This window comes from Phascolarctos cinereus, unplaced genomic scaffold (assembly GCF_003287225.1).
Source record: "Phascolarctos cinereus isolate Bilbo 61053 unplaced genomic scaffold, phaCin_HiC Scaffold_5;HRSCAF=322, whole genome shotgun sequence".
Taxonomy (NCBI): Eukaryota; Metazoa; Chordata; class Mammalia; order Diprotodontia; family Phascolarctidae; genus Phascolarctos; species Phascolarctos cinereus.
Window position 1 is genome coordinate 434,291,229 of NW_027555958.1, and position 288,358 is coordinate 434,579,586.

The 288,358-nt window shown below is 40.3% G+C and overlaps 1 protein-coding gene across 1 annotated transcript; it reads right to left on the reverse strand.

Moving 5' to 3' along the window:
- Nucleotides 1-30,457: 30,457 nt before the first annotated feature.
- On the reverse strand, nucleotides 30,458-219,088 carry TTLL7 (tubulin tyrosine ligase like 7). Its single transcript, XM_078156547.1, is given in 22 exon segments — nucleotides 30,458-31,432; nucleotides 37,559-37,729; nucleotides 50,962-51,122; nucleotides 61,928-62,008; nucleotides 66,573-66,707; nucleotides 67,907-68,006; nucleotides 68,008-68,107; nucleotides 70,187-70,382; nucleotides 80,149-80,235; nucleotides 83,363-83,498; nucleotides 97,567-97,640; nucleotides 97,734-97,881; nucleotides 108,997-109,091; nucleotides 122,973-123,131; nucleotides 126,690-126,854; nucleotides 131,868-132,084; nucleotides 133,734-133,892; nucleotides 142,057-142,124; nucleotides 144,047-144,168; nucleotides 148,612-148,734; nucleotides 148,896-148,992; nucleotides 219,000-219,088. Coding segments are annotated over 21 exon segments (2,640 nt in total). The 5' UTR covers nucleotides 148,921-148,992; nucleotides 219,000-219,088; the 3' UTR covers nucleotides 30,458-31,314.
- Between the last annotated feature and the right edge of the window lie 69,270 nt (nucleotides 219,089-288,358).

The following is a 288,358-nucleotide window of genomic DNA, read 5'->3' on the forward strand; positions in this document are numbered from 1 at the left end:
CCTTAAAAGTTAGAATTGGGCAAGTGGAAGCTAATGTCTCTATGAAAAATAAAGACTCAGTCAAACAAAATCAAAAGAATGAAAAAAAAAAATAATATGTAAAAACATCACTGGGAAAACAATTGACCTGAAAATTAGATCCAGGAGAGATAATTTAAGAATTATTGGACTACCTGAAAGCCATGATCAATAAAAGAGCCTGGACAGCATCTTTCAAGAAATTATCAAGGAAAAGGAAAGTTGCCATCACCACTGTCAAGCAGGGGAGAGCCCCTACAGCTACTGAATCTAACTGAGAAGAGTAATGAGAGAAGGAAAGGATGAAGAGAGGATCCGTGGTGCTGGGTGAACACCGCAGATTCCATTCACTTTTGCACAAAAAGAGAAAAAGAATTATTGTCATCTGGATGTCCAAGTGCCAGAGCTGAGAGCAAAGCCTTCATGAGGGTGACAAGAGCAGTTAGACGTTCAGGGTCAAGCTGTGAAAGCTCTGGAACAGTGTTTGGTTAGAGCAGTTAACAGCTTAATGGTCTCACCAAAAGATGGAACTCGCCATCAACAATATCCAGCTGCACCTAAGATGGCACTAAGCTATTTGTCAGTCTTTGGAGTTGACTGGCTTCCACACATCTCAGAGGAACAGTGCAAATCCTGGCAGACAAAATGAAACCAAGACACTCGACCTGAGGAAGGCACTATTGCACTTGTAATTCGAAGATTCTTCTCTAGAGAAGCTGGAGGAAAAGGTGATGGCCGTCCTTCTGACAAATGTCAATATTGGATACAGCTGGTATGAGGTCATCAACGTACTGAACCAAGCTGGAACCTTCAAAAGTGATGAAAGCTAAGTCCTGCTATAGAACTTGAGAGAACAAGGCAGGACTCACTATATACCCTTGTGGCAGGCATGTTCACATCCACTCTATCTTTTTCTAGGTAAAGGCAAACGGGTATTGGGTATCTAGATGAATGGAAATACTAAAAAGGCTGAGCACAAGTCTGTCACAGTAAAGCAGGTACCCTCATAAGGAACAGAACAGACATTTATGGCAGGTTGGGTGTTTTAGGGTATCTAGGAACAATGTAAGCATTTATGGTGTGTAAATCCTGGTTTCCTGATGGACCATTTCTATAATAAGTGGTCTTTTCTCCAAAGGAGAAAAGGTTTCCATTAAATCAGTAACATCTCCACAAGTGAGATTATAATCTCTAAAAACAGTTTGAAATTGAGTTATAACAGCTACAGGGTCCTCATCGGATTTGGGAGTGTCTCTCCTCCACACAGGAAGATCAGATGGACAAGCGCTGGTGAGTTCTTAAAGAGAACAGACCTCCTGTCATATCGTCGAGTACCACTTCTTCCCAGAAGGGATACTGGTGGCAGGTTCTTCTTTTTGGGAACTGGAGTAGGAAGGAGGTGGTGGAAGAGAAGGTTCCTTTTGAGGTGGTAGGAATAGAGCATCTAACAAATCAGCCCAACAAAACCAATAATCCATTTGGCAGCCTAAGGCTCTTCATTGACTGCTCTCAATTTTTTCAATGCACAGTAATCAAAAGTGCCATATCAAGGCCAAAACAGTTTATCAGCCAAATCTCTTGCAGTTCTAGACCAGGTTTCACATAATTTGACAGCATATTTTTTTGTCATCCCAGCTGAACCGAGAGTTTCCCCTGGTCCCATGATCTTAATAACTTTCCCAGAGGTTTTCAATATAGATGCTGTCAGTATTCCCCATAATTTTATAACTTGCCTAATACTTTATATATGTAGCAAGCTTTATTTTTCCAATAGTTAGAGCTATCTTTGCACTACAGAGACTGTCCTATTTGTTGGCAATCAACCTCAGAGGCAATGTCTATACCTTCTAAGGAGTTAAAAATCACAGACAAGGTCTTTTTTGTTAAGTTCCTCATCTAGGAATTTCAGGGATTTTTCTAATTGCAAGATAAATTGTTCTGCCTGTAAAAGGTCTTTTTTGCTTTTAAAAAGATTTCACTCTCCTTCCCTATCTATAGTTCTTCAAACAACAAAGATTCTACTAGCTGTATGAGGCCTTGTCTACTTAGGACAAAGAATCCACTGTTTATGAGTCAAATTCTATCATCTAAGGTGTTACCAAATAAAGGACATAGACATATATGAGTAATCATACTATATAACTCAAATTAGAAAATGAGGACAAAATAGAACATTAGAATAAACCAGAACAAATGCAAAGGAAAACTTTAAATCTCTCTGGGTTCTCTAGAAGTTAGGATCTTACCTACTTCCACAAATGAATTTTCAAGCTCTAACATGGCTTCTCACAAGTATAAGAGAAATGTCTTGTCCTGTGGTTGAGGCCATTCTGTTTGATTAAGAAGGAGTTCTGCTGTCTGTAATGAGGAGTATCCTATATCCAGAAGAGATTCTCATATTTAGTACATGAGATCTCTATCTTGTCAATTAGATTCCCCCATTACAGATGTCATTCTAATTTCCAAAATATCCTGGGGAAAATTGGTTTACTATACCCAAAACATATATACACAGAGACACTTAGCAAAGTCTTCCTCCCTATCTTCTACTAAAGAAGTGAAAGCTCAGTCCCTGCTAGATGGAAGAACAGATTAAGGCTCTGTCTTTGCTGAAATGTGCACACAAGGAAAAATTGAAATTAAAAGTACCTGTCACCTAAAAAAGGCCTTCCCGTATCTATTGTATCAAGAGGCCTTTTCCCTACAAAGGGGGAAAGAATTGAATCTTCCCTAACAAAATAGGGGTTTACCTTTCTTGGAAGAATTTGGATTTGGGGCTGAAGGGAGTTTGGCCATCCACGGCAGCCCTCCTCAAAGAAGTCTCTTAGTGTAAAATCCTCACTGAAACTCTCTTGCGGAGATTCCTCAGAGTGGATCATAGTGGAGGGACAGAATCTATCCCTTGGTCCCATCTGGATTGCTAATTGCCATGTTTGAAATTTTGAGAGTCTAGATTCTAAGCAAAATTCAACTGATTAGTAATGCTAGCAATGACCAATAAATGGGTCAATGGCCTCTCAAGAACCAAAGACAAACCGAAGACAAAGCTACAGAGCTATTTTTATAGTCATAAGTGGAAAAGAAAAATTATACAATTTTGAGAAACTTCTTTTTGTTGATTTCTGATTGGCTGTGGGTTGACCAAGTATGTATGATTTACAGGAATAGGGAAGTACAACATTACCTAGTATATTCACCAGTTACTCAAATTCTACATGCTCTGCCCTCCTCCGCCCAAAAAAAAAAAAGCTTTGTTTTGTCCTCAGTGATTCTGATTATTTTGGTTAACACTTGGGTGCCAGCCAAATTCTCTTGAAAAAGACTAAATCCTTTTGGATATCTAGGGTGAGGATGTCAATTAGATGGCTGATTGTCATTTCTCAAGTGGTACATATCTTCATGTTCTGTGTGCTATGATGGATTAGTGAATATTAAGGAGTTTGTGAGAAATTTGGCAAGAGCTTCTAGGGCTCAACTCTCTTACCATTTCGTCATTCACCTCTGCAAATGAAAGAGCTAAAGTGATTACAGTTAATTAGCCATTCAATAAGCATTTATTAAGTGTTTACTACATGTGTAGCACTATACCAAGAACTGGAAACAAAAAGAAAAACAAGTATCCTTCCCTGGGAATGGAATTCATTCTGCTTTATGTCCTTATACATTTTTTCTTCTTATGGACTCAGTTTCCTTTCACCTTTGAAATTTTGTGATCTCTACATGTTTTCCCTTCACCTTTAAAGAAAGAAAATTGAGGGGTAAGTTCCTATAAAAAGATTTGTCCAATTCTACTAGTTGGACTGGTTCCATTTTTTAAACTATCTGTTCCTGAGAAGAGAAGCCCCTTTACCCTACCTAAAAACCACACTTCTAAAAACTCTTAAAAGTGTTTTTTGAAAGTATGTTAAGTGAGAGTAAAAATAGATACACAGAGATACTTGTGTGCCCTGGATCTTACTTGTCAATCCCAAAGGAGATGCCCATTTCATACTAAAAGTAATATGATAGAATGGAATCTTCTTGAAGGCAGGAATGGTTTCATTTTGTTGCTCCCATCTCCAGTGCCTGGCACATAGTAAGGGCTTGATAAAAGCTTGTTGATCAAATCCAATGCATCTATTTCAGGAATGAGTTCTTCCATCAATGCCATATGACTTCAGCAATAATCTAGTAGCTTCCTGTGTCTTAAATAGCTCAAAACCCAAATACTTTGTTATGAAGATCAAATGAGATAATAAATAATAAGAATTATTTCCACTGGGGGAGTAGGGAAACCCTCTAAGATTCCTGGCATAATTGTTCTGAGGAACAATAGCAATATTACAAAAATATACCTCCTACTGAGACAGAGTAGACTAAATTCCAACAAGGATCAAGGCCACGCTCCTGAAAAATGGGCTTTTCACTTAAAATTCTGACTCCATTCTAACCACAGAAGTGGTAACTGAGTATAGTTATAATCCCCATTCTAATAGGAGTGGTGCTGAGTATAGTTATAATCCTACATTCTAATAGGAGTGGTACTGAATATAGCTATAATCCACATTCTAATAGGAGTGGTACTGAGAATAGTTATAATCCCCATTCTAATAGGAGTTGTACTAAGTGTAGTTATAAACCACATTGCTACAAAGATACAAAAGTGTCATTTTGACATCTGAGGCCTGGCTGTCTTACCAGTCAGCAAACAAGGAGATGGCTACTGATTTTATTTATTTGACTTGAATTAACTTGGAAAGACAGGCAAAGTTATCCCCGTAGTTCTATAGCTATGACTGTTGCAGAAAAAATTGCCATAACACTATCTACACACTGCCCTAAAAGCTTAATTGGGATTCAGCCTCCTCCACTGCTAAAAACAACACAACAAATGAAACATACAAAAAGCCAACACATATATTTGTAAAGCATAATCATTTGATCACGTTTTAGCTTTTATGATCGATATTGTTTGTCATAATATATCCAAGCTATTAAAATCACCTTGCTCTATACAGATCCCATCCTAGAACCATGTTAATTACACATTGTGTTGACATTTCCATCACATTTCCTGTCACAACATTTGAATTCATATACAGATAGACTATCCCCATATGCTTTTCCTAAGTGCTGATTCATGTTGGCAAATGCATCACTTCCAAGCTTATCTGTAGACCCAGAATATACCACCAGCCCATTAATATATAGGGGACATAAACTGCATATGCAGGTTAGCTACTGTTTGTATGTTCTGTCTAGGCTTAGGATCAAGATTCAGTGTTTATATTCCAAAGAGAATATGATTACCTTTAAGGTAAGTCTTTCTACATAATTTAGAAAAACCTTACTATTCTGAAATATGTTACTACCAGGGAAAATGATTTACCATTAGCTTTCAAGTGAGTTGCGGTTTTGGGGGAAGACAGGAGGAAGGAAGATTTACCTTACATTTTTTAGACATAATGACCCTAGTTGGTGGCAAATATGCCACTACCTAAATTTCCTTTCCATAAATTATAGATTGCTACTGACAAGTCAAGAACAAGATAGAATATAATGCTGAAAAGGGGAGGGAGAAGCCCTCCAAGCCATGCAATTAGGAATAGACTTAGGTACCACAATGGCAGTATCTATCAGTAATATCACTGTTTCTAAGGGTCCAGACAACTGTATTTCAAGGGAACAGTTTTGTTATTGTTATTTTGGTCCAAACTTATGATGTCATCCATGTAAGAAAATGCTACAGAAAGCTCTCATTGCAAATGTTCTGTTATTATAGTCTTCCTTATCTGAAGGCCTAGGAAGTTTCACGACTTGCCCAGGGTCACCCAGCCAGTATATATCAGAGGTGGGGCTTCAATCCCTTGACTTAGATTTTTATGCTACCCCTGAAAAGTTAAAATGAAAAACAGATAGCCTGAGTCTAGACCTCAGATTTTCTCTGGAGCAATGGAAGTAATTATCAGCCTGACTGAACTGAACTCGGAATTATTCTTTCTAAATTCCATTGTTTCAGAGGCAACAACATAGACTTGAAAGGGGGAAACCACAGGAGAAATAAAAGTTTAAGGGCAAGATTTTTTTAAAATTAATACACAGAATAGCTTTAGACCTCAAAAAAACCCCTTTATTTTAAGAGAGAGAAAGCAAGATTGCCATTATAAAAACAATACAACTTTTATTATTCTTTTTTCCCAGTTTTGATTCAATTAAAAATAAAACTCTGGCCAAAATAATTTTAGATTTGTGCAAGTTGTTATTCATTGAAAAATTTGTTTATATTCATATAGAAATAGGATGCAATACAAAAAAGCCAGTTCCTGGAGCTGTGATTAATTTCAATTATACTTACCTCAAATTGCTTGTTTTTAACCTTTAGAATAAAGTAAAGTGGCACCCAAAATGTAACAAGCCAATTTAATTTGAAAAAAAAAAAGTTGTAGGACAGTAGGATGTGTGAAGCATTTTTCTTGTCTTCTTTCTTCCTTCATTTGCTATTTTTCCTCTTTTTTCTTTGTTTTCTTTTTTCTTTCTTTTTTTTTTTTTTGAGGCAGTGGGATTAAGTGACTTGCCCAGGGTCACACATCTAGTGAGTGTTATGTGTCTGAGACCGAATTTGAACTCAGGTCTTCCTGACTCCAAGGCCGGAGCTCTATCCACTGCACTACCTAGCTGCCCCCATTTGCTATTTTTCCAAAAGAATATAAACATTTAGTCCCTTCCTTACACTTTTTAGAAAGCTGGAAATTTTAAAAATTGATACAACTGTCAAATTTTTTGCTTTTGTTTTCCCCTGAAAAACTGTTTTAAATGGTATTTCTGAGGACAGTTAGTAGTGTGCAAAACAAAGTGGAAATGGCAACAGCCTGGAACACCAAAGTCCTACCTTTGACCTATGACAGGTAAGGAAGTCACATCTTTAATCTTATAGACTGGGGATTTTTAAAAGATATTTTCACTCTCTATGCCAGGATTGTTTTGATGTAAGTGTTTGGCAAATCCTAAAGTGATTTTAAAATATGGGCAGCTATTATCATTGTTTGTATTATGATTGTATAATTGATTGTAATAAAACAGAACTGGTTATTGGATGTTAATGTGAAGTGTGAAGAAAAAAAGAGGCAAAGAAGGATGGGGAAAGAGAGAACAAAAAAACGGGGAGAGAAAGAGAGGAAGGGAGGGAGGAGTAGGAAAGGGAGAGAGAGGAAAAGGGAAAAAGAAAGAGGGAGGGAGGAGAGTCTTCTGAAAGATTTAAAATTTAAAAATTTAGAGTCCTAAAGGGAAAAGTGCAAAAATGTCATTCTGTCTTACATGTAATTTCATCCCTGGGCTAGAATGAATTATAGGAGCTCTTGGGGTCCTGAATTTTTTGTTTGTTTGTTTGTTGCTGTGTTACATATGTGTTTTTTTAAAGAGTAAGGGAACCAGGAAAATGTATTGTATGATTAAACCCTCTTCTTATGAACATACCACACACACACAAACACACACATACACATCCCTTATTTCAGAAATGTTTTACCCCTAACCCATCATTACCCCTAACCAAATTAAAGGAACACTAGACTGTGTATTTTGGGAAAAGGTCACTACCCCACTCAGCTCAGTGCAACATCTGAATGAAGCCCAGGAAATACATAACTGTATAAATCCTAATTTCCAGCATGCCCAAAGGAAATGGGAGACTGAGCTATACAATATTTGGATTTTTTAAGCAAATGGATAAATAGTCTCATCTGTTAGGATACCTGAGAAGTCACCAGAAATGATCAGAAAGGAAAAGCTAGCCTTTTACTACACCACAAATCGCTCAGACCTAGTTCCAGGTGAGTATCTTAGACTGGCAGACAGCACAAAACCATACGATGCAACTGAAAGGCAAAGTGGTTTCCTTTATAAGGTGCCATGAACTAAATCCCTTCATTAGAAATCAGGGGTGAAGTGTAGAAAGCTTTCTGAGATTTTCTAAATGAAACTACCTTCTTCCCTCACCTCTCCCCAGGAGAAATGGACTTCCATCTGGTCCATCTTTTAGGACTATTATGCTTGACTCTATCAATAAGAAATATATGCAAAAGGGGGAATATTTTATGCTTTCAAAACATTTCCCTGGCATCTGGAGACCTCTGCTTGCTTGTTAATACAACATCTCTTCTCTTGGCTATCCCTTTGGGAATAGCACAAAAGAGCTATAGTCACAGCTCACCAGGTAGTATATATAAATAATAAAGACTTTGTTAATATATATGGCTTCATTGTTCCAAAATAGATCAGTATAAATAGGTACACGTGAGCAATGAAATTTCAGAAACTCACCAAGGCTGGTCAAAGCAACCGGGGACATGAAATTTGTCTATCAGTTGGTAGTTTTATTTATTTCAAATGCACTGTTGATCTGTTCTGTCCAAATTATATAGCCCCACTTCCTACTTTCAATAAAAAACAAAATGCAATCCTTTTATTCTATCCCGTGTTCTCTAACTGAATGCCCCCTTTGTCATCCCGAATCTCACTTACATTTGATCGCTCCATCTAGTAGCCACTTTCCTATTCTCCTCAAACATGTCCATGTCTTCCCTCCCTCAAAAAAAAATCCTCATTTGATCGATCCATCTATGCTACATGTCTTCCCATATCTCTCCTCCATTTTGTGGCTGAACTTGAGACCACCAGCATGTAAGAAAGAATGACGTTTTTGTACTTTTCCCTTTGGGACACTAATTTTAGAGCTCAAAATTTCAGGTATTTTATTATAAGCATTCAGAAGACTCTGCCTCTCCCTTTTTTTTTCCTTTTAATTCTACAATCTGACTTCTGACCTCATCATTTAACTGATACTATTCTCCTAAGCTACCAATGATCTTTTAATTGCCAAATATTCTTCCTTCTTGACCTCTCTTTATATCTTTAAGTGTAATCCTTAATTCCTCAAAGGAAGGAGTGCTGTCTTTCTGTATTCCATAAGATATGGACCAGTATGGATATTAAATGAAGTAGTTGGCAAAGAAGAATCTGGGAGCAAGCATTAGCTCACATAATCGTCACATATTTGACCTTAAAACAACTAAGGCCAACTTTCTACTTAGGAATGGTGGCTAATTTCCCAACTTATGAATTAGTTTGCTTCTCCTTTTCCCTCTAAATGTCTAATGCCTAAATGCCTAATAAGATGAACCCTAGTCACTCTAAAAGATCATATGTGTCTTTTACAATTCATATAATACCTTTGATAAGACTTAGAAATTTACAGCTAGCTTAACTACTAACATCAGGCTACTGAATTTTCTGGGTATCTTAATAATCCACGATGATTTGTGCTACTATGTAAGGCCAAGGGCTGATCATGTACATTTCAGAAATTGAAAAGAGGATAGGAAAAGGACCTTCAAGAATTGTGGGACACAGAATTCCAATTTGTAAGAGAAGGCAATTGAGTCAGAGCTCTGAGCATGATCAATTTATTAGGGAGATCAATAGTCCCTAAGAAGCTGGATCTAAGACCTTCAAGTCAAGCATCTCTCAGCTCATGGGCCACTGTTTTCACATGCCTTGGGAGGTCATTAAAAATAGAATGAAGCAGTAATTGCATGACTGGTCATTTTAAGTGGAGAAATTCCTATGATTGCTAAAGGAGAGAAGGGAGGGAAACTTCTATGACTGGCCGAGAGAGAAATCCATCAACCACAAATCCATCTTTTTTAGCAGTCCTTTGGGGCTTTCCACAAGCCATAAGGCTTTGTCAGCACTATCTTGGAGCTCTCCACAGTGGGTAAGAGCATTATGAAAAGGTGATATCAGAGGGAAACTGTGGTTTTTCAAGTAAGGTTCACTTATAAGACTCACAAGAGTGGGGGCAGGGTGGGAGACAGCTAGTGTCAATAATACCACTTAATATAAATCCTAATAACAAGCCTAACTAATACAGTACAATTCTATCCTATAAATCAATCAGAAGTAATATTATCATTATTACATGGTAGATTTATTAACTGTAACCTACATAACTCTTATTCCTATAGTATTAACTAAATAAAATTTAACTCTATTCTACTTAACTCACTAATATAATCACTGATATCTTTAAATCACAATGAACTGAGAAAATACTGATTAAATTGAGTAGGGGCATCAAAATTATTTTCACAGTTCCCCACTTTGATCCTTAAAAGTCCTATCTTTTATGGATCACCAAAGCCAAAGGACACCGAGAGGACAATCCCTTACTGAGGCACGAGTGTGACAACCTGGGGGACAGGGTACAACTTTAACATACTGATTAAGTGTCCATCATTAGATTTGGCGAAATCCCCTGAGAAACATTCATATCAAAAATGACACCCACCGCATAGGGCACTAGATCACGACTAACAAGAGGCAGGCATCTTCTAAGGAAGCAGGTTCAGCAGGCTTTATAGAGAGGGCATGAAGGATCGCGGTCGACATCAGCATCACACTTGTTCATGTTGAACAAGATAGACTGTGGTCATGTTCTTCAGCATTCAAGGAAGCGGTTGAGATGGTTCTTGCAGACGCCAGTATCATTTTGGAGGTGGGAAGCAACATTCTTACAGATTATGCAGATCAGCTTGCACTGACAGTCATGGAAATGAAGCATCCTAAAAGTTGGAGCAACAAAGGGGTTGGCTTGTATCCTTCAAGTATCGGAAAGTCCATGAGCTGATGAACTAAAAGTAAAGGTAGAGACAGATGGAGTGGAGGTATGATGCAGCTCAGTAATCACTTGTGCATTTGAAGGAGGAGACACAAAAGACTGAGATGCAGAGCTAAGGACAAGAGTATAAGTATCAGGTGTACCTGGAACCACTTGTGGAGGTAAAGATAGAGGCAAGCGAAAAGCTGGAAATGCAGGTGCTGGGATTGGTGGTCACTGTGGAGCAGGCGGTGGAGGTGGCCAGGGAACAAGCTCAAAGGGAAAATATGACGGCAGGCAAGGGGCAGTGATGGGCTATCTTCTTTATGTTGTCTAAACAATTGTTTATGAGCGAGGTTTTCTAGGTGTGCAAGACACTCAGCAATTGTGAGGTGTTTGTATAACCCCAAACTCATGCCCTGAAGGTAGGTAGCACTTCTTCAAGTGACATGCTGTACAATTTAGGTGGGTAGTCAGGGTGATTGTTTCTGCACCTTAGACTGTTCTCCTTCTTTGCTGCAGTTTTGCCATCACAACACAGGGCCCCATAACTATAACTGTAAGCAAACCCATTACAGACCACAAAGAAAGACCAAATGTTGGGGGAAGAGTTTCACTGGTGTAAGGCGAGATGGTCTAAATGTTGAAGAAGAATCAGTAACCTATTGGGATGATACTCTAGGACAATGGTTTGTCTGGCACGACAAGAGAAAAGGAGAAATACAAACTGAAGCAGGAGGGATGATGGATAAAGTGAAGGCAGAACTTTCATCCTCCTTTGGGTCAGATTCATGTGACTGGAATAGCTGGTCAGGGCAAGCCATAATCAAGTCCTATGAAGATAAGAGTCAGCAAGGAAAATCTATTTTTAGATTTTTCATAGATCTGTAGAGTGGGCATAGTAAAAGGAAAGCCTAAGATATTAAGGTCAGTCTTATAGGAACCTCTACTGGCTCATTGTCACTACTGGTGTATCTGTGGGCAGCTCATCTGGGAGGAGTTAGTTTTGCCAGCATGAAGGCTCATGCCCAAACGAAGACACGTATTTAAATGGCACACTGGGCAACGCCTTCGAGTGAGGAGAGTAATAGGGCAATCATTACTTTGCAAACAATGGAATCGGCTTTTCCTCAATGGATTGTGGTCAAAAAAAAGTAGCACAGGATGAACAGGCATAAATCCCATCATGATAACTGGCAGGAGTGACTCCACATACCAGACAGGCTCCAGGGCAATATGTAGATTGAGATGTAGAAGGCACAAGAATTGTGGAATCCTGACAAGTAGTCTTCTCTTTTTCTTTCGAAGTGCACTGGGAGTCTCTGTCACAGCCAAGAGGTTTCAAGGATTGCTGAGCTTTGTTGGTAGAGGGATATGGAAGCTCAGGCGAAGAGAAGGTGGGTGTAGCAGAAATAAGCCAACTTCCATGCGTATCTTGGGTTTGCAGACTGCCTTTGAAGAGTGGAGTAGCCACCAAGCTAGGATAACCAAACGGCCAGAGATTAAAACTGATAAGAAAGTATTAGCTATCATATGGGCAACTAGAGTAATAAAGTTGTAATGGAGTTGTAGCAAGTTGGACTAGGGATCAGCAAAGAAAATATCAAAGTTCCAAAAGTTTGCACAAACATTTGTGCTAAGGCAATAGTCTGATCTCAGAGGGCACTAATAGAATCGTGGATAAGCTGAGCAAAGTCATCGATTTGATTTGTGAGAGAGTTATTAGATTTCCCTGGAGTCTCAGTTAATCTCCCTAACTCTAGCAAAAGATTGGTGGCCATCCTGATGGATGTAGAAGTCCCTGCTGCCTGAACATGGCTTTGCTTAATCAGTTTCTTTAGATATGCAGGATTAGTTCCTCTAGTCTGCTTACCCCTTTTCCTCATAACTAACTGATAATATTTTTGCAAGCAACATGCTGCACGCTATTTTTTTGGGAGGCAATGGGGTGACTTGCCCAGGGTCACACAGCTAGTAAGTGTCAAGTGTCTGAGGCCAGATTTGAACTCACTGAATCTTCCTGAATCCAGGGCCAGTGCTCTATCCACTGCACCACCTAGCTGCCCCATAATTCTATTGCTTACTCTTTGTGATGATGCAATTACCATTTAGGAAGGTGCTTTTTCCTACAACTCTGCTAAAGAAAACTTGGCAGCATTTATACATAAAATCTCCACGACGATACCCAAAAGCAAAATCTCCACAAACATCATAGAAAAAAATTCAAGAGAAAGGAAGAGATAAATGTAGAAGTAACAGGTTGAGCCTCAGGGGAGACTAAAGTATAGGCCAGCTCCTGGGAGTCAAATGTTAGAGATTATTTATTAGATATTAGAGCGGCTGACAATAGTGGAGAGATGGACAGATACTTACTGTCACCTGCAAAGTGGGAAGTATCCATAGTTGGAAGTGTGTCTTGATGGGTGGGCTGGAGAAGAGCTCTTGCTATTAAGAGCAAAGTGAAATACAGAACTTCACAGGAGCACCAACAATTGGTCAGATACAAGAAGTCACTCACTACTTCTTTCAGAACATACAAACCGTAAAAGGTTAAAGAATGAAGTCAGTTCATTAATTTGTGCTTGCACCAATAAAAAAAATAAATTGTACTCTATTTTGAGGAAGAAACTGGACTTCCCTCTCAAGAACAGCCAGGTTTCTTTCAGAGTCTCAAGGAGCCATACCAGTTCAATAACACCGTTTAAGGTGGCAAGCTGGACAACCTCACCTACAGAGTTGATTATTTCACAATTATTGGTGAAAGTCTTACAAGGCTCACTTCTTTTGTGTCTTTTTGAGGTTTGTTTCCCAAAGAAGTTTCTACAGGCACTGCAAGCAGGACTCTCAAAGTAACCTTTGGTATCTTTGTCTCCACAAACCACACAATGGTCCTGTTGAAGCAATCCAAAGTCCTTACGCATGGGCTCAGAAAGGATCAGCAGTTAGGTGAAGCAATCCAGTCAAGTGTGGGGAAGACAGGGTACCCTTTGGGTCCAACCTCAGAGAAGAGGTAATGACTTCTACCATATTTTCCTGAAATTCAGATAGCTAAAACTTTCCACAAACTGCAGCCATAGTAGGCAAGCCCATAACAAATAACAGATAGAATCTTGGGAGATAAAGAAAATAATAATAGAGTTCCTAGTTCACCAATCTTGAGGTCAATTTAGAGTTATATGTAGTACAGCCAGAAAAGAATAATACACAGGAATCATTAGAGCCCTTCTGAAAAGAAAGGAGAGGATTCCAACCCCTTGGAAGAGAAGTGATCCAAGAAAGCCAAGATGATAGATCCTACCAATTCCTACTACCTGAGGTTACATGGGTTTCATGTGCTGTTTGTTAAGTATCATTCAAAATTCTTTGAAACTCCTGAACATTTAAGAAATCGTCATCTGAGTGATTGATGTAGGAACCACAGGATTGGTTAATAATGGTACAGGCTCTCCCTTGTGCAGCAGTCAGAATATTCAGTGCCACTTGATTTTCCATAGTCATATGAGCCACAGACTGCATTTCTGCCTCTAAGCCAGAGATGCCTGCTGGGGTGTGTTGAATGGCAGCAGATATATCTTGAGCAAGTCTTTGAAGGTCTGCAGACAAGTTCCTAAGAGAATCTAACACTACAGTTATTCCCAGATTAGGAACCAGAATCCATAAACACAATAACTTACACCAAGTTTTACTATAGGATTACTCTTGCCTGTCCACATTGTGCTTCTTTTAGATCAATAGTACCACCAGGCCTCCACATTTCAGGTGGTTCTTATTTCTACTAATCTCTGAAAATTATTCATAACATTCACAGGTGAAATTAGATAGGCTATCTCACAAGTTCCATACCATCCTGGTCTAAGGGAAGAGAAAGCAACTCCATCACCAAAAAAAAAAAAAAAAAAAACTAGCCAGGGGTTACCAACTCCCATGGTAACTCAGCTATCCTTGTGGTACCATTAGTATGATTTTGGCCACTGTAGGAGACCACTGCAAAGGAAAGATTTGTGGGAGGGCCGTTGTTTCCTTTAAAATGTCCAATTAAAACACAAAGGAAGATACATTATTGACATCTAGAACGGTGAAAGAAAAATTATTTTACTGAGTTTCCTACATTAACTCTGGAATCTTTAGTTTTACTTTGGTTATCACAGAGAGCAAAGTTTGGTAAAGATGAGCCATGGCTAAGAGAGGGAGCCCAGACTTGAAAATCACTTGGGTCATATTATGATGTGATAAGATGTGAAATTTGACCTGGAAATATCTGAGGGGCTTGATTTTCATGAAGACTGGGGTTGCCCATTTATTTGGCCCCCAAGAACTATTATTTACAGTACATCTAGTAAACACAAAAGGTTCAAATGGCCAATAAAAAAAAATCACTGCCTGTTACTTGTGACATGATCTTACTCGAATTTACAGAGAAAGCTAACCTATGGTTGGTAGTGTATCTACAAATTCACTGACAAATCCAACCTCCCTGTATCCCTAAAGCCTTAGCATATGTAGTTTGTGATCTATCTGGCTATGCATACCAACAATAGAGTTATTCTAAACCCACTCATTCTTAGATGAAGCAACAGCTTCCATTGACGACAATGAAGAATCTTCCACACAGGTATAACTGGTCCAAGAAAAGCTTCTTGCTTCAGAGCTAGAGTTTAACCACCAATCTTGTCCTGTACAGCTATTGCTCTAAGCGGAGTTGAGGATTTTAAGTCTTTTTTCTTATAGCAGCATAGATAAGGCCTCCAGCATTCTTTGAGGTGCAGATTTGTATAACAGAGTCAAAAAGATTGTGTTCTGCAATGACTTCATCACTATGACCATCAACTTCTTGCCTTCTCCTTAGTACAGAGTTAGCTTCTTTGTGACTAAGGGAGATAGTATTCAAATCAAATACATGTTGCAAGCCATCCTTTGGGTGGGTAGATACTTATCATCCCCAAGGATAAAAGGCAGCACTAAACAGGCCAAGCATATAGCAAAGTTTATATTGCCAGATAGCTTTGCCAACTTTTTTCACCTTTGTGTGGACTCCTCAGCTGAACAGGGCTTAGGTTCCTCCGTATTTTCATACTCTCCAATTGTAACTGAATTACTCATGCCTAAAAGTGCTTCAAGAATATCATATCTGATTTTTTCTACTTCAGCACCCACTTTTATATGTCTTGACACATTCTTCTATTTCCAAAACATCTCTCTTCTCTTATGGAACAGCACTCATCTATTTGGTTACAGTTGGTAAGAACTCTGTTGGATCATATCCATCCTTGGAACACGTAGTTCTGCCTCGGGTCAGGAGCATCATCATCACCCCAACTAACCAACCATTTGTAACAATAATAAACTCGCAATGATGTTAGTATAATGATCAATAGTGACACTGAAATCCAAAAGAAGCTATAAGTCATTGCCTTTCCTGGTTGTTGAGAGAGTGGTGAAGGGACCAGTCACTAGGAGAGAAAGACTCTCATGGAAGACTGAGGGTATAAAATATACTGTAGAAGAACTGCTGGAAGTTGTAATCAGAACTATCAAAATAAAAACAATCCACACCCCTACAGGAAATGGTGTTTTGTTCCTATCTAAAAGAGTCTTATTATGATTAGAAAAAAACTTCAACAAGAGCCTGAGTCATAACCCAAAATGTTTTTTTAATTCATTTTAAAATTATGAGATAAAACAAGCATTTCCATAATATAGTACAATAAAAAAGATGATTACACATGAAACTGCAAATCTGCTATGTGCAACTTAGTATTCCTTTCCAATATGCCACAGAATTATCATGTAAATATTTTCCTTTTTTTCCTTCCCTACTTTCCCCCACCCATTAGACACAAATGGGTGTGTGTGGGGGGGTAAAATTATTCTATACATACTCCTCTTTATCAGTTCTTTCTCTGGATGCAGATAGAATCTTTCTTCATATGTCCTTTATAGCTAATTTGGGTATTTATAATAGTCAAAATAACTTATTCACTCAAAGTTGGGGGGGTTTTTTGTTGTTGTTTTTAGGCAATTGGGGTTAAGTGACTTGCCCAGGGTCACACAGCTAGTAAGTGTCAAGTGTTTGGTCTGAGGCCGGATTTGAACTCAGGTCCTCCTGACTTCAGAGCTGGTGCTCTACCCACTGCGCCACCTAGCTGCCCCTCAAACCATATTGCTTTTACTATATACAATGTCCTCTTGGTTCTACCCATTTTCCCATTATTTTGTGCAAATCTTTCCATGTTTTTCTAAGATCACTGAGCTCCTCATTTCTTACAGCACAGTAGTATTCCATCACAATCATATACCACAACTTATTGAGCCATTCCCCAATTGATGGGCATCCCTGCAATTTCTAGTTCTGTGCCACCAAAAAGAGAGCTGCTATAAACATTTCAGAACATATGAGTTCTTTTCCGTTTTCCATAATCATCTTTGAAAACAGACCTAGTAGTGGCGTTGCTGGATCAAACGGAAGAGTGAGTTTAATGGGTCTTTGGACATAATTACAGAATGTTCTCCAAAATGACTGGATCACTGCACAATTCCACCAACAATGAAATACTGTCCCAATTTTTCCACATCCCCTCCAACATTTGTTGCTTTCCCCTTCAATCATTTCAGCCAATCTGGTAGGTGTAAAATGATATCTCAAAGTTGTTTTAATTTGCATTTCTCTAATCAGCAATGATTGAGAGCATTTTTTCATAAGACTATTTGTGTCCAACCGCAATAGATCATTCTGAGTGCATATTGATCTGATCAGCCACAGTCGGATACACGGTAACTTGACTTTAACACAGTGACATTTTGGTCCTCTCTGGGAATGAAAGACAACAATCAACAGCTCTCTTTAAATCTGGGGCATGCATCCATTTTGACCTTATCTTGGTAAATGATGTAAGATATTGCTCTGTGTATGGCACAGATTTTGTGTATGAACAATGAATCCATGAGTCCTTTTCTCCAATCTTGGATGGCAGTGACAGCAGTCAGTAGAACCTGGAATGACCTTTCCCAAGCAGGCTGAGTCCTAGTAGTTCGCTGAAAGTTCATGTAGACTCACCAGGACAGAAGTCATGCAGTGAGAAGTCCAAAGGTCCAGTTGGTACTACAGCTCCTGCATCATGAAGCTCTTTTACTCTATTCTGTAGTTCTCATATACAGGAAGCATTCTCACAGAGTAACGATGATTTCACTAGGGAAAAAGGATTTGCACTTATAGGAGGGTGGCCAAAAAATATTTCATAAAGAAAAAGATATCTTGGTCTGCTATGCAGATAGAACAAAGCCAAAGGGAGAACACATCAGGTCATTACAATTGGGTTTCAAAGCACAATTCACCAATCAGAGTCTTTAGTTCCTCATTCATACTTTTAACTTGGCTAGAATTTTGAGGAGAGTATGGGGTGTGAAACTTAGGAGTGACATGAAGATTACAATATGCTTGAGAGAGGACAGAATCTGTAAAATGAGACCTATCAGAGTCTATGCGGGTAGGTAGACCCATACCTGGCTACAATTTCTTTAATGAGTATTTTGATTAAAAGGCAGCTGTGGCTTTAAAACTAGGGAATGCCTCAACACACTAAGTAAGTTGGTCAATGAAGACAAGATAGTATTTATAATGACCTGCTTTGGGCACATTAACAAAATCAATCTGTAAGTGCTCAAAAGGAGTGAAGCTAAAAGATGGCCACCAAATGCTGTGGCTCAAGATATATGTCAACTAAAAGCTAGGCAAACTGGACAAGTGACTTATGCAAGCTGTCAATTAAGTGATGCCTAATTGAATCTGTTACCCTTTGTGTGCCATAATGGCTCCCTGCCCCCTTATGAATGAAAAGGCATACCAGGTAAACACTCTGGGGGAGGAGCGACTAACCTTCTTCACTAACCCCAGAGACCTATTTAGCCTTGTGTTGCTATTTCTACTTTTCAGCTTCAGCATCACTGTAGGGACCATTGCAGAAAACAATTTGTTTCCCCCTGCCAAATAACTGGAGATTGTCTGCATTCACTTGATATCAAGAGCCAATGGAGAAGAGAGAGTGATTAGTAGACAATGGAGAGTCATTGAGATGTAGGACATGAAAGTGACTTTCTAGAGCGGCTAACTCTGCAGTGGCATCTGCCCAGGCATTCCCATAAGAGACAAGGTCAGTCCGTTGGTATGAACAGAACAATGAACAAACACCAGGGCCTTGGGTAGTTCAGTGGCAGAGAGAACACCTTCAATAAAGTCTGCATTGGTAATAATTTTAACGGAGAAAATTAAGAATATGCTTTGCAACCACATCCTGACATGACAAACATCAAAAGCACAGCAAGAGTCACTGTAAATGGTAGCACTCTTGTCAACAGCGAGGTGACAGGTTTGACTAAGGGCAATGAGCTCAGCAGCCTGGGCACTCAGGTTAGAGAGCAATGAAGCTGCCCAAAGTGTATCATGGTCAGAGACCACAGAGGCTCCAGTGTAGGGCTCACCATCTTTCATGAAAGAAGTCATCAGTATGGAAAACAAAGTCTGGATTCTGAAGAGGCACATCCATAAGGTCATTACAAGTCAATAACTGAGCTACAGTCACACTCACCAGAGACAGGTAGGTTGGGGAGCAGTGCTGCAGAATTGAGAACAGAACGTTATAAAGTGACATTCTCTTTCCCTAACAAAGTCATCTCATACCTCCACCAGCCTCTGGTCAAAAAAGGCTTGGGTACAGGAGCACAGCAATAAAGCCTTGCCTTAATGGGGGCGCTGTATTTTTAAAGGACATCTTAGGACAAGATCACATGCTTTCTCCACTAAGGTGGCAGTGGATGCCACTGACCACAGGCCACGTAGAGGGCCCACAACTGAATAATAAGGCACATGGCACAGTGCAGGTCCTAGTGGTTGAGTGGAAGCCACCCCTTCCATTCACGTACAAAGAGAGTGAAAGGCTTACTGCAATCTGGTAGTCCAAGAGAAGGAGCAAACATTACTGCTTTTTTAAGGTTAGTCAAGGCAGCAAGGTGTTCAGGATCATGATGCAAAGGTTCAGTAATCTGGTTTTTAGTGAAAGCAACAAGAGATGTAGTAATCTCATCAAATGATGGTGAATATCCTACTGGTCCAAGGATAGTACATCCCCGTTTTTTAGTCTTTGGAACAGAAAATTGTTGAAAAGCCCATACACATTTTCTGGAGAAACAGAAGATGTCCCAACAGACAAGACAAATCCAAGATACTCTACTTCAGGTTGACACCACCAAACCTTCAATCTGGAGACCTTATGGTCTCTTTGATGAAGCTGAATAAGGCAATGATTGCTGTCCTTTTTTGGCAAGATCTCAACAGTGGGTGATGCTAGCAGAAGGCCATCAATATGTTGGACTAGGAATACTGAAGCTAATTACTGCTGCAAAATTTGGGAGAACAAAGTTTGGACTTCAGACATATCCTCGAGACAAACAGGTCCACATCCACTGTTGGTTGTTCCAGGTGAAGGCAAACAGGTATTGGGAATCTGGATGAATAGGAATGCTAAAAAAAAAAAATGCAGAGGACATATCTATCACAGTAAAGCAGGTTGCCTCACAAGGAATAGAAGAAACCATGTAGCAGGGTTAGGTACTACATGGTGCCTAGGTATTAAGTATTATCCTGTAAATCTCGCACAAAATGATATAGTTCCACCATCAGGAACTGGTTTAGGATTCTTGACAGGTAATATATGGGGATATTACAGGGAGGTCTGCATGGTACAATAATACCTTTATTCCCTTATGTCAATAATAGGTGCAATATCTTCAATAGCTTCTCTAGATAAAGAGCATTAAGGTACAGATGGTGGTGGATTTCCTGTAGTAGTAATAGTCACTGGGACAGCTGTCCTCTGATGTAGGATAAGGTAGCCCATAAGGAGCTAGGAATATCAGGAGGGATACAGGTGTCTTCTCCACTATGGATGTGTGAGGATAAAACAGCGAACGATGAAGGCATTTCTTCATGAGAGCAATCATTGGTACGGTCTATCAATACAGAGAACAAAGAAGTTGGGTCATCTGGTAGATGTTGAGCCAAAGTATTACTGGGAAGAGATGAAATAAGTGACTTCTAGTTTGCACAGAAGATTTTGCCCCAACACAGTAGCTGGTGCTTACTGAAAGGGAACATACAGTAACTTCTTGTGGTGACAGGATAGATACCTATTGGAGATCTCCCTTAATCACTACTATGTTTAAGGATCCAACAGGTTGACACTTTTTTTAAGGCTGAATAAGAAGCTCCAGAATCTATGAGACTGTCATAAAGGGTACCATTAATCTTAAAGGCAATTTGGGGTTCCCTAGTTCAAGGAGAAGCAAAGACAGGATTCCACAACTCCTGTTCCTTCCACATCTTCAGACCATATTTAGAGGTTATAATTCTACCCGGGGAGATGTAACTGACTTAATCTGAATATTGCCCCATTGCTTGACTAGTGTGTGGAGTCACTCCTGCCAGTTATCACTGTGGAATTTTGACCTGTTCATCCTGCGATACTTTTTTTTAAAGGACATTGGATTTGATGTGCTGGTGGAGTACATAGTACTTGCCTCGCCCACATCTCCATGCTAGAGGATTTTCTTGCAGCTGTGGCTAAAACCTCTAAATTCGCTCCTGAGGCCTTACAAACCCAATGTCATTTGGGGGCCCCAAAAGCCCATTATTGTTTCACGCCTGAGGTCTGGTGAAACTACTAAGGAATCTTTGTTCTCCCTGTTCTCATTTTTTCATTAAACAGTTCTGAGTAAGATGTCCTTTTTTATGACAATAACAGCACTCTTGTATTTCACTTTCAGTTTGTGGAGCAGGGAATGGGCCTCTGACCTGAACTGGGGTCAAGATGGATTGTTTTGTTTTGTTTTTTTTAACCTGGGCATCTCCTTCCTATCATCCATTGTGTTTCTTTCTTCATAAACATATTGAGCAACGGCCTTTAGTTCACCTATATTTTTCTCAGGCCACCTACAACAGTGCTTATGGAAGTACTGTCTGATTTCTGACACTGATTTGTTAACAAAGGTAACATTAACAATTCTTGCATCCTGGGGGTTAAGAGTATCTAACCCAGTGAAGGACTTGGCACTTTTGCATAACCTGTCATAGAAGTGCAGAGGCGGGGGGGGGGTCTCATCTTCTTGGGTCATTTCCTGAAACTTAGTTGTCTAGGTATATAGCACAGAGTTCCATGCCCTGAATTTTAAAAATATACGGCTTGAACCAGCAGGTATAGTGTGTGGGGTTATTAGAGTCCCAATTCAAGTTTTGTAAAAGGTTATTAGGAAGATCCCCTGGACCTGCTGGAACATTTCCCCTTAGAACTCTATTAGCTGCCTCTATTACAGCAGTTCTTTCTCCTGGGGAGAGCATAGTTTCCATTAAGTCAGTTACATCTCACCAGGTAGAATTATAACCTCTAAATATGGCCTGAAATTGGGTTATATCAGCTGCAAGATCTTCATCAAATTTAGGGGTATCTTTTCTTTAAATACAGAGATTGGAAGGGCTGAAAGAGTGATGTTCTCTTGCAGGGGCTCCAGGCTAATAAACCTTTTCCACAAGATGGAAAATACCAGTAGGCTGTTCTTCATTTGTAGCTGTTATAGGAGGAGAAGGGTAAGATGGATGTGTAGAGGGAGAATGAGGAGGAAGAGGAGGATCAGATAATGAAGGAGAAAGACTGGAGGGTTGGTTGGAAGATGAGAAGCTTAACTCAGAGCTTCCCAGCAATACCAATAATTCATTTGGTCTATGTGAGGTTTAGGAGATTGTCAAGAAAACAACTTAATTTCCTAAGTATTGTCAAAAGTTCCAAATACTGGCCAAAACAAATGACCTGAATCCTTAATATTTTCAGACTATGCCTGACATAGCCTACCAGCTCTTTTCTTTGTCATACCTGGTTAGATTGGGAGTTGGGGGAGTGGGTTTATCCTTATCCCATGATGCAAGAATTTACCCAAGGGAGATCCTGTGGGAATGTTTATGCTTGGTTCCATCTCTTCCTGGGCATCCCTGGTGAAGTTTTCCTCCCTGGAAGTCTCCTAAAAGAATTTCTCTGATAACTTTCCCTCTAGAAATCCCCAAAGTTACTAATTTGCTTCTGAGAAGTTCCAATGAAGATGTTTCTAAAACATCCGAGAATCCTTCAATGTAGGTCCTTTCCTATCAGGATATTCTCTGAAAGAATTTCTCTGAGGACTCTTTCACTAGAAATTCCTCAAGACCCTAATTAGCTTCTCTGTCCCCAGTGTAAAAAAATATTCAGCTGTCCAGGAATTGGGTTTTGGTAAAATTCTCCAACATTTTTCAGTCAGTAAGTCTTTGAGGGCTTAATTTCATGGTCTCTGGGAACTCTCAGTAAAAACCCAAACCTCCCTTCTAACAATAGCAAGTTTTCAATGAGTCAGGAGTCCTTGTCTGAAGAGTCACATGGTTCAACCTCCTTTGGTCTCTACTCCTTCGGGCTAGTCCTGCTGGCCTAATGGGTGTGGTAACCACAATCTCCTCGTGAGCAGCCCAATTTTTGCCCAACAGGTACAGAGATACCTCAAGAAGTCTAGTCACAGACTTTGTGTTTGGCTCATTAGGTCTAAAGGAGACCCCAGGTGGCCTTTACAGGTGTTCCCTATCAAAGAGTCACATGGTTCAGCTTGATCCCTTGACCCTTGCTTTCTACCATGCTCAGATGTGGTTGTTTCAGGAGCCTAGTCACAGGCTTGGTCCTTCCTTATGGATCTAGAGGAAACCCACAGGTAGGTCTAATAGGTAGTCCCTGCTGAAGGCTCAAGGTATGCCAGTTGGCAGCCCTTGCTTTCAAGATTGCAATCACTGCTGTCCACTCATAATAGCCTTGGGGCGGCTGCTACCAACCTTAGCACCTGAGCACATCACTTCATAAAGAGCCTCCTCAGGGGACACAAAGTTTCCCCCATTGGCTGGGGTGCCAACCACCAGATTAAGTCCTAGTCTTGATGCTCAGTTGATGACTAAGAGCTATAATGTGGTGCTTTTTTTATACATAGAGACCCAGAGACCAGTTCCACAATGAAAGACAGGTTTAGATAATCAATAATTGGCAATTTAAAATCAATTTCACATTCAAAACCCCAGTTTACGCTAAAAGAAATTCTAAAGAAGAAGTAAAAAGAGAAAAATGAGGAAGTTCTAGAAACACAGGCTAGCTTCCCAGACTTTACATCACTGGCCAGAAGACAGTCAGCTGACAGGGAAGTAATACTGGTATTACAAAAAATCAGCCTAGTACTTAGTTTTTGAGCCCCCTTTTTCAAAGAGAGAAGATGGGAAAAAATTCAGGTTGGTGAGCACTATAAATTTCAAGACTTTTTAAAATCTGTTTTCAATTTTTCCTAGTTTTGAAATTCACCTAACTGCTCTATGGCCTTTCTATCTAAACCTATCTAGTACAGAAACACCAAATTTAATTCAGAAATAACTGAATTTGTTAAACCTAATTAGGGAACCCTTTTAAAATGAATGTAAAAAAGACCATCAATTTAGAAATAAAGGCAGAGTCACCAACTACAGTTTGAAGAGGCTCATCTGTAGCTTGGAGAATTTGGGTGCAAAGGTTGAGGGGAGTCCAACCTCCCAGGGCCATCTTCCTAATAGGAGCCAATGATGAAAAAAAATCTGTCTGGGGTGCACTCCTTTTTGGGTCCCGTGGGAATGATGGCCAAAAGGAGTTAGGGTCCATGCCTCAATCTCCTTTCTAGCTTGACAACAATGTGGGAGGCAACATTCTGATCCACAACAGAAGGCAACCGAGTCAGAGCTCCAAGCATGATCATTAATTAAGGGAGACTGGTGGTCACTAAGAATTTGGATTCAAGACATTCCTCTTAGTCAAAGATGCCTCAGCTCATGGGCCACTGATTTTTATAGCCCTTATGAAGTCATTAAAAATAGAAAGCAGTATAATTGCATCATTGGTCATTTTCAGAAGTGAGGGAACTCCTATGATTGGCCAAGGGAGACATCTATCAACCACTTAGAACTTTATCCGTAATATTTTGGGGCTTTCCACAGTGTGCAAGAACATTATGAAAAGGTAATGTCAGAGGGAAACTGTGGTTTTTTCAAGTAAAGTTCACTCATAGGAGTGTGTGTGTGGGGGGGGGGTAGGGTTCAGAATGCCAATACAGCAAATTCCTAACACCAGTTACTATAAATCCTTATAACAACCCTAACTAATACAGTACAAATCTATCCTATAAATTAATTGGAAGTAATATTATCATTAATACATGATGGATTAATTAACTGTAACCTACATAACACTTATTCCTACAGCAGTAACTAAATCATAGTTTATTCTCCTTAACTCACTAATACAATCACTGATACCCATCAAATCACAACAAACTGGGTAAACACTGATTAAATTGAGTAGGGGTATAAATTATTTTCATAGAACCTAAGGCTTTTTGTTGGTCCACAACATAAATTTCTCCACATAATAACCTAGGTGATCTTTGTGGAATGGAGCCATAGGTGCTGTATTTGTATTTGATTCTCTAGTGATGTGAAGCCCAACCATCCATAATGCCGCTGGGGCGAGATCAATTAAGTGTTTAGGTCTTCATTCTCTAGCATTTCCTATAGCATTACCCACTGTTCTTTATCAAGGACTCCCAATTCCGAAGTACAGTATTTTGTTCTTATGGTATACTAGGATCATAGATTTAACATGAAAAGACACCTTGGTCCATTACCCTGCCTTCACTTTATGGATGAGGAAACTGAAGCCCAGACAGAGTAAGTAACTTGCTTGAGACCATACAGCAAGAATACAACTGGGATTTGAACTTAGTTTCTCTCCACCTCCAAATCCAAGGGTCTATCCACTGCACCAGGATGATTCCCATGTTGTTTGTATCAAAATATTTTTCCCAATTCCATGTAAACAAAAATTTTTAACATTCTTTTTTTAAAAATTGTTTCAAATTCTCTTTCTCCTCTCCCCATTACTTGAGAAGGCAAGCAATTTGATATAGATCATACATGTGCAGTCACACAAAACATTTATATATTAGACATGTTGCCAAAGAAAATGCAGGAGCCTCCCCCCCCCCCCCCAAAAGCAAGATAACAACATAAACAAATGTATGCATCATTCTACATTCAGATTCCATCAGTTCTTTCTTTGGAAGTGAATGGCATCTTTCATCATAAGTCTTTCAGTTTTGGATCATTTATTGCTGAGAATAGCTAAGCCATTCACATTTGAGCATCATACAATATTGCTGTTACTATGTAGCCTATTTTTCTGGTTCTGCTCACTTCACTTTACATCAGTTCATGTAAGTCTTCCCAGATTTTCCTGAAAGTAACCTGCTTGTTATTTCTTATAGCACAATAATACTTCACAATTATATACCACAACTTGTTCAGCCACTACCCAATTGATAGGTATCCCCTCAATTTCCAATTCTTTGCCACTACAAAAAGAGCTGCTATAAATATTTTGTGCATATAGGCCCTTTTCCTTTTTCTTTATCTTTCTAGGGCACAGACCTAGTAGTGATATTTCTGGGTCAAAAGGCACGCATACTTTCACAGCCCTTTGGGAATAGTTCCAAATTGCTCTCCAGAACGCTTGGATAACTTTACAACTCCATCAACAGTACATTAATGTCCCTACTTTTCCACATCCCTGCCAACATTTGTCATTTTCCTTTTCTGTCCTATTAGCCAATCTGATAGTTGTGAAGTGATATCTCAGAATGGTTCTAATTGGCATTTCTCTAATCAATAATGATTTAGAGCACTTTTTCATATGACATATTGCTTTGATTTCTTTTTCTGAGGACTGTTTGTTCATATCCTTTGACCATTTATCAACTGGGGAATGACTCATATTGTTAGAAATTTGACTCAGTATCCTACATATTTGGAAAAAGAGGCATTTATCAGAGAAACTTGCTATAATTTTTTCCCTATTTCCTGCTTTCTTTCTAATCTTGGCTGTATTAGTTTTGGGCAAAAACTTTCAATTTGATGTAATCAAATTTATTCGTATTACATCCTATAAAGCTTTTATTTTATTTATTCTTCCCTTATCCACAAATCTGACAGGTAAAACATTCTATGCTCTCTTAGTTTGCTTATGATATCACCCTTTACGTCTAAATCACATACCATTTTGACCTTATCTTGGTATATGGTGTGAGATGTTGGTCTATACCTAGTTTCTGCCAAACTACTTTTCAGTTTTCCCAGCAATTTTTGTCAGATAGTGAGTTCTTGTCCCAAAATATTGGATCTTTAGGTTTGTCAAACACTAAGCTGCTATGGTAGTTTACTACTGTGTAAGTATCTAATCTATTCCACTGTTCCATCACTCTGTTTCTTAGCCAGTATCAGTTGTTTTTATGGTTACCATTTTGTTCTCATATTTTTTTTTCTCTCTCTCCCCCCCCTCCCCCTTTCCTATCTTTCTCTCCCTCTTTCCTGCCCCTCCTCAAAAGTCTGTTTTGTTTCTGACCACTATCTCCCTCAATCCACCCTCCCTTCTATCAGCCCATTTTCCTTTCACTTATCTCTTTCCACTCCTACTTCCCAGTAGGGTAAGATAGATTTCTATACCCTAATGAGTGTCTGTTATTCCCTCTTTGAGCCAATTCTAATGAGAGTAAGGTGCCAGTATTGCCCACCACCTTCCCCTCCACTGTAAAAGCTTTCTTTTGCACCTCTTTTGTGTGAGATAATTTCCCTTGTTCTTGCTCGCCCTTCCCCTTCTCCAGTGCATCCCCTTTCTAAGCCCTAAATTTTATTTTCTGAAATGATCTTATCATAGTCATCTCACACCTGTGCCCTCTGTGTATATATTCTCCTTCTAACTGCCATCATAATGATAAAGTTCTTAGGAGTTATAATGATCATCTTCCCCTACAGGAATGTAAACATTCTAACCTTATTGAATCCCTTATGCTTTCTTTTTTGTGTTAACCTTTCTATGCTTCTCTTGAGATATTTGAAAGTTAAATTTTTCTATTCAGCTCTGGTCTTTTTGTCAGGAATGATTTCAAAGTTCTCTATTTCAGTGTGTGTGTGTGTGTGTGTGTGTGTGTGTGTGTGTGTGGTTGTGTGTGTGTGCGTGTTTTCCTGAAGAATTATACTCACTTTTGCTGGACAGGTAATTCTTGGGTATAATCTTAGCTCCTTTGCCTTCTAGATCCTCTCTCTGACCCTTTCATGTCAAAGTTGCCAAATCCTGTGTGACCCTGACTGTAGCTCCACGATATTTGAATTGCTTCTTTTCAGCTGCTTGTGGTATTTTCTCTTTTACCTGGGAGCTCTGGGATTTGGCCATAATATTCCTGGGAGTTTTCCTTTTGGAATCTCTTTCAATTTCTATTTTACCCTCTGGTTCTGGGATATTAGGGCAGTTTTCCTTGATCATTTCTTGAAATATGATGTCTAAGCTCTCTTCTTTATCATGGCTTTGAGGTAGTCAATTAATTCTTAAATTACCTCTGCTCAACATATTTTCCAGGCCAACTGTCTTTCCAATGAGATATTTGACATTCTCTTCTATTTTATTTCTATTTTTTGTTTTGTTTTGTTTTACTGTTTCTTGGTGTCTCACAGAGTCATTGGCTCCCACTTGCCCAATTCTGATTTTTAATTCTGATTGGAGTTTTTGTACCTCTTTTTCTATTTGGCCAACTCTGCTTTTAAAGGCACTCTTCTCTTTAACGGATTTGTGTGCTTCTTTTGCCACTTAGCCAATTCTATTTTGCAAGCTATTATTCTTCAGTATTTTTTGAGCCTCTTTTACCAAGCTGTTGACTCTCTTTTAATAATTTTCTTGCATCATTCTGATTTCTTTTCCCAATTTTTTCTCTACCTCTCTTATTTGACTTTCTAAATCCTTTTTGAGCTCTTCCAGGAATTTTTGTTGGGTAGATATCCACTTCGCATTTTTCTTTGAGGCTTTGCTGATAGCCACCTTAACATCATTTTCTTCTAGGTGTGTCTCTTGATCTTCCCTGTCACCACAGTAACTCGTTATGGTCATGTTCTTTTTGTTGTTGCTGTTTGCTCATTTTCCCAGTCTATTTCTTGACTTTTAACTTCTTAACTTCATACTGAAGTTCGGCTCTGCTTCCAGGGAAGGGGGCACTGTCTTAAGCTTCAGGCCTTTCTTGCTGTTTTCAGAGCTAGCTCTAGGGGTCTGTAGATTTTCAGTGCTTCCAAGTAGCATAATCTATGGAAAGATGTGGTCACTGCTCTCTGGGCCTCTGCTCTCATCTTTACCCATAGCGGTACCTTGTTCCTTCCTCCTGATCCTGGGACTGTGACCAGGTCCCCTGTTTTCCTGCAGCCACAATTGGTAGTGTTCCCCTCTGACTTACAACTGAGATCAGGGTCCCTAGTGTCCCATGAATGACCATAAGCACTCCTCTCCACACTGTAACCACAATCAGGGTCCCCTGCTCCCCTGAGGTCAAAAATGCTATTATTCCTTTTAGCTCTGAAGATCCAGAATTATATAGGAGCAATGGAACAGGATCCTGAACCCCGCACCAGCAAAGGGTTCCCTGTAATCTCCTTCTGACCTGTTGTTCAACCCCCTGCCTTCCATGGACTGAAAGCTCCTGAAGCTGCTACTGCCACTAATGCAACAGCTTCCAAGCAACTGGCATCTCAGTGCCTCCTGAACTGTGCATTTTACACTGCGCTGCAGGCTTGACTACCACTTTGGTGAGAAAGACCTTTCCTGCCAACCTCCTAAGTTGTCCTGGGCTGGAAAACTGTTTCACCCAAGCTTCTTTTGGTTCTGCTGGCTCCAGAATTCATTTGGAGGTGTGATTTGAGAGTTGTTTGGAGGGAAATTTGGGAGAGCTTCGGCTGAGTGCTTCTCTACTCCACCATCTTGGCTCTGCCTCTCCCTACGCTGTTTTTAAATATAATTCAAGTTAACACTAATAGTTTTAAGTTAATTACGCAGTTCTCTATACTTCATATGTCTTCTGTTGATAATGAAGCTGTACTTCAGACATATTATTCTCCTTCATAGTTAGTCCCTCTTACTCTTCTTCATTTCTTGTCTCCATGCTTTTACCTAGGTTGTGCCTCATGCCTAGAGTTCCTCCTCATTTCTGCCTTTTAGAATTCCTAGCTCCCTTCAAGGCTCAGCTGAAGACTGTCCTCATTCTCTCAGTTTCTAATGAGTCCACCCCTCTCCCCAATTATCTTGTATCTATTTTGCATATACTGTGAATATATCTACACACACACACACATATATATATATATATATATACACATATATATATATATACACACACACACACACATATATATGTATACACTACATATATGTATATACACATATATATGTATATACACTATGTACATGTATATGTATATGTATATGTATATGTATATGTATATGTATATGTATATGTATATGTATATGTATGTGTATATGTATATGCATGTGTATATGCATATGTATGTGTATATGTATATGTATACGTATATGTATATGTATATGTATATGTATATGTATATGTATATGTATATGTATATGTATATGTATATGTATATGTATACACACACACACATATATATATGTCTTCTCTGGTTGGACAGAAGTTCCTTGAAAGCAGGAACTGCTTCATTTTTGTCTTTGTGTCTTCAGAGCCTAGCACAGCTCAAGGCATATATAAGGTGCTTAATAAATAATGTATGCTGATTGCCACAAAATCCCAAAAAACACTGACAAACACATGTCACAAAAGACACAAAGAAAGATGTGATGGTGACCATTACCTTCACTTTTATTAGCTGAATCCAGTTCAAAAGCATATATTAGAATGACTTGTTTTGTTTCACTGTGTTTTGTTTTTTGTTTTGTTTTTAAATCCACTGGATTGTCTTCACTTAGACCAAATTATTACTTCACTAAGCCCTTACGGGAAAATTACATTAGTACAGAGAGCTCAGATTTTCGCAAAGAGAAAAAAAAAAGGAAGGTGAAAAATCAGATCTGGCTTGTTACAGTCCTTTTCAATAGGAATGATAAATCTATTTTATATTGAATCATCACACTGAGCAACATCAGGCTTATTATTTACCTTTCTTCAAACAGTCAATGAATCTAAGAGAATTAACAAGGTATTACACAATACGTAATATATTTCAGGTCGAAAGGTACTGCATCTAGAAAATAATTTAACACCATAATGGGATCTCCAAGATCAATTCTATTTTATAGGTTCTGCAGCAAAAATAACATTTCTAGTAGGAAGGAATTAATTATCAACCTAGCAAGATCTAGACATTCACATAATTGTGGAAACAGTTTTTAACATCATTTTTATTACATTTCCAGAAGGGTGAAGCTTTTAGAGTAAGGTGGGGTTTTTTTTTTTTGGTTAAATTTTCTCTCATCTAGAGTAATATATCTATGTGTGTGTGTGCATATGTGTGTATGTATATACAGAGAGAGAGACAGATACATGTTGTTTGATGGCATGTGTGTATATATAATCTTCCCCCACATATTTTATATATACATAAAACAGCACTTATTATTTACTTTCTTTGCATGTTTCAATTGAAGGAAAAAATGAGTTGCCAATATATATAGCCCATGGCAAACTTTCCTTTGGTTTCACAAATGGGCATATCTGGGTGTAAACAAAACATTGGCATGTTTCACTGCAGAAGTGTTGAAAAGGCTGTAGGACGGTGTTTTCAGGATGAACTGTGTAGTTCCTGGCAGTAAATACCTAAAAACGATGGTTAAAAGATCAGATTTTAACAAGCAAGGCAATACATTTCCACCTAACTGTTATGTTTCTTATGGATCATACCATGTGAAATGACCCCAGACTGGCCAGGATATCCATACAACAAAAGCTATCTACTCAGATGTTCCTCACACAACACAAGAAGAAAACAGAACACCACTTCCAAATCTGATTTAGAATGGATTAAAATATTTTTACATTCACTTATTAAATTTCTGAAATAGCAAAAAAATTTGATGTTATCCTTTTTTATATCAACAAAATTGCTAAATCAAGAATAACAGATTGAATTTTCAACCTATAAAATGTCTTTAGGATTCTAACAGGCTATTTAGTTCATTAGGGCCAGTCTTTTAGAAGGGGAAATTCTGGATCAAGAAAGGTGTGGCAGGTCTAGCTTCTCTTGTCTTGTCTGCCTTTTTCTCCATCCTCTCTGATGGACCTCCCTCCCCCATAAGTGACCACCTATGGAAGGCTCATAAGAGAGCAGATACCATCCCACAATGGTATTTACACTTTAAAAAAAAAAAACATCCTATGCAAAGGATCCCACCCAAGGGCAAAATAAAGGATGAGCCTTCCCCCGCCAAGCAATCCCATCATACGGAACCACCCTGACCAAATGCTATCCGATGACTTACATGATGACTGTCAGTGTGGACTTCATTATAAATCCGTATAAAAGGTAGATACTTTTCTTAAACTCATGATAGTTACCTACTTCACTGCTTCATGTATGTGCCCTAAACACAAAGTATGAAGTACTGTATAAGTTTGCAACATTTCGTATAAGAGAAATTCAGGCTACATTAAAAGCAATTACTTCCAAGGAGGACAAAACCCTTGATCACGATTTAATAATGTTTTGTTGTTGTACTATCTTGTTGTATATGGAGAAACTGAGGACTGACCAAGTTAATACACCATGCTATGAGCATCAGAATCGGCCCAAGGTTTGTACCTCATGAGTTGCTCACAACTACACATCAGTATAAGCAATACTAATGATATGCTTTGCTTCATTCTCCTTCAGGGCCAAACGTGACTTGTCGCTTCTTGGTGTTTGTAGTGTCTGCATGACACTTGTCTACTATTAGGATGATGAAAAAACCCTCTCTCTATGAGCAACGGAGTGGTATCCAGCTGTCCAACTCGATAATGAACATACAGAATCGATCAAGATACTCCATTGGAAACTAATGGCAGTATTTAAAAAAAAGAAACCATTCAGGCGTAGTGATGATTATGAGGACAATGGGAACACATCATGTGAAAAAAAAGACAACAACCTAACTGTGGAGGAAAGAGATTTCAAAGAGCCGGGGTAAGGAGCAATGAGAGGGAGTCTCTAATTAGCAGCTGTCTTGGAAAAGAACCTGGAGTGGTAACAGAATATCTTACTGACCCAGGAACACTCCAACTTCTATCACTGCATTCCTACTTTTACAGGCTTCCACTATCATGTGGGGGGCTACCAAAAATACTGGCAGTGGCTCTGTTACCTACTTTATGGAATACATTGCTGGCAGTTATACCTTTGAATTGGCAGGAAAATATTCTGTACAGCTATGAATACATGTATGTACATACTTAAGTGTTTATGCATGTAAACTATCATTTACTATCAAGTAATTTACATAAAACAGACAAGATAGTGTCATTTTCTAATTATACTCATAAGCACAATTATATAATTTACCATGATTTAATATTATTTAAATTTATTTCTGAATAACAAACTATAATTAATTGCTAAAATCTTTGAGTTAATAGAGCAATAAGAGAACATGAAACATCCCAAATTAAAGCAATATTTCATGAATGACAAGTCATATGTAAGCTCCTTGAGGGCTAAGACTAATTCATTTCTGTTGTTATCTCCAACGCCTAGCACGGTGCCTTGCACATGTTCGGTCATTTCTGATTCTTTATAACCCCATTTGGGGTTTTCTTGACAAAGATACTGCAGTGGTTTGCCATTCACTTTTCCAGCTCATTTTACAGATGAGGAAACTGAGGCAAACAAGGTGAGGTGACTTGCCCAGGGTCACAGGGCTACTAAGTGTCTGAGGCCAGACCTGAACTCTGGAAGATGAGTTTCCTGAGTCCAGGGTCAGCACTCTATCCACAGCATCACCTAGCTGCTTGCCTTGCACGCTGGAGCTTAAACGTGTGTTGAAAGACTGAGTAACAAAATTGTTTTGCACATCAAAATTGTATACATTTTCTAAATGGCATTCAGGTGGCTAATGCACATTATTGTGTCACTGATAGCTAATCTGACATCCACTGGCTAAGGAAGTCTCCCATCTCTCTCATACTTTGGTGTCTAGTACAAAGGTATATACTTAAACAAAAGCACTGCAAAGTTATTTTATCTTCCAAAGAAAACTGTGTTCTGATGATATTCAGAACTGCCATCATAAATAATACCTTCTACCTAAATTACTTTCTTTCAAAGTACAAGTCATTTTTGTTTTCTAGATCCCATGAAGAGGGTAAAGTTCATACATCCCTCCTGCCTGATGAAGGGTCTTCCATTTGTGCAGAAGAAACCAAAGAAGGAAAATGACTCAATTTGTGACTTAGGTACAAGATGGGAAGAGAACTAGGCTGGGTCGGCTGGATCAAGGGCTCCTTAGTTATCCCTACTTTAAAATCAATGAATCCCAACTGTTCCATCATACTTTTAACAGAAATTTAAAGAGTAGACTAGCTTTGGGACTGGGAAAATATCTACCGCCCATGAATCTAAACTTTTTGATGCTCAGTAAAGCATCAGGAAAGCAGTAACAGCCAAAAGGAAACTTTTTTTTCCAAATCTTAAAATGACAAGAAGAATGTATGTGGGCTTTAAAAAGCACCTGAAATCACACTGGAAAAAGCATTTTTTTTCTTTAAAGAGAGTGCTGTGAGGTGTTTTAAAGGGTTACAGGGAAATACAATGGATTATTTGCTTTAATATTCCTTAATATTGCCTGGGAGGTCCCTGGGACCACTGCCCTTGCTGAATACCAAAAATTATTTTTAAAGCATGTTCTTTGCAATGAAGTTAAAGTAATGTGATTTGATTTTTCAGTAGGAATAGTATCTCTGGGAAACAAATTTATAGACTGTCTGCAGAATGTGCATGCAGTACTGAAAATGAAAAAAAGTTTGTGGCTTTTCTTTCATACTACTTTACTTCTTATGTACAAAAATCACTAACTCATTGACATATTTGCAAGACAGATTCACTTGACTGATAGAAAGAAAAAACAAAGATAAGAAAAAAAGCTATTACAATCAAGAGATTCTCTATCTTACCTAGGAAAGGAAAAACATATTCAGACTGCAAATGAAAGATGCCCATATTTTCAAACTACTGCTGTTAATAGCATGCCAAATGCCAATGGGGAAATTATTCCCCAGAAAATCCTTCCTCATCCCCTCATCTGGCTTCTCCAAGGGTTGATTCAGTTATCCTCTGGCATGAACTTCAAGGTGGTTTTCCATAAGCCTAAAGTTATTTCCAGTTTGGGGGAACCCCAGAATCTGGGTCAATTTGGATCCCCAATAATCCTAGAACCAAATCAACTTCTGTTCCCCACCTAGGAACTCAATCCTTCAAATCAATTCAACTTCCTGGGTGTGGAGTTGACAAGTGAAGTACGTCAGAACACTGGCCACTGGCTTTTGCCTATGCCAACATTTAACCACATACTTTATATTCACAAGGCTTTTATTTACCAATTTCTAATAATATCATCCATGATGGAAATCTCATTATTTAGGGTAAGTGAAAACAAGGCTCACAGTACAAAGAGGGCATCGTGGCTTCTCTTTTTTTCCTTTTTATGACAAAGTACAAATCAAGTGCTAAGAATGACTATGAGCTATGAAGTAGTCCTTTCAGGAGAAGGCAGGTCAGTTTGTAAACCAAAGGTTTATTAGACATGAGGGTGCGGTGGGAGGAGCTAGAGTTAACTCATGAATGCTTTTGCCATTTTAAAGAAGTTATTTTGGCAGCTCTATGTAGGTAAATTCGGGGGGAGTGGGGGTGGTAGAGAGGAGATACTCACAGATAAAAGCAGGCAAAAAACAATTCTAGATAAAGGGATATTTTCTACATAGTAAAATACTATGCTTCACATTTCAGCAGGGTAAAAATTAGTCAATCTCACCTACTCTACCTCTACATCTATTGGGCTTATATCTCTCTACATTATTTATTAATCATATTGATCAATCAATAAGCATATCACTGAGTGCCTGCTATGGGCTAAGCCCTTGAAAAGCAGGTTCACTAGATCTTCACAATGTATAACAAGGATTCAGTACTTTCTCAGTCACCTTAACAGAGTTGAAGACTACCAAGCTGGTGCTTCTTCCATTTCCCTAAATCATTGTGCCCTTAATTAGAGCCTCTTATTTGGCTGGGGCTACCCAGGTTTTAACTTTAAATTTCATGTGTCCCTGACTCAGGTTCGTGGGACAGGGTTGCATGGCGAATTTCTCCACTTCAGAAGAGTGCTCCTACATCATCATTCAGCTATCTTAAGGTGACCATAGAGGCCTCTGGCTTTCATCCCTGCATCCCAAAGCTCCAGAGTATTCTTTGGGAATAGAGAGGTATATACAAAGGTAGCATCGTCTGACTTCCCACACTATAAGAAGTTCAATGGCGCTTGGGTAGAAGTTGGTGCTATAGGCTTTAGAGATTGTCACAGAGACTGCTTCTTGAAATGGAATCCAAGGCTACCTCAACTATGGTGTATGTCCCCCAAAGACATCAAAGGGTCCCATTTATGCATTCACTAACTTGAAGACCTGTTTTCACTTCTCTTTATTAGTATGAAAGTATAATAAACTTTATTTTCCATCTTTTGGGTTGGTCAATCAATGAAAATATCCAGAATATTACTTTGATGTTTACATAGTCAATATGGTTTGGTGGCTAAATTTACCTCTACCATTGCTGAGATCAATCAATGTCTGTTTCCAGTAGGAGTTAAACTATGTTAGAGGCCCTGCAACAGTCACATGGCAAGACCTGATAAGTTTAGTTCATCCACAAATTCATCAGAAAGGAACAAAACTCACAAATAAAGCACTCCACAGTTTTTGATGCAAAGGGTTTTTGACCAATTTTGCTGTTGCATTCTCTATGCCAGGCCTGTCTTAGTTTCCTTTTACAAGACATATCTGCCAAGAGGGTTTTGAATAAAAAACTCGATTTCTGGAGGAGAGGAACCTTACTTCCCTTAGTGTTGATCTACTTGTTTCTTGGTACCTCATATCAAAATTGTTATGGATCTTCTCTGGAGGAGAGGAGCCTCACTCCCCTTAGTGTTAATCTATTTGTTTCCTAGTACCTCACATTAAACTTCTTCAAAGTTTACAGCTACTTCCTGCCTCCCTCGATGGTGCCTCCTCTGCATATATAAAAATATCACACAACACCCTTTAAATCTTAGGAGAATCCATAGCCAATTTATATAAAGTCAAGTAAGGGTTGCTAATTTACCAGATTTTTGCAAGCTAAAAGCAAAATTGTCTTCTTGCTTTCAGGGATACCAACATCTTTTATTAGAAGACATTTAGGAAGCTGATACATTCAGGTGTCAACGTGGAAGAACCATATTCACACTGGTTTGGTGGGCCTGCCACTTTTTTTAACCACTACAAATAAACCCCAGCAATCCCGAGAATACAGCCTGGCTTCTTGGAAGTTTAAGCTTTGGCTGTGACATCATCACAAACTTGCACCAGGGGAATCAAAGACCATACATTACCTCTGAAGGCTGGGGAAATCTTGGCTAAATTAACCATCCACTTACATACTAGGTTTCCTAATGTGACTTTCAAAAGCAAATAGTCTGTTAAACGTGATTTCCACCTCCCTGTTAGGGATTCCATTTTTGATGTTTGGGAGAAAGTATTCCTGTTGAGTTCATTCGCATTAAATTCTATGCTTAAAAGTCCTTGGGAGCTTATGATCTGCATGAACTCAGCCTGGAGACTTTTGCCCAGCTCATTTCCTGGAAAAAAAAATCCCACTTTGACACGGCAAATGGCTGCTGCTTTGGTAAGAAATATCTCAGGGCTCTGGAGATGAAAACATACCTGGTATTTTCCCAGTCGGGGCACACAGAGGACACTGATGCTCGGGAATCACTCGCATACTTGTACACCACTAGGAGGCAGTGTTTACAAAGCTGTACCAGCTGCTGGCAGCACTGGAGTTGTTGGGGAGTTATCACTTCCGTGCTTTTGCTGAAGATTGTCTCCCAAGAGCTGTGGTTGGCATGGAAACAGACATGACCTCATGTAGCAAAAAAAAAAATGGCAACCTGTGAAAGAACTAGCATTGGGCTGGGGGAAATAGGGCCTCATAACTGCTTGACAGAAGAAGCTCCATATGGTTGAGCCCAGCACACACATGCACACATTAGGAAGTGAATCTTTATATGTAAAAACAGCACAGTTGCAGGGCTTTGATCATGAGGCTTCCCTGAAGAACCTGCTGAGCTTGCTGGGTCACGAGCCTTTGAATGGGGCCTTGGCCTGGTATCTGTGGATGGACAGTCCCCCGGCACCCGCTCAAGGACGGGTTTTACTGAGGCTGAGGATGGCCTCAGAATGGATTAGGTGGTTCTCTCTATCATGGGGCTCTCTGATAGAATATAAACTGCTTTTGTTTTCCCAGCCTGGTACCTGGTGCAGGGTAGGCATTGAATGCTTACTGACTGTCCATCTGAACCTCTGCCCCACCTTGTAATGGCCTTAAAGAAAACTCACAGGTCCTTCTGGCCTCTATTTTTCCTCTTTGCTTCTCTTCTGGAGACACTTGGAGGAATGGGGGAAGCATCTCCTCAAAAAAAAAAAAATTAACAGTTGCCTCACGTATACATAACACTCTTGTCCACATGACCCAGCAGAGAGTTCCTGGTACTTGACCTCAGAGGAGAGGCAGGGGTCTTATCTCTCAGCCAAATGGCAGCCACGTAGAGTGGAGCCATATGGTAAAATGGCACAAGTTTCTGAAAGTTCCCTATAAGCTCCCAGCTAAAGAATCCTGAAACTCAACCTTCTGGCTAGAAGAGAGGGAATCTTCTGGGCAGGGGGGTAGGGACCTCAAGCACCATCTCCTAAATGGAACTGATGGTATCACCCCCACAAAATTACCCAATGATTTCTGTACCTTCTATATATTTATATGTTTACATGTTGCCTCTCCTTACAAAATATAAGTTCCTCAAGGGCACAGGCGATTTCATTTATGTCTTTGTATCCTCAGTGCCAAGCATAGTGCCTGGCAAACAGTAGATGCTTAATAAACACCAGTCGACTGATTAAAGTAACCTTGAAATCAATAGGTCAGGGATCCAGGCTTTCATTTCCTGAGTATCTCTTGTCAAGAAGATTGCAAGGGTCGTATCTGTGGCCCCCAGGGTGCCAGGAGGAGCCACGGTAAAGTGCTAATGCTGTGGTATGAGGGGACAAGGGACTTCCATTTTGTACCCCACAATTACTGGGGGTTACTCAGCTGATGTGCATTCAGTGGGAATGTGGGTGGCCTGTCTCTTAGCCTCAAGTATTTTCCTCACAGAGGTCCAAACAACTGACTGACATGAATTTGGGGAACTTTAGTGCTCTGTGGAAAATGGGACTGATAGGAGAAGAATAGAGTTGTGTTGATTATTTACGGGTTATAAGAAGTCCTCTCTATATTCTGCTTATTCTGTCAGGTTGAATAAAGACCACTTTACACCAGTAAATCCAGTTGTCCGCTTGTGTGCCTGTACAGGATCCCAGGGACCCTTTTATCTCTCTCTCTCTCTCTCTCTCTCTGGAGACCTAAACACTATTCTCTCCCTCACCCTCTGTCTCTCATCTGTATGTACATCCATAACATATACATACATGTATGTGTTATGTATTTATATGTGTGTATAGATTTCTGTGTAGGGACATGCCAAACCTAAATGTTAGTGATTTGGAGGGAAGCCTGTGAGGTCAAACCCTGCACAAATAAACCCAGAGGCTGGGGACCTTGGGCCACAGATTACCATACAGTTCACTAACATCAACTAAATCCAACTTGGCTGTTTTGTCTTGGCATGGATGTACCAGTGGTTTCTTAAAGCCAATACACAGAGAATACTGATAATCACAGAGCTAGCTGAAAAGCTTTGAATATGGGCCCAATCGCGATCTTTCAGAGAACTGACCTGAGAAAGTTCAGAGAGACTCATTTCCACCAGTTAGTGATTTTCCCCCCTTTTTTGTTCACCTCACAAAACTCTCTACTAACACACGGAAAACTGGGCATCCAAGTCAGTGGACCTAAGGATCCACAGTGGTGAAATCACAGACCTTGTGAAGTATGTAAGCTAGTGAGGCAATATGGTAGCGTGGAAAGAGTACTGGCTTTGGAGTCAAATGACCTGGGTTCAAATCCTTTCTTTGATGCTTGCTATTGGTGTGATTTGGGGCAAGTCACTCATTCTTCCCAGGGCCTTAGTTTCCTCACTCAAAAAATGAAGGCAATGGACATGGTGGTCTCTGTGGTCCCTCCTGGCTCTCTGTGATCCTCTGAAAGAAAGGCTGTATTCAACTCTGCCATAACAAGGAAGAGCCAACGAAGAGCTTCATTCACACTTCTACGGAGCACTGGCAGACTCTGGCTCATGAGACTGTGTTCTGGACAGGTCCTTTTAGACCATTCTCAGATGGGATTATCTCCACGACAACCACAGTGCAAAAACCCTGTATTCTGCCAGAGGTCTTAATGCTCTATGACCTTGAAGCCTTCTTAAAGTGTCACCTACTAAGCTGCATATTAGGGATTTAAAAGAGTTCATGCGCTCCACCTCTGACTGACTGACTTTTAGGCTAATCATTGATCATAATTCTTTGGCAAATGAGATCACTTTACATTATGCTTGCACCAGGCTCCAAATAGGGAGGTGTGGATCACTTCTCATAATAGTGTACAACTTATTTCAAGCCTCATGAGCTATTTCCTTTAGTATGAATTTGGCAATAATTCAAACCCCATTTTACAACCCTCAGAGGGAAAAATGGTGGATTTTCCTATAGAGATACACCCTTCCTTGAGAGAAAGTAAAAATGACTTAATTGCCAACACTTTGTGATCATTTCATATTTACTGGGATTCTAAAGCTTTTAGACCCTCCAAGCTCAGATTTTTTCTTTAAATAGAATGACTATCGTTTATTCATGCAGATGCAACATGGCCTTAAAATCATGGTGTGTCAACAGTGTGTGACAAATTTTCCTAAAGGAATATAGCATTCAATGTATTGCCAGAAAACAAGACTTCTGTGTAAAATGAAATATTTGCTATGAAAAAAGTACCCCACGACATTTTTTCTTCAAAAAAATAGTGAATATCACTCAATAATTTATCCTACTAGTTATTACTATACTATCATTAATTATACTATTATAGTAGTATACAGTTATGTAAGAAATGGAAATTCAACAACAAAAATAAAATTAACATTTTTGTGGCAAAGTGTTGAAAAAAATTGAAATTTCAAACCAGAGCTAACACCACAAATTTAAATTACATCAATTCTATAAGAAAAAGGCAAAAGAAAATTAAATAAGGGAATATCTTTGTGCATCCATGAAAAGAAAAATACATTCCTAGACTCATCCTTCTTACCCTCCTCCCTCCAAACCAGATGTCTTTAATGGAAATTAGGCCAAGTCTAAAGAAAATCAGCATTCCCCAAAATAATTTATTCTTCAGGTTTTTTTTTCCCATTGTTTTCCACAGAAATCTGTGATTCACAAAAGTGCAAGTATATATGTTGCTGTCTTGAAATAGCCAAGTGGGCCTTTTTTAAGTCCAAAGAACAATTCTGGGCTCCTTGAAGCTAACCAAAATGCTTCCTAATAGTAAAAACAAAAGTCAAGTTACCTAAGCTAAACAGAGAAGGTAAAACAATAAACCCAAGAGAAAAAACTCATTGAAAAAATGAATTTGAGAACTTTGTCTCCAAGACTTGGAAAGGCGAATGAAGACTTGAATATTTATTTATCAACTGACAAAGATCTGGCTCATTCTGCTTAGGTAGGAGTTAATGTCTCTAATGGTTATGAAAAGCCCTCAGTAGCTCTCCAAACAGGGCCAGAGTCTATCTGCAAGTGAGGGTGATTGGACAGTAAGACACAGGCCACAAAAGTCAGGGATGTGAGAAGTAACACACATGGAAATAGTTAAGAAGAAAAGAGATTGCTGATGATAAAGGTAGACAGGGCCAAAGAAAACTTTTATAAGCTAAGAGCTTGGGTGGAGGAGTAGGAAAGAGGGACAAGAGGATTAGCGTTTAAGATATATTTAAAGATTTCTTCTAATTTCTTTACATTTATTTACTATCCTGTCCATATATTAAAGATGGGGCTTCCGTGAATAGTCCAAATTGAAATTAAAACTATTTTCAATTATCAGCAAAGATAGTGAACCCAGTTCTTCACCGGACATGGAATCCTTAAATGAATAAAAAATAGTAATCAGTTCACAACACTCTACTGAACAACATTCCTGCATCTTCAAATTCATCCTCTCTTTCCCTATTCTATAAAATCTCTTCGACTCTCCAAGTGATAACTTCCACTGATCTGCTAACAAACTGTTCCATTAGCACTGCTAACTAACAATAAAGTTGAAGTACCATCACAAATAGGGCTATCAGCTTGGGAACAGTCAAGAATTTACTGTACTTTTCCTGTTCATCTCTTCTTACCATCTTATATTTCTGTTCCTCTCCTTCCCTTCACTCCTAACCCTGAGCCTCTGGGGGTGGCTACCAACTTTCACTTCTGTCTTTATGTTGTTTTGGAACCTTTGACCTCTTGACTGGATGGCCCACATCAGGCTCCCAGCACCCCTACGGTAACCTGCCAATATTTAGCTGGCCAGGACAAAAGGAAGAGAGTATACTCTTGTTAATTTTATATCAGGTCACCATCTGAACTGTGGCAGCCTTCTGAGTAGAATAATCTCTACAGGCTACTCTTGTCCCTTTTCAGAGTTCCCCTCACTTTAAGAAATCATTACGAGAGAGAGAGAGAGAGCTCTTACGTGTATTTTTGGCACATAGCGCTCCAAAGACTGTGCCCCCACAAACACAGGCTAAGGACTATACTATAGGGCTATACTGATCTATATTTAGTGGGGCACAGTGGGCCACATATCAAAACCATCTTTGAAAATGAAGCTGAATGAAAGCGACCTGTCTGCCAAGGAGGCAGCCCTGTGCGCTCAGCCTAGGGGCACCAGGGAGCATGGTTCTCCGGCACACAGGGAAGCCATCTCGGTTTCTACGATCCAGTGATCATGGTCTACCTGCTATGTCTTGCATACAAAATTACTTTTCCAATAACTGGCTAGAAAGCTAATCCTTCACACCTCCAACTCTTGGCACCGTGGCTTCCTTTTAAAGACTCCATTTCCCTAACCTCCAGGCCTTCTGCAAGAGGCCTTTCCTAGTTCCCCACAGCCAGTTAAGCCCTCCCATCTAAGATTACCTTCCTCCTGCTCTCTCTCTCTCTGCTGTATGGAGGTATTTATTCACTTGTTGCCTCTACCATCAGGCTACAAGTTCCTAGGGGACAGGGACCATTTTTGCCTTTCTTTACACCCTCACATCTTAGCATTCATTGAATGCCTGTTGACTGATTTCATGTCAGACTTGGTCATCCCCTATTCTCCCTTCCCCCCAACTCAATAAAACTATGTCTCCCTATTACCTCTAGGTTCAAATATGAACCCCTCTCTGTGAGTCAGTTACATCATTTTAAGGATTCTCTAGGTCACAAATTTATCAAACATTTACCATGTGCCCAGAATGTGGCTGCATGCTTTCAGCTATATAAAAAATAGAAGATATGGTCCCTTTCCTCAAGGATCTCACCATATAAATGGAAAGGCGAGACCAAAACACTTATAAATGATTACAGAATAAATGGAACGATTAAAAAAACTAACATAATGCAGAATGTATGAAATGGACCTTTAAATTATAGGACGTCTACAGAGAGCTATGACTGATAACTTCACCAACTATTACAGCAAAATCTCATCAACTCATTCTTGGACTATCAGAACAGCTTTCTGATTGTTCTCCCTGGCTCCTATTCAGCTCCACTCAGCTACCAAAGCAATTTTCCTAAAGCACAGGTATGATTATGTCACCCCTATACTAAAAAAAAAAAATCCAGTGGAAATAAAATACAAACAAACACAGCAAACAAGGAAAACCAAATAGCAACCAAGAGACCAATTAAGAGATTTCCTTCTCAAATGACTCAAGGAGATAAGGGTGGAAGCCTAAGGCACATGGAGGTGATGGTGGAGAAACAAGGCTGAAATACCAAGGAACAAACTTCCCAACCCCCCCACCACCACCACCTACAGATGAATCAAGGCTTTTGAGGGACTACAAATAGAGTGCGGGAGAGAACAGGGTGGGATGTGAAAGGGGAATGAGAGGAAGAAGATAGATGGGAATATACAATGCATCACATCAAACGCTAGCAATGAAGAAAAGTTAACTCCTGCAGTCTCTTAGGAGAGGAAAGGAAGGTACTGAAATGGGAAAAAAAGGAAGAAGTCTTGTTTAGTGGTAGTAGGGCGGTATCACTGATGAATGCTCCCATGGGATGAGAACTATCCAATATGAATTCAGGACTTAGAGATGCTTATCCTACCTCAGGAGAAAGGGGAATCAGAGTTCCTGGGAGTAACTGACACCCAGAAGAGTAGGAAAGCAGGAACCCAGAGAGGAGATTTCAGAGCAATTGGAGGGAAATTACAAGGCAAGGGCAAAGGTTAATAATGAACTGCACAAAAGGGAGCTAGGAAAATCCTACCAGGGGGCAATATCTTCTCTATCACCTGCAGGAAAAGATATTTCTAAGACTGAGGCACAACAGAAAACGGCCACAAAGGTAAGATCTACAAGGTTAAATATAACACAACAATTGTTTTGAAGAGGGAACCCAAAATAGAAACCTGAGAAGCTTTAATTCCATGAAGAATACAGAGACTAAAGAAGGATTAAATAAGTAGCAGAGTCATGAATCAAAGAATAAAAGTCTAGAATCCACAAAAGGGAAATATAATGAAGAGAATGAGAGAAATATTTTTTTAAGAAAAAGACATAGAAAAATAAAATTTAAAACCAACAAAACAAGCTGAAGGAAAGAGAGTAAAGGGATTTTACTTGACTACTTAACCAAGAGGAAAAACAGAACAGAAGAATTACGTGGATAAAAGGGAGAAAGAAACAAGAACTAAGGGATAAGAGAAAGGGGTAAGAAGTGGGGTGGGGAGTGTAGGGGTTAAGGTCAAAGAAAGAGCCAGTAGGAATAGTTTGCCTTAGAGTAGAATAAGCTAAAAAAAAAACCCCTGAAAATACAAAGTACTAAGTTTACATAGAAAAGGGGACGAGGGGGGAGAACCTAATTTGCAATATGTATATTTTTTATAATGTGTATAAATAAATACGTATTCCAAATTAGGTTCTCGTTCTCTCTCTCTTTCTCTCCCTCCTTCCCTCCCCCCCACCTCCCTCCCTCATGTATGAGTGTGTGTGTGTCTGTGTGTGTGTGTATACATGTGGGTATATATATATACATACACACATATAAATGACAAATGGACAAAACCATAGACAGAAATCTTATAACTTTTAAATGTAAATGGATTAAGCAATCCAACAAAATGAAAAAGAATGATAGATTGGATAAGAAAACAAAACCCTACAATATGCTGCTTAAGAGAGACACACTTAAAAAACAAAGACATACACAGATTAAAAATAAGGGGTAAGAAAACAAAAATTTCCCATGTATGCAATCAGTCCAAAAAAGCCAAAGTTATAATCATGTCACCAGATAAAGCAAACACAACCATTTTGAACATCAAAATGGATAAACAAGTTAACTGCATTATGGTGAATGAACATAAATGTAAAGGATTATTACTAAGCTGTAAAAATGACAAATACCTACCAACAAACATGGAATGATCTATATGAACTGATGTAGAGTAAAGCAAGCAGAGCAAAGAAAACAATATACAAAATAACTATACAACAATGTAAGTAAAAAGAACTGCACACCCAAAAAGTAAAATTTGCAAAATTATTGAATAATATTGCTGTTGTTTGTTTGTTTGTTTGTTTGTTCTTCATTCTCAAAGAGGTAGCATGATGGACTTGCAAGTGAATTGGATTTAAGTGAGGAGGGCTGTGCAAATTCACCAGCCTCACTTTCTCCTCTGGAGCCATCTGGGCCCAGTGGCAAGACACAGATCAGAACACCTGCAGATGGCCCCCTCTCTCTACTGCAGTGCCAACTTAAAGGTCTATGAGCGTCCTGGGAAGATAATGGGTATGACCTTTCTGTACATGTTGGTTAAATTACATCCCTGTCCAAAGGCAGAAGAATGACTTTAGTGGTCTCACTTAGCACCTTTAGTCACAAAATTCATGAAATAATAACTGACATTTATATAGGATTTAATAGACATTTTCTTCATTTGAGCCTCAAAGCAGCCTAGGGTTTAGACCTGTAATTTCAGTGGTGTAGGGAACTCCCAGGTAAGAAAACTGTTTACCAGTACAGGTTGGTATCTTCTCTGCAATTTATAATCTTAGAGCGTGGCCTTTTAAGTGACCTGCCCAGGATCAGGTAGCCAGTATATATCAGAGGAGGGACTATAAGGTGGGTAACACAAGGATTATCATCCTCCTTTTATGGAAGAAGTAACTGAAGCACAGAAAGCTTAAGGGATTTGTCTATAATCATAGAACTAGTAAATATCAGAGGCAAGATTTGAACTCAGGTTTTCTTGGCTCCAAGGCCAACACTTTATCTACCACACCATACCGCTTTTAAGTGACAAAAAGGATATGACTGCATCTAGATTCTGGGTCTGGATGGAACGTTGATGCAAATATTGCGGCTGAGTAATATTTGACATTTCCACCTAGTCAATTCACACTGACCATTAAGAGCATGGGAGGGGGGGGGCAGGAAACAAGTCCAGGAAATGGTCAGTTGAGTTACTTGGAGAAGACAGCTTAAAGACTGAATCTTATCAACCACGTGGCCACTGGACCAGCTGATCAGGTAGCTTCTCCATTACAGTGCCACTATAACCTGTGTTTTACTCAATTCATTCAAGCCTTAGAAATCTTGGCATTGTCCCAAACTCTACACTCTCTCTCACCTCATGTACCCCATCCATTGCCAAATCTCACTGCTTTTGCCTTCACAATATCTCTGGAATTTGGATCACTTCTCACCACTACCACCTTAAGGCCTGAATTATTTTTCACCCGTATTAGGATACCAAACTCCTAACTGGGCTTTCTGCCTCAAGTCACCTACCACTCCAGAGCACCCTACACACTGCTGTCAAAGTAGTTTTTGTTAAGCACATATCTGGCTGTGGAAGGCTCCTACCCCCCCCAACGCTAGTGGTTTATTGTTGCTTCTATGGAAAAAACATAAACCATATTCAACTTTTAGAGTCCTACACAACCTTGCCCTAACCTATTTTTCCAGAATCACTGGACATTACTCCCCTTCTCCTACTCTTCAATCCACACCTGACACTATCTCTGGTCCTTATACCTCTGTGCTGGCCATCCCCAATGCCTCCTAAAATTCACTCCTTCCTTACCTTGCCTCAGAAAGTCTCTTTCTCCTTTCAAGACACAGCTGAGACACCATTTTCTGCATGAAGATTTTCCTGATCCCCCACCCCACCCCCCAACTTCTAGTGACTTTCCTCCCCAACTACTTTGTGTTTACTTTTACATATATAAATATATATTTATATGTGTATATATTAATTATTATATAAATAAATTATGTATTGATATAGTCTATTTGTATATTGTTGATAATCATTAACATATTTATTAATATTTATTAATATTATTGTGTATTTATATATTATCATTTAATAGTAAGCATGGCTTAAAAGAAGAAATATGAAATCACACCCCTTGCCAGAGGTAGGAAGACCACGAATATTGTACATCACATATATTTTCTGACTTTTTCAATATGTTAATCAGTTACGTCATTTTTTTCCTCTCCCTTTTTTGCCTTTAAAAATACTCTTTGGTAAAGGAAATGGCTCTGAGAGGGATATTGGGGAAAATTTTGGTGATGTTAAAAAAAATCAATACAAACTTACTTTAAAAAACCTCCTATTGTCTATTACCTTTAAATATAAAATGTGCTGGCATTTGAAGCCTTTCACAACCTGGCCCTTTCCTATCTTTCCAATCTTGTTATATTTTATACCCCTCCATGTACTTTATGATCTAGCAACACCTGCCTTCTTGCTGTCTCCCTAGCATACAACATTTTACCTCCTGACTGTCTATTTTTAATCTGTCCCTCATGTCTAGAAGGTAGCATAGTAGATAAAAGCACTGAACCTGGAGTCAGGAAGACATGGGCTCAAATGTAGCCTCAGACATTTCCTAACTGTGCCACCTTGGGCAAGTCACTTGATCTTTGCCTAAATTTTCTCAACCATAAAATGAAGATAATAATAGCACCAACATCACAGGGCTGTGAGGACTGCATGAGATAATATTTATAAAGCACTTAGCACAGTGCTTGGCACACTGTAGACACAATATAAACGTGATGATGATGATGATGATGATGATGATGATGATGATGGTGGTGGTGGTGATGGTGGTGATGATGGTGGTGATGATGATGATGATGATGGTGGTGGTGGTGGTGATGGTGGTGATGGTGGTGGTGGTGATGGTGGTGGTGATGGTGGTGGTGGTGATGGTGGTGATGGTGGTGGTGGTGATGGTGGTGGTGGTGGTGGTGGTGGTGGTGGTGGTGTGGTGGTGGTGGTGGTGGTGGTGGTGGTCGTCGTCGTCAAACCTCTCTCCTCCATTTACTGGTTTCCCTGACTTCTTTCAAGACTTGGCTCAAATCCTGCCTTTGTCAGGAGGCCTTTTCTGGTCCTTGTCACTGCTAGTGCCTTTCCTTCTAAGCTCACCTTCTCTTTACACCTTGTATACCTTGTAAGTATACAGTTGTTTACACCTTGTCTCCCCTATTACAAGGTGAGCTCCTTAAGGGAATAAATCATGTTTTCACCTTTATTTAAATCCCTAGTACTCAGTATAGCGCCAGCACACTGCAACAGATAATAAGTGCTTTAACTGACTTGATTTGATTGATATTTGCCTGGAAACAACCTGATGTTTGTGTTGTATTATATGGTGTCTGATATGACTGGAATCATTTTTATTCCTACTTATTTACGCTCCTTCAACAAGTCTGTATATAAAAAAATATAAGTTATTACCGGTATATTCCAAATGCCCACTAAGCCTTTCCATCTGTGTAGGACCTGATGGTGCCCCTGTTCCCTTGGTACACCTTTTGAGAACCTCCATGAGGCAACAGAGGACATGATAATAACTAACTTTGATACAGCATTTGGTGCTTGTGGAAAGCAATTTTCCCAAAGAGCCTCAAGGACTCAGCAAAGTGAATGACGTTAAGTATTATTATCTCCATTTTACAGATGAGGAATCTGAGGCTTCCAAAGATTAAGTGATTTGTTCAAAGTAACACAACAGTAAAGGACACAGTCAGGAACTGAACAGGGTGGTATAAGGAAAAGAGCACTGAATTTAGAATCAGAGGAAGTGGGTTCAAATCCTATATATCTGCTTCCTCGGTAACACTGGGCGAGTAATTTCTCTGGGCCTTAGTTTCTTCTTCTGTTAACTTAGAGTTCTAGACTAGATGACCTGTAAGCATCCTTTAAATTCCAAGTCCAAGGGCCTAACAACCGAGTCTAAGTCAGCATTCTCTCCACTATGTCATATGGCCTAGTCCTACAACTAGGTGCATTAGTTGTACTACTGAGCAACAGACAAAAAAAATAAAAATTACTTCATGACAGAGATGTTTGATCAAAGCCTAAGTGGGCTTATTACCAGCCTTGTATGAATAAAAAAAGGTAAGAATGTGAAACAAAGGGATGGAGGTGAAGGGCAGTAGTTTTCCTCCTTCTTTTCCTTTCCTCTTCCTTTTCAATTGCATGAGGCCCAAAGAGTCTTAGACAGAGAAAACAGGGGCTTTAATTCACATAATTTCTGTGGGAATTCTTTCTCACAATCCATCTCAAAATCGGGCACAGGTTCCCTCTTAGGAAATCAAACAGGAACTGGAAGAATTTTCTAATCCTAAATCAGGTAGTGGCTTGGGTAAGGGACTTTCTCTCTAATCAAGAGGAAGAAGTTCAAAGACAAAGTTAAATGACTATGGGCTCTACTTACCTAGCTAATTATTCTGTGTTCTAAAAGAAAATTTTAAAAATTGCCCTTAGGAAGAAAAACTTTCCTTTTGGAATGAAAAAAAAAACCACAACTCAAGTTTTAGAGGCTGAGTTCATCTCATCATGGGGAGGGAGAAAAGGGTGCTAAAGGCTTCCTTCTCTTGTTTGATAATGGGTATGTGAAGGTCCAGCTTTCCCAGAGGAGCTAAAGCTTGTATCTTTGATTCTAAGTTAAATGAGAAATAGCAGAGCCTACTTTTCCTCTTATAAAGATGATTTAGAACCTACACTAAGGATTCCTGCTATTGCCAGAAGCTGGAACCAGGGAGATTCTCTACAACAAGACACCTGTTAGAACACTGTTTAACAGGGACCATTAGACTTGTAGTTAAAATTAACCATAGGACCAGTGGAGAACAACTCAGCAAGGTCTATAAGACCCACAGGCCTGTTAGGGAGGAAGCTAAGCATAAGCAATGATATCAAGAGCTCTGTAGCTAAGATGTAAGTTGACCTTCCATTCATGCACTTGAAACACATGTATTCCCTATGTATGGTACCAACCACATATTTCCTAGGTATGGTTATCCTTCCCACTGATGGAATATGTATTTGCAAAACATACTAAGAGAAAGGTCAGGCTGGAAGAGTTTTATGAGTCAGCCAGGTAAGAACTGAAGCCACGGCACTGGATGGTATCTCTAGGAAGACATGTTCCTAATTCAGTCCTTTCACTAATTCACACGCTCACCAGATCACTGATTTAAAGCTGGAGACTTGAGAGGTCACCTGGACCAACTTCATTCTACAGATGAGGATTTGAGGTCCAAGCAGTTTAAATAACTTGGTCGCAGTGTCTCAACAGCCAGGACGACTCCAGCCTCCTTCCTGCCCTGCCACACTTGCCTCCTATTCAGACAAGTTCTCTTTTCAGTTGGTTCCAATCATTTAGGTTTCACTGTAGTCATATTCCAGTCATGCACATCAAGCTAATTATCTTTAAAGTGCTGCTAACTCCTTAAAATTATGCCTGATAAAAATCTATATATTCCAAGTGATAAAGCACTGAGAAAATACCAATTTTTTTCCCATGTCTACAACTGCATAGATATTAAAGTGACTGTGAAAAACAAAAATCAATGCCACATACCCTGAATTACAAAAACAGTTCCACAAGCCTTGGCCATGGCTCCACAGCAGCCGGTTAAATACCCGGTTAAAAATTCGAAACAAATGTAAACCTTCCATGTCAGATATCTTCCAGATACGTGGGAGAACTGAGCGAATGCTTGTTTTCACAATGTCCAAAACCTAGAAGGAAACAGAAAAGCATTTTCAAATCCTAGGCACATTCAGAAAAACCTCATGCCAAACATCTGGTCTTACTTTCACCAGCCAGGAAAAAAAAAAAGTGGCAAGAAATAATCACTTAACATCTAGTAAACCTCAACAGACTATTTCACCTAATGTCCACATATTCATCGTGTATGTTGTAACATGCCTTTTCAATTAAAACCATTTTATCGAAACAAATCCAGATAAATCAAGTTGCTCTTTTCTAGGTCGTCAAAATTAATTTTTTTCACTCTTCCTAACATTACCTAGTTAAGGGAACTGGCCTGTAAAAACTGGACCCAAAGTAGGATGAACACACACACACACACACATAGAGAGAGAGAGAGAGAGAGAGAGAGAGAGAGAGAGAGATATGGAGTAATAGAGAGAGACAAAGACAGAGAGAGAGAGTCTGATTACATACATTTATTTCAACCGGCACAAATAATGTGGGAGCTAGATGTAGAAGAAAGATACATGGTTTAAATCTGGTTCTCTTGCTTAGAAAATCACCAGTTTTTAAAGAAGTAATTTTGGTTGTCTCTGGCCCATCCTGGCATGAAGGAAAAACTAAAGTAAATATTTAAATTTAAAAGTTATTATCAGCAATTAAAAGATTTGATAAAATTTTATTTATATACAACTGCATTTATAAGCCAAAGTATAAAAATTTTACAGGAGAAAAAAATAGAGAAAATATTAAACATTAGGATTACTTTTATTATTTTATTACAATGAGCCACAGAACCAAATAATTTTTAAGTAGAAGAAAACATTAATAGCTAACATTTGTATAGCAATTCAAGGTGTATGAATCTCTCTCTCTCTCTCTCTTTCTCTCTCTCTCTCTCTCTTCTCTCTCTCTCTCTCTTCTCTCTCTATATATATATATATATATAGTATGTATATATATATACACACACACACAAATATATAATTATATCATATGTAATACATACATATTATCTTGTTTGAGCCTCATCAACCCTGTAAGTTGGTTCAAGTATTATTACTCCCATTTTGCAGATAAAGAAACAGAGGCTGAAAACGGTTAACTGGCTTACTTAAGATCATATGGCAGGATTTAAATTTGGATCTTACTATCATTCTATCTCTCTACCCACTAAACTCTCTTAGTGTTATTCAACATACAAAACCTTGGTTACATTTCCTGAATATTACATGATAATATGAATTATTATATATGTATGTGTGCTTAAGAGAAGCAGAAGGGAGTCAGGTTTCATATACAGAAGAAATAGAGTTACAGTGAAAATTATGTTGTTATATACATTACAGTGCCTTCCACGCAGCAGGGACATAACAAATGGTTGCCGGAAGAATGAATGAATATCTTTCAGAGCAAGTTTTTACTTGGTCTAATGTGAGAACGCAGTGGCTAACACAACATGGAGTTTACAGAAGAAACAAGAGTTAGAGCTCTGGCTGTAGAACAGGTAAAGCATATGTATAATGAGCACCCCTCCTGTGGACAGCACCATGGCAGCCTTGGGGTGGGAGAGATACTAGATAAGAAACGACCCCAACCTTTATGGAGCTTTCAGCCTAGATAAGGCATAGACACAGGTAATTAAGGTATACAATAATTATCTGATAACTACATTAGAAAGTTTTATGAGGAATTATTACCAACCAGGAAGGCTTCATGGAGAAGTCATTCAAGTTGGCCTTTAAAGAACAGTTAGGAATTTTAACGGCCTAATAAGGCAAGAGAGAACACTTCTCTTACTGTGAACAAAAGCAAGGAGGTAGGAGACCACAGGGTATGTTTGGGGAACACAGAAAAGTCTAATTTGGCAGAAATATAGAGGACATGGGGAGTAATACAGGAGGCTCCCCTCAGAAAAGGCTGGAAGGGGAGTTTAATACTAGCTGGTAAAGCTTGAATACCAGGCAAAGGAGTCTAGAATTTACTTCAGAGACAACAGGGAGCCCACAGAACATTTCTGAGCCAAAGAGTAAGGTGAACAGATCGATACAGAAGAAACACTTTTTCTAGTAGAAACATGAAGGATGAACTGGTGAGGGTGCAGACTGAAAGACCTACTATTATAGTGAAGACTAGGTCCTCCATGGGGGGAGTGTGGGAGAAGGTGTGAAGGGGTAGCAGGAACAGAGAGAAAGGAATAAATGGCAGAGGTGGGATGGCAGTGGTATAAACACAACGTGTAATCTTGTTATCTAACACATTAATTACAATGTGCAATTTAGAAATAAGACTAAAACACTTAAAATATTTACCTCAGTGCATGCTATAATAGTTAATAATCGTACATATGAGAACCAGTACACACATGCAACTGTGTGGCACTAACCACAAATGATGATGGAATACAAACCCGGGATAACAGCAACCCAGAAAGGGAATTAATGAAGAAAGCCTTCTTAAGGAGGGGGAGTGTTTAGATGCTGAAAAAAACACAGGATTTGGTCTGACAGAGCAAAGGGGTAGACAACGTTTAAAGCACAGGGCCTAGAGTCAGGAACACCTGAGTTCAAATCCTGCCTTAGATACCTACTAGCTGTGTGACCCTGGGCAAGTCATTTAAGCGTGTTTGCCTCAGTTTCCTCCTCTGTCAAACAAGGTGGAGAAGGAAATGGCAAACCACTACAGTATCTTTGCCAAGAAGACACCAAATGGAGTCACAAAGAGCAGGATATAACTGAAACAACAGAACAACCACAATGCATAAATGGCTAGTTTGGCCTTGGAGCCAAATGAAACTAAGTATAAGTCTTGATTTTCTTGTGATTGATTTAAAAGTACCCCCTTCCCAAACCACACAGATATTTCCAAAAGAAAGAATAGATGGGTGATTTAGCTAGTGATAGTATTTAAAAATCGAAAAGTGAAAGGTTTGTCCTGTTTTTTTTATTTGAATTATTGCAAAATTGAGGCACAAGGCAAATCCATATATTCAAGAAACATTCACTCTTATTCATCAGTGTGGATGACAAACTGCTCCATATAGGTGAACAGTCAGTCTTTGTTGAAAATAATGGCATGAGGTGAAGACAATTTATAAATCGTATTAAAACCACTCACACTGCCCTGATGCTACACACGGCAAGCATGGCTACAGAATTCCAGCAGCCTTGCTGATGCTCCATCAACAACTCCACGGCACACCTAGGGCAATCCAACTGAGAAAGAAAGGTGGGAAATGACAATTCACGTGCTTCCAGAGGTGGTGATAAGGTGATAAGAAGCAGGTATTGTTCTTTGGAGAAAAAATACCAAAAGAGTCAAAGGTCTATGTGAACCCCATATAGTCCAAGTGGAACTGCTCCATTCAGTCTCTTCTCTTATTCATGTATCAATGCTTTCCCATCTAGGAAAAGGCTTTTTAGCAAATTTGGTATTCTCCCTTGACCACCAATGCCGTGGTATCTTTCTTCTTTATACAAATTTCTGCCCAACCATATAAAGCAACCATGGCTCCTAGCAGGGAGCAGAATTATGCCAAGGACCAAGTTTGAACATCACAGCATCAAATGAGATTGAACTGCTTCCATTTTCCTCCACTGAAGGATCTGTTCAGCTTTTAATTCACATACCTTATTCACTGGTATTTCAAGGTGACTAATAAAAAATGATATCAGGCAAAGAATTTCCTTCAAGGAAAAAAAGAAAAAGGACAGGAAGCATAACAAAGAAGAGGAATGTGTGTGCGCGTACATGTGCATGCACGCGTGTGTTTTGGAGCTCTTTGTGCTCTGCGGAATATGAACCTCAGAGAAATCTCTACCATTTTCAAGGGCAACCATCCAATTTCTGCACCCTCCTGTTGTGGGAGGCCCAAGTCAAAAAGCACCAAACTCTACAGGGACCACAGAACTCCTGGAGATAGGTATATGTCGGTGCATAGCTCTCTACTGAGAATTCCGCACTACCAAAGGGACTGAGGGATTCAGGGAAGGTCAAGTTGGACACAAGTTAGTAAGGCGTGGGCTTCTAAAGAGGGAACCTGGAGACGGTTCTAGTTCTTCCTCTCACAAAGTCAGTCAAACTACAAAAAGAAAAAAACATACCATCATCTGGAGCTGGAAAATATCTGTGGATAACATCAATATCTTCCATAACATAACAGACATTATCTGGACAAGTTTGACAAGGAAAGAAATAAAGCCACATCACTTAGTTATGTGGAGTTTCAGTGAAATAGGCCACCGAGAAGGGCATTTATAGCGCTTACTTCTGAAAGCTTTCAGAATACCTTAATTAAGGTCATGGTTACAGCTGACCTCCTTTATTGGGCTTCTTGCCTCGTCCTCCTCTTGGCGACTGCTTCCTCCTTAGTTTCATAAGGCGTTCTGGGACAAGTCTTCCCACTGATATACGATCTTCTGGACAAACAGTCAATTGCAATTGCACCACGTCACGGTGGGCAATTTTTCTTTATAACATGTAATCTCTTCACATTCCACGCCACACGGCTTAGGAAAACGTGTTGAATTCAGTGAAGTAAAATGAAGACTATTTCACAAAGATCAGAGAGAGAAATAACACGGCATAAGAACACGAGCTGGAATTTTCCATCTTCATATCTGCACAGAGGCTTCTACAGTTTTCACTATGCTTAATTCGCCTCCTGACGGACGGATACTGTTCTTTGAACTTCAAGCTTCTCTCACCTCTGACGCTTTTTGCATTTACGTCAAAGTAATGTCCCTGTAGGCTTCCGCATCCTAGAAGTCTTCTTTCCAACTAAAAACAAGAGTCAAGTGGGAGTAAAGGCCACACCAATTACAGCTGACCCTGTAGACAGCACTGTGTGCCTGGGCTCCCCGGCCACTCTGCAGAGGGGCCGGGCCACAAGTGTACTGTATCATCTGTCATTCTGGACCAGGACGGATGAGGATCTGGAGGATGTTCTATCAGGTTTGTGGTTTACACTCCTGTAGATCCATCTTTCTGATTCTCCTAGTTTTGCTTACTTTGCTCTGTATCAGAGCACATGTCTTTGCTATGTGTCTACGGCACAATATTATTCCATTGCGTTCCTATGCCACCATTTGCACAACAAACAAATGCAGGCTATTTTGCTGTTTGGGACCTTCCGGTATGTGTGCAATCTTACTTTCTGCCTTAGACCTTATTCCCCTTGTCATATTCCAAAAGGTATAAACATTTTGGTGACTTTTCTCACACAATCCCGAATCATTTGCCAGAACAGAGTATCAACGTAAGTGTTTTCTAACAATGCTTTCAACACTATTGCTGTTGGGATTTTTTTTAACATCTTTGCCCCATTTGAGCAATGTGAGGTGAAACCTCAGTTGTTCTGTTTAGCATTTCCCTCGTTATTAATAATCTGGAGCCTGTTTTCATATGAACATGGAGTCCAATTCTCTTGTTGTTAAAGGTTTTTCCATATCCCGTGCTAATCACTTATCAACTGGGCAGTGTTTCTTTCACAATTGACTTTAATACAAAACTGAAGTGACTTTTTTCCAAAGAAATGTCAGAAAAATTCAACAACTAAATATAAAACTATTAGCCAAGTTTGCCAATAAGTTTCCTGTTTTTTCCACATTTTCTTGAAATGATGGTGCCCGCCTCTGTAAATTATAAGGATTTACCTTCTGACACTTAATGCTCTTTAATAGCTATAAATATAACAAAGTCTCACCATGCACAATTTTCTCTTCTAATCTATCATCTTTTGCACCAGGACATTTGGCTGCCTACGTTTGGCGTAGGTGTTTATTTTACCTTTCATTCTGTTGGGTGGGGGAAAAAAATCTCTGCAAAGTAGAGTTTTTAATTTTATAAAAATGGTACACTGTGCTAATTGAACTGATGGTGCTTATTTTTTCAAACAACTCTGCACGGCTCAAAGCTCTTAAGCCATCCCTGCAGGCGAAGATCAGTGGAAGGATGTTATCACAGAACAAACCCTAGTGAAAGCTACCCTTCTCCTCCTTTCCCCAGGAGTAGTACTCCCCATCCCCACAGAGCTAAGAAATTAGACTCTGAATAAAGTTGGGGGAAAAGAATTGAGTAAAATAGCAAGAAGGGCCATGGCCAGCCCCAATCAAGACAACAACAAGACGAGCCGCTTGGCCGAGCCTGCACAGGTAGAAGCCAGAGGCTTGCTCCATTCACCGTCCTCAGAGGGCAAACTGCACTCCCCTAGCACTTCCTCTCTCCTCTCTGAATGTGGACAAAGTCTTGGCAAGATCTGACTGGTCTGGTCTAAGTTTAGACCAGCAGAACCTATGGATAACAAAGATGCAAGCCAGGACCTGCTCTAGCAAAAATGGCAGCCATCTACCTAAGTTAACTATAGAGTTGTCTGGTTCCCCTAGCTTACTTCTTAACCTGCTGTGCAGTGGCAACAAGTACTGGGACACCTCCCTCCCTTTTAAAAACATCAGAAAAACAGCAGTAACTTGGCCTACATTATCCTACTACTGGAGGGGGAGCTGGTACAAGGCCAAGGGGACTGTAAACAGTTCTGTCCCTTGGACCACAACTTCCTTGGCTCCCCTCCTTCACAGCTTCTTGGTCTCTCACCCTGGGGGCCCTGGCCAATTTGCGCTCCACCAGCTGAGCATCCCCCCTCTTGCCCCAAACTGGACTTTGTACCTTACTTCCTGGCCTTTTCCAAACCCCGCCCCCCTCCACCTCCAACCTCCTTTAAGTGCTGTGTTCCTCCATTAGAATCCAAGCTCTGTGAGGGCAAGGCTCATCTTCCTTCTTTGTATTTGTATTCGCAGCATTCATCACAATGCCTGGCACATAGTAAGCACTTAATAAATGCTTTATCAGTTCAGTTCAATTTAACAAGGGTCCTACTCCTTCTCCTCAGCACCGCCATTCCCTTCAAAAATGGAAAAAAGCCACGGTGCATTATTAATAACAGCTGTATGTATTATGCCACCCCCTGGGATGTGAAAGAAAGGTTTCAGTGAAGCTATCTCCCACTCTATGCAGCCCTAGGCTGTGAGTGGGCAGGCGGGTGGGCAGGCGGGCCGGCAGGCAGGCAGGCAGGCAGGCTGACATTCACTTTGGGAGAGAGCAAAAGTAGCTGGTGGTAAATCTCTAAATCAGTACTTGTCATTATTCTAAATTTCTAAACATGTAAAACGTGTTGAAGAGTTAACTGCAGCTCAGCTTTCCTCCTGCTCACAGGTGTGATTACTATCATAACAAATCACTACCTTACCCTAAACATCACGTTGTGAAGTCTTCTTTTTCCCTCTGTCTTGATACCCAATCAAATGCCGAGTGATAGCAGCTCAAACCTTCACAGTCTCTTCCCTGTCTTCTCCCTTCTTCCTACTCCTATTATTCCAGAATCTCAGTATAGGCCCTCATTACCTTTTCCATACATTGTGGGTTTAGATCTGGTAGGAACCTCAGAGATCATCTAGTCCAATTCCTTCATTAGATACATCTAATAGCCTGGAAATTCATCACTCTGCCTCCTATCTCTTCCGTTTCCAACCCACCGACCCCTGACACATCTCAAAAAGTAGTCTTCCTAACATACGTCAGATCATGTCCTTCCTCTGTCCTGCAAACTCAGGGGCTTTCTAACGCCTATAGGACAATAAAATATCAGCTCTTTAGTCTGATGTTCAAGGCCCTTCCAAATCTGGTCCCAATATACTTTGCTGAAGATTTGGAAGATAAACTAATTTGGCCAATATCTGAGAATGAAAGCCCTCTTCCGTGTACATGACAAATGGTCCTCTCCAGTCTCTCCTGGAAGAACTCCAGTGACAGCAAACTCATTACCTCTTGGGGATATCCATTACACTTTCGAGGGGCTCTGTCAAGAAAGTGTTCCTTATAAGCAACCAAAATCTGACCTTGTCACTCTAATCACTGCTCCTTGTTCTGCTCCTTAGACCAACAAAACAAGTCACTCTTCTATCTGATCATGCCTGATAATCATGTGGGTCCCAGGGCTCTGTCCTAGGCCCCTTTCCTTCTCCTTCTAGACTATTTCATTTATTGATTTCATCAGCTTCCAAGGATTCAACTCTCATGGTTATGCTGAAGATTCTAAAATCTGTTTAATCCTGACCTAACCTCTCTCCTGACCTCCAGTCCCCTATCTCCAAATGCCTATTAGACATCTTGAACTGGATGTCCTGCAGATATCTTAAAATAAATATATCCAAAACTGAACTCATTATCTTTCCCCCTACACTCTTTCCTAACTGTCCTAGTCATCCAGGCTCATAACCTCAGTTCCTCATTCTCCCTCCCTCCCTCCATATTCAATCTATTGCCAAGGCTTACTGATTCTACTGTTGGAACATTCCTCATATATGTCCTCTTTGCTTCTCTGTCCCTAGCACCACCCCGGTGCAGGCCCCCATCAACTCACAATCTAGACTACTGGACTGTTGGTTGGTTTCCCTGCCCAAAGTCTCTCCCCTCTCCAGGCCATCCTCCAGTCAGATGCCAAAGCAATCTTCCTGAAGTACAGGTAACCATGTCACCCTCATATTCAATAAAATCCAGTGGCTCCCTATCACCTCCAGGATCCTCTATTGTTCAAAGCCCTTTAAAGCCTGCCCATTCCAACCTTTCCAGGTTTCTTATACCTTGCAGCCTCGCCCCCACCCCCACGTACTCTGCGATTCAATGTTGTTTCTCACAGAAAATGCTCCATTTCCTTCTCTGCACATTTTCTCAGGCTGACCTCCATGTCTGGAACACTATCTCTCGGCTTCCTGAGCTTCCTTCAAGTCCCATTTCAAACCCCATCCTCTAGAAGAAGCCTTTCCTGATCCCTCTTAATACAAGGGCCTTCCCTCTCTTAATCTACCCCACACACGTCTTGTTTGTACACAGTTGTTTTTATGTTGTCTATCCCCGTTAAACAGTGAGCTCCTTGACAGCAGAGACTTGTCTTCTGCCATTCTTTGCATCCCCAGTGCTTAGCACACTACCTGACACAAAGCAGGCACTTAGTATGTGTTTACTCACTACTGAAATACTTGAATGTTATTGTGTGCCCGCAGTCAATGTTCTCTTCACCAGGCAAACAGCCCCAGGCTCTTTAACCAATCTGCTAGGACGTGGTCATATTCATCCGGATGCCAACTGCTGTCCCAGTGGTCTATTCTGCTCCTCCTGCTTACGGTATGTCCTTCCACAGCCCCAGTTCGGTCAGGAGGCCCTCCTCACCCGTTCACGTCAGGGATGTTCATGTCCTTGGGTCTGGCTCAAGGTCACCACACTTGGGATCTAGTTACTCACCTGGTTCTGAAGCCATCTGACTGTACCATCCTCCCCTTGTACCTGAGAGATTTGGTGAAATACCTTGGCCAAATCCAGTCGTACTAAGTTTATGTTATTTCCTTAATCAGCCTGTCAAATAAAGTTAGCCTTGCATAACATCTTCTTGACTAAGTTATAAGATCCAGTATTCATCATCCAGCCCTCAAATAGTCTAGAGCTTTTCCATTAACCAGCCAAGCTTCCCATTCTATTACCTGGGAAATCCACTTTATCTCCCCCTTTTAAAACAATTGGGATAACATTTGCCAAAATGCAATTTAACCAACATTTGCTAGGCACTGAGTGTTCTGGGCTAGCTTTGCTACTTCACTATCTCATACTTCATCAACTCCATAACTCTACCTGTCCAAATCCCATCACTTACTGTTCCCTCATTTGAACTACCCTGTCCTTCCTCTACTTACGCATCCCCACAGGCCCCTTTCAGATGATACTGACTCCTCCCACATCCCTGATTACTGAAATCCTATTGGTGTAGCTCAGGCACCATCTCTTCCATGAAATTGTTCCTGAATCCTCTAGCTAAAGAATCCCTCTCTTGTTAATGTTCTTATCTACTTGACCTCACCTCTGTACTTGGTAATATCCTAAGTTACATTATAGTTATTTGCCTACCTATCTCATCATCACCATTAGATTTTAAGTTTCTCAAAAGAAGAGACCACAGTTTATTTGTGCATGTTTGCATCTCTGGCACTTATAGCTCACAGTTCTTGCAAACCGTAAACACTTAATACATGTTTAAGCAATTAAGCTAGTGACTGTGACTTCATAAAATGAGAAAGGAAGAAGGAAATGCAAGGAACAACAAAGCAGGCTCAATTAAACTTTCTGTACCCCTTCCTCTGACTTTGCACTGTCCCTGAATAAGAGTAAAGATACAAAGTGATAGCAATCTTCATTCACAGAAATTCATCCCCTTGCCATGTCTGGAGGCCACTCTATCTCCTCATTCACCTTTCAGCTTCCAACATTCACATTCAAGTGACAATCACAAAGGACTGACTTTCCAACAAGATGATCCCTATCTTTGTTGACTAACGAGTAAACTGGTCAGTTGACCACCATTTAGTATGTATCTTCTGGGTAGAGGAGAGGAGTGTGTGTGTGTGTGTGTGTGTGTGTGTGTGTGTATTTTTTTTTTACTAGAATAATGCCATCAACTCCCTTGCCCCCCTTTTCCCTCTAGGTACATCATGAAGACTCAAACCCTACTAAGACATAAATGACACCTCAGAATATAACCTAAAAGTTATCACAGAGCTGTGTCAGACTCCAGCTTATTAAAAGGAATTATAGAAGATGAAATGATGTCCTATATCGATGGCCCATAGCACAGAATCCCATCAAAGACCTAATCATAAGACAAAATACCAAGGCTGCCATGCATGTGCTGATCACAAACATGGAGGGCTGGAGATGCTAGCCAAAGGGTTCTCTTTCCCTCTTAGTCAAGAAAGATCTGAAGGGTAAGAACACACTGTATATTACTCACCTTCCGTTGTTTTACAGAATCCAATTTTATGAGCCAGTATGAAGCCACCTTGGGTTTATGATACTTCCAGTTATCCATGATCTGTATTTGGGAAGAAAACAGAATGAAGTGCAACCCATCATTCCCCCCACAAACAAGTCCCCAAAGTGAGTGCTGAGAGCAAAATGAACAGTTTGTGAGTTGAAAACACAGTATGATCATAAGGTAATGAAGAAGGCTTCTCTCTATATACCCAACATTCAAAATTGCTTCTCGGAGCAGCTGACAAACACCCCAAATCACAGGATAATGAAGTAAAAGAGTTGGCAGAAGAAGACATTTCTGGAGTTAGAAGGGACTTCAGAAAATCACTGGTCCCTGAGGTCCAGACAGGTCAGGTCATCTGCCTAAAGTCACATAGACTGTCAAAGGCAATGAGAAGTAGAATTTGGGACTCTTGACTCAACACTCTTTGCCCACAGCCTTTTTAAACCTTAAATGCTGACCCTGCAGTCAGGAAGACTTGAATTCAAATCCGGCCTCTGACTCTTATTAGCTTAGTAGCTGTATGGCCCTGGGGAAGTCACTTAACTTGTCAAACTCAGTTTCCTGATGTTTAAAATAGGAATGATAATAATAGTACCTACCTCACAGAGTTGTGGTGAGGACCAATCTATATAAAACATTTTGCAAACTGAAAGCGCTACATAAATGTCAGTGATAAGCTATTTTTAGCTATTAGGGAGTCAGACTGTCTTAGAAATTATATTATGCTTTCCATATGCAGCTGGAAAGGCATTTTGTAAATAACTAACTTAGAATGATGTTTACCAGTGTCTGCTAGGGACAAAAATATGATCGAATTTAATTTCTGAACATAAGTTCCAGAAGCTGGGGTACTGAAACATCCAGTTGTACCACATAGAAATAAAGATCAGGCCAGCTAAATCTGAAAGTGTACATGTGGACACAGACATGTGGACATGGACACACACACACAGATACTTCTATGGCTTGGGAATGCTACTATGACTTATGGCTCCAGGGATGTATGTTTATAACACAGTCAGACTACCCAGAAACAAAACTGTATCCCTTATTCAAGTTAGCAACGCTTCACGGACAAGGAAAGAAGATTTACTTGAGAAACAGTTACATGTAATTTATGCACTATGTGTTTAGTTTTCGCCTTCACTTAGAAAAGAAACCTGCATAACAATAAGAGCACACAAACAGGGATTCCTTGTCACTGTTTTAAATCCAGTAGGACAATTTCAAGGCAAGTGCAAAATACAATACAAGTGCAAAATATTTCAGACAGGGTAAAGACTGGTGGTGGTGTTCAGTTGTTTCAGTCATGTCCAACTCTTCACGACCCCATTTGGGGATTTCTTGGCAAAGATACTGGAGTGGTTTGCCATTTCCTTCTCCAGCTCATTTTGCAGATGAGGAAAACTGACAGGAACAGAGTTAAGTGACTTGCCCAGCATCACACTTCTATTAAATGTCTGAAGTTGGATTTGAACTCAGACCTTCCTCACTCCAGGCCCGGCACTCCATCCACTGTGGCACTTACCTGCCCCCCAAAAAAGATTAAGCTCTTAGTTACTGAATTATTAAAATTTTTCATACTCTAATAATTTAATGATAAAGATTAGGCTCTTTATTAAATTATTAAAAAATAAGCTCATCGGCTCTGAGGGTGTCAGTTTCTACTGTGAAAAAAAATTTAAACACAGAAGCCTTTTTTCCCCCCTTTTCAAAAACAAGTAATTGAAAGTGGTTGGAATTAATGTTAGGAAACGTCAAAACCAACACCAAACCCACAATATCCTATTGCAGTTGTTAGGTTAATGTTGGCCACTGGGTGGCACCCTTATCCCATCAAAGAAAATCTTCCAAGGCCAAGAGGAAAAATATTTTTTTACCAGTAAACAACTTAAGTAAGTTAATAAAAGTACATGCTTGAAAAGAACACTTTGATACCTTATTTACACAGTAAGTGGTACGACTCTGATGAGGGAAAATGATTTCTCGCTAAAGTCCTTCGGATCCCCTCTCCCCTCTGTCCGTGTTATTAGCAGGCACTGAGCTGGCTTTCCAAAGCAGCAGCCCTGCTGATGGACTCAATGTTCTAGAAAGGACTAGAAAAGCACATCCCAGGCCTAGTTTTCCTACAGGTATAAAAACAGGTCACCTGGTGGCTCTGCTATTTTTACAAGATAAAGCCCTCGAAACTAAGTAAGCCATCCCTGCTCCCTGATTAAAGCTGGTTCTTTGTTTTTCTGGCCCTCCCCCTGCCCCATGCAGCTTCTTCTCATCTTCTCCCATGAGTCCTCCCCAGAGGACCCAACAGCCTGCTTCTTGGGGCTCTTTTAATAAGGTGAGGATGGCGAGGTCCTCCTTGGCTGCCCCATCCATGGTCTCTCACTCACACCCCAGGCCTGGTGCTCCCCTATTCCAATCACACAGGTGCTGGGTCATGTTATCTTTTATGTGGTAGCCATCCCTGCTGCTTATGCCCTCTGTCCTTCCAAGCCTAGAATTCTCCCCTTCCCTCATCCTCGCCTCCTGACTCTCTCAGCTAAAATCCTTCTATAAGCCTTTCCTTATCTCCCTTAATTCTAGTGCCTTCCCTCAGTTGATTATCTGCAGTCTATTCTCTCTTGATTTGGTCTGTGCAGGGTTGTTTTCATGCTTTCTGCCCCATTAAGCTACGAGCTCTCTCTTTTGCCTTCCTGCCCCCAGTACTTAGCCCAGTACCAGGCACACAGTAAGCACTCAATAAATGCTTACTCACTGACTCAGCATTACCCTTTGGATTACTTGTAGTTTTACTCTTCTGAAATCAATGTGCCCCTTGATTTACAGCTAGAGAAATCACCCAAGATTCTACTGGCATTAAAGAGATCAGTATTTGCCAAAGTGGGCACTTGGGATTAGTGAAAGAACAGTGCTGTTTCTCTAATTCCATTTCTAACCACATGTACTTGATTTAAAAATAAATTAAATTCTTCAAACTCACTCTTCAATTTCATTAGGCCATCTTTAAAGATGGTTCACTTTACAACATTAAATGTCAAGAAAATGCTCAGAATTCAGAATCAGACTTACAACACCTTGGATCCATGTAATACCTTCATCCAATGAGTTCAAAGTGTCTTAAAAACAACTTTCCCCAAAAGACAAATGCAATCACTAAAGGGAGGAACACTGGAATCAACAGAATTGTCAAGCCAGGAGGGACTGCAGAAATCAGTGGAGGTATTCACAGAAAGACAACTTTCTATTCTGAGTCAACACTGACTATATTAGTTACTTATAAGGGTTTTTTTTTTCCTTTCTTGACCACTACTACCCTCTACACCAGCCCCAACTTTGATCCTGCAGTAAAAATTCTGGATTTTCTCTTCTTTCAGTATCTTTAATATTTCCTTTTTTTTTTTTAAGGCAATTAGTGTTAAGTGACTTGCCCAGGGTCACCGGCCAGTAAGTGTTGTGTTTGGTCTAAGGCCGAATCTGAACTTAGGTCCTCCTGACTTCAGGGCCAGTGCTCTATCCACTGCGCCACCTAGCTGCCCCTAATATTTCCTTTTCATGTGACTTTTTATGTCTATTTTTTTTTTAATTTTCTATCTTCAAAATATTCACCCAGTAAGGTTTAATGAAAGAAGTTTTAGAGTCAGAGATCATGAGTTCAAATTCTGGCACTGCCACTTAGTTTCCTGGAACCTTGGACAAGTCAGCAATCAACCTCTCTGATGCTTGGTTTCTTCATGTATAAAATGAAAGATTGGATTGAGTGATGGCAAAGGGGACACCCCTTCCAACTCTCAAAAGGAAGTGATTTCTCTCAAACACAGATATAACAATTTCCTTCCTTTCTCGGGTACAATATCAACTCCTGTGTGGCTTTTAAAGCCCTTTACAACCTGATTACAGCCTACCTTTACAAGTGTTGCAGCAAAGTTCCCTCTCCCCCACTATGTGCTCTAAGGAGCGGCCATCAGGTCCTCCTGCTTGCTTGTCCTGTCTGTTCCTCGTCTCCCTCATCACCTCTGTATGTTAGCAGCCTCTGCCCCCTTTTGAGAGCCAGCTCAAAACCTACCTTCTTTTACCCCACCAGCTGCTGAGGTACCCCCTCCACACCAAAAACTCCACCTTCTCTTAATTTCCCCATGTGCTATACACGCTCCTGTATGCATGTGCTGTTAAAAACCAACACTCTGACAGCAGAGTTATTCTCCCTTTTTGTCTATCTATCCCCAGCACCTAGGACAGTACATGGCACACAGAACTTGCTTAATCAAATGCCTGTGGATTGACTGACTGAGAAGTCAAGGAGATCTTTGTGGCATGTTTACCGAGATTATTTCATCAAATCCCAATTTATATTTTCTTTCATAAACACATGGCAGGAAAAATTTTTTTTACCAGATAGTTAACAATTCTTTTGTGATAAAAGCATTTTTAAGACAAAAGCATTAGTCAGTGTTCCTTACACTTGAAATTTCTGGAACCCAGCCCCACAGCCCACGGTGAGGCAGCTATTTCTGTATTCTAAGTCTATCACCTAGCAGCCCACCGCTGGGCAGGCACTGGTAACCCTGAGAACAGTGCTAAAGGGTCTGAGGCTAAGGACGATTTGGCTACGTCACCCACTTACATCTTCAATGATCCGCTCTGATTCTTCATCTGTTTTCCCTGGGAACCTGATCTTCATGTCTCGAAGAATAAACAAGGTCTGCCTTGTAAATTCTTCCTCTTGTTCTTTTGTTCTCAGGTGCTGCAAAGGATCAGTCTTTAATTCAAAGAAAGACAGAGATTTGGAAGTTTCATTTTGCTCTGATGGGAAAGATGCTTTTGGGTACAAAGATTTAGTTTTTAAAACTGCAACAACTAAATAAAAAGGGGGAAACAATCATTTACTCTAACGGAAGTTAGCAGTAATAACTTGGAGCCATCAGCAAAGAGCATACACGCCATCTGGTGATGTACTGTCTGTAGTAGGTGAGGCAAGCTAGACATTAAAATGGTGGTGATGTCAGAATGCCTTTCACACACCAAAGAAATGGAACCTTCCTGACCTCAGTCACCAAAAGCAAGGGAAGCGGGAGGAAGCTCTTAAACATTGTCACCTCATCAACTTCATTGTGTACATACACTTCTGGTATTTCTTCTTGGTTAGAAAAATGATTATTCATTGATAACTGGGCCAAATTTAATCACTGCTATATCTTGGCTCCTCATTTAATAACAAGGCCTTTCATGTAAAAAACCCCAAACCACCAGATTCCACTTCTAGAAGAAGATAATCCCAGGGTAGCAAAGTATACCAGGCTTACTGCAGGGTGCTTGGAAAAACTCAAAGGAAAATGTATGCCTATGGGCAAAATAAATTCTGTGAAACTTTTTAACAATAATGCTCTGAGACTGAGTGGTGGGTGGAAATAAAGGTTGTTTTTGACATACAAGGTACCGCATGAACAATGCTCAGTTTATAGGCAGTATATTCTCTCTCTAAGTGAGCTTAGTAACAGGTGATAAATCTTTTGAGACTTAAACAATTAATACTATCTTGTAATATCTGCACAGAAGAAGGGCAGTAAATATTTTCCCAGCCTTAAAGGAGATAGAGAAATGACAAAAACAAAAACATTAAACTGGAGTATTTTCAATACAGTACACTACTGCATAAGCAGCAGTTTAAAAACCCAACCCAAGGGCCTGGCTACAATGTTAGCCTCAGGCTCTATCACTCAAGACTACATCAGACGGTTCTTTCCATTCTTCCAGTAACTAAGTTGGGTGAGGTCCAAGACTGAGCAGTGTCAGGCCCAATTCTGAGCTGTCATGGCTTATGTTATATGGCAGCTCCATTGCATGAATGGAGTATCTCAGGATCAGCACTGCCTCTAATTTGGGTCCTTTCTACTGCGCAAATTCAGATTAGAGAACTCTATCTCTTATGATGGGAAAAAGGATAATATAGTTACTTACCACTGGAGTCTCGTGGTGATCCATGCCAGTAGTTTGGGGTAAACTCCTCAAGGAAGAGGAAGAACGGTTTAGAGACTGAGACCTGACCCCAGAAGCTGGATGAGACTGAGATCATCTGCCTGGCAGAAAAAGGGCGGTGGTCAATCGTGGATGGATTCGCCGAGATGGAGCGAGGACAACTGACAGAGCGTCTGATGGAGCCTGTGGAGAAGGACCTGCATCAGATCCCTGCAGCACCAATGGAAAGATCCCAGAGTAGTCTCTCTCAGAGAGATAAAATATAAGGCAGGAAAGTAGCCAGTGGTACCATGGACATTAGCAGCAAATAGAAAAATGTCACCTTTCCCCCCCCCCCAATATTATATGGCTTTTTAATTTCCTAAGTACATCCTAGATTCTGGGATAGCAAATTTCAGAGAAGCATCATTAAGGATCCCATGGATTAGGATCATATTCAGTAAAACAAATCCTAAGGAGGGACTGCAGATGGAGTAATCTCATTAATGGAATGCTAAAGATACACACACACAAAAAAAGAGAGAGCTAGAGTCTTGTTCTAAAAGGAAAGGCCACTTGAGAGGGATGCAAAGACATGAAATGCCACAAGTCAGGAATGAATGAAAACTTCCAAAGAATTACAGAACTGGAGAATTGGAAAGGACACTTCAGGGTCCCTGGGCTAAATCCATATCAAAATGAAATCTCTAGTATCACCACTAAATTAGAATCTCACCTCATATTAATAGAACAGCAACACTAGCTACTGTGGCACTTTAAAGTTCACAAAGCTCCTTCCTGAAAACTACCTGCAGTTATCATACTCATTTTTTTTCCATTGAGGAAACTGAGGCAGATAAGGGTTAAGTGACTTGCCCAAGGTCACGCAATTTTTACATGTTTGAGGCCAGACTGAACTCATGTTTCTAATTCCAATTCCAACAGTCTCTCCACTGTGACACTATTCATCTTTGTATCTCCTGTTTTGCCCTAATACATTACCTAACGCATGAAGTACTCGAGGAAGATCTACACTGATGAAGAGTTGGTTAAGAATCCCTAATCTCATTAAGATTCTAGGCATTTTGCCAGTTCTAAGAGAAAAATGTCACCTTTCCCCCCCCCCAATATTATATGGCTTTTTAATTTCCTAAGTACATCCTAGATTCTGGGATAGCAAATTTCAGAGAAGCATCATTAAGGATCCCATGGATTAGGATCATATTCAGTAAAACAAATCCTAAGGAGGGACTGCAGATGGAGTAATCTCATTAATGGAATGCTAAAGATACACACACAAAAAAAAAAAATATGAATGGCCCAAAGGGATCAATGTTTGTGTGCACAAAAATTTGCCAATGAATACAGTTTGTTTTTTTAAAATTATGCTTAAAAGACGGAGGCAAGACTCATAAAAAGAGACTGCTAAAGCTCAAAATGAGTTGAGATGGTGAAAGAAGCTAAGGACAGTTGAAGGTGTGGGTTTGTTTTTTGTTGTTAATGTTTTTTTATCACTATGCTGGGCAGGGGGAAAGAGGATGTTCCAAGAGGCTATGGCTGCTGTTTGGGATGAATGGGATGGTGATAACTTACAACAGAGAGAAGGCAGAAACACCTAAGTCTGATTTTCCTTTTTGAGCAGTGCCATGACTAAACAGATCAGGGGAATGTAGCAAATGCAGTTTACAGCAATTTTAGCAAAGCATTTAAATATTTTGTGCCATTCTTGTTTAAAAAGATGGAGATGTGAGCTTGACCCCAATACCACTTGGTGGATTTTGGAACTAGATGAACGGCAACACTCAAAGAGAACACACCAACGGTGCCATGTTAACTTGGAAAAGGAGTGATGAAGGGAGGTGACTGGGACTGTGGTTTATAATTTTTATCCCTGACCTGCATAAAGGCAGAGAAGGAACCCTCAATCAACTGCCAGACACCAGCATAGGCCAGACTTGATCAAAAGTACCCATTTCAAACAAGGGGCCTTAGCACATCCATGGGCCACTCACCACAGAGACAGGCTTTTGAACTAAAAACTCATCACCTAAGGAGGAAGAGATCTTGGAAAGGACAGACAAAGAAAGAGGTCGAGGCCCCATGAAGTCATGCCACTCAGCGCAGGTCTTTATGGGGCCGGAGTTGAATCCACATCTCCTTCCATTTAGAACAACTGCTCTCTCTGCTCCCCTCTGATGGGAGCAGGTTGGTGGTTGAGGGGTTGGGTTTTTTTTAAGTCCTCAACCCATTGGCTCTTTCTTAAACTAAAATTCATCAACTTACTGGGCTGTGGAGTAAATTCCCACTTGCAGGTATCAAAGTCATAGGTGACTTTCTTCTCGGCAAAGGCGCCTGAGAACTCTTCTCGCTCAGTTTCTTCAGATTCGGAAGATTCCTCAGTGCTTTCATAGCTGCTTTCACTACTGTAATTCTTTTGCTTTTTCAATATTTGTGCACTTTCAGGCATGGAGTGCAGAGGCTAAAATAAAGAAATTACAGCAGTGTTAACTGATTAAAAGTTAGAGCAGATACTGGTGTCACAATAAGCTGGCCATCTGAATTCTCCCTTTTCTATGGAAGTGATAAAACTAGTTTAGGATGCCAAGGCTGTTCACAACTGCCAGAACTTATTTGACAAAAAAAATTTAATGACTCTGTTCTGAGACACGTTCCTAGGACCATGGGATTGATCATGAAGAACTTGTGGAGGTAGAGACATCACACACCATTCTGGTCCAACCCTCTCATTTTATAGACGCATGTTCTGAGGAAGAAGAATGAGGCCCAGGGCAGCAAAGACAGCATATATCAGAGACAGGCTCTGAATTCCAGTCCTCTGTAGTCTTTCCACTGTTCCACACTGCCTCCACGCTCATTCTCTCACCCGATGACCCCAACCCAAATGACTATTTTTAAGATTTTTATTTATTGAGATTTATTTTATTTATTGAGATTTTAGATGAAGTACCATTTGTGAACAACAGTCAAAGTCCAGGGATGAAGAGAGCTGAGTGGCTAAAATCAAAGGTGAGAAGGCCAAGGCAAAAGAAAAAAAAATATGAGATGAAAAGTATAATTCTGGAAGATGGGAACAGCTCTGTTCTTCATGATGCAGGAAGGACTCTCAGCTGTAGGCTCAAAGATATACATTCCTGTGACATCATTAATTAGTAATACTTAAGCAATAACACACACACATACCCACACACACACCCCTGGGTTTTAAAAAGAAGCACTTGAGAAAACTGCTATAAACACAGCAGGGGCAGCTTAGGGCTTTCGCCTTAAATACAATTTTCTCAGTTTTACAGCTATAAGACACCCAAAAACAAAAGATCCTGCCCCTTCAGTGTATGTATATGCATCAAGCAAGTATCCTGACATACTTAATTTATTGTTATTTTTTAAAAGTTAAGAAATACAACTAATTTTTAAAAATATTACCCCATCTCCAGCTTGGTCACAAGTTTCACGGGTCCGCCTAATTCTAACACAGATGTTCTTACCATACTGAAGCAATCCTATTTCCCTTTCTTTGTGCTACAGAATAAATGAAGCACGTAATGTGGAAATTAACATGTGGGGGGTTTTTTGTTTTGTTTTTGCAAAAAAGAATCATGTTGAAAGATGTATAAGCATGAATTCCAAATCTCATGTTGTCATGTTGTAGTACATCTCTGCTGAGGGCCACCTGTTTCTAATCCTCCTGTATGGCTTATTTTCAACAAGTCCAGGTGAAGGAAGAGCGAAGTGGGGATTGGGAAAAGCCTTACTTCAGAAGAACATGCCCAGCCTAGCATAAGATGTATTTGCAACTTAGGTATTTCAAGAACTGTTTACTACACACACCATATGTCTCCTGTTACTAATGGGAATGATTACTACAGCTATGTACTAACAGTAGTAGTTCTATGTTAAATGAAAAGGAAGACACTGTAACATAAGCATAATCTATGACAAAATTATTGGGTGCCATTTGGGTCCACTGAAATAATGATCACCTATTGTGGCTGAGCAGGATGAAAATACCATCCAAACAAAGTACCTGGAATACAAGCCAAATGGAAGCCTGGTCTTTCTGAAGTTTTACCCCAAAGGACACAGGAAGGTAAAACTGCCCTAATACTTTGGGGTACTAGCTTCTTTTTATAAGAAATGGTTTAAATGTAGCTAAGCACCAACAATACTGAAGTTGTCTCTTAAAAACCGAATCAGCTCAGACTAATTCATTATTCCTTGAAAATGCTCTGTTTCCTATACCTTTGTGCTCTTTCTGTCCCTATAACTTTTTCATCACCTCTACCCTCTGGGAATCCAACATCTCTCCATAATTAACTAAAAGATGGCCCCTCCATAAAGCCTTCTCTGAGGACTTCGCAGCACGCAGCAGGCTCTCCTTGTGACTCTCATCATACTTCACCTGTAACATTGATCATATAATCTTCTAAGTTATATTTACCTGTGTTTCTTACCTCCATCAATAGACTGTAAACTTCTTAAGGGCAAGAGCCTTCTCTTATCTACCCTTGCTATCTTTCTCAGCACCTAGTATTGCACCTCATAGGTACTCAAAACAGCTATGGAATGAATACTGGCACTGAAAACATTTGTCAAACATTTTAACATTAAAAAGAAATATATGTGTAGGAAAAGGATTAGTATGAAGAGAAGTTAGTTTGTGAGACCAAAAAGACATTTTTCACAGCATCCCTCAAGACGAACTTGAGACCTTGGGCAGGCTTATTAACATAACTAAACTTCACCCAATCTTTAAGAGATGATACCAACTCCAAAGTTCTCTATAGACTTGAATGGCACACATCCTACTCAAACCTTTAATGAATAAAGGTAAATGGATGGTTAAGCCTTCATCACATTTGTATAATCTGGCCCAATGGACCAACAATATATTCAAGTAAGACATAAGCCAACACATTGTTGAAACAATAATAATAGAGTAATAAGTCAGAAGGACACAAACTACATATAGCATAGCACCGAAACACAATACAGACTACGCATAAACTGTACACTTCATTCTCCATCTTACTAGGTAATAATTCTCAGTCTTTCTAACACACAGAAATTGATCAGATCACCTCTCTTAGTAAAAGCTCTATTCAACCTTGACTTCATAAAAATTGGCTCTGGTAGGTAAAGTCATAATTCTCCTTTCCAAAACACCATAGTGATCAGTTCCATAGCTTACAAATGACAAAGTTACTTTCTTTTCTTTTTTAGAAAAGATTCATTAATTTATTTATTTTAGTTTTCAACATTCACTCCCACAAGATTTTGAGTTCCAAATTTTCTCCCCATCTCGTCCCTCCCCCAACCCCAAGACAGCATGCATTCTGAATACCCTTTCCCCTAATCTGCCCTCCCTTCTATCTCCGCCCCCGTTCCCTTATCTCCTTCCTCTTCTATTTTCCTGTAGGACAGGACAGACTTCTATACCCCAATGCCAGTATATCTCATTTCCCAGTTGCATGGGAAAACAATTTTTAACATGTATTTTTAAAAAACTCTGGGTTCCAAATTTTCTCCCTTCCTCCCTCCCCACCTACCCTCATTGAGAAGGCAAGCAACTCAATACAGGTTATACTTCTGTAATCATGCAAAACACTTCCACAGTAGTCATGCTGTGGAAAATTAATTGTCCTTCATCCCATCCCACCCCCCATTTATTCTATTCTCTCTTCTGACCCTGTCCCTCCACAGAAGTGTTTGTTTCTGATTACCTCCTCCCCTAATCTGTCCTCCCCTCTTATCATTCCCCTGCTTTCTTATTCCCTTCCCCCCTATTTTCCCATAGGGTAAGATAGCTTTCCATACCCAACTGAGTGTGTATGTTATTCCCTCCTTAAGCCAAATCTGATGAGAATTAAGATTCACTCATTTCCTCTCACCGCCCCCCACTTGCCCTCCACTGTAAAAGCCTTTTCTTATCTGTTTTATGTAAGATAATTTACCACATTCTACCTCTCCCTTTCTCCTTCTCCCAGTATAATCCTCACCCCTTAATTTTATTCTCCAGATATATCACCCATTCATCTTCAACTCACCCTATGCCCTATATCTATCAATCTATCTATACATATAATTTTTTTTTCCCTCCAAATACCCTAAAACTGACAAAGGTCTCATGAGTTACAAATATTATCTTTCCATATAGGAATATAAACAGTTCAACCTTATTAAGTGCCTTATGATTTCTCTTTCCTGTTTACCTCGTCATGCTTCTCTTGAGTCTTGTATTTGAAAGTCAAATTTTCCATTCAGCTCTGGTCTTTTTATCAAGAATGCTAGACAGTCCTCTATTTCACTGAATGTCCATTTTTTTACCAGAAGGATTATATTCAGTTTTGCTCAGTAGGTGCTTCTTGGTTGTAATCCTATCTCCTTTGCCCTCCGGAATTGATCCCTTAATGTAGAAGCTGCTAAATCCTGTGTTATCCTGATTGTGTTTCCACATTACTTGAATTGTTTCTTTCTGGCTGCTTGCAATATTTTCTCCTTGACCTGGGAACTCTGGAATTTGGCTACAATATTCCTAGGAGTCTTCCTTTGAGGATCTCTTTCAGGAGGTGATATGGTGAATTCTTTCCATTTCTGTTACCCTCTGGTTCTAGAATATCAGGGCAGTTTTCCTTGATAACTTCTTGAAAGATGATGTCTAGGCTCTTTTCTTCATCATGGCTTTCAGATAGTCCAACAATTTTTAAATTATCTTTCCTGGATCTATTTTCCAGGTCAGTTGTTTTTCCAGTGGGATACTTCACATTGTCTTTTATTTTTTCATTATTTTGGTTTTGTTTTACAGTGTCTTGATTTCTCATAAAATCACTAGCTTTTGATTGCTCCATTCTAATTTTTAAGGAAGTATTTTCTTCAATAAGCTTTTGGACTTCCTTTTCCATTTGGCCAATTCTGCTTTTGAAGGCATTCTTTTCCTCATTGGCTTTTTGGACCTCTTTTGCCATTTGGGTTAGGCTATTTTTTAAGGTGTTATTTTCTTCAGTTTTTTTTTGGGTCCCCTTTAGCAAGCTGTTGACTAGTTTTTCATGATTTTCTTGCATCACTCTCCTTTCTCTTCCCAGTTTTTCCTCTACTTCTCTTACTTGCTTCTCAAAATTCTTTTTGAGCTCTTCCATGGCCTGGGACTGATTCACATTTTTCTTGGAGGCTTTGGATGTAGGAGCTTTGCCTTTGTTGTCTTCTGGTTGAAAGTTTTGATCTTCTTTGTCACAAAAGAAAGATTCTATGGTCTGACTTTTTTGAGCAGTTTGCTCATGATACCAGCCAACTACTTAAGTTTTAAATTCTTTGTTAAGGTAGGGGGTCTGCTTCCAGTGTGGAGAATGTACTGTCCCCAAGTTTTGGGGGCTTTGTGCAGCTGTTTTCAGAGATATTTCTAGGCACATGTAAGTTTTCAGTTCTTCTAAGGTGATATGATCAAGGGTGAGGTGTTTACTCCCTTCCTAGCCTGTGCTCTGGTCTATGACTGACCACACTCTTTTCTGCCTTGGAACTGTGAGAAGGATTCCCTCTGCACCACCACTACAAGTCCACCACGCCAGCACTCCTCCTCACCCCAGAATTGCCGCCCAGAACTGTGACCCAGATACAAGGATAGGCAAAGCAAGAGATTCCTGCCCAAGCACTAGCAAAGAGATCCCTGCAATCCCCCTCTGATCAGCCACTGGATTCCTCCTCAGTCTGTGGGCCTGAAGCTCTGGAATTCAGCTGCCACCCCATGGCTGCAGCCAGGACTGGGGCTGGGACCAATCTTTTCTCTCACCACAGTCACAGGCTTTTCCTACTGATCTTCTAAGTTGTCTTTGGCGTTTGTGGGTTGAGAAGTCTGGAACCCCCACAGATGCCCACGATTCAGTCCCCTGAAGCCTGCTCCAGGTTCGCCGAGGCCTGTTCTGCCTGCATGCCCACGGTGAACTGCGTTTCTCTCCCAGCCTGGCACGATAGACCTTTCTAATCAACCATCCAGGTTGTCTTGGGCTGGAAATTTGTTTCACTCTGTCTTTTTGTGGGTTCTGCCACTCTAGAATTTGTTTAGAGCCTTTTTTTACAGGTATTTGGAGGGGTTTGGGGGAGAGCTCAAGCAAGTCACTGCTTTTACTCCGCCATCTTGGCTCCGCCCCCAAAGTCACTTTCAAAACAAAAGGATGCTTTGGAATTCTGTTCCTTCCAAGGTCTATGGGTAACAACAAAAATTAGAAGCAACAAGCTACCAAAAAATATACTTCAATTGTAAACTTCTGAAATACCAATTTCAATCACTGAAATGCTGCTATTTTCCATTAACAAAAATAACTGACCCCATTTCAATTTAACAAGTGCACTGAGTTAGTAAAGGGACAATTAGTTAACATTTAGAAAAGGAAATGATGATCACAAGAACCAACATCGCTTCATCAAGAATAGGTCATTACAGATGAACCTCATTTTCTTTTCTGGCAGAGTTCCTAGGCTGGTACATCAGAGGACTGCCACAGATTTAGCTTACCTGGATTTTAGCAAAGCAGTTAAGTCCCTTGTGGTGTTGTTACACAAAAAGTTAAAGAGAGAGAAGTGAGCAAGATGATACTGTGCTATAGATTCAGAACAGGTTAAATCACTGGACCCCAAAAGACGTCACTGATAGACCTGTCAGCATGGAAGGAGTCCACAGTTGAGCCCCTCAGGACTTTGTGTTTGGCCCTGTAATAATCAGCATTTTTATTAAGGGCTCAGATAAAGGCACAGATGGCCTCTTTAGCAAAGGTGAGGATGACACAAAGCTGAGAAAGACAAGAAAATGGGTGACAGGTTCAAGTTTCAAAAACATCCCAATCAGTAAGAAAAATAACCCTAATCACTTAGTCATAAATAAAATTCACCAATACAAGAAGGGAAAAGCATCAGCTAATGCAGAAGTTGGTATGCATGTGCTCTGTGGTGGCAATTCAAAGAGAAAGAATTCACCAGAAAAACTAATATGGTGTTACCCTGAATACTCCAGAAGAAAGAAGGTAACAATCTCACGTAGTACTCTACCCTGGTCATAAAAGTGCCAGAGTTTGGTTCTGTGTATTGCATTTTATAAAGGACAGTGATCGGTAGGAAAATCTCCAGAGTCAGGTGACCAGGATGGTAAGAGAATTAAAGCTCATGACTTGGGGGGTAAGGGGAGACAAGGGGCAGGATAAATATCTTCAAGTATTTGAAAGGCTATCATGTGACAGAATGAAGATACAAGGCAGAACCAGGAACCAAGAAGAAAGAGCAGAAGTTTCAGAGAGGCCCATTTAGGATTGTCAGAAAAACTTCCATCCAGTTAAAGCTGTACAAAAAGATGTTTCATTAGGCAGTAGATTTCCTCTCACTAAATGTCTTCAAAAGAAAGACGTATGGATAAACTGTTCTCCTGATTCTGCTCACTTCACTCTGCATCAGTTCAAAAAAGCCTTTCCAGGTTTCTCTGAAAATGCCCTTTTCATCATTTCTTCTACACGGTAACATTTCGTTAATTTCTAAACCATAATTTGTTCATCTGTTCCCCAACTGATGCAAAACCCCTTTGTTTCTAGTTCTTTGCCACCACAAAAAGAGCCATTAAAATATGATGATACACACTGGTTAACATGATTCTTTTTTCCCCAATGTGTGGGGAAGATAGAAGAGAGATAATACTGGTTAACAGAAAACAAATTTAAGAAAGAAAAAAAGAGAAGGCTAAATGAACACATTTGGGGTTGCAGAAATTATTCAGAGGTGGATATGGTTTGGATTACATAGTCTTTGAAATACTTTCAAATTCAGAGGCTTCATGATTTTATGCCCATGACTTACCTAGCACTGTGTTAAGAAGTGAGATACATTCCTTTGCATCTTATTTTTTTTTCCCAAGGATACAAGTCAAAGTAAATACAGAACAGTATATAATACAATGTTAAGGAAGACAAAGTAATATAACTGAGTGCAACCAGAACTTTGAGTGAAGACTGGAAAATGCTACTGCAGAATTATCAGTGACAGGATGTCAAACCTGAGGTAGATCTTAAAGAACTGGGAGATTTCAATCGGTATGGATTATTATTCAACCAAGAATTTCTGTTCCAAAATTCAGCAATACTTCTCATGGAGTGAATTCTTTTTCACCAATATATTGCAGACCCAATTCCATTTCTTCCTGTAGGACTTTATCCACAAAAATCTTCAATAATGTCAATGCATGGGACAGTTCCTTAGGTCAGAAGCACTAATATAAAGGTGTCTGTACCAAGCACGTGGCTCAGAAAAATAATGTATGATATCAAAAGTCTCTAATCTTTCATGATGTTTCCTCCTCTTTCCCCACAGTAATTTCATTCATTAATTTTTCTTTCTACTGTTCACATTCCTAGGTATAGTCTCCCTTTGTCCTCTCTTTCTCCACAAATTCATTCTGTTATATGTATAATACACATATATACAGAAATACATACACGGGCATATATGTAGTTGTATAATGTAAAACATACATAGGATACCTTGTATATATGTGTGTGTGTATATATGCATATATATGTACGTACATATATATATATGTGTGCGTGTATAAATATATGTATGCATGCATTCATGAATGTGTATATGTATATGTGTATAAAAATCACCTATGAATCATTTCTACAACTTCCCTCAAAAATAATTATTCAGCCTTCTCTTCTTTTCCTTTTTTCAAAATTTATTTTCTATGTTTAATTAACAAAACACACATCTGGGATACCTTTTCTGTCTACGTGTTTATGTATGTATGTGCATGATACATGATATAATTACACAGTATAACAATATAGCAGGTTTATAATTATATTACGCTGTTATACATATTATATATATAATAGATGCCATAATAAATCAAATTACATTATAACACGCTTTAATAATATATGCGGTATATTACATAATTGACACCACCTTCCCCAGCCTCCTCCTTTCCTCTGATTGAAGGGCTAGAGGGTAGAGTACCAAATTCCTCCCAATACTTTCCTGTACAAAAGGAAGAAACTGGATTCTGAGATCATGCCACTCTGCATCTGCTGCTTTGTCTGGTTTTACCTCCATGGAACAAGATGCTCTTTGGTGTGCCCTTCCCAACTTCAACTTTCCTGCCTTCTTTTGTATGTCGTCTCCCTCCATTAGACTGTAAGTTCCTTGAGGAAAGCGACTGCCTTTCTTTTTATTAACTGTATCCTCAGTACTTAGCATGATGCCTGGTACACAGTAGGTGCTTAATAAATGTTTTTAATGCATATAATGCTATATGTGCATATATACACATAAGCACATACATATGTGTACATATAGTGTTATGTATGTGTCCCAAATGTGTACTTTAAGCAACTTAGATTTTAGGGACACCTTACAGAGATGCATACATATATACGTAAAGTCTTAGTGGAGTTTTAACCTTTTTAATAAGCTATACACATAGTACAATATAGCTACATGCATGCATGTGTGTGTATACATATATATGTGTATAAAGATAGAAGGAAAGAAGAGGAAAGCGAATGCTGTGTTTTATTCATCTTGCCACCTTTCTCTCTTTCTAGGTTAAGCAACTTCTCCTTTTCTGTGCTATGTGCAGTCTCTAGCTTCACAATACTGCTTCAAATCCAAAGGCTAACTACTTAGAAGCAACACTTTTGACCATAATAGCCTTTTCAAGACAATCTGGATGTGGTCTTATCCTATGGGAGATGTAGCAGCAATCAAGCAATAATATCCCCCCCACTGCACCTCACCAGAGTACAACCATTACAGGAGCCCCTGATGGGTAAGGCAGTGACAGGGCCCAGGAAAGGAATGGTCAAACCCACCATGAGCAGGGCTGACTGGACCACATGCCATTTCAGTGATTTTATGGCCTGAGATAGGAAAGAAAAACATAAGAGACAAGAATGTTAATACCAAGATGCCTACTTCTGTGCTGTTACTGATTGACCTAATTAGGCCCAAAAGAGGTTAAGACAAGACCCAGGAACCAGAAGGAAAAGCCTATGATCTTATGTCATCCCCCAATCATGGGCCAAAAACAACACTCCTGGCAGCTATTACTATCGCCTGTACCGGTCACTGATTCAGTATTTCTCATCCTATGGCACAATCTGATGGTGTCATGCTAACTGTAACAAACCTGGTAGGAGAAATAACATAATTTAACAGCATCCACTTTTAACCCAAAGCATAAGAGAATGTACCTTAGGTCCTCGTGGTCTGGCAGTTTTTCCCATTAACTTCTCATCATCTATTTCGCACTGTTCCAGAAGGTCCAAAATATCTTCTTCCTGAAAATGTGAATTAAATTAATCATTCATTAATTAGGGAATGCACCTCAATCAGGGTACTGGCAAGGACTGCTGAGATTATTTAATGAACCTGATGACTTGTACTACAGAAAATGACACAGAAAGGCCCTGGAAGCCTACAGGTAAAGAACATTTTGCTAAAATTTGGAACCAGAGCCAGCACACATCTGAAATGTTACACAATGAGTTAAGAGGTCGGGAGAATCATCATCTTCTAAATGGCACTCTATTTAAAACATACATTTACTTCAATTAATTAAATCAGCCCAATAATTTTATTAATTTTTTAAAGAAAAAAAGCATAAAACAAAAACCTGGCAGTCCACCCTCATTTTTCCAGGTCACATTTTCCATGAACTATTTTTTTTTTACATTTGAGATCCCATCAGATGGCCGTAAGCCTCAACAGCCTGCAGATTCTTGCTGGTCTAGTGGCTTTTCTTCACACCAGGTTAACCTGAGGTCCTGGGCTAACTAGCACACCTGAACTAAACAGTTTTGTTTTTTCAAATTTTACAATAGCATCTTTAGAAACTTCATGAAATGCTTTCATTTTTAGTGAGAGTAAGACCAGTCCACAAGTGGATAGAGAGTCTTCTGCACTGTGTTCCAACACTCCAGCTTCTGCAATGTTCTCCAACGTGATATTCTCTGAAGATAGGAGGAAAAATCATCAGAACATACAACCAGGTGCAGACTGGGCATAGCAGAGCAACAGTAATAGTGTTTGAGTTATCTATACCAAGAGAGCTGACTGATTGATTGTCCTGGGAATTATTTCTTTGACCCACACTAATACAACAGAACCTCACTATTTTAAAAAATGATTTGCTACGGAAAGTGCTACTCAGGGGTAGAATAGAGTCTTGGTACCCCATTCAGGAAGACTGGATTACTGAAATGTGCAGGGGACTTGTTAGAAAGTTTCATGTGTAGTATGACCTCCATGGTAAACTCTAAGAATATCAATATAGAGAGGCTCCAGAGAACTTTGATGGGGAAAAAAACAACTTTAAAATGAACTTTTCTTCCCTAGTGCCATTTCTCAGATGGGGCAGCCGTGACTATAGATGGCGGTGGAGGTTTATGAGTGGGGCACTACTAAGCTCCTGTCCTCTCTCATACATATCTCTCCTCCAAGGGATGCAACTTTTTCAAAATAAAGTCTATGCCAACTACTCCAGATTTTAACAACACTTTTTTTTGTGGAAGACCGATGTGAAAACAAATAGCTCTTTAACCCTGAGATGGGTTAAAAATTGAAATAACCTTTCATTTCTCTAACTTCAAATATGAAGAACAGTTCTACATCTCCTCCTCTAGCTATGTCCAAATAGACCCTATTACGTGTTTTTGAGTAAAATCATGTAACATTTTTTTACAAAGTGATGAGACCATGTCAATCTTCTACAGGACAGGAATCTGACGTGGAGGAAAAACTCTGTTCAAGGCATTGTATTTCATCTCAAACCTGTGCCATGCTCGTGGGAGACTGAACCAGGAGAGCAGGCAGCAGGCTCATCACTAAGCACACAGCTAACACTTTTAAAAAGTTAAAAAAAAAAAAACTAAAATAAAAGCACGTCTCAAAGGGCTCAGAGGGGTCAGCAGGGCCGTCTCTGTAAATGAAGGTCGCCAAAATGGGAATCATAAGATCACAGATACACAGACGCCATCTGATGGTATCCTCACTTTACCGGGAAGGAAACTGAGCATGGCGGGGGTGGGGTTAAGTGACTTGCCCAATACCCCCAGGTAGCGTCAGAGGAGAAAACGCTCTTTCGTTTTATAAATATTTTCATGTGATACGACGTCATAAAATAATTCAATCTGCTGAAAAATCCTTGAAATGAGAAGTGCTTCTGTAAATTTTGTGATGTGATTGTATTTTTCATTAAGACTGAATAAAAAATATTAAGGCATACATTATCTACTCAGAATGTGGACTAGAAACAAAAAGGGAACATAACATTCACCGTCATTCAAATTTTGAGGGCCTCAAGTCTGATTTTTTTAAAGGCTTCATATTCTAGTAAATTATGCCACGTTTAAGCTAATTTTTTTAATCAAAACATATGGGGTGTGTGTGTGCGCATATTTGTTTATGCTTACTAAAACGCATATACCAATATTACAGTAATTGTATAATTCTATGATCTGGTGATTTCACTCATTTTCTGTAATCACTTCACCTCAAAAGGGTCATGGAATATAAATCAGTACTCCTGAAACCAGACTGAGGAATAAGCACTAACGTGAGCACAATGTGAGCAGTAAAGACAAACAACTAGAAATCTCTTAGAACCACAAATGGCACTCATAGAATTTCAGCTTAAAGAGCTTCTCTGGGCCTAAGAGGAAGGCAGACTGTGGAGCCTTTTCCAGCCATAAAATTTTGAACCAATAAGATAATTTAGCCTAGGCCTCTAAGGCATAAAGGTAGTCAAGAAGCAAAGTCAGGAAGTCCCAATTGAAGGACAGGGCATTTTCCCTACACTAGGGTGTGCATCCTGACTAACTACAGGGCAAGCTTCCCTAAATTGTCTGGCTCTTGTGGTCAAGTGAGAAGGTGAAAAAAAGATTAAAAATTCTAAGCAAAAACAAGAAGGCTTTAAGGACTTCACCAGAAGTGTAGAAATTCATTTTCTGCTTATCTTCATTTAACCAAAGAAAATTAAAGTTGAGATCATAGGAAGAACTGTGAAAGTAAGAAACAAAAAACTACTTTCTAAGTTACAAATGATGCTAGCACCATGGGAACAGGCATTCTTGACGAAGTGTCATCAGAGCACAACAAGGTTTTCATTTCTGCATGTGTGTGGCTATGTTTGTTTGAGTCTGAAAAGAACATGACCAACAACCTTTTCTAATGGGAATATGGTATTTATTTCAGTGCGCTTAACTACAATGTGTGAATTCTTTCCTTTGGCAACGATGAGCTGTGGCCCCAATCTGTTGTCAAGAAAAGTTCTGAAACATTTCCTTTTAAAAGTAAAAGAGTTTGAGAGATGTCTTGCTGGATGACAAATATACAAGAATAACAGTACCTTATAAGGGTTTACGTGGCTTCATTTGTCAGTCATATTTAAAGAAGACACAGTCTTACCTTCATTCTTTTTAAAGGATTATTCAATTCTCGCTGAAATAAAGCTGCTCTTCCCGAAAGAAATGTCTGAAAGGCAGTGGCCAATAAATGCTCATATTTTTCAAGTAATGATTTGTCTTCAGGAGGATAAATTCGCCTGCAATAATAGCAGACAGATATGCTAAAAAGAAGCCTCCTTCTATTATGTAGCCATTGAAACAGTACCTGGAGAATTACCATCAAACACTGTGATTCAATGAAAAACAATACATTCTTAACTAGCAATCTTTTAATTAAAAATATTCAGGATCTACTAAAAGGCCCAACCTGTTTGAAATGTTTACCAACTGGTTCAGTGCAAGAGAAACATAAAGGATTTATAAAAGACACGAAGGAAAAATTAGACTGTTATGAGATTTGTTATCAGCTTTGGGAAAAATATGACACCAAAGTAATACTGCTACCTATTTGTTATGATAATTTTCTGGCTTAGCTGTAAAGAAAAGCTTTGCAAAAGATTTGTTCATCAATTCTTTCAAAGGCAATGAATGTTTACCAGTCAACTACGGGAAATAAGCTATTTTAAACAATTAAGGAACAGAGACCATCTCTTTTAGGTACCTTTGCACTGTTCTCACCATTAATTTCCACAATATTATGATGTGAGCTCTTGATAACAATAATAAACTGAGCCTGCATTTTCTTCACAGACAAGATGACTAGAGATCCAAGATAATAATACAGATAATTTCAGGAAAAAAATTTTTTAAATAACCTCCTTTAGAAAGCTTCATTGAGAATGAATCATAACTCATTCTCTCTATCAGCCTGTCCTTTTAAAATAGATAGTGAGCTCCATCTAAGACTTCCTTATTCTGTTATGATCAAGCTCATAATTCTTGTCACAGCGGCACGGATTTTCTGGCATACAATACACTATCTACAGACTGGTGCTAACAGGGAATGCATTAACCCGGGCTAGATGTTATGAGAGTGCAAAAGAATTAAACATGCAAAATGAAGAGGAAGAGGAATCTTAGAGGTAGGTAATTAGGACAAAACCACAATTATGCAAAGTCTAAAATGGAGTGATGGCAACAGGAATGGAAAGAAAAGGATAGAACCCAGATACATAAAATGACCAAAGAATAACTGAAAACTGTAAATAATTGAGCAATAAACAGTCAAGCCCATAAACATTTACTGAGGGTCTACTATGTGTCAGACACTAGGCTACATGCAATAGTTCAGATTCATGGTGATTCAGAGACAAAAGAAACCAACCTAGGCTAATTACTTTGAGAAACTTTTACATGAAAGTGGGGCTTGAAATTGGCCTTGAAGAAGACATGAGACTAGGGTCATGGAGGGGAGTCAGAAATGAAGGAGAATCACATGAGCAAAGACAAAGAGGTGAAGAGAAGCAGAACATTATTACAGGAAAACAAAAAGACTTGCTTCAATGAGTCCATTTGTGTGGGAAAACAGAAAACAGACTGGCCAGGCAAACTCAAGCCAAACTAGAATGGCTTGAACACGGAGGCAGCACAGAATAATGGGCAGAGCACTGGACATAGAGTCCCCATGAGCCAGGTTCAAAACCAGCCCTAGACCCTTACCAGCTGTGTTGTCTCTGGGCAAGACAGTGCCCAGATTCCTCATTCATAAAATGAATGCGGTTGAACTGGATGACCTGTAATCTCAATCTATAAGCCTATGACCTCACCAAAGAGGAAATCATGACCTATTTTAAGATCCAGAGAAGAAGCATGAGAGATGTTTATGAGGAGATTGACATCACAAAAATATACAAAGTGGATTGAAGATGAGAGAGACTAGATGGAGAGAGAGAGAGCAATCAGAATGATTAGGTCCTGTACTAATAATGCGGAGGTGGGGGGTAAGGATGGAGAGGAAGAGATAAACCAAGAGATCCTATGAAAGAAAAGTCCACATTTTGCCAATAACCAAATTACTAGTGACGGAGGTCAGGGAGGAAAGTCCTAAATGACTGTTGTGTTACTGAAAACAAAGTAATGGCACCACCAATTCTATCATGGGTAGCTGTGGCACCATGGGCAATTGCATTGGACTTGGAGTCAGGAAGACCTGAGTTCAAATCCACCCTCAGACATGTACTAGCTACATGAACCTGTGTGGATGAGCTGTGCAGGTCTGACCATGTTACCTCCTCACCCTCCAGTCAATAAACTCCAGTGGCTTCCTCTTACCTCCAGGAGCAAATACAAAATGATCTGTCTGCCATTCAAAATCCTTCATAACCTAGCCCTAGCCCCCTTCCTATCTTTCCAGGATCTTCACACTTTATTTTTTTTTAAATATAAATTTATTTATTTTTAATTTTCAACATTCCCTTCCACAAGTTTTTGAGTTCCAAATTTTCACCCTATCTCCCCCTCCCCCCACCCCAAGATGTCATGCATTCTGAATATCCCTTCCCCTACTCTGTCCTCTCTTCTATCTCTCTCCCTTCTCTTATCCCCTTCCCCTTCTATTTTTCTGTAGGGCAGAATAGACTTCTGTACCCCATTTCCTATATTTATTTCCCAGTAGCATGTGAAAACATTTTTTTAAACATATGTTTTTAAAACTTTAGGTTTCAAATTTTCTCTCTTCCTCCCTCCCCACCCACCTTCATTGAAAAGGCAAGCAACTCAATATAAGTTGCACATGTGTAGTTATGCAAAACACGTCCATAGTAGACATGCTGTGAAAAACTAACTCTATTTCCCTTAATCCTATCCTGCCCCCCCATTTATTCTATTCTTTCTTTTGACCCTGTTCCTCCTCCGAAGTATTTACTTCTGATTAACCCCTTTCCCAATCTGCCCTCCTCTCTATCATCCCCCTGCTGTCTTGTCCCCTTTCCCCCTATTTTCCTGTAGGGTAAGACAGATTTCCATACCCAATTGAATGTGTATGTTATTCCCTCCTTAAGCCAAATCCTATGAGAATAAGATTCCCTCATTCCCTCTCACCTTCCCCTGTTTCCCCTTCCACTGTAAGAGACTTTTCTTTTTGTTTTTTTTTGTGAGATAATTTACCCCATTCTACCTCTCCCTTTCTTCTTCTCCGAGTATCATCCTCTCTCATCCCTTAATTTTATTCTCCAGATATGACCCCTTAATCTTCACTCACCCTGTCCTCTATCTATCTATCTACATATACATACATATAATTTTTTTCCTCCAACTACCCTGATACTGACAAAGGTCTCATGAGTTATAAATATCATCTTTCCATGCAGGAATGTAAACAGTTCAATCTTAATAAGTCTCTTATGATTTCTCTTTCCTGTTTACCTCTTCATGTTCCACTTGAGTCCTGTATTTGAAAGTCAAATTTTCTATTCAGCTCTGGTCTTTTCATCAAGAATGCTTGAAAGTCCTCTATTTCACTGAATGACCATTTTTTCCCCTGAAGGATTGTCTCAGTTTTGCTGGGTAGGTGATTCTTGGTTGTAATCCTATCTCCTTTGCCTCCGGAATATTATATTCCATGCCCTGCAGTCCTTTAATGTAGAAGCTGCTAAATCTTGTGTTATCCTGATTGTGTTTCCACAGTACTTGAACTGTTTCCTTCTGGCAGCTTGTAATATTTTCTCCTTGACCTGGGAACTCTGGAATTTGGCTACAATATTCCTAGGAGTTTTCCTTTGGGGATCTCTTTCAGGAGGAGATCTGTGGATTCTTTCAATTTCTATTTTGCCCTCTGGTTCTACTATATCAGGGCAGTTTTCCTTGATAATTTCTTGAAAGATGATATCTAGGCTCTTTTTGATCATGGCTTCAATAGTCCAATAATTTTAAATTCTCTCTCCTGTGGATCTATTTCCAGGTCAGTTTTTTTCCAATGAGATATTTCACATTGTTTTCTAATTTTTCATTCTTTTGGATTTGTTCTACTGTGTCGATTTCTCATAAAGTCACTATCTTCCAATTGCTCTATTCTAATTTTTAAGGAAGTATTTTCTTCAGTAAGCTTTTGGACTTCCTTTTCCATCTGGCCAATTTTGCTTTTTAGGGCATTTTTCTCCTCATTGGCTTTTTGGACCTCTTTTGCCATTTGGGTTAGGCTATTTTTTAAGGTGTTATTTTCTTCAGTATTTTTTTGGGTCTCCTTTAGCATCACTCTCAGTTTTTCCTCTACTTCTCTAACTTGCTTCTCAAAATCGTTTTTGAGCTCTTCCATGGCCTGGGACCAATTCATATTTTTCTTGGAGGCTTTGGATGTAGGGGCTTTGACTTTGTTGTCTTCTTCTGGTTGTATATTTTGGTCTTCTTTTTCACCAAAGTAAGATAATATAGTCTGACTCTTTTTGCGCTGCTTGCTCATGATCCCGGCCAATTACTTGAGTTTTAAACTCTTTGTTAAGGTACGAATCTGCTTCCAATGTGGAGAATGTACTGTCCCAAGCTTCGGGGTTTGTACAGCTGTTTTCAGAGATACTTGTAGGGACCTGTAAATTTTCAGTTCTTCCAAGGTGGTATGATAAGGGGCAAGGTGTTTACTCCTTTCCTGGCCTGCGACTACAAGTACTCCTTTCTGTCCTGTAACTGTGAGAGGGGCTCCTCTCCACAACCACTACAAGCTCCACCAAGCCAGTCCTCCTCACCCCAGCACCGCTGCCCAGAACTGTGGCCCAGATCCAAACGGGCAAAGCAAGAGATTCCTGCCTCAGCACTGGCAAAGAGATCCCTGCAATCCCTCTCTGATCAGCCACTGGATTCCCCCTCAGTCCGTGGGCCGGAAGCTCGGGAAGCAGCTGCCCCCCTACAAGGCCACTTTCTTGGGGAATGGAGCTGAAACCCCGCCTTCCTTTCTCAGGCACCAACAGAAACAGTTTTCCCACTGACTTTCTAAGTCTTTGGCATTGGTGGATTGAGGAGTCTGGAAACCTCCACAGCTGCCCGCAATTCAGTCCTCTGAGGCCTGCTCCAGGTTCACTGCGGCCTGGGCGCCCACGCTGCTCTGCGCTGCACTCCCAGCCCGGTGCGATACACCTTTCTGATCAATCATCCAGGTTGTCTTGGGCTGGAAATTTGTTTCACTCTGTCTTTTTGTGGGTTCTGCTGCTTCAGAATTTGTTTAGAGCCATTTTTTATGAGTATTTGGAGGGGTTTGGAGGAGAGTTCAAGCAAGTCACTGCTTTCACTCTGACATCTTGGCTCCGCCCCCCATCTTCACACTTCATTCCCCAGCATGTACTCTTTGATCTAGTGACCCTGGTGTCCTGGCTGTTCCATAAAAAACACACTCCATCTCTGGGCTCCAGGCATTTTCTCTGATTGTCCCCTATGCCTGAAATCCTCTTCCTCCCCCATTGTGACTACTCACCTCTTGGGCTTCCTTTAAATCTCAACTAATATCCCACCTTTTTTTTTTTCTACAAGAAGCCTTTCCCAGCCCCTCTTAATTCCATTGCCTTCCCTCCCTTAATTATTTTCTATTTATCCTATATATAGCTCGTTTGCATGTTTTCTCCAATATTAGACTGCAAGCTCCTTGAGGGCAGGGGCTGTCTTTTGACTCCTTTCACATCCCCAGCCCTTGGCAGAGTGCCTGGTGAATAACAATCACTTAATAAACATTTACTAATTGATTGAACCTGGCCAAGTAACTTTACCTCTGGTTTTCTCATCTATAAAATTAGGATGATAATAATAATAACTATTCGAGAATAAAAGAATGTTTCTAAAGCACTCTGCAATCCCTCAAGTTCTCTATAAATGATATTATAATTAACAGAAGAAAACAAATTGGGGGTGAGTTTGTGGAAGATGATGAAGAGTTCAGTTTAAAATGACAACTGGCAATCAGATTGGTAGTTAGAGATGCTGTGTAAGTGATTGCAAATATAGACTTTGAGATCAAGTACGAGGTCAGAGTTAGGGAAAATGATGATATTTTCTGAGCACAGAACAATTAGATGAAGCCACAAGAACAGATGAGCTCTCTAAGAGAAGACTGTGTAAGGACGGAAATAACCAGGAAACTGGACCAGAAATTTGTAAACTAAGGCAAGGTTTACTGTGTACCAAGGCATGAATTTCTACAGACAAGCCCAAAGAGTACAGTTAAAGAAGTGGGGAGCAGGGAAAGAATTTCAACAAAGAGGAGGTAGGTGGTCCACTGTATTAACTGTAAAAGAGAGAGCCAAGAAAATGAAGACCGAGAAAAAGGCCATTTAATTTCCAAAATCAGTCCAGTGGAAAGGTAGAGATAGAAACAGATAACTAGAGTAGCGAGAAAGGAGATGAAACCCTTTTCTCTACATTTCAGAATCCCTGACACAACCACCCCATTTCTCCTCCTTTACTCTAGGCCTCTGACAGAGGTGACCCTTTTCACTGAGAACCAACCCTGATACACATCGATTTTATTCCATTTCCTCCTAATCCTCTCTCTCTCTCTCTCTCTCTCTCTCTCTCTCTCACACACACACACACACACACACACACACACACACACACACACACACACACACACCCCCCAGGACTCCTTCCTCCTGAAAAACCCTTACCTAGTTCCTGCCACCCTCCTCAAGCTACAATCCTCTAGCTCTTCTCCTTTTCACAATCAACCTCCTAGAGAAAGCTGTCTACAAGGGTTTCCTTCATTTTCTCTCCTCTCACTCCTTCCTCAACCTTCTGCAATCTGGATTTGAACCTCTCTCAACTGAAACGGCCCTATCCAAAGTTATCAGTGATCTTGCTAATGGCCACATCTTCAAGCTCTGACTCAAGCTGACCCTCACCACCCTCCTGCCTCATGGATCATCTCCTGTCCATCAGTTTTCACACTGCTGGACTCTCTTCTTAGCTTCCTTTGCTGATTCAGCATCCAGATTATCCTCCCTAAACATCTGGGCCTTCTTTTATTCCCATTCTTTATGTTTCTACGCAAGTGACTCTCCAGTCTATACATCCAGCCCCAGACTTTCTCCTGAGCTCCAGTAGCACATCTCTACCACACTTCAAACTCAACATGTCTGAGGTATAATGCACGATCTTCCCCCCAACCCACTCCCAGGCTATCCCTCTTCTTTCTATCAAGGGCTCCACCATCCTTCCAGGCACCCAGATTACCAACCTCTGTGTGTTTCTCAGCTCTTTATGCTCTACCACCTCCACCTCTTAGAATGCTTTGTTTCCCACAAAACTCACTTAAAACTCACTTCTACATAAAGACTTTCTTAATTCCTCCCTAGCTGCTGCTGCTCTCCCTCCAAAAAATGACATCATATTTGCAAAGACAACTAGAAGGGAAAAAATAGGCTGGCAACCCAATTCAATTCAAGCATATACAAAGCTCCAATTCTATGTAAGGAAGGCACCATACTAAGACCTGGGGAGAAAGATGAAACAAGACACAAAGGACAATAAGATTATTTTAAGGGTTTTTTTTTTCCTTCCACAAAAAGGTATGTGAGGGCCTATTGTGGCAATAGAAGGTAAAACTCAGAGTCATAGGCACAAATTACAAAGAGGTACATTTGGGCTGGAAGAAAAAGGAAAACCTTCCTAACACTCGGAACTATACAAATGTACAACAGTACAACACTGGGAAGTAGTAGCAATCCCTCATCCCTAGATGTCTTCAAGCAGAGGCTGGAAGAGGTCAGGAGATGGAAGAAGAGGTGACAAAATAGTTGAGGATAAGAGTTTGTCTGCAACAAAAGGGGGATTTAACAGAACCAAGTAGCAAAAGGTTGTAGGGACCCAGATGAGGAATCAACATTAATTATAAAAAAGCAAAGCGGCTGGTTCACATTACCTAGCTTGGCTACCTACGCTGAATTTAATGAATGATTGCTCACCTCTCTGCTATATTTTGCCCATTAAAGCAAAAACTTGTTAAAATGGAAGGTATAATTTTTATATAATAATGTTGCATATTTATTAAAATACATCATCATTACATAAAATGCTTACTGCTTATTTTAAAAGAAAGTCATAATTGGGCGATATTCCATACATACCTGGTAGACAACTAGAAACGAAATAAAAAGCAACAGGAAATCAACAAAGAAAAACTAAACGCCGATTGTATCTTTGCAATACAGAATCACAGATTCACAATGCATCTCCTTAAGGGTCTCCTAAGTGGAAAAAGTGGGCCCACGATTCACATGTGGTGAAGACCAAGGCAGAAATCTTTTCTGGGCCCGTACCTGCACAGCACTACTCACTGAACACATCTAGAATTGCTTTAGGGCCCCGGTTCGTGATACCTGGTACCTGGCAACTACAGAAGGCATCCTGGCAACAACCCAACAAACATGGCTGCCTTTATCAGCCCGAGCCGGCATTCACAAACCTGGGCTATGGAAGGCAGCGGCCCAGAGAGACTCCTACGGACTTTCACCACACGCCTGGCTCTCCGCGTTGGTCGCAGCAGATTGTGCCCAATGACACTGATAACAGCCAACATCCATACAGTGTTTTAAGGATTACAAAGCACTCTGCAGACATCATCCTGCCCCGTATGGCAGGCACTACAGGTATTATCAGCCATGTTACAGAGTGGGGTTAAATGAAGCCCAAGAGACTCACTGTGACCTGTTTATGGACACACAGGAACAAGCACTGGAGGCAAAATCTGACCTAAAATCTCATGACTCCAAGATCAGAGCTCCTTCCACTATGACACTGCCTCTAGCCTATTCCCTATCAGAAATAGAAACAGGGATGTGTGCTCAGAGCCAGAACGGACCTGCGATGGTCCGTGAGTCCAACTCTCTCCCTTTACCGAGGAAGGAACGGAGGCCAAAACCAAGGTGCCCTTCAAGGCCACGCTGTTACCAAGTGGCAGAACTAGAATCTGAACGAAGTGGAATAAGGACAGTTTTGTTCATTATGTTCATTCAGCAAACACGCTCAAGGACGAAAGGAAGTCGGTGCTGTTTTATATTTATGGTTACCTAGGAAAAATTTTTTAACTCAATAGACTGTAAATAACTTCAAAAGTCCTCTACAAGCAAGCCTGCTGCTGTATATTGGAAACTATGCAAAAGAATCTATAAACCACCTCTGTGAGTCAACCCAGACTACTGGCTGGAAATAACAGAATACCAGAGTTGGCAAAGATGTTGGGGGGCAGTGGAGGCAAGCAGCCTGAAGTGTGAATTTCCTTCTGAGGCCAGGGAGTGGTGAGCGAATGGGGGTGCTGGGCTTGGAGTCCGAAAGACCTCAGTTCAAATCTAGCCTCAGACACTAGCTATGTGGGCAAGTCGTTTCACCTTTGTCTGCCTCAGTTTCCTCATTTGTAAAAAGGAGATAATAACAGTGCCTCTTCCCCAAGGCTGCTGTAAGGATCCAATGAGATCATATTTGCAAAGCCCATAATGCCTGGCACATGCTAGGTGCTTAATAAACGCTTGTTCCTTCCACATGATCCCATCACATGCCTGACCATTCAGCCTCCACCGAAGACTTCCAATGAAAGAGAAAACTGTCTGCCCGCCAAGTCGGCCCACCCTACTTCGGGACAGCTCAGAATTGTGACAAAGTTTCACTTTCTGGTTTCTCTGTCTTCTATCTTTTGGGCCAAGGTCAGTCCACCCTCCAAAGCCAAGTAGAACCAGTCTGATCTGTCCCAACAGACCACCTTGGGTGGGGGTTAGGGACAAAGAAGAGTCCCAGGCCAAGCACCTTTAGGAAACCTGAGAGAGAAATGATTTTTAGCTGTATGATAAGGAAGGCCTGCCTGGAGGAGGTGTCACCTGACCTCCACGTCCTTGAGGAAGCCTTTCCTTAATGAGGACTAATGGCAGTGCCCAGGGGCTCAGGTAGCACCTCCTCCATGCAGTCTTCTTTCACCCTGTATCACACTCTATTACCATTACTCTACGTTACCTGTGTTTATGTGTCATATCTTGCCTCCCCTCCACCAGACCACACTGCCGGCTCCCAAGGGTGGAGACACTAACATTTTAAACTCTGTACCCCTACTACCTGGAAACTGGGGCTCTCCATGTGGCAGGTACATGAGAAATGTTTGTTCAAAGAAACTGATAATTCCCAATGAATGGGATCAGAAAAGGCTCCATGGTGGGGGGGGGGGGAGGAAAGCATCAAGGACAGTTCTATGAACCCAGCTGTCTTAGTCTGAAAATCATTGTCCTTGGTTTAGAAAATGGAAGCAAAAACCTGCTCCTTCTCTCCTCTCCTCCCAGCCCACGACTCCCCAGCAGTGCTCTCATCCCTCTCTTGTGCTGCTCCTGCTCGCGTCCTAGGCTTGTTTAGAAGCCTCTGTCCTCGTCCTTGGTATTTTCCAGAAATCACAGCTCACTCTAGGTTTTCATCTTCCTAGCAATCCTTGTACTATTTTGTCTTCATCCTCATCTACTGGATTCTTCAGCTTCCCTCTAGCCCCGTCCCTATGCTGGCAGAATGTGGATGTATCGGTTCCTTCCAACACAACTCTTCTAGTTGACATCCATTGGTTTTGTCAACAGGCTCCATTATGAGGATGATCTAAGCTCTGGTCTGTTATGATCTAACGCATCTTAAATTAGGTCCAACAATGAGCAGATTCCTGCAGAGCCCTTGTGTATATATAATGGTGGATAGGGACCATTAGCAATTATGCACAAAACGGTCCTGCTGAAGAATTCTAAACTTCCAGAGTTTCCATCACTTCAGAATCACACACCAACCTCCCCCCGTCTCTCTCTCTCCCTTCCCCTTCCTCCCTCCCCCCGTCTCTCTCTCTCTGTCTCTGTCTCTCTCTGTTCTACTCAAGCAGTTAACTTTCAGAGCCTTTCTTGGTCCTTTAGTCTCCCTCACCAGGCAGGGTTAAGTGTTACCTATTCCACCTCTATGTCATTTTCCATCCAACTCCCATCATCTCTCCCATGGCCACTGCCCTCACTGAGGTGCTCAGCGCCTCTCACAATTAACTGCCCTCTATGGTCTCCCGGTCCTCCTGCCTCCAGGCTCTTCCTTCTCCCAATACATATTCATATTCCATCAAGCTGGCAAAGTGATATACCTTAAGCACAGGTTAGACTATGTTACTGCCCTGCCCAAGATGCTTCCATTGCTTCCTATTGCCTCCTGGATCAGTATAACTCGCTCTGCTTGGCATTCAAAGCCTTTCACAATCTGACTCCAGCCCACCTTTCCAAATGGATGACACATATGTCTTATTCCTTATAGTTCCTCACACAAATATTCCATGACCCATCTCTTTGCATAGGCTGTCCCTCCTATCGGGAAAGCACTCCCTCCTTCTCACCACCTCTTATCATCCCGACATTCCCTCAAAGCTCTACCCTAGGGCATCCTCTGATTCTCACAGCATCTAGTAGTTCCCTTCCCCACCCCCCAAAAATCACCCTGGCTCAAGGAATCATCGTTTCAGAGTTGGAAGGGACCGTAGAAGTTCCCTGGTTCAATCCCCTCATTTTGTAGACGTCCTGACTGAGTGACTTACCCAACGTCAGGCAGACAATCAGCATTAAAGTGGACTTTGAGCCTACAATCTTTAACTTTCAGAGCAGCTCCCCCCACATCGTGCCTACCTCTTCCACATACTTACTTTGTGTATGTTGTTTCTATGCCTCTGCTAAGTGTCCCCGTGCTCTCCTCTGACAGAATGTCAGACACAAGTGATAGAATAAAATGACCAAGGCCTTAGAATCGGAAAACAGCTCCTTAAATGTTATTTCTGCCCTATGACAGAGCGTAAGGCCAGAATGTTTCACTTTTGCCTTTGCAGCCTCAGGGTTTGGACACAGTGATCGGCACAGAGTAAATGCTTCTTGCTCAATGCCTCTGCCTGCTGTTTGAGGGCCAGTAGACTTTTCCACGTTGCTAACTCAAAGAGAGTTGGAGTAGCTAGTACAGATCAAGACTTTAAAAACACATCTCAGAAGCTTACTTATTCCACATGACTCTGGTTAGACCGCGGAGCAAGTGCTTAGAGCTGTGATTATGATCACAGCCTAACTCAGCTTTCCAAAGGCTACTGGGGGCCTCTTCTACTCCCTTCTTCCTCATGATGCACACAGGTATTGAGCTCACCAGAACCCCCCCCATATAATGCAGTTCTATTCCCAAACTGCCCCCACCACCACCACCACGAGGGGCAACACGGTGGAATGGAAAGAAAGTCAGACTTGGGAGTCAGGAGACCCGAGCTCAAGGCCTATCTCAGAAACAACTGTTTCCTCATCCATAAATAGGAATGACAACACACAGATGAATCACGTCACAGAACAGAGGAGAAAGTATTTACCGTGTCATTATTGTTAACAAACTTGAGCACTAAGCCTCAGATACTACAATACGTAATACAAGGAGCTCCCTCCCCATGCCAACCCCACCCACTTCTTGGTTCCAACTTTCTTTTCTCTCTCACTAGGGGCCATATGTCTTCCCTTATCCCTTCCCTTCCTCTCGGCCACCCTGCCTTGGCACCCAGTAATCAATAATGGATTCCCAGGTGCCGCCACCTTCCCCACCAAGAAGAGGCTTGGGAGGGATTAGAAGTCCTCACATTTATCCTTAAGCACCATGGGGGCTATCAGACATTGTATGCTGAAGTTTGAGCGAGGGCCTCACCCAAGATCAAGTGAAACCCTCGGCCCCTGTAGCGGCCCCTGTAGCGCACATCATCTCGACTGAGCCGTGAAATGTGTACATTCCTCACGTGCAAGGAAGGCCAGCTACTGAATTCCTTTCCTCTTTCTTCATACTTGTGGATAGAGAGCAGCCTATAATTCTCTTTACCAGCTCTCGGCCACAAGGGTCATAGCACAATGCACTTCCCTACAAGGGGCTGCCGCTCCTTGGCCCTGACACATCACAGACCCAGGTGCTGCCATGATTCATTTCGAGGCTGTACAAATCTCTTTTGCACTACTCTGGCTCTCAAGAACCAAACTATTGAATCATTTTGGCTCTGTCTGTGGTAGGAGAGGGAACAAAATGGAAGGAGGAATTCTCCCTGCTCTCCTCAAGGGCACATATAAATAAATGCCTAAGCTGCCCTTAAGCAAATTTTTATAAAGGTGGCCCAAAGGAAAAACCAAGGCCTAGGCAAAGCACATTTCACATCTAAAAGTAAAAGCACTAAGCAGGGAGCCATGAGTTGTCCAGGCCTACCTATTTCATCTCCTCTGGCCCTAGCCAGCTGACTATGAGAGCATGCATTCTCCCTACCAAGCTACTGATGTTGCATATTCAAGGTGCGCAATGGAGGCCTGGCCACCCAGTTCCTTTCATTGTCTACCTCTCATTCTAAGGTGATTCAGGTAAGAAGGTGGGTCCTTCCTCTATGGAAGACTTATGGAGGACACAGACAACATCAGAAATGATTAAGCAGTGAAGCCTGTGACCTGTATAGGTGGAAGCCACCTATACAGTGATACAATCAGGGGTCCTCTGAAGTATTCAAGAAGAAGATTCTGACAAAAAGATTTCTGCTTCTGTTGAGCCTTTAAATAAATCTGGAATTGTAGACTGAAACACAATTAATACAATAAAATAACCAAGGCATTAGAAAACAGTTCCTTAACACTGGCCTCTAAAACATTTTTCAGCTGTTCAGTCACTTCAGTTGTGTCCTATAAAACATATACCTCATCCAATAAATAAGGGCAAGAGGTAAGATGTATGCAGGGTCACATCGGTGCTTTTTCATTTTAGTTACAGCTCTTCTGTCTGGGTCACAGTCAAGACATTGCCTATTTTGGGGTCTCACTTTCCTCATCTGAAAAATGAGGGGCTTGGGCTAGATGATCTCTGAGAGCTCTTCTGGCTCTCAGTGTAAGCCCCCATGGTCAGTGACCAGCCAGACCATGTCCTCCATGCTGCCAGTCTGAATCCTGCCCCAGGCCAAATACAATTGAATGTCACCACATAACGACCAGAGAGGACTGAGCCGGAGCAGAACTCGACCCAGGACCCAGATACCTGAGTACCACCAGATGTTAAAAACCCAGTGCCTTCAAGAATACTCTCAAGTTCCCCTACCACTTGAAGGAAATAAGATTTTTAGAAAGCTACTTTTGGATTAAATATGAAATTAAGAGTTTTGAAAAACAAACCAGAGAAAAGAGACACAGGTGCGAAAGGGCTCCAACTCCCCGCCCTTCCCCTGCCCCGACCCCCAGCACACAGCAGTCACATAACAAACATCTGCCGACCAGCTCAGAGAGGCTCTGGATCATACAAGAAAGCAGAAGGCAATGTTACCTGTAGTTCCCCATGTGTCGATTTTCGTGCTCTTCTTTGGATACCTGCCTACGAACCTGGGCAAGTCTCTCTTTCTAGAAATTAAGAAACATCACAAGTGAAAGCTGACATGGCACATTCAACAGGAAATTTTAGGGGTGTCAGGTGTTTGTTCGAGCTTATCATACCAACTCCTCTTTCCTTCTCTCCAGCCGGTGTCGCTGTTTTTCCCAGTCCGAAGAGCCCGGCGACAGCCTCTTCATCGAACCCTGACCATACAGTCTCTTTTGAGCTTCTGCTTTTTGTTTGGCCAAGTTTCTCCTTTTGTCACTTGTCCTAAAATATGAAGTACGTGGACAAGTGATTAGCACTCAAGAAGGCGTGAGTTTTTCTACCATATATAGAACTGCCAAGGAATGGGAGTCGCATAAATGAGATGTGTTTCTTATGAACCGGCTGAACATCACATTAAATTCCTTTTTGGATAATACACATTCATTGTATTTGTCACATCATGATACTTTCTAGTGCAGCCACACACACAGTCCGACACCTTCAAGAAAAAGGCAAAGAGTATTATTCCTACTGGTATGTGTGAACTTGGATATGTCACTTCCCCTCTGTGAGGCTGTTTCCTCATTTGTAAAATGACAGGACAGAGCTAGATAACCTTTGACGTCCCTTTTGGCTCTAAACCGATGACATTACAGTCAAGATTCCACATTCAGTGACCAGTCACACAATGCCCCCTATCACCCTTCTACTCCCACTCCCCTTTAATTTCTAAGTACTTTTTAAAACTCAGATTGAATGGAACCTCTTCCAGGAAGCCTTCTTCTCTGATCCCACTGCTAATTATTTCCACCTCTCCCACTTGTTAGACCTCCTACAGCACCGCTCTCATACATTCATTTATTATATTTTAATTACATTTATGATATCTCAGCATGACATCATTCATAGACTGTTGGACCTGGAGTCAAGAAGATCCGAGTTCACATTCTGTGTCAAATACCTGTTAGCTGTGGGACCCCATACAAGTCAATCTCTCTGAACGCGTTTTCTCATCTGCAAGTTGGGGATCATGATATCAGCACCAGCCTCTCAGGGCTGTTGTGAGGACCAAATAAGAGAAATCCCTTTGGGACCTTAGAGGGCTGTATGAAGGCTATTTGGGGGGTTTTGGTGTGTGTGTGTGTGTGTGTGTGTGTGCGTGTGTGTGTGTGTGTGAGTGTGTGTGTGTGTGTGCGCGTGTGCGTGTGTGTGTGCGCGTGTGTGTGTGTGCGTGTGTGTGTGTGTGTGTGTGTGTGTACGTGTTTTCAGTAGGAATCCACACCTGCAATTTTCTTGGTATGAGCAAAGCCAGCTCCCTACATAGATCCTGCAACTTCCAGTCTGAGAGGGTTGGCCCAGATACTGAGAAGGTTCACTGACTCCCCCAGGGTCATGAGGCCAGTAAATATCTGGGCAGGACTCAAACTCTAGGCTGGCAGCCGCTATTGGTCATTCTTGTTGCAGCTGCAGCCCTTTACTGGGCTCCACGAAGGCCGAGCAGCGTGTCATTCTTCTCAGAACTCTCTATGATATATCTGGACCCTAGCCCGGTGCCCACTCACAGCACCCGCTGAACAAGCATCTGTTTAATTGGAAACAAGGGTAAAAGAGACTGCATTTCACAAAAGGGGGCAGAGTGGGAATGCCATCTCCCCTGTATGCCGACAACTCTGAAGAGACAAAACCCAGATGCAGAAAAGAAATCGAGGGAGTCCCAGAACTAACCCAATGAACATCCACAGTGGGATTTTGTGAGGGGTCAGTCCATCTCCCCAAAGTACTTGAAGCTCACCCCTCGGTATTTCTCTAGCTTCTCGATTATAAAAACAGAATTGGGATCCGAAGCGAACATGTAGTATGTTGGGAATTTTTCTTGCCAACGTGGTGTCTGAGCTTCAACAAAACTTGCAGCATCCACAGTGAGAGCTGGGCCTGCACCGGGGGTGCATCGCAGGGGCACAGGTTTACCTTGACCCCAGCTCTGGCAGGATGATGTGTAGAACAGGCTTGTGTGATTCTATGACAAATGGAGTTCTGCAGCAGTTCAGGGCTAGTGGAGGGACGGGTGGCAGTTTATGACACCAAGAAATGCCGGACCAATCACAGAGCAAGGATGACGGACAACAGAGAGACTGCCTCACTCCCCTCCGACATTCCAAAGGACTGAGAAGAGCTGGCCAGGAGACAGACGTCTTGGGGGGGGGGTGGAGCAAAGGGGGACATAAGGCAACAGTTCAATTGTCTGAACAGAAAGGAAAACGTGAACATATCACTGTGTCAAGTTTGGATGGCTCTGAGTGAATGAAAAACCATTCAGTTCAAATCTCTGAATCAGACCTACCACTTGGCCTGACATACCTTCTGTATCTAAAAAGTTTAAACTGGAGGGTTTTCTAGTCCATCACTGACCCACAAGATGGTGAAAAGTCACTCAAGGGCCATACATAAACAAAAATAAAATTCAAAAAACGTGCTTTTCTACGAGAGAAAAAAATCATAAACATTCAAATCTACTGTCTTTTAAATTAGGAAAATGGGCACACAGGCATTTATGAATATAACAGTTCTGTACTCTTTCACATTAAGGACAGGTAAGGAACATAGAGGCAGACGGGGGACAGGGAAGAAGAAATAAAAAAGGGGCAGGAGAGAGAGCACGCCCACAGAGTAAAACAAACAGAGGGAACATCAGACACACATAAATAATAATCATGACCCCATGGAAGCACCTACTTTTAAGAACAAAGGCGTCCCCAGAAAAATGTTACCTAGATACTAAGAAGACAGACACACCTCAGAAATATCAACAGAAGAGAAATGGAAATTGAAACAAATACACAGAGACACAACCAGGGACAGTTTCTATGAAATAATCTCCCTACTACGTAGGCTTCTGGAATAATGTCACTAATTACTTTTTAAAGCATGTCGTGTTTTTGCAATTCTAGACACAAATGTAATTACCATCTCTTGATACTTGGCTCACAAAGCAGAATAAACTAAATGGCTTGTTTCTCAACTCTGTCCTAAAAATAGGTATTTTTATGTAGCAAGGTATGTCAGGATATAGCACATAGATGCTCAGTTCCTTATGTTTTCAAACATCTGAATTTCTGGTGAAGTTTCACCATTGAGGGTTTCCACCAAGAAGAGTGATTTTTCTACAAATAACTCCACCAAGTTGAACACCTGTTTTTCTCTTTCCCAGTCCGCTGGCAGAAACAAAACAGACAGGTTTGGAGGCCTCAAATCTAGTACACTATTAGTGAGGAAATTGAGTAGACCCAACATTTATGGAACTGTCTACATTCACCTAAAGTCACAACAGCCAAAGCAGCTTTCTGCCTACATCAGCTCGGCCAGCTCTTCCTTCTTCATCTCAAGGGCCATCCCACAGTCTTTCTCAATGCCTTTTCTACACACTCTTAATTTGTCACCCTGTTCCTCCTAGTCAAAACCCCTCTCAGGGGCTCTCCAGCCCTGGCCACAACATCCATCATCTTGCCCCTCTCCCGTGTGAGTTGCCCTCCCGGACTTCTCCCTCTTACTTTCTGATTTAGCAAGCATCTCAAACCCCTCCCCATTGAGCATTGGTGATCTTTGCTAATGACCCCCTGATCCCAGATGCTATTCCACTCATCTTTCATATGCAGTCTAGATGTTTACTACGGAACAATATATCCTTAATCACAACAAAAGACTTAGCTCTTATTACTGGAGCCCATAGTGGGTCTTTAAAAAAATCTTATTACATCATTGCTTTAGTAAGGCCAATATAACTTTTATACTTCTTCCCTTCAACAAATATTTACTTATTTTTTAAAATTAATTTATTTTGATTTATCAACAGTCACTTCCATAAGCTTTTGAGTTTTAAATTTTTCTCCCCCTCCCTTCCCACCTCCCTCCCTAAGACGGTGCACAATTTGATACAGGCTCTACATATACATTCCGATTAAACATATTTTCACATTACTGATGCTGCAAGTAAGAATTTGAACTAATAGGAGGAACCACCAGAAAGACGAAACAAAACACAACAGAATAAAAAAAAATAGCAAATAGTATGCTTCAATCTGCATTCAAACTCCATAGTTCTTTCTTTGGATGCGGATAGCATTTTCCATCATGAGGCCTTTGGAGATGTCTTAGATCCTTGTATTGCTGAGAAGGGTTAAATCTATCAATATTAGTCTTCACGCAACGTGGCTGTTACTGTATACAACGTTCTCCAGGTTCTGCTCACTTCACTCAGCATCAGAGCATACGAGTCTTTCCAGGTTTTTCTGAAGTCAGCATGTTCATCATTTCTTACAGCACAATAGTATTCCATTCATATATCACAACTTGTTCAGCCATTCCCCAGTTGATGGGCTTCCTCTCAATTTCCAATTCTTTGTCACCACAAAAAGAGCTGCTATGAATATTTTTGTCCATGTGGGTCCTTTTCCCATTTGTATGATCTCTTTGAGATACAGCCCTAGAAGTGCTATTGCTGGGTCAAAGGGTATGCACATTTTTATAGCCCTTTGGACATAGCTCCAAATTGCTCTCCAAAATGGTTGGATCATTTCACAACTCCACTAACAATGCATTAGTGTTCCAATTTTCCCACATCTTCTCCGACATTTATCATTTTCTTGTTTTGTCATGTTGGCCAATCTGATAGGTGTGATGTGGTACCTCAGAGTTGTTTTGATTTGCATTTCTCTACTCAGTAGTGATTTAGAGCATTTTTTCATATGACTATAGATGGCTTTAATTTCTTCATCTGAGAACTGTCTGTTCATATCCTTTGACCATTTATCAATTGGGGAATGACTTGTATTCTTGCAAATTTGTCTTAATTCTCTATATATTTTAGAAATGAGGGCCTTATCAGAGACACTGTTAACAAAAATTTTTAAGCACCTACTGTGTATACAGCAAAGTGCCAGGCACTGCGGACACACATAAAGATTTTTAAAATGACATAATCCTGGACCTCAAGGAGTTTACAGTCTAGTAAGGTAATCAGATACATTCACAGCAAATGACACCAACACAAGTTATGATACTTTTAAGTGAACAGGGTCAAAAAGAGAGGAATAAGTTACTCAAGGAGGGAAAGTGATAAGGGAAGGAAGAATAGAGGGGGTGGGCCTTGAGCTGATCATAGAACGAATAAAAAACTGTCAACAGTAAAAGATGCAGAAAGAATTTATGCCAGGAACGGAGCGAAGTATGGTTTGTGCAAGTGCACAGAGCTGGGAGAAGGCAAGATGAGATTCAACGATTCAACCATTGCTGGATTTTCAAAATGGATCAGGGTTTATGCTGTGTGCACAACATGCCCCTGCCCTCACGAAGCCTGCAGGACACAGGGGGCCTAGCTGGAGAACAGCCATTCTGGACTGGGACTTCTTTTAACAAGTCCTAACAGAAGAAAAGGCATTTTGGAAAACATTTAAGGTGAAGAGAAAAGAGTACTCCTTCAGCCTGGGAACCCCATCAGAGCAAAACTGCACATTTCCTTATGAGAGGACAAAAGATGTTCTGTCCCTTCTGAACTGTCCTACGGATACCTTGAGAATTTCTTGACTTCATCCTCACAAGCACTCACTTCTCCTCATCCCTCAGGCCAACTCACTTTACACGGTGCTTGCGCTTTCATAAAGCCTTCACAAAGGATCTACCCAGGGTAGGGTACAGGGCATCTCACTCTCTTCTAGGCCCTTTAACATTTGCAGAGTCCAAGTGCAATGCTAAGCCTATCTACCCATCTGCTTCTCAAGCCCACTACATGACATATACTGTCATATTTGTTCATTATTAATGATGATAATAATAATAATAATAGCTAGAATTTTTATAGTGCTTTTAAGGTCTGCAAACATTAACAAACATTATCTCAACTGATCCTGACAACAACCCTGGGCCAAGGTTTTATTATCTCCTCATTTGAAAAATGGGGAAACTGAGGCAGTCATTCAATTGTTGTTATTGTTGTTGTTGTTTGTCCCTCGTTCTCAAAAGAGGACCACTGATATCATGAAGGTGACATCTTTACCTGTCCATGGATCATATTTCAGTGAGGCAGAGCTGAGCAAAGTCGTCTGGACAGGCAGATCTGGGAGTCATATACAGTCTGTCAATAAGCACTTATTAAGCACCTATTACATGCTAGATACAGAGCTAAGCACTAAGGATACAAAGGAAGGCAGATGATAGTGTCTGCCCTCAAGTTCCTCACAACCAGCAAACAAATATGTGCCAATAAGCTCTAGAGGAGGGCACTTGAATGAAGAGAGATTGAGAAAGGTTTCTTGTAAAAGGCAGGGTTTTAGTTAGGACTTGAAGGAAGTCAGGGAAACCTGGAGGCAAAGATGAGGAGGAAGAGCACTCCAGGCATGGGAGACAGCCATGGAGCTGGCCCAGAGATGAACAGAGATCACCTCGTCCAAGGACACCAACAAATACAAAGTGCCCAAGGAGGGATCTGAATTCAGGTCAGACTGACTCTAGGTCCAGTGTTCTATATACTGCATTACACGATGCTAACAATCTGCCACTAGTCTTTGATCAATCTCATAGTAGAGACGGAGCATCCTACACAATTTCTACCCTTTTCTGTCTTCCCTGCTGCCTAATAGTATATGCTAACGAAACAGAGTTAGAAGTCATGCTGGCAATGTATCAGGAAGATTGTATTTAGTTTGCAACTGGCAAACGTTGGACCAGGGGAGACGGCAGATACAAAAACAGAAAAGGATATGTATGGCACAGACGTTGGTCTAAAGGAGCTTACAATCTAACAAATGAGAAATGGGTGCACAGAATAAAAACAATCAAACGATAAATAATTGGAGTGTAATTGGGTGATATGAATCAGAATTCTTATCACAGTTCAACAAAAGGAGAAATGAGTGTGAGCTGAAAGAGTTGGATGCCTGAAAGACAGAGTTGGTCAAGAGTCTCGAAGGGAAGGCTGCAGAGGTACAGAGAGGAATGGGCGAAGCATTGCCAGGGAGGAACAGTAGGAGCAAAGTTGCACTGAAATGAACAGCGTGTAGAAATAACAACCAGCTGAACTGGAACCGATGGGTTTCCCTGGGAAGTAGCTGGAAATAGGGTTAAATAAATATAGTAAGACTAGAACATGGAGGGCCTTTGACTTCAGACCTGCTGTAAGCAACAGGCTCTTGGATTCGAGAATAATGTACTCAAAGTGGATTTAAGGAAAATTAGTCTGGCAACAGTATACAGAATGGAGTGGAAAAGGCAGAAAATAGAGCCAAGAAGGAGAAAAAAAATCCTAGCTATGCAAAGTTAAATGGTACTCATGGAAACTGAGCTCATTACCTTCAAAGTACTCACTGAACATCTGAAACATCTTAAAACTCCTGCATGTCAAGAAGACAAAGGATGCACTGCATAGGACACAGTCTTACGAAAGTTCTTGATCCAGTTGGGGAGATAAGATGTAGGCATACTTGGTCTCATTAACACAGTTCCCTAACTGATTGAGCTGACCAGCTCAAAGGTCCCACATTTGACTTTACTTCCCATAAGGGCTTACTGAAGAAAGAAAACTTCTATCTGCCTGTTTCCTCTTCTATTGAAAAAAATGGAAGGGGAGGGGAGGCCATGAGGAACCATCTCAGACTAAAAGGCTTCTGAGATCCCTTCGAATAGTTCTAAAGCTATGAGCTATTTTAAGAGTTGAGAACTATGCTATACAGGAGGTAACTTTAGGAAAACAATGGTTCCCTCTGCCTTCCACCAATAGTGTAGACTAGCCGAAAAGACTTTGAATTTGCAGTCAGAAAACCAGCAGATGATAAAGCTGGAGGAGATATACATAGTGGATGACAGTCAGGATCCACCAAAGATCTGGACAGACTAGAACGCTGATGTGAATATAAAAGGATGAAAGTGAGAAGGGATAGATGTAAAGTCACACTCTTAGATTCAAAAAATCACCTTCAAAACTACAATTTAGAGGGCAGCTAGGTGGCACAGTGGGTAAAGCACCGGCCCTGGATTCAGGAGGACCTGAGTTCAAATCCAGCCTCAGACACATAACACTCACTAGCTGTGTGACCCTGGGCAAGTCACTTAACCCTACTGCCTAGCCAAAAAACATAATGATAATAACAAAAATACAGTTTAGGGGAGGCACATTTAGAGAGCAATTAGTGGGTTATAGGTTCGATGAGTCAGTAGCGTGATGTGGCAGTAAAAAAACGCTCATGTGATCTTGGGTTTACAGGACCTTTAAGAAGGTTAGTTAGAGCTGTTCTGCACTCTATCCTTAGACAGGCAACACATGGAATACTGCCCTCAGTTCTGGACTCCATAGGTTTTAAAGAATGTTCACAAGCTTTACTGTCCAGAGGAAGGCACTGTGAAGAGCTTCGAGTCCAAGTCTGTGATCAGGTGAAGGCAGTGGTTAGCCTGGAAAAGAGAAGACTTGGCTATATTCTAGGATTTGAAGGTCTGTCATGTGAAACTGGAATTAAAAGGGTTTGCTTGGCTCTGATGGGCAGAAGAAGGTACACTGGATGGAGATGCCAAGGCAGCAGATGTAGGGCTGAAGTCTTGCCACAGCAGTTATCCAAAAGAGACAGTGGGTTTCCCCTCACTGAAGGTGTTCAGTTACAATCACATGTTCTGGGATTCTATGATATTAACTATCTGGGAAACACATTGTAACCTTGGTCAAATTGCTTCAACTGTCTAAACTTCAGTTTCTTCATCTGTAAGATGGAGGTATATGGCTAGATTGCCTCAAATGTCATCTGGCTCTAAATCCCATGGTCCATGGATTTCTAAAGATTAGTTCATTCTAGAGGTTAATGAAACAAATAATATTTATTCACTTATATAGTTCTTTAAGAAAATTATTATAGAAGCAATCAGTCCAGGAGAAATGAGAAGTTCTCAAGAATGAAATTCTGAAGACTCAAAGCACAGTAATTATGATGAGAAAGAAAATGGGAAAATAGGAAGGAGGACATAAGGGTATTACCCAAAAAGGCTGATGTGGATACGGAGGGGACTCACTGACCAATGTAGATCTTTTAAAATTAACGCATAAGACGGTAGCAAGGGCAGAGAGTAGAGGGATTGCAGACAAAAAAGGGGCCACTGTTCTAGAAGCGGAATGTCAGGAACTTCAAAGTGCAGAAGGAGCACGAGCTGACATGGAAGGAAAAAGACAACAAAAAAGGACTGTTTAAAACTTGGTGGGGGACAGGAAATGGCATAAAAGGAGCAGGTGCACAGGTCAATGACAACAGGAACAATGCTAACAATGGCAAAGAGAAGGCACAACTAACCAGCACTCTGACTTCTCTTTGAACTAGAGAAGACAGAGCAAAAGTGTCCAACAGAGGGCTGAAGCTAACAACGGAATTCCTTAACAAACTCCCTGCTACCTGCCGTGAGAGTCACCATGCCCAAAGCATAGTCTGGCATACTAAAAAACCAAAGAGCCCTCCAGATACGCCTCCCAAGCACATCTGGTGGTGATCTGCTGGTGAGCTCGGACTGTGGAGCCCTATGGAGAAGGGGAGCGAGACAGGGACAGAAGAAGAGGAAATGTCCATTGCCAAAGAAGAGGAGAAAATGGAGTCAGCCCAGTCCGTACTCATGAACTTAACTCCAGTTGCTGGTAAAATTCAGAAAATATCGAAAAGAAAGTAGCTGCAGTATCTGAACCTCTGTTGCATCAAAACCCCGGGCTGATCTGAAGGCTGTGGAGCCAGTTTAACCAGATTTCAATGTCACATCTGACATGTCTTTCCTGCTTTTCTCATGGAAAAGATGGAAAGATTTGGGAGAGGCAGCAGTACAATTAAGTGGGTTCTCAATTGGCTGAAGGACCTGACCCAAACATGGGCAATAGGGGCAGGGGTCTCTAGTGGGGTGCCCCAAGGATCTGTGGTTGGACCTGGGCTGTTTCACACTTTTATCAATGCCTTGGATAAATGAACTTAGGGCACACTAACCAAGTATACTGATGTACAACCCATGCTAATCACACTGGACCAAACAATGACCAAACAAGCCACCCTAAAGAGGTGAGAGAGGCTTTTGCTAATGAAAGAATGCAGGAGACAAAGAATAATATTCACACCTGCTCGCAGAATTTCTTCACTGAAAATGTCAACAACATTTTATTAATGCAGGGGTTCTTCACCTTTTTTGTATTAAGGACTCTGTTAGCAATCTGCTGAAGCCTACTGATCCCTTCTCAGAATAATGTTTTAAGTTGCATCAAATAAAATTCAAACTATTACAAAGGGAACCAATTAAATTGAAATTAAAATGCTTTTTTTCACATTCAAGCTCAGAAACCCCTTGAAATTTATCCACAGACCCCAGATTAAGAACCCTTGAAATAAAACATCTGGCAAACAACCAAAAAACAGTTCTCTTTTAATCATTCTGTCCTTTGCTTTTCCCTTATTCACTTTATTCTACCTCACACATTCTCACAAGCCAGGTCTGGTCCTGGTAAGACAAAATAGGAAGCTTTCTCAAAGAAGTTAACAAAGTCTTATATTTGTCTCCTACAATGAATGACTCCTTTCCTGCTTCAGACACGTAAGAAAGTCCCTCCTGTAACCGGGGAATCTGGCTCTGACAGTAGCCCTGCAGAGATGAACACAAAGCACTGACTCTGAAGCGTCCTGTACTTCTTCTGGCCTATGAATGTGACAGTCAGATCTATGGCTCATAGAATCCCTGAACTGCACAAGATCTTAAAAAGGCTATTGGCTTCAAATTCACACCTAATGCACAAATCCCTTCTACAATGTACCTAATGGATAGCTAGTCAGCTTCTGGTTTGAACAATCCTGGGGAAGGGAAGCCCATTAGATCTGCGACACATCTTTATGTTAGATATTTCTTCTTCCTCCTACTGAGTTAACACTTACCTTCATGGAACTTCCACTCACTGGTGCTAATTATGCCCATTTAAATTGCACAGAATATTCCCTCTTCCCTTAGTCCTTCAAATATTGAAGGCAGCAATCATTCCTCACCACCCCAAGTCTTCTCTTCCTTACCCTGAGTCTCTTCATACCACTATATTTTATATAAGCGAGAAAATTATCTTTCACTATCCATACCCTTTCCCCTCCTCTATATAATTCTCTGTGTAAATATAATCACAGTCATTCAACAACATTCATGGAAACTCTGCAAGCAAAATGCCCTAAAGATACAATACGTGAGGGTAGGGTGCTACTGAGGTGAAACAGACAAAGTTTATATCCACGGGTAGATCTAAGGATTTAGGAAAGAGGAGACCTACCTACTCCAACTGAAATTAAATTGAGAATATGTTCTTTTGTGCCAACCCGTCAAGAAAAAAAAATAGTTTGGGAATGGAAGAGAGATTTTTACCTGATGTTGAGTAACTTCAGGGCATTAAGCAACACTCCTTTTTTTACATCATAATCTATTTTCTGATCAGTTCCAAAGCTGGGAGCTCGATTAATCTGAAAATGACAAAAGGGGAAGAAGCCACACGTTGAGTGTCAATAAATATAAGTATGCACTGCTTAACAATGAATTGGTGGCTCCACACAGACACTTTCGGTAAAACATCGCAGGAAGCAGTTAGTTCTCCAAAGGAACACAGGTATAAATGTAATGATAGCAGAGAATAGGGTTTTCATGGTATTGTGGTAGTTTGGTTATAATGCATGCAACCTTTGGATTGATGAAAGGTGTGACAACTACCAATCCTGGATCGTGAAAATTCACAGAGGATTGAGATATGGAGAGGATCTTACAAGATCATCTATTAGATTAGATACTCCCTCATTTTACTAAAAAAGGAAACTGAGGACAAGGGGGGGCGGATTAAGTGATGTACCCAAGGTACACGGCTTCCAAGTAACAGAAACAGAATCTGAATCCATTTTTTGAAGACAAATCCAATGATTTTCCCACCATACCATTATTTATTACACAGAGGGAATCTCTTCTCTTTGCTATTCTGCTAACTTGATGCTGTCTTGAAAGTTCCTGCATTTCACTTTTCCCTTACGGAGATAATTCTTTCTCCAATTTCCTAAAGGTCTTAGAAAACACAAACTGGATTTTCGGCATTTTGCCTTACTAATGATATGATGGCGCCATCTGGTGGCGCAAAAGGACATTGCATGATAACCTGCATAAGGATTTCTTTAAGTTCTTGGATAGAAATTAAAATGGGTTTTTGCCATTTTGCTTTCAATAAATTTTTTTCATATTATAGGATTTGGATCTGGAAAATCCTTTCCTTAAATATATCATGCCCAACTCCCTAGTTTTTACAGATGAGAAACACAGGGGCCAGGCAGCCTGAGTCACTTCTCTCAAATAACACAGTCACAGAATGTTAGCGCTAGAATGACCCTGAGAGAACATGCCTACTCCAACGGCTCCATCTCACATATAAAAAGATGGAGGCTCAGAAAAGGGAGGTGACCCAAGTCAAATACAAGCTAGGGACTGGACCCGTGGTTTCACTGATAAAACTGACTCGTTTAGCCAAGTGCCTACAAGGTCTCAGGCTCTGCGCTAGGCACTGGGGATACAAAGACAAGGGACACTCTATGCCCTCGAGGAGCCCCTAGTCTAATGGGAGAGCCGACATGCAAACAAGAAGTCTACAAGATACTGGAGCTAATCGACAGAGGGAAGGCACTAGAATTGAGGGAGGTTGAGAAAGGCCTCCTGTAGAAGGCAGGATTTTATCCGGGCTCTAAAGGAAACCCAAGAAGCCAGGTGGTAGAGACAGGGTCAAAGAGAATTCCGGGCACGGGGAGCAATCAGTGAAAATGCACCAAGCGGGGAGATGTTGCTCTTGTAGGAGGTAGACCAAGGAAGGCAGAGTCTCTGGATCTCAGGTATGTGGTGGTGAGTAAGGTGTTGGAAGACTGGAAAGGCAGGAGGGGGTCGAGTTATACAGGCTTTGAATGCCAAGCAGAGGATTCTAGACTTAATCCTGGAGCTCGTAAGGAGCCACTAGAGTTGATGAAATGGTGGGGAAGGGTTAACATGCTCAGACCTATGCTTTCAGCAGGGTCAATTGAGAGCTGAGTGGAGGACGGACTGCAGCAGAGCTACTGCAAACGTCTAAGCACGAGGCAGTGAGGGACTGCATCAGGAGAGCGGCAGTGGCAGTGTCAAAGAACAGATGGGAGGTGACTACGAGAGATGACACGAAGTCTAAAGCAACAGCACTTGGACTGGATACAGGGCATGAGAGAGAACGAGGAGTCCAGTATGGCGCCTGGCTGAGTAGAAGGATAGCGGTATTCTTCATATAATGAGAAAGTAAAGAAGAGGGGAGAGTTTGGGTGGGGAAGGACAGATGATGAGTTCAGATTGAATAAGCTGAGTTTAAGACGTCTATTGGACATCCAGTTTGAGATAGGCAATAGGCTGCTGGAGACGCAAGACTGGCAGTTAGGACAGAGATTAGAGGTGGATAAATAGATCTGAGAATCATCAGCATAGAGATGATCACTAAAGCCATGGCAGCTGATGAGATCACCAAGTGAAATACTATAGAGGGAGAAGAAGACTCCTCAGGACAGAGGCCTGGGGGACACTCAGTGGGCATGACACGGACAAACATCCAACAAAGAAGATTGAGGACTGGTCAGAGAACTAAAATGAGAATCAGGAGAGGACTGTGTCACCTAGAGGGAATAGAGCACCCCGGAGAAGAGGGTAACCAACGGTACCAGAGGCTGAAGAGGTGTCAAGAAAGATGAGGACTGAGAAAGATCCATTAGGTTTGGCAATGAAGACATCAGTGGCAACTTTGAAGAGAGCAGTTTCAGGTGACAGATGAGGCCAGAAGCCTGAATGCAAAGAGCTGACAAGAGAAGAAAGGAAAGAAAGAGGAGGAGTCGATTGTAAAGGCCTTCTTCAGGAGTTTGGCCACATAAAGGAGAAGGGATATGATAGATAGCTAGAGAAGACAAATGGATCAAGTGAAAGGTTGTTTGTTTGTTTGTTTGTTTGTTTTTCATGGGGTAGACAAGAAAGGGAGAAATTGAAGATAACTAAGAGTGCAAAAAATAAAGGGTCCTCTGCAGGATGAAACCAGATGGGAAGGGATCACTCACGCAGGTAGAGGAGTTTGCCTTGGCAAGAAGGGCCACTTTTTTATATGCAACAGAGGTGAACGTTCTAACAGGCTATGCATCTGGTGATAACGAAACGAAGAGAAGGGAGAAAGAGAGAACTTGCTGCTAAAAGGATCCTTTTTTTAAGTGAATTACAAGACAAAGTTCTCAGCTAAGAGGACTGTGGTGGGAGCAGGGGGAAGTGAGCCATGGGAGGTCTGAGGATGAATGAAATGGTTTGGGAAACACTCCTGTGAGATGGGGAGTTAATTACGGAAGAATAAAAGGATTGCCTGGCAGCAGCGAGGGCCCAGCTGAGATTATGTTACAAAAATTTATCCTCACCCAGTCAGCACAGTGATATGATTTCCCAGCACAGCGGTAGATGGCAGAAGGAGTCCAACAGCAAGACCAGAGATAGAATAAGGGGCCAAGGAACTCAACGGAATGGACAGTGTCAAGCTGGGCTGCTTCAACAGTCCAGGGTGACGGCCCAGGGAAGGACTAAGCAGTCACTGTGAGGGTGACGGAGAGGGTTTGGGGCTGCAAGGCAGAGGGAGAGATGCAATGACCACAGACTGTGATCAGATAAGGGAACTTCAGAGTTCACGTCCTCCCGCGGGTATCTTCTTTGCTACTGAAAGTCCCAGCGCACAGAGAGGTTAAGCGATTTGTTCAGTCACACAGCCAGTATGCATCAGGGGAAGACTTAAACCCAGGCCCTGCTGGCTCCAGGAGCAGCCCTCTATCTACAACCACACTGCCTCTCACAAGAGTCATCACTGATCCTGATATAGCCCCCTAAGGTTTACATAGCATTTTATAGACATTAGCTCACTTAATCACGTCTGATTTGATCAGTAAGACATAAGTACTGAGGGCAGGTGCTGTTCTGTCTTCCTATCTACCTCCCAGCAAAGATATCCTGACTACTACAGATACTTAATAAGCACTTTATCAACGTCTGTTGAGTTGAAGCGAATCCCAGTAAATCACTGAGGTCAGACTGGAACTCAGGTCTCCTTGCTCCCAGGGTGCGGTGCTTCTTCTACTCCATCATCTGTTGCCTATAAGTTGATAACAAGCATTCCCAAACCAAATCTCCCATGCAAAACCTCGATCGTGAACTGGAAAACGCGAGATCCCCAAAGTTTAAGCAACTTGGGGTCAATATCAAATAGTACACAATGGAGAAAAATCTCAAGTCTCCCCTTATTCCATCTCACTGGGGCGTTATCTCTGTGCAAGGGAATGGCTGCACTTAGGCCTCATGATTTGGGGGCAAGCTTTGATTTCCAGATTTTTTTTTAAGTTTTAAATTTTAAAGCTAGATAAAAATTCTATTATCCATCTGGGATCTTAATGCAATTTAAATGTGGCAGGAGGACAGAGAAGGCTGTGAAATGATACCATCCAGCTATTAAGACAGACTAAGTATATTTAAGTGGTTCATTCACCACATGCCAAAAGGGAATATCCTTCTGAAAACAGTGTCCATCATGCTGCCCTGCCATCCCAGGATACTGATCCTTCTGACCTTGCCTAAAAAAATCTTTTCCTCATTTTGAAACAAGAAGGGGAAAATCACAGATGGCTAGTGAGTGAAAAGGCTTTTCTCTGGGAAAAGCCTCAGTAGCATGCTAATGACATCACTGAGGTAACTCTCTGAGCCTCCGACCTCAGCAGGGGTCAGCGCTCCTCAACTTTCCCACTGTGGCACAAGGACGGGCAAAAGACTGAATAGCAATGAGAAAAATTATAAAGTGGACTTGGAGGACGCTGCTGTCTCATGACTGCTGCATCCTAAGAGAATTTCAGAGATGGGAAGCGGCCTAAGACAGCAGCGAGTCTAACTCCCTTATTTCAGAGATTATGAAACAGAGGTCCCCCCAAGAGGCCACCAGAGCTGCCCACATCCTGCCTGTGGCCCAGGTGAGACTCCACAGCCAGGCTTTTCACAATACTCTGTTACCTGTAGAACACTACACTGAGCAGGGTGCTACAGAGGAAGACATACTGTACTTGGAGATGGAGAACTTGAGTTCACATCCTGCCTTTGCCAACGGGTGGCACTTTAACCCTCTCAGAGTTATTTCCTTCATCTGTAAAATGAGTAGTGTGGATTGGCTGACCTCTATGGTCCCTTTGAGTTTTAAATCCACAATCTCGTGATCCCATGAATGTCCGTAGACCAAACCCTTAAAGTAAGACTTCTCTGAAAGAAAGGGAAAAAAAACCCATGTGTGTGAACCTGTGGGTACATAAACTGTGCTTCAAACTGCACTAAGACTTTGGGGACACTCTGGATGTCTATGTATAGAGAGATTGAAAAATACGTAATGCTGGATCCACAGGGCACACTCAGGCTCTGTACAAGCCAGATCTGGACGGGGCTGCAGGAAGAGAAGCATGGTCAGTACCGAGACCTAGAAAGAGCAGGATTAATCACCACCGCCATTTATAAGTAAACAAGTTTCCCACATATCATCTCGTTTAATCCTGACAATCACCCGACAAGGGAGCTACTAGAGTTATTATTACTCCTAGTTTTGGTGTGGTTTGGGTATTTTGGGAGTACACCAGTAATTTCTGGTATAGGTAACTCTCAATGAGAAAACTCCCTCTACCAGTGCAGCACTGACCTGGCCCAGAGTTCCTGCGGGTACTGGTTAAGTAACTGACCCAGGTTCACACAGCCAGTATGTGTCAAGAGGCAGGTCTCGAACCCATGGGCTCCTGATTCCCAAGTCCACCACTCTACTCACTATGCCACACTGTCTCTCTTGAGAATTAGCACACCATTACCTTATTAGATGAGTTAACTCAGGCCAGTGACTAAGTGTCAACGGGGAAGGGATAAGCTCTGGGAATTGGGAGGACTTAGCACATGGTCCTGGGTAGATCCAGAATTCCATGGGAGTAGCAAGAAGAAAGGGGCCCACAAAAGAGAAGGCAAGAATATGAAAGTAAACTACACTTACTTCATAATTTTGTCTAAGTGGATGCCAGTGGTGGGAGTAGGAGAATGGTAGAGAGAGTGGGTGTACCTTTGTTCTCTGTGTTGGAATAGGTGTATGTGTGCTTGTATATGTTTGAATTTGAGCCATGCATAATTCAACAATATGGAGCCTAAAGAGAAGCTTGCTGAACCTCAAAAATAGGATTCTCAGGTCTCTTGGAGTCAGGAATGGAGAGAGAGCTGTGAGGCTAGGAGAAACTAACAGTCCTTTAGGCAGGTAGTAAGCCTTTAATATCATTATGCATTGGCCTTCCTGCAGTATAACCGTGGGGGGGCAGGCCCAACAGATTATGGTGAGTAACCAAAGGAAGAGGCCAAGAAGAAGTCAGCTTTTTTCCCACGTCATCTGGTATGTCCAGAAATAAGAAAATCATAAAATCTAGAGGAAGAAGGAACTGTGGTGGTCATCAATCCAACCGTCTCTTCTTCCATCACATCTCAGGCACAGGTTCATTCCTCTAGCCTCCACAAGAATACTTATAGTGATCCCAAGGTAGCTAGGTCCATTGTAGAGTACTGACAATTTTTGTTTGGTTGGTTGTGGTTTTAATGCTTGGCCAAAATTTACCTCGTATCTACCTGTTCTAGTTATTCCACCTGTAGCAAAAGAAAAACAAACAGGGAATGGTCAGGAGAAGTCTAATCTCTTCCTTATATGCTGAAGACAAGCAGATATCATGTCATGTCCGTCCTACGTTCTGAACACATTCAGCTCTATTACCAGTCAGCCTATGTAAAGTGTTCTGCAAACCTGCCCACAGTGTATTCATGCGAGCCTTCACCCTGCCTATCATGACCTTGGGCTGGCGACCTCCCCCTTTGGGCCTCAGGTTTTTCATTTGTCAAATGTGGGGGGTTAGACCAGACAGTCTCCAATGTCTCTTAGCAGGCCAATTCTGTGATCCCTTGATCCTCCCATCATTCCTCATGTGACACGGCTCTCATGCCTGTCAGCATTCTGCCCGCGGCCCCTCTAGACCTCTCCTCCTTTGCCAATGTCCTTCTGTGACACCCAGAACGGGGGGAAAGGCAGTGATTGAGAGACAGCAATTCACCCATCTTCCCATTCTGCAGGGGCCCAGGATTAAAAGGCAACCTCTCCTACTACAGCCTTGCCACCACGCCTGCTGGTTCATTTCCTCCCCTCCATCTGCTGACCACCAGGGGCTGCCCCTGTATTAAAAGACACCAAATCACTAGCTTTCTATTCACAAGTTCCTTTCTTAGGCTCACCATCTCTCAGCTCTCTTGCCAGACACAGCAAGTAACTGACCACTAAGAGTTAAAGTGTAAAGGCTGCACTCTGATAATTTTAGGCTCTGTATAAATAGAGCTTATCAGGACTGAATGGAATGGGGAATATGGATCCTCTTTTGGATGTTAATATACTAGTAGGAGAATCAACTTACACAGACGGAAAAAACTGGCTCCGAGTGCCCAGTTACACTTTGGCTTCCAAAATTATTCCTAGAGAAAGGAGCAAGCCAATTTCATTCCAGTCTCTCCCTAGCCACTAGTCTTTTCCTCCCTTGACTCTAACTGGGTTTTTTTTCACTTTTTCTACTCCACCAAGCAAATACAGAAAAAAAGAGTTGGTTAATATATTCATGGCTGCGGCCCAACATTCAAGGAGGTATTTTTGAAGGCCCCATAATTCACCTGGTCTGTAAGAAACAGAAGACAACCGAAGGACAACACTGTCTCCTATGCCCCTCCCACAGGCTCTCAGCAAGCCTGGCAGGGATTTCCAGAAAAATCTATGCCCTTTAACACTCAACTGCTAGCACTTTTACTTCTATACAAACTAAAGCTGTTATGATAGGATTAGCTGTTTATAAGCACACGGCTTTCCGCAGCCCTCGCCTCAATCCAAAGTTTGCTAATATCTGCTTTAAACTGAGGCAGTGATGAATTGGAAGAAATAGGAGGCACAGACATTTAATTCACCAAACATAAGACTTTAATAAAGAAATGGTAAGAATTTTGCTGTCAGCCAATTCAGACAGAATAAATCTCTTAGACCCAAGATTCTAAGACAGAAAACAAATGAAAATAATGAGAACTCTCCTACTAACTTAGGATCATAGACCTAGGACTGAAAGAGCCCACCCCACCCTCCCATTTTACAGATCAGTACAACAAGGCCCAGAGATGTGAAGCGATTTGTCTACAATCACACAGAAAATGACAGAGCCAAAAGTGAACCCATATCATGACTTTGAATCCAATCTGTCTGTCTCCCAAAATAAGTAGCCTTAGTATAGCCGTAGCTGTTTAATAATGGCTTGTTGATTAATTTCAATCATTGAAAAATAGGACCAACGCAGAGGTGGCTCTGGTACAGATCGGTAAGCTAGGATTTCAGCAAGTTGGTGACACATCCCTCTGCACAAGAGAATTTCTCCTTCCCCTGGTTTCCTTTGACCTCTCCCCACTGTCATGTGAACGTACCCGCAAGCCTGACACATCTTCAGTGTCTGCACTCTCCAAGGCACTGGGACTCATGAACAGAAATCAACAGACACCAGGAAGGTACCAGTGATTGTCCTGGCCTACCAGCTGCCTGCAGAAAAGCTCACCAAGATGAGCAAAAACAAAACACCACAACTGAGCCCAAGCTTCTGCAAGGGAATGCTCAGGAAATGAGACCACAGCAGAGAGGACAGGTTTCAGGAGACTTTCCATGCAGCCCAGAGTGCTGGTCGGGAGGCCCTGCTCTGGCTTCTCCTCACCCTCCCAAGGACAGTCTTCTATTTGCTTGATACCAAAGGACACTAAGCCGAGGAAAGAGAACAGTTTTTCAAAACCATTTCTTGCTTTTTCTCTCCTTCTAATTTTATTTTGCTTCCCTGATTCCCAAACTGGCAAAACTAAAAGGGTCATATGATCTTCAAATGTCAATAGCTTGAAATTCCATTCGTAACAAAATATAAAACATTTAAAAGGGGATTTGCAACTGTCATCTGAATAAATCATACTGTTAAATGCAGTCTATTAGATATGATCATCTGGGGGAAAAAGCCACCTCAACATTGCCCCCCCCATATCTAAATTAATCAAGTGGCTAAAAAAACACTTCGCAGATGCAAAGTATTGCGTATATTTACACTTCCCAATATTTCACTTTGGGACAGGGGGATTTGAGAAGACACGAAAAGGAATATGAATTTCCCCTCAGCTTCTAAACTTCCAGAAATTTCACCTTCAGTATCGTCAATACTATCTGCTTTCTTCCACTTGGTGGAGCCAAAGGTCTTTGTAAGTGGCACGATCAGAATTTGCTCAAAAAACCACTTTCATCCAGTTTTCTCACTGATACAAGGAAATGTTTATTTATCCTCAACTAGTAGCTGCTGTGGTTATTTTTTTTGTGGTGATAATTAATCACAACTGAAGAACAAGTGAATAGAAAACGAGGTACTTTCTCCTATCTTCACAAACTCCGGCTCCATGAATCTTAATGTGGGCTAACGTTATTTTTTCAGGATTTCAATGCTAAAGAGACTTTAAAAGGTTCAGTTAACTTTCAATTATGTTGCTAATAGAGAGGTCTATGGGGATGATGCATTTAAAAAACCAGTTTGGATAACTGGTTTCTAAAGTCCTTTCCCTTGGGGCTTGCTGTGAACCAGCTCCCATATAAATCCCAGTCCCCTATCAGGGCCCCAAGTCCCCAGCCGGCCTCGCTCCCTCGCCCACCTCTCCTATGTCAGAGATGGAGAGGACAGCTAAGCCAGCCAGGGCAGAGGAGGGAAGAGCAGAGACAGGTGTGCGCGGGAGGGGCTCAGTGGAAAAGGTGAAACTGGAGAATGTCAAGCAGAAGCAGAAGGGTGAGACTTAACTTAAGGTGTCTGTCGCGTGCTAGACAGGCACCCAGGGCTGGGGCCCCACACAAGTGGCAGAAAGGGCAAGCCCTAAAATGAGCCTTGTTTCGGGAACCAGAGAAGAGGGGAGATTAGAAGTCCTGAGGCATCAAGTGCTTCTGCTAATAGAAAACTGGGTTGGGGAGGAGGGGCTGGCACGGGATGACAAGTATAGCTCGTACTGGACAGAGCAGCATGAAAAAAGTAAAGGAGAATCCAAAGTTTTAGAGCTGGAAGTGGTCTCAGAGCCAATCAATCTAATCTGCTCATTTCTACAGCTAAGTCCCCTAAGTTCATCGGGGGGGGGGGCGGGGGGCGCGCGGCAAAGTCACTTGCCCAAAGCCACAGTGGCTGTGAGAAGAGCTAGCTGAGGCAGGATTCAAACCCAGGTGCTCTGCCTCCAAAGCCTGTGGTCTTTCCATTGCACCATGACCTTTTAGGCATGTAAATATGTTCTGGCATCTTGTGTTCCCATTCCTTCCCCCATTCACCTGCAGCCTCAAACTGTGAACTGGGGAGGGGTTGGGAGAGGGCTGTCACGGGGAGGGAGCGGTGACAGATGTTATTGTTTCTAAATCATTTCCAAAAAAGGGATGTGGTGAATTAGGTGTCAACAGCTGATGATTCTTTTCTTCCTTGCTGCACGCAGATGGTCCTTCTACTTGTCCTGTCCCACTACTTATACCTCAGATCCCAACCACCACAATTTCAAATCGTTCCTTATGTTTTGTATTCAATCTCTTCATCTACTTTCCCCTTCCCAACTGCCTATCAACATGTCCAGATCTCCTCCAGCCTAGAAGAAAAAATTCTTGACCCTTCTTCCCGCCCTGCCCCAAGCTACTGCCTACAGTTCACCTCCCATTCACATCTTAACCCCTTGGGATCTAACCTATGACCCCACCACTAAAATACTGTTCCAGCACCTAGCACTGTGTCTAGTACACAGTAGGTACTCAATAAATGACTGTTACATCCTTGAGCCTCACCTCTTTTCCCTATCCTTCACCTGCCAAATCCAAACAGTTGCTAAGTCTTGTTAATTCCTCCACAGTTATCTCTTGCATTTCTCCCCTATTTCCCACTCACATAGCTGCCACCACCTTTATTCCATGCCTCATGACCTCTTGCCTGGTCTACCTGTATAACTTCCTATTGCACTCTCAGTTTCCAGTCTCTCTCCTTTCAAATGACCAAATAATCTTCCCAAAAGCACAGGGCTAACCATGCCACTCCCCTGTGCCAAAGCCGGCAGCATCTCCCCACTGCTTAGAGGATCAAATCTGAGCTCTTCTGTTTGGCATTTAAAGCCCTTCCAAATCTGGCTCTGACCTGCCTTTTTAAACTTATTTTATGAGAGAACAGAAGCAATGACTTCTAAGTGTACAATGAAGCACATTTTTTTCACCTTCTTTATTTTTCTTGCCTTTTTTTCCTCAATATGGATAATGTGGAAATATGTTTTGCATGACTTCACCTGTTAGTGGTCATTGTATTTCTTGCCTTCTCAATGGGTGAGAAGAGGTGGGAAGGAGGGAGAGAGAATTTGGAACTGAAAATTAAAAAAAAACAAAAACAAAAACTTAATTTAAGACCCATCATCTCCCCTCACATACTCAAAGCAACTGGCTGTTGCCCCAACTCACACCCTTTCCTAAGTGATACCCGAATGCCCGGAATGCCCTTTCCCACCTTTCTTAACAACAGCCCTAAGAAGTCTGAGATTCCCTTCACGGCTCAGCTGAGGCAGGCAGTGTGCCACGAGCCCTCAAACTGCTAGCGCTCTACCCTCCTCAAAGAATCTCACGTTTGAAGATGCAGCTTACATAGCCTCTGTTTGATTACTTGTTATCTTACATAAGGTCTTACACTGATTATCTATTTGCAGATCTGTTAATCCTCAGTTAGAATATAAGCTTCTTGAGGCCAGGGGCTATTTTTAGTTTGGTTTCTTTCCTTTTTTTTTTTTTTTGCCTTTGCACATCAACACTTGCTACAGAGTAGGTGTTTAATAAATGCTTCAAGAATTGAATCAAAGAATATTTTGCACAGAAAAACTTCTGCAAAACAACAGTAACAAAAAAGCCTAAAATGTTCAGGTTTGGCCTCTTTGCCTTGCCATTTTTCCCAATACAGTAAATAACTACTATATCAAGTCCTTATATGTAGAACAGGCACTGAAATAACTTACATTCTATTTGGAATGTGTTGCTTTTTCCCCCCTTCCTTTCCAATCCTGAATAAGCAATAAAAAGCAGCTGTCCTGGGGAAAGGAAATGATCAAACATAATTTGTGGTGTCCACCTGCCTTCAGTAAACAGTCACTAATGAATGCATTCTTGCGATGGAGAACTTCTCTCTTAATCTCCAGTTGTGGATCTCCAACTGCTGGATTACTGCAGCACTGCCTCTTAACCAGCTAGGCTTGTCTTCGGTCTCCCCCTCTCTGCCAGTCTACCCAGATTACCAACTGCTTGATAAAGCTCCCTCAATGCTGCTTTCATCTCCTCACTCCCCTGCTCCAAAACCCTGCAATCGCTTACAGGAAAAGAGTCAAGCCACTGGACAATTGAACCCTCAACCTCTTCTCCCAGGACTTTCCTCCCACGTGAATGCTCTGGGGCTGCCCCCACCCTACGGCCATCCCTCCTTCGGTGCCTCTGTTTGTGCATTTCCAGTTCTACCACACACAGCCTGGCACCGGGGTTTGCAAAAATGCTGGCTGAACTGGACTGAACTGACAACTGGCATCAGTCAGTTGCCCACTCAGAAAGGCTTCGGTTAACTGAAAGAGACTCATTTTGCTCTGTGTCAGTGGTCAACATCAACATCATCTTTTTTCTCATTCACAGGCAGCAGCTAGGCTTAAGACTTTGGTCAAGCAATACGGCCTAGCTGTAGCTGATGCCGTCAGGCCACAAACAAACAGTTTGTCAGCAAAACTGGGAAACCTACAACAAGTGCCTCTTAACTGTTTATTCCAGCACTCAAACCCCAAACTTCTAGCAACATAGAGGTATTTTTTTCTACTGGCCCATTAGCAGCTCAGGTGACTTCTACAAGGAAGTGTGATCAATTGCAGGGATACCACGGCAGATATATCCGACCAAAAACATCTCCCCTGTCTTGGTGCCACAACTTGAAATTTCACCATCAGGGAACAATCATTCCTTTACATTCTTTTCTCCCAGTCTATGGTTCTTTTCTAAAATGCAAACATTCTTCACAGCAATAATGCAGAAAGATCACTTACCCTGAGACAGTGACTTATTAGTTGCTTTGCTTGAAGAAAAACCGAAAGCACTGGATGTTGGGCTTAGGCATGAAGGGGAGAGATGGGGTGGGGGGCAAGCTTAGGTTACTTCACTAGTCAGTGGAGAGCCAGCCATGTCTGCTTGTGTATATATTTATAAATGCAGGGGAAGCTCCCTATGTCATGGGTTGTCTGTGAACCAGGCACCACAGTAGATAAATCAGTCTCCCATTTATGCTGACAAGAAACAAATTAAAGCTGTCTCGCTTTGAGTTTTGTTTTCTGATACTGACAATCAGATATTCTCCCAAAATGATACCCAAGGCAGATGTCCAATAAGGAAGCTGAAATTATCTTTCTTCTCTCCTCTTCTCCCCCTTCAACAGTATTCTTCCATTCTACCTCCAAATAATAAAAATGATTGATACAGCATTCTGGTGTTCAAGGGCTTACCACCCTAGAGGCAGCATGGTCTGATAGAAAGGAGCAATTATTTGGTGAAAATGGGCTGTATGGACTAAGACAGATAAATGAGAAAGCCTACAAGAAAACACTTTGAATTCAAAAGCCTTGGTCTTATTTAACCTGCTGACCTTTCCTTCCAGGCTCTCTACCTACCAAAAAAACACACTACTTTTTTCCTTCCTAAGTAAGCTTTCTGTTTAAATTATCTGGATAATTACCTCAATTCTTTCCTTCATTCTGTCTTTTCTATCCCACCTCCCTGTTTCCTACACTGTGAAATGAAAATCTTCCCCATGTGATACTACACTATCCTGATTGTCAATTAGCTTTGCATTGTCTGGAATGAAGAAATATGCAGTACTGCAGAGAGTAGGGCAGACTCATATCTGTACTTAGAAATTCCAAGCCCTCCCTCATCTTAGCCTGACATTTGTCTGATGTGAACTCTGGAGAAATCTTGCCCACTGCCTCATGGATAAAACCCTGCTATCATCCAGGGCTTTCTGTAGCCATTTCCAATTCAAATGGTCTGCCGAGTCTAACTAGGAAAGGCACTCAGCTGTGGAAGGGTGCTATTAACAGTGTATGAAGAGAGACATTTTCAAACGCAAGGTATATTGAGCCTTTCTTGTTCTTCACAAAGAATACATTACCTCCAGAAGCCACGGCTTCAGTTTTCTGTCCAACAAAATATCAAATCCCAGGACTTCAAAGCAGACACTTTCACTTCCTGGGGGCTGTCCGGGTCTACACATGCGATATGCATGTAAGACATGTGGTTCTGCTACAATCAGGGTTTTTACCACCAATTCCTAGGCAAAAAACAGATGAAAAAATGCACATTAGATTGTGTCTGATTTCTCTGTTTTGAAAAAAAAAGAAGTAAAGAGTTAATGAACAGTGTTTTTATCAGCTACAAGCTAAAGGCAAAGCAGGGCTTCAGACTGGCATTCTCCCCCAGTGACTTAAAAAAAAAATCCAACAACAAAAAAGGCCAGTGGAAGGCACCTGAGGGTCTTTATTCATACTAAGATTGAGAAAAGCTGTGAAATGGAAAGGGCCTGGAGGACAAAAACTGAAAAGAAGCTAGCTTTCGGGATTTTCTACGAAAGAAAACCAATTTTAGGGTGAATTATTAGAATCTGTTTTTAAAAGGACCAATTTCTACCAAGCAGCGTCTAGCTAAATAAAGCTGGGCTTCTTAACCTGGAGTCTAGGAACTTTTGTTTTCTTTTCTATTTAAATAATTATTTCAATGCAGTTTTGGCTGATTTTCCTTTGCCGTTCTACATATTTCATTTTCTGTATTTAAAGATGTGATTCTGACAAGGGGTGCAGAGGCTTCACTAGGCTGCTGCCTGAGAGAGCCAGGACACAAACATATCTCCAGAACCCATGAGCCTGAAGGTAAGGCTAGAATAAGAGAGACCTAGAGATCAGAATTGGGTCTCCTCACATTATTTGTATTTGTCCTGCTTTTTGCTCTCTGTGTGTTGTCTTTCAAAATACTCACCTGTTTTATGAAATAGCCAAGTTTCTGGAATATGACTGCATTGAGGTTGTTTTTGTTTTTCATTTTCTGTGGAAAGGGATGTTATTTTCTTAAGCTCACCATTTTCTATCCCTAGTTGAACACACTTGCCTATCTCTCCCCCCACCCCCAACCAAGGAGCATAAACACCATCCCAAAGCAGAATAAAAAAGAAGTTAACCCTTCCCAATTTCTGCAGGATGGACAAAGCTGGGCATGACTGAAAGAAATACGAGAATGGAGTTTTCAGACAACTGGGTTAGAAATGACAAGACCACACGATAACACCAGAAAATGTCAAGTAGAAATAAAAAGTCTGGTTCTATGTATCTTCCAGTATATTACTGGAGCAGTGGGCCTGGGATGACTAACAATTGATAGCACACAACAGAGAGAAAAGACTACTGATTTCATTCAACTAGCTATCCACGTCTCTCGGGAACAACACAGTCCTATTTCCAGCTTTTTGAGTTATGGGTAAACTTATTTCAAGGTTCTAAAATAGATTAGGCCATCTTTGAGCCACTGATGTACCACTAAATGCAATTTCATTGTCATTTAGTATGTATTCTGCCAATCAAAATTAATCAAATTTCCCAGCAAGCCCATCCATGAAAGGGCACAAAAGGTAAGGATGGGGAAAAAAAAAACCCTAGTGTGATCTGGTACATTTTACTCCTTATTTACAAGGCTATTGTTATCTGGAAATATATGCAACTGATGATAGTGACAGAAATTTTCATACAAGCTTTATGTATTATGTTTCAAATATGAGACTTTGAACTTTTGTCACATGAAGATTTAAATGTTAAGTAGGTAAAAAAAAAGGATTCAATCAGGACATTTTTGAATGATTACAATCATTGTTACTAATTGCCTGAATTTAGATAGATTTATTATTTTTTTTCAGCCAAAGGGGTCACATTGCCCTGTTTTTACTGGAGGTTATTTATGACTCTTGGTCTCCAAAGAGGAAGGGATATATTTTAGAGACACATCTCCCCAAAACAAAGTCACTGAGATAATCCTTAGCAAACTGAATAACATTTGTGATACATTAAGATAAAGTTCAATTCCAACCTAACAATATCTCATCTTTTTAATACAATACCCTATGGTCCACCTTTAAAAATATTTTTGAAAAGTTTATAGTAAAATCTCCATAACAGAAAAATAAATGTTCAATTACTATGAAAATGCAAATAGTTCAACTTGGTAAATTTATAATCAGCTATTCTTTGAAATTACATTTCTAAGATTGAGATTTTCTATATGCTTCTTATAGATTTGTAAACAGTAAGTGTTTTCTTAATACATTTTCAAAAGTTTAGGAAAATATCTGTGTCTATCAGACCAAGTCTTTCAACCTCAATATCCTCTACATTATAACTTTGACAGAATACTCACATTAGGAACTCTACTTTTGATGAAAACACTTAATTCCATTCTTACTGATTCTACTGGTCATCAATTCTACACCTACTCCTTCTTCCAATTAAATTCTCAAACTTAAGTCGGAGAAACGTCATCCAAAGCCACTCGCTACTGGACAGGGCATAGCAAACTTTTTTTTTTTCGGTACAGCCAGTTCCATTTCAAATATCCTTAAGTGAGACAGCCTCATAGCTACTCTCTCTCTACAAGGAAACTTCCCTAAGAGCAAAGTCTGTTTGGAAGTGAGAACGATGGAGGCAAAACAGCTTAATCTGATAAGTACAGGTACCCCTGTCAAGTCTTAGAGAAAATGAAGATGAACTACGGCTTAGCCCCAGTCACCTATTCATTAAGCCACAACAAGCCTACTGGGTTGTGTGTGTCATGATTACTGTCCATCAATATCAGCTGTTGTCCAAAATGTCCCTTTTCAAATTAAATCAATTGTACTCCTGTTGGGCCTCTGTTCTCAATCTAATGATGCCTCCTAGGATTTAGACTTGGAAGGGGCCTTAGAGATCATCCAGTCTTAACCTCTCATTTGAAAGATGAGGAAACTGAGTCCCAGAAAGTACAGGTGACTTGGCTAAGGTTAGAGAGGTCAGTCAGAAGAGCCAAGGGTCGAGCCTACATCCTAGACCACCAAATCCAGACCTCTCCCCACGGGCATGCTAGGATCATCAGAGTCTTTTAGCATATGATGGGTGTTTAAAAAATAACTACAACAATTAGCCTCGGTAACAATAGAGTGAAGAACTTATTTCAATTCAACAAACAAACATTTATCATCCTGCCAAGCTCAAATCCAGTTTGGACATGTTTTAGTCTCTACTCAGGATGGAAGCCATCAATTTAACAAACCATTAGGTTGAGGCAAATGTCAATGCAGGCACAATCTACAAATTTGCTGATCTTTGATGGTCATTACCCATGACATATATTTTTATTACCTCCTATCCTCCCACAAGGAGAGCTTCTAAATCAAATTACACAGTCTCTGTGTCACTGTGAATCTTCAATAAGCATGCTTCCTAGACTTTGAGGACAGTTTTAATCCCCTTAGTCAGCTTAATAATATGATTATTAGCCTTGTCTCACACAGGTTTGCCTTATTCTTCTCTCTTCCCAATCCTACTAAAACGACTTCAGTCCTAAGTATCTGTACACTACACACTGACACAAACCAATATCTCAAAGTAAAAGTTTAATTTAGTGTCAGAGTCACCCTAATTATGAATTTAAACTCATCCTTTTAGCAACCAATGACAAGTCTTACTACGTGATATTGATCGAATTAATCAGGCCTGAGGAAACACTACATTAAGAAGACTACCAGCTTTTATATAATGTATTGTTTTTAAAGCAGAGAATTAACAACTATAAGCATGTGATGGTATAATCTTACTGAAATATCATTCCAAAACTTAGCCACATCGTGTTTATTTGTTTGTAGGAATTCGGTAAACCATTTGATAGATCGCTTGCTGCCTTTATCTTCAGTTTCATCCCGTTCAAAGCGCTCATTATGTTTGTTCACAGAGTAGTTTGTCAGATGCATATAGAGCTGGCTCTGTAACACATGGAAATCAAAGTGGTCACATCATCCGTAGAACCCCATCCTGTGGTGCTTTGCAGCAAAAACAAACCACCAAAAAAAAAAAAAAGAGAGAGAGAAAGAGATGGAATGAATTCATTTAAAATTTTGCACTATCATTGCTGGCAAACAAGTAGGTATTTACTTAATTTACAAGATAAGCAAAATGACAGCTCACCTTCCCGGGACTTAATATAATGCTCTGCAGAAAGCAGCCACTTTACTGTGGTACCCATTACCTGTATTGCCAAGAGTTACGTATTCAACTATAAAGGAGAGCCATATGCACAGAACTCTGAGCACAAATGCCCCAAGTTAATATTTCTATACTAGGAAAATGTTTTAAGAGTGTTGTTGCTACTGATACTGCTGGGGTGGTAGGGTTTTTTTTTCTTTTTTGGGGGTGGTGGATGAGCGGAGGGGGATATTTGCTTGTTTTTTTGCCACGTGTGACATTCTGAAATACACACACTCTTCCTGTTTTCACCATGGTTTCTTTTCTGAAAGGTATTATTTGTGAGATCTCTTTTCCAAGAAATGGGAATTGAATTCAGGCTGCAGCAATGGTCTCATGCAAACAACAGAGGCCAAAAGGAAGGCTATCTGAGCTCCACAGTGGGCTCTCTCACTGTCCAGCCAGGCTGGGTCAGTTGATCACCTGTAAGCAAGGGGGTAGGTACATGAAGTACTGATGGCACTGGAAAGAAAAATGCTATTAAAAACTCAAAGGTGTTCTATCAGAGCAGCATAAACAAAGACCAAGACATTTTTAAAAACCTTGGACTTTTACAACTGGAACTTGAGATACTATGTCAATTGGTTTAAATCCTTATTAGTAGCTTGTCATATGGTAAATCAACATTTATATGAAGTTTCAAGGACAAAATATATATATTGAAAATATATGTGCCTGGCACTGTGCTGGGTGCCATAGGGGTGAAACAAGGCTAAGCCCTCATTCCTATCCATCAGGAGTTTATAATCTAATTGTGGAGACAAGACACATACCCAGGAACTGATTAGAAAGGGAGCAAATTCTAATGGAAATCTTGCAGCAAGCTAGATTAGATCATGTCCAAGGATTCCCTTTGGCTCTGAAGTCTATGGCACCTCCCAGAAAAGTCTGAGGCCATTTTCTCTGTATCTGTCTATCCTGGTCTTCTCCTCCCCAAAGGAAGCCCTACCTGCACCATGGAGCCAACATTTCTGGCCTTCAGAGGGATCTTGTCCTCTTGCCTGTCTCCTTCTCTCTGAGTCTTCCTCCCCCTCTCAGCTGGCTAGCATCTTTCCACCATGAAACGCACACAGTCTTCTTTTAAGATGGGGGAGGGGATCCTACAACTTTCACTTGACTGCTGCTCCTTTCAGGTAACAAATATTATTTACGTCCCTCCTTCCGTTTACTTCCTGAATTCTCCAAATGACGAGTCAATTTAATTCAGGTCAAGAAACTTTAAGGGCCTGTTCTGTGGAGCCAATCTAGATGGGTCAGTGGGCAATGTATACAGGAACCCAAAATTAAAAATGAAATTGGCTCTCAGTTGACATTCCCTGTAAGTCCTCATCTCCCCTTAATTCCACATAATCTGATCCTTCCCCACCACAATCCCAAAACAGAACCCTCACAGATCACCAAAGACCTCCCTTCTACACAAAGGTACATTTTCCTCAGTCTTCATTCTGCTTGATTTCAGCATTATTTGAAACTGTCCTCTCTTGGTTTCCCTGATAATTTTTAAAATTAAATTTTATTTTTTAATTAGAATAAATCTAAATTGTTTCCCTCCTACCTCCACCCTACTGGGAGAGGGAAAAAAGGGAAAACAAAATCCTTACATCAAATATATATAGTTAAGTAAAACCAATTCCTTCACTGGCTGTGTCCAAAAAAGCACATCTTGCACAATCTAGTTTTCATCTTAACTCCCTATTTATTCTTTGTCTTCACTTTACTTTTCCAGTTTAATTGAAAAACACATTTTTTTCCTCTAAACTATGGATTGATGTCCAGGCCCTAGGATTTCACAGAATCTCAATTCTAGCACTAACAGGAACCTCAGTAACAAATCCAACTCAACCCCCTCATTCTACAGGTAATCAAACCAAGGCTCAGAGAACTCCCAGCTCACCCAGCAAAGTGCACAGAAATGACCAGCGGGCAGTTAGTCACAGCATTTTATCACAAGAACCAACTAAGAGAGCAGCCAACAAGAACAACAGAGAAGCAAATGATGACCTCACTTCTAGCAAGTATGGAGGGCATGAAAAGTTTGCAACAACTTGCAGAGAGGTGACTATTCCAGGATCAAGGAAGTGCCATGCAATCATACAGGTCAGGCTAGTTCCCTCCCAGAAGAGGAGGTTAAACAGCACCAGGTTATCACAGAAAATAAAGTGTTATCTGAAAGAACGGAAAAAAAAGTCCTTCAAGATAAAGACAAGAAAGAAGGATCTGAAAGGGCCGATAGGCACCCTCTCCTGTGTCAGTGGGTTAGAGGGTAAAAGACTGAGAAGGATGACCAAGCCTTGAAGCTGTGGGATAAATTCCTAGTTCTGATCCCTCGCTCAATCTCAAGTTCCACATTTCTAATAACCCCATGGGCATTTCCAGCTGGATTCTCCAATGGCATCACAAACTCTTCAAATCCATTATATTCCAATAATCCTGATCTTCCTCATGACTTCCCTACTTTACTGAACGTGCCAACATTATCCTAATCAGACAAACTTGAAATAATCACTAACTCTTCTTCCTTTATGGACCACCTCATAAAAGGCCCTGAACCGAACTTTAACCCTAGGCACTCCACACAGAAAGAGCTAATTTGTCCCTGTAACACCAAAGGTCATTCCTTCCATTTCTATGGCCACCCCTGATCTAAGGCTTTTTTTTTTTTACCTCTCTCCTGGACTAACATAGTAATCTCTTAACCAGTCTTCCTATCAAGGCCCTTCCTACATAAACTTCATCTTACATGTTCACTCTGGAGCCATGTCCCTAAAACAGAACCACAATTATTTCAACCCCATGTTCAAAAACCTAAAATGACTTTGCCCTTTTTACCAAACAAGCTTTCCAGGTTCACAAAAAATACAACCTTCAAAATGCCTTCAAAACTCCGTGTTTCCCCACCTCCACACCTTTGAACATGCCACTGGCTGACCCCAAGAGGCTGTTCTCCAGTGATCTCTGCCTCACCAAGTTTTATCCTTCCTTCAAGACTCAGTTCAAAACACCACTTCTGAGTCCATGACATCATCTCTGATCCCACCAGGAAGAAAGTGGCTTTTCCCTGCCCTGAATTCTCCTAATCTTTTTTTGTGCCTTTTTAATGCAACATTCTACTTTCCTGTGATACTAGTTTGGGGACATGTCTTAACTCTCTTGTTCAACTGTAAACTCCTGAAAGGGCAGAAAGCTTATCTTCATATCTTCCACAGAAACTAGCATGGTGACTTGCCCATAGTAGGTAGTTCTTAAATATGTGGTGAATGAATAAATTATCTGTTTTCTTTGCCAATGAAGTTACTGACTGCATCAACAATTAAAATATCAGCACCACCTCTGAAAGGCAGTGAAACATAGTAGAGAGGACAGCTGAATCCCTGTTCTCAATTACTATGATGAGGAGGTCTAAAAAAACTGAAACTGCCTCAAGTAGGGGAAAAGAAAAAAGAAAGGTAAAAAAAAAAAGACGATCTCCTTGCCAAGTAGGATGATATGGCAGTAAGGGCAGTTTAGGATATAAATGTTTATAAAATCTTATGGAAAAGGATGAAGGAAGGTTACAAACAATTTCACATCATAACACGAAGGGTAACAGAGAGACATAACCAAGAGATAGAACCAAGCAAAAACCATCCCAAGTACATCTAAGGATGAAATTGGAAGGGCTACAACCAAGAAAAGAAAGGTGGGAAACAGATGTCAATGTTTTTATGACAAACTCTCTTCAACATCAAGGACAGTTGGGGCTCCACATTATCAATTTAATGTTATAGTCCTAGATGTGCTGTGAGAGGTAGTGGAAGTTGCTGTGAAGACAAGAAATACCAACCTCACTAAACTCAAAGAGGCTCATCCATCGCCAGTCAGCTGGCCATTTGCGGGTGAGGTCTAGAGTTCCTATTATTCCCATTTTACAGATGAGAAAACTAAGATTTAAGTGTAGCTCATAATCATGGGCAGCTAGGTGGTGCAGCAATACAGCACCAGGCCTAGAATCAGGAAGACCTGAGTTCAAATATGGCCTCAGACACTTACTAGCTGTGTGACCCTAGGGCAAGTCACTTAACCCTGTTTGCCTCAGTTTCCTCATCTATAAAATGGACTGAAGAAGTAAATGGCAAACCACTCCAGTATCTTTGCCAAGAAAACCCCAAATGGGGTCACAATGAGTCTGAAATGACTGAACAACAACAAAAAAGGAGCATAATCATATGGCTAAGAAGTGAGAGATATGACATTCTGAGCCCAAATCTTCCTGGTTCCCACTCTAGTCTTCTACCCACTAGCCCATGCTGCCTCAAAATATAGTAATCATTTTTGTAATTATCGCCACATAATCAATTTTGGAAAAGGATTTATCTCTCCCTCCTTTTCTCTCTCTCTCTCTCTCTCTCTCTCTCTCTCTCTCTCTCTCTCTCTCTCTCTCTCTCTCTCTCTCTCTCTCTCTTGCCACGCCACAGAAACAGTGAGAAAGATCATGAGATCTTCTCTTCCATAGCTTCACTGAAAGGCTAACTACATCTGCTTCCAGGATGAGTAATAAGTTACTGTTGGCAACTTGCATAAGTGTTACTAAAAGTTCCAATATATAATCATAACAAGATAAAGTACCACTTGAGAGATTTTTTGACATATATGCTTTTTGTCTCAGACCAAAATTGCTTTAAGTACAGTTGAAAATGATTGCCTTGTCTCTGCTTAGGAACACAAGGCATTACATTTTGTTTTTAAGGATATATATTCACCCTAGCACCACTTACCAAATTTGTATCATTAGGTGGACTGTACTTCTCCGTCCCCATTCTCACAAGCCCATCATGATATAAAAAAATTTTTAATGGATCACAGGATGTTATCAGAATATAAATTCGTAAATCAAACTTGTAGCCTTCCATAAGGAAAGGCTTATCAATGTATTCTTGGACAATTAAGTGGTCCTGAGCTAGCAGTTTCTCAGCATTTCTTACCAAAGAGATCCTGGATTTGAAAGAAGAAAAAAAAGGATAATATGAAACGAGGCACAAATAAATTGTCAAGACATATTCAAACGAAGAGAAGTCTCCTTTATCTATAAAGAAACTGCGTGCCCACCAGCACCAGAAGACTATCTTTCTCCATGATTCCTTTCTATGGTTCTCTTGGCACCCTCTATCATGAAAACTGATTTGAAGATCACTGCTTGTTCTCCAAAAAGAAAAAAAAAAGGTTTTTGACAATAATTTTGCATTATTGAAATCTACACATTTGTTCCTATCATGTAAATCAAGGACATTTCAGAGCATTTCAATTGGTCAGAATTGAATATATTTCCTCTGGTACTGGCAACATGAGGAGTCAATTCTGCTCAGTCAAGGAATTAAAACTCCAACTGACACTGCCCATCTCTAAGAACATGACTGAGCAAATAAATGTCCATTTTCTTAAAATTAATAGCAGTGACACTGTCATGGATTCAACATTTATTTGCTACAGTTGAGTATTTCCTATTCAAAGCCTTAGAATATTTTGTAAACAAATCAAAGAAACGGCCATGAACCCCAGGTTACATGATGGCCACATTATGAATTATCTCTTTTTTTCATAGTATTATGAACTGATAAGCTAAACATTCTCCTTCAAAGTCCTATATACTCTAAGGCCTTGTCATGGTGTGGAAGTGGAGTGATCTACCAAGAAAGCTAGGTCAGGCGTAGGCATCTGGAAGGACTCAAAGTCCACCCCCGTAGAGGAGATGGGGCCCAGCCCCACTAAGAGCAGAAAGGCTCACACCCTTTGAAAGCCAACAAGGAAGCAACCAAATGGGGGGCAGGAAGACCCTGCAACTAGCAAAACTATATACAAAGGTGAGGAACGTGACAATCTATCTCCCTAAAGTAGGTAGCCACATCGATTACATCACAGATTTCAGAAGTATTTATGTAAATTAAACATAAAACAAAAAGACTAAGATTTGAAAAGCCTGTCTTTTGTGGGTGTGTGTTTAATGCAAGTAAGAGATGTGAGCTAAAAGTTCTTTGCAAAAAAAAATTTAACAAGAAAGGACTATTTAAAGTTCAAACTGCATTCTGAGTTCTCAAATCACTTTTCTGGCCCCGGAGACTTTACCATTTTTTTTTTCCATGCTCTTCTAAGATCCCATGATGATGAGAAAGAGGAAACTATCCCTAACAAACAAGATCATACTCCCCTTCCTAAATTTTAGAAAAATCAGCAATCTACCCCTTCTTAATGTCATAATCCTCACAGCCACTTACCTGTAAGGCTTGACTTAATTCAAGCATTTCTGAGCTAGAGTTTGAAAGATCAAATTATGGAAACTGAGGGTTTTGTTTTTCGTTGTTGTTTTGTTTTGTTTTAATTTACAGGAACATTTTCAGAAGGCAATTCTTTCTGTAGCACAGTACTCCCATTTGAATTCTGCTTTATTTTTTAACTGACACACCAACGAGTCTTAGAAGGTGATGGAAAGCGTGACACACTAAACCTTCCTATCAATGGTTAAGACTAGCTTCCCCCCCACACACACATCCATCTGCAGCTGTGAGCACTTTGCCACTTACAGGTTTGGTTTTTTCCAAACACATCTTGGCTGCACTAGTCCAGTGTCAAGGCTCAAGTTTACCTACCCATGACCCATTGCACCATTTGCTGGTTTGACGATAAAAGTTTTCTGTTTCCGTTTTTTCTTTAGTTCTTTTACATAATTCTGGAACTGGGTATATTCTGATGGGAAGATCCATGTTCGGGGGATAAAAGTATATTCCTGAGGATTACACTTGATCATTCTGTGAATAAAAGAACAGCATTTTAAACGTTTTTTTCAAACTTTTAAAAATGTTTCCTGTCCATGGGATTGTGCTGCTCCACTTAACACAAATAAAAAAGAGATGAGGCATGGTAGGATGTGAAGAGGATTCTCAGGAGAATCACAAGAGACCTAAAGTTGATTCCAGGCTCAGACACTTAGTAGCCATGTGTACCTAGACAAGTCCTTTAACATCTCTCAGCCTGGGTTTCTTTATATGAAAATAGGAACCACAGGATCATAAGATCACATACTGAAAGCTACAAGGGACTTCAGGAACTGTCAAATCCAACCACTTCGCTCTATAGATTGAGGAAACTGAGGCAGAGAGACCCTAAGTGACTTGTACAGGAGTCAGACAGCTAGCTCAGTTCCAAAGGAGGATATGAACCCAGGTATTAATATTTGCACACCAGTGATATTCGGAAAGACTTTGATAATCTCCAACCACTCTAAAAATGTGAGTTATTATTATGGCAATAATAGAACGGGCACTGGACTTGGGAATCAGGAGGAAGCTGGTTTCAAATATTGTCCTGGACACCTACTAGCTGTGTGACTATGGGAAGGACACTTAGTCACTCTGAGCCTCAGTTTCCCATGTATAAAATGGGGATAATATTTACCCGTAACACCTATCTTGTAGTATTGCCATAAGGAATAAATGTATATAAAGTCCTTCATCAATTCTGCAAACTTTGTAAAGTAAAATCAGCAATCCATGCTGAAGATTACCCAATCTCTCTTCCAGTCCTGGTCTCTCTGCTAAGCTTCAGTCCCCCATCACCAATTTCCTACTAGAGGTCTCTTACTGGATAAGTCAAGTAGGCATCTTCAACTCAACATTTCCAGAACAGAACTCATGTTCTTCCGCACCAAACCTTGCCCTCTTCCCAACTACTTCTAAGGCTTCACTTTCCTTCCAGTTACCCAGGCTCTCGACCTCCTTGTCATGCTCTCACACCACAGATCCGATTCACTGTTAAGTCTTTTTTTCTACATTTACAACAACTCTTATCTATGTCCCCTTCTCTCTACTCCTATAACCACTCTGTAAACGGAGCACCTCACAATCCCCTGCCTGGATTAGTATGCCCTCCTAATTGATCTCTTCCCACTCTAACCCATCTTTCACACAGCTGCAAAAACAATTTTCCTAAAGTCTAAGTCTGACCACATTATCGCTGGTGGCCCCCTGTGACCTCCACGATCACATGCAAAGTCCTCGGGCACTTGAAGCCCTTCACAGTCTGTCCCCTTCCTCCTTCAGCCTTCTTCCATTTACAATGTAATTCCACCTTACTGGCAGACTTACCATTCCCCACTCATAACACTCTTCTGCCCTCTCTAGGCTTTGTACCAGCTGTCCTCCGAGGCTGAAATGCACTCCCTCTTCACCTCTTCTAAAAGAATACCTAGCTTCTTTCAAGATTCGGTCAAATGCCACCTTCTGCAAGAGGTTTTTCCCAGTTCACCTCCCCTCCCCAAACCCCATGTCTAGCACCTTCCCCCAAAAGAGGCTACTTTTCATTCCTCTGTGTGTGTTTGTCAAACATTTCCCAATTACATTTCACTCTGGCTGGGGCAGCAGTCAGGAGTTCTGTAGGTGGCTAATGTTTGACACCTCTGTTGGCTAAACCACGTGGACCCCTTTGTCCAAGGTAACAATAATGTTATTATACAATGAGACTGTTGGTTAATAATATTACCAAGAACACACAGTACACAGTAAGCACTTAATAAAAGTCTGTGAACTTGACCTGAACCCTACAGAATCTTTCTTCCAAAGACAACAAATCACTTTATAATTAAATCCTTTTTTGAGAAAAGGAAGAAACTGAAATGAAAGCCCAGATTAATGAGGCATACTGTGATCAAGGAAATACATGTGGGGACTAGAAGGAGGAAGACAAGAATCCCTGTCCCTTCAGTGAATCCTATTCCTTTCCTTCCTGGGGACTTGAGATACCTTCACATTGTTCCACGTGATCCTTCGAGAGAGCCTCACGAGGGTTCTGCTTCCACTATGAGAGGTAAGGTAATTGCCAACCCCATCTTTCTGACTCAGAACTTAGCCAAGAAGCTAAAAAATTCAGTACAACAGACTGATCCCAACATTTCTTCTGACAACTACATAAAAATTGTCTGACAGCGTCACAGTCATGTCAACTGTCGTGTTTCTGTTCACAAAACATTTTTTAATGAATCATCACATATTTCACAAGATATGTAGACTATGAAATCAAATCAGACTAAAGATATAATTAAGTCAGTATATTTTAAAATTTCTGATGTGCTATTTTAAATGGTACAGTATCAACTTTAAAAAATGCCAAGTCTAATATAAAGTAAAAACGTATACCAAAAAAGATATCAGGGCCGAAATCTATTTAGGTAATCTGGCAAGTATCCGTCCTCAGAAAGTGTCTAAGGGAGGCATGCGGGCTGACCTCTAATGAGACTTGAGAATTTCAGAATCAGACAGGGGGGTTATGGTGGTGGTGGTTGGGGTTGTTTTTTTTCCCCTAGTCCCACCACAGATTTAGGAGGTGACCTTAAACAAGTAATTTGGTTGCCTCTATTTCTGAAGCACCGGGTCATTATTTTCTCATGTAATGCAGAATCATTTTATCTTCAAAGAGAATTCCATGGAGGCGTGTTGAATGAGAGACTGGCTAGGATTTAAATATTCGAATTCTTGGGTGAATAGGAGGAGCCTTAAATATAAAAATATTTCACACCTTGGCTTCTAAATGAAATACATTTACAGAGACACACACTAAAGATGTAAGGGGATACTAATGGCATACACATTAAATCCACAGCCTCATGTTTATAATACTGAAATCTAAAATTAAGTTTAAATTTAAAAATTAATTCAGAGAAAACATAGCTGTTTTATAGCACAACTCTAAGAAGAAACCTTGGCTTGAGATGTAAGTCTAGCCTAAAGCTATTATTATGACATTTCTAGTCTTTGACTCTCTGTAGAATGGAAGCTCGGCTCTATGTGGGCTCCAAGCCAAAGAAGGGCTTCAAATATCAAACCCATTCTTTCCTTCTCCAAAGCCCCCATGCAGGGTGCCTGGAAGCCTGGCTGGACAAGCTTCAAGTACCACCTCGATGCAGATGACTCTCAAACCGTTATTTCTAGCACTGACCTCTCCCCCTGCCCCACATGGCATGAAGGGCCTCTAGCTTATGCCATGTGAGGATTGGTTGAAGGACCTGGAGGATAGACTTGGGAGAGGGGGAGGGGGTGACATGAGAGCTGCCTTAGCGACTTTAAAGTATTTTTAAAGGGCAGTCACATGGAAAAGGGATTAGGCTTGTTCTGCCTGGCCCCAAGGGCCCCACTACAGGTGGTAACTGCAAAGAGGCAGATTTAGGCTTGAGGTCATGAAAAATTCCCTAACACTCTGCAAAGTCCCAGAATGGAATGGAGTGGCAGCTCCCCCCGCCCCTCCAGGTCCTCAAGCCAAAGCGGGGTGACTCTGTCAGGGGTGATGGCAAAGGAGATTCATAGGCAAGGCAGGGATCAGGGCACCTGTCCTTCCAAGGATCCTTCCAAATCTGACATTCTAGCATTCTGGGATTTTCTTGCTGACTTGCCCCAGCACCAGGGTAGAGATGAAGAGCATAGGCTCCCTCCCCTCAAGAAGTGACTTGATTTTTTTTAATTACTTGCTCTCACATACATTAGATGGAAAATTATTCTCGCACTATCCTCTCCACATGCATTTTTAGAGTTTTGGAAGTTCAGTAGCAGTTACAGAACTATAGAATTATCTTCCTCATATATTTGCAGATATTATGGAGAATAAGGAGATAGAGTGTCATTTTTCTCTCACCAATTATAAGATAAGCTGGCATTTTGTCCTATCAGGTATCTGAGAGGCAGAGGGGTGTGGAAATAACCCTGGGTTTGAAGTCGGGAAGCTTGGGTGCAAGCCCAAATTCTTCCTGCCCCCTCTGTGGCCTCGGCCAAGTTAATGAACACTACTGGGTCGCATTTTCCTCATCTATAAAATAAGGTGGGGGGAGGAGGTCAGGGGAGGTGCCCTGGATGATTCTAAGGCCCCTGGCATCTCCAAAGCTAGGATCTAATGGAGCCCAACCTCTTGTTTCAGTTCCCGCTTAAATGCCACCTCCTTCACAGACCCATTTCTGAACCACCTAGAGGCAAGCAACCTCTCCCTGCTTAAACTTCTTACAATGTTTGCTTTGTATTTATCATGTTTTGTCTTGTATGATGCTAATTTGGGCATGTGCTAAATTTTAAGCATCGTGAGGGCAGTCCGATTTCATCTTTATTTCCCTAGTGTCTAGGACAGTACCTCACCCAGAGGAAATGCTCAATAAATATTTGCAGAATTTAATTAAAATCAAGAGGCAATAAGAGATTAGAATCAGATCACCTCTGCCCAGCCTCTGAATGCCCTGACCTGGGGGCTCCTTCACAGCCCTGCCGTTATATTACCAACCCTCCGAGAAGTCCACAATGAGGTACTATAATAATATAGCATTATAGGGTTTCCATTTGATCCTGGCAACAATACTGTGTGGTTTATGTATGGTACTGGTATTATGTATTATAGCCATTTCACAGACAAGAATACTGAACCTTACAGAGGTTATCAGTGCCAGAGTAGACCCAAAACCAAGTTTTTTGGCTCCAAGGTCAGTGTCCCTTCCTCGGCAATGAGAAGGCGTGTTCTTCAAAGGCTTGAAGGAGTATAATAGGAAAGGATAAATTAGGGGAGCCAAGAAGTGATGGCACAGTGTTAAGGAGGGTGGTGAGAGTTGAGGGGTATGGTTGAGTCACATGTCCCAATGTGACTCATTAAAACAGACTCCACTTTACCCGAGTGGCTTTTCGCGGACTGGCCAGCTCTTGAATCTTATGATAAGCCTCATGTGACACATTATAGTTCAGAAGTCAATCAAAGGTCTTGTAAATGCTAAGTTGAAAGGTATACTAGAGGTTCAGCCTCCACATCTTACAGATAAGGAAACTAAGATTTATCCTAAATCCTGAAAAATTGCATTCAAGTTGCTTTCTCACACTAAAGTTGCCTTTTCTGAAAGATAAGTCCTAGTACCCTTCCCTCCTAACAGCCCTGCATTCATTTCATCCTGATTCTTGGTATTCTCAGCTAGTACATGTCTTCTCTCCTAACAGAATGTAAAGTCCTTGATGATGGGGACCATTTCATGTTGTCTTTATATCCCCAAGACTGAGCACCACATCTGTAGGAGCATAACACATAAACACTGTGGGATCATTGTTTCTCAGGTTGTGGGCTAATTGGTTCTTGGAGGAACTGCTGCTGAATGCCATCCCCTCACTTTTCTCCCTCTCACAATCTTCAGGTTGTTGCCACTAACCTGACATCATAGTCACTAGACTATCGCACATCGTCCAATGGGGAAATAATCCATAACTCTTCAAATACTTCCCATCAATTCTATCACGGTTGGGTCTCAATCGACCTCCTGTAGTTTTAAAAAAACAAATCCTAAGTGCTTTGGCATGTGGATCACTACCATACCCAGACAATTCAAGTATCAGCCTCCTCGGTTATGGGTGCCATTAGATCACCAGTACACCTCAGCACCTATTAACTTTCATGAGGATGGTGGGGAAGAAGGGGTGAGGAGGTAAGTGTCTACCAGGCAGGAGCTAATGAAAACACTGATTTGAGTTTCTACACGTATCATAAACTATCCTGTTCAGGTTGTTCTCGGTGCCTTACTTTCTCACCACCACCAGAAAAAAGGGCATTTCTAGGGTTTTTGATTGTGAAACAGGTTTAAAACAAAACAGTCAGAGCTAACAATCCCATCTAACATTCAACAACCTGGGACACTTTGAGAAAAGAAAAGCACCACAACTAAGATGAACCAGCCCCAAAACAAGGCAGATGTGTTTCACTACACATCCCAAGTAAGGGAACAGAGTGGAGGGGAGGCCAGGAGAAACATAATAAGCAAAAAGGAGAAGAAAAACAAGTAGCGGGTAGATAACGGATAATACATATACCACGGCACAAAGGGCAGCTAGGTGGCGCCAGAGTGCACAAAGTGCGGAGCCTAGAGTCAGGAAGAGACCCATTTGCCTGAGTTCAAATCTGGCCTCAAACATTTACTACCTTTCTGACCCTGGGCAAGTAAGTCACTTAAACCTCTTTGCCTCAGTTTACTCATCAGTAAAATGGGCCGGGGAAGGAAATGGCAAACCACACCAGTATCTTTGCCAAGAAAACCCCAAACGGAGAGTGTAGCACAACTGAAGAACACAACAGCACGATGACTTTAGAAGTCAGGCAATCCCATCACAGGAGAATGTCAGTCTGCCATTAGAAACACAGCATTCCCAGTTTCCTGCTGAAGCTACATTCGGTGGAGGGAAAAAATGCCCCTTTAAGTTTTTTCAGGGAACAGCTGCTTCCTTGAGGTATGAAACAGCTAAGAAAAGGAGGCTAATGCGTGTCCCATGCCAGAGTTGGAAAAGATCTTAGGAGCTGTCTAGACCAAGGCATGAAGCCCTCGATGGGATCCCCAACAAGAGGCTAGCCTTCACTCATTCCGCTCTTTACAAGTGGCCGGCACTTATTATTACTTTCCTCCTAAGGCAGCCCACAGAACTGTTCCTAGAACTCCTAGATAAAGATTAGAGATGCTAGATTTGAGAGTTTCAAGGGTTCTACCTTCACTTTTTCATAAATCAAGCTTTTAAAAAAGCTAAAGTTTTACAAAAAGTGTTAAAAGTATTAAGTAATTCTAACTAATTACCTGTCTAAATTAAACCTGAATGTAAATAAATTAATAAATGATTCAGGAAAAATATTCAGCTACAAAAAAATTAAAAGGAAAATGCTACTTAAATACGATGTTTTAAGCATTCATAAACTTCCTGGATTTTGATTCTAAAAAGCCTAAGATTCAATTCAATTCAATAATTTTATTAGGTACCCACTGTGTGTAAGTCACAGAAGATATAAACATGAAAAACAACACAGTCCTAAGCCTTCAATGAGCTTGTAATCTACCAAGGAGACACCAATCTTACACAGAGAAGCACCTCGTTAGGTAAAGTGGGACAGAAGCCAAGTGCTCTAGAAGTATGGCGTCAACCTCAAATGGAAATGGGGACCACTAACCTGGATAGAACAACCTCTGTGCGCTGAATACTGACTTAGTTTTTAAATGGAGTATCATCTATGTTACATGTACTTTTATTTTGTTAAATATTTTCCAAGTGTTTTTAAATCTGGTTCAAGCTTCACTCTGGAGTTTTGCCTTGGGCCCTGTGTTTGACACCACTGCTCTGGAAGAATTTGGGGACAAAAAGAACACTTCCAACTGGGGAATATCAGAGAAAAGCTTCACAGAGGGGGTGGCCACAGAGCTGTTACTTGAAGGACGAGAAGGAACAAGAGGTGGAAATGAAGAGGGAGTGAGTTGAAGGAACTGAGGAGAGCCCACAGGAATTCCCAAAGGCAAAGAAGATTGGCACGTTGGATTCTGGGAATAACTAATAGTCCAGTTGACCTAGAATGTGGGGGGTGTAGAGGAAGAGTAACATAAAGGAGGGCTGGAAGGGCAGGACAGAGTCAGATGGTAGAGGCCATGAAAGCCAGAAGAGTTAGCTTGTGTTTTATCCATTTGGCAATAAAGAGCTACTACTCCATGTCTCTTCATGGGACTGACAATGAATCCCTTCACTTTATGACTATTCACCTTACAAGAACCAAAAACAGTAACCAGCAGGTGCTCACGCTCCATACAAGGACCCTGAAGAAATATCTACACTAGCTCAATGTAAGAAATGAGTATCATTAGCCTCTATACATGTTTTCCCCGCCATGCTAAATGGTTCCATAGGAAATGGGCAAGGTCCTGAACAGTATTTCAAAAAACCCAACAAATCATAGTCATTGGAAGTTTTAGACTGGCATTCAAACAACTATTTACCAAGTGTGCAGACACTGTTTGACACATGAAAGAGAAAAAATTTAAATGTTCCTTGCCAGCAAAACATTATTTTTTAGAGCTGATGTGATTTGGTGTAATTTAGTACTATCATGTTCACAATAAAGATTCCAAATAGCTTTTCTCTATTACAACAAAAATAGAATTACTTGGTCATATTTCTTGCTAAGAAATCCTTCCTGCAGATCTCACCCATTCCTGGAAAATGGTTGATTCTCTGAAAAATAAAACAGAAGGAGGCATTAGTATTTTCATGGTTTACAATCATGTATTTGTTCACTTACATGTCCTTCATAAATAAGCTTTTAATATTTATGTGAGTCAAGAATCTTGTAAATACACACAGGGCAGAAAGGGGAAAAACGTCCTTTTTTTTCAATCACATGCAGAGAGTTTATACAAGTGCTCAAGTTCTGGTTCTCTCTCTTGATTAAGGAACAGGATAAGGAGCACTAGATTTGTAGTCTAAGGCGCTCAGTTCAAATCTTGATTAGGATAATTACTACCCTTTCTGTCATTTTGCCTCTCTAGGCCTCTGTCTCCTCATGATTTATAAAATGGGACACTGAACTGAATGATCTGGATGGCTCCTTCCGGCCTTAAATACTACAATCCATGAGTCTGGGTGACTTTTTCGCCCACCTGATACTTTTGTGCTACTACAGACAGTCATTAGAGAACCATGGGTATAGAGAAAGACAATTTTCTTATAGACCCAACAATGACTTGTCTCTACAGTCAAGCATGAATTGTCTACAAAAAGAGTTATTCAAAATGTCAACACCTTGACCATTACTCATGTTTGGATTTTTGGTGTGTTTTTGTGCTTAATTTTCAGCATAGCTATCATGTCCTGTAAACAAAATAATTACACCAGAGTCTGAACAGACGACTCAAGAGGATCTGAGAAAATTCCCCATTTCCAAATGGTGATTCTCTGCTCAACAACTCTGCAAGGCCTACCCCACCTGAGCTATGATGGTGTTCTCATGAAAGGCTTACCAGCTTCTAGAGCACCTACTCCACATTCTTCTGAAGGCAGGCTGGAAGAGTATGATTATCTCTTTTTGAAGATAAGGAAAATGATGCTCAGAGAACAGAGAAGTGACCTGTCAAAGGTCTCACAGCTAGTATATGGCCAATTCAAAACCAGGGCTTCTGGCCCCTTACCATCTCTGAGGCAGAGACAACGTTCAGGCCTGATACCTTTTATTTCTTCTCTCAAGCCTTCCGTAGAAATCACAAAAAGTTTAGGTCTAAAACCATGAGGGTTGTGTGCAAAATAACAGAGAAAAGAGCAAGAAGCCAAAAGAGTGAATCATTCAACTGAGCAAAATCTACTGGTAAAGATTATTTCAGCAAAGCAAGGTGCTCAGAAGAGGACTGTCAAGGCAGCATCGTCTAAAGGAATGAGTGTGAGACTTGGAATCAGAAAGAAACGAAATCAAATCCTGTCTCCGACACTTACAAGCTATGAGCTCACGGGGAAATCACTTTTCTCTCCAACCCTCAACTTCCTTAACCGTAAAATAGGGGTAGTGCCATCTGTAGTAGCTTACAATGCTGTTCTGGAGATGAGATAAAGTACGTAAAAGAAGTTATAAACCTTGAAGTGCTATATACATATATATACAGTCCCTTATTAATATTTCTACTAAGCCTTCTTTTTAAGTCCCTCCCAATGACACATTATCGTTAAGAGGTAACATTATGTTCTTGAAGGAAATCAAAGTTCTTATAAATTTTAAGTTGGAAGGTACATTAGAGGGTCATATATTCTAACCTTCACATTTTATAAATAGGGAAACTCAGGTCTCCAGAAGGTAAGTGACTTGTTCAGGGTCACATGAATAAACAAGTGTATGTATGTGTATAAATACATATGCACATGTACACATATATACATACACGTATACCCACAAAAATACATGCAGTCAGAGACAGAGAGATAGCTAGACGATTCCTCTAGCTTGAAAGCAAATTAAGACGTAATTCATTCTCATTCAATCAACACTGATTTGGTGTCCATTATGTGTAGAGCACTGCGTTAAGTCCAATACTGGATACAAAGTTTAGACAAGATGGTTCCTGCCCTCAGAAAGCTCCCAGTTGAAAGCCAACATAATCCCTGCTTCTTACCTGGTAGTTTTGTAGTTCTGCAATCTTTTCCTGCTGAACAGCAGCATCACACCATATAAGATTACTTGTTTCATCTTCATCTCTAGTTTTCACAAATCCCATCTCATCTATTACTACACGAACTGCAAGTAACAAAGAATGTAACAAAAACATTTCACAAACAAAGGTATCAGGAAAATGTTCAAGATGCATTCACTGAGTACTTGGCCTCTGCCTTATAATATTTAATGCGGAAAACATTCAGGAAAACCCTACATTTTTAGCATCAGAAGAGCGGGCAGCTGTGGAGACAGTTCAATCAGTACGGGTAGTGGGAAATGAAAGCTCTTTTCCAGTGGCCCCCAAAACCTATTTGTTGAGACAACTCCTGCATCAAATTGCTAGAGGGATAACTGATATCACCAGTAAGCACAACTGAGCCCAGATACACCACTTCTGTTAGGGGAACTGTACTTTTATGGCCTATCCCTGACCTTGGGCCAGCTCCAGAAGGGCCAAGGTAAAAACAACCCTTCCACTCCATTGTCTACTGCCCTCCCTAGTCAGGATTATTTTTAGTCTTCAGCACCACAGCAGCTGTGGTGGGCTAGGAACGTGTCACTGATGAACAAGGGTCCCAATGAGGAGCCCCTGACCTGACACAAGTCTCTGTCAACCACCATCCTGGCCTGAATTCCCATGTATTAGGGGAAGCTTGTTGATCTGTGTATTAGTGACTGATCCTGCGATCACATTCACATTTCCGTTGATGCTGAAGTTCAGAATAACTGTGAAGCCCAAAGCTGAAGGTTTTTGTTTCACTTGAATTCTGAGTTTACATATTAACATAAGACAGCAATTTTTCTAAAATTTGATTTTGTTGGTGTACTACACCTGATCAGTAATTACAAGGGAATTGATTTTCCTGATGAAATCTCAAGCGGTCTCCATCAGAAGAAACAGGCAAATTTCTGACTAATAAGAGATGGCAGACAAGTTCCACCAATCTCTCCCTCATTATGATGCCTCAAAACAAAACTGTGAGGACAGTAGTGTAAAAAAGAGGGTAGGCTCTCCTACTCTTTCTCAAGGCCTCCTATTTAACATCATGATTTTAAAACTGATGCTTCTTAAAAAAAAAAGATGCTAGTGGATTAGAACTTCCTAATTACTATGCAATTTGAATGGAATTGCTACTTAATTGAAGTTTGGAAATACACTGCAGTCTGAATTCAGATGACCACCATACAATGCAAAGAACATCTTTCCAACCTATGACTTCCAAATAAAAGGATCACAATAGAGTCAATGACTCCTTGTATTTTAGAGGTGGAAGGGATTTCAGAGATTATCATGTTCAACCCTGTCATTTTACAGTTGAGAAAGCAGATGTCGAGGAGTTAAGTGGCTTGCCTAAGAGTCAGGGCTAAGAGTATATAGAAGAGTTATAAAAATAATCACAAACTTTTACCCAATAACCCCACTGTTAATATATACCCTAAGGGTGCCATTAAAAAGAGCTATCTGTGTGAAAACACTTAAGAGCCACATTAGCTATAACAGCAAAAACAAACAAATAAACAACTGGAAACTTTGGCATCCCAAAGTAGGGAACTGACCTGGCCGAAAATGCCCTACTCTCTCCATGTAGACCATGATGAATCCCAGCTTTGCCTTCTTCTAGGTGCAGGGAGCCTAAGTTTGACTTAGACGGGTGGGCAGTCACTCAGTGCCACACAAAGCTCACCCACCAGCCAATCCAAAAGTTCTTTACATTTATACCTCCTCAGCCTAATCAAGGCAGGCAAAGAATTAAACCTAAGCAAGAGTAGGTTGTTTGCCTATGGCTATGGAAAGGAAAATGAGAAATAAACAAGTGATTTCTCCTTAACATATGAACAGCTGCCTCTTTCCTTCCTTTTTCCCAATCTCTAACATCTAACTAAGATAACTGGTACTGTTTACTCAGCAAAGAGACATGGGGACAGGCATCCCCATGTTCCTCCCCTGGGAATCCAAGGAGCTAGGGCCAGGGCCTGGGTTCAGTTTCACTGGTTCCTCCAGTACAAAGGTAATTAAGCCTTAAGCCTGAAACTTGAAAGGAAAGGAAATCATATATGCAAACACCGTCTTTTATCCCTTTAAAAGTTCTCTCTCTCTCTCTCTCTCTCTCTCTCTCTCTCTCTCTCTCTCTCTCTCTCTCTCTCCCCCCCCCCACTTCTCCCTCCCCCCCCCTTCAATCACATACCTTGACATATCTCTTTTAGGACAACAGCTCACATTCATGCAGTGCTTTAAGGTTTACAAAGTATTTCTGACACAGCACTACAGACAACATTCTAATGTTTCTCTTAAAGCTCTTTTACTCTACGAAAAAATGCTCAGATTGCAACTGGGACAGTCGAGAACTATTAGGGGACCTCAATTCCAATTAACTTTGCCACTGGCTGCTGATTAAGTATGGATGAGTCACTGTTTTCTAGTAAATGGGAAAAGAATCTTAAAGATTAATGAAGTGTACAGAGGGTGAGGGCAGACAAGGACCCTGGTGCTAGAATAATGTACTGCACTCTCCTCTCTCCCCTGTTTTGCACCCTCCTCTATCCCAGTTTTGGAATGAAAATTTGGGAAAAGAGGAGTGCTTTGAATAAGTATGGCATTTGTAAAGAGTTTAGTGATCCCTTCTCCATCCAAGTCCTCCTCTGATACATACACTCATTACGGTGTGAAGGTGACCCTGGCTGGAAAGAATGGGCCCAGACTCTCTGCCTGGCCTTTGAAGACCAGCCTAGCTAAGTTTGGAGAGCCTCATCACTGAGTTGGCTGCAAGGTGATAAATTTTTTGGTCACAGCAACTCCAAAAGACCACCTTGTAAGGCATGAAGAGGCTGCAATGCCTGTCCATGGGGAAAGTACCCACAGCAGTGAAATTAGACCCTTGCAGTATTGATGTCCTCTGATTCTTGGAAAAAATGAAAGGCATACATGCCAACCGTTCCTCCACAGGGCTCACTGATGATCCAACAAAAAGTCTTTCACTTTAAAGCTCCTAACTCTAAGAGGCAGCACAGCCTTCCACTAGTGCAGACATTCCTGACCTGGGGTGCCTGTACCCACAGGGGCTGAGGGAAATTTCTCAAGTGGTACAGAGAATATTTAGGAAATAAGTATAGGTTGCTAATAAATTAATTAATCCCTTGATTTTACTTCTTACATGTACAGTAAATTCTAGAATTTTTTCTGCCCTTTCATTCTAAACAGAGGAGAATGGGGAGGTTTACTGAAAGCCCAGGGTTACGAAGACTAGCTAAAGTCAGGTGGCTACCGTCTGCATTCAATCTCTGTTCCTGACCAGCTGTGCAACGTAGGCAGGTTTCTGATTGTTCATTTGTCAAATGAGGAAGGTAATTTAAACAATTTCTCAGGTCCCTTTCTGACCCTAGACCCTAGGAGTTCTTCACTCTCCATTTTTCAAATACTCATTAAAAAAAACTGGGATCTGACTTGAGAAGAATCTAGTGACCCCAGAGGTCCCCAAAACTTTGGAAGGAAAAGAACAATCCCACCAGTATGAGACCTTCACTTCAGACGGCTGTTGTCCAGCTGACAAGTATTTTCACATGTTTCCTGCGGTGTGGGAAGACCAGAGAAGCCTTTTGAATAATGTTAAGCCATACAAAAACCCTCTTTGGGAAGTAGTGCCTTGACCTGGGATTTCACTGCCACAGGACCTCCAGACCGAGGAAACTCTATACCAATGTAGCTCAGCACCTTTTCTGTAACTAGAGTTGCCTTGAGCACTGAGAAATTAAGTGACTTGGCCAAGGTCATCCAGTCAATAAGAGGTAGAGGAGGGACTAGCAGCCAAGCTCAGGGGCCAGCTCTCTATCATGCCACAGCTGCCCCCACACAAAAAGCTTAGTTCAAAGAACTGACATTATCCATTCCTTTTTTTCATTTGGGTGGGGATGGGGTGGGGTCCAAGCTCTCAGTATGGGGAACTCCCAGAACAGACATTCCTTACGGCCTTAGCGTGGCCCCGGCGAACTGATCAGTTGTTAAAGGAGGTGTCCAGTCACATAGCCTGGTTGTTTCAGGGGCTAGACTAAAACCCAAGTCTTCTTGAGTCCAACACAAGTCCTCCTATCCACTACACAATGAAAGCTGCGGCTCGTTTCATAACAAAACTAAATTTCAAAATAATCCCAGTCCTCAGGGAGATAAGAAATGCTAAGGCATGCTAGTTTTCCTCTGTCTCATAATTAGATGCATATCTACAAAGCTTTAGAGCTACAACTTTGTACAGAAAGAAGAATTTCCATAGGAAAAACAAAATAACAGGAGTCACTGATTCCAAACTCAATAACAACGAAAGCTTTTTGCTTTACATTGACTGTCTAATTGTTTATTGATGTATTAAATACCTCACAAAACAGCTAATTTTAAAGGAGGGAAGCAAAAATACAGTCTAGCAATAAGAGCTATTCCTTTTTCTTTCCAGTCTCCTTCAATCTTCATATCCCACACTGGCTAACTTAGTTCATCTCAATGGCAACTATGAAAGTCCTTTTAATTTAAATACCTACCAATTTCAAATTTTGTGCCAGAAACATTTGCTGTGATGGATCCATTCTTCTTCTTCTTTCTGACCTTCCTTTTAATTTTGCTTTCATAAGACAATTCTGTGCCCAGACCTAGGTGAGAGGGCCCTTGAATGAGAGAAAGATATTAGCCAGGGGTCATTAAAACAGACCAACTCATACACATGGGATTCCACAAGCATTCCTCAATTTCTTCTCTGACAAGAAGTTTTGAGGGTGATTCACCACAAGGGCTGTACTTTATCATGGGCTTCAAACAGGCTACTTACCTCCTTCCTGAGGCAAGGATGGCATTATACCTCTGATGATTGAGAAGCAGAGTGTGAACGTTGTCCCAAGCTCTTAAGTAACGGAATAGGCAGGTACCTGTAAGGAGAAGAAGATAATTCCAAAGTTCAGCATCTACAAAACACATGGTGACAAACACAAGCGCTAAGGCACGTTCTTCAGCCGAGACTTGGTTCTTTCGTCCCTTGTCACTCGGAGGAACAATACAAAGGCCCCGACGCCAGGTTCCCTGGCCCTGCACTAGCTGTCCTGAGCCTTCATTCTTCACTCACTTCCAGACGAAAGGCTGGCTCCAGACGGAGTGATGCACCGCCATCCACTGACTGCAGCCCTCGTCCTCTTACCTCTCACAAAAGCCACCCACTTTCCTGGAATAGAATTACTAATCCTTCCTGCCAAAACCTTCTACCTTTCGTTCTTTCAAGAGCCTGGCACAGGATTACGTACACGAGGGGTAGTCAGTAAGTGCTAGAGGCTGACTGTTGACTGACCACGAAGCGCCTCTCAAATCTCACCTCATCTGGTACACCTGCCCAGAACGAACAGTGAATGGCTGCCAGCCACCACTAACTCCATCTCCTTAATCAATCCAATCTCACCTCTCCGTGCTGTATTTTTTTTCTTTTTTTTTTTTGGGGGGGGGGCAGTCCAAACCTGAACTAATAAGAAGACATGGACAATAAGACTTGTGGAATGGCCAGGCATGGATGAGTTAAGATCTTCATCACCTGACAGAGTACTTCTAAGGATTCCATCAGATGGCTATGGGGGAGGGCCCTTCCCCTCTCTGGGCCTCAGTTTCCACATCTATCAAATAGTCAGTGATCTCCTCTGTCCCTTAAAGCTCTAGAGTTATGATTCAATGATCCATTTCAGTATTTGAGTTAACTCCCAATAATGGAAAATCCTTGGACCTATGCAGATGGACAGTCTTGGAGCGTTCCCTAGGAGCACTGAGAGGTTAAATGACCTTCTCTTGGTCATAAAGAACATGTCACAGGCAAAACTTAAATACAAATCTTCCTGACTCCAAGCAAGGTCTGAACTTTACCCAACAGGCCCTGCTGTTTCTCAAGTACTCAACTTGTCCTCATATTTTCATGAGTTTTTAAGTTACCTGTGTGGTTGAGGAAGCTCTCTCTACCAAAGCAGGTCAGCACCTCTTCTGCACCTTAGAGTTTACTGTAAACTCAGAGCTGCCTATGGTGCTGAGAGGATAAGTGTACCTGCTTGACCATATAGCCAGGATATGTCATCAGCAAGATCTGAACTCTGGTCTTCCTGACTTTGAGGACAACCCTCTTGTCTACTACAACATACTCATTAATGTGGCATAGCTAGAAAGATTTCGAATATTCTCCCTCTCCTCAGGTTTTTCCACCATAGTTTTTATCTGCATCCAGTCTTTGGTCCTATCACACACTACCCTGTATTATACGTATTTCAATATGTATCATAGCTCCCCCCTCCCCACAGCCCCTCAGGTAGAATGTAAGCTTCATGAAGGCTGAGACTACCTGTATAACATCCTTAGGTTACCTATGCCTAGTACCAGGCCCCTCCCACATCAAGGACTTACTAAGGGTTTCATCTAAATGCAACCCAAAAGACATAGGACAGCAAAAGGGAGGCTAAGGAATGTTTACAAGCAATAACATGCACATAAGAAGTGGCACAAAAGATATCATAAGATAGTCTATAACTAGAAAGGACTATCCCTCCACCGGACAGTAACAGGGAGAATAAGTGATGACAGATGGACAGCCCAAGTGGTACATGTGCACAAGATACTAAAAAAAAAAATACTTCCAGCTGGTCTTCTCAAGGAGATACAGAAAAAAAATGGACAAAAATAAAAGCCTCCTAAGAGAAGAGACTGTGAAGGGACTGCTATCTGCTAAGATGGGGACCATTCGCACGCAGTGAGGAAGTCAAGAATCCAAAGTATCACTGACAAGTTGGGCCACATCCAGGGGAAGGTGATGGGTATGGTAAAGGGCCTTGAAAGTATGTCATACAAGGATCAGTTGAAGGAACCGGAGACTTTCAGCGAGATTTGATATCGGTCTTCAAATATTTGAAGGGCTGTCATGTGAAAGACAAATTAGATTTATTATCCTTGGCTCCAGGGAGGAGAACTCAAACCAACAGGTGGAAATCGCACGAAGGTGGCTTTTGGCTCAGTCTAAGGAAGCTATTCCTAACAGTTGGTTCCTTTCAAAAATGGAATCAAGTTCTCATAAGGTAGCAAGCTCTTTGTCACTGGAAAAGTTTAAGCAGAAGTTGTATGACCACTTGCTGAGGATCCTATTAACGGTTCAGCTATCACACAGGGAGCTTGTGACAAAATGACCTTCCACATGCCTCCCACCCCTCAGAGCCCATGTGTCTGCTTTCAGCATGGATTTACTTTTTACCTGCATTCACTACTGTATTTCTCTCACTTCTCTCTCTATTAAAAACATCATGAGACATTTCCCAAAGACAATATTTTTGAACTAGTAAGAACTCCTTAAATGTTGAATCAAATTGTTGAATCTAATTAAAGGCTCTTGCTGCCTTCTGAAAATGACAAATTATACCCAGTACAATGCAGTATACTTAGTGGTGACTGGATCAATATTTGTTGTTCACAGGATAATTAGATGTACAGCTGGAAGGGGACTTGGAGATCATCTGCCGCAATCCTCTCATTTTTCAGATGAGGAAACGGGGGTCCAGATTACATGTGCAACTAACTTGTCCAAGGTCATACAACCAACAAATTGCAAAGCTGGAATGGTAATGCTAATGAAAACTCAGCTCACTAAAACGTAACCAAACATCTCCAGCACTTTATCCCTGATGAGATTCATTACTGAAGGCACTTAAGAGCTCCATTTGTTTTTGAGTGGGATTGTCTGAGGACACGGTTTATTTATTTATTAATTAATTAATTAATTTTTGGCATAGTTGTCCAGAAAACTTTAAGATCAGATTAATAAAACATACTGATGAAATGAAATGAAATCAGTTCTTATGAAAATTCCTAATTCTGAAATCGATTAAAGCATACATTGAACACCACCTTCAAACTATGCTACCTGCTCTGGAGAATAACAAATAAAAACCATTTCCTACCCTTAAGGAGGTTTCCATCATGCTGCAATGCATACTGTAAAAATACATGAGCTCAGATGCCCCTCTAACCACGCAAACACATAAATCTAATCTGATACAACCCTCCTCCAGTCAACATCCATCCCAATCCTAAAGCTTTACGATTTCTCAGGCATCCTAATAAATCAGTGGCACAGATAATCAAACAGGCAAAAAATCTGAAAAATCAATTAGACTCTGCTTGGGAGAGAGTTTTGAGGACTTCATCAGAAATACGGATATGTCTGATGTCCTGGGCATTCACAACATTTAAAATCAAACCACACGATCATACCACAAAGGTCACCATGCTGGGGTCACTCCACCCTGGAAAGAGACCAATTTTTTTTTTTAAAGCTTTAAAGAACAAGTTTCCTTTAGCCAGCTTGCTAGCTCCCCCAGGAGAGAAAACTGTTTTAATGTTTAAAGTATTCCTAGTCTACCAGCTCTGGCTAGGCAGAAGTAAACAAAGGTCCTGTTTATTACAACAAAGTACTTAATTCAGTAAAAGTAGGTGACAATGTCAATCCATATTTGAAAGCAGTATTTGCTTATGTAATCCACAATGGAGGGTGTTTATAATAACTCCAACTAGACATTTAAGGTGGTTGTTTCAAGAGGTGGCAAAAAATAATAGGAAAAAGGCTTTATTTTATACCACATGGTGGGGGGGGGGGGAGAAAGGGAAAAAGGAGAGTTATGGCTTAAAACTCAGGCAGGGATTCTGCACTGAATTCTTCTGTCATTTCAAAGCTTTCACATTTCTCTGATCCAAGGAAGAATATTCACAATCTAATGACTGCATTGAACATTTCCACATATAACTGCACAAATTTTCAAAAACTGAAAACACCTACTATTATATTATCTCTGATTTCTTTTCACTGAGTTCTAGGCAAGCAAGACATTTGAGATAACAAAACCACCTAGTTTCCAACAGAAGTGAGGAGGCATCAGTCCCTTCTGTAATCCGGCAACAGACCATGACCGTGCTCCAGAATCCCAGTACCTTCCACTGTAACAAGGTGGCTTTCTGCAATGCTCAGTTTCTAAAACAAAGGGACAACATTTCTCCCTTCATCAGAAAACAGGCCAAGCAAGTAAAACTAGAAGACAGGAATAGCCTCTAAAGAACTCTCATACCTTGTCCAGTTGGGCAAATTCTGCCTTCTGGGTACTGGGTTTGGAAGAAATTTTATTTCTTATTTCAGTATTCTGAGTTAAGGTGGGAAATGGAGGGTGTGTGTGTGTGTGTGTGTGTGTGTGTGTGTGTGTGTGTGTGTGTGTGTGTGTGTGTAGGATATGTGCAAGTGTGAGTTTTCATGCCTTTTTTTTCCCCTAAAGAAAAGAAAATGTATTTAAAACCAAAGCTTATAAGCTTTCAAAAATTCTATCAAATCCCAGCTTGGTGCTAAAGAATGCTAGTGATCACAAGCCACCAACAACAGCTGCAAGAAACAGAAAAGTTGCCCCCGTCCTCCTCTGCCAGTCTGCCCACTTCAATTTCGTAGATTGCAAATCAGAAATTTAATTTGGAGAAGAAACTGGAATCATTTAAGAATTCTTATTTGAAAAGAGAGCACTTTACACCCCTCAATGTACACCTCACCTCTGCCTCAGTGAGTTTTCCTCAACTCTCCTTGTGGGATGGCCAGCTAAGCCTGATGAGGTAGCTCAGGGAGGACAATTTCCTGCAGGAACTCTGCAGTGAGCCCTGCTGGCTTTGTGGCAGCCTACCAGGCAATGAAGAAACTGGGGGAAAAGGGAACAGGCAGAGAGGCTGTAAGAAAGTCCACCTGGGTAAGGAAAATATACAGGCTCTGTGAGGCACCTGGGCAGGGTGGAAGGCCACAGATACAACTTCAATTAGTGAGATTTACTCAAGCCACCAGGAAAATATGCCGATAAACAACCAGGGTAGGGAATGCTGGAAGTCAGGAATAAGGCCCTCTCTATATACTTCTCCATGATGGAATGTCCTCTCTGCATGGAGGTAACTCCCCTGATCATGTTCCCCTTTCAGACTTTTTATCTTCCCATCAAGGCCCAGCTCAAGGCCTACCTCTTCATGAAGTGAAGCCTTCCCTCATCCTTCTTCACCCCCCTCAATTCATGTTCTCTCTCCTCATATTGCCCTAGACATCCAAGTCTGATGTCTCCTTTGCCCCTTTCACTCCCTACCCTTTATTATATCTGTGTGTATAAGAACCTGGTGTTCTTATAATTATTATATTCTTGTAATGCTTGTGAAAAGTTCACTAGGAAGCCAACTTTACTCATGCCTCACATAGGGGACACAGGTTAGGGAGCCTAGCCAATAAATACCCCCTTTTCTCTGCACTCTACCAGACCTATTTTTCTTTACCTTAATGCTGGGTACCTCTTATTCTGAAGGTGAGCTCTTTGGGGATTCCTTAGAAGTGATATAACTGTCAATATTCAGGCTAGGCCTCTAATGGAATCATGTGTCTACTGGCAACCCAAGGCCTCTGGGGGAAATGTCCAACATTAGAGAGCTGGGAGGGTAAATGCTGCCAGACTGTAACTCAACTAGGGATTTAGCCTTGGTCGTAGAGAGGGGCCCCTGTAGGGCATCTATCCCACCTGTTCACACTAGGAGGCAGCTGGAAGCCATATGCCTTGGCCCTTCATCCTCCTAATGTCTAACCGATATATTACAAATAGAATATCAGGGTGGAAAGGGACCTTTGAAGGTCATCTAGTCCCACCCTTACCTAAAACATGAAATCCCTCTATAACAGGGGCTTCAAGATGGTTAGTGGCAGGGAACCCAGTTCATTTAGGGCTAACAGGTTATTTGGGCGTTCTTTAGTCAGTCAAAATGTGCCTCCTGGTTCCCACCTCACTGGTTCTACCCTCTGAAGAGAAAGGGAAGTATATGAATTTATTTTCTATATGTCAATCTTTCTCATATGTATGTGTATGTATAAAATCATATATATAATAACCACATATACATACATACATGCACAAACATACGCCGAAAGTTCAGAAGTCAACTATCATGCCCCACTCCCCTCCCCTGTCCTTTTCATTTTCTTTTGATAAATTTTCTAGAGCTTCACCATCCTGGTCATTCACTTCCTGAACCACTTTAGCACAACATCCTTTGTGAACTGTAGTTCTCAGAAGATTCCAGGTGTCTAATCACAACACACTCCAGGAAGACTAGAGATTCCTTCTGGATACTTGATTAATACAATCTAAAACCTCATCAAACATCGGCTACCACATCACACTGAGTCCACTAAAACTCTTAGGTCATTTTCCTATGAATTTTTAAGCCAAATTCCCACATCCTCTGTGTGTGTGTGTGTGTGTGTTTCAATATGAAGTTAAGAATGAAACTTCGGTTCATCATTCCTGCTTATTAAAGGATTTGATACAGTGGAAAGAGTGCTAGACTCTAGGTCAAGAAACATGTTCAAATTGCAGCTTCCACCCTTAGCTGACTGCGGTGGGATCATGGTCAAATCCCTTAACCTCACTAAACTTCAGCAAAACAGAGACCAAATTGGCATTCCCCACCTCACAGGGTTGTGGGAAGGAAAGCACTTTCCAAATCTTACAAAAATATCCCTCTAAGGTTCCCGTCCCCCACACATCTGATAAGTCTTCCATTTGTGTCCATGCAATTCAACACACATACTAAGTGCCTGCTGCAAGCACTAATCATTAGCACTTGTGGCAGCGCGAGGGCTTCCACGGTGCTTTACACGCGTCACCTCGCTCCTCACAACCTTGGGAGGTGCATCGACTGTTATCCGCATTTTACAGATGAGGAAACCTGGGCTGAAGGATGATAAGAGACATCTGCCCAGTGTCACAAAGCCAGGAAGTATCTCAGGTCACATTGGAACTCAAGTTCTTCTGACTCCAATCCAGCACTGTATCTGTTGGGATACTTTCATGAAAGAAGGATAGACAAAACAAAAAATGAAAATAGCTCTTGCCTTCAAGAAACTTCCAATCTATTGGGAGTGAAATGCACAGGCAAATAAATAAAAAGCCACTTCAGGAGAGAAAAAATCACTACCAAGTGAGGGGACAGAGTTGTCAGGAAAGGCCATCAGGTAATGGTACTAGATCAGACCCTTAAAAAACTGAAGGAGTCTGAAAGGCGAACATGAGCAGAGAGCACACGTAAGAAGGAAAACACCGTGCAAGGGCAAAGACTAGAGACTGATGTAGTTTGTGTAACAGCATTTAGCAGGATGGTTTGTATAGGACAGAAAGTGCATGAAAAGGAGTGACAGGATAATAGGATGTCTTCACCCAAGTCAGCTGGAGCAATACTGATCAATCAACACTAAGTAGGCATATGTGTGGACTGGCCTCAAAAATGATGGGAAATTGGGCTCCACCACTAAATTCCCCTGTGTAACTTGTGGCAAATCGCTTACCTTCATGGAGGCATGATTTTCTTCTCTATGAAACAATGAGGTTGGACTAGACAATCTCTAAGATATCTTCTTCTAAAATTCTTTAATTCCAAGTAAGACTGTGAATGATGATTAAGTGATATGGTGACAACAGTGGGAATGGAAAGGCAGGGTTGGATAAAGAAGTCATAAAGAGGGAAGATTCTAGAAGTTTGTTGAGGCTTATTAAAAATCTAATAAATGCCTAATATGTTCAAAACACTGTGGTAGGTACTAGTGGAGATGGATTAAATAAAACAAGTTCCGTATGATCAGGGAGCTCACCTATACCAACATATACATACCAACATATACATAAATGACTATTAACACAAAATGACTAGGTGACTGATTAGACACGAGAACAAGGGAGAAGTCTATTCAGATGAAGAGCATGACTTTAGTTATCTCCCAAAGGCTTTCAACAAAAGCAAAATTGCCCTTTCTTCTCGAGTCTCTGCCAAGCAACCCCACAATGGATTTCAAAATACGCAGCTGCTTAGATCTTGAACAGCTGACATCACCCAGAACAACTGAGTTAACAATAACACACTGGCACCACTCATTGTGTGTTCAAATGAAATGGGTTGTTAGGAGAGGTTGCTTCTAAATACAATGACTTCTATCTCCATTTCTCTGGCCTCTGCGATTCCCAAAGTCTTGATACTCAATATGCCATTCCAGTTCTAACAGAAGCGCCTGAACATCCACTTCTAAATTCCTGCTAGTGGCCAATGACGGAATGACCTAATAGTGAACAAGAGATCGTTAATTCTGGCAAAGAAAATAAGGGGTTAATATGTCAGAACACTAGATCTCACAAAATACTCAGTTATTTTTCAAAGCACTGTGAATTGCCTACCTTTTCTTAAAGGCTTATATTCATAATGCAGAGCCCCAAAAGCAATTGCATCATAGTCTATGTAGGGCCTTGTTTTTCATTATCACCTGGCAAGACAACAAGTACATGTTGGAACTAATAAATATTAGGTGATGGAGGATGGTGAAAGATGATCTGCTTGGGGCAGATGGCCTAACTGTAAAGGACAACCGAGAGAAAGCAGAGCTACATAAATGTGTTTTGGTGGGTTTTTTGTTTTTTTTAGTCCTATCTTCCTCTGTCAAAACCCATCATCAGACAATAGATTCAGAGTTTGAAAAGACCTCAAAGGTCACCTAGGCCAAACCCCTCATTTTACAAAGGAAGCAACTGAGGCCAGACAGGAAACATGACTGCCAATTATCACCCAGACAGTGACTATCAGAGCCAGGCTCTGAACCTTCTCTTGGCCAATCTCTAAAGAAGCCTTCTTTTCACTGTATCAAGAATAATCTTCACATTGGGAAGAACAGGATCAATACAATGAAGAAGGAATTGAATCAAAGATAAGTGAAGACATACTAAGAGCTAGAGCATCTAAATGAGTTCCAGTTCCCCACTATCAGGTGAAGTACATGTGAGGAAGGCAACAAGAACTTCACGGGTATGATCCCCAAGCCATTGTCAGCCACCCGCAAGGACCTATGAAGAATAAGAAATCTAACAGACCTGGAGACTGGCAAATATCCATTTTGTTTGTTTGTTTTTGTTTTAAAGGAAAAGGTAGAGTTCACAAACTAAAACCCAGAGAGCACCACTCCCCCAAGGAATCCAAAAGGTTCATGAGCACTCAGAAAAGGACAGAGAGAGCACAGGATTCGGAGATGAAAAGACCTTAACGATCATTTAGCCTAACGCCCTCACTGCATAAATGAGGAAACTGAGTCTTAGAGAAGGAAAGGGACAGAGCTGGGCTACAAACCTGGATCCTCTGACCACAAATCCAATGCTCTTTACATCATGCTTTCTTTAGGAGTCAATAATTCAACCAAGAATGCAATAACTGAATCACCACAGCTCACTTTCTGACAGTTTTGAAGAGTGTTAAGACATTTGACAAAAATCTCTCCCTGTACCCGTGTGGACAATGTGGAAACCTGTTAGGTGTGGGTGAATAACGTTAGGTGAATTCAGAACAGGTTGGACAACATTACCCAACAAGTACTGATTAACCAAAGTTAGCCTACTGCAGGGCTCTGTCCATGGACCCAATTTTTAATCAAAGTCTTGGATGAAAACAGAATGCTTATTAATTCTATGGATGACATAAAGCTGAGAGCTAATACACTAGATGACAGAGTCAGGATGTAAAAGGACCATGACAAGCTAGAACCTTAGGTCAAATCTACTGATTATGTTCCTGCCTATTTGATTTCAAATTCTACACCTGGATTAAAGAAAAGGAATTTCCTAAGTACAAGATGGGGAAAAACAAGGAGACAGCAGTTCATTAGGGGATGGAAGGGGTGGAGACTTGTCTTGGTGATTTCAGTTGACTTCAAGCTCCACGAGTCAATAGAGTGACCTAGCAGACAAAAAAAAAAGGGTAATTTAATTGCTAGGCTATAATTAATAGACATACATTTTCCAAACCATGAGTAGTAATATACCCTTGTCTACAGTCTGCATTGGTCAGACCATATGTAAAGTACTGTATCTGTTCCTGGGAATCACACAGTGAGCTGAAACGTATCCAAAAGGTAATCAAAATGTTGAGGCACCTGAAATTATGTCAGATAAAAAGTACTTGAAGGAGCAGAGGATGACTGACGAGAAGATGTATGGGGAACAACACCTGTGTCTGAATATCCGACAAGCCAACACATCCATGAGAAACCAAAGTGTATTTACTCTTTTAGCTCCAAAGGGCAGAACTAGGACCGGTGGGTAGAAGTTAGAGAAGGAGTAATTTCAGTTTAACATAAGGAAGAAAAGCTAACAACGAGATTCATATGAAAATGGGATAGACTGCTTCAAAAGGTTGTGAGTGACCTGGCACTGAAGAAGAGGCTGAATAATGGAACTGAACGTTTATTAAAGGTCAGCTATGTACAAGGCAATAGTCAACAGGCACTAGGGAAAAAAGTCCAAATGGAAAAGAGCCTAAGATCCATGAGTTTCACCACACTGCCCACACGTCCATCACTCACAACAAGATGAAGAACCTCTGTCTTAAAGGAAACTCAGGATTCTAAGTGAGGAAGGAAATGGAACAAAGGCATGAGATAAAAGATGGAATGCCGAGTTCCGGAATTAGCAAGTTACCAGTTTGGCTGGGACATGGTGCGTGTGAAAGGGAATAATGTGAACTAAGACTGGAAAGGCAGGGCTGCAGTCAAACTATAAAAGATCTCAAATACCAAGGTGAGGAGTTTTGGTGTTTCATCCTACATTGTCTAATCACTGATATGATAACATGCATTACAGGAAGATTATTTCAGTTCCTGCATCAAATATGGATTGGAAAAGGGAGAATTTTAAAAAGGGAAAACAGAAGACTATTCTAATATCCAGGTAACTTAAGGGTGATGAAGGCTTGAAAATAGGTGGCAGCCAAATGAACAGGGAGCAGAGATGAAAGAGATGTTGCAGAGGTGAAACTGACAAAACTTGGGAACTGAATGGATGTGGGAGAAAGAGTTACTGAAAAAAAGAATCAACCTGTTGGATGGATAAGGGGTTGGACAAGTCAAACTTGTACGGTTATTTCCAACTCATAACTTCTGATTGTTACCACCGTAATCTGCAAGAGATAAGATATGAACACACATATATTGGAAGAATACGGACTGTTATCCCTAAACAGATTCTCTAACAGTTCTGTCAACACAACTCCCCACCCTTAAACAGCTACACTGATGTCAGCTACATAATACTCTGCAGGTTACCAACAACACATAACTTAATGGTCTAGCTTCAAAATAAGTAGTCCATGTGGAGGAATGAGTTTACAGACAGCCAATGTGGTATAATAAATGTAAGCACTGAATTTGTATTCTACAAACCTGTGTAACAGAACCAATAATTTAATTTTTCCTACCCTCAGTTTCCTTATCTTTGTCATGAAGATCAAAAGTGATAATGCATTATACATAAAGCCCTTCAAAGCTTCAAAGTTCTAAATAAATTGATTTTCATAATTCAAGAGTAAGCATATGAACACATCAACCTATCCAACAAACGTTCACTAAGTATTCACTGTACAAGGCACCGTTCCAGGTCCTGGAGAAGCCAAGACAAAAGCTACCACACTGCTCCTGGCCTGAATGAGCTTTTATTTTACTAGGGGGGAAGTGGGGGCAGGGGGAGATTAGATCTGGTATGTACATAGTTAAGTATAATGCCACCAAGGCTACGATGGGGGCAAAGAAGAGATCCAGACGTAGTGCTTTAGAAAAACTGTACAGTATCAAAATACCTATGCTTAGAGCTGGAAAGGCCCTTAGAAACCAAGCTACTGCTATTCACCAACTTCTTGGGGCCTTATTGTCCTCATCTATAAAATGAAGGGCTTGGGTTCGAACCCAAGTCCTCAGACTCCAAATCCAACACTCCTTCCATTATATCACGCTGTTACAAGGATCAAATAGGAAATGTATATAAAGTGCCTTATAAACCTTAAAGCATCACAGAAATGTCAGCTAGTATTGCTATTATTAGGATAAGAAAGAGAATGAGCACAGATGAAACTCTCATTGACTTCCTACCCATGCATCTTCCCTAGCACCCGCTCCCCATGTATCCAACTTAATGACAAACAGCAGAGTTCCAGGGTGCATTTTTCTAAGATACATAATTCATTAGGTTGGTAACCAAGCTTGCCCACCAGTGCTAATTCAAACCACTAGAGTACCATTATTCCAATGCAAAACACTACTTCAGTTTTCCCTGAAAGAGTTCATTTAACAGCCTAAATGCCAACCAACTGGTAGGATCATAAACAGTTTGGGAGGTGCGTTTTTTAAGGCAATTATTTTAAAATGTATGTGTATCCAATGCTTTGGCTCTAGAGCAAGAGAAAGATGTGTTGCATAAGAGGAGGAGGAGATACCATTCCCTCAGCTCTCTTTGGTGTTTCAGAACACATCCACTTCAGTGGAGCCATGACCTCATTGGTGCAGTGCAGACTGAAGCTCATCTAGGCTTTTTCATCCTATGCAATTCTTGTCCATGCCCTTTCTTAAGACTCCATGCAGGATGGACCCAATGCACTGGAGGCCCCTCTCTCAATCCTCTAATATTTCCCAGAAACAGGTGACACAGTGGAGCTGATCCTTTGCTCCCAATACATACATGATCAGCTCACTTCCTTTCCCAGTGGCTTTGGAAATGTCTTTTATGCCTTTTCTTTAATATAGTCTTCCATGTTCAAAGATCACAGTTCTACAAGGGACCTCAGGGGTCAGGTTTTTTTTTTAACTCTTTCATCTTACAGATAAGGAAACTGAGACCCAAGTACATTAAGTTGCTTGCCCAACATCACCTAGGCAGTGACAGATGTAGGATTTGAACCCAAGTCCTCTGATTTCAAATCTAGTTCTTTTTCTACTGTATCACCACAACTCATTTATCCCCACCTCCAGTCATTCACCTCTTCGTTTGCCTTTGAGTTACCCACAGTTTTGATTCTTCTGAGGGTTTCAAAATAAGCAAATGAAAATTGTGTTAACTGCTAAGATTAGAGAAGCTGGTCACAAGACAATATGATGAACCATCCCAGCTTAAAGGCCACAAAAACGTGGCTTAGGGATCAGCATTCACACTTGAGGAGTTACAAGAAAAAGAAAAGAAAAAGTCCCCAGGCAGGCCCAGCTGTCACATTATACTGCACATTCAGATCTACAGGCTGAAACCTATGGCCATCAAAGGAAGGTCATGAGGAGGAATGAATGATCTGTCTGCTGTGTTTTTCCAGGTCATTATAGCTCATTAACTTAGGTGGAAGGAGAGACTTCACAAAGTCACCTTTGCAAAGAATTACTGAAGTCTCTTATTGTCTAATAGCTTGATCTATTGTCCAAAGAAAACCCACTCTTAGTGCCAAAACTGACCTAATTTCTCACAGACTGAGCTTATTATAGAAGAATGCTATGCATAGCATCATAAAATTTATTTCACATTTTTTAAAACACTCTTCACAAAATGTTAAGACTGGAGGGGCCCTTAGCTTAATAAGTATAGCACTGTTGGTAGACACAGAAGGAAAGTGGGTGACACTTCAGCTGGGGTGGAAAGAGCTCTACTCTTACACTTTATGTACACACTGTTTCCCCCAACAGAATGTAAGCTCTATGAAACCAAGAGCTGCTTCATTTTTGTCTTTGAATGCCCAGAACACACCACATTGCCTGATGTTTAATAAAGGCATGCTGAATGGCTGGTGCCCAGTTTTACCACTTACTGCTTGTATAACCTTGGGGAAGCCAGGATACATCTCTGTACCTCAGTTTCCTCATCCAGCCAATGAGAGTCCTAGCCTAGGAAACCTCTAAGGTTTTTTCTAGCTCCAGAATGCTTTGAGCTTACAAATTTAAGTGTGTTAACTCAAGGTCATGCACACTGTTATTGGCAGGCTCAGCCCAAGTCTCCTAACCCCAAATCTTCACTTCTTTTTTTACTATGTGATATTGTCCCTCTTCTGTACCATGCCTCTAGCATGAAACAGGGCTTTACATTTAAATTTATTATGGAAATGCATATAAAACTGCTCATTTTTTTATGGAATCACAGTCCTGGTACAACTGTAGGCCAGTCACTTAACCTCTCACCTGTAAATTGAAGAGGCTGGATTCAATGACCTCCAAGGTACCTTGTAGTCTAAATCTACAATCCTATGATAAGACATGAGATCATCTAATGTGGTTCCTTCTTTTATTATGGACATAAAAAGTAGTCATCTTGTGGAGACTTGAATTCAATCTTCTCTTTCTTCACTCCAATTTAATTGTGGAATAAAAAAAGGGCAGAGACTGGGATCTTAAATGGTGAGACTTTTAAGTATACCCTAAAATGATACAGAACTTCAAAAGGTATCAGTCCCCACCACCTATATCACGCATACTGTTCTCTGAACGTTGATATGGTCTTACAGATGTAAGGTATTCAGATCCATTTTTTTGTATACCTTTTACTGCACCTTCAACCATGTCTCCTATTTGAAAGTCAATATTTATTAAGTAACCACTTTAAGTTCATCATTGTATTAGGTCACATGGTTGGGCACGACCACTTCAATCCCAGATCTCATTTTAAATCCGGCTGGGGGATATACAGCATAAGTACATGGAAGTAGAGCTCCCATTTGCAAAGTTCTATTTAAGTGAACACAATTGTTCTGAGCTCCTCTTGGCCCCTTCTGTCTTTACTACTCATTTTGTAATTCATCATACAATGTTCTGTGGCACCTCTCATATTGTTCTAGGAAACATTTTTCTTTTGTATTGTGTTATTATTTATGAGCTGTATGATTATCAGCCCTCTTAAGAAAGAATGGGGGCATGGTACATGGTGTCCTGTGGACAATTCTTCTTTTGCGCAAGGATGAGGTGATACAAATCCTCTGGACCAGAGAAAAGAATGTACTCATTGTACCAAGCCCTAGAACGCTACAGAACCTCCAAAATAAGATCCACAGAGTTCAGTTTCACAATCTACAGAGGAAAAACCAGGTGGATAAAGAATGCCTATTACACAGACTATGATAAGATAGCTGGAGTGATGTCCTATCAAGCTAAGCTCTCAGCATATGAGCTGAGCCCAGATTTGAAGAGAAGGAAGAGAGCAGAGGAAATGGCATGCAGAAAATTGAACAGGGTCTTCAAAGATTCTGAGCTACTCCCTGACACAAAATAACACAAATATTCTTCAGATGATGCAGTATGGCTGAAAATCATGGGCCACCAAAATGTTTCAGGAATCAAAATCAGAAGTGACCCAAAAGGACATGGAAAGATGCATGGCAAGTCTAAGTAGACCACAACGTACCAACAACGACAACTTAAGCTTTATCTAGGAGGTTAATAATCAGAAAAGGAGGTGGGAGAGGCACGGAGCAAGAGCAAAGGAATTCCACAAGTAAACAGTCCAATGCTACAAGTGGTATTCACACGACATTAATGGGCCAAGGGGTGGGCCTCATATATATTAAGTGTACACCCTATAGAGAATGTATGGTCAGAACTGGTCGAGAATCTGGTAGAACGAGAACGAGAAGATATGGAAGCATTATATTTTACACCATTGTGGGGAACAGCCACACCGACGACATCACAGATCCACTGAAGGTATTTAGTTGTAACCAATTATTATTTAGATGCGTCATAACGTATTTAAATAAAGAGCAGTAGACTTACAGCCATCAGAAACGGAATTGAATTCTGGCTCTGTCATTTACTAGCTGTGGAAACACTGGCATATAATCTAACTTTTCCTATGCTATGTTAGTTCCATTTTACAGATAAGAAAACTAATACCATCTATCCTCATGGAGTTGTACAGAAAACACTTTGTTTACCTTGCTGTCATTACCATTTTTTACAGTTTTCCCATGCATGCCTTATCTCCTCAACTGTACTGTAAGTTCCTTAAAGTCAAGGAGTTACGTATATACTTTTTTACATACATCACAGCAGTTAACTCAAGGCTCCGCATATCTGCCTATCTGCATATCTGTGAATATCTCTGCCATTCAACAGACATCTTGGAGAATTCTCAGATTTGGAAGGGCACTCCATCTAATGTAGCCATTGCATCCTAATACATGAGTCCCCTCCACCATGTCACTATGAAGCAGGCATCCAATTTCTGCCTTTTTCATTTTCTTATAGCTTCAGTTATTAGGAAGCTCTGACTTCCTTCATCAAAATCTCCCTCGCTGTATTTTTCACTAGTGTCTGGAAGCTGATAGAACTCTTCTAGTAACATCTCCGACAGGTTGAACCTTCAAATATTTTAAGACAGCAATAATCTCCCCCTAATTCTTCTCTTCTCTAGAGAGTTCCTTCAATTAACTGACATATGGCTAAGTTTCATATCTTCTCACCATCCTTAACAGAACTCCTCTTTATAAAGGCCAGTATGAAAATTCCCCTCCTAAAATGCTGCACTGAAAAGAACCCAGTTCTCCAGATGAGTCTGAGTAGCATAACATATGATGGGACTACCCCCTACTTTGTTTTGGCCATGATTAACATAGCAATCAAATAATTCTACTGAAAAAACTGGGTCTCCAATTCAAACCATTCTCTATATTTGTCCACTCAGCATAGCTGAATTCCAGGTACAGCCTGTACCCAAGGGACTTTACTAAAGTATCTGGCTACCTACTCTTTCAATTCAATGTTAAAATACGCACATAGGTGATGATGTTCTCTGGTGATCTACATTTCCCACTTATATACAATAGAAACCCATCAAAAGCTTATCGTCATGTGGGTACATTTACACTTCAGATTAAATCCTACCCAATGAAATATAACCACATACAATAAAAATCTAATAAAAATAGCTAGCCTGTAAGGAAGGTGTTAGTCCTACTTCATAACACCAGAATTAAAAGGAGGTTACACATTATTAAAATGACCTTCAAAACACCAAACCCAATGGCCTTTTCTCAGTATTCATAATCCTTGATCTTTCTGCAACATGACACCATGGCTCACCTGGCTTACCCTTCCACGCACACTTGTTTGCCTCCACTTCTGGGACAATTTCCTACTTTCCCTCTGATTTCTCTAAAATCTATCCTTCTCTTTACCTGCCTCCTGCTCCCCAAGACTCCAACCTTGTCTCTTCCTCTCCTTTCTTTTTATACCCTCTCCCTTGGTGATTTTATGCATTCTCTTTCACAATTACAAATACCACCTCTATACATGTGACCCCCAAATCTGTACCTCTAATACTGAATTCTTTTCCAAATTCTAGATTTAAATTCCCTTAACAGTTTGTTCAGTTTTTTACCAATGGCACTACCCATGCCCAAAAACTCAGAGCCATCTTTGTCACCTCTCGCTTTCCTTATTCCTCATATCCATTCACAACCATTTGGATCTACTGACACAAGTGTTTTCACATACCTTCCTTTACACCAAGTTACTAGCTTAGTTCTACGCTATTACAGTAATAGTCTGCTAATTATTCTTCTTTCCTTCAAACCTACCCCCTTTCCAATCCAGCCTACACAGTGCTGTCAAGCTTAGTTTCCTTATGTATGGCATTAGTCCACTGCTCACAAACACATCAATTGTTTCCTACTTCTTACAAACTCCTTAAGCCTTATATTCCATAGGCTTTGGCTGGAGGGAGAGGGGAGGGTGGCAGGGGGTGGTGGCCAGAGAGGTAAACTGGAAGACAAATGAGACATGTCTGTATCCTCGAGGGACCTACAACTTAGTCGGCGAGAGAGGACAATCAGGCTCCAACTATTCTTTCCAGCCTTTATCTCACCCTAATTCTCCTTAGGTTCTCCAAACTCTAACTAAACCAGCCTACTTATCACTCCTCAACTATGTTCCAGGCTTGCTTACCTTAGTTCTGCACCTTTGCTCACAAAATCCCCAATCTCTTCCCTCTTCCATCATTACTGCTCGTTGAAATTCTAGAAAATCTAAAGCCAGGCTTCAAATGCCCTCTCTGATAAAAGTCCTCCTTGATCCCTTCCCAAGAACGGGAAATCACCCCTAGCTTTTGGTATTTCTGACACAAGTGCTTAGCCTGGTGCCCGGCGTATAGTAAATCGTTTAAAAATGCTTCTTCCTTCATTATTTTCTCATCCTCTAAAAGCCCAATGTGTTTGTGCTTTGCTTATGTTCTTACACAGCCTACTGTGTATTACAGCTATTGCTATGGCATAAATCCTATTATCTCCCTCTACTTGATCAAGAATGGCTTTTTGGGAGGGGGGAGGTAGAAAGGAGGTGGGGGGGTTAGGAACGGTCTACATTTCTCCTTTAATCATTGTAGGGGTCTCCCTGGTGAGAAACTCCCTCTACCAATCAAGTGCAATAGTAGCTGCTCTGTAACTTTTATGGTCTAAGGTTGTCTCAGGCCCTGAGAGGTTAAGTGATTTGCCCAGGGCCAAAATGACAGTGTGATAAGGGAGGGTACTTAAATCCAAGCCTTTCAGACTCTAAAGCTGCCTTTCCATCCATTACACCCAATGCCATCCTCCCACAACCCACCCAGTCAGTGCCTGACACGCATAGCAGGCCCTTAATAAATGTTTGCTGATTACTAAATGAATGTCTTTTTGCATCACTTTGTTCCATATAAAACTGGATCCCAAAATCAGGAAAATGAATTTCTTTTCAGAGACGCCTATACAACTTTTATAAACATAAAACATTTATAGTAGAAAGAGAGAAGAAAAGAGAGGGAAACAAAACTGAGGTGGAAAAAAAAGTAATAACAAAGAACTAAGAATGAACATCAACTCTTAATCAATTTCAGTACAGCCTGAACTGGCAATATACAAATCAATATATCTAAGACCTGACAGCCATTAATTTTCCAAGAAAATTAATGGAAATTACACATGAACACAAATGGCAAAAGCGTAGCTGTTTATTCTTTGAACAAAATCTTTCTTGTTTCATAAGGCTGGCATAGAGACAAAGCACTCTGGGCTATGGTACCAGTCAGGGAGCAATGTTTTAAAATTCAGAACACATACATGCGTTGTGTTTTAACGCTGTTTATGCTCACACTGCGGCATTTCCAGGGGTGTACGAAGAACCCAGATACTTGTCTGACATGGCTATGTCCCTAGCCCCAGTGAAGCAGGGATCTCCCTGTCCCAGCCCCCTGTGATGGCGGCCAGTAAGACACTCTGCTTTGGCGCCACTATACAGCATGGGCTCTGGCTTACAGCTATTATCTATCCAGATGGCTCTCACTTGACTGAATAAACATCAATGTCCTGCTCTTAGGGATGATGGGTTCACAAGGGAAAGAATAAATGACTACTTGGGGCCTGAATTATCTGAATTGGCTGCTAGTTCACCAGGATTCGTTACATATTTTGTGCCATCTTAGGTCTACGTAGAGGGTCTTACTTAGTGCGATGAGCCAGGAGGAAGAAGAAAGTTGCATTACGTTTTATGTGCTTTTTTTTTCTTTTTTGTATTTTTATTTTCTATTTAACACAATGAATAACATGATGAAAGTATAAATACTTCAGGAATTAAAAAGACTCCTTATCTTGTGAAAAACAACTTCTGAGTCTGTTTCAGTGCCTTAAGACATCTTAAGCTGTCTATAGGATGCCAAACAGCTAAATCCTTGGGAGATACGTAATCAACTGAAGAAATGTTTCAGTTTTGGGTGGATGTTTGATACTTTATGCTTGGCTGTATGATATAACAAAAGAGCCTGAGGACTGAAGTCAGGAGAAACCTGCACCTAGGTCCCCTTCCACTATGAGCTCTGTGACCATGCCTATGGAGCCTGTCACTTCTCTAATCCCCCATTACCTCATCTGAAACATGGAGATAATAACACCAACAACACCGTCTTTATCTCATGGGATTTTTATAAGGATCAAATGAGATGATGTATGTAGAGTCCTTTGCAAACTACAAACCAGCAATTTAATCAACAACCACATTTATTAAGTACTTACTATGTGCCAGGTATATACATCAGCTGTTATTATTTTGAAGAACAGGAATATGGACAAGACCTGTCCTATTTCATTGGCGCATGGAATTCCCACATGAGCAAACTCCCTCTACCAATGCAGTTGGCATTTTTTTCTGCTAATAATAATCTCAGAGAGTTGCCTAAAGTAATGAGAAGTTAAATTACTTGCTCAGCCAGGGTCACAAAGTCTGTGTGTCAGAGGCAGACCTTAAACTCCAGGCTTCAAAGCCAGCTGTCTGTCTACTCCACCACAATGCCCCTCTCTTTATTTCATCATTTCACTGAAAATACAACATTAATATTTTTCACAAGGTAAGCATCTGCACGAATGAATGCCTGTTATTCAGTGGCCTATTAACCAGAATCATCTATTAAATGATACTCTTTGCCCTGAAATCTAATGATAACCACAGTGAACAATGACCCCAAGACACCATGAAAATCCTTGAATACGTTCTGAATCATTCAAAATTGAATTATGCTCAATATCATTTTGATATAATAGCTGACTTCATATAGCGCTTTAATGCCTTGCAAAGTGCTTTAAACATATTATCTCATTTGATTTTTATTATATGTACATGGTTCTATACTGTAATTCTTTGAAAACTGGTAATTCCATGATGGTACAGTAACTGTCATTACATACACAACATCTGATTAACCAGAAGCTCCCTTCCCCAGCTCTCCCACTCGTTCAGAGTGAAGAGAACAAAAGTCCTCAGTCCAAAGTTCTACTCACTAAGCTCAAATTGCCTCTTAAAAGTAATTCAATAGTAAAAAATGCTTATTGAGTGCTTACTATGTACTAACCATTCAATATTATACTAATTAGAAAATCACTATAATTTGACATTTTATTTATTAAATTTAATACTGCACGGAACACTAAACTCAACAAGACCTTGGCTTAAAGAGTAAGCATTTTCACATGAAGAATAAACAGCTGAGTTGGGTTTTTTTAATCAACATTACCAGATGCCTGTTATCTATATAGCCAAATATGCAGCCTACTACAAACAGCAAAAATCTAAAACTGCAAGCCATTTTTTTAACAACAGCTTACAAGAATCTGATCTGCCACAGAAACAAAAATATTAATTATAGATTTGGCTGTTTGCTGCCGTGGATAGAGCACTGGGCCTGGAGTCAAAAAGACCCATCTTCTGAGTTCAAATTTGACCTCAGGCACTTACCAACTGTGTGACCCTGGACAAGTCACTTTACCCTCTTTGCTTCAGTTTCCAGTTCTGTCAAATGATTTAGTGAAGGAAATGGCAAACCACTCCAGTATCTTTGCCAAGAAAACCCCAAATGGGGTCATGAGGAATCAGACTTTAAAACTTCGAAACAACTTTAAAAGTTGTTCCCTTGCTATGGAATTCTACTTTCCTTCCTAGCCATAGGATCACAGAATCCAAATTTTAGATTCGTTTCAGGGGCGTTAGCCATAAGCAATGTTAACAAGAATGACAAGTAAGTATGTCATCTAGCTCACTTCTAGCATATATGAAGAGAAGGAAGGATGCTTTGGCAGCTTCGTGTAAACTGGATAATATTGATCTTTCTTAAACTGTCAAGTGGCTTATCTATGTCCAAAGTGCAAACTGGTCTCCCTCTTACAACAGATGGTTAAAAAAAAAAGGTTTGAGGAATATGTCTTAAGGAATAACTGGACATGTTATCAGGGAAAATTAAGTGTTTCTTAAAAAGAAAGAAGACAAGCTTCTAAGTAGAAACTGAGATGAAAAAGATCTGAGAAGGCAGAATTTTAAAAGCCTGAGCCATACGAGGAGGTTACATAGACAAAGAAGGTGACCCAGAAGAAAAAGGACCACTATAAAACTCATAGCTGAGTTACAGATACAAATCTTTTCCTGCTGAAGGAACTATACTCACTAAGGAGAAACTAGCGGCTTGTCTTCCAAGAAATGATGATGTAGATCCACAAGGGCACCAGATGAGAGAATATCTAGTATGGTGGTTGTTCACTCCCTGATGAGTAACACTGAGGCATCTGAATGCCAACCTGACATCAAAAAGAGCGGTCTTCTGTCTTCCTGGGGCAACGATTTGATGGAGAACTGCCCATGTTTATTCAAATGATAACTATTATCCACTTCTTGGGTTAACCGAAGTGCTACATCCTAAATCTATTAAAAGTCCAATGCCTCTCAGGATTTTTAGGCAATGACCAATAGGATGCCTGAGGGATTGAATTCTACAACATAAATGAGAGACCGGCAGAGATGGAGAGGGAAGGAGAGGGAAAGAGACAGAGAGAAACAGACAGAGACAGAGAGCTATACCAACCTACTATTTTGGCTATACTCAAATGGAGGAGTAGAAGGTTAATACACACACATATACCACATATACATACACATGGATATATAGATCTATATACAGATATATATATATGCATGTATATATATATATATATATATACATATATATATATACACACACACACACACATGCATACATACACACACAAATATGAGTGTGTTAATATATAAACCAATTCTAAAAAGACAGAAGGTCATGGCATCAGTTATAATTGTAATTGTGATTCACAGAAGATGATGAAGCAAGAAGACTCCTAACACTGTTGTTCGATGTACATATGATATTTCCAGGATAAATCTAGAAAGTCATCACTAATGCCTGGGTTAAAATTTAAGCTTTGGCACTAATCGCTTATGTGATATTGAGAGATTGACTCAACCGCTGTGTGCCTCTGTTCACCCAGCTCTCAAGACGGTTACAGGTATATAGATCTGATTCATGATTATATAGAGTATTTGGCAACTGAAGGTCTTAAAGACAGAGGTGGTACTTTCATCACTTCTATTTATCAAAAAGCAAGGGCTTCACACAAATAGATGTAAAAAGGAAAGTCTGGAAGTTAACAGTAGGTTAAGATGATGATGCTTAAAAAAAGACTTTCAGATTACAGATTTCCAAACCACAGTTTAAAATACAGGAATGAAGAGTTCTTGACCAAGGATGAACTATCCTTAACACGGGCTAATAAAAGTAGATTGAGCTAATATCTTGCAGATATAATCGAAAGGCATTTAAAAACCAGAAATGATGAAGAGGGAAGAAAAATCCCTATGTATAATCTGTGAAGCTAGATGCCATAGTAGGTTGGACGACAGAGTTAAGATTTTGATGAGTTATAACACTAGGCCAAATCTATTAAGATGAAATTTAGTGAGTCAGTTAACAAGGATTTATTAAGTACCTACTATGTGCCAGGCACCATGCTAAGCAATGTGGATGCAAAGAAAGACAAGACAGTCAGTCCCTGCTCTTAAAGAATTTAACAGGAATCAATATAATATCTTATATTAGGGTTCAGAAATTAACTTCACAAGTACAAAATGATGATGACAAAGACAAGTTAAATTTCATAAAGCATTTCAGGGTCTTCAAATCACTTAGGCTTAATTATATAGCAATTTGTCTAAAAAAAATGGCCTGGGTGCTTTCAGTCCAAGTCGGTAATATGGAATAGCAGCTAAAAGACCTAACACGGTCTGAGGCTACATTAAGGGAATCACAGTTTTGAGGACTGGGGAGGTGACTGTCCTACTGTACAAAATATGTTTGGAGTTTTATGTTCAAATAGTAGAACTTGCTGCAAAGGGCATGGAGAAATGGAAGATCTTTCAGGGGAGAGTGATTAGAATGGTGAAAGACCTTGAGATCACCAAATAATGAAGAGTGACCAGACGGAGCCATGATGTTGAACCTGGAGAAGAAAGTCTTGTGTGAGCCATGAGAGCTGTGTCCAAGTCTTGTAAGGGTTGCTGTATGGAAGAAAGATGAAGCCTTTTCTGCCTCACCCTAGACTGGAGAGGAACAGGAGCCATGGGCAGAAGCTGCAGAAAGGCAGAGTTTGGCTTGATTCAGAGAAAATACCTTGACGATTAGAGCCATGCACAAGTGGCACAGGTGCTCACTAAAGGAGGCAGGTTCACACTCAGCAGGGGTCTTTAGGCAATGGTTAGACGACCACTTGGCCAACAGCGCTAGATATTTTTACAGAGCTCATTCTTGTTCAGTAAGGGTTGGACAAAAAGCTCCAAGCTCTACTTCAACTCAATTTCTGGTGATGCTGTGAAGGGACTTTAGAAATCATGTCGTTTAACAATACCAGAATCACTCTCCAGTATCAGCAGCAGATGGTCACTCACTCCGCTTGGACAATTATAATGATGGGAACTTTCACTTCCATAAAGTCCTGGGGTCATTCATGTCCAAATACAGCCTACATCGATGGCCATGACTCATGTATAGATTTTTCAAAAAGATTCTGAATGTACGAGAGAGCAAAGTTGGTAATTATTGATGTTCTCTTGCCTGCCTTTTTTTTTTAGCATAAATAAGATGAATTTTTCCAGAGCTTTGGTATCCTCCCCTTCTTCAGATACATTCCATTGTATATTGGTCCTTTGATTCCCTCATAACAAAACAATTTTGACAATGCTGTAGCTAAATTATAGAGAGCTTTAAATGACAGACCAAGGAGGTTGTCTTATTGATGGTAAGGAACTACTGAAAGTCTTTTAATAGATTACTGATATGGTCAGACCCATGCATTGTAATCATTAGCTTTTATTGTGTTGTAAGAGATGGATTAAAGGAAAGAGAGACAGGAGGGAGGAATCAGTTAGGAAGACTTTGGAATAACAGTCTAAACAATACTGTGAAGGTAGAATTGACTGGAATCAGGAGCTGAATGGATAGGGGTGAGGAATGAGAGAAAGGGAGTAGAAAAAATTAGGTTTGGAACCTGGATGATTGGGAAAATAGTGTCATCAACAGATGTCGATAACAGAAATAAGTAAGTTGGGAGGAGATGATGAGTTCGATTCTGGAATGGTGGAGTTTGTCGTGCTGGTAAATACAACCAGGTAGAGAAATCCCTCAGGCAGCTAAAGAGGATATTCTGAAAATCAGGGAAACTAATAACAAAGAGAGTAGATAAAAGGTTTCTAGAACTTACGCTTTTCCCTCTAGAGGTTTGCAAGTTCCTCCAATTCATTTTTCATTGCATTTTGGAAAATATGATAAGGATGTGACTTTAAAACAGTGGAACCAATGACAGTCTCTTAGATTCGACTGAAGAATACAGAAAGGCAGAGGCAAAAATGTTAAAAACTGATTACCAGGGAACCATAGAGAGGTTTTATAAAAAACTAATGTTAAAGAACAGCAAATAAATGCTAAAACACTCTTTTTGCAAATTATATAACACCTTGCACTGGAAAGATCCATATTTCAAATGTATCCAGGTTCTGAATGTTTCAGTGAAACTAATAAAAATGCTCCTAAATCCTGCTCAGCTCTTTGAAAGGTAGGTCTTAGACCAGTGATCAGTAAGAAAACAATCCAGTGTCTGGTACTTACATCTGTCTAGAAGCATTAGGCAGTCTATAATTCTCTCACTTTCCCTGTGAGCAAGACTACTGCTATCACTGACTCAACCCAGAATAATGAACTTTAATTGGGCTATTATATGTACCTTATATCTGCTCTGAGTGTGTCATATTAAATTTTTTCCAAAAGTTGAGAAAATCTCAGTTATATTTTGAGAGGAAAAAACCAAAAAGATATAAATCACATTCTATGATTTATCATTTTGCATAGTAAGAACATAAATGTTTTATAAAATCTTCTATTTGTGAACACAGGCTGTGTGGTTCCTCATGTAGTACACGGGAGTTATGATTGTAAATTACATCAACTGTGTATTTCTTCTGACACTTGCAATGTTTCCTATGCTACCTTTGAAACTAACACTCCCAAAGCAAATTGCAATACAAACTGACAGATTCTAGGACACTGACCAGGACTCAGATCATCAAGCGATAAATTAATCACTGATGCCAGCTATACTTCTATGAGATAATTCAACCAGCTATCTCGAGATAGAAAGTGAATGCTATCCACCCCGAAAATCAGAGAAAAGGGCAGAGGGAGAAAATCAGATACGGACCAGGTTTATTAAAAAGAAATATTCCCTTTAAAAATGACCAAAAGGCAGCTGAATTCACAAGGAGGTGGTTGATCTGAGGCAACAGATCTCCCCTAACAAGTGTGGGAGCAGCTCACTCTCACTTTAAGGGATGAAATGCATACTTCAATTTCCCTGAAAGCTATTCTGGGGAAGTGGGAAAAGACACTCCAGGGTCCTTTCCCTTTGTTCCCGGCTGATAATTGAGTGTACCCAAAACCAGACAAATGACGATATGACACCATGAGTACAACAAAACACTGTACTTGTAGAAATAGGCTTCTATAAATATCGGGAAGAGTGAGTAGTATTCAACATGCATTTTCAAATTAGAAACAAAAGGAACTTCAAATTGATAAAGGCTTCCAAAGGACCAGTAACTCCACACAATTACAGATGAACCCCTACAAATGAACAAGTAGGGTGACCAAAAAAATGGTTTATGAGTTATTGGCTGGAAGGGTAAAATGTATTTGCCATTAGAAACAATCTTATAGTGGTTAGCTTCCCCAGCTAGATTACAAAAAGCTACTTAATCAATAATATAGTTAGAATCAACAGTTCTTGCTAAGTCCTAGATCCTAATAGTGTGGGACCATGTGGTAGAGGGAGTTTACAATAGGTGAAACTTAATCCCTGGCACCATTATCCTTTCCCCATTCCATACCCCTTTCTCATCTCCTATGGCTCCTCTCCCAAGATCCCCAAGTGCCCATTAGCTTCCTGAATCCATCTCCGCCAAAAGTGCTCTATGGCTCTCCCCTGCAATCATAATTCCCAATACTGTGCAGCTAGCCTCAGTGTGGTATACATCATTTTAAGTCAGGGGCTCATAAATTGGGGACAGCCTGTACTGTAATCTACTTCATAAATTCAGTTTACTAGTCACAAGTTTAACACATAATTTTAATGAAGAATCTGTGAAAACAAAATCCAATACCTGTTCAACACCACCTGTTCAATCATTCTTAATGCTCCATCACTGCCTAAAATTATTAAAAACATGACTGGAATGCTACCAGCAACCTCTTCATTATTCTACTTTCCTCTCTAATATCACTGTAGAATTAGAAGAGGGACACACCAGTCCACTTGAGGCTTATTTGTTGTGGTCATTGCTGTTGTTGTTTCTGTTTCATGGATCACCACAGCCAGAGAATTCATTACCACACAGCCAGCCTACTGGTGGTGAGCCTCTCCATACTTAGCTAGGCTGGCCCTTGGAAAGCAAACAGTCTCTAACTGGGATCATACAATGAGGCACTGGAATAGGGCTTTTGTTCAACTTCTATTTAACTTAAACCAGTGAAATAACTTATGCTTCTTTAAGCGATTGTGAAACATGACTACTAGATTTAAACCACAGTAAAATCCTGTTTCGTCAAGTCTCACTACTACCATGCATTTTGTAACAATGGAGGTCAAAACAATTCCCCTGTGTACACAATGATAGCAAATCTCTCCCAATGTAACACTGAAAATTAATAATATAAAAATAACCATAATGGTTCACATTTAAATCTAATTACTGGTGTTCTCCTTGTCAATAAAGCAGGGCTCTACTATACAGGATGTAAAATCACATATTAATATACCATAAAATGGACACAAGAACCAGAAACAACAGGGCACAACAACCTTCTCCCAGTGAGGACTCGATCTAATGAGTGGGCAGGCGTTTGGAGATTATTAGCATTACCCTGGTGAAAAGTTAACCTCAGAACACCAACTTGTAAACAGGATAGGAGCCAATTCTCAAACCTGCCAGCAAGAATTAGCTTACATAAACCCAAGAAGAAAAGTCCACTAGTATAAAAAATAAAAATAAAAATTGGCTCTCAGAATTTCAAGGGTAACTAACATTGGCAGTGGTGGCACCACTGCTTCTTCATGGAATGTGCAAACAATTAAGTTTTGAAAGGTAAAATGAAAACCATAAATAGAAAGCAAGCATCAACACAATTAACAATGTGAAGAAGAAAAAAAAACATCAACTGAGAAAAGGTGAGAACTATTCCTTAAATGTTGCACATTCTCACTTGGAGGTCAATGATGCAAAAGTTAGCTTATTTATATTGGAAAAGAGAAACAGGGGAAGCTTATAAATGGAACTTAACATCTTCTAGCCCCTCTAACCATTCCCTTTTATTCAAACTTGATTTGTCAAATTTGCCAAGGTTCCATAACATCTGAAGAGTAACATTTTTATAAGTTTACTCTTGCACTTCCTGATCCAGCTAATTCAGCAAGTAGACAATCCTTAATATTATACTCAACTGGGAACTTGGCCTCCCACAGTCACCTGGGATCTTAGAGCCACAGACTTCCATATGTAGACCTTAGCTGAAAGGCCTTCCGAGAACACATGCTCTTGAACCACAAAAGATACAGACCTGGCAAGGGTCAGCTCTGATTTTCAGTTCCATCTGCCTCCCAACTTTCCACCTCAGTTGCAAATCACACTTCTAGTTCCATTCTAGCCGAAAGCTCACTCATTAGGCATTGGGATAGGACAGGAAAGTCAGACATCTCTCACTCTGTTTTTCCCTAGGTCATCACAGTCTAATAATATGAATATAACATATGATGTTGCAAAGCCAACTTGAAGATCCAATAAGCATCAGGTGGGCTTAAACTGTAAATAAACTTATGCATGACAAGTTCTGTTTATAAACATAAGAAAAGAAAAGAAAAGAAAAGAAAAGAAAAGAAAAGAAAAGAAAAGAAAAGAAAAGAAAAGAAAAGAAAAGAAAAGAAAAGAAAAGAAAAGAAGTGAGGATCTGTTTAAGTGGAAGAAAATTTGAAGAAAGAATCTTCATATTTTTAGCAATGCTATGTAAGACAAAAAAAAATAGAAAGTCAAGGTGGTAAATATAAAGCCCTATGGGTAACAAATGTAATAGAAACAGTATTTTAAGGAAAATAAAATATACACAAGAGACAGAAAGACCTAGGAAGGTTACTGAAAAACAAAGCCACACCATTCTCAGTGTAGTTCCTTGTGAATCACACTGGAAGGAGAATCTGCCAATAAAATCTGGTACCTTTCTCACAAAATCAGATTGTAACTCTACTACACAGAATATTAGAAAGTCAGAACTGAAATAAATCTTTCAAATCATCCAAGTGCCATATTTTACAAATGAGGAAACTAAGGCAAGATGAATGATAGCTGTGCACATGGCTACTATAGCAGAACCTACAAACATCCCTTCCTTTCCCAAGAGGATCCTATGCCAATCCTAATCCCTTTTCCTAGGTATTTAAGGAAACAAGCCCAGAGTTAAGTTGAATAACTGAGTCCAGTTTCTCCACAGGAAGATGAGAGACAGAATGAGCAGCGTCCCTGAACTCAACGGAATAGTGACATTAGTGATGGACAGGTCACTGGAAGTCCCAAGTGCTGGAAGACCAAAGAGGTCAACCATAAGTCCAAATAGCATAACAACCAGAGACTTGTTTGTAAGGTATAAGATGTTCCGCACAGCCTCACACAGATACTGTTTGTGCATGAGAACCAAGACAATGAATGCAAAAGGCAACTTGTTAATAACAGCAGTGTATTTGAGTGTTGTAAACACAAGCCATTCTTCTCACACATGAAAGTCATTAGAGAAACAGTCCCCCGAGGAGGAAAAAAACTAATCATCATCTGCTGAAGACTGACAAGGCAATGAAAGGACTGTCTGTTGGTAGCTGAGGAGAACAGCTAGAATAGGAGCTAAGGTGAGCAACCAAAGCAAGGACTGCAGAAAACAAGACAGGGCAAGGCATAAGATGATCATCTGCTGTCTGGCAAGGAGAACTGTAAAGGAGTTTTGAAGGGCAACAAAATGGAACCGAAACTGGTAGTACTTGCTGAATTCAGAAGATAAGATCAATGACACACACAATAACTGAGGGGCTGGGAGCAATGGGAAAAGAATAAATCCCAACCACACCAACCTGGAGGTCTACCCAGAGAAGTGCTAAAAATCAGAGTTTATGCAGCTTTCCAAGAGAAAAGCAATTCACTAGGAAAATTATTGCTTTCTTAACCTTCACTATTCACTACTTTGAGCCTTGTGAGCCTATGTGCTTTTAAGGGAGACTGATGATTACTACCTACGGCAATGTGTCAGATACTGAAGTTCCCAGGTCATCTATGTAAGACAATGAGCTAGAGAAATGAGAAGTCCTCCATAATGCACTTGGATCCTTAGTGTAAGGAGAGAACTCCTGACACAAAGTTTACATAAGAATTAAACCAAAGCAAATCTTTCACCTTGGTGGAAAATTATACTGGCGCTCAGACTTTTTCTCAAAGGAAAACAGGAAGGGAATATGACTACTTCTATAGCTTTTAGGTCTGCCCTTACACTGTCAAGAAGCATGGTCATAGCACTAACGAAAAAGAGAACATACAGTCAAAAAAAACAAAAAAAAAATCTATTCTCTCACTGGCAGACAGGTTCTCTGGTCCTTTTTTTGCTTAGAATTGCAGAATGTCAGATTAGAAAGGTTTTAAAGGTTAACTAATCAATCTCTCCTTCTACCTAATACAGGAATCGCCTAATACCTGAACATCCAGCCTCTGACATGTCCAGTAAAGAAGTGCTCAACGCTTCATATGGCACTCTATTCCATTTTGAAACTGCTGTTACTCGTCAAAACATTTTTCCTTATATCAAGCCAAAGTCTGCATCTCCTTAACATCTATATCCCTATTAGTGCTAACAAAGAATAAGTCTAGTTCCTCTTCCACATAAAAATCTGTCAAAGCTTTTGGCAAACTGAAGACAATGCTCATCTCCCTTCCTAAGTTTTCTCTTCTGGTTACACAACCCTAGTCTGTTGTTGTTGCAGGGTTTTTTGTTTGTTTGTTTGATTGATTGATTGGTTTTTTTCCCAACAGTTTCTTCATATGACATGCTTTCAACTCCTTTTTCAATTCTAGTTTCCCTCCTCTGGGCACATCTCAGCTTTTCAATATTCTTTCTACAGTATGAAGAACATTGCCAAATAAAAGACTTCACACGTAGGCTCAATGAGCACAGAATAACTGTGACAATAGTCTTCCTTTCTCTAGACACTGTACTTCGATAAAAGCTGCCTAAGACTGCATTAATGTCTTTTCAGCTGCCATGTCACATTGCTGACTCATACTGAGCTTATGAGTAACAAAAATACCTAAGTTTGCCTCATAAATTGCTGTTAAGCCTATCTCCCTCATCCATCCTGTACTTTAGAGATGACATTTTTCTAAGTGCAGCACTTTACATTCAACTCTATTAAGTTGCATTTTGTTAGTTTTAGTCCATCACAGTCTTAAGATCATAGAAGAATTGGAAGAGATTTTTGAAGTTAGTCACCCATTCCCAATGCCTTATTTTACATCTACTGTCTGCAACCTTCCTGATTGTTTCCGTCTCTTCCCTCAATCAGAATTAAGAGAACATGTAAACAATTAGTCTGCTTAATTTCATCTACACAACCAAAGTTGGTGACAAAGTAAGCTCTATACCTCAGTATTGATCTTAGAAGAGCAAAAGCAACATGAAAACCACAGGCTAATGCTGGGCCACACCTAAGCATAGGATGGCCTAATAATCTAGCAAGATTCACTGTTAATCAATTTAAATGTCTTATTAGAGTAAAAATATTAACCATGATCAATCAATCAACAAAGTACCTGTGGTGGGTGCAAGGCACACAAACGGACCCTGAACTCCAGGTAACCTAGGGGAGATGAGAAGGAAATATGCTAACAGGCCCCAAAATAAAGGTGGCCCTTGATCTAAGGATTCTACCTGGGGAAATCAAAGACCTTAGGAGATGATGGAGAATATCAATGGAGGGAGTGATTCTGCCATGAGAACATAGTGGACAGATGAAATAGTTCATGGATGAGATCGCCAGTCTGACCCAGAGGTACAACAATAGTGGGGATGGGAGGAGACCTCAATTATTCATTTATCTGCTAGAGCTCTCACTCCCTCTGCCAAAAGCAGAGCAACTATTAATTTCTTCATTTGCCCTATGGATAATTTCATCCCACAAAAGGAGTCAGGGGCCACAGAGGACCAAGAAACTCAATGCTGGATCTCTTCTTACTAAAAGAGAAGAACTGGTAGGTAGGAACAAGGTGGTGCAATGAATCCAGCTTTAAACCTAGAGTCAGGAAGACCCAAGTTCAAATCCAAGTCTCAGATACTTATTAGCTGAATGACCTCAGGCATTTCACTGAACCTCTGAATGCCTCAGTTTCCTCATCTGTAAAACTGGGACCTGACTCCCAGGATTATTGTGAGGATAAAGTGAGATGATATTTGTAAAGCATCTGTAAACTTTAAAGCTCCACACAAATGACAATTATTGTTGCTCTTGTTCCTGGAATGGTAATAACATGGAGAAATGAATACTATACTCTCAATGAGAAAGACTATAGGAAACTGGAGGTGGGGGAATATTGTCCCATTTTCAAGAGCGGAAAGAAATTCTAAGAAAAAAATCAAAGACTTAACTTTCAAAGGGACTTGCTAGCAGGATTACTGATCCCTCTACAGTATGGCAGAGGCTCCTTAAAGTTGGAAGAAGAGTGAGAAGACCATTTTTTAAATAGCTGCTAACCATAGCTTTAAAAGCAGAAAAACATGCTAGCTACAGGCAAGACATTTAAGGCTATACAAAACCACTGTCAGAAGTTTAGGTGAGTCTGTAAGAACTGAGAATCTTCATCACACTTTATATAAAACACCTAAACTACCTCCCCAAATATTCTGGGCATGTTTTACTTCAGCCTGAAAGTTCTGTCTCAATCAGAGAGGAATGGTGAATTTGAAAAATGCATTGACACAATGAGCAGAATTATTCAAGAATTTTAGAAATTGCCAAATGGGGATGGAATACTACAATATGACCTTGCACCATGCATCACAAAAGCTATCCAAGAGGTAAACAAGTTTCAATGGACTAGGAAACTTGCCATTGATTTAAACCCCACTGAAAACCTATGGGCAAAATGAAGTTTAGCCTTGGAAAAAACATCAGCTGTTTCTTCAAAGGTATGCTGTCGTTTCGTGACCAAGAATTAAAGAATATACGTTAAAAAATCTTATAAACCCAGTGCCAAATCACGCAAAGCAAATGACTGCAGCAAAGGCAGGACACGTTGCTGATTAAACTTTTCAACATGTAAAAAAACTGCAAGGTTTATTATATGTCAATGAAAATAATTGTTTTTACCTTGTCCCAGTTAATCTGCACACCAATGCATTGCATTTGGACAGCAGAGGGCAGAACCAATGGGTACAAGTTGCAAAGGAACACATTTAGAATCAATGTCAGGAAAAATTTCCAAACAACGTGAGCTGTCCCAAAGTGGATGGGCCACGAGAGGTGGCAGGTTCCCTTCCCTTCCAAGACTTCAAGCAGAGGCTGAATGACACTTGCCAAGTAAGTTTCACTGACGATGCTTTTCTGGTATGACTTGAACTAGATGATTTTCAAAAACACCTGAGATTCATTAGCATGAGTGATTAAACCAGCAGTCAACAAAACAAAGAAGCTCATGGCAGGGAAGAGAAGAGAGATGCATACCTCGGCCATTCCCTAAATCAATCCCTGGCTGTAGGGTTACACTTTGAGGCTCTCCTGGGTTTTCTAACTCTCAGTGTAAGGACACCATGTGGTGGAAGAAAGTGCACTTGATTTACTGTTAAAAGATTTTGAATCAATTCTGATTCTGTTGCTTACTAGATATGTGGCCTTGAACAAAGCTCTTGGTTTCTCTGGGTCTTAATTTAATCTATAAATGAAGGAGTCAGACCCGATGATTTCTAAGGTCCCTTCCCAACTCTTAATCCTATGATCCACTATCACCTGCTATCTTTACAATCTGTCTGTGGACACAAGAACCTCATGAAGCACTGGGCTACATGCCAAAGATAAATTGGTCTATGGCTCATCTTTCACCACTACCATTTTCCACAGGTCTCAGTTCCTTCCATGAAAAGGAATTAAAGAGCTCAAATTAACAGAGGTGCCTAACGCGCTACGTCTCTATAGAAAACATTACCAGTAGGATGTAATCAGTTTCTTAAAGAAAGAGAATGTCAAAAAATGTTGAGTAAAAACCTTTGACTAAAAATTAGCTTAAATCTTTTTTAGCAACAAAATCAGGCCAGGGCTCCCCCCACCCCAAACTCACATGGGAAAGCATGATTTCATTAACTCCTGTAAAACGTGCTTAGTCACTAGCAATACAAAATAACATCCCATTGACAGGCTTTGACAATGGTACCCCAACACCTATCTTGTGTGCCACGCTCTGGGCTTAAGCTGTCCATAACAAGTGCTTAAGCTGACTCCACAATATTTGAAAAAGTCAGAGGGGAGGAAAATGAGAATGCAACAGCAAAAATCAAGCCCCATGGCAGGTACCAACACTGTTCTGATATGGTGTCCATCTTCCTGGGCTACTGCTCACAAGTACAGATACTGCTTACAAATTCCATAATCCAATCAAAGTAGGTTCCTCTTTATCTTAGTTGTCATCTGGTTTCAATCCTAGCACACAAGACTATGCTGAAGGGACTCTTCAGTCATCTGCACATTCATCTGAAGTCTAGCCTTCCCTCTTCACTTCTCAGTCAACTTGCCTCTATGTTCTCCCATTATTATTCTCTCCCCTGAAGCCCATCCTACAGCAGAACAATGATAAAAAAAAAAACATGAAACAGTAAGTCCATTTAACCTTGTGATAGTAGAGGTAAAGCAAAGTGAAGAATCAAACAATTATGACTTCTCTTTCCCTAACGGGCTTCTGTGGGTTTAATTACTGGGATCATTTCAAAAGGCAATCCTTTATTCCACAAATAGTTTTATCTACTCTACAAGTTGAACTGAGTGGAATACCAAGAAGAAAAAAACACATCCTCTTTCCTGATGGAGCACATTCTCTCAGAATTACTCCCCTCTCTCTTTCACAGGCTGCAAGCAGGGTCTCCAGGAGTGCAACTACCTAAGGTTCAGATTCAAGGTACTTTGTGGGTACGTACTCCTAAAGCTGCAGGTTCCAACCTTCCTCTCCCACTGGTGTCACCTTTAATAAGGACAAAGCAAAGGAATTTACTGAGACAGCATTGTACAAAGAAGAGTAGCAAAACAGTCCAATAAGCCTGGAGTGTGCTTTCCTACCGCTACACCCAGAGTCAGGGGAAAGAATGGGTACAGGCATGTAGCATTTTAAGAGAGAGGACACATGACCTACGCAATTCACACCTCTGGTATTACTGGATCCTGATGTCTTCCCTCCCGTGATGCTTTCATGCTGTGGTGAGGCCCATGTCTCCACTGAGCAGATAACTCAGCTGGGCTCACTGGGCCTATTCCTCTTTACTTAATTACTGACAGCCAGAATCAACTCTCTTGGACCGGTCTCCCACTGGGTAAGTAGATCTGCTATAAAATATTGTGGCTTATGGGAAAGAAGGAGAAAGAAATCCCTTCCCTACCACAGAGGTAAGGAATGATGCCCCTGCAAAGGCTGGCTTCTCCTCGCATTCCTCAGAGCTGTGTTCTGCTTCAATTTATTCTGTCTTGCTTTACAAAAGGGCGACCAGGGCCATGGCCTTTCCTTCAGCAGCCAATGGCTAGCTGCCCTCTAACTCCATGAAACTTGACCAAAGGCTTTCTTAACAGCTCATAAACAGTAACAAATTGTAGGTACTTCTTTACACTTATACTTCATTTCCCTTGTTGTCTATTCCCTCACATTCTATAATTTTATCAACTAGGAGGGACATCAGTTGATAAGGGGTCTCTTGATCTAATCCTCCATTCACTATACTTAGGTTAAGGGTCTATAATATTACCTAGATTTCATCATATTTTTTCACAATCTCTTTAGGGAATACTTGTAACAAGATCCTAATCTAGACAAACAGTCTAAATTAGGGATTTTTAACTTGGGGTCCACTGACCCCTTGAGTTTAAGAAATCCTTGAAAATGGATGGAAAACATGCATCTTTATTTCAAAATAATTGGTTTCCATTGTAAATACTCTGCATTTTATTTTATGCAATTAAAATCATTATCCTAAGAAAGGGTCCACAGGCTTCACCCATCTGACAAAGGGGTCCAAGAGACATAAAAAAAAAGTTTAAGAAAGATTCAGAACCAGTTCAATGACCCAAAGGTAGTCATTGATGATTCAGTGCAACCTGGAATAGGGTCTCCAGAAGAGACACCTCTAAATGGCCCCATTTTGTTCAGCATCTTTATCCTTTAGTTGGATGAAAGCATAATTATCCAAAATTTGCAGATGACCTAAGTTGGTAGGGGTAGCTAAAACAGTGAATGACAGAAATCAAAACAACAGGCTAAAGCATTAGCTTAATCTAATAAAATAACACTCAATAGAAAGAAATGAAAAGTACCACCTTTGGCTTTTAAAAACTCAACTTCACAAATGCAACACTGTGAGAGGCATGGCTAAACAACAAGTCTTGTGAAAAAAGATCTGAGCACTGAAGTGAATCATAAGCTCAATGAGTCAACAGCAAAGAACTACAGACCAGGGCATCCAACGATCAGCTGAACAAAATAGGAATGGTTAGCCCAGAGAACAGAACACTCGAGCATGGGGGATGAAGATAAAAGCAACTATTTTCAAGCATTTTGAAGGCCCATCATGTAGAAGATTAGTGATGCTTCTCCCTGGACAGCAGAACAAGAAGTCATGGGTGAGAGTGAGAGCCATAACTAGTGTGGAGTGACCAGGACTTTGTTTGAGGGCACCAGTGTGTGTGTGTAAATCCAAGTATATTCCCGGATGTGAATGGTCTTCTGGTCCTCCCAAATGTCTGACAAACCTACCTCCCCCTTCCCCATCACTACCTCAGCTCACTCCCCCATAGTCCTGTCACCTGGGGCTGCCTTCCCCCACACAACCACACCATTGTGACTACTCAATGAAGGTTTCCTGGATGTTCCATGTTATCAAGCATGAGGATCTACCCCACATAGATCATATAGGCTTAAGAGCTGGATGACCAATGATGTTTCCACATGTCAGCCTCCTTAACCATAGTCTAACAGAGTCTTGGATCCTCCTCTCTTTCTCCCCAACAAAATTTGCCTTGGTTCCATGCTCTTTCCACTCCCCTAGGCTCCTTGTCCAAATAGACTATGCAGTGGTTTATTAATATCTCAGATTGAATTTTCAATGGGGTGGTCATCAGACGATACACATTTCTACTTCTCACTAAAAATTCATTTTTATTTATCTAAATCAATCCTAAGATACTAACTAGTTTCTATGTAGCCACATAAAAACTTAAGAAAATGGCATATATGTCCTGAAAACTGTAACCCCAAAGGCTCTTGCCTACGTTACATAGGTGAACTTAATTTCCTTCAGGAAAGAAAGCTGCACGGATTTATGGCAGTTTATTTATCTGTCTACACCAATACATTCTGTTCTCTCTTTACCACATGAAATCCAGGTGCATAGGCACTCTACAAATGCTTAAAAAAGTATAGGAGGTAGAAAGAAAATATGCAGAAATGGAGATAAACTATAAAATGCACCTAACACAGATGCTACAACTTGCAATTCCATCTCACTTCTACACAATTTGTTATGGCTACTTCTCTATACTCTATGAAAGGTTTTTAGTCATTATTTCCAGAAGCTACACTAAATCCTAAGAGTTAAACTAAAGGAAATGATTTTTAAAAAATACTCAACTTCAGTGGGAAGATGAAGGGGATGCCAGCAAACTGTACATATGAATTGTCCCAAGTAAAAAAAAAAATCTTTTCTGAATTATTGTGGGCAGACCAAACTGAAAAATAATTCCCAAAAATAAAAAAGCATTCTGAGACCACTGCCTTAAAGGACTATAAACAACAGTACCAGCTTATTGTTGAAGATCTTGTTTCCCCCAATACAGTGACCTATCTGTCTGACTGGAAATCTGTATACCTAAATAGGACCAAGAAACACATTCTACCTCTGTGATCTGTACCTCTGAACATTAAGTCCACCAGATCACAGGCAAGAGTAAAGCATGGATCATCTGAATGCAGGTCAGAATTGGGGGGGGGAAATGTTACTTATATAAAAGCCCATGCATCATCCACAAGACAAACTGTGAGATTGTGGTTATGAGCTGGATGACTGTTTAATCAAATAGATCAGATATTCTTGCCCTGCAAGACATTATTCACGGTCCAAATTTCATTTAAAGAAACAAACAAAACTACATCAATCAGTGAGCCTAAGTCTGAAATATTTCAGTAAAGCAAATTGAGGTATCTTTGGGTGGGGGGCATTTCAAGCAAGGTCAATCCATAATTCATAGCAAAGGTTCAATAAGCAATTCGTTTTGTAACCACAAACAGAACAGCCATTTCCCCTTTCCTTCCAACAGCCCAACCTTTAGCTCTGCTTGCTTCTCTCCCTTTCACCTCTATCTTATCCTGATCCCTATAGATGAAAACAGCTATGACAACTGAAAGAAATCCATGTTGTCTGAGGCAAGAATCTGAAATGCAAAAGAGAGAAAAGATGTGGGCTGAAATGCAAATGTGGTCACATCAAAAGTCTCTCCAAGTAATGGTCTCTTAACAAGCTTAGAGCCCTGCTGAGAAAGAACCAAACAGCCATAATTTGGAGAAAGAAAAAGAACCTTCAACAGGCTTGTATAGTACTTGTACTTGTACAGTACAGATGGTTCTCCATTACTCAATATGATTAGAGAAATACATTCTTCCCCATTGGAGTGTCAGCAAATTAAGCAATTTGAACCCTAGGTATCATCACCAGAAGGTGGGCTAGAGGTAACGACCTTCAGGACACAGCAAATTGACCAAAAAATGGTTATTGAAGGATTAAAATCTGCCTCCAGTATCTAACTGTGAAATATAAAACAGAAACGAGGATCCTATCTTCCTCCAATCTTTTGGAAAAAAGCACCAATTGATCCTATAGCTGCTTCAAAAATTAGGCAGCTATAAGCCTGAAATAACTAGGCAATGGGTGTCCTGGGAACTCTTCCTTCCATTCTTAAGGGTTCTGTCAGGGTAAACAGAAAAACAACTTTGAAATCAGGTTGCCAGGATGCATTTTGTTTGCCTGACTACCTAGATCTACCCAGGTTATTCACTGCCTGGCCTTTTGCTTTCCCAATCTATCTGCCCACTTTCACTTTACTTCAATTTTATATGGGAGGGGGTTAAAATAGAGGTCGGCTTGTAAATTAAAACTTGGGCATCCTAAGAATAAATAATCTGCTGTCCTTCCCTGACCCTTTCCCGTGCTCTTCCACATCTCCATCCAGCTCTTTTCCTCCATTATCATCATCCATAGACTTTGACAAATCAATGATCGCATTGACACTGTTACTGATCACAACCAGTCCAGGCCTTTCTTATCTTATGTGGAGATGACAGGTCTTCAACAAACCCTCCAGAGGATATACCCAATGCCCTGCTAGTCTTCCTGGTGCCTGTTAATATTTCATGGATACCACTACAACAGTTAAGCTGTCCATGTTTAAATCTTGTTTCTCAATAAATTACTTCCCCTACTCTCCTCTTTCAGATCATACCCGTGCTTGAAGATGCCTTTTACACCACTTCCTAAATGCACATAATTGTGGAAACAAGCCAGAGCCCCGCCAAGCTTCTTTCTTTCCGTTGCCTTCTGGTAATGGAAACACCATCACTGTCAACATCAAGACAAAATCCATTCCCTGCCCATTTTCTTTGTTTCGCTTAGACTTTAAAGATGTATGATTTCATCAGGCAGGACACTCATGTCACAACTTTTCTGCAGTCTAGCAGACAGACTTTGTAAGCTGCTCAGGCTGGGGGAAAAAAAAATATCAACTGGTAGTCAACCCTTTCTTTATGAACTTTTCTTTCCACAAAGTAGGACTATAGTGGATATCACACAATCATGTTTGCTGTTATGGGGCAGCTAGGCAGTACAATGGATGAATAAAGCACTGGGCTTAGAACCAGGATGACTCATCTTCTTGAGTTCAAATCTGGTGTCAGACACTTACTAGCTGTGTGACCCTGGGCAAGTCACTTAACCCTGTTTGCCTCAGTTCCTCATCTGTAAAATGAACTGGAGAAGGAAATGGCAAACCACTCCAGTATTTCTGCCAAGAAAACCCCAAATAAGGTCACAAAGAGTTGGACACAACTGAAATGACTCAATAATAACAACATGGAGTCATCCATACAGGAGGGGAAAGGACCTCGCATAGCGGTCATAGTAAAGCCAACTCCTTCATTTTCCAGTTAAGCCAACTTAGGTTTACGCAAGTTAAGTGACTTACCCAGGTCACATCACAAAAATGTAAGCATCAGAAGTGGGATTCTAATCCAGGTCCTCTGACCCCTGAGCCAGAGCTCTCTTTCACTGTACCATGGTTTTTGTGATTATAGTGACTAACACATAGTAGGCACTTAATAAATGGTCACTGACATACATACCCCTAAAATTCTTTTGAACTGAATGGGACCTTGGGAATCATCCAGACCAACGCCTTCATTTTATATAAGTAGAAACTGAGACTCATAGAGGTGCCTTGCTCATGGTTACCATGAAGTGACAAATGAGGAGCAGAACAGAATGCAGGACACGTGACTCTTGGTCTAACATTCTTTCCCCTACACAGTCTGAGGAAGTAATATAAAAATGCTGTCAATGAACCTTCAAAGCCAGACAAGTAAATTCCATCTTATTAGATGTGCTCAAAATTTGTTCCAAGCGTATATGTTTCATGAAATTGTGTGGAATTAAATAACAGTGTGTTTTTTTTAATATAAAAAGTCCAATTAAAAGTGAAATGATTTTAAACTCTCCTAATTTAGGAATATTTCACTTAATATAGTGTTTATAGGCAAAGTAAACAACCAGCCTGGTGTCTGTTAGTCTCTGTCTCTCATACATATGCACAGGCTCATAGAGAATACACACACACACACACACACACACACACACACACACACACACACTCACATCCCCCCCTCAGAGACAGACAACACTGTTGTAATTCAGAAGAAGACCACTAGGGAGGGCTTCAACGGCCCAGTGATTTCTAAACGGGGCTAAAACCAAAGAGTTCTTCTCAAGGCAGGGATGGAGGGTTGAATGTGTGTAAAAATGGGGCTGGACTATGAGATGTGTTGAATAAAAACAATTTTCTTCAGGCTAAAGAAGAACTAGCTTATTCAGGGCACCTATGTGGAAGGGATGAGATTTTAAAGCCATGCAGTTGCTCTAAAACAGAGATTAAAGGCTGGACCACATGAGCACATTTTAGATGCTAGGTACATACAACATTTCCCCTATATCTTCATTGATAATAATAAGGGTCACATCAGTGGTCCCACAAAAAATCTCATCCTCAAATTTAATTTTGCACAGTAAACGGCCATCAAGATTCAGCGTTACTTAGATTAGACCACTGTGAACCTTTACTTTGCTACCCAGATAATCTCTTATAGGTTGGCTCTTCCTAAAGGACCTATCTTTCCAACTAAATATATCACTATACCTCAGAAATAAAATAATGACCATCCATTACAGCAGAATTCAAGGCAGCTGCTTAAGTAGACTGCAAGAATAAAAATGATGCAGACACCAACCAGAAGAAGAGATTGTGTTACAAATGTGCCCAAGGGACTAAATGAATCAGAGAAACCCTATTTTTCTCTACTTCACAGTCCACTCAACTGGCTCGTGACAAATGGACTAGAAACCACAAACTGGGAGACATACCCAAACAAAGAGACCTTTATCCAGGACCTTTTGGAAACTCAAAATCTAGCTAATGATTTTTAGTCACTGACTGAAGCAACCAGAAACCAGAATCATCACTATGAGCAAGTAACATTTATTGGGCACCCAGCTGGATGCCTGGCACTTTGACAAGCATTATAGAGATCATATATTACGGAAAATATGTGAGCCCTGTCCTCTCTTGAAATCAAATATAGAACACTTGACAGCCCAGTTTTCTGAGCCGAGAAACTAAACCTGCCAATAAAGAAAGCTGAAGCCATTCAAATAAGCATGGAGGGTTTTAATTTTCAATGCCTCTAGGCTGAATTTTTTTTAAACCTACTTCATAATTTTCACCAACAACATACAATCTTTATGATAATAGGTGTTTTAGAACAACTATGAAACTTTAAATTCCTTTTGTAGGGCTTTCTCCTGGGGGATAGTTGAGTTTTGCTTTTATTAGTTAATTTTGCTAAGTTGTTAGTTTTTACTTTTACTTGTTGTTGTCATTGTTTCTTGGTTAAAAGCTAAAACTTCTCTGCCAGTGGTGAAAACAGAAATTGCTAACCTCTGGCACACACTTCAAAACCTAAGGTGCTTGTGATATATGTGATTTCAACAGTGTTGTCTGTCCTCCATCAACACAGATCACAATACCTCCCTGCTGGTTTTTAAAAGACAACCCTGTCCTCAAAGACCTTACAGTCTACTGAGAGGATACAACGTGTATACAAATTTGATTTCACCTTTGTATCCTTTGTGTCTAGCACTTTTTTGGGGGGGAGGGGGCCCTAAATGAAGGTTTGCTGATTGGGTAATATATGAAATTATATCATCACCCCATGGCCAAACTAGTGGAGGAGAGGATTTTCCAAACTTAACTAGGTTGGTGCTCAGACAACAGGCACACAGAATCCATTCAACACCTCTACTCTAGAGGCTTTTCCAACTCAGGAGGACCTCCCAGGTCTTATACTCTGCCACTGATTAGTATAGCCTTTCAAGACCCCAGAATCACTCCCATGCCAAAATTAAGTACTACAGGAAGACCTTAGTGAAAGACTCTGCTACTTAATTGCCCAGGATTTAAAGTGGAAACCACTTTTGTTTTTAAAATCCTTGTATTTGCTAATATACTATGCCATGAAATAGAATTTTTAAAACACTATTATCACTATCACAGTGGAAAGAACAATACAATGATTTAAAAGCACAGAGGGCCTTGCTTTCTATGAGTAGGATGTAGCAAAAAGACAAACTCACTTTGCAGCACCAGCACCAAGCAATTTTTTTTCTAAATAAAGGACCAACTGCTGATTGGTTGTTACATGAAAAATATTTCATCAGGGATTAATAACTATAAAGGGAATCAAGAAATGGCAGGAGGGGATGATTCTAGGTATGAGGTGCTGTCTATGTAAAAGAAGGGAAGCAAAAGGCAGGATATTGTATATGGGAAACAGCAGGTAAGCCAATATGGTGACGACATAGAACAAGAGTTGAAAGAATGTGAAATCAGTTTGTTAAGATAAAAGGAAGCTGGACTGTGAAGGGCTTTAAATGTATTTTATATTAGAAATAATAAGGAGTTACTTAGGCTTCCTGAGCACAGGAGTGACATGGTCAGACCTGTGCTACAGAATTATTAATTTGACATCTGGGTGGATGATGAATGGGGGAGGTGAGAGGCTAGATACAGACAGACCAATTAGGAGATTATGGCAATACTACAAGCTAAGAAGAGTGGTTAGAGTATGAGGAGACAGAAGGGAAGAACTGAGAGAAATGTGGAGGCAGAATTAACAAAGACTGTCAAGTTAATGGATGGGGAGGAAAAGGAGAGGGAAGAGCTGAGAATGTCTCCACGGTGGCAGACCGAGGTGACTAGAAAAATGAATGGTGGTGCCCTCCAAAGAAACAGGGAAGTATGTATGAAAGTAGGACAGGGTCACGAGGAAAGATAACAAGTTCAGTTTTGAAGTTGAGTTCAGGGACCCAGGAGATCTCTCTAAATTGGGAGTGAATCTACACTTTGCCCAGCTGAATCTGCAACTTGTATCTCCTGAGGGAGAAAAGGAATTGCACAGAAAATGTAGTTGAGTGAAAAAGATTTATAAAAGTTTTGCAGTAAAAACAGACTCCTTTAAAGGGAATTTCTGGAGAGGCAATTAATGAAAGCATATTCTATTCTAACAAGAAAACTAAAGATATCGAAAATCAAACTAAGTATAATATTGCTCTGATAGACGGCTCGAAACAGAGCTAAGGGAAAGCAGCCAACATTCTGGGATGCCTGTACAATTACCAGTGGCTACTTTTGCCCCTCTCTGTTCAGCTGTAGAAGTACATCAAATCCCAGGGCCTCTCTCAGTTGCCACTTTTACTAAGGGACAGCATACCAACCCCTGACAGCTGTGTTTAGACTTTCCCCAGCTACAGACTTGACTAAAGATAAAAGATCCCTAAAGTCCTGCAGGAGAAAGACTACTGTCAACGACAAGGGACATTTCCCCAAAGAGGGTGCTGGAGGTAGCCTAGACAGCTACATATCTAAGCACAAATGGAGAGTGCTAAACATAAAATTATGAGCTCTAATGTGGGAAAAAATAATCTCAGCACTCAAAGTGAAGCAATTTATAATCATCAGAGACACAAGGGGCTACGGTCCCCTTTTATTGAGCTTTTCAAGTCACCCCTTGAAGAAGCTTTCTGGAATACTTTTTTGTCACTTGGATCAACAATATTTTCAATTAGTGCCTAGCATGGTGTCTGGCCTATAGTAGGTGATTAATAAATCCTTGTGATTATTCTTCTTTGGATATGAGATATCATTTTCCTTTAAAATATTATCATATGGGTCAAGCAATCATTAATAACCAAATATTTTAAAGTACAATTCAGGAACCTGTCAGCTCATGTATGTATTGGGCCTAAGCCACATTCAATCCTTTCTTTACTAGACTGCCCCCCATTATACTTTTTATGCTAACAGGATTTAAGTGTTCTTAATTTGTTTAGAACGGGGCTGTGAGTTCCCCAGCCTCCAGGCTACATGTGGCCCCCTAGGTCCTCAAGTGCAACCCTCTGACTAAATCCAAACTTCACAGAACAAATCCCCTTAATAAAAGGATTTGTTCTATAAAACTCAAAGGCTGCACCCAAGGACCTAGGAAGCTACATGTGGCCTCCAGGCCGAAGGTTCTACCCCTGGTTTAGAATCTATGCAATGCAACAAATACACAGAACCAAACCAGACTGGGTGGTGCTGAGCTGTTTTCAAGACTAGAATTCTTTACTTCCTAATTCCCCTTCAGGGGACTCTGGGCTTCCTCCACCCCAGAGTAATAAAGGCTTAGAATTTAAATAAAATAAATATTAAGGCTTGTAAAACATTTTAAATACATCACCTAGTTACCCTGTGACGCAGATACCATGGGTATCAATCAGCATTACCCTCATTTGACCTAAAAGGAAACTGAGGCATTCCTCTCCAGGGAGTAATATGGCTGCCCAGGGGTCCCCAGCTGGGAAGGGTGGGGGCCTAAGGGCCATCCCCAGGTCTCAACTGAACCCAAGTCCAGCTGTCTTTCCACCACACTACAGAAAGCAGTTCTTCAAAAGTCCTATGGACTCCTGGCTATATTCAGGGTATTTAAAAACTTGAATTTTTTTCAGGGCAACTTTATAGCTTACGGCATTGTTCAAACTAAATTTTACTCTGTTTTAGTAATTTAATATTTTAGCAACATCTTTGTTGCTATCAAAGAAAAATGAGTCTGCCCCTGTCTCTAGCCCATTTCCCAGCCAGTTCCTATTATAATTCTATCGTGCACCCCTGGAAATTATGTTGCTCATGCCATTTGCTTTTCTCTTTCTGGTCCACCTAAGTAGGGCCCAGGTGTTCTTCCAATACGTTTCTTTAACATAAACCTTTTATAATTAAAAAATTCAGTAATTCTGATTAAAGATGGATGACATTAGTAATTCAATACGACAAGAATTTATTGAGAACCTCCTGTATGTGCACCACGGTGCTGGGTGCTATTTAAGAGACATTTTTTTAAAGACTAAGAGGCAGTGCCAAAACTCAAGTAATTTAATTTGATTCACGTTTAATTGGACAGATTGAGCAAAAACTCAGACACCTTCATTTGGTAAAAACTCCTGTGCAGTACATACAAAAAATACGTATTAAGCGGGCCCTGTGTGTCCACAGCTTCGTTCTGGGCACATGAACATAAGATATTTGAAGATAAGACAACCGGGCAAGCCAGTCTCACTGAAGCCTAGGGACAGGAGGCAGCATGGGCCTGGTGAGTCAAACCACCACAACCTTGACCACCATCTCCCTTCAGCACCTGACGAAGGCAACCCAGGACCCTAAGCCCAAGAACCTTAGGCCTAGCAATGCTTCCACCCCCAGGCCCTCAGCCACTATGCTGGGGAGCAGCCCTTGTGGAAATACAGCCTAGGAGCTCCCCCGGAAGGGCCTGCAGCCATCACCACCCAGAAAGGAAAGTTCTTGCCTCCAAAGACTGGGAGACACTGTCAAATGGCTCAATATGAGAAACTGATATGATTTTATCCACAGAAATGTCTTCGTTACTGCCGCACTCTAAGGTCCACAGGCATTCCTCTGACTTGCAGCTAAAACCTCCCTGAGTTCTGGCCTTCCCCAGTAGATTGTGAGCTTCTTTTTTTTTATTTTACTCCCAGTGCTTTGAACACAGCAGGTGCTTAATAAATGCTTTATTCATCCATTCATTCAATAACACAGAGTCCTTGACCTCATGCAACTTACAGGGCATCACAAGGCTAAGAGGATCACAGACAGGTTGGCTGTAACACATAATATTGCACAATCAGGGTCATTAGAGAATTATAAACCAGAATCATGGACGGGGGCTTGAGAATCAGGGGGTTACCAGCCAGGGATGGGTAGCCACCACGGAAGAAGCACTGCCATCTGGACAGCTAACACTTCAAGGCTCATTTCAAAGGCTGCCTGGCAATCCAATGGGTAAAGAAAGAGGAGCGTGACAAGGATCATCAGACACAGGAAAATGGTGTGCACAAAGGCACAAGGCAGGAGGGTTCAGAAGGCATGCAGGCATCCAAGAAGCCAGTCTGGCTGGAACACCGAGCGGCCTAAGAATTTCATTCTTTTCTCATTTCGTGAGTGGTTTAATTCCCATATCCAATGCATTTATGCTGTGGGAAACAGGGATTTAAAACCAAAAGGCAGGGGCTCTTCTGTGACCTTCCTGGGGAGGGGTGTCGGAGCAAGCCGGGGCCTGACTGGATCTCCCTGGGTCACTGAAAGAATCAAGCACAAAGGACTCCCCTAAATGCAACTGCTTCAAAATGTTGACCTGGAGCAGTCCCAGCTCTCACCACAAGAAGCAGTGTGGAATAAGGAAGCCCACCTGTGTAAAAGGAGGCCTACCTGGGATAATAAAGTACAGAGAGCATCCAAAGTCCTCCTACCAAGGCTCACTAAGCGGAATGCCAAAGATTTCACAGCTCTGTTAGAATCATGACCCTATGCATAAATGCTAGCGTGGTCCAAATTACTGCGTCCTAAATGAATGAGTTTCTACTATACATTGACAGGTTACAGTTACTGACCAACAGCATTTTAAGTGCAATTTAAATGTGCCAATATTTAAAAGATGATCAATTTGCCTAGGACACGTAAACACGAATTGGAAAAAATAATTCATATCTTAATTCTTTTAAAATTAACTATAAGCCCTCGAAAATATTAATTTTGGAAGTAGACACAAATGTAGACATTAACCAAAAAAACTTTTAAAGCTTGAAAAAAAAATGAGAGTCTGAGCAAAAGTCTCTTCAGATCCTGAGAGTATCCCTTCCAAAGTCTCCCATCTTGTCCTCCTCTCCCACTAGCCTTTCTCAGTGCCACCTAATTATGCCAAACTCCTCACCAAACTGCCAGTTATCCAGAAGAACCGCTCAACTACACAAATTTTAAAACAGACTTGCTGGGGATGAAAAGGCAGGTGTACATGCACCTGGAATGCTCCCCACAGTTCTAGTTACTTGCCCCTCAATAAAGGGTCATCATAAATTTCAAAAAGAGCCAGAAAACTATGACGAAAATCATCAAGGGAATGGAGGGGCTGCAATCTGAAGACAGACAAAAGAAATGAAGATTGTTTAGTCTTGGAAAGATGGAGGCTGAGAAGACTCAGAGTTAAGATCGATAAAGTCATGACAGCCGAGGACACTGTAAACAGAGGTATTATTTACTAAATCCCAGACCACAAAGAGCACGTACCCCCCTGAAGCCTGAAGGTAGGAGTCATGGAACTAATAAAAGAACTGCTTTACATAGCCAAGAGCAAACCGACGAAATGCACTACCCAGGCTGAAAATATATACATATATAAATATATATACATATATATCCCAGTGCAAGTGTTCAAATAATTCACACATAACAAGCATGCTCATGTCTCCCCACCCTAAAAAGGACCAACAACCTCCCCATGACCTTGCCATTTACTCAAGCTTCCATCCCATATCTACTCCCTTTCACACTCTGCTTTTACTAAGCCCTGCACATCTCAATTCCTTTCGATCTTTTTTCAATCCTGTCATCCTATGGAAGGGAGCTCTCAAAGGTCACCAATGACTTCTTAATCACCAACTCCAACGTCCTTTTCTCGGTCCTTTATCTCCTTGAACTGTCTGTAAGCATGACACTGGTGACCAAACCCACCCCCAGCCGCCCTCTCTCTACATGACTTCCATGAAAACTTTTTTTGCTCTGAACTTCTCCACTCTTTCATCATTCTCCACCTATTCCATAAGAGTGGATGTTGCCTCAAAGTTCTTGTCCTAGTCCTCAAGTTTATTTCTCTACTTTTTATACATTCTCTTCTTTGGTGACTTCATTCATTCCCATGGTTTTTTTTACCTCTAAATAGATGGTTAGGAAATTTATATATCTACTGTGCCCTTAAATTTCCCCAAATTCCCAATTTCACATCTCCACCTGCCTAATGGGCAGTTCCACATGGATGTGCCGTCTGTATCTCAAACTCGACACACACACGATACTTAAATCATCTGACCTAAACCTTATTCCTTCCCTCTATCTGTTAATGATACTACAATCTTCCCAGACACTAAATCTGAGAATCATCTTGGACTCTTCACTCTTCCCCTCAATATTCATATTCTGCAGCCAAATCCTCTTGGTTTTATCTCCATTCCATAACTCACACCCATCCTCTTTCTGTCCACTCACACTGCCACCACCCCCAACTCAAACCAGCATCATCTCCCACCTGGATATTAGCCCCTTGACCTCTCTACATCTGACCTCTCCCCTCTGTGGCCACCAAAATAATACAGTGCAGCACTCTGATCAGGTTACCATCCAGTGGCTCCAAAATGACTATAGGATAAGATACCAATTCTCTCACTTTGGCCATTAAAGGCCTTTCACAATCTCACTCCAATCTACCTTTCTAGGCACTTCCTGCATTCTGCATTCCATTAAAGCTCAACTACTAGGTGTTCCCTAAACCCAACATACTACTTACGTCGCATGCGCCTTGAAACAGGCTGTCCTCACTGCCTACGATGCAGCCCTTCCTTCTCATCTCTACCTTTTTAAAGTCTCTCTTCCTCTAAGACTCAGTCCACTGTCACCTCTTCTACTTAGACTTCCTGGCTTACCCTAGCTAAACTATTCTCTTCCTTCTCCAATTTGACTACAGCACTTTCTCCCCTTTGCACATATCCTACTCTATACTATTCATAACTCTACATATATCTTGTCCCAGATACAAATAAGCTCTGTACAGGCAGGGATTACCATATTTTCACCTTTGTATCCCTGTTACCTAACAGCATCTTACACACAGTAGGGATTTAACATTTATTGAAATGAATCTCTTTATAAAAATCATTAAGGGGAAGTTACACAAATCAGGGGCAATAACTCTCACCTTTTGAGATGGGTCAGCATCACAGGGGCTATCTATGATGTTGTTTGATAAAATATCACTTAGTACCACTCTAAAAGACAGAATATTGGGGCATATGGACAGTAGGTCTGATCAAAAGTGATTTCTTATGTTCTGTATATTGTCATTTTTTTCTGAATCATTGTAATTTTAGCCTAACCCTTTTCGAGCTTATTACATGTGCCATATCCTAACTATATTTTCCCAATGATGTCGATATTTCACCAACATTTGTCGAACAATATTTTACCAGGTATTCAAAGCCTCCCCATAATCTGACTCCTATCTACCTTTTCCTACTAATCTTATCTTACTCTTTTCACAGTCCTCTCTCAAAAAACTCCCAAGTGCTCCAATGGATCTGTATCCACATCAACTCCAGAGTTCCTTCCAATGGTGTGGATCATAGCCCATCCATGCATGTCAATCCTATGCAACTCTCTCCCACATGCCTCCCAAGTTCTTCACATAGGGTCCATCACCATCATGTGCTAGAGGCCTTCTTCAATTTCTTTTGACATCCAAAAGATATCAGTGGAGTCCTTGTGTCAGTCCGTCTCTCCTAATCTCTCACTCTTAATATCTGAACATCCTGTCTTCTCTTGCCGTCAGTCAATTCTTTACTGCTCTCCTTTACTCCTGCTTTTCTCTGGAGTTCCTGGACGGTGTATGTATCATAGCATATGGCCATGACCCAAAGACAGCAAGGGCATCTCCACTACCCTTTGGTGTGATCGTCAGTGCTTCAGAAGCACAGGTATACTCCACTTCTTACTGCTGCTTGCTCTCTATTTCAACCAAATTAAACATCTGATTACTTCTTGGTTCTGTTCTGTCCTCTTCCATTTCAATGTCTGTACTCACATGACTTCCATCCTAACCTATCTGAAAGGGCCTCCCCAAAGCCTCTTCTATTGAAATGCCTTTTTTAAGGCCCAGAGGACTAAGGTACTACCCTCCACCATGAAACCTCTCGTTTCTCTCAAAGTGCTTTGTTCAGTCCCATCATTTATCTGCATAATTTAATCTATATCAAGGTTATTTCAATAAATTCCTTATCTCTTCTACTAAAGTGTAATCTCATTACAGAATTGTCCTCTTAGGACCTTTTTAAGCCTGAAACCTAAAACAATATAATATTTATATACAATGCCTATGATATATCAGTGTTACATTCTATAATATAATTATGTCTGATTAATGTGAACATGATAAATTAAATAATAAATGCTGGTTGAAATTAGTTGACTACATTAAGCACTATAAAAAGGCAATCAATAAGCATTTATTAAGTGCCTTCTTTGTCCCATACATCGTATTAGGGACAAGAAATACAAAGATAAAAGCAAAGTCTTTACTTTCAAGGAGTTTATACTCCAATGGTGGAGACAAGCTAGTTAAAAAATGAAGCCAGTGTTTCTATGTCGATACATATAAAAGTATTCCTATAAAATTGATTGCAGGGACATTTGAGTATAATCTTGATGACATGATATATAGATATAGATAGATATACACACACACACACACACACACACACACACCTACATATACACATATAGACACACACATGTATAAGACCAAAAATATCAATTATGTAAATGTAAAAAAGCGCTCGTCTACAGAAATCGGCCTTTCGATCTGTCCTTTCATGCCTTACCCAAAAATCCACTACATTTTCCGTGGGTAATTTTTTTTTCTTTTAGTGGTATGAATTACTTTAGTTGGTTGTGATTAGGAGTTCATGCCTCACTTCCAATGACACAGAAAGTGAGGCAGTAAAATGACACAATCACAGAATTTGTATAATTAGGAAAACAAAAGCATTTGGCATCAATTTTAAAAATGTATTAGATAAAAGTTGGTTTGGGACTAATAACTGTCTCTTTCCCATGTTTCACTATCCACATTTTTTTGGAGATATCACCACCACCACCCCCCACCAAAAAAAACACTCATTTAACTTTCCTGATTGCAACGGAGAAAAAAATATAAGTAGCATACTTAAAATCTTAAAATAATAAATTAATAAAGTTTCAAATTAATAAACTTTATATTAAGAATAGCTTTTCTCTTACCCATTTAGTAAACACAATCACTAGCACTAAAATTCTACTCATCTTTACATTTTGTAGCTCTTAAAACACGGCTCTCCCCCAATGACAAATCCAGAACACAGCATATATGTTAAATATGATAAATAATTACACCATAAATTATAAATTCTTGTGGTCTTTGTAAATTAACTTGAAGTTGAAAATGGAACTGCTACAATTATAATATTAACACAAAACAAATAAACAAACAAGATGGGGGACGGGGAGTGGCTACACTGGAGATATAGTTTAAAAAAACCAACCACCTTAAAAATTAGAGAAATCATAAAAGTTTGACACCTCTGCAGAAAAAAACAAAAAGGGTCTGGGAATTGCTGTAAGACATTAGTTTTACTTTACTGAATATGTTCATTTAGGGAAAAGAAACCCTTGGTGACTTTAGCTCCTTTTACTTGTTGATCTAAAACACCACCTCCAAATCAGTTCCAGTGTACATGAGATCTGTATTAAGTTTGAAACACAAGCAACATCTCAGGTTCTTCACAGCATCCCATACATATGTTATGACGGTTCTTTTCAGGTTTTAAAAATAAAATCTACAAATGTCAAGTCAAGGACAATAATGGAGAAAAATATGCAGTAATGTAACTAAAGAAGAATATATTTAGCTTTCTGCTTCTCAGTCAAGGCTGAAAATAACTCTCAACACACTACACTATACAAACAAGCTCCATTTGCAAAGGAGAAAAAAATGAACGCTCCTATCATGTAGCTCTAATATTATAACGTGAGGAGCAGTTAAAATTCCTTTCTGCTAAAAATGATTCTCATTTAGGCTTAGTCAAAGGCTACCCTGTCTATCACCAACTCTGAGGAACACCAAAACAGCCCACTTGGAGAAGGTTTTTCCATCAATCCCATCTCCAGTCTTATCAAGGCACAGGACATCTGCCCCAATTCTGAAGAACACTGTGCTTTCAACATAGCCATTGTATATTAAGTGCACAAATATCTTATGTTTTCCTCTACACAAATGAGGCTTAATGCCTATATGAGGAATACTGTTATTTCTCTAGACGCTGAAAAAAATACATCTCACTCTGCTATCACAAAGGGAACAAAGACTGAATGAGAACTCTCCACCATCACCCCTTTTTTAAGTTCTCCATATGACCAATTGGAAATGATACTGGAAAAAAGAAATTCTTCTCTCCTCCCAGGAACAACTCCAAACAATTATGATTGCCCTCTAAATTCTTCTTTCTTTTTTTTTCCCCTACCCACAGACTTGAGGATCTTTTCAACAGCAACATGAAGTTTAATGATTTATAATTCTCAGACAATAATATATCATCATACAAGATTCACTTTTACAACTCCCATTCGACCCTCTCAATAGCCCTATGAAGTTGGCAGGAAAAGTTTCATTATCTGTTTTACAAAGAAGAAAACCAAATATCAGAGTGACTTGCCCACAGTAAGTGGCAGAGCCTGTACATTGATTCTAGTGCAGTCTTAAATATATCTTTGAAAAAATTATGTAAATTAACCAAACCTGCCATTTTAAATTTAAAAAATAATACATTTTTAAATATAAACAGATACCCAGTTCTTTTTCCCTTGTCAGATTACAAGTATCCCCCACCCAAGAGAGGTATTTATTTGGTGAAAAACAAAGGAAGAGTGCAGAAATCTAATGTATTTCCACACAACTGGCACCAGAATCCCAGGATCTGAGTTGGAAGGACCTCAAAGGCTATCTATATCGAGTCTAACCCATACTTGCACAAGAATCCCCTCAGCAACACAGCCGACTAGTAGTCATTAACCTCCTCTTGGAACACCTCCAGTGAAGGGGAAACCAGTACCTCCTAAGCAGGTCATTCCATTTTGGGATACCTCTAATTGTTAGGAAGTTTTTCCTTACATGGAGACCAAATCTGCCTCTCTGCAACTTCCACCCATAACTCTCCATAGTATCAATGTCACAGTAATACCTCAGTTGACAGCAAAGAGTGTGAAGAGCCCCAACAGCAGTTTCAATATATAATATAACAAATGCCATATGGGGTCAAAGTCACTGGCGCACTCAGCCCAGAGTCCTGATTGACAAGAGAGAGCACCATAGGCTACTGAGACAAAGGGCATGGCAGCTAGATTCCTAAAAAACTTGGGGATTTATTCAGGAATAATGCTTGATTTATCTCTACTTTATAGTAAAAGATTATGAATAATGTTTATTATTCTCTGAATCTTAGACACTGAACTGGAGAGACCAGAAAGTTGGGGTAACTCAAAAGCTTCAATAAGGTAGAACTATCTGTGGGTTGACATGGGGTTTTTTGTTTGTTTGTTTTTGTTTTTGTTTTGTGTACTGAGTACCAAAATAACTGGTCACTGTAGTGAAACATGTTAACTCGGTTTTAACAGTATTTTTTTCTATCCTTACATCTGACCACAAAGGACACCACTTTTGTGGGTAACTGAATGTTCTCTTGATAAACTGCAATGCACGTCAAAAATAAGAATATATAATACTACAATTCTAAAGAAAATCCCTCTGTGATATATATATACCATGAAATTTTCTGATTCACATTATCAAGCCTTCCATTTTTCACCAATCATAATGCTATTATACTTTAAAATTTCAGGAGCAATTTGTTTACAACTTGGACATATAAAGCTGAAATATGGTTTAAAGGGGAGAGATCCTATGCATGTACCAAACATAATTACACTGCCCTGTTTTCTTCTTTGACACTTAATTTTCTGAAGGGTAGAGGGGTCTCAAATTGGCAAAGCAAGCAGAGCCAAAGAAACATTCTGATGAGCTAATAAGGTTCCACTGTTAAAAACATGTGACAGATTCTTAAGTTCTAACTTTGAAGTTACAATCAAAGGGAAGGAAAGGTTAGAGAAAAACCCAGAACTAACCTTACCAACTCCAAGGTGAACCCACTCTGTGCCCTTTTCCTGGATTTTTCCCTTCAAGGTGATTTGCACATCTCTAAAACTGAGTGAATAGGCCTTTGCAACTCTGAGATTCCAAACTAAGAGCAGCTAAGTAAAGGTAAAAATAAATTTTAATTATCCATATACATGTAGATTATACACACACAATATTAACACATAACATAAATATAATTCATATGTGGAATCAGTCAACAAGTATTCAATGACAACCAATAGTATATGCTAGATAATGACATATAATTTGTGTCTGCACAATATTATGTAAGATTTAATATTACTTTTACATAGCTGCTTTCAATTTGGGATCTCAGCAAGTTGCAAAGTCCTATTTACTACACTTTAGAGATGTGAAAATCAATTTGAGGGGGAAAATACAGGAAAAGGGGTAAAGGCAGGGTCACCATGGAGTCAGCAGACTCAGGCTAGGCTTCTCCAACATGTCCCCTCCCTCTGATGTTCATTTCTAGCTTCTGATCTCAGCACTTACCAGTGCTCACATGTCTTTCCCAGTGGAGCCTCATTAGCTCATCAGAATGTATGTACTTATTTATACACACAAATACATGGACATATATAGTAAACTCAAATCAAAGTGCCCCAACCTGGCCACAGGGGCACCATAGACACCATCATAAAATTAACTTGACTACAGCGAGTTAACAAAATGCCCTCCAGTACAGAGAACATAGGAGACTCTTACTGAATATTTGTGATCAGCTGCTAATTCATTCCAAACACAAACTGAACTGTCTATGTCCTAACGGACTCATACCCAAATGACAAATAACTATAGGCTGTTAGAATTGCCATCACAAATGTCCAGGACTCATCTTTTCTCTTTATAACACTTCAGTGCAGTTTCAAAATGGAATTCTTAATTTTTGGAGAGTAAATAGTTTTTTATACCCTGGTACGTCTCTTCCCAGACTCTGTTTTAAACCCCAATAACAAGGGGAGTCACTTATATGAACTACAAGGGAAGTTTTAAGCCACAGTATGGTGTAGTACACAAGAGAGCCCGACTGGAATCTGGCAGGACTCAGGAAGAGATGATTCCAAGGCCCATCTTTGATACATCCTGGCTCTGGGGCCCTGGACTGGTCAGTCAATTCTCGGTACTGCAAGCAACTCTCTTAAGATTCTAAGTTTAGAGCAGGTGCCCAGCCTCCCATGGTAACAGAAGTATCTTCACCAATATTTATTGGGCCACACTTGCAATGTCATCAGTGTAAAGAACGACATCTACTGACTGGGGGTGGTGCTTGCTCTACAATGTAAACTGAAAGACCCAGAGGATAAAGGAATTTAAAATCAGAGGATTTAGAGCTGAAAGGCTCCTTAATTGGTAATGAGCCACACCCCCTCATTTTACAGATAAACACAGCCAAGTAAGCTTCAAGGGCAGGAACCAAGGTCTTCTGCCGTGCTGTCTGTCCCTCTATATCCACATGCATCTCTTCAACTTGAGGAAACACCTGGGAGATAAGGATGTCTTTTTCTATAATAAAAAACATAAGTCATCAGCATTTATTGAGCACCCAGTATGCAGAGATTGCATACAAAGGAAAACAAATAAAGACTTCCATTAATACCCTGATAATTAGATTGCTAACTCCCAGTGAAAATCATCTTGAAGGTCAGTGCTATCTGTATGTTCCTAAACAGCACTTTTTAAGCATCTCAAAGAAATACTTTCAGTAAGTACTCAGACACAGAAAATGAGGAGACAACTAAAGCAAGTGACTTACCTAAGGTCATAACATATATATTGCTAGCATCAGAGTATCCAAAACTGAAATCCAGGAATCCTGAATGGATAACACTTTTTGACTAATCAAAGGTCTTTAATTCTCTCCTGTTGATCATACCTGATTACTCTTCCATATTATAAAGCTCCATGAGGGTAGGCAATTCTGTCTTAACTCAATTTTTTTATCTTCCTTAATGTTCACCACAAAGCTCTGCAAAGAGTAGACGTTTAATAAATGTTTGCTGAATGTTCATAGAGCTGAAAGATACCTAGGTCATCTGAATGAAACCACATACATTTTTAGTCAAGGAAACTGAGGCCTGGAAAAGTTCAAAGTCTCCTCAAAGCCACACTGCAAGTACCTAGGAAAGTCAGTTTGAATCCAGGTCTCCAATTCCAAACACAGCGTTCTTTTCATTACATTACACTAAGCTAAGTTTAATGAAAATTGATAAGCACTTTCAGACCAATAGAGTTGTTCTACTGAAGTAATAAATAGTACTCCATTTGGGAAAAAAAGATGAGTAGGCAGTCTTATTTGTAATTATCTCATGTCATTGTCACCTTCATTATAAATATTTTGGTGAAAAATAAAGCACAACAATTAGCATACTTAATCATATTAAAAGTAGAAAAAGTTCACATGAATTATTGATTGCCCAAAAAAATTTAAAATATAGCATTTGTTTATGTTAAAAATCCTTAAAACATATGTTTTGAAGAGCTCTCTTTAATTGATAAAATTTATATACTTAAAACAAAAAAATCCAAGACTTATCTGAAATGGTGAAATACTAGAAGCTTTCCCAATAAATACAGGGGTAAAGCAAGGATACTCAATCCTCTCCACTACTATCAGACATACTTCTCAACTTTCTAAAATATAGTAATTAAAATAGAAATTAAAGGCATAAACACTGACAAAGAGACAGAATAATCTCTATTTGCAAATGACATGATGGTCTACTTATAAAATAGGAAAAAAATTTAGACAATTTTCAGCCAAGTATTAGGACATAAAATAGGTTCACAAAAAACTATAAGTATCTCTATATTACAATAGCAAAAATCAGGAATAAATGAAAGAATGAGAAATCCCATTCAAAATAACTACAAAAATGCATAAAATATCTGGTACTTTACTTATCAAGTCTACAAATACTGTTTACAGACATAAAGATTCAAATAACTTATAGCTCATGAGTGGTCCACAATGATATAGTAAAAATAATATTACCTCAATTAATTTAAAGATTTAGTGATACCAAACCACCAAGGGTTACTTTACAAGCCTAGGTAAATAAATGTCCGAATTCATTTGGAAGAGCAAAATGTCTTGAATTTCAAGTGAAATCTTTTAAAAAGCAGGAGTTGTCAATTCTTCCAACCATTCTAGGAAGGAAAAAAATTTGCAATTATATGATAAAAGTCACTAAATTATTCATACCCTTTGATCCAGAGATCCCTAACTTCCGGGCATATACCTCCCAGGTGTTCTCAAGGCCACATGTGGCTCTCTAGGTCCTCAAGTGCGGCCCTTTGACTGAATCCAAACTTCACAGAATAAATTCCCCTAACAGAAGGATTTGCTCTGTAAAACTTTGACTCAGTCAAAGGGCCACACCCAAGGACCTAGGAGGCCACGTGAGGCCTGAAGGTCACAGGTTCCCCTCCTCTGTCCCAGGAGATCAAAAACATAAATTCCCACATTAATGAAAATATTCATAGCGGCACTTACTTGATAGCAAAAAATTTTAATAATATCACAAAATAGATCCCTATCATTTGATAATGGCTGAGAAATTGTAGAATCTGAATATAAGCAAATATTGTTACTTCATAAGAAACAATGTGAGGAATTCAAAGAAACAAAGAATGTCTAATGCAGAGTGAAATAAGTAGAACCAAAAAAACCCCACAATACTTGTAATGAACACCAACATGAAACTGAATTCCAAGTAATTATAATAATCCATCTTGGCCCCAAAGAAAATATGAGGAAATGCAACACCTCCTTTCCTTGGAAATGGGGGGGGGGGGAGATAAAAGGACAATGAGTGGCAAAGGTTGACTACCCTATCAGAAACAGTCACTGTGCTGTCCACTGGTTTTGTTTAACTCTTCATTTTCATTTTAAGGGAAGAAGTCTCACTGAGGAGTATAACCAGAAATGGCTGATACAGAAACACAAACAGTTCTACACAACAAACAACGTAAACAAGCACGTCAAGTTGATGAGATAACACACAGAGATGAGATAAGACACAGATTCACGCTCTTAAGAGATGGGTTCAAATTCTACTTTTGACACTAACTGTACAACCATGGAAAAGGCATTTAATCTTTCTGAGCTGCTATTTCCTCATCTATAATCTGGGGAAAACAATACCCAGAGTACCTATTTCTCAGGGTGTTCATAAGATTCAAGTGGGAAAAGGTCTATCAAGTGCTTTATATATAAGTGCCATAAAAACATCAGTTTCTAAATCACATCTTTGGATCTCTTCAAGGTTTACCATGTACTTTTCCTACAATCTATTCACAAATGAAATAAATTGAGGTTCCCAGGGGTTGTGGGACTTAATCAATGTCACACAGCAAAGGGACACTACCACAAAGGTCACTTGCACAGCCTAATACATGGGACTCAGGCTTTGAATCCTGATGTCCTGACTCCAAGCTTAGCTACCTATCCACTATACTGAGCTGTCACTCTGGCTAATAGGCATCCTGACCAAATGCTCTATAAACGCAAAGCTCTATAGGATACATTTGTAAAATACTATTCTCACCTACTATGTGAACCTATCATGCCCCACTTACTGTGAAGAGGTATGCTTTATCTAGGGTCTCCAGAGATAGTAGAGGAGAGAAGGTCCCTGGCATGCCACAATCCATGGGATCATGAAGGGTTGGATGTGACTGACTTGAACAACAACAACAGGACAGAGAAAACCTATGGAGTATCTATGGAACAGTAGTAAGCCTTACAGAGAACACCATAGCCTTTTGGTCTAGGTAGAGATAAACAGGTATAATCAGAAAGTGACTAGATACAGAGAAAAATCTGTAGGTGTTTTTGCCAGGGAAAAGAATGAGAAGAAAATCTTTGGGGAAAGCATAACCAGGTAAACAGGTACCCACTGGGAAATTGTTGCTAGGGAGATTCTCAGAGTAATATACAACCACCATTCTCAGGAGGCCCAGAGGAGGTTACATCCCAAGTACACACATTGTGCTTTTGCCTCTAGCTATTCTCACCCTCTCTGGCCTGGCTTTTGCCCTATAGCCAACTCTAGCAATGTCTCCTCCCCCCCCCAATAGGCCTCATCTATTCTGCAGCTCTAGCAACACCCTTCCCTCAATTTTCTATGCAATACCTCTGAAACCATGTTAGTATTATGTGGTATTTTAGGATCATCTGGCTACTCAAGTTAATAAAGATCGTGATCTTACAGGCTGCGCATCCAAGATGAAATGAATCAGATGGGCCAAGAAAAACCCAAGAAGATCAAGAGAACAATCCAAAAGGCCAATTCATGGATTTCTGAGGGTCAAAAAACTGTCAAGTAGAGAGTAAGCAATGAAAAGTATTCAGAGAGTGAACAGGAGACCAATAGCGCATGTCCCCAAAGGGGATAGATAAGTCAAGAGATAAAAGGTCTTTAACGATGTAGGAGCCCAAGAAGATTTTCCAGGACAGTCAGGAGGGTACGTGCCCAAGTATAGGTCTAAAGGGCACAAAGGTCTCCAAAACGCTAACATTTAATGCAAACGTACACCAATTAGTCCATGAGTTACATGTTTGTAGACAACTCATTTTCTTTACAAGATGAAACAAAATTTTGAAATGAAGTAGAAAAATGACAATAACTATACTTAAGTATGAACTTCTTCATTTCTAGTGAGCTGTTTGAAATCCAATGCATCAAATGCCTTTTTGTTAACTAAGACTCCTAATTCTTTGAGAGACAAATGAATTGCCAGTTTCATTCTCTAAGCCGATGTGTATATGTTATCCACCTCACAAAGCCAGTGTTAGCTTTGGAACCATGACAACATCAATTTCAATAAATTTTATTCTATTTGATTCAACAAGGATTTATGAAGTTGTATAGAAGGTGAAAGTTATACCTAAATATGCATAGTATAGGTAACAAGGAAGGTAAACTAGAGCTCTAAGGCAAGGAGGGAGACTGACCCAAAAAATGCCTGTGGACAAAGATACCTTCTTTAAAATGCACAGGGTAGGTAATGGGGGACAGGAAGGGAGAAGGACATTATATATTAAGAAAATATAGTCACTTGAAGAAATATAGGAAAGAGGCAAGATTAAAAAATAAAAATAAAGTAAAATTTAAATAAAAACCATGATGGAGAGCATTTTGGCTTGAGGGTGAATGAAGGCTTATTAGCTTTATCATCTAAGCAGTCTACAAACCACTGGGACACAGAGGACACAGATAAGTTCAGGAAAATACCATCAGTCTCCCCATAATTTAGTAAATCTATGATACTAAGAAGATTTTTTAAATTATTGAAATATACCTATAGGAGTTCTCTATGCCCAACGCACAAAAATACTAATACTGACTTACTGTAATGATAATTTATCATGCTTCAAAAGGTGAAAAAAGGCAACAAAGTGTTTCCGGACCTGATTCTCACCCACAAGGAAGAACAGGTTGCTGGGATAAAGATGGGGACCTTATGAGAAAATGACTGTTTCACCTTGAAATTTGCGGTAAATGAGATAAAAGTGAAAAATAAGTCTGTCATACACTCTAAATTTTAGAAGGGCAGATTTCACAGGGTTCAGAGAATAAATAGGAGGCCATGGAAAAGAAGCTACCAAGGAAGTTGGGCCAAGAGAGATGGGATAACTCTCGAGAATGAAATTCAAAAAATACAGAGAGAAACGATTTCCACGAGCAGGGAAAAAAGGAATTCTCTGAAGAGAATACCATGGAAACACAGAGAACTCAATGACTAAATTCAGATTATAAAGAGAAGACTGTCAAAAATATATACCTATACTTATCTATGTATACAATGGAGGACGAATGCAAAAATGTGGCATAGCCCTATGAGACTTCTTCTATAAGCACCAATACTTGAAGTGGTCTTACATTGGTGGGGAAAGCCAAGGGTGATTTTTAAAAAGGGGAAGGAGGGCTATACCTGTATAGAGGGAAAAGGAGGCTCAGAGAGACCAGGAGTGCTACTTGAGATGGAGAGGGCAAGGCTAACTGACAAGAAAAAGAGAGCAGCGCTGCCTTTTTTTTTTTACATTTTTTTTTCCTAGAAAAGAACTAGCTAGCTAAAAAGCACACAACAAAGGAGCAAGCTATAAACTGAATGATCAAAGAGACAGCAAAAGAGTACATTCCTGCCCTTAAAATATACAAATCACCCAGCTAACATGAACTACATTGGAAAGTACTGGAAGAACTGAATTTTGCTGCTGACTTGAGGGTCTTATCTCTAAAATATCATGGAGAATCCAAGAAAGGTTGCAGGACTGGAAGGCATTTAAAGCTCCTTCCAAATCTGCATGGAGAAAGTATCTCAATGTTCAAAAGAGTGAGACTGACTGAAAGCAAAGTTAGTTAAAGGGACAGCTTACAGCTAGGCAATGAAGCACTGATTACAGAGTCAGCCTGCCTTCATCAACAACAGAAGATGCCAGGCTAAGATCATTTCCATTTTTGAGAAGGCTACGAGACTGGCAGAGCAAGAGAAAGCTATATAGTCTACCCAAAGCGTAGCATTTATTATATATAGTCTTCTAAAAGCAACAATTGTTTCATTCTTTTCTTTGCGCATCCCCAGCATCTAGCCTGGTGCCTCACACATAACCATGTACTCCATGAGTGGATGATTTTTTTTTTGACAGACTGAACAGAGAGACATAAGCTAAGGGCGATAGCTTAGATGGCTTGGAAAGTATTTATGTAATGTGGGATTCAGAATAGTTACTAATGATTAAATGTCATTTTGGAAGGTTTTTAGATAACTGCCTAGGGATCAGTGCTTGGCCTTGGAATATTTGACATTTTTATCAATGATCTAAATAAAGACATAGGATGCTTATCAAATTTACAGGTGACACAGTTAATACAGTGGATGTCAAAATCAAAATCCACAACTATCCCAACAGGATGGAATACTGGCCTAACTCTAATAAGATGAAATTTAACATGGACAAATGCAAAGTCCTACACAGGTCCAAAAAAAAAAATTTCAGAAGTACAAGATGGGGAATACATGGATAAATAGTCATCCACCTGGAAAAGATAGACAGGTTTTAATGGACTGCAAGGTAAATAAGTCATCAGTTTAATATGACAGCCAAAAATATATAACATAATAATGATGATGATGAGGACAATGATGGTGGGGTCATCTTTTCCTACATTAAAACAGGTTTTATATTCAGTGACAGGGAGATAAGAATTTGGCTCTATTCTGCTCAGATCAGATAATACCTGCAGAAATGTGTTTCTTTCAAGGTACCACATTTTAGGAAAGTTATTAACAAGCTGGAGAGCATCCAAAGGGACCAAGAAGGTGAAAAGACAAAAGAGCAAAAACAACGTTGTTGCTACTAGCTTGTCTTGTCAAATGTCTACTTTACTTTAAAGGAGTCCATGACAAAATCTTGATCTCACTGCAGAAAAAAGTACACCCTCTCGAGACTCATTTTTATAGCACAGCAATCAGACAAAACTACAGATGGCACAAGAATTTGGTTAAGAAAATGGAAAAAGAAATAATCTGTCTAATAATTTCTATTTCATTGCTGCAGGCAGATCTGGACAACACAGAAACAATTATGTATAAGTACAGACAGATATACATAAGCTGTATAGGTACATATAAGATATATGTATATACAGTATAAATGGGAGGTAATCTCAGAGGAAAGGTACTAGACGTGGGAGGGAACACAGAGGAAGAAAAAAAGGAAATATAGATGACAGGCCACACCACATAGTTTCAACAATGTCATTAAGTTCTCCACAAAAAAGGCTTCCAGGAATCTTTGAGAATCGGGTCAATGTAAGGCACAAGGAGACTAAGAAGTGTGTTCTCAATATTTCTGACAATCCAAAGATCCATGGGTCAACAGGAAGGTGCCAAGAATGAAAATCCAAGTGTTCCATCCATCTTCTTCCTCAATCTCTTTATCAGAGACAGTATTCAAGAGAAGAGCAGACAGTGATCTAAGGCCTGTCTCCTGATGGTATCACACAGTATTTTTGCGGTATAGTACAAAGAACAACGAATTTGGAGCCAGAAGAAATGGCCTCACACCCTGGCTCTGCTCATAATCTATGGGACCTTGAGCAAGTCACTTCCCTTCTGTGTGAGGCCCAGTTTTTGTTTTTCATTTATAAAATGAATGGAGATGTCTGGTCAAGGTTATTTCTAAGGTCTCCATTCCAGCTTAAATCCTGGGACCCCAGGTAAGTTTACTGTGAGGTAACTGTACAGCCTCACGATCACACAGCCTAGTGTTGGTAAGTAGTAATGATGGGTGCCTCATGATACTTAACTTGTCAAACAGAAATTCAGAAAGAAACCAAGGCCAGTGTGTGAACACACATAAGGAAATGGAGGGGGGCAGAGACGGAAGGTTGGAGAGGGAGGACCCAGCCTAGAAACTTATCTACACACATCACTCCTCCCCCATGACTAAAACATAACAAGGTAGTACTTCAGGTCCAGGCTAAACTTATGTCGAAGAGAGAACAAAACAAATGGAACTAATACCAGTTTAAATTTAAAAAAAGCCAGAATTAAAACAAAACAAAACCTTTTTGTATAACAGGTCACAAAGAAACCATGATCCACCTACCCCTTTAAAAATCCCTTTTCTACCTGCTGATTCAGTGTAATAGGTCTAGGACAGCCTTGTTAGTGCCAGAAATAATGGACTGTCCTCTTCAACTGGTAAATGTTTTCTTTTCTTTTGGTGTGTAAGTTTCACTAGTTGGAAGCATTTTTAAGTTACTTTGTGCCCTGTTTTTCACAGATCATGGTCTATCTTCCCTTCCTCCCTCCACTACCCCCAGGGCAGTTTAACTGCCAGGGAGACAAATGGCCCCATCCCTCCCTCCCTGAGACATTCCTCCTCCCCCTTCTCTGGGCCAGGTGGGTGGGCAGAGCCAAGTCTTAGACCCAGCCTCTCTAGGCCACAATCCCCCAGTTCTACCTGTTCCAGTCCACTTGAAGGGGACTCTTTTCTGCCTCTATCCTCCAGTGGGGGAGAGAGGAAAGTTGTCAGAGGAAGGAAATTAGTCTGAGTTGGGGGGAGGGCAGTAAGCCAGGAGTCCACCCATTAGCCCCACTGCCAAAAGACGTGAGGGTGATCAGTTAGGCCAAAGTTCCAGTAAAGAGCTTCTTCTTCCCTCAGTACACCTTTTAACCCTGACCCCACCCCCACAGATAAAAGGAATGTTGGGGTGGGAAGAGCAAGAAAAGAGCAGAAACTGGGGGAAGGGGGACAATCATTTGGCGAAAAGGCTTTGTTGGAGCAGTATTAAATGTAGGGGTAAATACAGTTTAGAATCACAGGGAAGGGAGAGTACAGGACTTAGAACTACCACATTAAAATCTAGCTCCCCCCTTCATTTTACAGATGCCTCTAGGAAAACCAGCAGCGCCTCCCAGCTCTGGGAAATACAAGCCCCGTTCTGGGATTTTGTTGTTGCTGTCATTACTGTTTAACATCAATGTCCTTCTAGTAATGCTCTATATAGTAATGAATCAGTCACTGAAGAATCAAAATTTCAGCCGAGCCAAGGGGGAATGGAAAGAAATACGGTGGATGGCCATAGGCTGCAGTACAGGACCAAGAGGTAGGTATCCAGAGTGCACGATCAGAAAAGGGGGTGGGTTAATAATTTAGCGAGAAGGAGGACCAACAGAGAGACCTATGGGTGCAGCACTGATATGCATGTAAGATTTAAAAGGCCTAGAGTCTAGACCAGCAAGATCATCTAAATAATTTCAAAGAGGACATGGATGATGGGCCACAACCCATACCATTAGACATGAGATGGCAGATGCACTCTAGTAATGAAATATATGTGTGTGTGTGTGTGTGTGTGTGTGTGTGTGTGTGTGTGACCTTAGAGGTCCTCTAAGTTCAACTCCTCAAATTTCCCAGATAAGAAATCTAGGGACAAGAAGGGTTAAATGATTTGCACAAGGAGCAATAGTGAAGCTGGGAATGAATCATAGTACTACCAACTCCAAGAACAAGGGTTCTTTCCAATACACCATCCTACCTAACCGTCGTAGCAACAACTTTGCTAGGAATCACTTATCCCTGTGTCTCCACAATGGAATGAAGGACTTTTCTGGTAGTATCCCTGATATGTAACCTCTACCAGAATCCTGGTAAGATGGACAGCACTTTCAAAGGGAATCCCTTACACCACCCAGGGCTTAGGACCTTGGGACAAAAGAGAAAAGGGCCTAGTCAACCTATGAGTCTGCCTCTACATACCCATCCACATACTCTTCATCTCAGAGTCATTATGCCTAAGTTTCAAGGTCAAACTTATACCAAGTCCCTACACCTAGACCCATCAGGCAGGAACCCAGGCTAGAATTCAGTAGAGAAGGTCCAAAGACCCAATGTGGGAAGTATAAGGAACAAAGACTTGCCAGGAGGAAGGGTTTTAGGTCAGGAAGCAAGAGTTGGAACACAATCAGAGTCAATAAATATGGTGAGATCCCAATTTATATACACCCCTACTTCTCTGATCCCTTCTGGCACCCCCTATCATACCATCTTGAGGGCTCTAACCTTATTCCTCAACCAAGCCTGCTGTCTAATATCACCTGTCCCGTGTTAAAAACCTAATTCACACCATCCAACACAAAACACAAGTCGTCCTTAGAGATGGGCTAAAAGTTGGGTTTGATTTGTGGGGTTCCCTGCACCCAAAGGAATTCCCATTATGGCCTGGAAAGGTACCAGGAGACTACCTTGAGTCTTAAAGGCATATTTTTGCTTAAAAGTCCCATAACAAAATGCACCTATCATTGATGGGGCAATTTCTTTGGTATAGGAACTACTAATAAGGAAACTCTTAATCAATACACACTGCTAAGTCTACAACTAACTCTGAATATTACAGAACTGCCTGGATTACTGAAAGGTTAAGCGATTTGTCTGAGCAGGGTCACAGACAGTATGTGTCAGAGGCAAGACTTGGACTCAGGTCCTCCTGACTGTTGAGGCTGGTTCTCAATGCCCTCCACCATGCTTACTCTATTATGTATAATGTATGGTATATGTAGAAGTACAGAGATATATGTACATATACACATATATTGAATTAATAAAGAATTACTTTATTAGATATCTGTAAAATGCTTTGTTGGGAATTAGCTGAGATGTAAGACAAGCTGGGGGAGGGGGAGACCTAGGGCAAGAAAGAGCAAAAAACAAATTTTACCTACTTTTAAGATTCTGCCCCTAATTTAGAATCTAAAACAATTCCCTATTGCCTAGATATCAAGGCCCTCCATAACACTGGCCCACTTTACACACTTTAAGAAACCTGCCTCCAAACTTTCTGGCTCAATTTTGTTCTGTTCTCTCTACCTATCCAAAGCCAATCTATCCTTTAATCCATATGTCTTAACCCTCCATGTCCCATAACCACAGCAGACTTACAGTCATCTCTTCATCTCAACTCCTACAGTAATTCTTGTTTACACTCTTACTTGGCACTTCTGCTCTGTTCTGGCCTGAGGTATTCATGAATTTTTCATGTCTAGTAAACATTTTATCCCCCAACTAGACTAAGCTGCTTGATATATCAGAGCTCCTTCAGAGCATACTACCTTCCAACTAAGAGACACTCAATAAATACTTGTCAATAAACATCTGCTATTAAAACAGCTTAAATTCATTCATCCACTTACAATTATACAAAACTACATACAGAAAGATCTTACTTGATCCTCACAACTTGTAGCTGTGATACAAGTTGGATACAAATAATATATCCCTATTTCATAAATAGGAAAATAAAGATGAAAATATGCTTGTAAAGTGACTTGCTCAAGGTTACACAAAACACTTAAATGCCTATCTGCTCCAGGAAAGAAGGAAGGCCCTGTGCTAAACACTGGAGATATGAAGATAAAAATAATGTGGTCCCTGCCATCAGGGAGGTCACTAACTCTCCTGACTTCCAGGGATTGTGGATCAAATACTTTTGCCAGTACTCGATGAATAGCTTGTCCATATAACCCTAAGGTTTTCAATGGGTATCACCCTATAAGGAAGTCAGGTGGGTCTGATATCCTATAGCCAGAACTTAATTAAAAGATTCAATACATTTTAAGATGATCAACCCATTTCTCTGACCCATTATGGATCAGAAATGAGGCTAACAAGACTCTTCAGAGAAGTTCTTCCTTGGGGGATGGGAGGGGTGAGGGTGGGTAAGACAGCTACTATGGTATGCAGGTATGTCTGTATTAAGGCGAGGGGACAATTCCGGTCCTCACTGCATCATTCCAAAAGTGACCAGGGTGGCAACTGATGATGGTACCATCCTCTATAAATAACCAGTACAGTGAGAATGGAACCTATAATCTAATCCATCAGTTCTATGGACTAAATGAAAAAAACTCAGCTCAAAAGCCCCTCCAAACAACATAAGGAATCTGCCCTATATTGTTAAATCCTTATTACAATAGTGGGTTTTAACATATCAATACCTCCTTTAACTTTAAAGTATTCTTCAACAAAGAATTAATTCAATATAGTTAGTAGCAGGCACCTCCATATAGGTAAGCACTAGTACAGAAAAAAAGGATTTCTGGCTACTCCAGCAGAACACTTCATATAAAATTAAAAACTAAAAGAAAATCTGTAAACATAAGAATAATGGACAAAGAAAAACACCCTAAACACATCACTTTGTGATGTAGAAACTGCTGGGGCCAGTTGAGTTCTTCACTGCAGACATATAGCCAAAACAAATCAATCCTACTCCCATGGGTTATGATGATGATGATGCCACAGGAGTCATCCAAGACACATCTTTTAACTACGGCACTGTGTTTATGCCTTTTCTATGTTTAACTGGTGTTATCCAAAGGCAGTCCCATCAACTCCATGAACACCATTTACAATTAGGTCACTGTTCTCCAGATGCTAAGTTCAAAACTTCAGAAATGGAAAACCTATTTTTGGAGGTTTTCTTTTTCTTCTCTCTGAAACTTCTACAGATATTTCCTACACTTAAGGACCACCATGTATTCATTTTGAATTATGTAACCTAGTTTTCCTTGACAGAGTTGTCTAGGTACTTTTTTTTTTTTGCAAATGCAATCTAAGAAAATGGACTTTTTCCCCTCAAAAGATGACTTGGCACAGTGGAAAAAGCAATGTTTTTGGAGTCAGAGGACTTGGGTTTAGATTCCACTTCTGCTACTGACTACCTGTGTGACCTTAAGCAAGTCACAATCCCTCTGGGTCTTGATTTTCTTATCTGCAAGAGGAGGGAAGAGTTGGCTTAGATGACCTTCCAGCTCTAAATCTGACTTCAAGATCAGACTTATTCGAAAAAGTGAAATGATGTCGTTGGAACATATGTCCTTAAAGACTTCTTGTTGTTCAAAACATAGTTTGCCCATTCTATGCAAAGTAGATCGTTACATTTCCCATTATGTGGCATCCCACTTCAAGCCTGGGCCCAGCAAAGAAACAGTCCTCTAAATCAAAGGTCAACAGAGACCTAACCCTAGATAGAACATAAGTCAGCATCTTTCTGATACTTCGGGCCGGAAAGAAATGGCCGACCGACCAAGAAGATAAAGAAGGTACCAGGAGATTTACTACCCATGACACAGAAAGAGGGAAGAGAAAGGAACTATGAGAGCTAGAGAAGAGCCGTGTTGCCAGTTGACTGTATCACAGGCAGCCACGAGCCTGATCTCTATGGAATGCAGAGCACCACGATGTACCCAGATGCAGGGTGAGGACCAAACAAGAGGTCAAGTGATGCAGAAAGGAAGTCTTCCTTCCCTCCCTTCCTCTCTCCCCTACTTACCTCTTACTTACCTATCCAGCCCCGCCCAACCCAGCCCCGGCCCCGGCCCCAGCAGGCCAGGTGGGAGAGCGCACCTGCCAGATGCCCTCCCCTCTCCCCCAGAGGGCCGGCTCTGAAACCCCCGCCGGTCACTCGCTCCCACCGAGGGCAACGTGCCCAGAGCAGCGGCACTGAAGACGCAATGGGCCGCCCCCCGACGTCCCCGTTGAGGGCGGGGTCGAGCACTGGGCCCGGCCTCGGCAGCGACGAGGGGATGGAGCAGGAAAGGCGACGCCTCGCTTGGACTTGGGCCACCACTCACCGGAGGGGCCGGCCCGAGGAGAAGAACGGATGCCCCCGGTCAGGCCGCCTCCTTCCTGGGGACCCCGCGGGGCCTCGCCCCACTTCTGGGGGCGGAGTACGTCTGTTTTCGGAGGGTCACGACCCACCCAGGGCACGCTGCGCCTCTGGCGGCGGAGGATGCTGCGCTGCTCCGCCCCTCCCGCGCCGGTCCCCTCGCGTCTTGTCCGGTCCTCCCCGTCCAGCCCGCCGCCCGCGGCAGCCACTGTTTCGGGCTCCGGCTCCGGGTCCCACCGCACGCCCAGTCCCTGCTGCAGCTGGAGCAGCTGCTGCCCGAACAGGGGGCGGGGACTACCAACGGACCAGACCATTCCAGGTTCGTGGAGGGGTGGGGTGCATGAGGAGAGGCCTGCAAGGAGGAGAGGGGAGCCTCGGGGGATGGGGGCCGAAGAGGAGACGCCAAGTTCGAGGTCGTTCTCCCGCCGCAGCTCCTCCCGCAGAGGGATGCGCTGGGGAAAACCTGAAGCCAACGTCGCCTCTTCCCCGGCGGGGACCGAGAGGATGCCTTCAGCCCGGCCTCTCCTCGCCTTCCACCCCTCCCCACGCGCTCTGTGTACGTTGGCCCAGGCTCGCGGCACCTCCAGAACGCGGCAAACAGCGGACCTAGCAACGGAGAGCGCGGGGCGTGGTCTCGTCCTGGAGATGCTGCGGACGGGACGCCCAGCCGCCCGCAGAGAGCTTGCGTGCACAGCGCTTCACCTTGGGCCCTGCGGCACATCCTTGGGCTGCTGGCCGCGGGGAGACGCGTGCCTTCCAGCTCCCTACCACAGCCACCCGGGAGCCCAGGGCTGAGCCAGGGAAGAGCATCTTCGCATTTGTGAGCCAGCATCTGGGCTGAACTAGAGGAGGAGAGGCCATCAAGTCCGGCTCGACCTTTGCGAGATGACCGGGTGCGAATCCCCATCCTCTTCATTTCGTCTACAGATCCAGAGATCACACAGCCATGAAGCTCTGAGGCTAGACCAGGGATGCTGCGACCACCCCACGTGTGGAAGAGCAGCAGTTAAAAGGAAATTTCGGGCCCATTCCCTTTGAAGGTGATTGAGAGCTAGAAGTGACTTTAGAGATCAACGAGGCCAACCCCTTCACTTGAAAGTTGAGGGAGGCCCCGGGAAGTTTGGGGACTTGCTGAAGATCGCACAGGTGGTAAGTGACAGAACCGGGAACCGATTCTGCTGACTCCAAATGTAGCACTCTTTCCACTGTTGATGTCACTGGAAGGAGAGAGAAGAGCAGAATGAGAAAGGAGAGAGAGGGAACCACGCATGCCCTCCCACAAAATTCACCTTAGTAACATCAAAGACTGAATATTGTCTTGGAAAAATTAATCAATATGGCATTTCTCACGTTATGAAAGCTTGTATTGATTTACCCGGATGTCTTTATCAGTATCAGCACATGTACCCATTGTGCCTCCCATATTATAATATGCTTATTGTTGGCAAGGGACCATGCTTGGTTTTTATCTCCTTCAGTGCCCTAGCACAGTACTTTACTCATGCTTGGGCAGTCAGTATTTGTTGAATTGTGGCAGGTACAACTAGGGTTAGCCCTATGTAAAAGCAGAGTAGGCAGCTAACATGGAGTGATTGTAGTGTTACTGAGAAATCACCCCCATCTTCCCTTTTCCCGTGTGAGATTAGGCCCTTTGAGTTGACTCTTTGAACAGCCATTGTGATTTCACTGGTGCAGGGAGCACTTTCCCTGTAAAGAAACTCCTCCTGCAATGCAAACTGGCAATTATTCTGCTTCTGATAGTATGAGAATTGCTTCAGAGCGCCAAAAGGTGGCTTGTCTGTGGAATCATATAGCCACTATGTGTCTGAGTCAAGACTTAATCCCAAGTGTTGAAGACTCTGAGGCTGGCTCTCTTTTCCAACACTTCATTCTGCCTCACTAATGTTTTGTATCTCTGGAAAACATACAATGCCAAGCTTTCTAGTTTGTATTTAAATGGATCTGTGATCTCATTGATTCAGTTATGTGGAGACTCTCTCCAATAAACCAGCAATCCATGACTTCTCATTCTGCTATGTGTTAGTTTATCTCATCATTTGCCAGAAACATCTCTTGAGAGGAGAGAGAGTGAGAAGACAGGGTGTCTCTGGGTAAAAGCTGCCCCAATAGGTAAAGAAAGCATAAAAAGGAAAAAAGTGGGAGTGCCAGTGACCAATCTAGATTACCATTAGGTTGAACTGTGACATTAAGCTAAAATATCCATGTAAGGAAGGCACCCTTGCTCACCATATGTGAGACAAGAGCCTCTCAGTTGTTTGTTAATACCTTTTAGATGATCAACAACTTGTGTGACATTAAGATGGAAGAGATAATACCATAGAATGTAAGGTTATAATAATTTGACAGATATTTCTTAAGCACCTACAATTTTCAAGACACTGCTAGACACTCAGCTAGAAATTCAACATATCTAAAACAAAATGTATTGTATTTCTACCCAAACCCATTATTCCTCCAAACTTTCCTTTTTTACTGTCCTTCCAATTACACAGTCAATGAATAAACATTTATTAAGTGTCTGCTGTGTGCCAAGCACCGTGCTCAGTGCTGGGGATATGAAAAGAGGCAAAAGACAGTCCCTGCCCTCAAGGAGCTTATAAACTAATGGAGGAGAAAACATGCAAACAAATATATATCAAGGCATATAACTTTACAGTTATTCTTGACTCTTCCCTTTCCTTCACATCCAATCAGTTAACAAGTTTTGTTAATCCTTCCTGCCTCCAGAACATATTTACAGATGGTCCCTTTTTTCCATTCAGATATCCTCTAATTTCAGGCTCTTATGAACTCTGGCATGAATTATTGCAGTAACCTCTTAAATGGTGACACTATTTCCAGTACCTTTTCTCTCCAATCTATCCACTACCCTTCTACCAAACTGATTTTCCTAAAGCACAACTCTCCCTGCACCACTCCCCTACTCAAAAAACTCCCTATTCTATATATGACAAAATACAAAATTCTCACCTAACAATGAAAGTCCTCCACCATATGACTCCAATCTACCATTCCAGACTTATGATATATTATGTCCCTTTGTGTACCCTCTGTCCAAGCTATGTTGGCCTGCTAGGTGTTGCCTGTACTATGTACATTAACATTCTATCTCCTGCCTCTCTATCTTTATTTGTGTCTGGAATCCTCTCCATGTCTGGAATTCCTCCCTCTGCCCCATAGACTCCCTAGGCTTCATCAGAGCACAGCTCACGTGACACTCACCGACCAAAACTTTTCCTGACCCACCTATTCTCCAATGTCCTCCCTTCCCCTTGAAACTACTTGGTATATCACTTTATGTATACTTAGCATTTACTTCTGTGGCTACATCTTTGAAGACTTCAGTAAAATGTAAGCTCCTTGAGGGCAAGAAAGGGTTTTTGTCTTTATATCCTGGGTGCCTAGTTCAGTAGCTTGAACACATTAGGTGCTTAATAAATACTTGCTCAATTCAAATGAAGGAAGGGAAGAATTTTGTCAGGAACTGAAATCAAGCTTATTAGCCCGTAGTTTACAGATGACCTTCTCTTCCCTGTTTGAAAAAATCAGAACCATATTTGCCTATCTTCATCCCTGCTTCCCCTCTCTTTCCCTGTGACCTTTCAGATATCACAAATGGTGGCTCAGCTATCACATCTGCCTGTTCTTTGCGTATCCTAGAATGGCCGTCATCTGGGTCATGTGACTTTGAATTCATCAGGGGCAGTATAGTGGTCCCTTATTAACTTCCTACTTATCTTTGGTAGCACTTCCTGTTAGCCATTTTTTTTTGTGCTGTCATTTCCAGTACAGAGGTCATTTATGCCTCTTTGTGTACTCTCACAGAAAACAGAAATGAAATAAGAACCCCCTTTTTTAACCAGTTACCATCTTCCTTTCCACCCCAAGCAGCTTTCATATCCCTTCCTTGATCCTCTTTCCTACCCCCTTCATATGGGTTATAAAAAACGACCACCAACACTACCAAACCCGATTTGTTGGCCTTAGCTTTCTTCACATAAAATGCAGTTCATCCTACGTTTTAGCATTCGTAGATACAATGTTTACAGATTTGGGCCACGTTTTCATGTTTCACCTGCTGTTACCTGACCTATCTTCTATACATATTTTTTTAATCAGTCAGTGAATTCCCTTGAGCCTTCCTTCACTTGGGAGACCCTTCAGGCAATTTTATTCTTAAGAGTATCCTATCTCTGGGGGCAGCTAGGTGGCACAGTGAATAGAGCACTGGAGTTAAAAGGACCTGAGTTCAAAAATCCAGCCTCAGACACTTGGCTTTTGCTAGCTGTATGACCTTGGGCAAGTCACTTAACCTGACTACCTCATCAAATAAAAAAGAGTCTTCTGTCTCACTTGGGTTAATGTCTCATGTATAAATGATACCCATGGAATCCTGTCAATCAGTCAGTATTTGATAAGTGCCTACTATGTGCCAGGGGCTAAGGATAGAAAAATATTAGTCCCTTCCCTCAAGAAGCTTACAATTTAACAGGGGAGACAACGTGGAAACAAATATATACAAGAATATATATATGTACACATATACATATATATATGTGTATATATATATGTATATATATGTGTGTGTACATATATACATATATATATGTGTATATATGTGTGTATATATATGATAAATAGGAGATCATTAACAGAGGGGAGTTACTACCAATCCTTCCTCTGAACCGTCTGAAATTTGCTCTTCCAGAATCCATGGTGTACATCTCAAAACTACGTCCAGTATTTTAGCTGTTCTTCATTGAATCTAGCATGGTGGACAAAAATAAGCAATTTTAACCTCCCCCATCCTTTTCAGTTTGAAAGCCCTTTTTACTTAAATGTAAATTTAGGCAAAATTCATTCTTCCACCTCTGTATCTATTGAGTCATTCCTTGAAGGACAATCAGTTGCTTTGTCCTCAAAGAAACTAGTTCTTCCTCTTAAGGGAGAGCCACAGATTTGTATGCCTGACCATGTCTTTTCTCCCTTTCCACTGCTCTGAGACATTTTTTCCCTTCTCCAACTCCTCGGCTTAGATCAGGTTTCCCCTTTGCCCTTCAAGTCTTTTTTTTCTACTTTTAATTCCCTCTTTTGCTTTTTAGAGGAACATTTCACTTTTTCCTAATACCCTGAAGAGTGGAGGAACGTTCTTGAAACCCCTTCACTTCCTTTTCTAGAAGAGAGACCAGGCTTCACTTTAACCATAGAGAGCAGTCACAGAAATATTGTACAGTCAATTCAATTTGGTGCAAATAAGTATCTTTCATACTACCCATGTAAACAAAATGGAGACCCTTGACCTGGATGATAATTAAGTTAAGTGGCCTGGATGATAATGAAATTAAGATGGATTCATAACTGTTTCAGTGACTGGACCTAAAGAGTTGTAATTAATGGATAAGAGAGATCTCTGTTGGAGTGATATTGGATTCTCTCCTTGGCCTATTTTGTTCAACAATTTCATATCCAACTTGGATGGAGACATAGCTGCTATGCTACAAAGCTGCATGTTTGATAAGCCGAGGAGCCAAGAAGATCTTGGAGAGCTAGAAAAAAAGTAGTCAAATCTAATAAGATTAAATTTAATAGGCATAAAAGTAAAATACTACACTTGGGTTGGAAAAAATATCAACTGTACAAGTATAGGATGATGGGAGAAACATGATCAGACAACAGCGCGTGTTAAAAAACACCTGGGGGTTTTAGTGAACTGAAAACTCAATATGAGTCAGTAGTGTTGACATGGCAACCAAAAAGGTAGTGTAATTTTTGGCTGCATTAATAAAAATATGTACTCCGCTTAGACCACATCTGGAAGGTTGTATTCATTTGTTTCTGGGCTCTACATTGTAGGAATTATACTGACAAGTTGGAGCAGGTCCCTAGGAGGGCAACTAATATGATGAAAGGACTGGAAAATATCCTATACAAGGATATCTTGAAGGAACTAGGGGTGTTTATCTTTGAGAAGGAAAGACTTAGGGACAGGATAACTTTGTTGACATGTTTTAAGGGTTTCATGTGGAAGACCAATGAGATTTGTTCTTCTTGGCCCCCTAGAGTAGAACCCAGGAAAGAGAGGAAGAAGGAAATTGCAGAGGCAATTAGTCTTGATGTTTGCAAAAACTTTGTAACAGCTTTGTCCAGAGTAGTGAGTCTCTCTTTACCCCTCCCCCAGATCACTTAATAGAAGAAATTAGATGAGTGCTTTCCACTCAGGTAGGGTTGGATTTTGCTGCTAACCCACTGAGATTCCTCCATATTGGGAGATCCTGCGATTCATTTGGAAATGAGTTCTGCCCTTCTTCCTTCATTTCCCAGGAAAGGGAAGACAAAGTGCAGGTTTATAACATGGGTAGAATGGCCACTGTTAGAAATCTTTATGATAAAAACAAACAGACACATGCAAGCAGTAATCTTGCCCCTTGTAGAATAGATGCCCTATATATGCCAGATCAGAAATTGTGTTTGTTTTATTTGAAAAGGCAAAAACCATGCTTCTTTGTTGGTAGCCCTGGGCATTAAAATTGGCTGGAAAACTCTTCTCCCCTTTGCCAAATTTATGCCTGGTCTTGAGAAAAAATATTGGAGAAATAGAAGAAAAGTGCATGAAGGAGAAATCCTAAAATAGAACTTTATTAGAAACTCTCCTGGTCTTAATTCCAATAACAAGTTCACTGGAAACCCTGAGTATACAAGCAAACCAATTTGTTTTTCCTTCATTAAAAAGGTTATTGGTATCATTTGCTTTACTTCACCTTTGCTTCCAAATATGTCCCTCCTCCTATCCCCTCTTAGTGAGCCATCCCTTGTGGCAAAGAATTACAAAGAAAAAGAAACGCAGTAAAATCAAGCAACACATCACCCATGTCTAACAGTATATGCGATAGTCCATACATGTAGTCATCTACCCTGCAAAGGAAATATATTTTCTTATCTCTTCCCCAGGGCCAAACTTGGTCATTAAAATAACCCAATGTTCAGTTTCAGTTTTTTTGTTCTTTTTCTATCATTATGGTCATTTTGTCTATTTTCTCCTTAATTCTACATACACCATTCTACATTAGTTCAAATAAGGTCCTACTTTGTTCTCTCTTTTCACATTCACTGCTTCTTATGATACAGTAATAATTCAATACAGTCATGTACCTCAATTTGTTTAGCCATTTCATAGTGAGTGGAATCTACTTTGTTTCCACCTCCTTGCTTCCACACAAAAAAAAAATGTGCTGCTGTGCATGTTTTTGGGACCTTTCTGTCTTTGACCTCCTTGTCAATATATGGAACATACTTTCAGCAGTGGAATCGATGTGTGAAATGGTCACAGCCCTTCAAAATTAGCTATTTCTATATTTTGTCACTGTCTCTATACATACTTGATACAATCTGCCTGCTTTTCATGTCTTTTGTTTTCTACAGTGTCATTTCTGCCTCCTCTGTATCTCAAGGGATATGTTGTTAAGGGTCCAACTGAGGTATTTCCACTGTTCTCCTCAGGGATTATGATTTTAAGGGTCCAATTTTGGTACTTCCACTTATTCTTGGTGGAAAATTTTTCTTCCTTAAAAAACATCCAGCAAGACATAAAATAGAGAGATGTATGGTCAACAGAAATCTTCACCACTCTTATGGAGGTGATCCAGCATAGACTCTAGGTTGAAAAGGGTTTCCTAGGGATGGTAAGGTCCTCCAGATTCTCCTGTATGTCAATTGTATCATGTCCCAAGATCATGCAGAGATTACTGGAAAATACCTGCATTCACTCAAAAGAGTTTGATCTACCTGTCTACACAGGAAAGACCAAACAGATGAAGAATGGTTATTGCTGATATTTCAGCAAGTATCTGAATGCAACTAGGATCAAATGAGAAAGGTTCTGTGGTGGGGGAGAGGAATCTTTACATGGAATATCTCCAACAAAGGTCTGCACAATAGCCAAGATGCGTTGGGAATTACTATGGAAACCCGAGATGAAGAGCCATTCTCAATGGACAAATGGTCAAAATATATGAACAAATAGCACTCAAAATACCTCCAACTGTTAAAAAACGTAAGAAACATTGTTCCAAATCACTATTAAGATAAACCCAAATCAAAACAGCTTTGAAGTTTCACCACGCTCCCAGCAAATTGGTAAAGATGACTGTAGTCTATTAAAGATCTGCCATATTAGCTAGACTCTTAAGGAATCTGAGCATCTGTGAGCTATTGGCTAGATTGTAAAAATCTGTGCAGTGGCTAGGTTATAAGAATCTGAGCTGACTCTCGTCTATAAATGGAGCTTTTATTTCATTGATGTAGGAGTCCCTTCCAGTGATGTAGATGACTTCTCATCCAAGCCTGCCCATCCTTTGTGAATCTTGTGCATGCTCTTCTGTGAGTTCACTACAAGTAGTCCACTCCACATGTTAGAGGCTTTCCTCTTTTCCTCAGTACCTCAAGGGTACCATTTGAGCACTCTGGCCATCTACCTGCCATTCCTAATTCTTATCAGGTGACCATTTCATTTCCCCTCACTGATGTACAATTTCTTGATGACATCCTTTACTCCTGTTCTTTGAGGTCTTCATTAATTCTATATGGAACCAACTCCCACCCAGCGTGTTTCCTTAGTTTCATTCTTGTTAAATGTTCCAATGTTAATACAACAAATGTTTAAATTATTTGATAAACTGATGGGAAGAAAACCCAGACAATCATATTTTGACCTTTTTCCTTAGCATGAGATAATGTGTGGAGGGGAAGTATTCTGCAGCAACAAAGAGGATACCCTCACTAATGAAACTATAGGTTCCCATGTCTCAGTAGGTATATGTCCATGTACCTATTTGTACATTTTTATTTTTAGATTAAATTATAGATGGGTCTCCACCATCAGCACCATCAGTGGCACCCCATAAATCACATGAGAGTAACAATCTTTCATAGGCCCTTTGAACATTCTAAATGTTCAGTATGAGGACCTTTCCTTATTTCAGTACTTCAGCGATTGCTGATCTCATCCATGTTGATGCTTTCTCCACTGATGCAGAGCAAAGCCTTTCGATCTGTTAGTAGACTGTCTTAATGAGTTTCTGTGACCCGAAAATTCATCACCTAGTGGGTGACAAGCCTCTCGGAACTTAGCTGGGCTTGATCCTTGGACATGAGATGGGCAGTCTAATCACCAAGCCAGTACTCCAGGCTTTTCTGGCTTGGTACAACCTGCTGGAGTCTGTTATTTTCTGGCATCACCCTCCAGAACCCAGAGTTAACTCAGGGTTATAACAACGTACCACAGTGCTACTTTTATAAATCTTTGGAGTTTATAACTTAAGAAGTGTGGATTGTCTCAAAGTTTGGCATCTGAATGAGGATGATGTATGAACCTTTCATTTCAGTGCTGTTATTTTAATTACAGCCTTATTATTGTGGTTCTACCTTTAATCTGTAGAAAATAAACACAATGTTCCCACTCCTATTTGAGCAGGAGAAAAACATCGCAAATCCATTTTGTCCCTAAGTGAATCATCCTGTCTAAAATTTCCAGGCAAATGTTAAATATAAAGTCTAGTGTTTTGAAGCCTTGATGAATCCATAATATCATCAGTCCAGGTACTCCCTCCACTGGTAGAGATGGCAACCCGTCCTGGCCTTCTCATTTTATACTATTCTTGTCCATGTTCCTTCACTGGGGACATGTCCAATGAATTCAATGACTTTTTCCAAGTATTTCTCTATGTAGCAGTGCAACACTCAAACACCCATCTCTTCTCAAAATGGTCTCCTTCCCCAGCCCCTCACTGTTAGTGCCTTCCCTCTAAGATGACTTTCCATTTACTCTGTATATACCTTGTGTGTACCTAATTGTTTGCATGTTGTCGCTTCCCATTAGAATGCTGACTCCTTGAGGGAAGAGAACATATTTTTGCCTTTCTTTGTATCACCTGCACAGAGCCCAGGGCCTGACCCACAGTAAACAATAAATGCTTGTAGATTGACTGCCTGCCTACCTGTTTTCTCTCTAGCTTTCACTAATGAATTTTGCACCTCCTTTTACAGTAATATTTATCAGGAATGATAGGCATTTTTGACAGTTCTCATGCACAGGTTGCCAGCAACGGCTAGCAATATGCTACTTAAACCCACTGCATATCTTTCCATTGCCCTTTGGTTCACTTGCAGTTTTGATTTTCTGGAGATATGGTTTTCCATGATTCTCAGCTAGTAGAATCATGGAAGACCATGATTTTTAGAGAATCACAATCAGGATTTTCTGGTGATAAAAGGAAGAGTTTTAGTGGCATGGAGCCATTGGGATCATTGAACATGCTCCATGAATTCCCAAATGCAATCCAGCCCATATACATTGAGTAAGAACACAATTATAAAGTCTTACTTGAGAGCTAAGCCTTTCTGGAGGGCCTTTTCAATGTTTCTGCAGTGCCGAGTAGTAGTTTCAAGTTTGTGATATATAAATAAGTGATCAACAAATAATTATTAATTCTGACTCTTTCCATACAATTAAAACTATCATTATTTTAATGTCTATATGTAACTCCTAAACTATAGGGACTATGTCTGTTTTTAACATACCTCTGTCTAGCCTATAACCCAATAGTATTAAAATATGAGCCAAATGAAAGGCTTTTTGATGAAATGCTAAGCATCCAACACTATACCTGCCTTAAGGTGTTTACAATTTATGGCTACACTGACATTATATACAAAGCATACATCAGTACAGACTCATACTTTACAAACATATTGCCAAAGGCAAGACCAGCAGTCAGGAAGATTGAGCTGGAATGCCGCTTCAGACACTTACCAGATATGGACCCTGGACAGGTCACTTAACATCTCTCTGCCTCAGTTAACTCTCAAGTGGTGCTAATTGTACTCAGTCCTTACAGAAGCATTTCAACTCACCCTACCACATCACTCTGCACATGCTAGGCCCTTAATAAATGAATTGAGTATGACTAGAATTCTCCAGGTCCTTGAAATGAGTTCCTAGCTTACCTTGGAGCACATGAGAATTTTGCATAGTAAAACTAAGTACCAGAATCCTCCCCTGAAGTACTGCCACCACCCGAGGACCAGCCTAGGAAAGGTCAGAGTGACTTATCACCAGACTTTTGGCTCACCACGGACACACAAGACATCCCAAAGGGAAACAAGCAAGACGTGCTTTTTACTTGTATTACTTTCAGAAGAGGATTAGAGCACAAGGAATTATATAAAAGGCAAGGCCCATTGGGAATTTTGACTGTGAAACATGTCCCACACTTTCCGGTTCATTATCATGGGATCCCATGCTACAGTGGCCACATCCACAGGATTCCTCCCCTCTCTTTGCTTATACTGCATCACGTGGCATTTCCTGCAGCCCTTTTTGGGAGATGCAGAGTGATACAGTATGAGGAAAGAGGGGGAAGGAATCCTGCAGCTGTGGCTACAGTAGTTGCTTTGGCAAAAAGAATCACTCTGTGGCCAACCTTCCAGTTATGAGTCATTCTGACCTATGCTAGGCTGGACCTCAGGTGGCAGGACTTCAGAGAAGGATTCTAATACTGCATTGGACTAAATATAATTCATATTCATTCCAGGGTAACCCAGGAACGCAGTCCAAGGAAGAGAGGATTCTAGTACCATTACATTCATTTATTAAGTGCCTAGTGTGCCTACGACATTATAGTAGGTCAAACAATTTACACAAACTATTTTCTCTACCCTCATGGAGCTGATATCTACTAGGAGGATATGATAATGAGAGCATAGACTTGGACTCAAAAGAAGACTGTAGTGGTCATCTGGTCCCTCATTTTACACACAAGAAAAATTGAGGCCCGAAGACATGAAAGGCTTTCCCAGGGACCAAAGGATTCAAAGCCAGGTCTCAGCTGTCAATACATGATAACTAACATTAGAGAGATATTGACCAAAGAACTTAAGAAAGAATGGTACAAAAACAAAAATAATAATAATTAACTTAAAGTTAAAAGGAATTGAGTTACAAATTCCACCACCAATGTTTATGAGTTGTGTCACAATGACAGATTCACTTAATCTCCCAGTCTCAACTTCTTTACCTATAAAATGGGGGAAATCCCACCAGTAGTACCCATCTCACAAGTAACGTGGTGACGTTCTCCCCCTGGGAGCTTCCATTTTGAGAAGAGGAAGGACCAGGCTTTTATGGTTCTGATTCTGGGGAACCACTGTGCCTTCAAGAGGTTACCTTTTCTCCTACTCCAGTCCTAGCTTTTCTTCTCTCTTTCATGTGTTGTCTTCTTCTATTTAAATATAAGTTCCCCAAGGGAAAAGACTGGTTTTTTTTCTTGTATTCATATCTGCAACACTTAGCACGGTGTCTAGCACGTCGTAAGCCCTTAATAAATACTTGTTGCCTGCCTGTTGCCATGGTGGAGTGCATAGGAAACAGTATAATGGGGGATTGGGCTGATTTCAAATCCTGCTCAGACATTTACTGTCCATGTAATGATTGACCTCCAAATTCCCTTCCAGTTTTAAAACTATGTTGAGGTTTTGTAAACCTTAAAACTTATCTGACAGTCCTTATGATTAGTGACATATTAAGAAGCAGCCAATTAGAAGTTAACTCATCTAAAATGTCCAGGTATTATTACCTATAGAGTCTAAAACAAAGTGTAAGATTTCAGTGGATTCCTGATCATATTGGTATGGTGACTTCTTTCACTGGGGTAGATCATGACACCTTATCTTTTAAAATTTCATCCATGTATTTCTTGAAGTCTTTTACATAGGATTTATAGCCAATGCACCAGAAGCCTTCTTTTGAGGGGTTTTTTTTTTTGTATTTTAAGGGCATTAATGCAGGATTCCAGGTATATGTTTTATCTTTGTATCCTTGCAACCTAGTAAAGTACACATAAATGATTAATAAATGTTGAATAAATGGTAGTTACATGATTGTCTCAACTCCTTCTCTAGCTATATACTCTTAAGCAATTTGTTGTTGATAACAAAATGCAGTCCACTTACAACATACCATTCTTTTGCATTTTAGATCAGCTGCAGCTTTGATTCCATGACTTGTAGATATATAGCATCAATAATGGAATATTGGTGTTTAAAAAAATTAACCAAAAAGCATGTCTTAAACGCCTATTCTGTGTCAGGCGCTGTCCTAGATCTTAAGAATACAAATATGAAAAAATCCTTACCCTGAAGGAGCTTACCTTCTGTCTGATAGGTTTCTGTAGCAATGAACAGCTTGGGGTATATTGTTTAATTGCCCAAATGTGATTCAGACTGATTTTTTTTAGTCACATTTGGATCCAGTTCATGTCTATCATCTGTATCTGTCAAAGTTATAGATAACAGTAGACTAAACTCAAGGGGTTATGCATGCATCTGTGTTTTGTATAACATAGACAGTAATCTACTTTGTTGTAGGAGTCCATCCCTTGGGAAATAGCTAAACATTTTGGCACATGAATATGAATGGAATATTATTGTAACAAAAGAAAGAATTCAGAGAAGTATTTGGAGATGAATATGAACTGATGCACGGTAAAGTAAACAAAATCAGGAAAACAACATATACAGTAACTGCAACAATGGAAGAAGGAACTCAACACTGTATGATTATAGTGACTGAGTTTGGTCCCAGGAGGGAACTAGAGGTAGAACTTATTTCATATAATTCTCAACATAGTTGATGTGTTATGTTAGTTTTACTGGACAAATACAGAAATTAAATTATGTCAGTCTTAAAATTCTCACATAAATAAAACCAGAAGGCAGAAGAAAGTTACAAGTTTGTCCTTGGAAATCAAGAATCAGCAGAACTGATTTTATCATATATGCGAAGGTAGCAAGAAACATTCATGGAACATTTAGTTGTCTTGTGTTCAGTGTTCATGTTAAATATTAGTTTAAAAAAACACTGATATAATTGTACGTTATCCTATATCTGTTTTGTTGGATGATAATGAAGAGAAATTCTTGAAAGAACCCAGTTACCCTCCCCAGAATAAATAAACATATACTGTGATTCTCATTGATTCAAAGAAAAATTAGGAATAGATAAGGACAATGAAAAAAAATTGATCAGGAATAAGGAAAGACAGAAGCCAAACATAATTATGCATACTTTTTCTCTTAGCAATGCCAATACTAACCCTGTATCTCAAATAGATCAAATAAAAAGGAAAATGACATATATATATATATATATATATATATATACAAACATTCATAGCAACTCTTTTTGTAGTAGCAAAGTTCTAAAAACTATGTAAATGGGGTGCCTATAAATTGGAGGATGGGTAAATAAATTCTCATATATGAATGTAATGGAATATTCTTGTGCTATACAAAATGATAAAAGGGATGATTTAAGAGAAACCTGGGAAGACTTAAATGAACTAGCGCAAATTGAAGTGAACTGAATCAGTAGAACTATTTTTACAGTATCAACAGCACAAACAATTGTGAAAGACCTGAAAATCCTGATCAGTTCAATGAGTTATCAGACATGATTATGATTCTTGTAATAAAGTATACGTATCCACTTCCTGATAATGGATGGACTCATGATGAAGAATTTATATATATACATATATCTGTATCTATATCTATATGTATGTATGACATGATTAGTAAGGGAATTTGTTTTGCTTGATTATATATATATTTGTTTAAAAGGGCATTTTTCCACAATTTGGGGTGAGGAGAAGTGAAAGGGGATTTTTTTTGTTAATTAAAAAAAAAATAAAAAATTTTAATATTCTGGAAAAAATTGTGTAATTTTATGAGCAGTGTCACCTCAACAGCAGTAAAGGAGAGAAGAACTAGTTTAAAGAAAGCTTGGAAAGAAATCCATCTAAGCAAAGTCATCAGGAGAGCATTGAAGGATAAAGATGGAAGGAGAACAATAAACAAAAAAAGATGGAAAAGATCTGCGGAGTTGTTTTTTTTTTAATAAGAAATCAATTTTATCACCAAATATAATGGAACTGCCATACTCAGACTCTAACATGACAATCCTATTTATGCTTATGGAGGCAGTATAAATGGCACTTAAAGAGAGAAAAAATTGGAAAGGTAACTGATACACCAGCGTACACAGGAAGTTTATGTGAAAGCAATATAATTATAAGAGCAGCATCAAGGGATCAATTTTCGCACTATCTTAAGATAAGGAAGATATAAAATCATGGAAAATAATCTTAAATCTTCTTATGACCAAAAAATAGTGACAGATGGAATATCAAGAACTACTGGTCTATGTATGCCTAAATCAAAGAGATTCTTGATAATGGTTATTAAAAAAGAATTGGCAGAGTCCCACAGTGGATACTCTGAATCAGAGAATTCATACTGATAAGAAATTTTATGAATGAAATTCATATGATGAAGCCTTTAACCAAAGATCACAGCTTACTCAACATCAGAGAATTCATACTAAAAAGAAATATGGATGTCATGATTGAAGGAAGGCTTTTCACCTGAGTAAACACTTTGCTCATATTTGTTCATAATGATGGGCAACAAACAGGACAGTTTTATTATGACCATGTTAAATTCAATATCTACGTTCAAAAATTGTGCACAAGAGCAGTTCACAATTTCATATACAGTACAGTCTTGGGATCTTTGCATATTGAAATATTTATATTTATTGGGGTTTGTTATTCATTTGGGAAGAAAATCTTCAAAATGTATTCCATAACTGAAAACTCTTTAGCTAAAGCATAAAACTTGTTGATTATCAGATAATTAGTATTGGAGAAAAGATTCTTGAGTGTAGCAGATGTGAAAATTCCAGCCAGAACTACAGATCTTTGTGGTGTATTTGAACTAAAGAGAAATGCTGCAGATGAAGCAAATCTTTATCCGTTTTCCAATGGTTTCACCCCTTTTTATTGATGAAATCACAAAGCAAGAGAATCTACAGGAGAAAGAATAGGGCTCAGGATAGAACCTTGGAGGACAATCATCATTACTAGGCATTACCTGGGTGATCCAAAGAAGTCTGAGAAAGAATGATCAAATAGGAAGAAGAACCAGGAGAGAACAGGTAAGGAGTGGGTAAGAGAAAGTCTCTAGGAGAAGAGAGTAAATAAATATTTATTTTTAAGCCCTTACTATGTGCCAGGCGCTATTATAAGTGCTGGGCATACAAAGAAAACAGAAGATAGTCTCTGTCGTTAAGATGCTCATAGTCTAATGAAAGAGACAACATGCAAACAACAGTGTACGATAGGCTATATATGGGATAAAGTGTAGATAAGTAACAGATGGAAGGCATTAGAATCAAGGAAGATCAAGAGAGTCTTCTTGTAGAAGGGGATTTTAGCTGGGCCTTGATGGAAGCAAGAAGGCAGAGATGAGGCGAGAGACTTGACGATGTAAGACTGGAGATAAGGAGAGAGGTTAGAGCTTAAGCAGATTTGAGAATCACCAGCACAGAAATGATATTGAATTCATGGAAGGTGATGAGATCACCAACTATAGAGGAAAAAGAAGATGATCCAGTACAGAGTTCAGTGAAACACCTATGGTTAGTGGGAATGACCTGGATGAAGATCCAGCAAAGGAGACTGAGGAGTGGCCAAGTAGGTAGGATGAGGACCAGGAGAAAGTGGTGTCTTGAAAACCTAGAGGGGAAAATGTATTAAGGAGAGGGTGATCAATGGTGCCACAGACTACAGAGAAGTTAAAAAGAATGGGGACTGGGAAAAGGCCATTAGATTTAGCATTTAAAGAGAGGAGCTTTAATTGAATGATGAGGTCAGAAGTCAGACTGTAGAAAGTTAAGAATGAGAGGAATGGATGTAGAGCCACTAATTATGATGGTCTTCTTAAGGAGTTGAACCATAAAGAGGAGGAGAAACGTGGAATGATAGCTAGTAGGGATAGATGCATTAAGTGAGTGCTTTGCAAGGACTGAGAAACATGGTCATGTTTGTAGGCAGTAAGAAAACAGCCAGTAGTAGACAGGGAGAGAGAGGAGATAAATGAGAGCATGTAGAGGATATTGGAGGCAATATAGCAGATGAAATTGAATCATTTGTACATGTAGAGGGATTTGACTTGGCAAGGAGAAGGACCACACTTTCATGTAAGACAGGGATGAAGGTAAAGATAGTGGCAGAAGGCATCTGGGAGATGTGAGATAAAGAGGAGGGGAGAAGAAGAAATCCTCAATGAATAGCCTTAATTTTTTCAATGGGAAGTTTAAGGAGAGACTAAAAGTTGTAGAAAAGCCATTGTAAGTGGGATAGGATAATCAATTAGGGAGGTATAATAAAAGGATTCCCTTGGAGCAGTGAGGTTCCAATTGAGATCACATAACAGAAATTTTATAGTGGGTCCAGTCAGTTTTGAGATTTTCTCCAGCTGCATTCTAAAGCATGAGAGTAAGAGTAAAGGCAGTGGATGTTGGGAGTAATCCAGGTCTGAAGCTTGTCAGGGCCAAGAGTGTTCAACATTTTCAGAAGCCTCAGATAGGTCAAGAAAGATGATGATTAAGTTTTGCTGCCATTAGAGATGGGAATTAAGAGATCATTGGGGAGGCAGAGCCAAGGTCAAGAGGAACAGGAGGAAGTATAGCCAAGCATTCCAGAACAGTGCTGCCATGAAGATCTAGAAAATGCACCAACCTCAGTCTTGAATGAGAAATATATGGAAACCTGTGAGTCATGTTTGCAGTCCAGGACATTATAAGGAGACACAGAAGCCTGGAGACACTAGGAATGGTATCTGGCCAAAGGTGCACCTTGTAGAGCATTCCAATATGCAAGAACTGAAAACACACTGAGCACCGGGGAAAGAAGTCCCAGACACATTTCAGAGGGTCCTTTGCCTTGAGCAGTTTGTAGGAACAGGTGTGCTAAATACCACTTTTGTTCATCAATATGCAGTTCTTGGTCACAGATCCAGGGCAGACTGAAGCAGGAACCTATGCCTAGGAATAGCATTCTTAGTAAGGAGTTGTCACAAACGGTAGGGTGAGTACTAAGCTAGGAGAAAGTTTACTAGCAAACAGTAGCTAGGTGGCTCTGTCCCTAGGAACAGGGGCCGGGGTGGGAGGTCTCAGTTGCAACTTCCAGCCAATTCTGAAACCTGCAGGGAAATACCCACAGCAGGAATTGCGGACCTAAGGGGAGCCCATAGTCCTGTCGCTCTGAACCTGCAGAGCTTTCTAGCGGCTAGGTTGGTGGTTGTCCTTCAATTCTTGAAGAGACCAAAATGACCATCACTATGTTAGAGTCAAGGTACAGTGTGTCAAACTGTGGCTGATTAGCCTAACATGAGCTCAGAAGGCTCTACCACAGGTTGGGCACCAATAGTCCATATGAACATTTGGGGTGAAGATGTCTAAATTTGCACATCTTGTGTTTCTTTTGAGTTACTGCAATTCTTCTTTGTTCACAGAGCACAAGCACCTTCTTTGATCCGGGCATGCTGTGCTGAGCAGTCCTTTGCTAGCATCTCCTATGTCATGCAATCAGTTCCAAAGTTCTTCAGAGAGACTTTGAGAGTCTCCTTGTATCACTTCTTCTGACTACCATGTGAGCATCTTCTGTGCATGAGTTCCTTGTAAAATAATCTTTTAGGCAAACATATGTTTGGCATTCAAACAATATAGCCAGCCCACTGAAGTTGCGCTCTCTGCAGCAGAGTTTTAATGCTTGGCAGGTTAGCTCAAGAAAGGATCTCAGTGTCTGATACCTTATCCTGGTAGGTGATCTTCAAAATCTTTCTAAGATAATTCAAATGAAAGAGATTCAGTTTCCAGGCATGGTGCTGGTATACTGTCCAGGTTTCACAGGCATACAGCAATGAGTTCAGCACAATGGCTCTATAGACCTTCAGTTTGGTAGGCAGTCTATACACTCTTCTCTCCCACACTTTCCTTCAGAGCCTCCCAAACACTGAGCTAGCTCTGGCAATACGTATGTCAGCCTCATTATCAATGTGGACATCCCTAGAAAGCATACTGCCAAGGTAAGTGAACTTATCCACAGCATTCAAAATTTCTACATTTGGTTTACCTAATGGTTCCATGTATGAATGGTTCAGTGCTGGCCGGTAGAGAATCTCTGTTTTCTTGGGGTTAATAGGACAAAATTAACACACTGGTAGAGAATCCATTCATACTCTATTGCATCTCAGCCTCAGAGGCTGCATTGAGTGCACTATCATCTGAGAACAAAATAATCGTGCACCAACTCTCCCTCAACTTTAGTCTTGGCTTATAGCGGTTTCAAGTTAAATGATTTACCATCAGTGCAATAGCTAACCTTGATGCCCTATTCATCCTTATCAAAGGCATCTGACAACATCAGCTAATGGTGATTGGCTGGCAGCAGTTTGGAACTCCAACCAGGGGCAAGGCCACAGGTGTGTTGCTCATACCTACACGCAGGTCAGAAACTTGCAGAACACAGACCCTAAGGGCAATGACCAAACTTTGCTGATGATCAAACCACTTTGGGAACACTGAAAGCTTACGGGTCCTTAACCTGGGTCTTCCTTGAGATTCTGAAATAACATAACACCTAATACCCCAAGAAGGTAGCAGAAGGATTGAGTGAACACAAGCTCTGCCCAGACATTCTCCTTAGAGGTGATAAAATCACAGTTCTAAAATAAATTTTAATTCAGGAAAGAAGCTGGAAAAATAAGCAAACCAAAAAAGTATCTTGTTACAAAAATGGATAAAGGTATGAGTAATTGAAGAAAGATTTAGAGTGCTAACAGCTTAGATCAAGAGTACAAAACCTTACCCTAGAAACAAACTCACTGAAAATTAGAATGGATAAATAAAATCTTATGACTCCATGAGACAGCAAGAGATATGAAAACAAAGTCCAAAGACTGAAAAAAATAAGAAAATGTTAGGAATCTCATAGTAAAATCAATTGACCTAAAAAACACATCAAGAAGAGGTAACATAACAATCATTGGACTTCCTGAAAGGTGTGACCCAAAAAAAGATATCTAAATATCATATTTCAAGAAATCATGGTAGGTTTGGCATCTGGCTTTGGTCTTGGAAAACAGCCTGGTGTTTATTATCCTGATTGATTCTATTGCTGTGCCAGAGTTACTTGCTTTAGGAGGATGAGAAACAATGAATTAAGTCAATTTTTTTTTTTGTGGGAAAGCAGTATGTCTCCAGGGGGTTTGTTGCTGGTTGGTGTGTCTGTAGTCCCACGTTGTCTATATTCCTGGAGAAGTCTTATGTTCAAGCTGTTCCGTGAGCTGCCTGAGGTCTTAAGAATATAGAACACTAACACAAAGAAATTTGACTTAGTTCATTGTTTTCCCTCCTTCCAAAGCAAACAACTCTGCCACCATACCCTGTTCCAAGACCAAGGCTTCAGATGCCAAGCTTAATTAGGAGCCAAGCATGTTCTCCACCTGTAGGGTATCTTCTGGGCATATGTCATCAACTCAGGGTAGGGAAAATGTTGCCAAATGTAAGTTTATTCAACTCTTCTTGATGTTTGGGGATAGACTAGATTGGTACCGCCCTCCATCATCCTAAGACCCTGGAGGCTAGGAGCCTCAGTCAACTGTTTCTTCTTCCTTCCTTTATCTTGCAGGTCTGTAGGAGTAAAAATCCCTTTCTCTTGCTATCATTCCATACGTTTTCCCATACAGCTTATCCCTCCCCCTTCCAACTCTTTGTTCTATTTTATCCTTCTGTTGTGTTCTCTGGAACCACTCTTCAATTGTTAACATGTTTCACTTCATATTGAATCTCTTCTTCTCACAGTCATTCCATCTTGTACTCACAGAAACCTGGCTCCCTTTGGAAGCCCCAGTTATCCCCTCCAGTGCTGTACACTCCTTTTGCCCCATGACACCCTGAGCAAGGAGGTAAAATAGACATGCTTCTGGATGTACTTCCCTGCTGCCATCACTCATCAGCCTCTCTCTTTTAATATTCAGTATTATCCCGTCCAAATCCTTTTTGCCATTATCCACCAGCTTTCAGGTCATTCTCCCGCTTTTTTCCCTCAATAAACTCATTACCTGTATCACCATCTTCCTTTCCACACCAACACCCACCTCTTAGCTGGGGATTTGATGATAAATGTAAATATCTCCTCAATGAACCTGGCTGCCTAGTCTGTCAGCCTTCTTACCCACTGTGATCTCTGCCTTCGTTGCATCTCAACCACTCATATGAATGATTAGATCTTGCCCTGTTGCTGCTTACACTTGCCACGTCCCAAGCAGGGCTTAGCACAATGCCTGGAACATAGTAGGTGTTTGATAAATGTTTATTGATTGATTGAATTACCACCACCCCCACCCCCTCTCCCCATTCATCTACACTTTTACTCTGATGTAGCATAATTGTTGATGGGGAAAGTCACAAGTGTACAACACTGAGAAACCTACAAGTTTTCTATCTAACCACCTTGTTCATGTCAATCCTTTTATTCTTCACTGATCTGGCTTTGTCTTACCCCCCATGGCATCTGTTCTAAACCTTTTCTTTCCTTGAGCCCTCAACCTGTCACCATTCTCAGCAACTTTATTGAAAAAAAAAAAAAGGCCATCTGCATGAGCTCCCTCTTCTCTTCATTCAATATCCCCAAACCCTTCTATATCATCCCCTATTCTCTTTTCCTTTGATTGAGTCTCTGAACCAGAGATGGCCTTCCCCTTTGCTATCGCCTTTACTTGTGCCCTTGAGCTAATCCCCTTCTATCTCCTCTAGGAGTACCTCCTCATATAAGCTCTGTCATTTGAGGTAATCTTCAATCTCTCAAATACTGAAACTTTCTCCTATGCCTACAAACATCCAAACCTTCCCCATCCTAAAAAACAGTCTTACCCTCAGCCATACCATGCTCTCAAATTCTTGCCCTATATCTCTTCTTCCTTTCACAACCAGACTCCTAAAAAAAGCAATGTAGAGTAGCTAGCATTTATATAGAATCTCAAAGTTTGCAAAGCACTTTAGAAATATCCTCACAACAACCTTAAGAGTTAGGTATTACTATTATCCCCATTTCATAATTGAGGAAACTGAGGCAGAGGTAATTTGCCCAGGGTCACATATCTAATAAGTATCTAATGCAGGATTTAAACTCAGATCTTCCTGATTTCAGGTCTAGCACTCTACCCACATGGATTTAACTGCTTTCACTTATTGTCCTCAGTTTCTCACAACCTACTCATTTCTCCCCCTGCAATCTGGCTTCCTAAACAACCATTCTACTGAAATTACTTTCCTTCAGGTAATGGTCTTTAATGTTAAGTCTGTTAAATCCAACTTCCCCTCTGAAGCTTTTGACAGTTATTGACTTCTCTTTTTTCCAAAATACTCTCATCATCCTTGATTTTTGTGACACTCAGTCTACCTGATTCTCCTTCTTGTCTGACTTCCCTGTCTTAGTGTGCTTTGCTAACTTGTCTCCCACCTGATCTCCACCTTACAAAAACCCTGGCTCACTCTGAGACTCAGCTTAAGTATTACTTTCTGCGAAAGGTCTTTCCCAGTCTACCCAGATCCTAGCATCTTATCTTCTAAGGTCATCTTCCATATATTCTGTATTTATCTTGTATTCATCAATGTATGTACATGTCATCTTCTCCATTAGAATATAAACTCTTTGAGGGCAGAGATTATTTCTGCTTTTGTCTTTGCAACACTTAGCACAGTGCCTGGTACATAGTAAGTGCTTAATATATTTTGTTGATTGATTGATTGATGATAATTATATGTTTGTATAATAATACATACACACAGCCCTCATCTCTTTCTTGAATTCCAATCTCACATTGCTGCCTATTAAACATCTCCACCTGTATGTCTCATCTGTGTCTCAAAGTCAACATACCTAGAACATATTATCTTCCTCCCTAAACCCATTCTGCCTCCAAACCTCACTCTGTTGAAGGCATTAGCACCTTTCCAATGAACCAGGGTTCCAGTCTTGGCATTGGCATCCTCAACTTATCCCTCCTTGTCACCAATATCCATAGCAAATCTATTCAAAATCATGTTGATGTATATCCCTATCCTCTTCTCTCCACTTATATAAGCCATGCCTTAGGTCAGACCCTCATCACCTCTTGCCTGGGCTATTTCAACAATTGGTCTCCTAATTGGTCTATCTCCTACCAGTCTCTTCCTTCATCAATTCATCTTTCACATGGTTGCCAAAATAAAGCTTCTTATGGGACAGACCTGAATATGTCACTCTGCTCAAAACTTTTTAGTGGATCCCCGTTGACTCTAAGATAAAGTACATTTGTAACCTTCATCAATTTGGCCCTAGCCTATGAGTCTTATTTCATATCACTCCCTTGTGTGCATTTTGTGTTCCAACCAAGCTGACTCACCATGCTATCTCCCATCCTTGGGCTGTCCCCAGTGGGTACAATGCATTCCCACCTCACTTCTGCCTCTCAGATTCCTTATCTACCTTCAAGGCTTATCTCATGTACCATGTCCTTCAAGAATTTTCTCTGATCTTTACAGGGCTCAAACTCTTAATCTTTTCAAATTACCTTGCATAGGCTCATTTATGTACATGTTGTAACCCTCCATGAGAATATAAGCTCCTTGAGAGCAGAGAATTGTTTCATCTTTGTCCTTGTATGTCCCATGGCTAGTACCACGATGGAGTTGATGCATAACAAATGCTAGTATGATGAAGTTTCTCAAACTATTCCTGTAGATAAGATGAAGAGATGGGCTCAGAGCTGTCTAGATGACCAGATTCTAAAAGTAGTCATAACTGTTTCAATGTCCATGTAACAGGAGGTCTGTAGTGAAGTAGTCCAGGCATCTGGGGTTGGCCTCATGCGGCAGCCCACAAGTCTGCTGAGTGCTACCTGAACCAGATTAAAATGTAATTGGGAAATGTTTAACAAAATAAATAAAAATATAATTCAGCACAGATAATACTAATTTGTCATTTTTCCAATCACAATATGTGTAACTCATAAGGATCTGGTTTCTATTTGAGTTTGACACCACTGGGCTACAGCATTAGACTGAATCAATAACCAATAATCAGTTATCAATATGAAATTAATAAAGATACATATAAAATCTTACATTTTATAGCAAAAAATCAACTTCAGAAGCATGAGATGAGTGCAGAGGTTGTTAGATGTAAATTATTCTGAAAAAGATATGGGAATTTTACTGGATGCATGCCCAATATATGTGAGCAGCTTGATGTTATTGCCTAATAATAATAACAATAATAATGCAATCATAGGCTGCATTGAAAAGCATAGCTTTTGGTAGGGAAGGTTATAGCCCTATTATAATTTTCCCACATTAAATCCAATCTGGAATATTGTGTTCAATTCTGGATGCCATGGTTCAGGAAGATCACTGAAAAGGTGGAGAGTGTCCAGAGGAGGGCAGCTAGGATGGTGAAGGGTCTTGAGTCAGTGTCACATGAGGACTAGTTTAAAGAACTGGACGTGTTTAGCCTGGAGAAGAGCAGTTTCAGAGCGACAGGACAGCTGTCTTCAAGTACCTGAAGGACTGTCATGTGGAAGAGAGATTAAACTTGTTATTTGGTCTCCGAGGTCAGAACCAGCAGTGGTACCATAGAAGTTACAAACAGACCAATTTAGGCTCAATGTCAAGAGAAACTTCCTTACAATGAGAGCTCTGCAAGACAAAGTGGCGTTGAAAAGTGGGAAGTTCTCCCCCTCTCTTTGTAGATCTTTAAGTAAGGGCCAGACAGACACTTGTTGGATAAGTTAGCATTTGGATATAGAGAGATGGCAGCTAAGGTGTCTTCCAACTCTCAAATTCCATGTTTCTGCAAATCGAACAGAATTTTACCTACTTCCTATAGGTTGGTTGAGTTGGAAAAAAGAGGCTGATTTGGTATTCAGATCTATTGCCCTTAATTAGTTGTTTAGTTGTTTTCAGTTGTGTCCAATTCTTTGTGACCACATTTTGGGATGTTCTTGGCAGAGATACTAGAGTGGTTTGCCATTTCCTTCTCTAGCTCATTTTATAGGTGAGGAAACTGAGGCAAACGGAGTTAAGTGACTTGCCCAGGGTCACACAGCTGGTAAGTGTCTGAGGCTGGATTTAAACTCAGGAAGATGAGCTTTCCTGACTTCAGGCCCTTCACTCTGTGCACCATGGCACCACCTAGCTGCTTCTTGCTGTTAGCTCCTGCCCTTAATCACTGGTTCTCGTAGAAAGTGGATTTGGGTAGGACATAACTGATTCCATTGGGTGAAAATAGAACAACAGTGGAGTCAGTTGTATCCTCCCCCTAAATCACTTTCAACATCAAACCCAAAGCTTCTGGCCCTCTTTAATGCTCAAAACAGAGAAATTCCTTGAGAAGCTTCTCCTCAGAAAAATACACCACTCAAATCTAACAAATCACAAATACAATAAGAAAGGCCCAAAACCAGAAAGGAAATTGGGGAAGGAAAAAGCCTTTATCCCTGCAATCAACTATTGAAAAGCTTCCTCCAAGAAGGAGATTTTGAAGAAAGTTTTCAAAATAAAACTTGAAAAGATATATATTTTTTAAAAATTAATAATAATAATAATAATAATAATAAATATCATGCATGATCTTGGCATCAAGAAGACCAGGATTCTCATGACCCTGGGAAAGTCACTAAACCTCTCAGTTGCCCCCATGTCATTCTCTTTAGACTGTAAGTTATAGAAAAGGTAAATAGATTGGTAGAGGGAATTTCTAACCAGGAACTTTCTATACTGATGAAATCCCACATCTGCTTTCAAAGCAAATTGTATAGTTAGAGCAGTAGGGTTCACATCTTCCTTCTGAACCTTACTATCTGCCTGATATTGGGTAAATCATGTAAATCTCTCTGTGCCTCAGTTTCTTCACCTGTAATATGAAAGGGTTGGACTAGATAGATAGACTCTGATGTCCCTTCCTCCTTTAGCTTTATCATCCTTTGATCATATTTTTAAACTTAATTTATTTTTTAACTTATGAAATAAGACAAGCATTTCTATAACATTATAATTTTGATCATAATTTTGATCATAATTTGATAATAATTGATCACTGGATTTCTCTCTGTGCCCATGGCAGGAAAACTTACATCAATGAGTGCACAAGATCCTTTTCAGTCTTGGATGGGCCATCGCTATGGTAAGAAAATATTACTTGTGCTCAGCAACTAACACACTTGTGCTAATGTGTTGAATGACAGACTTTGCATGCTTTGCCTTTTTCCCATTTCATTTTTATCTGGTCATCACTTGACTAGCCGGAGGATTTGTCAAGGATTTCCTAAATATAGTAGCTACTCTGAAAAACAAATTAAATGTCCATATTTACACAAGAGTGGCTGTAGTAGGATTAAGCAAAAACTTCCTCTATCCCACTAACTAGGTCTCTTCTGTAACAAATCAGAGGTTTTCCATTTGTTACAGCATGAGCCCCCATGGAAGTATCCTAGACAAGAAAGAGAACAATTGTGATGTATGGAATAGAATGTCACCCAAGTCAAAACAGGAAAGGTCTTATATATTTGTCCATATTAAATTGATTTTTCCTAAACTTCCTCTTGAGTAGAAATGTGAAGAAATAAAAGAGAGAAGAAAATTGGCTTTATAACTGTTACTCTTACTGCTAACCCAGAGAAACACTTTTTTAAAAGGGCACATACATATGTCTGTATATCTCTATATATAGGTATACATATGAATAAAGTAGAGACTTTCTATTTGGTACTGTCAAAGATGCTGTCTTGTCTTATCTCACAGGATAAGTGGGAGGATTTTTAAGCTGGATATCAGATTCTCTGGGCAAGTCACTTCACCCTGTTTGCCTCAGTTTCCTCATCGGTAAAATGAGCTGGAAAAGGAAATGGCACTCTGCTCCAGTATCTTTGCCAAGAAAATCCCAAATGGGGTCACAAAATGTCGGACACCACTGTAAATAACTAAACAACAAAAATCAGGTTCTCATTGGCCTACATCAGAGATTGTACTCTGACACTCACCAAATGAAAAGCCACTCATAAACATACCAAAAATGGGCTTTATTAATATAAGCAATTCTTAAATGTCTACAAGCGATTAATCTGATCTGTGGCTTATCACTGGTAACCTTGTGCATTAGCCCTCAGACCAGCAGTGAGGACATTAGTGAGTCGAAGGTGTTTCAGAAAGTGGGAGGAAAACAAACACAGGCCCTTCATAGTGATCATTAAGATAGATTTATTCCAAGGATACGCTAGCCTTGAAGTCCTGTTGCAGGGGTGTGTAGCCGCTCCAGCAGAGATGAGTGTCAGAAATGGAGGAAGTACAAGTCAGTTTCTCTTCATAGCATGTTCCTTCTTGGGAGGTACGTTGGGCCCCACTAGCTTGTTGGAATTGAGATTACTTAGGCCCTTCATTCCAAATGACCCTTCTGCCACGTGATGAATATATCAGGAGTTTATATCTTTAGGGCACGAAGGATAGAAAAGTCCCAGCAAATGGCCCTGTGCCAAGGACATAGGATATACCAAATGCTGTTTAAAAAAAAGAAAAGAAAAAGATGACAAAGATAAGGAGACAGTAGGAAATCATCCATCTGAAGGACCCTGGCCTGATTCCTAAAGAAATGAAAACTACCTGGGAAGAGAAACCATGAGCAATCTGAGTGATAAAGCAGTACCTGTTCAATAATTATTACCTTAACCCAACCTTACCATGGACTACCACCCCTCAGTTCTTGGAATGACAACAGAAGGCCAACAGGCATTGGGTATAGCACAAAATAAGTATATGGGAGTGATTAAGGTTTTTAGTTTGGTGAACTTTCCTGAAGTTTGTCAGTATGGAAGATCTCAATTTTAAAAACAATCCCTAGTTTGATCTAATGCTTGGAGATCTTCTGGGAGAAAAAAAAAAACCCAGATTCACAATCTCTGAGTTGAGAGGGACCTCACCCAGGCCATCTCATCCAACCTGTACCTGAAAAGGAAAATCATCTACAGCCTATATGACAAATGGATCAAGCCTTTGCCAGAAAATAGCCCACAAGCAGGAACCACACTGCATCCCCAAGTAGCCTGTTCCACTAAGGGATAGCATTCATTGTAAGGTTTGTCTTCATTTCAAGCCTGAACCTGCTCCTCTTCCCCTGGCAAAATGCACAGCAAGCCTTAATCCCTCTTCCATATGACAACCCTTCAGATCCATGAAAACAGCTCTCCTATCTTCTCCTCTCCAGGCTAAAACATCACCAGTTGTTTCAGTCAGTCCTTATATGGCATGATCTTGAGACACTGCAAACCATCTTACTCACCCCCCTTTGGATGGCCTCCAGAACAACTGTTCTTCCCAAATTATGACACCTAGCACCGAACTAAATATTCCATATGTGTCTGACCAGGGCAGAATACAATGGGGCTGTCTCCTCCTAAATCCTCGTTAGAGAGTGGGACACCGTCAAAGCCTCTTCTCCTTATCCCTAGGACAACCATTTGGAGGAAGGAACCCAGCTTTGCTTCACTTCACTCTCACCTCAGCTCTCTTAGAATTTAACATCCTCTTCCTTGCCTATTACATTGCCCCTTTCCCAACCCCTCTCCAGTTTCCAACACCCCATATGCCTTGCCTTCTATCATTAGAATTTAAACTTATTGAGGACAAGGACTGATTTGTCTCGCTTATATTTGTATCACCTGTGCGTAACACAATGCTTGACACAGAATAAGAACTGAGTAAATATTCTATCTATCTATCTATCTATCTATCTATCTATCTATCTATCTATCTATCTATCTATCTATCTGTCTATCTGTCTGTCTGTCTATGTATCACCTATCAGTGTGTCATCTCTCTATCTATCTTTCTAGACTTGGAATCATGAGACCTTGTTTGAATCCTAGGAATATGACCCTCACAGATACCTCATTGTCCTGCAATATTGCATCAACCTTAGTCCTCAGTCTCACTGGTACATTCAGTACTCTCTGCTCCTCTGACTGAAGGGTGGATCAAAGCCTCCATTTAAGGAGGGACACCCAGGACAGCTATTTCTTCATTTCCCACCTGGCTACACTCCTTTTGATTTCTCCATCATTCCCCCTCACAAGGTGCCTTCTTCCTCACTTTCCCCCTCATTTTCAAATTGATTTTTGTGTTGTCTTACCCCATTCAATTATGAGTTCTTTGAGGGCAGGAACGGTCTTAGCACAGTGCCTGGCATGTGTTAGGAGTTTAATAAATACTTATTAACTGCCTCACTCTGTGGTGCTCAGCAAATGTTTTTTCTTCCTTAACTCTCAATTTTTTCATCTGTAACACAGGAACAATACTGCAAACCCTATAGGCTCCAGTAATTAAAAATGACTGTAACCCAGAGGACAACAGAAAAGCTCATTACCAATGTAAGCAGGCTGCAACATGTTACAAGCAAAGGACTACAAAGAACTGCTGAGTAAAGGATGTAATCCAAAAAAATGTGGTGGCCCTTCAATGAGTCTGTTTCCTGGAGAGGCCAGTAACACCTGTGTGGAGCAAGACTTACATTGAGATGGGCCTTAACCACTTTCACCTCCCTCCTTTCTAGCCTCTGAAGCTGAGATGCAACAGAGTATAGATTGATTCTCTACCACTTGTGCTAATTTTGGCGTGACTGTTAACGCCAAGAAAACAGAGGTTCTCCACTAGCCAGCACCGCACCATCCATGCATGTAACCATTGGTTACAACAAATGGAGAAATGTTGAATGCTGTGGATAAGTTCACTTATCTTGGCAGTATACTTTTCAGGGATGTACGTATTGATAATGAGATTGATATATGCATTGCCAGAGCTAGCTCAGCATTTGAGAGGCACTGAAGCAAAATGTTGGAAAGAAGAGGTATTAAGCTGCCTACCACACTGAAGGTCTACACAGCCATTATGCCAACCTCATTGTTGTATGCCTGTGAAACCTGGACAGCCTACCAGCTCCATGCCAAGAAACTGAATTGCTTACATTTGAATCATCTTAGGAAGATTATGAAGATTACCTGGCAAGATAAGGTACCAGACACTGAGATCCCTTCTTGAGCTAAAGTGCCAAGCATTCAAACTCTGTTGCAGAGATTACAACTCCATCAGGCTGACCATGTTGTTTAAATGCCAAACATACATTTGCCCAAATGACTATTTGCAGAGAACCTACACAAGGCAAGTGCTCATATAGTGGTCAAAAGAAGAGATATAAGGACACTCTTGAGGTCTCTCTGAAGAACTTTGGAATCAGTTGTGAGACATGGAAGACACGGGCTTAGGACCACTCAGCATGGCAGGCCCACATCAAAGAAGATTCCATGAGCAAAGCAGAATTGCAGCAGCTCAAAAGAAATGAGAGATGCATAAATTTAGAGACATTTCCCCTTCAAATGTTCATGTGGACTAGTTGTGCCCAACCTGTGGTAGAGCTTTTTAATCTTCTATTGGTCTGATCAGCCACAGCTAGACTCATTGTACCTTGACCCTAGTGATGTCATTTTGGTCCTCATCAAGCATGAAGGACAACAATCAACCAACTTTCTAGTTATCTCATGATTGAACTCCAACCTCCAATTTATTCTGAAAACCACTGCTGAACTCTTGTTCTTAGCAAGTTTTCTGAGTATGTCATTTCCTAACTCAAAAACCTTTATTTAGTGGCTACTTATTGCCTAGATGAGCCCTGTGGAATAAGCTTCAAACTTTTCAACATAAGGCCCCTCAAAGCTGGCCCTAATGTGGATTTGTCTCTTACCACTCCTTGAATCCCAGAATGTCCACTACAGCCAAATGATTTGTTAATGGTCATTCAAATGGGTCAATGCTCATTTAATTATATCTCCAGACCTAGCATGTTCTCCCCTTACTCCTGCATCCTTCCAAATTCTGACTATTTTAAATAAATAAATAAATAAGCAAGTAAATAAATGAATATATATATGGAGATATATATAGATAGATATAGATATAGATATAGATATATATATATGATCTGTGAAACTTTCCAGGATATTCCAGCCTACCATTAACTCTCCTTCCTCTGAACTCCAGTTTTCATTTGACAGTTAATTACGGTCTGCCTTGTGGCAACTGATATCATTCTATTGAACTGTTATTTATCACGTAGCACCCACTCTGGGCTACTTCCCCACAGAGCAGGTACTAATATAGATCTAATATACCCCATGGGTCTACATTCGTAAAACTGTAGCTCATGAGTCCCCACTGGTGGGTATACCCTTAATAATCAGCCAGTAGATAAAATTAGCTCAGAGAAAAGGCATTTACTGGAATGGTCTTGTAAAACCTGTAGCTCCAAAGCATTTCTTCCATAAACCTAAAGGCCACTGATCTACAGATACATACACACAGTCAGTAGAAAGAGTAGACAAAAGTTTAGAGTACACTGTTAATGAATCACATGTGACTGAGGTCTCTAGGACTTCAGACCCTTAATGTACTTACTTGTTCCTCCAATAAAGTCCCTACATTGCACACACATACACCCCTCCTGTGCCCACACAGTATCTTCACTCTGAAAGTTGGCCAGTTAGGCTCCCAGGGTCTGCCCCTCTTTAAAATTCAACACTGCATTTTCAGGGCTAGTTCTTCCTTGAATGCCTCTTGTCTTAGCTACCAGAGGTCATTCATACCCTTGAAGCTGCCTCTTCCCTAACCTGATAACTGCTTCTCTGGGTCCACATCTGTTTGGAAAGAATATCTCTTGATCAACTGCTAGCTCTTGTATGGACTGACAACATAGCTTCTAAAGTACCATCAAAGGTCATGGCCAGTCTTTTCCTGCTTAATAGCAAATTGCCTCTTCTAATGAAAGCAAGGAAAACTCTTTCCCTCTTCATAAAGGTATATGATAGGGCATGGCCATGTCTTTATAGCTAGTCCAACAAACACATCATTATCTTTCCCTTACTTTCTGTGATTACATCCTGGGTTTTCTCAATTGTGTGTGTGTGTGTGTGTATGTGTGTGTGTGTGTGTGTGTGTGTGTGTGTGTGTGTCTCCCTAACCAACCTCTCTACAATCACATGCATTTGTATTTGACATTTCTCAGGTTTGTGTTTCATTTTTCCATTAGATTGTAAGGTTTTCAAGGTCAGGGACTGATACTAATTTGCATTCCCCACTCTTCCTAGAACAGTGGATGCTCAATCAATATGCATTGGTAGAATGCTGCCTAAGGTCACCAGTGGACATAGAAGAAAGAATAGATGGTTCATCTACTGTTCCCATAATCTACTCTTCCTATTGTCTCAAACATCTCCAGTGGTGTGTCTTACTGATTTGGGGAGAGCAGTCCATCTTTGTTTATAAATCACTGCATATATTTCAGCTCCATCAGCAGAAATATATTCCAGGTCGTCTGTGTAACTCATAGAAAGCAAAACAATAGCCATATATATTTAAAGGAAAATAATATTTTCCTATACCTAGCATAGCACCCGGTTCTCCATTCCAGCCCGTGATGATGGATGCATCCAGTTTTCCTTTGCTGCTAAGATCCTTTAAGCACTTCCTCTCAAATCTGTAATTGGTAAGTCTGGTCTGTCCTGAAATGGGTATTTTAATTTCTGATGGGTAATTACGGTGGGCTTGCCAATGTGAACATTAAGACTAGGATCTGAAAGTGTCTTAAATCTAACTCAAAGGGGGAAAAGTAATGAAGAGTTTAGCTTTATTCAGAAAGGGGAGACACTGGGTTTGGCACTAAAATGTAAGCTCAAATAATCACCTCTGACACATATTAGTTGTGTGACCCTAAGCAAGTCACCTAACCCCTCCATGACCCAGTCAAGTCTCCAAGATTATAAACTGCAGAACAGGTGCTGACCTACATTTATAGATCAGAGTCCTTGCCAGAAGCTTCCTACACTGATGAAGTTACAAGTCTAGACCAAAAAATGTTTAAAGTTAAAAATAAAATAAACTGTCTGATGAGCTAGAAATCAAAGAAACCAGAGTAGTCCGTTCTGATTGAGGGTCAGCCGGGAGAAGCAGGTAATCACCAGGTGAGTTCTCAGGAGGGCCTGTTCCATTTGCCAGACCAATAATCCTGCATTACACATACTGACCTTTCAGCCCCTCAGTTCCTGACGTTTGATATGGGTGATTCCCCTAGAAGTACAAGGCATGAACATCTGGCCCAATATCAACAATCCAGTCCAGCGGAATCTTCTGCTGCCTCTGATCTTTCCCTCTTGTAGAGAGCACCTGCCAAGACTAATAGGCAGGACAGAGGGGAGAGTGACTGAAATTCAGCAAGCAGCAGAGGAAAAAGAGGGGAGGGCAGCGTGAAGCAGCAGAATACTTCATTTGAAATCACAGTTCTTAGAAATCTGCAATTTATCCCAACTACTTCCTGGAAATAAATAAGATTATCCTTATGCATAATGTTCTTCCACAAATTTTGAATTTTTCTGATACTGTAAAAATACAATGGTTTTTATTTTCAAACTACATCTGCCTGGTTCTAAATGGTTATGGTTCTTCTCTCCTCATCCTCTCTATTAATGATCTCAGCCGCTTCCATGGGTTCAGCGCCATCTCTGCACTGATTACTCCCAAATTGATACATCCAACTCTCTTAAACTTCACTCACACATTGTCAAATGCCTGCTGGATATCTCTTCTTGGTTGTCCCATAGCCACCTCAAACTTAATTTATACAAAACCAAATTCATTACCTTCTGCTATAAACCTTCCCCCTACTCCAAATTTTCTTGTTTCTGTTAAGGGTGCCATCATCCTCCCAGCCACTAAGTTCTGCAACACCAGAGTCATCTTTGACTCCTCCCCACTGCCTCATGCCTCATAGCCAATCACTCACCATGTCCTGTCAATACCATCTGAAACATCTTCCCTCTTCTTCCCTACAGCACCCCTCTACTTCATCAGTTCTCTCCTCGACAACCATAATAATCTACTTACTGGTCTTCCTGCTTCCAGTGTCTCCCGTCTCCCTCCAATCCATCTTCTACATGACTATCAAATTAATTTTCATGAAATGTTAACTCTCTTGCTCAGAAACCATCCAATTCTGTATAGTCTAAAATACTACATTCATACGCTGGCATTTAAGACCCTCTACCATGTAAGACCTACACTCATTTTTCACACTCATAATTCATTTTTCTATTTGGGAAAATCTAAGTTCAAATTCTGCCTGAGACAATTAGTAGCTGGCTGACCCTGGGCAAAGGTACTTATCTGTAAAATGGGAATAATAACAGCACCTACCTCCCAGGGTTGTTGTGGCAACCAAATGAGATGATATTCACAAATGCTTAACACAGTTCCTGGCACATAGTGGATAACTTATAAATGCTTGTTCCCTTCTTTCCTTCTTATACTTTATTCTCTAGTCAAAGTGAGCTGAAGGTGTTTCCTTAACTTGAGGCTACATCTGCTACCTTTATGCATTCCATTCTAGGAACATACTCATTCCTTTTCTCTCTCAGAACCCTTGGCTTCCCTCAAGGGTCAACTCAGTTGCCACCACTATATGAAGCCTATGTTGTTAGTGGCTTCACCACCCACCTTTTCTTTGTACTAGGCTTGTTGGTGTAAATTGAAAATTTACCTAACTCCCTATATCTACCTATCCTCAGACCATAATTCAGACCCCAACCAGCTAGTCACAGGACACTTGGGCGTACCTAGCATGGGTATCTTGTTATAACTATTTCCACTGCCTCTCCCTCTCTCCTCTAGACCTAGACTTTCAAAAACCATTGCTACCTTTCACTCCCACCATATTTGGGACTCACATAATTTGGAACTAAGAGGTCATGACTGGTGGGGTAGTGAAAACTCCCCTTAACCACTGTATCTGATTCCAACATAACACCACGCCTTCACTTCACAATCCATCCCACCAACCATCACCATACTAGCATCTGATCAAGTGGGGCATCCGACCATCTGCCCTGCCTGTACCTATGTTCCAAGCAACAACTGACAGTCTAACTGAAAGGGTGAAGACAAAAAAACTATAAAAGGCAAGTACTTAAAAACCATAATGCTATTGAATGAGCACCCCAACAAGAGAGTCACCATGGTCTTATGGCAAGTAGAATGCTAGACTTAGCAGCAGAACACCTAGGTAGGAAAGAGTGCTGCCTTTCATACTTAGCAGCTGTGTGAAGGTCAATGAGTCACCAAATCCGCTCTGAGCCCCAAGCACCTCTCTAAGACCTGCAAGCTCGATGGTTATATTGTAAGCTCCAGGAAGGTAGGGACTGTCTTTCGCCTCTTTTTGAATCCCCAACATTTTGCGCAGTTCCTGGCACATAATAGGTGCTTAATAAATGTTTATTGAATTAAATTGAATCTATTCAGTTGTTAATGGATTGCAGTGGCTAGACAGAATTCCCACAGCAACAAAAATCACATATCCTTAGCAGAAGGCATGGTACAAGGGAATGAATGCTGGATTCCTAGTCAAAGGACCTGAGGAACCTTGAAGCAAATCACTTCCCCTCTCAATGCCTCAGTTTTGAGGGGGTTGGGCTAGCTGACCTCTAAAGTTCATCTAAAGATGCTCCTCACAATATTAACAACAAGGTAAGTGATGAAAGTATGCTTACTCCATTGTAGAGACAAAATAAAAATTAAGGCTTTAATGAGGTTGAGTGACTTTCTCATGATCAAGCAGCAATTGTCTGAGGCAGGATTCATGCCCAGATCTGCTGACTTCAAGCCCAAGGCTCCTTCCATACCTATATCAGTCTAGCAGGAGCCCTACTTCCAGATTCTGAAGGAGAACAAAGTATGTGACAGAAGTGACTGGAGAAGGAAGGCCGTATAAGTTGAATGAGGAGAGAGATCATGTAGGTGGTCCTCAGTCATCAAGAACAGGCTGGATTGCATTACATATATAAATATATGTGTATGTATATGTGTATATATATGTATATATATATGTACATGTGTATATATACATTATATATGTATGTGTATATGTGTGTATATACACATATTTATACGTGTGTGTATGTGTATTTGTTTTGAGAAGCCAGGGAAGTGTGTAATCGATTTTAGAAAGAAAGTTGATATTAGAAGTTAAAACCAAGTTCTGCGTCTTAAAAGAATTTAGCTACTTTGAAAACTCACTTGTGTAAAATCTCCTGTTCTTGAGTGAGGCTAAATAAATGAGGCTTCATTGTTCAGAGCGGAGGCAGCCATCTGGAGAATTGCTTCTACTGTCTGCTTTGCTTTGTGGAAAACTGGTCTTAGTTTTGTCTGAAGCAGCAGCAGCGGCGGCAACAGGCCATCCAGCTGAACTGCATGTAACTGAACCAGAAAATGGCACAATCCAGATTATGGACCTTAGGTACCATTCAAGGGTCAAGCAAAGGTGGCAAGAGAAGGATGAGAAGGACCAGGAAGAGAAAGAAAAGGAGACTTAGCTCTTCCCTGGTAAATGGCAGAATAAGAAACACCCTTTAAAAAGTCAGCTCAGGTTGGAATAATTGGCCTCCATTTTCATGATGTTGGAACCAGAAATAATTTTTGGATGATGTTATTCCAAATAGTGAAACTCACTCAATCAGGAAAAAAAAAAACAAGACTTTAAGTTCTTCAAAACAAAGCTGATTGTTCCAACTAAAGGGGCAGTGTGGTGCAGTGGATAGAGTCCTGCATTTAGAGTCAAAGGACCTGGGTTTAAATCCTGCCTTTGCCACTTCCTGGCTATATGACCTTGGGTAAGTCACTTAACCTCCATCTGCCTCAGTTTCCTCACCTTTAAAATGAGGGGTTTGGATTAGATAACCTGAAAGGTCTTTTCCAGCTCTAAATTTTTAATCCTGACTTCCTATTCTATAGAATGATAAGATCATTGGGTTCTAGCAATAAGGACTTCAAGCTACAGAGTTCAAAGAGACCTTAGTGGCTGAATCTAGCTCCTCCATTTTACTCAGCAGGAAACTTTTCCCCCAAGGTGGTTAAGTTGGCTTAATAGCACAAGGTTGCCCAGGAAGTAAGTTTCAGAGACAGAATTTGAATGATGGACTTTTTTTTTTAATCAAAAAGTCAAGATCAGAGATTTGGCAAGGGCCTTAGGGGTCATCTAATTTAAGCTTTTCATTTCATAGGAGAGGGAACTTAATAGAGTTCTGGCTCAGCTCCCTCTCTAGACTTGACTTCCTTCTCACTAGCAGACCCCCCCACCCATCCTAAAGCCTGCTTTCAGGATTGGTGAGTCCTTAACTCTCAATGCAAGGCCCACAGCATGCTGATTTCACTCCCAGGTCAACTCACTCTTGGGACTTTTCTCTACCTCCTTACCAGCAGCCTTGCTCCATCAAGGGCAATCTCTCACTTAGCACATTGACTAAAGTTTGGGACATACCCTGAGATAATTCATTATTAACTCTTCATGTTTTCTTTCTCTCTCTCTCCCAAATGCAGCTAATTCTTCTCCAGAAACCGGGCAGCAGCCTATCAGCTTAGGACAAACCAGAGCCCTCGTAGATAAAGAAGTTGATGCCAAAGCTCCCCTCCTGTAGAGTCACTTCATTTTTCTCTGGAATTTGCTCATCTGTAAACGGAAAGAATCCCAGAAAATCATAGGATGCTGCAGTTGGCACTCAGTCCAAACCATCCTTGTGAAAGAGTCCCCACTACAATTTGTTGGGGGGGTGGGGAGTGACAAGCAGTTGACGGGCTTCTATGCCTGAAGACTTTTAGCCCCCCTGGCCCAAGGCAGCCCATTCCACTTTTGGACAACTCAAATCACCAGACTGGTTTTTCCTGACTTCAAGACTAAATTTGCCTCTTTGCTATTTCTACCCACTGGTCCTAATTCTGTCTCCTGGGGCCAGTGGAAAAGGAAGTGAGCTTCTGAAGGAGAAAATTACGTGACAAAAATGACCAGAGAAGGAAACACTTAAGGTGAATGAGGAGAAGGAAATCATGAAGACAATTTGAGGGCATTGAACTTGTGAACAAGCCTGGAGACTAAATTTGGGGAATAGAAATTGGGAGAATTGGAAGAAAATCAAAAGATAAGAAAGATAGCTCAGCCTGAAGGAAGAAAAGAATTGAAGAAAAGGAATTGAAGAAGAACAGAAGGGAAGAGAAGCAAGGGAGGAAGAAGAGGCGATTCAAATGCCTGTTCATTTCCTATTCCTTTTCATCCAGTTTTATCAGCCTAGGTGTATGTTATTTATCACTTCCACCTCCCCACAGTCTTTCAGTCCTATCCAGGTCAGAGCTACTCCTCTCTTGCCCCATTTCATTTCTTTCCCTTCCATTCAGAGCCCATAGAACCACCTATATGGCTTTTGGGACTCTCTCTCTATTCTTAACAAAACTTTCCATTCCTTTGGACCTGCTCTTTGACACTCCCTCCACCTCATTTTATTTGAAATTGAACCTTCACCCAAGGGTCTCTACAATCCTCAAATCTTCCTCCGTTTTCGGCTATTGCATCTCTTATTCACCCTTGTCTTGCATTGCCAAGGAGAAGGATGCAGATGCCCCTCGCTCTCTCTCCAGACCAATGGCCTGCTCCCATACTTCAGTAATTTTTGATCTTTTGACATTCAGATTCATTCAATCTGATCAGGCTTCCCCATTTCTCTCCTCATTACCTCTTAATAAGTGCTTGTTGTTTGACTGCTGTCATCTGCCAACCTCTAGCTCACTCTCCCATTGGACGAAGAGCCTTCCTCTTTTCTTTATCCACTGCCATTGTCCTTAGTCACTTCAGTATGTGATATATGGAGAAGTTTTCAGACCCTTTGACCTCCCACTCCTCAGCTTCCTGAACTTCACCCTCTGTTTCCACTGTACTTCAGCCATCCTTGGGCTTCGCCACATGGAACTGTGTCACCATTGAGATCCCAAAATCTAGAATTGTGTTCTCACTCAGACCACAGTCACCTAGCCTTCCAGTCTCCCTCTGCCATGCTCAAAATAAGCTTGGTCTTTGACCTCTGCTTGCCCTCCTGCCTAGTCTTCCACTCAAACTTCACTCTCCTCCCTATCTGATTTTGACAAATGAGACTGCCACTTAATCACCGTTCTAAAATCCCTTGCTATTCCCATATACTCCCCAAAACCTCTTGCCCACTGAAGCTTGCTAATCCTCCCCCCTCTCCCCCACCAATAAATGCCCCACCATCCAATTTCCCCATTCATTCCCACATCCTTGAATACTACTGAAGCAAGTCATACTGATTTTGCCCACTATGAACTTATGGTGCATAACATTAGCTCACTGCTGCTAGGCAATCTTTCTATTTAGCTCTAGTTGATTCCAAATCTCATTCCATGCAGTGGCTATTTTAAACTTTGTCCTTTCTCATCAAGGACTGACAACCAACACATAGCAGACAACCTAAACTCTTGGTTCAACGAGTTGCTTCAACTTTCCCCTCTATACCTCAAAAGTTCTTAATATCTACACCCATTTCATCCTTCTTCTCCTGTTTTAAAAGACAGAGCTTCTCTGCTCCTTCCAAAAACTAATGGTTCTTCTTGGGTCGGTGATGCTATCACAGAATTTCTTCATTTGAAGGGACCGCAGATGTCATCTCCTTTGATCCATCCCTGAACAACAATCACCCTGCTTACAATGTATGCCATTTTATACCATTCACTACCCATGATGTAACGATTGCACCTGCCAGGCCTTGCAGAACTCTCAGAAATGGTTTATCTGGGCTTGATGGCTTGAACTTAACAAGGGCAGCCAGATGTTCTTTTATTTAACTTTGATTTTTTTTTCATTAACATACTTTACCTTGCCGTTTTCTTAGCTTTTGTACAGTTTGTCACTTAATTTTTTTTTTATCTTTATTAAATCCCTATCAGTTACTATTTGTCTCCTCTAGTCCAAAAATTACTGTTCTTAGTAGAGGAAAGGGGTACAAAATCAAAAGTTAAATAGCTCCGTCTTCAATTTCCTATTATCCATACCCAATCTACCCTGAGAAGTCATCCTATCCCTTCTCTGATCCTCTTTTCTTCCACACAATAACTAAAAGAACAAAAAGTCAGCTTTTTGTCTTACTTAGCTGTCTTTGCCATCCTCAACTCATTCTGATCTTTAGCACTCCTGACACTGTCCTTAATTTTGCATTCATCTTCTGTTGCCTTTCTTTGCTTCCAACTTTTGTGCATGTTTTTGAAGTCTAAGTTGGTTGATTATCTCCCTTCCTTGTCCTCTAGGACCTTGGTCCTGTAATCACCCCCTCTAGCTCATTCAGCGTACAACTTTCTCTTTCCTCTACTTCTTTCTCAGCTATCTACAGTCATGTTCAGGTAACTTATTTTTTAAAGCCTTCTCTTGATTGTTCTCACCTTTCCCATTTCCATCTCATCTCTCTCTTCCCCTTCAGAGCCACTTTTTGCACAACTAGTCTTAACCTTACCCCATCTTTGACTGACCACCTGCTCTCTGCACAACCCTCTGTACTGTTTTCTCATCATTTGCTCCATCACTGCTATCATCTCATTTTACCGATGAGGAAATTAGGACTTAGACAATTTAAGTGACTTGATGAAGGTCACCTAGCTAGTCAGTGGCAGAGCTCTGAACAGATCTCTAATCTCCTGAGTCAGTATCCATTAGGGATGTTTTTTCTGCTGTTATTATTGTTGTTTCTCATGTCTAAATATCATTTCTTTGACCTGAGAGCTAGTCACAATTTATAAAATTTGCATTTTGGGTTTCTGAAGGGGTAGAAAATGACTGATCAGTAAGGTCAAAAGAACCTCGTGTGTTTTGGAAAATTGGAAGTCAGAATGATACCAGAATATTACTTGATGAGAACCTCTGCGTGCCAACATTCATAAGTTTAAAAAAAAAAAAGTACAGTATGGAAAGAGCAGTGCAGCTCAGGTGAGAGCAATAGTACTAAACTAATTACAAGAGACAATTGATTTCATTATAAGTAAGAAAAAACACAAAACTTGTTTTGCTTTTTCATTGTCACAGTTTACCTCCCCCACTTCCTTAGCATTTTGACTGTTTCTCATTTAACTCTGTTATGCAGCCTGAAGCCTCTCATAGACATCCCAGGATACGTGATGCGGGTACAGACTTCCTGCCTTGTCGTGGAATTAAACAAATGTCCCCTTGGTGCTAGCACTGTGATTCACCCCCCCCCCCCCCCGCAGCCTTCCTTGCAAAGGAGGACAAAGCAAATACATTCAAAAGGGATGGATGCGCACTCTGATTTTTCATCTCTAAAAACCCACTTAACAGTGAATGTCTTTCAAATACAGTACAGTCAGAGCCCAGAGAATCAAAGAGCTGGAAGTGGCCTCATGTGGGGTATCTACCTAGCTCTCCTGCCTCCCAGGAGGACGTTTGTTGAATGCATGTTGGAGACGACAGCATAGGCCACTCATGACAAATGATTGATGATTGTATTCTTCAGGCTTCCTGGGGCTAAAAGCTCTGATGAGTCTCGTAACCATTCCCACAGTATCAAGGAAGTTTATTTTGATATTTGATGCCCCTTTCTTCTTCCTTTATCTCCACTTGTTGAGGTAGCATTTGGTTCCACTATGTACAGAATCAGCATTCAGGGAGGAAAATTGGAGTAGGGACAGGAACTGGACCTGCAGGTTTATGGGCGTAGGGAACTACCAGTGGGTGAATGCCTTCTACCAATGCAGGTTGGCACCTTCTCTGCCGCTCACAGTCTGAGAGAGTTGCGTGGAGGACTGGAAAGTCCAGTGACTTACCCAGGATCACACAACCAATAGGTGTCAGGGGCAAGATTTGAATCCAGTTCTGATTTCAAGGCTGTCTCTCTATCCACTTATGTTATTACTAAAAACATAAGTGGACATTATATAAATTAGCGATCAATAACCTAAGTGCATTATGGTATAATTAAATAGTTAATAACATAATACCGCTTAGGTTCTTGTTAATAACAATTGCTGGCATTTATATGAGGTTTGAAAAATGCTTTATATAAATCGTCTCAATTGACCCTCGTACCGACCTCATGAGGTGGGTAATATTGTCCTTATCTCCATTTACAAATAAGGAAATTGAGGTTGATAGAGCTTAAATAGCTTGTTATGAACATGGGTATAATTACAGGATGGGGAAGACACAACCAAACTGCAATTCCTCGTTGAGAGAGAAAATCTGGGGATATAAAAATACTGCAAACTCAAAACATCAATAGTGGGACACGGCTGCCCAAAAAGCTAGTGTGATGTTAGACTGCATTAATGTCTTTCCAGGCACCCCGCCGGGACCCCAGGGCCTAGGCAGAACCAGCAGCGCCTTACTACTGCAGTGCTACTATGGGCTTCTGCCGCCCCTGCCCCCCATACACGCCCCTCCCGCCTCCCTCAGGAAAGAATCAATCCACTTCACAATTGCTAATATTGGGAAGGACATGATAATCCGTTTCCTTATGGTTCTACTTAGACTCTGAAAAACCAAGTCCGAATCAGCCTGGGTCATCTCTCCCCATTCTCATACCCCATCAACATTCGTCCTGTTCTTCTAAAGTCTCCATTCAACTATACTCTCTCCTTCCATTATAACAGCCTATCTTTTCAGACTAATTACACATTTCCTCAAGTCCGTACTCTACTCTCCAGCCCAATGGCTTACTACCCTGTGTGCGTCATCTCCTCGCCTTTATACAGGCTGTCCACAATTTTTGAAAGGCTTTTTGCTCCTTAGCTTTGCCTCTTGAGACTTCTAGATCTCTTTAAGCTCAGGTGCCACCTCCTTTAAGAGGTCTCTCCTGATACTTCCAGTTGTTAGTTCTTCCTCTACCTTTTGCCTTTCTTTGTATCCTTAGTGCTTAACATAGTGCCTGGCACATAATAGGTGATCAGTAAATGCTGTCTGTGTATGCATGTGTGTATATGTATGTATGCATATATATGTATACAGAGAGAGAGAGAACAACTTGATACTGGGTTGGGGGCATTGCTATTCCAAAGGCTCTTGATTTCAAGATGTTAGGCCATCTCCTTCTCCTGACTGAAGAGGAAAAGCCCAAGAGTATAAAGAGCAACTTTTTAATTGACTCAGCAGTGGTTGAGTAAGTGGTTGAGTAAGCTCCCTGAAAGTGTTGTAGCATTCTTAGTTCCATACTTATGTCTTGTTCATGTGTTGCAAATATATAAAATAGTCCTAAGTCTAATGAGAACTTTATCATATTTGATAACCATTCTCTATTTTTAACTCGTCAACAAAATAAGGTCCCGAACAATGGATATAAAACATAGCACTTTTCCAGGAGACAATTTAAGTCCATCATGGTTCTCCTTAGCCTTCAATTCATTTTCAACTCTACTAAATAAATCTAATTATGACTTCCAAATTAAAGAGAGAATTGACCAAAATATCTTATTAATCACTTGATGTAACTGGATGACATCAAACAAATGGCTCTAAAAAAACCAACGTTAATCAGCTCCTTCATCTTGTAGAATTCTCCTCCAATGATATCAAAATGTTGTGAAATAGATCATTGCAAAGGAAAGGATATACAGAGACTGAAGGTTTTGAGCTGGAATACAGATGTCATATTGAACTAATCACTGAAAGTGATTCCTACAAATACATGTGTCCTTTATAGGTAAGAGATATAGAGCATAAAGATATCAAGGAAAAGGCTCTAGTAGAATATGTTGAAACACTTACAAGCATCCTGAAAGCAAAGTTGAATGGGAAGAGCATGCTTAAAATAATTAACACTTACACAATACCTGTCTGGAACTATAAAATAGACAACAGGTTTGGAAAGCAAACTAATAGAAGCCCATGCAATATTAATGATACACAGAGTCTGTCACCCTAAGACAGTTATAGAAAAATGAACACTTCCTTTTCAAAAAGGAGGAAGAGAATTGAAAGACATTCTCAGAACTCATAGTAAGTAAAAAAACCTACAAAAATACTTTTAGCACAAGGAGACATCATCTCATGGAGCAACTGTCAAGACTGTTAACAGATAAAAGCCATTGGATTTGTTGAATATAACCAAACCTGGCTTATTTCCTGATGAAGTCTATGAAACAGGTTAAGATATCTGAACGGTATCAAAAGGCCCTGGGTCTTCCACATGAACTAAGCTGACAGAAAAGCATTGAACAAATGCCTGTCATACAGACTTGTCTGTGGAAACGGAGGAGTTTACAAGGGTAATTCAGAAACAGGTCATTGCCACCATAAAATGTAGTTATTATAAAAAATTATCATAAAAAAAAGTTATCCCTAAGGAGCCAAAACTTAGTGGTTAACACAAGGAAAAGGTAGGAACTATGTAACATATCCCTGAATGCTGTAAAAATTTAGGACCTAGTGAATACCTAGCAAAGAATGACCTGGTGGCTAGAATTAGACATCAGAAACCTGGTCACTACCTTTCATGGACTAACAGATGACAAACTTCCCTACTGCTAATACAGACCTCTAACTATGCTGGAGAACTCAATAAACTATACTGGAACCAGGCAATTATCACAGCCTAAACTGTTACCCAAAATCACTCAAATATACCATTGGTCCACAAAAGTAAAGAAAAACATTGTAATAGATATTAATCATATAAAATTTTCATCCCCTCTAATTTACATGAAAGAAAATACTTTAAAATATGAAGCCCTTGTAGAAGAGATCAAAATCACATGGAAATACATTGAGGTACATATCACCCCTATTGTCCTATCTGCTACTAGAGCCATATAAAGGATGTTTTCAGTGAGCTTAACATCCCAATACTTTTGTTCAATTATGAAAAATTATTATCTCTACCTGTGCAATCTGTAGACCATTAAGTATAAAGGAATAATAACAGGATGTCAATTTACCTTAGAACTTTCTATCTGAACCTTATCAAATAATATGAGAAGAATGAGGTGATAATGATAAAATTTTAGTAATAACAAAAAATTGTCCAACTTGACTAGCTATGTGACCTTGGACAAGTCATTTCTCCTTTTTTTGAACCTCAGTTTCCTGACCTTTAAAAGGTTAGGTAATTTCTTAGGTGTTTTCAAACTTTAACATTATAGGATTCAAATAAATCCACATTAATCATCAATATTTCTATATATCACCAACAAAACTCTGCAAGAAGAGATAGTAAGAGACATCCCATTTAAAATAACTATAGACTATAAAATACCTGAGAGTATGTCTACCAACATAAAGCCAGGAACTACACGAACATAATTATAAAACATTTTTATGCAAATAAAATCAGATTTAAATAATTGGAGAAATATCCATTGTTCATGGATGGGCAGAGTCGATATAATAAAAATGACAATTCTATTTAAACTAATCTACTTTTCAATGTCATCCCAATTTAAAAAATTTTATTGAGTTAGAAAAAAATAATAAATTCATTTGAAGAACAAAAGGTCAAGAATATCAAAGGAATTAATTAAAAATAATATAAAGGAAAGAGGTTTAGTAGTACCAGATCTTAAACTATATTATAAGATGTTAATTATCAAAACTATCTGGTACTGGCCAAGAAATAGGTAGATCAGTGGAACAGAGTAAACATAATACACAGTAGTAAATTGTAAACCTTGTGTTTGATAAATGTATAGATTTAAGCTTTGGGGTTAACATCCCTTCCAGTTCTAAATCTGTGATTCTATAAACCTTTGCAATCCAAAGTTCAGAATGATTGATTCATTCCCCAGTACAAACTATTAACATTATCTACCACTGACTATTGGCATCACTTAGAAATATACAACTTTACTACAACAAAGAGTTTTCTTTAAAAGAAGTGAATTCCTTGATGTAACTATTGCCACTGTGCCTGTTAGCTATTTTCTGGAAATGTTTACAAGGGGTTTTATTGATAAACTACCAAATATCAAGTTTGTTCATAAGCCTATCTAATAACCTTCTGTTCTCCAAGAATTAAGGATCTTCCTGATTTCTAATTCCATGCCAAGATGTTATTCACAGGAAAACTTCGAGATTTAAGTTTCATAACTATTAGGATCTTGTTTGATGGTTTGTTTTGCATAAGAGAAACCCTAAATCTACTAAGCTGGGAAGATTCCTCTACAGGAACTATAACCATGATAACTCATATTCATGTAGCTTTTAAGTGTTACAAAGCATTTTACTCAAAACAACCCTTTTAGGTAGGTTGGACAAGTATTATGTTAGGACTATGAACTAGACTAGACTTCTGATTTCACTGATATAAGGAAGTCCAAACTTGGGAAACTCCCTCTCCCAATGCAGATTTGTCCCTTCTCTGTAATTTCCAGACTCGGAGAGTTGTCTAGAGCAGAGCACATGTAACCCACAACATTCTCAGTGCAGTCTAAACCAGATAAATATGTAATTGTAAAATATATAACAAAATAAATAAAATTATTTATATATATAACAAAATATAACAAAAAACATTAATATATTTATTATATCACATCAATATAATATATAATAATCTGTTTTAGTTATAATATATTAGTATAATTATATTAATTAATAGTACCTAATATTAACATAATACAATAAAACAATATTAATATGTGATTTTCTGAATCAATATGTAAACTGCAGGGATCTTTATATAGAGTTTAGTGGGCCCTATTTCTATTTGAGTTTGACATCACTGGCCTAGAGTGCTGAAAAGTACTTACCTAGGGACATACAGTCTTCCTGGCTTAAAGGGCAATTCTCTACCCGTCATGCCGTGCTGCCTCTCCAATTATAATATTTACTCCCATTTTATAGATTCAGAAACTGAGACTTTGAAGAGGTAAAGTGACTTGCCCTTGGTCACATAGCTAGGATAAATGCTTGCCTTCCTTCTTCTTTCCAGAAGCACTGAGAAAATACTTGAAACTATCTAATATAATTCTTGCATTTAGCAGATCTGATTCATCTCAATAGTTCTGTGCTCCATCACGTATAAGAAAGTATTTCTAGACACAAGTTTTGCTTTCCTGGAAGAGGGAGAAAAAAAAGGAAAAGCTACAAACTCACACCCCCTTAAGAATAGAACTGATAGTGGTTTCATCGATACTTAGGTTTCCAAACAGTTTTTTCAGCAAAAAAAAAAAATTATTTCCTTACCACAAAACTTAGACTAAAAATACCAACCACAATAATATTTTTATAAACAAAGTTCACTTGCTACACAGAATTGGGGAGGGAAGAAGGTACCTCAGATTAATGTAATGTCAGATCTCAAATTGATTAACCACAACTTGACCATTTATCTTTAAATTGGCATTATAAGAAGTAGCATTGTCTAAGGAATCAAGTGCTAAGCCTGGAGTCTTGAGTTAAAGATGAGTTAAAATTCCCCTTCTGTGATGGTTTCAGAAAAACCTGGGAAGACTTATATAAACTGATGCAAAGTGAACTCAAGTGGGCAGAATCAGGAGAATGTGGAGAGTAGTAACAGCAGTATTGTAGTGGTGATCAACTTATGGTGAATGGTAAAATGGTGAAAGACTTAACTGCTCTGTTCAGTAGGTTGATCTGAGATAGTTCCCAAGGATTTGTGATGAAAATGCCATCCACCTCCAGAGAGATAATGGATGAAATCGGATGAAGATCAAAGAATACTTTTTTCACTTTATTTTTCTTGCTTTTTTTCTTTATACAACATGGCAAATCTGGAAAAGTTTTGCATGATTTCACATACATAATTGATATATTACTTTCCTTCTCAATAGTTGAAGGAAGAACTAGAGGGAGGGAGAGAATTTGGAACTCAAAATTTTTTTTAAAAGAATGTTTAAATTTAGTCAATAAATTTTTGTTTGTTCGTTTTTAGGCAATTGGGGTTAAATGACTTGCCCAGGGTCACACAGCTAGTAAGAGTCAAGTGTTTGGTCTGAGGCCAGATTTGAACTCAGGTCCTCCTGACTTCAAGGCCAGTGCTCTATCCACTGCGCCACCTAGCTGCCCCTAAAAAATTTTTAAAATAAAAAAAAAATCCTCCTCTTAGCGTACTAGCTGAATAACTATGAACAAGGTATTTAGTTCCTCTGAGCCTTGTTTTTTCTAATCTTTACAGCAGACCTAGTAGGACCTGTAGTGCCTACCTCATAGGGTAATGAATTGTGTGGTTCAAAAGGAATCATGTACGTAAAAAACTGTATTTTTTTAAAAAGTGCCCCATAAGTGCCAGCAATCATCATCATGCCAGTATCACCTAAAATTTATGTTATGCTAAATAGGGAAGTAGGATGGTAGAGCTGTGGATAGAGTTGGTCTTGAAGCCAGAAAAATGTGGGCTCAAGTCTTAACGTAGACAAGGACTGCCTGAGTGTTGTCTTCCCTCCATTAGAATGTAAGCTTTTTGAGGGCAGGGACAGTTTCTTTCTATTTGCATTTGTATTCCCAGAATTTAGCCCTTAGTAAATGCTAGTTAACTGACTATGGATGCTGACCTGTATTGAACAGCAAATCACTTAACTGTTCAATGCTCCAGGCAATTCACCAAGATTAAAAATTTCAGAGAAAGTCATAAACTGCATAGGTAGATGGAGTTTCTCAGCCCAAAAGTTCTCTATACCAGTAAAATCACATGTCCAATCCTTGTTCCCAAATAGGGAGAACTCCACGTTATCTTTCCAATCTTAAATAATTCTTTTGTTTGCAATATAGAAATAAAGTCTACTATTTATTCTAATTGTTATAATTAGATTGTTTCAAACTAACCCTATAGTGGAAGAGCACTGAACCTTTGGTTATGAGATTGTGTTCAGCACCTAGTTCACTCATTAGCTAAGTACCTGTTAGCCTCTCTAGGCTTTATCTATAAAATGGGGATATTAATGCCTTTAGTAGCTATCTCACAAAGTTGTCACAAGATGAAAATGAAAGAATGTATGGAAACTTTACTAAAGTACCAAAATACAAAGGTACTTTAAGGTTGCCTTCATTGTTTTGTTTTTATTATAGTTCTGCATAAAAAATAATGAAAATAAGGCAGAATTTTAAATAGGCCCTCTCTATCCTTTATCTCAGTGCAGAAATAAATAAAGATTCTATCTTCTTATATTCTCCCCCTGGAGGCTAAACTTTGCCTGGTATGACGAATGCAGACTCTGAGTTGTCGGCTTAATAAGAATAACAATCATAATAACATTTATATAGTGTTTCAATTTTCAGGGTGATTTTTACATAAATTTTATCATTTGATCTGCATGAACAACCCCAGGTAAGCAGAACACCCTAGAATGTTGGGTCAGAAGCAATAAGATGAAATTTAACAGGGACAATGTAAAGTCTTACATTTGGTCTTTCCATAGAATCAACTTTCTGAGGATCTAGAACCTCAGTCTCATACTCACTTCCACTCTCCACATACCCAACCAGTTACCAAACCTTAAGATTTCTACCACATGCCAATATCTCTTGTTATTCTCTTCTCTCTAGTCACATAGCCATGGTCCTAATTCAGGGTCCCATCATCTCTTGCCTCTACTCTACTGCCTTTGCCTTAGGTCTCTCCTCTTCCTTTGTCCTTCATATGACCATCAAACTGATTTTCCCAAAGTGCAGGTCTAGCCATGTTACTCCTATACTGTAGTGGCTTCCTGTTAGCTCTATGATCAAATCTAAACATCTCTGACATACAAAGCTTTAACCCAGCCACAATTTAGCTTTCTAGCCTCATTCCACATCAGTCTCCTTACTTGCTCTACAATCCTACCAAACTGGCTTTTTTTTTTCAATTACCGTTCTCACACTCAACATTCTATATTCTATCTCTGGGATCTTCTACTGGCTTTCCTCTATAAGTAGACTGCATTTCCTTTCACCTCTGCCCTTGGCATACCTGTGCCAACTTCTACATAAAGCTTTCCTGATTCCACCTCCCTCCCCAGATATTCGTGTCTTTCCCCACCTCAAATTACTTTATATTTATTTTTACCTGTTTTGTATCAACCTTATAGGTACATATTTGTCATCTGTTATAAAATGTAAGCCCTGAGGGCAAGAATTTCACTTTTGTTTATATATCCCCAGTGCCTGACACATAGTAGGTGCTTTACAAATGCTTATTGATTTGACTTATGGCTATTTAATCTATTTGAGCTATATATTTAGTTTGTAGTCCACTAAAACCCTCTAGATCTTTTTTTTCCCTAAAGAACTTTTGGCTTCAGGTATTTGAAAAATTGTCATATGAAAGTGAAATCAGACTTGGTCTTTTGGCCCCAGAGGGCAGAACTCAGAGAATCCCTAAATAGCTTCCTTCAGGTGCCATCTCCTAAGGCAGACCTTTCTGGATGCCCCTAGTTGTTAGTGCTGACCTCTCCTCAGACTATCCAGCTGCATATTTCTCTGTTTCCAGGTTGTAACTGTCCAGTAGAATGAAAACTCCTTGAGGGCAGTGAACACTTTTGTTTTGGTTTGGGTCTTTGTATCCCTAGAGCTGAGCAGAGTGCTTTACACAGAGTAGAAGATTAATAAGGGTTTGTTGAATTGGCTAGGACTGGATTCCAAGCCCTCACTAAGAAACAAGAGAGTTCCTCCTCCCACCTTATGCTGGTTTGTTGGGGTCCTTGTTCTCACTTCTTTCCCCTCCCTATCCCAAGCCAAGTTATGACACTTTTCTTTCTCACCTCTTTTTCTAGGTGCAAAACTCTGCTTATTTTTGAAATATGTTTGAAATAGATGGTCTTGGGGTCCTTTCCAAACTTGAGGTCCTATGAATAGCCTCTTTTTTCAGATGAGGAAATTGGGGGTCACTGTAGTTAAATTACTTTCCTTAGGCCACACACACCAGTGAAGTGGCAGAGCTAAGACTAGGTCTTATGTTTGCCTGACTCCTAGGTGAGATATCTTTTCTTTTCACCACTTCATGAAAAACATTCTTCCACGAATCAGATAGAATGCTTCCTAAGCCCTTTCCAATACGGGGAAAATCAAGCTCACATTCTATGGAAAGGGCAGCTAGCCCCATAGCAGCACCACAGAGAAGAAAAAGAAGGGGAGAAAAGAAGGAACCAAACTTTCACTCTATATTTATACACATATATGTAGAAAACAGAGAACCTTATACTTGAGTCTGACAGCCGTCAGCACATAGCCCTTTTTGCACGCACATGGCCTTGTCATTGCTGCCTTTTCTGAGCCTGTCTCCCTCCCCACCCCCAACTGCTGACCCAGCTGCTGTCTCCCATAGTTTGTTATTTTTTATTTTTGGCCGTGAGCATATATGGGGAGGGAAGGTGCTCTTCCCACCCTCAGGTCCCAGCTGTCACTGCTTATAATGTTAACTCCACACCCCTCACCCTTACCTCTAATAAAACAACTTAGTCAAGTGGTATTAAAAATATTTTAATATATAATATATATCTACATGCCTATATATTACACACACACAACACACATACATGTATTGTGTATATCAAACTGCCTTGTATTCTGTTGGGTTTTGGCTTTCATTTTTTTTCGTAATTATTACTATCTTGTTTTGAGGAATTTGTGGCCAGAGCATTACTTATTTCCTGACTCTACACAAACAAAGGAAATGAGAACTCAAAAAAATAGGTTAGGGACCTTATGCTATCTGTGTTATTGGTATGAGGCTAGCAAGGCAGAAGCACAAGTCAGATCTATCTGTGTTCCCAACACTGACAACCTAAAGATGGGAAAAGGACAGATGGATATTATGACTGCTGTAGCCCTTCAGCTGAAGTGTGTCAGCTATTTTGAGAAGACAGAACCTAGGGCTATTGGGATGGAGATGAATAGAAGCTGTTATTGGGGAAAGAGCAAGGCTGATGATAGAGATAGAAAGATGATAAAATAGAATGAAAAGGGGGTAACATAAAGAGTGAATAAGAAGTCTTGAGGTGGGTAGAAAGGTGAGCATGGGATGAAATATTGTACATGGTACTGCAATATTCATGAGCTCTCTTCAGTTACTAAAGTTAAAATTAAATCACAATTTGCTCTATAGAGATTTTTAATTATACAAAGCCTTCAGTTGCACAAAGATTATTGGCAACTGATATCTATCTCAAAAATATTATCAAATCACAAGTTGAAAAATTTTAAACTAGAAGGAATCTTAGAAAAATCAAGAGCTGGATGGAACCTTAGGATTATTGAAGATAGAACCATAAACTTAGAGCTGGAAGTGACGCACTTCTTCCCCCTGGTTATATGTTGTGGGCTGCTCATACCTACTGTGTTATTTTTTCATTTCCTTCTGTGGGATATTCATTTTTAATTCTTTGGAGATATTTGTATTCTGTGTCTCCATGTATCATATAGTAACGCCAATAACATGCATTTTAAATGCTTCCATGCATTATTAGATGAGCTTTTCAATTTCCTGAGGGCGATCTAGTTTACTCCTTCTTATTCAACTTTGGACCAAACTAGCTGTCCACATGTACTATCTGTCACCAATATACATACCAGTGGACAGACTCTATAGATTGTCTGCCCAAAATGCATGATCTGAGCAAGAGATATGTTTTATCTACTTAGTATTTCTTATGTGGATGGTCAAGCCAAACCTCTAGAAACTTTTCAAAGCCTTCTGGAAGATTTCTGCAACCTCCATAGTTAGCTCTTATTCTTGACTGCTGTTTCATAAAGTGTGGCAGTGGTAGCCCCCTGGCTAAAGAACATCCAATAGAAGTTGTTATATTGAGGGTCCAGGCACCCACAGCCAGACTTAAAAACTCACATACAAACAGCAAACTGAGGTTAGTTACTTTTTGTCTAGTTCTATACCCTGTTTCTTTTCTGGTGTGACAAGCCCTTATTTTCCTAAATCTCCTAGCCTTAGTTGTCATCTAAGGAATGACTTTGGTTTCATTTTGCACACTGCTACCTCCTCTAGCTCTTTCACAAGCTTTTCCTTAACTGACTCACCTGGCCAATTCTAGCAGTTTGTCTTGTAGCCCAGTGCAATGTCTTCTATTTCAAACAAATCATCCTCCTTTCTATTCCCATTTCTCTGAGCAGCTTTTCTCTCTATCCTTTCTTCCCTTCATACCAAGTCACCTATTCACATAAGATATCAACCAACCATGAAATTAGCATTTCTAAAGCCCAAGATCATTTTTACATTGGTTCACTTTTCATCTACAGAGGAAAAGCTTACAATACAATATACACTATAATTTGTGGAGTATTTTTTTACCGATAAGATTTAACTCATCTAATTTAGAGTCTAGAATCAATATTAAAAACATACTCAAAAGACATGTTAATAGGAGATTTTTAGAATTTTGATCATTCAGCTAATCAACTCTTTTTGACTTAATTATGTCCCTTTCAATTCTACCAACTTCAAATAAAGTCCAACTTCCCAAAAAGAATGTCATTGAGATAAAGGAATCATTTCTAAAACTTTGTCTTTTTTTATTTTTATGGCTAAATGATTATCTTTTTTTTCCCAGAAAACAGATTCTTAGGGTGTCTCTGATTCAAGGACGTAAATATTTTTCATCATAATTCCTATTGAAATGACCTAAAAACATGATTACTAGGAGCAGTGATGCCTAAAACTCAGAAAGGAATCTCATTTACTAGCAATTTTTAAAAATAATTACACTTTTTATCTGTCACTTATCACCAGTCTCCTAGAACACTGTCTGGCACATAGTAGGCACTTAATAAATCTTTATTCAATTGAACTTCTATGTAAATGACTCTTTAATCTATAGCTTCACCACTACCCCTCCCATGAGCTTTAGTCCTGTGTTTCCAACTCTTTTGGATGTTCACACTTCAGAGTTCTGCCACTACCTCCAGTTCAACCTGCCTGAATCCAAACTCATTTTCCCCACCTATCCCAACTAAGTTGCTCCTTTTTCTGACTTCTGTCTTGATAATACCTATCACAGATGCATTGACCCGTCAGCTTCAAAAGCCCACCCACCTTAGGACTTCAATTCCAAAGAACCCATTTATACCTATACCAATGGAATTCCTTTTTCCTTGGACCAACCCTGGATAATTTCTTGTGATTTCATTTTCTCCTTGCTCATTCATTACCTGTCTGCCCTTCCCTGCTAAGGTCCAAATACCCTCCTGTTGTTTGAAATTTGGGGAAAATAATATTTCTTTCTTCTATACTTCTCCCATCCCCCTACCCTGCCAGGAGGTCTCTGATTTCATGCTATAACATCTTTGGCTCCAACTAAAGAGGGTTTTGACTTTTTTCAATCATGGTTCATTATGATTCTATGTAACGGGCAGTGTAGCATAAAATAGGTTGAACTCTGGACCTGGAGACAGAGTAGCTGAGTCTGAAACCAGATTGAGCTTATGTGATATTAGGCGGGTCACTTAAGTTCTCTGGGAGCAGGTCTCCTCATCTGTAAAATGAGAGCCTTGGACTACATGCCCTCGAAGATTGCTTCCAGCTCAAAATCTATGCCTCTTTCTCCTCCAAGTACTCTAATATCTAGTGACACTGGCCTTCTTGTGGTGCTCCAACATGAAACTCCATCTCCTGGCTCCAAATATTTTCATTGGCTGTTCCTTGGGCCTGGAATGCTTTCCTTTCTCACCTCTGCTTCCTGGCTGCCCTGGTTTCATTCAAGTCCCCAGCTAAAATCCCATCTTCAGTGAGAAGCCACCACTTGTCTTGTCTCATGATAATGCCTTCCCTCAGACATTATTCCCAATTTACACTTTATGTATCTTGTGCATACCAAGTTCTTTGCACGTTGTCTCCCCTATCAGAAACTAAGCTGCTTGAGGGAAGGAACTGTGTTTTTGCTTTGCTTTCTCTCCCTACCACTTAGCGTGGGGCCTGGTACATAGTAAGCCCTAAATAAATGCATTTTAATTGACTGAACCATAGTAGGATTTTAATAAATGCTTACTTGACTGATACTAAGTGCTCAGCAATCCATTCCTCTTCCCCCTACAATCTGTACCCTGAGATGGAGGAAGCAGTACCCTGTTTCCATAAGCTATTGAGTGGTAGAGACAGGGCTGTAGGCCCAGCTAACATCCCACAGGTAAAGAATCATCATTGAGGAGAAAATCAGACATTAAAGAAAGATAGTTAGCTCCATGGGGCACTGGTAATAGTTGTGAAGGAAGAGATCAACCAGCTGGCTAAAATATCTTTCTGTCTGACTCCTGCCTTTCTCACTGAGTCTCAGTAAGAAATTTACAGGGACTAGAGGTCACTTTGTCGAATTCAATGGAATTGAATTGATCTAAGGAAATTCTAGCTTAAATACAACTATATGTCAAATACTGGTCTTAGGATGGTCTGTTTCTCACTCAAGAAGGCAAACTTTACATTTATGTTACTTAGACCTCAAGCCATTCTACCCAACAGGTTAAACCATTTCTAGCAAAAGAGAACCTGCCTTGTCCCCAGGAGGTTTAGAGGGATTCAGGTCCAAACTCGAGGGAACATTGTAAGACCCAATGAAGACTTCAATTATGAAACGTCATCATGTTTAACACCTCTAGCAAAGAAGGGGTTATGTGCCATTTAGCATATTCTAGAATAATACATTATTTGAACTGGAAAGAATTTTATGCATTATCTTGTCCACCAGACTCATCTTAAAGATGCAAAACCTTAGATCCCAAGAGAAGAAGTAAACATTTCCCAAGGCTTTGCTGTTAATAAGTGACGGCTTTAACATTTTTTAAAATTCCAAACTCCAATTTTTTTAAAGTCACAATAATCTTATAGATCTCCACTGGAATGGACAGCTCCCTCCAGGACACAAATGACCTGGCCAGGGTGGAATACTTCCTCACCAACTCTAGTCCTAATATTAGGAAACTAATCAGCAAATTGGAAAAGCCCAATTTCCTACTCAGTGATGGTTTTTTACCTCTGGGCTGTTAGCTGCATCTGCAGCCCTGCCTCTATCATTCAATAGCTCAGGGAAGAGGGGTACTGCTTCCCCCATCTCAGGAAATGGGTCTTTTGCCCAAGTCTGATGGTGAAAGACCTTGTTTCAGACCCTGAGGGTTCAGTGCAGATAGGTAAGGCCTGGCCTTCGCATGGGCTAGGCAAACTGAAGGGAACCTCTTCTTGTATTATGGACGACTGGGTCAATACCAGGCAAGACACAACCATCTGGAACTCTCAGAAACAGGAAAAGAAAAGTAAGAGGGTTCTATGAGGCACTGGGCAACCAACAGTAACATCCCACCCTTAGCCCCATCTCTCAGACATTGCTGAGTGCAGCCTGTCCGCTCCAGTACAGGGGAAAAGAAAATAAGATGGACATGCTGAAAAAGTCATAACCATGTTGACAATCCTCCTGGCAGTCTCATTGTTTTCTCTCCTCCACTCAGGACCACTCAGAACTATGCATAGTTCTAGAGAAACTTCCTTCTATTCTTCTAAACTATGGAGGAATGGACTGCTCTCATTTAGGAATGGACATATTCAATGGCCAAGGCGGTTTTGGGATACAAAGGCAAGCAGTGATTGAAAAGGATGACTTCCATTGCAGACTTCACCAAGAAGTCCTACTGGTATCACTATTGAAATTCCACACATCATGATTCTATTTGCTACTGTACTTCTCCAGTTTTGCATTATGTAACTGCTTGTGTACTTTCAGCCATCTCTGAAAGGTTATAGAGAAAGGGGAGTTGATGTGGGCCTGAAGAAGGGCAAAAGTTATTTGGATTCAAAAATGAAAAAAATAGAATCTGAAAACTTCAGACTAGTGAATGAACGTGATTTCAATTCCTGGCATATTGTATATGTTACATTATATCATATTATATCATGTTATGTTATGTTATATTATATTACATTATATTATATTATTTAAATATATTATGAAAGGAATTTTTAATGAACAAATAGAAAAAGAAAGGATGATCATGCATCAGAATTTCTCCATCAAGAATAAGTCAAAACAAAATAACCTCATTTCATTTTTAACATGATTAGCAGAGAAATCCAATCCAATTCAATAAGCATGTATTAAGCACCCACTTTGTGCTGAGTTCTCTAGTAAGTGCTGAAGATACAAGTAAGAAAAATAAAGACAATCCTTGCCCTCAAAGAGCTCACAATCTGATGGAGAAGAGAACACACACAAAAAAGCGAAAAGGGGAGGAGGTTTTCAGCAAGGGGGCCTGATGTTCCATAAAGTCTTAACCCAGCAAAGTTGCTAACAAGTGAAGAGTTACCTGCAAAATTCAGATCCCAACCCTCTACTTGTTGTTGTTGTTGTGAAGTTATTTCAGTCAACTCCAGCTCGTCGTGATCCCATTTAGGGTTAATTAGGCAAAGATACAGGAGAAGTTTGCCATTTCCTTCTCCAGCTCATTTTACAGATGAGAAAACTGAGGCAAATAGGGTTTAGTGACTTGCCCAGGGTCACAGAGCTAGTGTCTGAGGCAAGATTTGAACTCAGGAAGATGAGTCTCCAGGCCCAGCACTCCATCCACTGTGCCACCTAGCTGCCCCAGCTCTTTATAAAGGAAGACTTTGAGAGAAGTTTAGGAGTTTAGTTTAGAAATGGCATAGATACAGCTTAGCTAGATTATAGCAAAGTAAAGACAAAACCCCTAATGTTATCCTTTTGTTTAAAGATAGAGGAGAAAGTTAGACAACACGACAGTTATATCATTGCGGCTTTGATGTCAACATGGAAGGAGGTCTTCAATGGAGTGCCCTCCAAGGAACTGGGCTTGATCCTAGAATGTCTAACATTTTTTTTAATCAATGATTTGAGTAAAAGCATAAGTGGCATGTTAATGAAGTTTACTAATGGAACAACACTGGGAGTCAAACCTAATACACTGAATGAAAGAATAAAATAACAAACAAACAAAAAAGCAAAACAAAAACAAAGAACTAAGCAACTACGTGGTATACTGGATAGAAAGCCGGGCCAGGAGTCAGGAAGACCTGAGTTTTAATCCAGCCTTAGACATTTTAGTGTGTGACAGAGGCAAGTATCTAACTTCTGTTTCCCTGGGTTTCTTCAACTGTAAAATGGGGATTTTATCCTCTACCTCCCATGACTGTTGTGATAATATTTATAAAGCACTTGGCATAGTGCCCTGGAACACAGCATATACTCTACAAAAAATTCTTCTTGTAGTCATCGTTATAGTTATAAAAATATTGTTGTAAAAATATTTAACAAACTTCAAAGAAAATGAAATTTAATAACATATGTAAATGTATATGTATATATGTAATATAATATGCAATATATAAATAAATGTATATGTAAATAATAATAATAAATGTAAAGTCTTCCACTAGGTTCAAAAAATAATCTAAAGTGGAGGAGGTATGAGAAGGCAGTCATTTGAAAAAGACCCCTATAGGGGCTTTGGTGGATTATAAATGGAGAATGATTTAATGGTGTGTTGTGGAAGCCAAAGAACCTAATACAATCTTGAACTGCAATGAGAAAAGCATCATATCTACGGTGGCTCAGTAAATCTGGAGTCAGAGGATGAGGGTTCATATCCCAGCTCTGTCATTTACTCTGTGTGACTTAATTTCTCTGAGCCTCAGTTTCCTCATTAGTAAAATGAAGGCAGTGAACTCCATGGCCTCAAAGGTCCCATCTAGCTCTAAATCCCAAATCCTGAGTAATAATAACAACCATAATAAATGCTTTTAGCACAGTACCTTATCTACATTATCTCATTTGAGGAGAATGATAGGCTTTACCATATTCTGCTCTAATGAAGCTACATCTATAGTATGTTCAAGTCTTCACAACACATTTTAGGAAGGTTATCAATATGCTACAGAGTGTCTGTGGGAAGGTGACCAGAAGAATGACTCTCTTTAAGTTCATGTCATAACAAGATCAGCTGATGTTCAACTGGAGAAGACAACATGTAGGAAGGCAATTATAGCTGAAAGGCAGCATTGTATAGTGGAAGAAGGAAGACTGGACTTCAATTCAGGACCAGCCTAGTTTCATATCATTCCCATGACACTTATTGGATGGATGTCCAGGAGCAAGTCATTTAACCTCTTTAAATCTCAAGACAGAGGGGAGGGTACTGCTTCCTCCATCTCAGGGGGTGGGTGGTGGGAAGAAGGGGAGTGGGTTATACTCAGTATCAGTGAAGCAATGCCAGTCAGTCATCTCTAAAATGAAAATAATGCCTCTATTACTTACTCCAGAGGTGTTGTGAGAATCAAATAAGCACTTTGCAAATATTAAAGCACTATGTAAATATCAGTTTGGGAGTCTGTGGGTGATAGGATACAAGAAAAGGAGGAGGAGGAGAAGGAGGAGGAAGAAGAGAAGGAGAAGAAGGAAAAAGAGGATGAGGAGGAAGAGGAAGAAGGAGAAATAAAAAGAAAGAAAAGGAATGAGGATGAGAAAGAAGAAGAGATAAGAACAAGAAAAAAGAAAGAAGAGGATGAGGAAGAAGAGTAAGAAGAAGAGCAGGAGGAGGAGGAAGAAGAGGAGAAGAAAGAAAAATGGAGGAGGAGGAGGAAAAAGGTGATGATGATGCCTCAGGATATAGAAGGTTTTCCCTCATTAGAGGTCTTTAAGCAAATCAAGTCGTTAACAAGCATTTATTAAGGGCCAGACACTGTGCTAAGTGCTGGTTAACTATTTAGTAGGGATGTTCTAGAGAGGATTCATGGCCAGGTATAGGATAGATTAGATGGCTTCTGAGGTACCCTTCCAACTCTGAGATCCTATGATCCTGTGATATGAACAAGGATCAACTAGTAATGATTCTTATGAGTCTCCAGAAATAGCTTCATGTCTCAACTCTAACATATTAAAGACTACACTACGACATAAATATGTATGCATATATATCTACCACAGTATATACTGCATACATTAATAAATACATATATGTGTGTATACATATATATTCTACAGAATTACATAGATGGAAAACCCAGTATGTACATTATAGTATTATATACTTATTGCATACTATTATGTATAGATGTGTATATATATATATATATATATACACACACACACACACACACACACACACACTACATAACCTATATATCTGTGTGTATGTGACACACACACACATATATCAGATTTTCAGCCTATGTAATGTTATGGAAATGTGTCTACAAACATTTATCCAATATTACTAGAATGAAATACAATGCTCATTCTAAAAATATCACATTTTCTCTAAACTTTCCACATACACTCACTCTGTCCTTTTGTTAACACATTGTTGGTAATATAGAAAGAATGGCTGATCTGGTACTTATTCAAAAAACAACTTGATTTTGAAATCTTTACCGCAAAACCAATTTTTTTCCCTCACAAAAAAGAGTAAAGCCAAAAAAATTGAACCTTTGATTTTTTTTTAAAGAAGAACAAGAGAGAGAAAAATCATGCTGTAGTCAAATTCACATGCCATGTTAATTCATTTTTCTTTCAGTGGAAAAAAATTAACTTTGCCTTTGCAAATTAGATATGTACATTTCAGAGCAGTTACAGAACTTCCCTCCCCTCTTCTCTTTCTTTATAACATTTACACGTTCCTAATTGAAGAGGACTCTTTCCATTACTGGACACAGGGGAAATGACCATTTTATTTCCGTTCAGGGAAGCTTAATTTCTCAGTATTAGTTTAAAGCCTTGGAGAATATTATGAAAATGGAAGCCGTCATTATTCTGCTAATATAACCAGAGGATAACTGCTATAAATGTATGCGTCCCAGTTCCTTTTAACTAGTCTATAGATTCGCTGAAGTAAAAAGAAGTCCACTCCTGCTCTTGTATATACTTCTTAAACCTAAGCCTAGCCTCAAAAGAAGAGAGAAAATCAATACTTACTCTAATTTTATAGCATCAAAGAAAAGGCAGGTATATATTTTTAAAAATATATGTCTAAGGGTAGCTATCTCTAGGGCAGGGGTGGGGGAGAGAAAAAAAGGGGGAGAAATTTACTTGGTAACTTTATTATGTATTTAAAAGGATTAACAAGTTGTACATAATAGATTTTCAGTTTCATGTGCAATCATCTTTTTTTTTAATTATACTATGTTGCGGAAATGCTTGTTTTATTCCATAAATTAAAAAAAAATAAAATTTTTTTAAAAGGTAAATGTTTTAAAAAGAAAAATATACATCCAGGAAAGAGTGTTAATTATTCACTATCAAAAACAATATTTACTGTGGCTAAGACCATAGATGGACCTTCCATTTTTACTGTTATTTTGGAAATGCACAACTCTAAAAACCAGCCTGATAACTCTCTTTTGATTTGACTATGCAGTGGCTTCAAAGAAAGAGTAAAAAGCATGTTCTGTGGGCCAAGGCTATGCTATAAAGAGGAGTATGACACCTCAGTCCCTTGCAGTCTGGCTTCTGAGCCTACCACTCCACTGAAAGTACTTTCTCAAAGGTCACCAGGAGCCTCTTAATTCATCTTTCACATAGCTTAACTGCCTAATGTCATGCCCTTCTCTCTCTCTTCATCCTCCTTGATCATATTGCAACATTTGACACCAGTGACCACCCCTTCCTTCTGGGTAATCTGTCCAGCCCATTCTTCTGAGCATTATCCTCACCTCCTTCTGTCCTTAACTCTCTGGCTGTACCTTGTCAGTGTCTTTTGCTGATACATTTCCTTCTCACTCCCATACTGCTAAGGTTCCCTCAAAGCTATATCACCAGTGCTTTGCTCTTCCTGTGTCCCCCAGCTTAGCAATGTTACCCTCACCTCTAAACAGTTGGCTTTCAACCATGTATACACACACACACACACACACACACACACACACGTATACACACACATACATATATATATATATATATATATATATATATATATACATACACACGTATGTGTGTGGAGATATATAGATATAGATATAGATATAGACATAGATATATAGATATATATGTACATGCAGTCTTTCCAAGCTCCAATTCCATACCCCACACCGCACCTCAACCTTAGCATATCCAAAATTAAACTTACTATCCTTCCACCTAGACATGCACCTTCTCCCAACTTCCTTATTTCTGTAAATGACACCACTATCCCCCTAACACCAAGGCTCGACATCTCAGAATATATATATTTTTTACTTTTCCTACTCCTTTGCCCTTCCTCCCCCTTCATTCAGGTGCTAAATCCTCTGCATTTTACTTCCAACTTTATTCAAATAGGAGGCACTTACAATGTGCCAGGCACTGTGCTAAGTGCTAGGAACAAAAAGATAAAGTGAGCCAGTCTCTGCCCTAGAGGAGGACACATTATACTAGGAAGATAACAAGATGTCCATAAATAAGTACATAGAAAAAATATGCCATTATCTGAAGTCATTTCAAGAGAGAAAGTAGATCAACCACTAGGGGGATTGGGAAAGGTATCGTGTCAAAAGGGGCACCTGAGCTGTCCTTTGAAGAAAGCTAGGGAATCAAAAAAGTGAAGATGAGGAGGGAGGACATGCCAGGGAGAGCCTGTACAAAGTCTCTGAGCTGAGAAATACAATATGCTACAGCTAAGAAGCCAGTTTGTTTTAAGCAGAGTGTTCTAAAGGCAATAACCTTCACAGTAACTTTTACACATATTCCCTCCCCTCTGCTCACCCTGGTACCACTACTGGATGAGACTTGCTCTCATCACTTATCACCTGGACTATTGTAATAGCCTCCCAACTGGTCTCTCTGTTTCCAGTCTCTCGTGTCTCTGATTCATCTTTCATATAGCTACCAGTATAATCTTCCTAATGCCTAGGTCTAATCAGTGCCTGGCACATCGTAGGCACTTAATAAATGTTTATTGAGTGATTGAAATATTTATTAATATTTCTAATTTCATGTGGCTCCCTATTACTTCTAGGATGAAATAGACACCCTCTAGTCTGGCACTTGAGAACCTTCAGTCTGGCCCCAACTTGCTTTCCCTTCCTTATTTCCCAATATAACCCATTACACACTCAGCATTGTAGCCCAACTAGACTATTTTCTGAGTTTACTCCATAATTTCCCACTTCTTTGAATTTGGGCAGGCTATTCCCCATACCTAGAATGCAATCTTTTTTTTTTAATTTCTGTTGGAAATTAATTTCTGTGTGGAAATTCTTCTCTTCAATGTCCAGCTCAGGTGCCATTGACTCTAGAAAATTTCCTTCTCAGCCCTGAGAGTTGAAGGTTCTCTGACTCCCCCAATTTTCATAGAACAATTTGTTGGTATCTTACCTGTGCCCTTATCACATCTTATTTTGTATCATATTTATTTTTTAGAATAACTTACTTGTTTTATTAATATTTTAAATTTTATTTATTTTTATATATTAATAAACTTACTTGTATGTATTCCTTCATATTTAAAGTTTTTTGAGGGCACAAACTGGGTTGGTTTTCAACTTTTTTGTCCCAGCACTTAGCACCATTGTGCTTTTCACATACTAATGCTTAATAAAATTTTGTTGAATTGAAATGGCTATTTCTAAAGTTTAATTTTGATCTTATTTTTCCATTTTCAGAAGCTCAAAGTGGCTCCTAATTGCCTGTCCAATCAAATAAAAACTCCTAATCATGTACTTCAAAACACTCTAGCCATTAGCCCCATTTTAATTAACTGCATTTTTTTTCAATAAGCTGTCTCATATTCTGCACCTCAGCCCAGAAAATGGTCATCTAAACCCATATATATCCCAAGAACCAGCTCTACTTCTAAGCATTCACTCATAGTATCCACCCAAATTTAAATATCCTCTTCCCTTCTCTTTAATTGAGTCCCTCTGCTCTTGCCAAATTGGATTTGTGAATTATTTCCCTTCTGAAGCCATCTAGATTAATATTCCCTGACCCTAGTTTCTTCCATCACTTAGACAGCCCTTTTAGCACAGCTGTAATTACTTATGTATAAGTGTATATTCTGGACATGTGTTTTTGTGTTTTTGTTTTCTTGTTTTGGGTTGGCTTGATTCCTCCATGAAATTGTTAGATCCTAAAGGGCTTAAGGCAAAGACTGTTTGTACAGCTTCCTGAAAAATGTCAGGAGCACTAAAGCCCATGAGAAGCTAAGGCTTTTGGTAAATGCTAAGGAAAACAGAAAAGATTTCTTTAAGCTCTACTGGGGACAAGGGGAAGATCAAAGAAAGGACAGGGCCCCCACTGAGTGTAGATTATACCTTAATTGGGGACAGTGAAGAGAAGGTAAAAGTATTCAACTTCTATTTTGTTCTCTCTTTTCCTACCAAAGAGATGGCTCCTCAAACTGGAAAATATAGAACAAAACTTTATGATACAGAATAGGAACTCAACACTAATGAAGATGCCATCAAAGAGCATCTCAGTGTTCTTAACAAGTTCAAGTCAACTCATTATGGTGGGCATATATGGTATTCCAGAGAACTGAAAGAAATTGTGGGGGAGTTATGAAACATCTCCTACTGGATAAGGAACTACATTGAAAGATGGAAAAAATGGGGAGAGAGGTGGAAATCCTTTCCCTTCCCTCCACTGGTAGAGCTGGTGGAGGAACATGGGAATTACAGTCTGCAAAAGTGCTCCCTGCCTCTAACGCTTCCAACTCTTTCCAGGATAATCAGGCTTAGCCTTTTAAAGGCCATAGGTGCCTGACCAGTCTTTGATTGGTAAATGGCCAAGCCTCCCTTTCAATTTAATAGAGAACTTGTTCACATTTCCTAAAGGAATAAAAAAGATAAGTGTATAGATATATATTTATATATATTTTATTAGCATATTAGTACCTCATTACCTCTATAATCTCCCCCTTACTTTCTATGAACAATCTGAGTGGGAAGGGGAGGGAGAAAAATAAATTTTTCCTTTCCCATCCTCCACCATCAACCAAAAAATGGGAAAAACCACATAACAATAAAGCACACGATCTAAGTTGGAAGAGTTCTCATTGATAATCTCATTGAACATTCAACCTACACATTAAAAAAAAGGAACCCTTCTACAAAATACCAAAGACCTTAAATGAGGGACAACCCAGCCACCTTTGAGACAGCTTGCTCCATTATGGGATAGCACTATTATTAAGGAGTTTTTCTTTTTCTTATATGGAACCTACATTTTCCTCTTTTCAACTTCTACCCATTGCAAGCTATCTTGACCTCACTTGAACACAGCTATGATGTTCCCACTAAGTCTTTTCTTTGCTAGGCTAAACACATCCAGTTTCTTTAACTGATCTTCATATTCTATGACCTAAAGACCTTTCACCATCCTGGTTGCCCTCCTATGGGTCTTTGCAATGTTATTGCTATTCCTAAAACATGGTGCTCAGAACTAAATATGGCTGGAAAAAGCAGAATATTGTGAATTATTTCCTCCCTTTTCCCAGATTCTGGATCTAGAATTAAAGCTGTCCAAAACTATTGCTGATTTTACCATCACTCAGAGTTTTAGAGCAGATGCTGAATGATCATCGGTTAACAATTTTACAGAAAGGATTCCTGCTAAGGTATAGTTTGGACTACATAATGTATAGATCCCTTTCACCACTGTTATGATTCTTGTCTTCTATTGAATCTAATGTAGTGATTCCCATTGAACTGACTCTCAGTAGTGTTGACATTCAGAAACATTAGGTGGCTGCAGCATATAATCCAGGAGGTCAGGAATTGGGAGATAATTTAAAAGTGTGTTTTCAGAAATATTTAGTAGATAATAGTAAGGATCATGGAATCATGGCTTTAGAGAGGAATGGGACCTGTGAAGCGATCTGGTCCAACCCACTCATTTACAGATGAAGAGACTGAATTACTTGAGGGCAAGGACCATGAATGCATATAGTAGTTACTTAATAAATGGTTGCTGGATAAATATGTGAATGAATGAACCCTGGTTGTAGAAAAGACTGGAGAGAGCATATTAAATATCATTTAGTAGTCACAGCACAACACCAGAAAACGCAATAAGGAACAATGCTCCATTAACAGGGAAAAATATGCTTCATGGCTTCATGAACAGGACATTTTAATTGGATGTGAAATGACCCAAATCAGAATGTTAGAGAAAAATAACCCCTTTATAAAGACAGATTTAAGATCCATATTTCAGTTCTGATGTGCTATGCTCTCTCCCAAATTCTTCTTTTTCTAAATTAGCTTCGTTGGTTTTCTACATTGTCTCTGACTAATCAGGCAGTGGAGCTTGCCTGTCCTTTATTTGATAACCTAGAGTAGACTAAAAAATGGGAAGAGGGTGTAATGTCTAAAGTTGTTCATAATTTTTTGAATTAATGAAAGTGAAAATTAAATTTGTTCTTTCAACAAGCATTTATTAAGGACCCACTATCAAACTACAATTAGGCAGCTCTCTGAGATGCTAAGCTGCAGTAGAGGTGTCAAACTTCATTGGAAAAGGGAATTTTCTCACTGGGAATATCCTACATCAGTGAAACAACAGGTCTAGTCTTCCCCCCCCAAATCATAATAATAAGTAGATAGATACATGGGTCACATGCAGGTACATATTATTGTGACATCACATAATACAGTTAAATAAAATAGATCTTATATACATTATCTTATTTGTGTGCCAGCCTTCCCAGAAGGCTGTATATGATTTAGAACTAGCAATTACCACCTCTTTGAAAGTATCAGCTGCTGTTAATCAGTTAAGAAGCGTTTATTAAGTATTTGCTATGTGCCAGAAATTGTACTAACCACTGGGGATAAAACACAAGCAAAAAGAAAGACAGTCCCTGTCCTCAAGCAGCTTACATTCTACTGGGGAGAAAACAATACATAAAAGGGAGCTGAAAAGGGGGTTGGGAGAAGGTATCCACACACGGACAAAATCCAAGAAATCAGAAGTAAAGCCAGGAGAGCAATGGAGGATGACTGTCCTAGGGCCATTCTTCAAAATGGAGGATCTAGGAGGAACTTACCAGTGGGAGAAAGGGCCTTGGGGAGAGGAAGGTGAGAAGGCTCTAGGATGAGAAGGCCAATAGGCATGGAGAAAAGTTCCAGGCTGAGAAGGAAGTGTAGGCAGAGTGGCAAAGTCTGGAGAATCAAAAGCAGAGCTGGGCGAGCCCCATTTTAAGGTGCTCCGTTACTTTTAGAGGGGTGAGTTGCTGCCCCAGTTCAGGGAGTGGATATGTCCTTGTAACCTTCCTTTTGTTGTTCTTGTCTTCCTTCTATCAAGCCATGAGATGTCTCCAATGACGCCGCATGGCCTTCTCTTACATATGTCGTGCTCTGCAATAAACATTTCAAGCTTCTAGCACTTTGACCAAAGTGACACAGGTCTCAAATTTCTGGACACATCTAGATTAATGGAGCGTGCCTACATACCACTCTTGGTTCTAGCCAAAAACATAGAAGTTTGGGGGGAGGGGTAACTGGGTTCTGGATGTGAATGAAAAGTGCCCTAATTGGCTGCTAAGCCAGGAAGACAAATGCCTCAGTGCCTATACAAAAGCAAATGATTAATTATATTCCCCCACCCTAGTTTCCTTTCTGGCTTCAAATTAGGAGGAATTTTTCAAACTACATCTGAAGCGTTGAGGGACGAAGGAACAGTTGCTCTCGTCTCACCTACCCTCTATGTAGCTATAAGCACATGGCCACCTCACACTCTTTTGTGTTTGTTTTTTACTCATTTTAGACAAGCTAGTTTCTTGTGATGGACATGTCTAGGTCTGCCGATAACCTGATGAGTTCTGAAAGGTCCTAGGATCCTGGGAGGCTTTCAGCGTCGTGGCTGTGGTGTCCCCAGAGCAACAGGAGCTGGTTGCAGGAGAATAATCTGCATCCAAGTGGCTGGCCACCAGCAAGAGGATTGACCCAAGCTTGGATCTCATTACCAGCAGACAAGTACTAGGAGTGATCCACATGGTGCTAAATCTAGGAAAAATATAAAATGGTTGGTTAGCAACTTTTCAAACTGTTTTATGTGCTGAGGGGGGTTGAATATTAGCCTTCCAAATGATTATAACCATAGTAATAAGTTAAGTTACTGAATCTCATTCATATTGAATTTGCTTTCTAATCTCCACCTCCTTGTTTTCTTGGCATCCATCTCATTTAAAGTCTCACCTTCTGCAAAAAATAGTTCTGATCTCCCTTAATCCTACTGTCTGCCATCAGAGATTATCAACAATTTATCCCATATATATTGTCTGTATATAATTGTGTGGTTTTCCTTCATTAGATAGTAGGCCCTTACTAAATGCACATATATGAATATGCAAAAAACAATCCAAAGTAATATATATGTATATATATGGGAGTGTGTCTATATACATATGTGTATAACATATGTGTGTGTGTGTGTGTGTGTGTGTGTGTGTGTATAATTTCCCTGATTAGTACATAAGGTCCTTCAGGACAGAGAACATTTTACTTTTGTCTTTGTATCCCCTATGCTAATCACGGTGCCTGTGATGTAGCAGATGAGTAATAACTACTTGTTGATTAATTGATCCCTATTCAACGTAGGTAGGGAGCATAGGTTCAAAGCCACAAAACCTACTTCCACTGAAAGCATACTCTCTGGAGAAAGTCCCAAATTCTTGGCCATGCCTTCTGTGTGCCATACACCACTTTCACCCCTCAGTGTTACCTACGTCCATACTAGCTCTCCTTGGCAGTAATGTGCACTGAAATCATAACTGGTCAAGGCTGCTACATATTTCTGGGCAATGGCATCTGATTTAGTTCTTTGAGGGTAGAGGAAAATGGATTTTTGTTAATCTATACTTGAAGCTTAGCTCCATATATAATCTTAAAACTGATCAGTAACAATCCATTTCAAGGAAAGGGATTTAAGGGCAGCTAGGTGGCGCAGTAGATAGAGTATCAGCCCTGAAGTTAGGAGGACCTGAGTTCAAATCTGACCTCAGACCAAACACTTGACACTTACTAGCTGTGTGACCCTGGGCAAGTCACTTAACCCCAATTGCCTAAAAATTAAAAAAAAAAAAAGGAAAGGGATTTAAATTTGCAGATACGCTAATGGGCATAAACAGTCAGCGATTCTCCTACTAGCAAATAAAGTTAATTTATGTTACAAATTTATATTACTAGCACCTGCCTCCCTGGGTTGTTGTGAGAATCAAATAAGATAACATTTGTAAAGCGCTTAGCACAGAGACTGACACACAGGAGATACTTAATAAATGCTTGTCCCATTCCCCTTTCCTTTCTAGTGGCCATCGTTCTGGTTCAAAACTTCCCGCAGGTTATTTAGGCTGAGGTTTACCTGTAATACAAAAGACTTGCTTAGCTGATAAAAGTCAGTAGTGGGATACATGTGTAACAGCTAAGTCCCTGGTGACTTTTTCTTATCTTGACAATAACTAGATGGTGGAGGATCTGGGGGTAGTTTGCCCCTTTCTTTCCTTCTAGTTATGATTCCTTTCAGCCAAAGATCTGAGTGAAATTGTTATTTTGAAATGATCGTTTTTCCATAAATATCTCATAATATTTACCAGGTTCCAG